At 51.8% G+C, this 286372-nt stretch overlaps 4 protein-coding genes and 1 long non-coding RNA gene across 6 annotated transcripts; 1 reads left to right on the forward strand and 4 right to left on the reverse strand.

Moving 5' to 3' along the window:
* Nucleotides 1-15325: 15325 nt before the first annotated feature.
* On the reverse strand, nucleotides 15326-40689 carry LOC125426863. The gene is made up of 4 exons (XR_007243586.1): nucleotides 40547-40689; nucleotides 25830-25952; nucleotides 19289-19401; nucleotides 15326-17410 (listed from the first exon to the last, which is right to left on the reverse strand). It is a non-coding gene; the product is annotated as an uncharacterized LOC125426863 (long non-coding RNA).
* Nucleotides 40690-64248: 23559 nt separating this feature from the next.
* Nucleotides 64249-189797, reverse strand: SYT16 (synaptotagmin 16). The gene is made up of 7 exons (XM_048485872.1): nucleotides 189633-189797; nucleotides 140135-140314; nucleotides 96685-96897; nucleotides 91631-91887; nucleotides 80916-81359; nucleotides 77936-78125; nucleotides 64249-65751 (listed from the first exon to the last, which is right to left on the reverse strand). Exons 1-7 carry the CDS (start codon nucleotides 189643-189645, stop codon nucleotides 65438-65440), a joined length of 1611 nt encoding a protein of 536 aa, XP_048341829.1. The 5' UTR covers nucleotides 189646-189797; the 3' UTR covers nucleotides 64249-65437.
* Nucleotides 189798-192097: 2300 nt separating this feature from the next.
* Nucleotides 192098-215984, reverse strand: SNAPC1 (small nuclear RNA activating complex polypeptide 1). Of its 2 annotated transcripts, XM_048487047.1 has the most exons (11): nucleotides 215781-215984; nucleotides 214609-214768; nucleotides 210909-211049; nucleotides 209605-209712; nucleotides 205142-205300; nucleotides 201724-201792; nucleotides 200269-200331; nucleotides 197947-198067; nucleotides 195833-195952; nucleotides 194133-194252; nucleotides 192098-192517 (listed from the first exon to the last, which is right to left on the reverse strand). In XM_048487047.1, exons 1-11 carry the CDS (start codon nucleotides 215930-215932, stop codon nucleotides 192483-192485), a joined length of 1248 nt encoding a protein of 415 aa, XP_048343004.1. In that variant the 5' UTR covers nucleotides 215933-215984; the 3' UTR covers nucleotides 192098-192482. The 2 variants fall into 2 exon arrangements, with proteins under 2 accessions (XP_048343004.1, XP_048343005.1); XM_048487048.1 differs by lacking the exon at nucleotides 194133-194252.
* An 11148-nt stretch (nucleotides 215985-227132) lies between these two features.
* LOC125426941 (hypoxia-inducible factor 1-alpha-like) lies at nucleotides 227133-239555 on the reverse strand. The gene is made up of 5 exons (XM_048485824.1): nucleotides 239397-239555; nucleotides 237122-237513; nucleotides 236254-236365; nucleotides 234304-234430; nucleotides 227133-229117 (listed from the first exon to the last, which is right to left on the reverse strand). The coding sequence occupies exons 1-5, from the start codon at nucleotides 239538-239540 to the stop codon at nucleotides 228966-228968; spliced, it is 927 nt and encodes a 308-aa protein (XP_048341781.1). The 5' UTR covers nucleotides 239541-239555; the 3' UTR covers nucleotides 227133-228965.
* Nucleotides 239556-243974: 4419 nt separating this feature from the next.
* On the forward strand, nucleotides 243975-246649 carry LOC125426942 (hypoxia-inducible factor 1-alpha-like). The gene is made up of 4 exons (XM_048485825.1): nucleotides 243975-244136; nucleotides 244347-244494; nucleotides 245895-246115; nucleotides 246297-246649. The coding sequence occupies exons 1-4, from the start codon at nucleotides 244043-244045 to the stop codon at nucleotides 246632-246634; spliced, it is 801 nt and encodes a 266-aa protein (XP_048341782.1). The 5' UTR covers nucleotides 243975-244042; the 3' UTR covers nucleotides 246635-246649.
* The last annotated feature ends 39723 nt before the right edge of the window (nucleotides 246650-286372 follow it).

Genomic DNA, 286372 nt, shown 5'->3' on the forward strand with positions numbered 1-286372 from the left:
AAAGGAGCTTATAAGCCACCTTGAGTCTCCTTACAGGAGAGAAAGGTGAGAGGTATAAATTCAAACTCCTCCTCTTCTTCTTCTTCTTCTTCTTCTTCTTCTTCTTCTTCTTCTTCTTCTTCTTCTTCTTCTTCTTCTTCAAAACATAAAGTATGAACAGTGTTTTTATTGCATGTAAATCTTTAAAGTCAGGGCAAGAAGAAACGATTTAGCTGCCTTGAGCCCAACCGTGGTTGAGAAAAACCGGGTAGAAGTCATAATTGTTGTTGTCGTTGTCATCATCACCACCACCACCACTGTCATATAAATATTAATATACAGATAGCTGGCATGATGCTTTTGAGACAGCAAAACATCCCAAACTGCCCCAAGCAGTGAAATAGAATGGAATCGGTGTGTGTGTGTGTGTGTGTGAGTGTGTGTGTGTGTGTGTGTGTGTGTGTGTGTGTGTGTGTGCGCGCGCACACACACACATCAGCCTGGAAAATTCCAGGTTCTTAGTGCCATTCCCAGAGGTCCAATTTCAAGTGATTATCAATCCTGGCCAAGCTATAAATAAAAACAGATTCATAATAAATCAGCAGACATTCTGCTACCAAAGGCAGGAAACAGAACAGAAAATAGTCCAAGGGAGACCTCTATCTGTCATACCTTTACCTTATTCCTCCTTAGAGAAGCTCAAGACACTGTCTGCAATAATCTCCTCAGAAGAAGCAGCTTGTTATATAAGGACAAGGGCAGGGGGAGAGAGAGAGAGAGAGAGAGAGAGAGAGAGAGGCCCTTTCCCCACTCACTGTTTGGTGCACGCTACTCTCGCCGAGTAGCATGGGGTCCAACTGCACTCCCCACTACAGGGGCGGCTACAACGCAGCTGCCCCGACTCTGGATGCTCTTAAGCCCCTCAGCGTGTGTGTCATTCTGGCGCTGCTCAAAGCGACACCCAGTGACCCCAGCGCAGAAGCGTGGGGCAGTGGGGAAGCCAGGGGAACACGACCCTCGTGCTAAAAAGGTCCTGGACCCGACGAAACGGACATCATTTTAAAAGTGGGGAAACGGCCAGAGACAAAGAATGTGCCCCTAAACAATCCAGTGAGCAACATGGACAAGTGTGGATTTGAACCTAGATCTTCTGGCCACTACACCGTACTGCCTGCTATCACATTCCAATTTGTACACCACAGTTTCCTTCAGTGAAACAGACGGCAGACGGTTGAAACAATACCAGAACTCCAGGTGGGAACAGACCGAAGTTAGACCCCTTCAGCTGCCTTCCAGAAAAGAAAGACGTTCTGTCTCCAGCCTCGTTGGGAATAGTGGGTCGGATCCAACGGAGCATATCCGTGGACGGAAGGCCTTCCTTGACTTTCTCACCTCTTCCCTCCTGCTGTAGCTCACCAATGATCATTTGCTTCCGTTCCCTGCTTTATTATTTTGTCCTGACACATCAAGACAGATGTATTAGGGCTGATTTCACGGTTGAAGGGAACCTGCCGCTGGAATAAACGACTATGTCGACCCAGCTGTACTCCCCTGGATGTATCTGTACCCCCGTTAAACTTCTCCTGGCCTTCTCTCATGACAGGCTTTTGACATGTCCGCCTCAGGAAGGGGAAAAACGAGAAGGTCGCCGATGTCTTTCTTTGGACCAGCACAATAAAAGAAAAGGAGTGCAGCACAAGCCCCGACCATCTGTTTTCCTGCATCGCCGCCGAAACTGCTCCTGAGGGCAGCTTTGTTGTTTTGCTTAGCTGAATGTTCAGCGGCAGCAAAGGGCTCAATTTGGAGTTGCCAACCTCCCCGTGAAGCTTGGAGAACTCCCAGAATGACAACTGACCTCCAGGCTACAGAGATCAGTTCCCTTAGACCAGTGGATCACAACCTTTCCCCCCAACCTTGGCAACCCATTTCCCTAAAATTGTATCCAGTGGTGGGATCCAAAAATTTTAGTAACGGGTTCCCTCGCCAGCCCCACCCCTCAGCAAAGGGGGCAGAGGCGTACCTAGGCAAACCTGAGCCCTGGGCAAACCTGTTGGATGCCCCCCCCCATGGGCAGCCACCCACCACGACCCCAAAATTGTTTTTGCACCAGGTCATTTCTAAATCATCATCACATTATAGAAAATGCCCCAACTCACAAATCTGAACACAGCAATGGTGAAACACACAGGTTCTCTGATAGAGACTGGTGAGATAAAAGGTACGAACGGCTGAGAATCAATGAATTGCAGTACCTGAAAGGGATTCACCCAGTTCAGGGAGTTACATTATTAGTCGCAATGGCTATATGGAACCTTCACGTTCAAAGGCAGTCTGCCTCTCGGGGAGGCGAGGGTGTGGAGACGGAAAAGCGGACCCAATTAGTAACCCCCTCTCGGCACACACAAAGAATTACCGGTAGTAACCCACTCTCGGGAACTGGTGAGAACCTGCTGGATCCCACCTCTGCTCTTCAGGCTCCACCTCCCAAATCTCCAGAAATTTCCCAAGCCAGATTTAGCAACCCTAATCCAAAGGCAAAAATATGGACCCTCGGAATAAGGTCACCGAGAGGAACAATTTCGTGGCAAAAACTTGAAAGTACCTTGGAGATGAATGAAGCCTCGGCAAATCTTAGATATTTTTCATTTAGAAGGTAATGCAAGAGGGGCCAGAAAGATATGAAAACAAAGCAGGCGGATGGTATTGAGATCAATGACCCTCTATTCCCAAATATACAAAATCAATGCCTGCCGGTTTTTATGGGCTGTTTAGCATCTTAACATTTCGCCGACTCTTGGGTCCTTCCGTCCCAGTGAATCTGCCAAGCGAGCAAAGAAAATGGTCGCTGCCAAGCAGGGAAAACAGCTTCAAACAGCTGCTGGAATGCAACAGAAAATTCATTCCACCAATCGAATGGTTTGGTTTCTACCTTTATCAAGGCCTTTCCTTTTGAGAAACAGAAAATTCATTCCAACAAAGGAGTGGTTCCGTTTCCACGTTTTTCAAGCACTTTCCTTTTGAGCAACAAAAAATTCATTCCATCAAACGAATGGGAAGTGGGCAGTAGTCAGAGGGGGAGATGCAGCTGACTTTTGTAGCAGGAAACCCCCTTGTCGGGGGAAAAGAACCCACTGAGGGGGAAAGGATCCTTATACGGTTTCTGGTGATGCGAGGCCAAGGGGGAAAAGAAAGGAGGAGGAGAGGGGAGTTAGGATTTATATCCCCCTTTCTCTCCTGCAGGAGACTCAAAGGGGCTGACAATCTCCTTTCCCTTCCCCCCTCACAACAAACACCCTGTGAGGTAGGTGGGGCTGAGAGAGCTCAGAAGAACTGTGACTAGCCCAAGGTCACCCAGCTGGCGTGTGTGGGAGTGCACAGGCTAATCTGAATTCCCCAGACGAGCCTCCACAGGTCAGGCGGCAGAGCGGGGAATCAAACCCGGTTCCTCCAGATGAGAGTGCACCTGCTCTTAACCACTACACCACTGCTGCTCGTTTTTGTAAGCAGTGATTTAGGTTTTATAGGTATATTCTGCTGATTTTTTAAAAATTGTGTGATGTGATTTTATTGCATGTTATTGTATTATATTGGGTTTCATTGTTATTGTTTCTCATTGTGTTTTGTAAGCCATCTTGAATACGGCTAAGGCAGAGTATAAATACCTTTAATAAATAGCAACAAATAGATAGAGTCCGCCTTCCAAAATGGGATTTCTTTTTCCAGTAGGACTGATCGCTGTCATCTGGAGATCAGCTGTAATTCCTGAGGATCTCCTGGATCTACCTGGAGGTTGGCAACCATAACAGGGCCCATCTTTTTGTTAGACAGATAGCTACATTGGACTGAGAAATGATGTACTTTATATCTGAAGCTTTGCCGCCCCCTGCTGGCTCTCTTTCAGCTTTCAGCCTCGAGAGTTATAGATCTGCTGCTACAGAGTTCCCGCTATTCATTGATTTGCTGTATCGATTAAAAAACTCTTAAACCTTGAATGGATTTTCTCCATTTTTTGGTAATAATCGCTCCAACCAATTTTAAAGCTACAGCAATGCATTTGCAGTTAAATCAAATTTCTGAAGCGAGTTCTCCTACCTAGAATTTGTGCTTTAAAAAAAATGGGCAATGTAATTTGCTTATTTTTTCTTTTCCCCAATTACAGGTTTTATTCATTTTCAGAAGATGTAAGCCATAAAAGTGTTGAACATCGCAAGCTGATGCCTCAAAAGAAGAATTCATTGAGACATATGGGGTTTTCCTTACAAAAAATATCCCTCAGTGTCTGATTTTAAATTTGAGAAGATTGGAGATTGGCTGCATCTGTACCTACAATAGAAGACTGGTTTGTGAAATTACTGGAACCGACAGAGATGACCAAACTTACCTCTTTGACCAGAGAAAAGAATTTATCTAACTCATGGATGATTGGAAATGTAAACTAGGGAAAAAACCGAACGGACGATTTGTGGTTTTGAGCAGTAGGAAAACAAGAAAAAATAATACAGAAAGGTGCAATTTGTATTAGTAACATCAATTAAGAATTAATTCTTTAACTGTAACTAAAGACAAAGGGGTAATTCATTAACTATGATAATATTTTATGCAGGAGAAATCAGGAACCCTCCCATTCCATTCTTTAATGTAACCTTTTCTGCATGTTTTTGGTCATTGCTTTTGTTTGTCTTATTCTAAAAAAAAGTCCAAATAAAAATTATTTTTAAAGAAAAGATATGAAAACTAGATTTTGAATTAATTTTTTGAAATCTGGCTGACGTTTTCCCCTGTGCCAGTCCCCTGATGAGAAAAAAAAATCTCTCCTTGGTCTAATTTCAGCTCTGGTGGGCGGCAGAGAGCAAGAAATGGCAAACTACCTCTGACAGTCTTCTACCTTAAACACCCTATGATCTGGGAGTTTCCATAAGCCAACTGCAACTTGATGGCAGAAAGACACACATAATATAGGTATTTCTACTATTCGGCCAAAATCTGGTGAACAGTGCAACCAAGTCACAGTTGACCTATTGTGACCCCATAGGGTTTGTGTAATGAACTAATAAAGTCCAGGCAAAAGCAACCATTAAGAGTTCTTTATTGAGCTGGCCTTCTAAGTCAGGAACAGGCAATGCGAGAACTGAAACCCAAATCTCGAACAGCAGCTTTTCGAGAGTGGCAGACAGGCTCCCGCCAAAAAGAGAATAAACAAAATAGGATTTCACACGGGCTAGCAAGCAAGTGAAAGATAACCAAAACAGCGAAATTCCCCGTCCCAGGCGTAAAGCCAAGAGTTTCCAGCGGGAACCTTTTCAAGACCAGATAGCACACACACACACACCACCTTACAGTTTGCAAGGTAAAAGAGGTTCAGAGGTGGTTTGCATTGTTGACCTCATTAGAGGAACCCTGTACTTCCATGGTGACCTCTAATCCAAGTACTCATCAGGGTGACCCTGCTTACCTTCAGAGACCGGAGCAGCAAAAAATGGGGAAAGGGCAAAAAGCAAGCAGGGTGAACAAAGAATGGGGAAAAGGCAAAAAACGGGCTGGGCCAGCAAAGGAGGTGAGACAGCAGACCCAAGGGAAGCAGGAATGAGGAATGGGCAATTAACGAACCAGGGCAGCAAGGAATGGGCAAAGGGCAAAAAATGGGAAGGGCAAGCAAAGAATGGGGAAAGGGCAAAAAACAGGCCGAGGAAGCAAGGAATGAGGAAAGGGCAAAAAAAACAAAAAATGTGTTGAAAAAGTAGACTTATATGCGAGTATATAAGGTATCCCTCAAATAAAGCCGCTGAGTATGGCGCCCCTGCTCGGTTACATCGGTTACATCTAGGTTACCCTCCTATGGAGGAGTCCAACCCGTTCCTCTTGGGGAGGGGCTTCTTTAGAGTAGCATGGGTTTACCAGGACACACTTCTGGGTACTATGGTAGAACATTAACAGCTGTTTTTTTTAATGAAATGTAGTACATTTTTAATGAATAACTCCACATGGATGGAGCTTACTCTGTGGGTTGCTGTTGTTTTAATTGTATAGTTTTGCTCCCGAACCACAATGATTTTGTAGTAGTTTTACAGTTTGTACACTGCCCGGAGCCCGAGGAATTTCGAGGGATAGGAAGTGATTATAAATCTAAATAATAAAATAAATAAATAAATAAATAAATAAATAAATAAATAAATAAATAAATAAATAAATAAAGTCTCCCTTGAATAAGATTTTTCCCAATGCGCAGCAGAATTTTGAAATCTACTCGACAGTCTCATACCAGGCAGAGAGACACGTCGGTAGCTTATAATGTGTAGGACTTGGTTGTTTTACTCATGCTATAAATGTTCTTTTCAAGCATTTCTGTGGTGGGCCATGAACAGCACGGCCCATGTGTTGGGAGCTAAGCAACAAACCCCGAGGAGTTAAGCAAGAGCTGATGTGTTGCAAAACCCTGTTGACATTTTCCGTTTTCTGATTTATAGTGCCTTTGATTTTTTTTTTCCTTTGGTTGTAACTATCCAGATCTTGTTGTGGCATAATGGATAATTTCTGCCTCAAGACAGTAGTGCGATCGGCGTATCCTCCTCAATGAAAACAGGGGAGACTGATTTATTCTCATTTATTATCTGTTTGAAAATAGTTTTGGTTTCCCCATAACTCCCCTTATGCTCAGCCTTTTGGGCAGCTGACATGTGCAATAAATCAAAGTCTCACAACAGTTCTCTCATTGAAACAAGCAGATTTTTCTGTCTTTAACATACCCTGCAAAGAGGGAGGTCCAACTTTGTCCGTGTCCAGTGGTGGGATCCAAAAATTTTAGTAACAGGTTCCCATAGTGGTGGGATTCAAACTGTGGCATGGCGCCAATGAGGCTGGGCGGGGCACGATGGGGGCGTGGGTGGGCATTCCAGGGGCGGGGCATTCCTTGGCAGGGCTGTGGCAAGGACGCAGCCACTGTGCCGGTCCTTAAGGCTGGCTCGTACGCGCAGGCGCGGAGGCTGCCGCGCTGCGGGTGCACCTCCTGCTAGACTGCTTCAAGTTCTGTGCGCTACTGCTGAGAGGAGGGGCGTAACTAAGGCAAAAATCACGTGGCAAAATCACCCATTAGTAACCCCCTCTCGGCACACACAAATAATTAGTAACCTACTCTCGGGAACCTGTGAGAACCTGCTGGATCCCACCTCTGGTGAAGCCCTAGTGTGTGGCTGCCAATCAGAGTACATCATGCCCATCTTGACAGACCAATGGTGTGGATCGATGTAAGGCAGGTTCAGGGGTCTGTTACTCTGTTACTCAATAGAGCACAGATGGACCCCTTGGGCTGAGGTGATTCTTGCTTTTAATATACTACAGGACCTGTCTGTTTTCTGCCATACTGGTCCATTCTGCGCAACCAAAACAAGCCATTTTCAGGCAGGAAATAAAACATTTCCTCTGAGGAGTCCGGCAATGTTTTTAGCTCCGAACGTTTTATTGTCCAGCTTGAAAATGTTTTAAATGCATGCTGGATTTTAGCGACTCTTTTTCTGAAAGCATTCTGAAAACGTTTTCACTCGATGTGTTATCTCTAGGGCCCCTTCCGCACACACAAAATAATGCGTTTTCAAACCACTTTCACAACTGTTTGCAAGTGGATTTTGCCATTCCGCACAGCTTCAAAGAGCACTGAAAGCAGTTTGAAAAGTGCATTATTCTGCATGTGCGGAATGAGCCCAAGACATTTCCACACCTCTCTGCAGTCCCCGCACTTACTTACTTACTTACTTACTTACTTACTTACTTACTTACTTACTTACTTACTTACTTACTTACTTACTTACCACTTCCTCCTGGTTACAATTTTTGAGCTTGCTCCGCTATCTTATCTGTTTACTTTCATCAGGGTTTATTTTTATTTTAGGGGGGGGGGGTGATGTCTTAGCAGCTAGTAGCTACAAAGACACGAACCCTGAAGAATCACAGCATGAGGTTTTGAAGCTTTAAAGCGTGGGATCCATGGAGCTTTAAAAAAACCTCAGAACAACAGAAAATGAGAGTCAGGTATAGTTCCAAGGGGGGTGAGTGCAAAAACGCTGAGGAGGTGGGATTGAAAATGTTTTGGACATAGTTTGGGAAATTTGTGTGGAAAGGGGCCTAGTTTTCCAGATTAGAGTCTGCCACTCTTAACCGTTACACTGCACTGGAAGGATTTATGGCAATTATTTCTAATATTTGGATTGTTAGATGTTAAAGGCCTTTTCCTCACAAGTAACTTGCAGCGTTTTCAAGATGATAATAAAATGTCGCCTTCTCAGAGTTTTGCATGTTTTCACCCCCGGCTGGATACCAAGACGTTTCCAAGCACCTTGTGACTTGTTTTGAAAACCCTTTTGCTGCATTGTTTCTCGCTGAAATGTTTCCAAGCCAGCTTCCCTTGCAGTGTGGTCATATTTGAAACGTTTAATCTTTCCCGGAGAAAAGCCTTGCTGTTTTCCACGCCACTGTGCCATCGCCCAACTTTCCCCTCAGCGCCTGGCCCACCATTTTGTCATGCCCTTCACCTCACTCCTTTCCCCCTCACCTCTTCATTGTCATAATTTAGTGTGGGGTTGTTGCTGTTGTTGGTTTTTTTGGCGTTTTGGGTACATCAATGAAGCATTGTCCCCTTCCGCACACGCAAAACAATGCGTTTTCAAACCACTTTCACAACTGTTTGCAAGTGGATTTTGCTATTCCGCACAGCTTCAAAGAGCACTAAAAGCAGTTTGAAAGTGCATTATTCTGCATGTGCGGAATGAGCCATTGATTAAACAGATCTACAGAGCATTGAATCCATGTATCCATGAAGCATTGTTTCAATTAATAAACAAATCTTGCTCCCCTCACGGTGGCCATGAAACGTTTGGAGGAGGTGAATGTGGACAAACATCATGGTAAATGGGAGAGGAGGATCGAAAACGTTCTGGAAACATTTGAAGTGACTCGTGCGGAAACAACCAAAGTCTCATTTCAAAAGTTGCCAGCCCAAGAAATCCACATAGAATTGTTCTGATGGACAATTTCCCATGGATCTGTGTTTCTCATGAGCATGGAGAGAATTTGCTTCCAGTGCGTGACTGTGAATGTTAAAAATCTATTGCTTTCCCTGAAATGAACGGGCACTTGACATTTGCAACCAGGAGCATACGAGAGGCTTTTGATCCAAGCAATAATACTCACAATAAAAGGGCTTGGACAGATTTATGGAGGAGAAGTCGATCTATGGCTACCAATCTTGATCCTCCTTGAACTCAGATTGCAAATGCCTTAGCAGACCAGGTGCTCAGGAGCAGCAGCAGCAGAAGGCCATTGCTTTCACATCCTGCACGTGAGCTCCCAAAGGCACCTGGTGGGCCACTGCGAGTAGCAGAGTGCTGGACTAGATGGACTCTGGTCTGATCCAGCAGGCTAGTTCTTATGTTCTTATGTTCTTAATATAAATCCATCAAAAGTTATTTGAAGCACTGAAAAAAAAGCACGCTTGTTTCAATAGAAATAGAACTTTATTAGTAAGACCATGCACATATACATAAATTTATATATACTTGTATATATTTTAAAATACATATATTTCTTTTTTTTCTACCATTCACTTTTTTAAAAAAATCCATAAAAACCTTTCAGGTAAGTCTCAAATAGGTCCAGATCTTGGGGGGTTGTCAATTGTACAACAAATTGTAGTCACTTCAGTCGAGTAGTGTAAAACCTTCAATGCAGGTGTATGCATTCCAATTAACAACTGAGATTCCTTCACTGAACTGCTAATATTGTCTCCTCAGGCTCAATTGGTTTCATGATGTGATTAAATGAATAAAGGGCGGATTCCACATGGGCCAAAAACAGTGGAGTGAAAATGATGTGAAAACGGTGTAAACCCTTTTAAACCATTTCACACCGTTTTCACACCGCTATTTTTGGTCCATGTGGAATCCACCAAAGTTTCACACAAATTTTCAAGGAAAAAGAAGAAGAAGAGTTTGGATTTATATCCCCCCTTTCTCTCCTGCAGGAGACTCAAAGGGGTTTACAACCTCCTTGCCCTTCCCCCCTCACAACAAACACCCTGAGAGGTGGGTGGGGCTGAGAGAGCTCCGAGAAGCTGTGACTAGCCCAAGGTCACCCAGCTGGCGTGTGTGGGAGTGTACAGGCTAATCTGAATTCCCCAGAGAAGCCTCCACAGCTCAGGAGGCAGAGCTGGGAATCAAACCCGGTTCCTCCAGATTAGATACACGAGCTCTTAACCTCCTACGCCACTGCTGCGCCCACTGATTCATTGGGAGAGGAGCCACTGATTCATTGGGAGAACTCTCCATCTCATCTCAGGCCCTTTCCGCACAGCAACCTGGATAAATGAATCCGGCGTGGCCCCAGGCCGTTCACATGGCTGGCCATCCCGTGGTCAGCAAGTGAATTGGCCGGGGTGCATGCCTTCGCACAGAGGCGCATCTTCTTCTTTTATTTACCTCCCACCAATACATAGCTAGAAGAGGAGGAGGAGGAGGAGGAGGAGGAGGAAGAGGAGGAGGAGGAGGAGTTTGGATTTATATCCCCCCTTTCTCTCCTGTAGGAAACTCAAAGGGGCTTACAATCTCCTTGCCCTTCCCTTCTCACAACAAACACCCTGTGAGGTAGGTGGGACTGAGAGAGCTCCCAGAAGCTGTGACTAGCCCAAGGTCACCCAGCTGGCGTGTGTGGGAGCATACAGGCTAATCTGAATTCCCCAGATAAGCCTCCACAACTCAGGCGGCAGAGCTGGGAATCAAACCCAGTTCCTCCAGATTAGATACATGAGCTCTTAACCTCCTACGCCACTGCTGCTCCTACACAGACATGCACAAGTGAACCCTCACGGCCATGCTGTCTCACCTTATGACCTTTTGTGCCTCTGCACCTTTGCAGGTTGGCATTGGGGATTTTTTTTTAAAGGAACACGCAGCCAAAAAAAAGCACCTCCCTGCCTGGTCATTCCCTTGGAAACAGCCACAACCTGGGATTTTTAAAAAGAATCACAGATACTGTGATTCTTGAATAACCCATTTGGGGGGAAACAACACGAGGCAGACTAGCGTTAGGGGCGGGAACTGTGTGAAGTTCTCACCCACAACGGGTTTTTAGCCATTGTTATACCAAGTTTATTGGCCCATGCGGAAAGGGCCTCACAGACCCACAAATGATATCAGCCCAAATCTGTTCTGGATATACAGTTTGCGAATGTAAGTACAGTTGTCCATTCTACATCATGGGGGGAGGGGGAGGGGCGTGGCACCTTTGTGATCTGGAAATCCACATTAACACCCCCCACACACACACACATTTGTACCAGAAATAAGTCTGTGTCGTCTGCTGGCCTTTGTGTAGTGTTTGCGGTTCCCAATGGATCCAGTGGTTCCCAGTGGATCCTGGATGCATTTTTAATTGTTGGACGCCATCTGTTGCTGTTGCTGTTGTTTTGAAATGTTTTATGATCGAACGCTGTATTTTAATGTACACCACCATCTATTGTTTGGTGTTTGTTATTTATTTGTTGTGAACCGCCCTGAGCCCTCTGGGGGAGGGCGGTAGATAAGCCTAATAATAAATAAATAAAAATTAGCAAGCATCTTTAACCATCTAAGAATGGAGGGCTCTTCCCAAAGTATCCAGTGACTAACACCATGGCCTCAATCCAAATCAGGGGCCCTGCAACTACTATGAAATAGAATTCCTTAAAAGATGGGAGATACAGTTGTGCTATCGGACTCGCTGTGTTCAACAGGAGAGCCCAAGTACAAACTTGATCCCTTTCTATGACCACAGCAGAACTTAATATTGGCCAGATCATGTCCACCAGGTGACCCTTCTTAATCCATATACTTGACATCTGTCCACTCTTTCCTTTAAGGCCATCTGTCCAAATCAGAGGCAGAGCTTCCACAGGGATATCTGGGGACAAATTCGAAGGGCTGTAGCCGTTCAGTCATGTGTTGCCATTCAGTCATGAGCAGCAGAAGGCCATTGCTTTCACCTCCTGCACGTGAGCTCCCAAAGGCACCTGGTGGGCCACTGCGAGTAGCAGAGTGCTGGACTAAATGGACTCTGGTCTGATCCAGCAGGCTTATCCTTATGTTCTTATGTGGTGGGGGGCAGAAAATTGCTCCCCACACTTCTAGCCTGGGCCTGGGTGCACACCATCCAGTCACGTGGAAGGTGGCAGGTACCAGCCGGGTCCCTACACCCGGCCTCTCCTGCAGCGTGGCACACGGTGGGCCCAGAGCCAGCGAGCACGGCCCCGGCACAGGTGCCGCATTGCAGGAGAGGCTGGGCACAAGGACCCGGCTAGTGCCTGGCGGCTCCCTCCCTGCTGGGGCGCAGGCCTCCTGTCCTCCCCGGCCTCCACGTCAGGTGTGGGGACTGTCCTCGGACCTGACAGGGAGGCCGGGGTCGGCAAGAGGCCTGTGGCCGCAGCAGTCAGTTCGACTGGCGAGCAGCCCCTCGACGGGCAGCTCAGATGTGAACCACAAGAGCCAGACAGCCCTGGCCTCCCCGTCCCGGCCTTGAGGGCAGCAGGCTCCTGGTCTCACTTCTCCTCCGGCCAGCTGAGGTAAGTGGGGTGGGGCACCAGGGGGCACTTGAGCAAGTCTTGCCTCGGGCACAATATTCCCTCCCTGCGCCTCTGGCCCAGATTCAATGCTAATTTTAAAAAATAACTAACACTCTGAATCAAATTTCCGAAGCCACATTTGAAAAGCAAAATTGTTTCCCTCAAATTTTGTGCATTAAAAAAATAACTGTTGTCTGGAAGGGCACGGAATGAGCTTCTTGGTTGTCAACAGCACACCAGACAATATCAGCACCACCCGAGAGCCAACAGGATGGGCCTTCTATTCCCAAAAAAGTCAGGAGAAAGAGTTATTTTTTACGGGACACTTCCAACCTTTCTGGCTTAGCTTGAGAGAATAGGCCACAGAAGTGTACTAGAAAGAAGTACTAGAAAGAAGAGGGAGGAAAGATCTTCAAAATGACCACTGAGAGAAGGACATAAAGGACAGCAAATGGATGCTGTGGAAAGTAACACAAACAGTGACTGGATAATGGAAAGTGTCTGGGGCATTCCTGATGCCAAGGGGTCGATTTAGATAGTATTCCACACTGCATCATTAGCATAAAGAATTCATGACCGCGACGTTAGGAAATGGTACGTCGCTTCTTGCTTGCTTTGAAATCTTCTTGCCGGGGTCGCCATAAGTCAGTGGAGACCTGTCAGCACTTATACATAACAGGGTGACCATTTTCCAGACACAAGCATTCGACGCAACCATATTGAATAATATTTTGAGATGTGGGAATTACACTTACACAAGAGTAAGGAGTTAGCAGTGACTAATAAAAGGAAACACTTCTTCACGCAACGTGTGATTGGTGTTTGGAATATGCTGCCACAGGAGGTGGTGATGGCCACTAACCTGGATAGCTTTAAAAGGGGCTTGGACAGACTGATGGAGGAGAAGCGATCTATGGCTACCAATCTTGATCCTCTTTGATCTGAGATTGCAAATGCCTTAGCAGACCAGGTGCTCAGGAGCAGCAGCAGCAGCAGAAGGCCATTGCTTTCACCTCCTGCATGTGAGCTCCCAAAGGCACCTGGTGGGCCACCGCGAGTAGCTGAGAGCTCGACTAGATGGACTCTGGTCTGATCCAGCAGGCTTGTTCTTATGTTCTTAGGTTCTTATCTGATTACCAGAATACCAAACTTCCCGAGGAAAGGGTTTGCATTCAAGTCACGCGTTCAGCCAAAAGTGAACAATTGGTTAGTAATCTTGAGGTGCCCTATCAAGTAACATACACACACGTGCAAAGACTTCTTGACATTATCTGCGACTCAGCTGACTTAAATGCAAGTACTCCTGATTACTAGCTTTGAGTACTGGGCTGTTATTCCTTTTCGTTCTAGAACATAAAAGATCTCCATCTATCCTTCTCCCTTTCAGACTAGTCTTCCTAAGCCAATTAATGCACACATGCCTCACCCCACAAATGGCATTAGGGAATCAGGATCTTATCCACATGTATCCGTATGCAGATCCTCACTAGCATCAAGATACTCATCTCAGCTTCTTTGAACCAGCCATGGGAATTATTATTATTTTATTATTTATTAAATTTAGTATACCGCCCTATCCCCGAAGGGAATGGTCTTTTGACTCAAATGGCAACGGGCGGGACCACTCAAATTTAGGAACAGCGTTTTCCATCCTTGCAAAAGAAGGATGCAAACCTCCCTTTGCAGAGCAAAAGAAGAATCCGATAAAGAATCGGTCAATAGGGTTAGGGGTTAGGGGTTAGGGTTAGGGGTCCCACAAAAGACTTTTCTGGAAGTCAGCCTTGTTGAATAACTGTGTAATCCACCTCGGGAGGGCTGAAATTATTTAGGAAGCCATGCACCCCTGCACCAAATCGGGTGCCCCTTATTTATTTTATTTTATTTTATTTTATTTATTGTATACCGCCCTCTCCCAGAGGGCTCAGGGCGGTGAACAACAAAATACTCAGCTAGAGCACAAAATAAAATCAATGGATACCAGAATTAATTAAATAAATAATCATGGCTCTATACATATTAAAACCAAACCCCATTAAAACACAGCGTTCTAGTACCAAACACAACAGATGGCATACTGGGGCAAGAGGCAAACACCATGACAGCAGGGCCCTGCGCAACTTTGACTTGCCAAGTTCTGAAGCAACCGCTGCCCTGCCGCTCCTCCATGTTAGGAGCCCACATTGCTGTGAGTAGGGGCAGTCTTTGGACATGCTCACGGGTGGAGCTGACTTTAGTTGACTTCCACAGAACTTTCGGTCCAGGAAATACCCCTCTGCCACATTTTAGAGTGATGTAACCCACTGAGTGGCAATAAGGGTTTTCAGGTTGGCCAAGGAGTTTTTTAAGTTTTCTTTGCTCCCTACAGCCCCTGAAACCCCTTAGAACAAGTGATGGCGAACCTTTTTGAGACCGAGGGCCCAAATTGCAACCCAAACCCCACTTATTTATCGCAAAGTGCCAACACGGCAATTTAACCTGAATGCTGAGGTTTAAGTTTAGAAAAAAAACTGGTTGGCTCCCTCTTCCTCCGCCCCACCCACTCGAGCAGGGGCCAGCCTGCTCTAGCCTCCAGCAAGTCCCGCACGCACCGCTCTGTGCCTCTCTAGCATCTCTGCCTTCTCTGCACCCCCCCCCCCCTTGGGCAGCAGCCATCCGGAGCACAGGCACCAGGCCTGCCAGCCGAGTCCTCCCTGCTCACCACGGTGCGTGCCCAGGCCAGCTTAGATGTGTGTGTGAGGGGGGAGTGATTTTCCACCCCCCACATGATGAACTCTGTGTGCGTGTGCCCACAGAGAGGGCTCGGAGTGCCACCTCTGGCACCCATGCCAGAGGTTCGCCATCACTGCCTTAGAAGGTGGCATGGCTGTGTTGTAGTTAGGTTAGGGTTAGAAGGCTCCAGACTTGCTGTTCCTGGTCACATGGAACTTCTCCCCCCCCCCACCCCCACACACACATATACCGTGGACTGCACTATTAAATGGGTCTTAACTTCTGAATAGACTGGGTCTAGTTCTTCAAGCACTTTTATTATTAGACATCTACGGTGCTGCAAACCTACATCGGATGGCTTCCTGTGGAGGGTGATCTACCAGAATGCACTTCAGCAAGTGGCCAAATTGAAATATAACAGGAGCCACACAAAAGAGCACAAGACCATTCTCTTGGGTTCAGGCAAGAGAAACGTGCAAGTGGATTTCTCAAAGATCTATATTCTACGAATGTTACAATGAAGAAGAAACGTTGTCAAGTGGTCGGGTATGTCACACCACACTTCAACTGGTTTTATGGTCATTCCATTTTTTAAGAGAGCCTTGAGATCTGTCGTTTGGTGGAAAGATGAGGGAGTTTCAACGGACAAATCTCAACGCCTTAGCAAACCACAATTCCCAGGATTCTTTGGGTAAAGTGACATAAAACCAGTGCCCATCTGCAGCGGAGGCAGAGGTTTAGTACATTCCTTGCTTGGAGCTCAATGTACTTTTAGTGTCCTTCTCTTTGGCATTTTCAGAACTTTGGCAGCTACAGCGTTTCTCACCAATCACTCAACTGTTTGCTTCGCAGGACAAGCCAAAGAATTATTAAAATGAACTCCACCCACTGGATGCTTAACACAACAGCTACAACCTCAAGCAGAACCAAATACACTCACCTCGAACGTGTGACTCACCAAACGGAGCAAATATGCTTTCCCCAAATTATACATGCAGGTGTGCAAACACACACATAATTACCTGACAAAGCATTAATACTGATTGCGTTTTGCGCCGACTGACCAACTGTCAGACTGAGACATCAGGAACCCAGAGAGGATTTAGAACAAACTGTAAAAGCAGCTGTCCCCAAACAAACAAACCTGCCCTGGTTCCCCACCTTTAGACAATCATTTTCCTGAAATTTAAAAATCCGGTAACAACCAAAATAATCTGGGGGACAAATTGAGCGAGTGAAACCATATGCATTCCAGCCTCAGAACATGTAATGCTGCCCAACACCCGAAAGCCGAAAAGGAATCATCAATGAATCAATGCTGTTTAATGGTGCCGAATACTTTGCATTTGAAAAATTCGGTAAAGAACGCATGTTGTTTGATCCTTCATGGGAAGGAACTCCTCTTTCATCCTTACAAAACCCTCTTCAGCAAATCCATCGCTTAACTCTCAATTGACTTTCTCTTTTTCAAAAAGGGTCGTATGGTTGAGATGCTAAAGTTAGTTCCAATATATACAGACAGGGGGAAAAGCCAAGAAGCATTGCACAAAAGATTTCATGGGAAATCTTCCTATGGCACCTATTTCGTAGGGGCACCAAGTTCCTTCTGCAGTAATACAGATTCCTGGGGGATGAAATACTATCTCCAAGGCATTCCCCAGTAGAGCTGAAAGTTACTGGCACCTTGGACCTCCCCTTCCGGCCATGCTAGCAAGCCCTCTCCGACATTCAGGAACGAAAACAATCTGCAGCTTCGAAAAAGCTACCTCACTTCATTTTATAAATAAGCAACGGTGGATTTTGCTCCAAATGACCACTTGAGTAGCCCACTCCATAAATGGCACTCTCTGTTGGATAAGGCACGATATGATACGAACGGAGCTCTTCGTAATAAAGGGACTGTGCGCGGCATTCTTGTACCATGAACTTCAGCCGTTTTCTCGCGTCAGAGTAGGCAGTCCTATAGCATGGGGTTCCCTTAAAGTATTCATAGCGTTCGCGCTCCGTTTCCAGGTGAATCTTCCTCAGCAAGTTGTTGATCAACACCGACCGGCGGAGATAGACTTCAGGATCGTCAAGAAACTGAAGCTTCTGCAGAGATAGTTTCAAAATACAAGTTCGATCTTCGGGCAATATCAGGTGCTAGGATAGTAGAAACATTAAAAAGGTTAGCGTCGTTGTGACAAGGTGACAAATTTATTTAGCAAAGCCCGACGTTGGATATACCCTTGATGTAGAACTACCGGAGTCTTATGCCAGCAAATGAAAAAGGGCGCTATCTTTAATGGCATTTGCAAGTCATCAGCTACATGGGTTTTACCAGAACTACCATATAAACTCGCGTATAAGCTGAAATTTTCAGCCTTTTTTTAGGCTGAAAAATGCCCCCCTCGGCTTATACGCGGGTCATACCCTCCCCCCGCGCAGAGTCACAGCGCTTACCTATGAGTGGCGAAGCCTCGTTCCCCTCACTAACTCATGTTTTCTTTCTTGCAGGCTCAAAGTTTAAGGCGTTGTTTTAGGGAAGCTGCCGGCTTTCTAAGCTCTAAGTCTGCAGGGAAGCTGCCTCTCCAGGCAGCCTGTCTATCGTTTTCTTAAAAGGGCAATGCCTCGCCCCTCCTTAAAAAGTATCCCAAAGGTTTCTGGAGCGCGCCTTTCCTCCAGCTGTGGCTCCTTTGCCAGCTCAGCACCCTGCCTCCTAATGGATCTTTCCCACCCTCGGCTTATAAGCGAGTCAATAAAATTTCCCAGGTTTTTGAGGTAGAATTGGGTGCCTCAGCTTATATGAGGGTCGGCTTATACGCGAGTATATACGGTAATTGTTCTGAGCTTCTGTCAGGGCAATTTCTGTGTTACTGAAAAAGTATTTTGACAATTTTTACATGGATTCATTTTAATAAGATGTCTGGAGATACTTTGATGTCAATATCTAAGTTTGTTATCGATTGCTTACACATAATACAATGCTTCTTAGACCTGAATAGTTTCTATTCCTTACTGCCTCTCCTGGTACATCCCTCAAATAGTGCACTGGTCAGTGAATTACAGTTTTCTGGTGATCCCCAGCCAAGGAAATCCAACTTGCTGACCTAATGCAGTTCCACAGGGCCTGTAAAAGGAAGCTTTTCCACCAGGCGTATGGTTGAGGCAGATGTGGTCAACATCTGGAAGCCTCTCCCACCAACACTAACACCATCAACTCTATCAGTGGTGGGATCCAAAAATTTTAGTAACAGGTTCCCATGGTGGTGGGATTCAAACAGCGGCATAGCACCAATGGGGCTGGGCGGGGCACAACAGGGGCGTGGCCGGGCATTCTGGGGGCGGGGCATTAATATTTTCTCTGTTACTGTAAAAAACTCTTACTGAAAAAAAAAGTTCCTAATTTCCAGCTGGTATCTTTCTGTCCATAATTTAAACTCATTATAGCAAGTCCTATCGTCTACTGCCAACAGAAACAACTACTTCTCTTCTAATTGACTGCCGGTCAAATACTTAATACTTTCAAATACTTAATTTTGTTTCTAGAAATCAAAAGAAGGATACTTTCCTTAAACAAGGAACTTTATACCATATTTCTAAAACATGTTTTTAAAATAGCCGAACAGGGAGAATTATCCCGTTTTCTACCTTCGCTAACCAGCCACATAGGAGACAACAGGACTTTATGATTTATGGACCTAATGGAATTTCTAACGGAAAAGCAGACCCAATTAGTAACCCCCTCTCGGCACACACAAATAATTAGCAACCCACTCTCGGGAACTGGTGAGAACCTGCTGGATCCCACCTCTGAACTCTACCGACATCAATTAAGAGAACGCCGATGTGGTGGGCTCTATGCTGAAACCTTGGAACACAAACGCCATCTTGGTAGTTCATGCTTTTATCGAATGTGTATTATTCATTGCTTTTGCATGTTTGTTTTACGGAGGTTGTGAGCCGCCCTGAGCTCGAAAGGGGAGGGGTGGCATATTGAATTAAATAAATAAATAAATAAACATTAAGTTAAAGACTCACTTTTGGAAAATAACCCTGGTAATCTGGATGTAAATCTTCCTCTTCTGCATATTTCCTCTTAAAGTAGGCTACTTTCGACGTTGTTAAGGTCTTCGTGGATACTCAGCTTGGATCTGTTGGGCAACAAGAGAAACTTGGTGGTATTGCGGCAACCTCATTTCCTAGCCTTGCAGGGCATTCGTTTTACAAGTTGTCCATTTGATTATTATGACAGACCTTTTTTTAAAAAAAAAAGGCAAGGAAGAATTAAACAGTCTGCGGAATAACTAAAAGGGACCATTGCATCCAGAGGCAGGAAACATCAGAGTATCATTGCTTGGAGGCAATATCAGCAGCAGCAGCAGGAGGAGAAGAAGGAGGAGAAGGAGAAGGAGAAGGAAAAGAAGGAGAAGGAGAAGGAGAAGGAGAAGGAGAAGGAGAAGAAGAAGAAGAAGAAGAAGAAGAAGAAGAAGAAGAAGAAGAAGAAGAAGAAGAAGAAGAAGAAGAAGAAGAAGAAGAAGAAAAGGAGGAGGAGGAGGAGGAGGAGGAGGAGTTTGGATTTATACCCCACCTTTCTCTCCTGTAAGGAGACTCAAGGTGGATTACAAGCTCCTTTCCCTTCCTCTCCCCACAACAGACACCTTGTGAGGCAGGTGGGGCTGAGAGAGTTCTGAGAGAACTGTGACTAGCCCACGACCACTCAGCAGGAATGTAGGAGTGTGGAAACACATCTGGTTCAACAGATAAGACTCCACTGCTCATGTGGAGGAGTGGGGCATTCAACCTGGTTCTCCAGATTAGAGTCCACCTGCTCTTAACCAACAGACCACGCTGAATCTCTCATAGATGGACTATGATCTAATCCAGCAGGGCTCTTCTTATGTTCCAGGGAAGGCCTCGACCTCTGTGCCTTGTTGTTGGCCCTCCAGAGCACAGGTGTCAAACTCACGGCCCTCCAGAAGTTATGGACTATAGTTCCAGGGGATGATGGGAACTGTAGTCCATAACTTCTGGAGGGCCGCGAGTAGAGTTTGACACCTATGCTCCAGAGGAACTGGTTGGTCACTGTGTGAGAGGGGGGCCCGAACTGGATGGACCACTGGCCTGATATGGGTAAAACTCTTCTTATGCTCTTCATAAAAGCAACGGCTTCACTTGCAGGATAAATGTTTCCCTCACCACTGTCAATTTTCAATTTCAACAGTAGGTGGAGCAGTTGCCACATCAAAAATCCAGCCCAGCATGAAAGAGCAAAAAACCACATTTCTCTGATTCCCCCTCCCCTATGTCTATTCAATAAAATATTTAGGGTCAGTCGGTTCAGAGGAGCATCCCGGCAGTAGTATCACTTCCTTGAATTGTTCACCAAACGGCTCTCGAAACTTTGGCAGCAAAAAGAAGCCACACATTTAAAGCCGCCTTCTACTAAATCGATGCTTGGTTTATCACAATCAATATTGTCTAAACTGACTGGCAACTAGGGTTTCCGTGTCCCCACGGCCTCCAACTTGGGTTGGGGGCAGTGGTGGCATTCAAAATAATTTAACAACCGGTTCCGGTGGTGGGATTCAAATAATTTAACGGTTGGGGTGCTGTGTGGTTTCCGGGCTGTCTGGCCGTGTTCTAGCAGCATTCTCTCCTGACATTTCGCCTGAATCTGTGGCTGGCAGATCTTCAGAGGATCTGATAGTAGGAAAGGAAAGCAAGTGGAGTATATATACCTGTGAGTAACAATGAAGATATATACCTGTGAGTAACAATGAAGATAGCAAGGTCAACGGGTGAGGGCATCTGAATAGAAGTAGCCTGGCATGTGAGTAACAATGAAGTATATAGCATGTGAGTAACAATGAAGATAGCAAGGTCAATGGGTGAGGGCATCTGAATAGAAGTAGCCTGGCATGTGAGTAACAATGAAGTATATAGCATGTGAGTAACAATGAAGATAGCAAGGTCAATGGGTGAGGGCATCTGAATAGAAGTAGCCTGGCCTTTGTTCCTTTTGATTGTTGATTGTCTGTAGTCATCCTGCGTTTTGTGTGGAGCTGATTAGTCACTGTCTTTAGTGTTTTTCAACACTGGCCGCCAAGCCTTCGACAATACATAACAACTGGTTGTTTACAAGCACCAACTTAACAACTGGTTCTGCCAATGTGGTGCAAATGTGCTGAATCCCGCCACTGGTTGGGGGGCAGAATTGCCAGAGCCAAGTTGGGAAACCCCTGGAGATTTGGGGTTGGAGACTGGGGAGGACAGAAACTTCAATGTGCGCGATGCCACAGACACCCTGCCCTCCAAAGCAGCCATTTTCCTCCAGGGAAACTGATCTCTGTTGATGAGCTGCCATTCTGGGAGACCCCCACGCCCTACCTGGAGGATGGTGTCCCTACTGGCAGAGTAGTGTAGCAGTTAAGAGCAGGTGGACTCTAATCTAGAGGACCAGGTTCGATTCCCAACTCCTCCACATGAGTGGCGGACTCTTATCTGGTAAACTGGATTTGTTACTCCACTCCTACAGTCCTGCTGGGGGACCTTGGGCTGGTCCCAGTTCTCTCAGAACTCTCTCAGCCTCACCTACCTCACAAGGTGTCTGTTGTGGGGAGAGGAAGGAGCACAGAGTGGTCAGCTGCGGTCTTGAAGTCCAAGCTCTGCGTACAACACAAGTTCGATCCTGACAGAAGTTTGTTTTAGGTAGCCAGGTTGACTCATCCTTCCATCCTTTTGTGGCTGATAAAATGAGTACCCTGCTTGCTGGGTGTTAAGTGTAGACAGCTGGGCAAAGCAATGGTAAACCGTCCCATAAACATAGCGAGACAGCACAGTGCTGTGGTTAAAAGCAGGTGGATTCTAATCTGGAGAACCGGGTTTGATTCCCTACTCCTCCACCTGAGTGGCAGAGGCTTATCTGGTGAACTAGATGTGTTTCCGCACTCCTGCATTCCTGCTGGGTGACCTTGGGCTAGTCACAGTTCTTCAGAGCTCTCTCAGCCCCACCCACCTCACAGGGTGTTTGTTGTGAGGGGGGAAGGGAAAGGAGTTTATAAACCTATTTGAGTCTCCTTACAGGAGAGAAAGGTGGGATATAAATCCAAACTACTACTACTACTACTACTATTACTACTACTACTACTACTAAATGTTGTGCTGTGACGTCACATTGATGGCAATTCCTCAAAAGCCAAAAGTAATCGTCTCCTGCCTTTGACTTCCTTCATATTGACAATAACGCCAATATGCTAGTAAGTGACCAAGGCCAGAAGCCATTCCGAGCATCTTTTGTGCACTGAAAATGAGGCTCTGGAGAATACAGTCTGTTGGAAACGGGTGATAATTTTTGAGAGTCGCCATGACGGCGCCGACAACCCGGGATATATTGCAACGTTCTTGGCAAGACGAATCGTTTGCTTCATAACCTAAGTGAAGTTTGCACTTAAAAAGAGTTGTTATCGCATCTGATGGCAGCCTTCCATTTTGGTAATTTTTCCCAGCTGCGACACTTCTCTGAAGGAGCAGAATGAAAATGTGTCCTTCCCTGCTCCAAAAACCTGGGAGGGTGAGAGCTGTCCTCCTCTTGAGGAGACGGATTCAGAGCCAGCTACCCAAATTTATGTTTTAAAAACACACAGAATTTTTTTTTGTTAGTACCGCTAGCATTTTTGAAGTTATGCCAACATTTTATTTACTACTACTACTACTACTACTACTACTACTACTACTACTACTATTACTACGGTAGATTTCACAGCTGCTAGATCTTTAGCTGGTTGTTGGCTTTTCATTACAATTCGAGCGTCACCCTAAGATCTAGGAAGTTGTAATGTATCGGCATACCGTGTTTCCCCGAAAATAAGACAGTGTCTTTTATTTTTATTTTCGCTCCCAAAGATGCGCTATGTCTTATTTTCAGGGGATGTCTTATTTTTCTGTGTTCTGTTTGTCGGGCATGCTTCCAAACAAAAACTTTGCTATGTCTTACTTTTGGGGGATGCCTTATATTTCGCACTTCAGCAAAACCTCTACTATGTCTTATTTTCAGGGGATGTCTTATATTCGGGGAAACAGGGTAGTATTCGTGCGGATCCCAGCAGGTAGCCCAGTGCAAAACCTAAGTTTTACATATCCCTCCCCCCCTTATGGGCAGCTGCCCCCCCCCCCCCCCCATGGCCAAACAACATTTTTTGCACCAGGTCATCTCAAAAATCACCAGGTCATCTTAAAGAGGAGGGGAGCAATTTCCCACCCCCACGTGACTAAATGGCCGCAGACCGGGGATATTTGACCCCGTATGTCCCGCTGGATGGTACACCCCTGGGTCTCCTCAAGTTTTCCTATCTAGGCATGGACCAGATCTACTTAGAAGAAGAGTAGAAGAAGAGTTTGGATTTATACCCCCCCCCCTTTCTCTCCTGCAGGAGACTCAAAGGGGCTTACAATCTCCTTGCCCTTCCCCACTCACAACAAACACCCTGTGAGGTAGGTGGGGCTGAGAGAGCTCTGGAAAGCTGTGACTAGCCCAAGGTCACCCAGCTGGCGTGTGTGGAAGTGCACAGGCTAATCTGAATTCCCCAGATAAGCCTCCACAGCTCAGGCGGCAGAGCTGGGAATCAAACCCGGTTCCTCCAGATTAGATACACGAGCTCTTAACCTCCTACGCCACTGCTGCTCCTTAGGAAGTCATATTCCTCTCCAAACACCTCCTGGGTGCCCCCCAAATTCCTTGGGCTTCTGTCACCCCTCCAGGAGGATACCGAAACTGATCTTTTAATCTAATTGCAACCAAAGCCCTGGCGAGGGCCGGGGGAACATTTCCACAGGTGGGGTACTCTGCGCTTATTTAAAACGGTGCAATTTATTTTATAAATTCAGGAAGGAAGGAAAAGAAAGACTAATCCCATTAATACTTGGCCTGCTTTCATAAATTATTGGAACATAGACTATAATACCATTTTCCAAGCATTCTGTCCGTCACGTCACAGAAGAGTGAGAGTCTAGAAATTATTTATTCATTTTGAGCCATTTATTAGCTGCCGTTCTGCCTTACAGAGCTCAAGGGCAGTTTACGATACCAACAAAGAGAACTTGGTAAAACCCACCATTGAAAACTGCCGTTTATTTCTGATTTTGCTTCTTGAAGGTCGCATTCAATGTATGAACCCGTGTAGAAAAATAACAAAGGTAGTGTAGTAGCTGGTGCACTAGACAGAGTCTGGGACGATTTGGGGACTGATCTCCACCTTAAGGTGAAACTTGATGTGTCCTCTGTTGTATCCTCAGTACACAACCCTGCTAGGTAGGTTAAAAGCCCTTTGGAGATGGGCAGTTCCTAAATCTAATGATAACTAAATAAAATAAATAAAATAAATAAAAGCTGAGAGGAAGAAGTTGATCCAAGGTCAACCAGATAGTTTTCATGGCCGAATAGGGATTCGAACCAGGGTCTAACATATTCTAGTCCACCATTCTACCCTGTACATCACATTGGTTCATGAAGAGCTTATCTAGTCCAACGTTCTAACTGCTGCACCATGCTTCCTCTCAGATTCCTCTCAGAACAGTGCCATTGCTTAGTCAGAAAGGAATGTTGTAAAAAGTGGATAGGTGGTACAACAGGTGGTACAATGGGAAAACAAATCTGGAAGAAGCTGTCTGCAGTTAAGAAGAAGAAGAGTTTTGGATTTATACCCCACCTTTCTCTCCTGTAAGGAGACTCAAGGTGGCTTACCAGCTCCTTTCCCTTCCTGTCCCCACAACAGACACCTTGTGAGGTAGGTGGGGCTGAGAGAGTTTAGAGAGAACTGTGACTAGCCCAAGGTCGCCCAGCAAGACGTGCCCAGATGGAGGATGTAGGCTAGCCAACAGCGAGCAGATATCCTATTGGCTCTTCGACTTGATCACTGTTGGGGTGATAAGGCAGGATAGAAATCTAAAACATGAATAAATATGAATAAATAAAAATAAACGTGCAATTCCACCCATGGCCACCTTCCTTGGTGGTGCTATACCGCTGAGAACCATTCAGAAGTTGTTGCTATTTGACTCATGTACCACTCTCTCCACAAACAAAATCAATTCTACTGCTTTGCAAGCAAGGGTTAAATATGTAGAAGAAGAGAAGAAGAGATTGGATTTATACCCCCACCTTTCTCTCCTGTAAGGACACTCAAGCTCCTTTCCCTACAATGGATACCTTGTGAGGTAGGTGAGGCTGAGAGAGCTCTGAGAGAACTGTGACTAGTTCAATGTCACCCAGCAGGAATATAGGAGTGCGGAAACACACCTAGTTCACCAGATAAGCCTCTGCCACTCAGGTGGAGGAGTGGGGACTCAAACCCAGTTCTCCAGATTAGAATCCACCTGCTCTTAACCACTACACCACACTGGCCAGACGCTAGCCGCTTTCCTTTAAGACCTGTAAAATGTGCCGTTAATAAACATACAGTTCTTTGTGATGCTTGATTTTAATTTAATTGAAGCGGGTTTCCTTTAAGACCTGGAAACGTACAGTTAATAAACACACAGTTCTTTGTGACGCTTGATTTTAATTAAAGCAAACAAGTGGTACCTCTCGATGAAGAATCAATCCACAAAGCGCCGTTCCACGGGGTTCTCAGCAAGTCTAATAAGTCTGTCCCTTTGTGCGAGCCCCGCTCTCATTGCTCTGCGCGCAGTCCTGCTGAACAAACACCTGTTAAAATGAATTGAGGACAAGGGAGGGAGAAGAAGAGAAAGGTACATTAAGGTGCGTTAAGCTACGCGGCAAAGGTGGTCATGTCACCCCGCAACAAAACTCTACCTTCCGGGGAGGGGAGGGGAGAAACCGTGGTTCCAAGCTCACCAAGCGATTTCTGGAAGCCGCCTGCTCTTTGGCAGCCCTGACCTTGCTTATGGGAAACTGAAATGCTTCCTAGCTGAGGCCCCTTCTGCACATGCAGAATGACGCACTTTCAATCCACTTTCAATCCACTTTGAAGCTGGATTTTACTGTGCGGAATAGCCAAATCCACTTGCATTTTTTAAAAAAATATTTTTTATTGTATAGTTTGAAATAATCGTTCTATTTACATCTTTCTGATATCATTTCCAAACAATACATTTTCCCTTTTTTTCCCTCCTGCCCTCCCCTAACACCGTGTTTTACTTTTCTTTAACCAAACAGCAGTAAGTTCGTTCGTTGTTGTCTTCTTGTCCACGTGTCTTCTTTGACTCCCGTCTCCTTCATCCAGTTCTCATAACTTGTCCATATCTTCATTATTTCATTCTGTGTTTCTTGCCATGTTTTATTCTTTGATAATATTTCAAAAATGTCTAATGTCACTTGTTCCCATATACATTCCAACTATTTCTGAATCGTCCATTTTTTCTTATCTTTCCATCCAAACGCTATCACTGCATGTATTGCTCTAATCCACGTTTTATACAGCCAAATCCACTTTCACAACTGTTGTGTAAGTGGGGTGCTGTGTGGTTTCCGGGTTGTATGGCCGTGTTCTAGCATCATTCTCTCCTGACGTTTCGCCTGCATCTGTGCCTGGCATCTTCAGAGGATCTGATTGTAGGAAAGCAACAGAAACATACTTGAGTATCCAGGGTGGGGGAAAGAACCATTGTCTGTTAACAAGTAAAGAGTGTATCAGATCCTCCGAAGATGCCAGCCACAGATGCTGGCGAAACGTCAGGAGAGAATGCTGCTAGAACACGGCCATACAGCCCGGAAACCACACAGCGCCCCAGTGATTCCCGCCGTGAAAGCCTTCGACGATACAATTGTGTAAGTGGATTGAATGTGCATTATTCTGCATGTGCGGAAGAGGCCTGAGAGTATTGAAATATTTTCAGGGAGGACAAAACTCATTTTCAGTCTGAGTGACGTCAATAATCACAGCAGAAAGGACTCAATAAATTAGGTGGCTTTGAGTGAGACCAATGGGGAAATTTCCAAGGCTGAATTCTCTCTGTCTTCTCCTTTCCTTTAAAATAAGTGTGTGTGTGTGTGTGTGCTTTCCTTTAAAATGTGTCTGTCTGTCTGTCTGTCTGTCTGTCTGTCTGTCTGTCTGTCTGTCTGTCTCTCTCTCTCTCTCTCTCTCTCTGTGTGTGTGTGTGTGTGTGTGTGTGTGTGTGTGTGTGTGTGTGTGTGTGTGTGTGTGAAAATCAAACGCATTTGCAGAGACACCTTGCAGATAACGTCTCACCGTGGGGAAAGTGGGAAGAACAGTTTGGATCCTGACCTTCTCTTCCAGCTGTGGAAGAGGGGAACTTTTGAGCAATTCCCTTTCCCCTGTAAGACTCCCCACTTCGCTCAACGTGCTTGACAGCCAGCGTGGTGTAGCGGTTCAGAGCAGGTGGATTCTAATCTGGAGAACCGGGTTTGATTCCCCACTTCTCCACCTGACTGGCAGAGGCTTATCTGGTGAGCCGGATGTGTTTCCGCACTCCTACATTCCTGCTGGGTGACCTTGGGCTAGTCACAGTTCCCTCAGAACTCTCTCAGCCCCACCTGCCTCACAAGGTCTCTGTTGCGGGGAGAGGAAGGGAAAGGAGTTTGCAAGCCACCTTCCGTCTCCTTACAGGAGATAAAGGTGGGGTATAAATCCAAATCCTCCTCCTCCTCCTCCTCCTCCTCCTCCTCCTCCTCCTCCTCTTCTTCTTCTTCTTCTTCTTCTTCTTCTTCTTCTTCTTCTTCTTCTTCTTCTTCTTCTTCTTCTTCTTCTTCTTCTTCTTCTTCTTCTTCCCCGGGGGTTTTGAGCAGGGCTGATTTTGAGAGACACATCAGCCTGCAGTAAGAAGGGACAGGTATGAAAGTCCACCCTCTTCTACTCCACTTGCTCTGCTTGCACTAGATAGGATCCATCCCAAGGATTATGCTTGTACCCTTCCAACACTTCACAGATGGAAGTAGGGAATTGTGTATGTTCGTGTACGTGTGTGGATGTGCCTGCAACCCTATCTTAGGTGCAGCAGTGGCGTAGGAGGTTAAGAGCTCGTGTATCTAATCTGGAGGAACCGGGTTTGATTCCCAGCTCTGCCGCCTGAGCTGTGGAGGCTTATCTGGGGAATTCAGATTAGCCTGTGCACTCCCACACACGCCAGCTGGGTGACCTTGGGCTAGTCACAGCTTCTCGGAGCTCTCTCAGCCCCATCCACATCACAGGGTGTTTGTTGTGAGGGGAGAAGTTAGTCTCCTGCAGGAGAGAAAGGGGGGATAAAAATCCAAACTCTTCTTCTTCTTCTTCATCTTCTTCATCTTGCCCTTATCTGGATGGCCTAGGCTAGTCTCAACAGATCTCAGAAGCTAAGCAGGGTTGGCCCTTGGATGGGAAATCACAAGGGAGGCAAACAACGTTCAAGTCATCGAATCCTCAAGAGCACAGGTGTCAAACTCTCGCCCCTCTAGATGTTATGGACTACAGTTCCCTTCATCCCCTGCCAGCATGATGCTGATGATGGGAGCTGCAGTCCATAACATCTGGAGGGGCGAGAGGTTGACACCTGTGCTCAAGACAATGCAGGGATAGTCAGCTCCCAAGCCTGGAAGCTACGGAAATGAATGAGTTTTGCATTCGGCCTTCACACCCCTCAAGTCGAAACACATCAACGCTGGATGCGATTCTCAATGATCCGAAGGGCGTCGCTTAAGTGCGGTTAGGGGAGCATTCTGGCGAAGCGGGGGGGGGACACAACTACATGCATAATTGATGATAATCGGAGAGGGCGCCGCTCGGCAAGCGACCTTCCGTGCTCTGGTGGAGAGGAAAGTCTGTTAGCTTTGCCACCCCTCCCCATTTGGAGTAGCTTAGCATGGGAGCGATACTGTTGGAATAAGCGACTTCTGCATGCCTGGACACTGGGGGGGTGCTGTGTATCTCACTCTAACTGTGATGTTGCCTCTCTTGTTTGCCCTCCTTGTCTGGGCCAGGAGACCGCCCACTAACTTCCTTTCTTCCCCATGCTGGTTTCACTTCTGCTCTAGCCTTTGACCCGAGCGCATGGTCAATGGCAGCCTGCTACAGTGGGGCCTTTCCCACTGTAGCATCGTCTCACCTGCACACACGTGATGGCGCGTTAGTTGTGCCCACTTGTCTTAGGAAAGTAATCTCTTTAGACTAGGGTTTCTTTCTATCTACCTTTTTCCTGGAACAAAGCTGTGAACTGGAGATGCTTGAAGAAATGTAAGTTTTACCTTTTACATTTATCTCTTGGGAAGTTTCTATAAACTGCACTCACACACACTACTGGGCAGATCCATGATTCTAAACTAAATCTAACAGATATGTACTCGAGTAGCTGGTGTTCCAGCTGCAAATAGGCTTTCTAGACTTGATTCCGGCTGAAGGCACCTTACGATAACGCTTTGCCGGATCGCGTCAAGAGTCTGTCTAGTCCAGGGGCCTGCAAGCTGCGGCTCTCCAGATGTTCATGGACTACAAATCCCATCAGCCCCCTGCCATGTTAGCAGGGGCTGACGGGAATTGTAGTCCACGAACATCTGGAAAGTCACAGGTTGTAGACCTCTGGTCTAGTCTAGCATTCTACTTCCAACAATTGGAGATACTGCGGCTCTGGAGAACAGCATCTGCTTGGCCTACCGAAAGTCCCGGGTTCAATCCCTGGGACCCCAATTTTTTTTTTTTTAAAGACCAGGCAGTGGATGATTTCTGCCCCACCTTTCTCTCCTGTAAGGAGACTTAAGGTGGCTTACAAGCTCCTTTCCTTTCCTCTCCCCACAACAGCCCAAGGTCGCACAGCAGGAAAGTAGGAGTTCGGAAACAAATCTGATTCACCAGATAAGCCTCTGCCACTCAGTAGTAGTAGTAGTAGTAGTAGTAGTAGTAGTAGTAGTAGTAGTAGTAGTAGTGATGGTGGTGGTGGTGGTGGTGGTGGTGGTGGTGGTGGTGGTGGTGGTAGTGGTGGTGGTTGTAGTGGTAGTAGTGGTGGTAGTAGTAGTAGTGGTGGTGGTGGTAGTAGTGGTGGTGGTCGTAGTAATGGTAGTAGTGGTGGTGGTAGTAGTGGTGGTGGTGGTGGTGGTGGTGGTAGTAGTAGTAGTAGTAGTAGTAGTAGTAGTAGTAGTAGTAGTAGTAGTAGTAGTAGTAGTAGTAGTAGTAGTAGTAGTAGTTTGGATTTATATCTCACCTTTCTCTCTTTTCTTTTCTTTTATGTACACTGAGAGCATATGCACCGGAGACAAATTCCTTGTGTGTCCAATCACACTTGGCCAATAAAGATTCTATTCTATTCTATTCTATTCTATTCTATTCTATTCTGTAAGGAGACTCAAATGGGTTTACAAACTCCTTTCCCTTCCCCCCTCACAACAAACCCCCTGTGAGGTGGGTGGGGCTGAGAGAGCTCTGAACAACTGTGACTAGCCCAAGGTCACCCAGCAGGAATGTAGGAGTGCAGAAACACATCTGGCTCACCAGATAAGCTTCTGCCACTCATGTGGAGGAATGGGGAATCAAACCCAGTTCTCCAGATCAGAATCCACCTGCTCTTAACCACTACACCACGCTGGCTCTCTCTGTAAAAGATGTATCGTTGAAAGCTTTCTTGCCTGGAATCAACTGGGGCCGTTGTGGGTTTTCCAGGCAGTGCAGCTGCGGTCTCATCATTTTTGCTCCTCACGTTTGCCTTTGAGGATGCCAGCCAGAAATGCGGCCGAAACATTCGGAGCAAGAACTACCAAGACAAGACTGCACAGCCCGGAAATCCCACAACAGTCAGAAGTGAAAGACTTCTCTCTGAGACCCTGGAGAGGCACTGCCATTCTGAGCAGACAGCCCGGACGTTCGTGGAGGAGGGTGCATAAGGCAACTTTAGGGGTATGTTTGCAGCATACGCCGGGTAATCTGCTTTGAGACTCAGCAAGAAACTATAAATAAATGAACTAAATAAATAAAAACAGATTTCTCCAGGAGGATCAGAGTGTGAAGGTGACGGCCTCCATCTCTTGCATGTGTGGTCAAGTCACAGTCAACTTCCAGCCACCCCATCGGGTTTTCGGGGCAAGAAATGTTCAGAGGTGGTTTTGCCATTGCCTGCCTCTGCATAGCAACCCGAGGACTTCCTCGGTGGTCTCCCATCCAAGTACCAACCAGGGTTAGCCCCTCCCTCCCCTCCCTTGCATGCCACCCCTCCCTTCCTCCCTTCCCCTCCCTCACTCCCCTTCTGTTGCATGTCACCCTCCCCTCCCCATCCCCTCCCTCTGCTAGGGTGGGTGGGCCATGTCCAGATGCCAAGTGGCCCTCCCTCCCCTCCCTTGCATGCCACCCCTCACTCACTCACTCCCTCCCTTCCCCTCACTCCCTCCCCTTCTTTTGCATGTCACCCTCCCCTCCCCCTTCCCCTCCCTCTGCTAGGGTGGGTGGGCCATGTCCAGATCCCAAGGGGTCCTCCCTCCCCTCCTTTGCATGCCACCCCTCCCTTCCTTCCCTTGCATGTCACCCCTCCCTCCCCTTCCCCTCCCTCCACTAGAGTGAGTGGGCCATGTCCAGATTTCGGGCCTGCTCTGAATTACCCCCTCGGGATTGCCCCTCCCTCCCCGCCCTTACATGCCACCCCTCACTCCCTCCCCTCCATCACTCCACTAACCTTGCATACAACCCCTCCCGCTCCCTCCGCTAAGGTGGGTGGACCATGTCCAGATGCCGGAGCCCTCCCTTTCCCTTGCATGCCACCCCTTACTGCCTCCCCTCCCTCAATCCCCTTTCCTAGAGAAAATAAATGCTTGGGAGGGGGTGGATTTTATGACATAGTACACCACTGAGGTCCCTATCCTCCACAGACTCCATCTTCAAATATCTAGCTTCTGAGATCTGGCTATAGTCTGTCTCAGAAAAAGATGTTAGTAGGGTTGTATATTCCTCCGCCACAGAACTCAACATGCCAGACCTTCTTTGTTATAGAATGCTCCGCCTGGGTCCTAGCGCCTACCTGTCCAAAAGGCAAGGATTGGCGATAGTTGTTCAGTGAACTATAAATGCTCTTGTATCAATGTGCACAAAATAATGGCTTTGACCAAGGAAGCATGTAAAAATGAATGATATTCTCATATTCATTAAAAACTATATTCTAATGTGGAAGAATACCATTTTCTCAACCGCTGCACCTCAGCTGACAGCACTACCATCTGGTTCTGTGACAGAGTGTTGCCTGGGCTATCCAAAATCTATCTCCCAAAATCTGGAATTTAGAAACTGCTCAGGATACCCTTGCTTACGGTGACCAGACGTCCTGCTTTTGGTGGGACAGTCCTGCCTTAAGACAATTTGTCCCGCGTCCCGTGGGTTTTTTGAAGTGTCTTGATTTTTGGAAGGCTGCCGCACTGCCTTCTGATGCGAAGCCCAGAAGACAGTCGCGGCAGCCTCCCGGCGCGTATAATGGCTTCGCAGGAGCGCACTGCCTTCTGGGGTGCTCCTGGTTCGGCGGGAAACCAGGGAGCGCCCCAGAAGGCAGTGCGCCCCTGTGGCCACGTGCGCAGGAGATTGCTGCACTGCCTTCTGGGGCACAAGGCAGTGCGGCAGCCACCCGCGCACGCGGCCGCAGGAGCACTGCCTTCTGGGGCACTCCCGTTTTCCGCCCTCTCACAGGGCGGGAAAAGGGAGCACCCCAGAAGGCAGTGCACTCCTTTGGCTGCGCACGTGCAGCCGCCCACCTACCCACCCATCCCGGTTTACAAAGGTGACCATCTGGTCACCTTACCTTGCTGGAGGGGGCAGTCACTGGGGATGACTTGAGCTCCATGCCCTGCATAAAGGCCTGCTGAGGGCATCAGGCTAGCCACTGTGTTGAAACAAGATGTTGGACTAGATAGACCACTGGTCTGATGTAACAGTTATGTTCTGAAGGAGTTTCCTGTTTACTTTCATGATTCATGGTTGCTGGTGGATTTATGCTCCATGACTACCAGGTCGGTGCAGAACCAAGAGTCCTTCAGGGTGTTAAAAGAGCTCCAGAGCCAATGGTGCCAAGTGGTCACGTTGTCCCCGCCCCTGGGACCCCGTGCCCCAGCTTGCTCTGGGACCCCAGGGCAGGTTGTGACAGAAATTTCCACACGTGGACTAAAGAAGGGTTGAAAAGTTTGGATATATACCCCCGCTTTTCTCTCCTGTAAGGAGACTCAAGGTGGCTTACGAGCTCCTTTCCCTTCCTCTCCCCACAACAGACACCTGTTGAGGTCGGTGGGACTGAGAGAGTTCTGAGAGAACTGGGACGAGCCCAAGGTCACCCAGCAGGCTTCACATGGAGGGGTGGGGAATCCACCCTAATTCTCCAGATCAGAGCCTGTGCTCTTAACCATTACACCACACTGGCCCTCACATTGTACAAAGTCAGGCAATCAGCCCACCAAGTTTAATACTGTCTGTCATAAAGGATAGCAGCCTTCCACAATTGAGGTCTTTCACCTCCTGTCTGATCCTTTTGCACCGCATAGAACAGGGGTCTGCAACCTGCGGCTCTCCAGATGTTCATTGGCCATGCTGGCCAATTGGCCATGCTGGCAGGGGCTGATGGGAATTGTAGTCCATGAACATCTGGAGAGCCGCAGGTTGCAGACCCCTGGCATAGAACCTGGAACTTTGTGATTTTCAAGCAGATGGTCTCCCACTAAGCAACAATGTGAAGCTGAGCCAGACTGTGAAGGGTCGTTGTCTTTTCTTTGAGTGGCGGCAGCTCTCTGGGGTGTCCACAGAGACTTCCACACCATTGACTACCTGATCCTTTTAGCTGGAAGTGCTGGGAACTGAACCCGGGGCCTTTTGCATCCAAAGCTGATGCTCTACCATTGAGCCACCGGCACCTCTACTGTCGTAAAGGGACAGTCCTTCCGTATGCATACCCTGCAGCCAATAGTGCAAAGAGCCATCAAGTCTCAGTCAACATATGGTGACCTGAGCAAGGGGTGTTCTCAAGGCAAACAATTAAGCAGGGTTGGTTTGCCGCTGCCCAGAGGTGGGATCCAGCAGGTTCTCACAGGTTCCCGAGAGTAGGTTACTAATTATTTGTGTGTGCCGAGAGGGGGTTACTAATGGGTGGTTTTGCCACGTGATTTTTGCCTTAGTTACGCCCCTCCTCTCAGCAGTAGCGCACAGAACTTGAAGCAGTCTAGCAGGAGGTGCACCGGCGTGCTTGGCAGCCTGCGCCTGCATGCATTGGTTTCCCGCCAAAGGACCTTGCCACAGCCCCGCCCAGGAATGCCCCGCCCCCGTAATGCCCGGCCACACCCCCGTTGTGCCCTGCCCAGTCCCACTGGCGTTACGCCACAGTTTGAATCCCACCACCATGGGAACCTACTACAATTTTTGGATCCCACCACTGCGACTGCTTTCCTCTGCAGAATTTTCCTTGGTGCTCTGTTGTGAGAGCCAGCGCGGCGTAGTGGTTAAGAGCAGGTGGATTCTAATCTGGAAAACTGGGTTTGATTCCCCACTCCTCCACCTGAGTGGTGGAAGAAGAAGAAGAAGAAGAAGAAGAAGAAGAAGAAGAAGAAGAAGAAGAAGAAGAAGAAGAAGAAGAAGAAGAAGAAGAAGAAGAAGAAGAAGAAGAAGAAGAAGAAGAAGAGTTTGGATTTTTATCCCCCCCTTTCTCTCCTGCAGGAGACTCAAAGGGGCTGACAATCTCCTTGCCCTTCCCCCCCTCACAACAAACACCCTGTGAGGTAGGTGGGGCTGAGAGAGCTCCGAGAAGCTGTGACTAGCCCAAGGTCACCCAGCTGGCATGTGTGGGAGCGCACAGGCTAATCTGAATTCCCCAGATAAGCCTCCACAGCTCAGGTGGTAGAGCTGGGAATCAAACCCGGTTCCTCCAGATTAGATACACGAGCTCTTAACCTCCTACGCCACTTTTGGCTACCTTGGGCTAGTCACAGTTCTGGCTGAACTCTCTCAGCCCCACCTGCCTCACAAGGTGTCTGTTGTGGGGAGAGGAGGGGAAAGGAGCTTGTAAGCCACCTTGAGTCTCCTCACAAGAGAGAAAGGTGGGGTATAAATCCAAGCTCTTCTTCTTCGTCTGATCCCTGACCCTGTTTAGCTTCTGAAAGCTGATGAGATAGGGGCTGTGGCTGCTATGCCGTACCACCTTCCCACCCCGCCCCAGCATTATATCTCACTGTGTGTTTTCTAGCTAACGTAGCCACACACACACACACGGACACACACATGCTTTGGGTGATCACGTGCAAGAAGGAAGCTTGTCTCTGTTGACTGCCAAGTGGTTTGTGCCGGTCATTGGTTTGCTTTCGCACGCTTCAGAGATGAACCATATTATTGTCTCAAGCTCCGGCATGGAATTTTCCTTCAGAAACAGCGGATGTTCCGGAGATACTAAAAACTGCAGGAGTTTGTCGAACAGCCACAGGTCACTGTTTGCCTTGATCGGACAGGGCTTAAGAGGATCATCTAAGGCTGGGCACGTGCTGTCAATCATCTCTCTGGCAAGGAAAAGGAAAGAGCAAACCCAAACCCCTGACGCCCCTTCCTGATCAACCAGTCAGTGGGCTTTTGGCTTTTGGAAAGGATAGACTGGAGAAGATATATGTACTTAATTCGACAGGCAGCAGGGCGGACACATCCATGCGCTTCTCAGAATGAGCGGAGTAAAAGGTAAAAAACCCCAATATATACAGTGTTATCTTTATTTTAAATGTCAAAAATTATTTGCAGCTCCAAGTGTTTTCTTTTCCCGTGGAAAACGGGTCCAAATGGCTCTTTGAGTGTTAAAGGTTCCCTACCCCTGTTCTATTGCATAGGTGTCAAACTCTCGGCCTTCCAGATGTTATGCACTACAGTTCCCATCATCCCCTGCCAGCATGATGCTGGCAGGGGGTGATGGGAACTGTAGTCCATAACATCTGGAGGGCCACAAGTTTGACATCTGTGTTCTATTGCAACCGAGCTGCATGCAACGCTGATACAAAACAACAATAACAACAAAACAAAACAAAACGATCCACTTGCAAACAGTTGAGATCTAAAGCAAAAGTAACCTTGAGAAATGGTTCAAAGGCCATTCTCGGGGACCGTCAGACAAGCCCCGAAGTAATGCTCAAGAACTGAGATGCTCAAGCAGGAGGGGTCTCTTGCCTGCGTCCCCCAGATTGGCCTGAGTTTTGATACGGAGCTCTCTCTATATATAGACAGTTGTTTCATCTGGGCGGTGGCAACTTCGCGGGGTTACTATGGTTACTTCACAGAGTTCCGATGTGTGTGTGTGTGTGTGTGTGTGTGTGTGTGTGTGTGTGTGTGTGTAGGTCAAAACCTGCCTTTTTAAAATAAATGTGGGTGAGCGTTTGCCAGTGCCCCCTGAATCTATGGTGCGTTTTGAGTGTTCACAAACGGTGCAAAACACCCCTGCAAAATAGGTCAACATTTTTAAGACTGAAGAGTTGAGAGGGAGTGTTTTTCCTAAAGCTACCCCGCTGTGCTCACACCCAGAGGAACGTCCAGACTCAAAAAAAAGTCACACCCTGCCAGTCTATGTTCTATAATCTCTCCACACAATGTGTCTCATATACACACATAAATTAACAGGCATATATAACACATAATGCACGAAGCCCCAAGAATATGCATTTAGAGCGCTGGGCTGCATTCAATGAAGATCCCAGGAAAAAAAACTATGCAAACAGAGCACATATTGGGGTGTTGCGGGGTTTCCGGGCTGTATAGCCGTGTTCCAGTAGCATTTTCTTTCTCAGGAGAAAGTGCTACTGGAACACGGCCATACAGCCCGGAAACCCCACAACACCTCTGTGTTTTCTGGCCATGAAAGCCTTCAACAATACAGAGCCCATATTTTATTTTATTTATTGTTCAATGTCACAACCTGCCTTCTTCTATTGCAGGGGTAGGGAACCTGCGGCTCGAGAGCCGCATGTGGCTCTTCTGCCCTTGCACTGCGGCTCCCCGAGCCGAGCCACCAGCCCCATCCTTGCCCGCCCTGCAGGCAGCAGGGCGGGCGCACCAATTGTCCGGCTTCCCCTCTTGCCCACCCGTTGGAATGGCGAGGCCGAGCCGCTGGCCCCATCCTTGCCCGCCCTGCAGGCAGCAGGGCGGACGCATCCATGCGCTTCTCAGAATGAGCGGAGTAAAAGGTAAAAACCCCCAATATATACAGTGTTATCTTTATTTTAAATGTCAAAAATTATTTGCAGCTCCAAGTGTTTTCTTTTCCCGTGGAAAACGGGTCCAAATGGCTCTTTGAGTGTTAAAGGTTCCCTACCCCTGTTCTATTGCATAGGTGTCAAACTCTCGGCCTTCCAGATGTTATGCACTACAGTTCCCATCATCCCCTGCCAGCATGATGCTGGCAGGGGGTGATGGGAACTGTAGTCCATAACATCTGGAGGGCCACAAGTTTGACATCTGTGTTCTATTGCAACCGAGCTGCATGCAACGCTGATACAAAACAACAATAACAACAAAACAAAACAAAACGATCCACTTGCAAACAGTTGAGATCTAAAGCAAAAGTAACCTTGAGAAATGGTTCAAAGGCCATTCTCGGGGACCGTCAGACAAGCCCCGAAGTAATGCTCAAGAACTGAGATGCTCAAGCAGGAGGGGTCTCTTGCCTGCGTCCCCCAGATTGGCCTGAGTTTTGATACGGAGCTCTCTCTATATATAGACAGTTGTTTCATCTGGGCGGTGGCAACTTCGCGGGGTTACTATGGTTACTTCACAGAGTTCCGACCACTTAGTGTTTCCATGGTTGGGTGTTGATGGGGAAGAAATAAGGAGTGGGGGTGTGTGTGTGTGTGTGTGTGTGTGTGTGTGTGTGTGTGTGTGTGTGTGTGTGTGTGTGTGTGTGTGTGTGTGTGTGTGTGTGTGTGTGTGTGTGTGTGTGTGTGTGTGTGTGTGTTTTGGAGAAAGGTGTCATACAGTCACTAGAGTACAAATTTGCTCAGGGATCAGACCCTCCCTGTTTTTCTCTCACTCCTGTCGTTCCCTCTCATAATCCAGCGCCAGCAGCTCCTGAGCCAGCTGGCAAACACCTGCCGGCAATCTGTAGGGAGAGCCTGCAAAGGACATAGGTCACCTCGCTTGTCAGAAGAGAACCATCTTGAGAAGTTAGATGGGGAAATCAAGACTGCCTGCTCCTTAGACCCAGGGGGGCGGGGGCTGTCTGAGGTTAGTCAATACAAATGAGCTCAGAAGCAATTTTAGAATAGAAAAAGAAGAAGAAGAAGAAGAAGAAGAAGAAGAGGAAGAGGAAGAGGAAGAGGAAGAGGAGGAGCAGGAGGAGCAGGAGGAGCAAGAAGAAGAAGAAGAAGAGGAAGAGGAAGAGGAGGAGCAGGAGCAGGAGCAGGAGGAGCAGGAGGAGCAAGAAGAAGAAGAAGAAGAAGAAGAAGAAGAAGAAGAAGAAGAAGAAGAAGAAGAAGAAGAAGAAGAAGACTTGGATTTATATCCCCTCTTTCTCTCCTGTAAGGAGACTCAAAGGGGCTTACAATCTCCTTTCCCTTCCCACCCTTTCCCCACACAACAAGCACCCTGTGAAGCGGGTGGGGCTGAGAGAGCTCCGAATAACTGTGACTAGCCCAAGGTCACCCAGCTGGCATGTGTTGGAGTGCACAAGCTAATCTGGTTCCCCAGATAAGCCTCCACAGCTGAAGTGGCAGAGCGAGGAATCAAACCCAGTTCCTCCAGATTAGAATGCACCTGCTCTTAACCTCTACGCCACGCTGGCTCTCTAGAGTCAGAGGCTCCCATAGTGGCCATCTAGTCCAACCCCTTGCTCAATACAGGATCAGCCTAGAGACTCTAGCATCCCAGACAAGAGTTCATGCAACCACTGCTTGAACATTGCCAGTGAGGGGGAGCTCCCCACCTCCCTAGGTCGCCGATTACGCTGCTGAATTACTCTCACTGTCAAAAAAAACCCTTTTTCCTAATGTCCGGTTGGAACCTTTGTCCCAGTAATTTAAAGCCATTCTTGTGAGTCCTGTCTTCTGCTGCCAACGGTAACAGCTCCCTGCTCTTCCCTAAGAGTCAGCCCTTCAAATACTTCAAGGGAGCAATCCTGCACACACACACACACACACACACACAGAGAGAGAGAGAGAGAGAGAGAGAGAGAGAGAGCCTCCTCTTCTCCAGCCTGAACAGTCCCAAGTCCCTCAGCCTTTCCTTGTTTTTTTTTCAGGTTCCTTGTTTTGTCCTTTCCTTGTTTTGTTCTGGTTCAGTAATCTACTATAGTTGGGGAGGATATTGCCCAAGCATGGGAAAATTGCTTCGGAGCATGCAGCGGGTCCCAGAGATCTTCTCTGAAGAAGAAGAGTTTGGATTTATACCCCACCTTTCTCTCCTGTGAGGAGACTCAAGGTGGCTTACAAGCTCCTTTCCCTTCCTCTCCCCACAACAGACACCTGGTGAGGCAGATGGGGCTGAGAGAGTTCTGAGAGAACTGTGCCTAGTCCAAGGTCACCCAGCAGGAATGCAGGAGTGTGCGATCACATCTGGTTCACCGGATAAGCCTCTGCCACTCAGGTGGAGGAGTGGGGAATCAAACCCGCTTCTCCAGATTAGAAACCCCCCTGCTCTTAACCACTACGCCACGCTGGCTGTCTGAAGTCCCTATGGCGGGCAAAGCGGACGGTTCTGGATTTAAGACGGTCCTGCGGCAGCTTTCAAAACAACTTTTCTGGAAGGCAGCTCCGTGGGACAGAATGGAACTTACTTCCGAGGAGACCCACTGATGCTTCTTTCTGCAGCTCAGTCAGTGAGGGCACCTTAGACTTCCCCCAAGACCGTAACCCTAGCTAGGTGTGGTTATTCGGGAGCTGCGGAAAAGCACTCTGTGCATGCTTGGAAAAGGTCTCATTGTTATCGCTCCAGGGAGGAGGGTTTTTTCCCCTTAAAGGCATGCTCCGAGCTTTCACAGTGCAAACCAGCTACATATCTCATGTTGGGGAGGGGGGGAGGAAGAAAGACTCCTAACCCCAGGTGAGTGAGGTTACACTGCGGAGCTGTAAAAAAAAAAGCATTCTGTGCATGCTCAGAAATGCTCTCAGCACCAGGCTAGGAAACATTGCTGCTCGAGCGTTAGAGGAAGCGGGCTCGGGCTCGCCAAACTCTGGTGCCGGAATAAATCGGTGTTGATCGTCTCAAGCGCCCCTGGGATCCCGTTTTTCATCTCCTTCTACAGACGAACCCATTTGGATCGACTCCAGGGATGTTAAGTCCTCAAGAAACAATTAAGTCCTCCAACTGGTCACACTTTTTGGTTTCAAAAAGGGAGGCAAGGAAAAATAAACAAAGCAAAACAAAAGCCCTCTTTGCTTTCTCCTACCTTTGGTTGGGTCAGGGAGGCTCAGCTGCCTCAGGGATGGCGGAGAGAGGTGCCGGCTTTCCACTCCCTCCAGGAGCCCTTGGAAGAAGAGGAGGAGGAGGAGGAGGAGGAGGAGGAGGAGGAAGGTGGCGGTCGGCCAGGCTCCTGCGTGTCCCTCTGGCCACTGGCGAGCGCATCGCCTCCTTTCTTCAGGGATGGTGGGGAGGCTGGTGCCCAGATGTTGCCTGCCTTCCCGGATTGGTCCAGAGGGAGAAGATGCTAACTTGTTGCTAGGCGCGTTGCTAAGAGGCGGTGACGCTCTCCTCAGCATCTCTGGGCTCCCCGCTGAGAGCTCGGAGTGGAAAAGCACTCGCCGCCAGCCCAGGCGGAGGGACCGGGTGGGACCCTGGGAGTGAAAGAAGGGAGACAGGAGAGGGGATGGATCAAAAGACTGGCGGGGGGGGGGCATCTGGGCAGCCCTCCCCTTCTCCCTCCCCCCCTCGTGTGGTGTAGTGGTTAAGAGCAGTGACTCAAATCTGGAGAACCAAGTTCGATTCCCGGCTCCTCCACAGGAGCAGAGTCCCAGGTACTATTCTGACACTTTTAACTGCCACATCACACGGCAGGTAGACGTGTGTGTGTGTGTGTGTGTGTGTGTGTGTGTGTGTGTGTGTGTGTGTGTGTGTGTGTGTGTGTGTGTGTGTGTGTGTGTGTGTGTGTGTGTGTGTGTGTGTGTGTGTGTGTGTGTGTGTGTAAATTTAACTTGATATCTCACCCTTTCCTGGCTCAGAGGCCAGATTCAGTATTTAAGAAAAAAACCATATACACTACATATAGCAAGAAAATCAGCTACGAAGGCAACAAATTAAGACACATACAGCAACAAAATTCAATAACCATCTAAAAGTCCTGTCAATTTCAAAGGCCGTTTTCAATTTAATTTGAATTGCCAATTAAAAGCTCAAAAAATTCACATATAATCTAAAAAAAAACCCATCCCTGACCCATTTTGAATCATATCAGGGGAGGCGGGGTAGGGAATGGGTGGATTGGAAGAGAAGCAAGTAAGTAATAAATTGCAACTCAAATAAAACAAACCATTAAACTTGGACACATAAGATAGAATAAGAGACCTATTTGCAGATCAGAAAATCAAGAGCAAATTCATAACATGTCGTGCGATGTAACTTCAAAAGACAATCCCCATTCCAAGAGATGCCACCAGACTCGCATTTAATTCTTCTCCCACACTTTAACAGGGAAATCGCTCTGGGATTATCCCCTGCAACAAAATTTAAGCTCGGAGAGTGCGGGAGAGTGGCCCAAACTCACTTGGTGAGCTTGGAGACCAAGCAGGGATTCGAACCTATATCTCCCCAGTTCTAGTCCTGCTTGGCATTCAGCTCTGGTACTGAACAGATTAGCCCACTCTGCACGACTGGGAAACTTAACAAATGCAACCTAGTTGCATATATTATATAGGAAATATTTAAGAACATAAGAACATAAGAACGAGCCAGCTGGATCAGACCAGAGTCCATCTAGTCCAGTGATGGCGAACCTATGGAACGGGTGCCAGAGGTGGCACTCAGAGCCCTCTCTGTGGGCACGCGCAAACAGAGTGCCCCCTCCACACATCTAGGCTGGCCTGGGCCGCTGGGCTCGATTATTAGCATTAAACCTAAGACCTAGTTTTGAGGAAGCAGTGTAGGTAACCCTGTTAAGCGCTGTTAAACTAAAGCGCAATCCTTTACCTGGGAGTAAGTTTGGTTGCTGGCAATGGGGCTTGCTTCCGAGTAAACCCTCCTAGGGTCGTGATTTACCCGTTGGAAGAGTTGTACAGTTGCTTCAAAGCAAAGCCACCGACTTCCACCAAGCTTACTCCTGAGTAACGCACACCTCGGAGCCAACCGTTTTTTCTAAACAAAAACCTCAGTATTCAGGTTAAATTACTATGTTGGCACTTTGGGATAAATAAGTGGGTTTTGGGTTGCAATCTGGGCACTCGGTCTCGAAAAGGTTCGCCATCACTGATCTAGTCCAGCACTCTGCTACTCGCAGTGGCCCACCAGGTGCCTTTGGGAGCTCACCTGCAGGAGGTGAAAGCAATGGCCTTCTGCTGCTGCTGCTGCTGCTCCCAAGCACCTGGTCTGCTAAGGCATTTGCAACCTCAGATCAAGGAGGATCAAGATTGGTAGCCATAGATCGACTTCTCCTCCATAAATCTGTCCAAGCCCCTTTTAAAGCTATCCAGGTTATTATTATTATTATTATTATTATTATTATTATTATTATTATTATTATTATTATTATTATTAATTCAATTTCTATACCGCCCGATCCCCAAAGGGCTCCGGGCGGTGAACAACATAATATATACACAATAAACAGGAGCAAATCCGGTATAATAAAAACATAGGCTCCGTCAATAAAACATCTTAAAATACATAAAAACAGCGGCTAACAATTAGCAAATTAAACAAGAGGCGTCCAGGCTCAATTTAAAAACCCACCCCAAGAAGGGGGGGACGGCAGGCCCCTCAATATGAGGAGCTCTGTTGTACCAGTGCCAAAGCAGGAGCAGTGGGGGGGGGGCACCATATCAGCGGCTGGACACTCCAAAGGCCCGGTGGAACAACACAGTCTTACAGGCCCTGCGGAACTCACCAAGGTCCCGCAGGGCCCGGACAGTTGGTGGGAGGGTGTTCCACCAGGCCGGGGCCAGCGCTGTGAAAGTCCTGGCCCGTGTGGAGGCCAGCCGCATCATTGAGGGGCCAGGGACAACCAGCAAATTGGCCTCTGCTGAACGCAGAGGCCGAGTAGGGACATATGGGGTGATGCGGTCCCGAAGGTACGAGGGTCCCAGGCCGCGCAAGGCCTTGAGGGTCAGAATCCACACCTTGAAGATGATTCGGAATTCAAACGGGAGCCAATGCAGCTGGCGCAACACAGGCTGGATATGCTCTCTAAAGGCCATCACCACCTCCTGTGGCAGCATATTCCAAACACTGATATTCCAAACATATATATGCACACATTCACACACTGCCTTTTGTTTCCAACAACGATGCATGTATGGACAGAGTTCCCAGCTCCAGTTTGGGAATTTCCTGGAAATCGGGGGGTGGTCACCGAAAAGGGCAAGGTTGGGGAGGGGAGAAACCTCAGTGGGGCAAAAGAGCCATTTTCTTCAGAAAAACAGATCCCTATAACCTAGCAATCAGTTTTATTTCCAGCAGATCTCCAGCCCCCACCTGGAGGTTGGCAACACTATGGCAGGTGGGGCTGAGAGAATTAAGAAGGAACTGTGACTAGGTCAAGGTCCCCCAACTGGCATGGGTTGGACTGCACAATCTAATCTGGTTCACCAGATAAGTAGCAGCGTTTAAGTAGCAGAGTGGGGGAAATCAAACCCAGTTCTTCAGCTTGAGGCTGTCAGCTAAAGTTTGCTTTTGCAATCGGCAGAAATAATTCCAGAATTGGAACATGATGCAATCGAAGGCACGTGCCTGTTGCTTCGGCAGCTGCCACGTTCATCCTTTTTAAAAAATAAATAAATAAATCAGGGAGGTGCTTGGTTACCATGGTGACGAGACCCACAGAAGAAGCTAACTGTGAACGGAGCCTGAGCCCAGCAGTGACAATCTGTTTCCAAGCAAGTCACCCAAATGGTTTCTCAACTTTTATGACAGTGTGGGGATGGTATACCATGGCCCGATCTTGTCAGCTCTTGAAAGCTAAGCAGGCTCAGAACTTGGATGGGAGACCACCAAGGAAGACTCTACAGGGGATGGCGATGGCAAACCACCTCTGCTTCTCACTTGCCTTGAAAACCCCTTGTTGGAGTCACCATTAGTTGGCAGCTAAGCAGTGTTGGTACTGGGATGGGAGACCACCAAGGAAGACTCTACAGAGGAAGGCGATGGCAAACCACCTCTGCTTCTCACTTGCCTTGAAAACCCCTTGTTGGAGTCACCATTAGTTGGCAGCTAAGCAGGGTTGGTACTGGGATGGGAGACCACCAAGGAAGACTCTACAGAGGAAGGCGATGGCAAACCACCTCTGCTTCTCACTTGCCTTGAAAACCCCTTGTTGGAGTCACCATTAGTTGGCAGCTAAGCAGGGTTGGTACTGGGATGGGAGACCACCAAGGAAGACTCTACAGAGGAAGGCGATGGCAAACCACCTCTGCTTCTCACTTGCCTTGAAAACCCCTTGTTGGAGTCACCATTAGTTGGCAGCTAAGCAGGGTTGGTACTGGGATGGGAGACCACCAAGGAAGACTCTACAGAGGAAGGCGATGGCAAACCACCTCTGCTTCTCACTTGCCTTGAAAACCCCTTGTTGGAGTCACCATTAGTTGGCAGCTAAGCAGGGTTGGTACTGGGATGGGAGACCACCAAGGAAGACTCTACAGAGGAAGGCAATGGCAAACCACCTCTGCTTCTCACTTGCCTTGAAAACCCCTTGTTGGAGTCACCGTTAGTTGGCAGCTAAGCAGGGTTGGTACTGGGATGGGAGACCACCAAGGAAGACTCTACAGAGGAAGGCGATGGCAAACCACCTCTGCTTCTCACTTGCCTTGAAAACCCCTTGTTGGAGTCCCCGTTAGTTGGCAGCTAAGCAGGGTTGGTACTGGGATGGGAGACCACCAAGGAAGACTCTATAGAGGAAGGCGATGGCAAACCACCTCTGCTTCTCACTTGCCTTGAAAACCCCTTGTTGGAGTCCCCGTTAGTTGGCAGCTAAGCAGGGTTGGTACTTAAGAGTCCCCATTAGTTGGAAGCTAAGCAGGGTTGGTACTTAGATGTCTAAGTTGGTACTTAGACAAAGAATGAATGTGGTAGGGTTGGTACTGGGATGGGAAACCACCAGGGAAGACTCTGCAGAGGCCGGCAAAGGCAAACAACCTCTGCTCAAAAACCTGCCTTGAAAACCTATGGGGTCATCATAAGTTGGTTGCAACCTGATGGCAGTTTACACACAACGTGATAGCAGATGCGCACTCAAAGGTCTGGACCCCCGACCTCAGCCTAAACATCTCCTACACGTTCTCACCTCCAGTTCTGATACCTTCACTTTGCTCCACCATCACCCCCGATTCCCTACACTCTTGAACTCTGATAGATATAACCGTCCTAAGTTATGAAGGGAGCCACCTTTGAGACACTATTTGTGGAGGGGCCGAGGCTCAGAGGCAGGGCCTCTGCTCGGCAGGCAGATGGTCCCAGGTTCAATCCCCGGCATCTCCGGTTAAAGGACCTGGCAGTAGGAGGTGATGTGAAAGACCTCCAGCTGAGACCCTGGAGAACCCCTGCCAGTCTAAGCAGACAAGGGTTAGGGCTAGGGCAGAGGTGTAGCTATGGCCAGTGTGCCCAATGCACACTCTGGCCTTTTCGCCCCCCGCGGCGCCCCCGCCCCCCATGCTCCCCCCCCGTGGCGCCACCCCCCCACAGCACTTTATTCCACTTACTTTTAGGAAAGGAGAAGGCCGAAGAAGTCTGCCTGCGTTGCCTGGGCCTGGTGGGAACTATACTTCCCAGGAGACCTTGTGAGCCCCAATGTCTCCTGGGAACTGTAGTTCCTCAGGCTGTTTTTACTGCGAACAGGCCTTTTGCAGCCTGAAAAAGTTCAAGAAAAAGGAAAGGAACTAAGGTAAGTGTGGGAAGGGGGGGTGCTGCAGGGGGAGGGAGCGGGGGAAAGGGGGAGGGGCCTGGAGTGATTTTCTGCACTCTCCCGAGGTGTGCGCCCGGTGCATGGCTCACCCACCCCCCGGCTCCCTTGTAGCTCCGCCACTGCACTAAGCAGCTACCTTCTACTTTCTCTTGGATTTATCTGAACACATGGGAATTGTTTTGTGATGGTCACACCAATTGTCCCATTCTGGGTTACTCTGGGGGTCGACGTGTACCGAATCAGCAGCAACCGATCCTTGCTCGTTCAGCATTACAATGAAAAGCAGAGCCCATATGCAAAGCATGGTTCCCAGATCTCAGTTTGGAGAAGTCTCTCTCTCGTGGTCCTGCAGAAAGGGAGAAGTGAGTGGTCTCTCCATTTGTGTCACTCTCGGTTCTTAATGTAAGGCGCCTTCATGTGTTTGTGTATACAAGTGCAGAGAAAACTATACAAGCTGCCCTAGGCTTCTCAGAGAAAAATTGTGATAGAAAATTACGATAGATTCCCTTCTCCCATAGAAGTGACCACTTGCCACTCGCTGCTGGCGAGAAGTGTAAAACCTTTCACCTGGGGGCATGAAGAAAACATCTTCTGTCTTCACCCCAGGTGGCCTGTCCCTTCAAAGGAGCCCTCCCCAATGTGGATACCCCACAATTGCAAACACACGAACATACACACGAACATAATGCTTGGCACTGAGAGAGTGTTAGGCATCTGCAGAGTTTGCTCCTCCAGAAGCTGATCTGATCCTAAGCAACGTCTGGAAACCAGTGCATCGTTGAACCCTCAACGGTGCCAAGAACGTGCTAGACTTGTGAAGTTCTGCGAACATTCTGGGGAGCAGCATTTGATGTCTCGCTCATCTGTCGAATAAAAATAGCCTCCCTCCTTTCTCTCGCTGAAAACCAGTTATAGCTGTATCTGCGCATCCGCCCACCAGCGCATGTGTGATAGCTGCGGCAGAGGCAAGCGTTTTCTCCCCTCGCTGGCAGAACATGGTCCCCAATGTGTTACCTAGAATGGAGACACAATCTCTTAATAACATGGGGGAAATTAGCTCAGAGCAGACTGCTTGTTAATGTTGCAAGAGGCTGGGTAAGGAATCTTTAATACCAACGTATACGAAGATCAGCTCTTGGAAAAGATCCCTTTGATCCCTTCCAGTCCGGCTTCCGTGCTGGGCATGGGACGGACACTGTTCTCGTTGCTGTCACAGACACGCTCCATGTGCAGCTTGACCAAGGCGGATCGGCGCTGCTGGTATTATTAGATCTTACCGCAGTGTTTGACGTGGTTGACCACAATCTTTTGACCCGCTGCCTGGCGGGTTCCGGGATTTGGGGCACTTTCCTTCAGTGGATTGTCTCGTTTCTCCGGGGGCGGAGTCAGCAAGTGTGGTGCGAGGACCAAGCCTCCCGGAAGTGCCCGCTTCACTGCGGTGTGCCCCCAGGGGGCACTATTGTCCCCGCTGTTGTTTAACATCTCTATGCGACCCCTTGCTCAGCTGGTACGGAGCTTTGGGCTGATCTGTCATCAGTATGCTGATGACACTCAGCTCATTCTGTTGATGGAGAGGGGAGCGGTCGCCGCCCCTGCAGCTCTACAGCATTGTTTGGAGGCGGTTGCTGGTTGGTTGCAGCAGAGCAGGTTAAAACTGAATCCATCAAAAACAGAGATCCTTTGGCTTGGGGGCGAGGGAGTGGTTGGGGATTTCTAGCCACTGGTGTGGGAGGGGGTCTCATTGGCGCCGACCTCCTCTGTTGGCAGCCTGGGAGTCCACCTGGATTCGTCTCTTTCAATGGAGACCCAGGTGGCCTTTTCAACCCGGACTGCGTTTTTCCATCTTCGTCAGGCCCGGCGGTTGGCTCCCTTCCTCTCCCAAGCAGACCTGGCCACTGTGATCCATGCAACGGTCACCTCCAGGCTGGACTATTGTAACTCGCTCTACGCGGGCCTTCCCTTGCGTTTGATTCGGAGGCCAAAGCTGGTCCAAAACGCAGTGGCTCGTTTGCTCACAGGGGACACCTTCCGAGATCATATTCAGCCTGTGTTGCGCCATTTGCACTGGCTCCCAGTTGAGTTCCGAATCATCTTCAAGGTGTGGGTGTTGACCTTTAAGGCCTTATGCGGCCTGGGACCCTCGTACCTTCGGGACTGCATTACCCCCTATGTCCCTGAACGCAGAGGCCAATTTGCTGGTGGTCCCCGGCCCCTCCATGATGCGGCTGGCCTCCACGCAGGCCTCCACGCAGGCCTCCATGGCTCTGGCCCCAGCCTGGTGGAACACTCTCCCTCCAGCTGTCCGGGCCCTGCGGGATCTTGGTGAATTCCGCAGGGCCTGTAAGACTGAGTTGTTCCACCGGGCCTTTGGAGTGTCCAGCCGCTGAGGTAGTGCCCCCTCTTCCTCCTTTCACATCAGGATCCCTCTATATTAATAGGGCCCGCCATTCTCCCCCTCTTGGGGAGGGTTTCTAAATATGGGTCTTGCCGGACGTCTTTTATTGTATCAACCGCTGTTTTTAAGGGATTTAGTAGTTATGTTTTAAAATTGATGGAGCCGTATAATCTGTAATTTATCTATGTAGTTAAGCTTTGCTCCTTTTATTTGGTTATACTGTGCTAGAATTTAATGTTGTACACCACCCAGAGCCCCCCGGGGATAGGGCGTTATAGAAGACCAAATAATAAATAATAAAATAAATAAATAAATAAATCTACAGAGAGGAATACAATGCAAATTTGACAGTCTTTATTGTAGGGATAAGGGGTTCATAAGAAGAAGAAGAAGAGTTTGGATTTATATCCCCCCTTTCCTGCAGGAGACTCAAAGGTGCTTACAATCTCCTTGCCCTTCCCCCCTCACAACAAACACCCTGTCAGGCTGAGAGAGCTCCGAGAAGCTGTGACTAGCTCAAGGTCACCCAGCTGGCATGTGTGGGAGTGTACAAGCTAATCTGAATTCCCCAGATAAGCCTCCACAGCTCAAGCGGCAGAGTGGAGAATCAAACCCAGTTCCTCCAGATTAGATACATGAACTCTTAACCTCCTACGCCACTTGATTCAAACATGCACAGAGTTCCTAAGATATAAATAGGTTTGGAAGATAGGTTTGGAATAGAAAGGGATACTCGCAGTCCTCCGGATGTTATGGACTACAGTTCCCAACATCCCTTGCCAGCATGATTTGTTTGACACCTATGGCCGATAGGGGGTGTATGTATGTATGTAATATGACCCGATCACAACCTGAAGAGCAATGCAGACGTAGCTGCTGGAAGGCCTTTGTGGTGACCACCATCATCTGAGCCTCAAAGGACAGCAGTTAATCCAGGAGAACCACCAGATCTCGCCCTTAGTCCTTCTGGGACAATACAACCCCATCCCAAACCAGATCTCCCATGATCTCATGGACTCGGGAGCCCAGAACACAGAGAACGTCCCTCTTGTCTGCGTTTGGACTGAGTTTCTTGGACCTCACCCAGCCCGTAAATGCTTCCAGGCAGCAGTCCAGCACACGAAGCACCTCTTCCAACTCTGGTGAAACGGAGAGAAAGAGCTGGGTGTCATCTCTGCATATTTTGACGACACTTGACTCCAGATCCCCTGATGACCTCACCCAGCAACTCCATGTAGATGTTGAACAGCGTAGGGGACAGGACCAAGCTCTGGGGAGCCCCACAACACAGCTCCCAGGACTGTGAGCACAAAGCCCCAACACTATTTTCTGGAACCGACCCCAAAGGTAGGAGGAGAATTAGTGTAACACAGCCCCTCCCAACCCCAATTGCCTGCAGTCAATCCAGCAAAATACCATGGTCTATGGAACAGGTTTCAAACTTGAGGCCCTCCAGATGTTATGGACTACAGTGGACTACAGGAGCAGCAGTGGCGTAGGAGGTTAAGAGCTCGTGTATCTAATCTGGAGGAATCGGGTTTGATTCCCAGCTCTGCTGCTTGAGCTGTGGAGGCTTATCTGGGGAATTCAGATTAGCCTGTCCACTCCCACACACGCCAGCTGGGTGACCTTGGGCTAGTCACAGCTTCTCGGAGCTCTCTCAGCCCCACCCACCTCACAGGGTGTTTGTTGTGAGGGGGGAGGGCAAGGAGATTGTAAGCCCCTTTGAGTCTCCTTCAGGAGAGAAAGGGGGGATATAAATCCAAACTCCTCCTCCTCCTCCTCCTCCTCCTCCTCCTCTTCTTCTTCTTCTTCTTCTTCTCCCCCCCATCATGGTGGGAACAGTAGTCCATAACATCTGGAGGGCTGCGAGTTTGACACCTACGGTCTATGGCAGGGGTCTGCAACCTGCGGCTCTCCAGATGTTCGTGGACTACAATTCAATTGCTGGCAGGGGCTGATGGGATTTGTAGTCCATGAACATCTGGAGAGCTGCAGGTTGCAGACCCCTGGTCTATGGTATCAAAAGACACAGGAGGGATGTCAGGTTGGTGAGGGAGCAAGCTTCAACTTCAATTGACCTTTATTAGGCATATCAGTAAAAAAAAAATACAGGACAGAGTGGATGTCAAAACAGGACATAAAACTGGACAAAGCACGTAAGGTTGGTAAAGAAGAGGTGATCAGGCTTCCATTATGTCTTTGGCTTGAGCACTTCTAATAAAAATTCAGCGGTTTTTCCAGTTATCTTGGTGTCGTCATTATTCAGCAGGTGAATAGTCTTTGTATGCTCCGAACAACTTTTTTTATTCCCTAGAGCCGGGACAAGTAGGGAGAGTCTAGGTAACGCGTACCTCGGGCAAGAAAACATAATATGCTAGAGAGTCTCAACGGTATCCTGACAAGGGAGCAAGCTTGCTTTCTGCTGCTCCAGAGAGTAGGACCAGGAGTAATCGGTTCAAGGTGAAAGAAAAGAGATGCCACCTAAACACCAGGAAAAACATCCTGACCGTCAGGGCTGTTCGACAGGGGAATGCACTACCTGGGAGTGTGGTGGAGTCTCCTTCTTTGGAAGGTTTTAAAGCAGTGATGGCGAACCTATGGCACAGGTGCCAGAGGTGGCACTCAGAGCCCTTTCTGTGGGCACACGCACACAGAGTTTGTCATGTGGGAGGGGGTGAAAAATCACCCCCCCCACACACACACTTAGGCTGGTCTGGGCATGATCCTTTACCTGGGAGTAAGCTCGGTTGCTGGCAATGGGGCTTGCTTCTGAGTAAACCCTCCTAGGATCATGATTCACCCATTTGAAGCATTGCACGGTTGCTTCACTAAGCTTACTCCTGAGTAACACGCACCTTGGAGCCAACTGTTTTTTTCTAAACTGAAACCTCAGCATTCAAGTTAAATTGCCGGGTTGGCCCTGTGCGATAAATAAGTGGGTTTTGGGTTGCAATTTGGGCACTCGGTCTCGAAAAGGTTCGCTATCACTGTTTTAAAGAGAGGCTGGATGGCCATCTGTCAGGAGTGCTTTGATTGTGTGTTCCTGCATGGCAGGGGAATTGGACTTGATGGCCCTTGGGGTCTCTTCCAACTCTATGATTCTATGATTCTGTCGGACATTGTTCAAAGACGCCATTCGGAGATCTGGCACGGACCACCCCAAGTTCTGCCCAGAACACAGCCCCAGAAACAAGGTGGCACATTTCTCGCCCAATTTGGCGTCCTTCTTCCCCATTTCCAACTCAGCACGTTGGAGGGATTCCAGAAACGTACTCAGTAATGCACCAGTGACAGGTGAGGAAGGCACCTCTCAGCTCCCCCAACAATAATTTCCTCTTTGCGAGCCCAGGATTATTTCATCTCCTCCAGGAAACGATATTTCACACCGAGCGTTCAGTCTGAATAATGAGAGGAAAGGTTAGACGGCCCATCACAGGAACTGAGAGGTTTGGATTAAAGGCTCCCGCTATTTAAGTCTTGGCCAAGATGCAAAGATGAATGTCACCAGGGGAAGGGGGGGGTTAACAAGCATTGTCTGAAGGGCAAACAGCTTGGTAATATCCCTGCATTCCAGTCTGTACTGATTTATTTCATTTATACCTCTGCGGGGACTCGAAGTGGCTTGCATCATTCTACTCTCCTCCATGTTATCCTCACAAGGTTGGTGTGAGGATAAAATGGAGGAGAGTAGAAAGATGGCTAGCTAGAGAAGGTGTGGCAGGCACAGGGTCCGGGATTCAAACCTGGATCTCCTAGATCAGTGGTGGTGAACCTCTGGCACTCCAGATGTTCACGGACTACAATCTCCACCAGCCAATTAGCCATGCTGGCACTCCAGATGTTCATGTACCACCCTGAAGGTCCACCTTTCCTTTTCACAAGAGACAGAACTTTCACTGTAGTAGTAGTAGTAGTAGTAGTAGTAGTAGTAGTAATAGTAGTAGTAGTAGTAGAAGAAGAAGAAAACCTTCTGTGAAAAGACTCAAAGGGGCTCCTTTCCCTCCCCCCCCACACAACAAAGACCCTGTGAGGTGGGTGGGGCTTAGAGAGCTTCAAAGAACTGTGACTAGCCCAAGGTCACCCAGCTGGCATGTGCTGGAGTGCACATGCTAATCTGGTTCCCCAGATAAGCCTCCACAGCTCAAGTGGCAGAGCGGGGCATCAAACCCAGTTCTCCAGATTAGAGTGCACCTGCTCTTAACCACGACACCACACTAGATCTTGGGATCCTTGCCTTTAGAACACATTTTGGCTACCCTCCTCTGGACCCATTCCAGCTTGTCAATATCCTTCTTGAATTGTGATGCCCAGAACTGTCCACAATATTCCAGGTGTGGTCTGATCAGTGCAGAATAGAGAGGTACAATTGCATCCCTCGATCGAGACACTATACTCCTATGGATACAGTCCAAAATTGCATTGGCTTTCATGGCATCATGGTAGGTTTTGTTGTGTCAATTGGCTGTGAAATTTTAGCGGGATAGGGTTTCTTCTCCCGGTTTGTCCTTTCTAGCCTTTCACATTCACAACACCAGCCTCAGCCAGCAGTATAGAGAATGCAATCTGGTGCCGGCAGATTCGCCTCCGGTTAGTTGTTCCATCACTAAATCAAGAGATAAGTAGCACGGAAGGCATTGAGCAAGGTCGCCTCTAGCTTCGCCCAATATGCTGTCACATTAATCTTTCACCTTTTTCAGCTCATGGTCTCGTCATCACACTTCGCAGCTGCATGGAAATGAAATCTTGTAGCGTTGGCTTCCTCGGGGACCTTGAATCCGGGGAGGAAAGCAGCACAGGAATGGTTTAAATAAATTAATTGATTTACATAAACATAATCAACTAAGTGCCATCAAGTCGCAACTGAATTACGGCAACCTCGCACAGGGATGTTCAAGGGTGGTGGACAACTGCCTGCCGGTATATTACAACCCTGGTATTCCTAGTTAGTCTCCTATCCAAGTACTAACCAGGACCAACTTTCTCTCTTGTTTCCTTCCTTGCTCCCTCGCTCCATCTTCCTTCCTTCCTTCCTTCCTTCCTTCCTTCCTTCCTTCCTTCCTTCCTTCCTTCCTTCCTTCCTTCCTTCCTTCCTTCCTTCCTTCCTTGCTCCCTTGCTGCATCTTCCTTCGTTCCTTCGTTCCTTCGTTCCCTCCTTCCTTCCTTGCTCCCTCACTCCATCTTCCTTCCTTCCTTCCTTCCTTCCTTCCTTCCTTCCTTCCTTCCTTCCTTCCTTCCTTCCTTCCTTCCTTCCTTCCTTCCTTGCTCCCTCGCTGCATCTTCCTTCCTTCCTTCCCTCCTTCCTTCTTTCCTCGCTCCATCTTCCTTCCTTCCTTGCTCCCTCCCTCGCTGCATCTTCCTTCCTTCCTTCCTTCCTTCCTTCCTTCCTTCCTTCCTTCCTTCCTTCCTTCCTTCCTTCCTTCCTTCCTTCCTTCCTTCCTTCCTTCCTTCCTTCCTTCCTTCCTTCCTTCCTTGCTCCCTCTCTTTCTTTTGATTTAGAATATTCTGAACTTTCTTTAAGCAGCGGGAATCATAAAGTTCTTCCAAAGAGGGGAGAGTGCATCCAATTATTCTCTGGGCAGTAGTAATCACCCTATGGAGCACCTTCCTATCTGCCTCTGTGCAACTGGCAAACCATGCACAGATGCAGTATGTCAGGACACTCTCTGTGGCACAGCGGTAGAAGGTCACCAGCAGTTTTTCATTCAGCTTATGGCAACCCTGAAGGGATTTCAAGGCAAGAGACATCCAGAGGTGGTTTGCCATTGCATGTCTCTGCATCACGATTCTGGTGTTTCTTGGAGGTTGCTCATCCAAATACTAACCAGGGCCAACCCTGCTTAGCTTCTGAGCTCTGACAAGATCAGGCAAATCTGGGCCGATCCTGCTGGATCTGACCAGTGGTCCATCTAGTCCAGCATCCCATCTCACACAATGGCCAATGAGTTCCTCTGTAGGACCAACAATAGGATATAGAGACCAAGATCTTCATAAGAACATAAGAAGAGCCCTGCCGGATCTGACCAGTGGTCCATCTAGCCCAGCATCCCATCTCACGCAGTGGCCAATGGGTTCCTCTGTAGGGTCAACAACAGGGCATAGAGAGCAAGCCTTTCCTCCAATGCTGCTTCCCAACACCAGGGTCAAGAGCTTGACTGCCTCTGAATATGGAAGTTTTCTTTACTCACCACAGCTAGCAGCCATTGATAGATCTATGCTCCATGAATCTGCCTAATCCCCTTTTAAAGCAGCATAAGCCTTTGCTCACCATTATATCCCATTCAGTCAACCAGTAAGACAATTACAAAATATCATATTTGAATAATAACAGGGTTTTAACAGCAAAGATTCCTAGTAAAACTACACAATGTAGTGAAGGTAGGAAAGAAGGGCAGGAAGAGAAAGTACAAATGACAAGATCTTCAGAACATTGTAAGGTTGTGGGGTGTGTGTGTGTGCTGTCCGACCTTGAAAAGGTTCCCGATGGAGGTTTTTGGCTTAACGCCTGCGAAGGGGAATTTTGCTGTTTTAGTTATCTTTCACTTGCTTGTTAGTCTGTGTGAAACCCCATGTGAAGTCCTGCCTTGTTTATACTTTTTTGGGGGGAGCCTGTCTGCTACCGTGTAAAAGCTGTTGATCGAGATCTGGGTTTCAGTTCTCGCATTGCTTGTTCCTGACTAAGAATGCCAGCTCAATAAAGAACTTATAACGGTTGCTTTTGCCTGGACTTTACTAGTTCGTTACAAACATCAGAACAGATCAGACCAGTGGTCCATCTAGTCCAGCATCCTGTGTCACACAGTAGCCAACAGTTCTTCCAGAAGGCCAGCAACAGGACACAGAGGCCTTCTCTCAAACATAAGAAGAGCCCTGATGGACCAGACCAGTGATCCATTTAGTCTAGGATCCTGCCTCTCACAGTGGCCAACCAGCTCCTCTGAAGGACCAACAACAGGGGATAGGAAGTTAGGCTTTCCCCCTGAGTTTGTCTCCTGGCACTAGGATTCAGAGGTTGACTACCTCTAGATTCCTTTTAACAGAGGCAGAGCGAGGGGAAACTGCGTCCCATGCCCCAGCCACAGCATCGCCCACCCCCCACCCCAGAGCGCCATGCCTCTGCTGCTGTTGAGCCTGGGGCGTCATGCCCCCCTGCCCCATGGGTGCTATGCCACTGCTTTTTAGTCACCAAAGCTATCCGCCACTGATAGACCTTTCTTCTGTAAACCTGTCTAATCCCGAAGAAGAAGAAGAAGAAGAGGAAGAGGAGGAGGAGGAGGAGGAGGAGGAGGAGTTTGGATTTATATCTCCCTTTCTCTCCTGTGGGAGACTCAAAGGGGGTTACAATCTCCTTGCCCTTCCCCCCTCACAACAAACACTCTGTGAAGTAGGTGGGGCTGAGAGAGCTCCAAAAAGCTGTGACTAGCCCAAGGTTACCCAGCTGGCGTGTGTTAGAGTTCACAGGATAATCTGAATTCCCCAGATAAGCCTTCACAGATCAAGTGGCAAAGCAGGGAATCAAACATGGTTCCTCCAGATCAGAGTATGCCTGCTCTTAACCACTACGCCACTGCTGCTCCTTTTAAAGGTGTCTATGCCCCTGGCCATCACTAGATGACACTTCTCTGGCACTACACTTCTCCAGCAGTGAATCCTACGTCTGAATCAAATGAGTATTTCCTTTCATTTATTCTGAATCGCCTGCCCATTAATTTCAGTGGCTGCCATCATTTTGTGCACAGGGCAGAAACCATGGGCCCTAACCTGGATGGCCCCAGGCTAGCCTGATCTCAGAAGCTAAGGAGAGAGTTAGTGTTTGGATGAAGATCACCAAGGAACTCCAGAGCTGTGAAATAAAAGGTGGCAGTGGCAAACCACCTCTGAAGCCTCTTCTGCACATGCAAAAGAATGCACTTTCAAGCCACTTTTAATGCACTTTGCACAGTGGCGTATCTGCTAGAGGGACATGGGGGGTGAGTTGACCCCGGGCACCCCATTGAGGGCCCTGCCACGCTGCTCTTAGGGTAAGTGGGGTGTGGGGAGGGGGCCTGGGGGGCGCCCGGGGCAGGTGTTGCCCTGGGCACCATTTTCCCCCATTCCCCTCTGCGGCTGTGCAGAATAGTAAAATCCACTTGCAAACAGTTACGAAAGTGGATTGAAAGTGCCTTATTCTGCATGTGCGGAAGGGGCCTGAATGTCTCTTGCTTTGAAAACCCCACGGGCTCAGCATAAGTGTGCCCCCCTCCCCTGTTCCATATGGGTCTTTGTTCCATGTGAGTCCCTAATATGATCGGGTTTTATCTTCTCCCCTCTCTCCACTTTTCCTGGGAGGGATTTAGTTTATGGTTAAGCACTGGCTTTCGTGGGATGCCTAGGTTAGGAAATATTCGCTGGTTTTAAATGATATTTATGATAACTATATTCTAATGATTTTATGTATACCGTCTTCATGTTGTACACCGCCCAGAGCCCTCTGGGGATGGAGCGGTATATCAAATAAATAGATAGATCGATAGATCGATAGATCGATAGATCGATAGATCGATACATACATACATACATACATACATACATACATACAATAAGTTGTCTGTGGGGCACTTTCCATCAGCAGGGAGATTTGGCAGGGAGAGCTTTTCTTCCCCTCTCCCAAAATATTACAACTCGTGGGCATCCACTTCAGTGGATTGGCAGGTCATGCAAACTGATGCACGTCGCGCTTGAAATGCTGGAAGCGGGCTTCCGAGCCCCGCTGGACTTTTCTTCAGGCAGAAGCGCGCAATGCAGAAATAATAATGTTCTGCATTGGAATAAAGCGTGATTTATTTATTATCGGATGATAAATTATCCATCCATCTGTCTAATCTCCCTGTTAGAAGTAACACTGGGAGGAGGTTCAGGCCTCTGGATATGGCTTGCAGGCTTTAAAAGAGCAACTGACCGGCCACCCTGGGGAAAGAGGGTTTGAGGAGGAAGAAAAGTTTGGATTTGTACCTTTGTCTCCTGCAAGGACACTCAAGGCGGCTCGCCAACTCCTCCCCCCCACCCAGTGGTGTAGTGGTTAAGAGCAGGTGCATTCTAATCTGGAGGAACCGGGTTTGATTCCCCACTCTGTTGCTTGAGCTGTGGAGGCTTATCTGGGGAACTAGATTAGCCTGTGCACTCCCACACACGCCAGCTGGGTGACCTTGGGCTAGTCAGTTCTTCGGAGCTCTCTCAGCCCCGCCCACCTCTTCTTCTTCTTCTTCTTCTTCTTCTTCTTCTTCTTCTTCTTCTTCTTCTTCTTCTTCTTCTTCTTCTTCTTCTTCTTCTTCTTCTTCTTCTTCTTCTTCTTCTTCTTCTTCTTCTTCTTCATTATTTCTCTCCTTACCGCACCTTTCTTTTAAGATGGTCTCCATGCTTCTGTCCTCCCCCATTTTCCCCTTACAACGACTCTATGAGGTAGGCTAGACAGAAAGAAAGATCATCCAGCAAGTGTTGTGGCCTGCAGAGAGATTTGAACACAGGACTCCCAAATGATGGTGGCTGTCTTGGCCTTCAGATCCGATGTCTTCCCATTGAGGAAATCCTGGCCGCGGCCAAGCTGGGCCTAGCCCCAATGCCTTCCAAGGGGGCCGACACCTGCCCTCAGATGGCCTGCTGCAGCCCTGTCAGAGAATCTCTTCTCCTCTCTAACCTTGCTGCCAGGGGGGGATCGATAAATGGCTCCTTTCTCCCCGTCTCTTAATAACACAAGAGTCATTCATGGCGCTGGAAGCCGGAGCGTCACAGCAATCTATGCCCACACAACAGATCAATGCAACGCCTCCCTGGAGTCGCCTGCAGAATACAAACCAGAGAAGCCGGCAATGAAAGCCAAAGAAATCTTCCCAACGCTTGAATCTCAATACCTGCTTCGCAACCTCAGGAGGGGGGAGATAGCAGGGAAGAATGGACGCCTGTGAATCTGGGCTTCGCCTTTCGCATCAGCAAGAACGGTGACTGGAAGGCCCAGCTTTTTGCAAGGAGCAGCGGGAGCTGAATTCAACACACACGGGGAGTCTTCTGTTCGGAGCAGGTGGTGGGACGCAGCTGTTGAATCGTCGTCCCCCCCCCCCCCAAAAAACCCTCCATTCATCAATAGTCAATGGAGTGGAGCTCAGCGTCAGAGAACACTGTTCACGGCGCCACAGATGAAAAGAAGCAACAACACTGCGAGCGGAAGCCGTGCTGGGAATCCAACGAGCCCTCGATTGGAGTTGGCGTTTGCTGAAATTACAGTCTTAAAAGAAGTCAGCGCAAAGCTCTGAGACGAGAGGGGCTATTCACCAATAATACTAACATCTTTCAAAGGGGCTATTTCAAGAGGGAGAGCGGGATGTAGTGGTTCAATGCAGCCGACTCTAATCTGGAGAACCGGGTTTGATTGCCTGCCCCTCCACATGAGGGACAGACTCTTACCTGGTTTCCCTGCTCCTCCACATGAAGCCTGCTGGGTGACCTTGGGCTAGTCACAGTTCTCCCTGAACTCTCTTAGCCCCACTCACCTCACAAGGTGTCTGTTGTGGGGAAGAGAGGAGAAAGGGGGTTGTAAACTGCTTTGAGACTCTTCATCGTAGAGAAAAGAAGAAGAGTTTGGATTTATATCCTACCTTTCTCTCCTGTAAGGAGACTCAAGGTGGCCTACGAGCTCCTTTTACTTCCTCTCCCCACAACCGACACCTTTGAGGTAGGTGGTGCTGAAAGAGTTCAGAGAGAATTGTGACTAGCCCAAGGTCACCCAGCAGGAATGTAGGAGTGCGGAAACACATCTGGTCTACCAGATAAGCCTCTGCCACTCAGGTGGAGGAGTGGGGAATCAAACCCGGTTCTCCAGATTAGAACCCACCTGCTCTTAACCACTTCACCACGCTGGTTCTCCATAAGATAAAAGTGAGGAATAAACCCAATCTTCTTCTTCTTCTTCCTCCTCCTCCTCCTCCTCCCCCCCACCCCATGATGCACTATGGCACATCACTCTCAACTTCTATTTCCTGCTTCCATGCCAGATTGAATTTGTGGAATTTTTTTTCTCATTTAAACAATACAACCCCACCAGGATCTGGTCTCCATGGCTGATTTCCCCAACTCCTCCTGGGTACTTTTTTCCCTTTCTCTGAACAATTTTATTGGCTAGGCTCGTGGTGGGGCATCAGGACAACAGACCAGGATTCGTTCGACAGGAGTGGTCCATCAGTTTCTCTTGAAAGCCACTAAGTATGGGGAGGGGGCCCTTCCATCCCGTTCCAGCTCGCCCACTGCTTCTGGACATGGAACTTCAATTTATTTACCCAAGTGAATAGTTGTTGCTAGTCCTATCCCTCATGAATTTGTCCGGCCCCCCTTCTGAAACTATCTAATCTGGAGGCCATAATCCTGAGGCAGTGAGTTCCATAAAATAAATCTGCCCTGTATGAAGTGGTAATTTTCATGCATCTTTGCCGAACTTGACTTGTCTTCAGTTTCATTTATCATAGGTGTCAAACTTGCGGCCCTCCAGATGTTATGGACTACAGGGGATGATGGGAACTGTAGTCCATAACATCTGGTTCACCGGATAAGCCTCTTCAACTCAGGTGGAGGAGTGGGGAATCAAGCCCTTCGGGGATAGGGTGGTATACTAAATTTAATAAATAATAATAATCTGGAGGGGCGCGAGTTTGACACCTGTGATTTATATGATCAATTCTTGGTATGATCTCTTGGAGCGGATCCGGTGGTGAGATTCAAATAATTTTACAACTGGTTCCGGTGGTGGGAGTCAAGTAATTTAACAACTGGTCGTTTACAAGCACCATTTTAACAACCGGTTCTGCCGAAGCGGTGCGAACCGGCTGAATCCCACCACTGAGCGGATCTCCGTGAAGGTTTCGAGTTGACACAAGCCACACAGTATTTCACACTCGACCAAGGCCGTTAAGAGAAATGCAAGTTTAATATCACACTTTCAGACGCACCTTCCGAAATGTGAAAACCATCAAGGGGTTCGTTCTTTAAAAATGCCGCACAATAAACAATGCACAGATTTATTAAGAGCATTTGGATGCAAGAACCAAAGTATTAAAAAATTGTAAATATTGCCTGTTAAACTGTGCTTTTTTTTTAAATCCTGGAGAAGAATTCCTTGATCACCCACATTTTGACTTGTATTGATACACAACTTTCAATGATGTGTGCTTCTTGATTTAAAATAGCAAAGCCGAGAAGGAATTCCTTTGCTTGGGGCCCGGATGAAATCTATGCACTGTTTCCCCCTCCCCCATCAATTTCCCCTGCCCAGGAGCTGAGACAGAAAGAGAACTGTGGCACAGGGCCCTACACTAGCTACCGGACAGGAAGTAGAAGGCGTTCAAGAATCTCTGTCCCCTTCCGCACACCTGATAAGAGGGTCACACAGGCCCCTTCCGCACATGCAGAAGAATGCACTTTCAATCCACTTTCAGTGCACTTTGCAGCTGTGCGGAATAGCAAAATCTACTCGCAAACAATTGTAAAAGTGGATTGAAAGTGCGTTATTCTGCAGGTGCGGAAGGGGCCACAGAGAGCAGTGTGATGTCTTCAGGGGATCCACCGAATATGAAGTCACAGGCCTTATGCTGACTCAGACCTTTGGTCTTTCAAGGTCAGGAATATCTGCTCAGACTGGCAATGGTCTCAGACTGAGATCTTTCACGTCATCCACTGCCTGGTCCGGTGGTGCCCTGGGCAAGTTCTTTCTCCTCAGCCAAACTCACGCTGCAAGAAAGTCTTAGTTATGACTGTAAGGCAGGGACCTGTCATTCGTAAAGTGCATGTAATGTGCTCAATAACTCCCTTCTTTCCAATCCCATAACACAGTGGCGTAGCACCCACAGGGCAGCGGGGACACAACGCCCCAGACAGAGCAGCGGAGGAGGAGTGACTGGGCCGTCGAGGGGGCGTTCTGGGGCGGGCGACGCTGTGGCAGGGACGCAGGGCGCTCACACGCCCCGGGCGCAGTTTCCCCTCGCTCCACCTCTGCCTTAGGTTCTGATGCCTCCCCTCCGCTCCGCCTTGAATGCCACCTTGATGCCTCCCCTCCGCTTCCCCTCCGCTCCATCCCTTGCATGCCACCTAGCATGCCCTCCCATCCCTTGCATTCCCCTCCGCTCCGCTCTGCTCCGCTCCCCTCCGTTTTGGGTTCTGATGCCAGCACCGTGGTTTGGAACTAGTACTGAGTCTCTTAACACTTTGTGAACAGGATTGAAGAGTCAGATAACATCCTGGTAACTGCCTTAAGAGTTCCTGATTTCCTAGTAAATGTCTTGAGAGTCTTCTTCCCTCCTGCTCTTGCTGAGTTTATCTCTGCCAGGTTTGGACTGCCAGTCTGGGAAAGACTTGGCACAGGAAGACTTGGGTTCCAATCCCCCGCACAGCCACGAAGTTCACTGGGTGGACTTACTCTCTTTCACAGCATAGCCCACCTTTTTGGCCTTCCTCCGGGCACAGAGCAGGGTTCACGTGTGTGTGTGTGTGTGTGGGGTAAATGTGACTTTCCTGCATTGTGGGGTGGTGGTGGACTAGAGCACCTTTGGGGATACAGCTCTATGTTTCTATGTGTATTTTGCTAGTGAGGAAAGGAACGGGGGAAGAGTGAAACACATATATCACCCTGAACTCTAATGGAGAAAGGCAGGACAAAGATGTGATTTTTTTGTTACGAGCTGCTTCAAATCGTATTTTCATGCACCCTTTTGGGCATAACTGGAAGAAAAAGATTCTGAGACATGCTGGACGAAACAAAAGAAAAAGGTTGGATTTATACCCCGCTTTCTCTTTTGCAAGGAGACTCAAAGGGGCTTTAAAATGCCTTTCCCTTCCTCTCCCCACAGCAGACACCTTGTGAAGTAGGTATGGCTGAGAGAGTTATGAGAGAACTGTGACTAGCCCATGGTCAACCAGCAGGCTTCATGTGCAGGAGCAGGGAAACAAATCCAGTTCTCCAGATTATAATCCACCTCTCTTAACCGCTGCACCAGTGTGGAGTAGCGGTTGAAAGGCACACTCTAATTTGGCGAAACGGGTTTGATTCCCCACTCGCCATTTAAGCAGTGGACTCTAATCTGGAGAACTGGGCTTGATTCCTGGTTCCTGCCCATGAAGCCTGCTGGGTGACCTCGGGCCAGTCACAGCTCTCTCCAAACTCTCCCAGCCCTACCTACCTCACAAGGTGTCAGTTGTGAGAAGAAGAGAATATGTTTGTAAGCCACTTTGAGACTCCTTAAAGTAGAGAAAAGTGAATGATAAAACCTACCCTTCTGCCACAATCAATGTGGGGGGAGGGAGAAAACAGGGAGCTGTTTTTGTATGCGCTGTGAACTAAATATTAATCGGAAAGCACAAGAGATTAAACTGCCCCTTATAGGTCCCTGGTTGTTCACAGGAAAAGCTGCAATCCTAAATGGGATGCCCGAGAAGAGAGTCATTTCAGACCGTCTCCTTTCCCCTTCCTGTCCAATGCGGCACCTCCAAAAACCGAAACCCTGTTCATGGGTTGCTGTTTTTTTAAAAGGAAACAGATGGGCAACACAGAGCGCTAGACTAATGACCTCATCTGTGTAACCAAGAAAACTTGCCCCCCAGTGATTTGTTTGAAAATAAGAAAGTGGGAAGGCAGGGAGAGGGAGCCGAAAAGAGCGCTAGAAATAGTTTTGAAGCAATGAGTCAGCGGGACGGGAAGGAAACAATCCTCTTTTTCAATCGCGCCTGCCTGCGTGAATGCCCGCTTCCGGTAGCTCAAATCTTGGCCTTGCACTGTGGTGTTCGTGGAAACCATAGTGGTTCGCTGTGGGTGTAGGGGGTGAAGTCCACGGCTGCTCAAGTAGAATGGCACACAAATGTCCAAAAATTCACACTTTTAAAAAAGCACAGAAGTATGGGGTAGCGGTCACAGACTCAAGGCTAAGAGACCCAGGGGTAGTATAATGTCATAGATACCCTCCCCCCCCCAAAAGTGGCCATTTTCTCTAGGGCAGAGGTGTCCAACTCTGGCACTTCAAATGTTCATGGACTACAATTCCCATCAACCCCTGCTGGAATGGCCAATAGGGCATGCCAGCAGGGGCTGATGGGAATTGTAGTCCAAGAACATCTGAAGCACCAGAGTTGGACACCACTGTTCTAGGGGGAGCTGTGATTCCAGGAGTTCTCCGGGCCCATTTGTAGGATAAAACCCAAGACTGCAGAGATGACTAGGACTGGGGAGAGCTGGGTTCAAATCTCCATCAGATCTTCAGGCCCTACCTGGGAAGTTGGCAATTCTAGAAGATGGTACAAGTCCTCATAGTCAGAACAGGGACTTCATGCCTGGATACTACCACCATCCAGTACCGCAGCTTCTAAAGACTGCCCTCAACTCCAATTTTATTAAGAATTCCATTTTAACCATCATTTCCGACCCTGTTCTCTTCCAAGCCTCATCTCACTCTCTGTGAATCGGATAAGAAGAAGAAGAAGAGTTAGCATTTATATCCCCCCTTTCTCTCCTGCAGGAGACTCAAAGGGGCTTACAATCTCCTTGCCCTTCCCCCCTCACAACAAACACCCTGTGAGGTAGGTGGGGCTGAGAGAGCTCCGAGAAGCTGTGACTAGCCCAAGGTCACCCAGCTGGCGGGTGTGGGAGTGCACAGGCTAATCTGAATTCCCCAGATAAGCCTCCACAGCTCAAGCGGCAGAGCTGGGAATCAAACCCGGTTCCTCCAGATTAGATACACGAGCTCTTAACCTCCTAAGCCTTACAGCCAAGCCAAATGTTCTCCGGTAAACATCTTTTCGGGGCAAAAGAGCCAAATGGTTTCCCAAAAGCGTTTCGTTTTTCAAATGCCAGGTCGCTCTCATTTATATCCCCAGTCACCTCCAAGAGCTCTGGCACCATTTCTTAAAAAAGGACAACCTGTCCTAGGCACGGTCACGTAGCCGTGTAGCCAATGTGATCAGACCGAATGACAACATCACCAAGAGCAACACAGCCAAGCTCAGAGGACGGGCACAGAGATAACACATGGTGCTAGTCTCCGGTACCGATTGGAGGGTAACTTGGCTCCGACTCAAGCCCCTTCCGCACATGCAGAATAACGCACTTTCAGTCCACTTTCACAATTGTTTGCAAGTGGATGTTGCTATTCCGCACAGTAAAATCCAGCTTCAAAGTGCATTGGGAGTGGATTGAAAGTGCATTATTCTGCATGTGCTGAAGGGGCCCTGGTTTTAGGGGGCAGCGATGGTGGTCTGTACCTGAACAGCTAGATTCGAGTGAAGTAGCATCTTAAGGACCCACGAGACTTTGGGAGGATACGCTTTTGAGGGCCAGAACTCATCTCTGAGGAAGAGAGCTTTGACTCTCGAAAGCTCACACTGTGAAAATCTTGTGGGTCTCTCAAGCGTCACTAGCTTTAACTGTGCCTCTGGCCCACAGGCGTATCTAGGAAAAACATAGCCCGGTGCAAAATCTGAGTTTTCCACCCCCGCCATCACGACCAAAACATTCCCCCATCATGACCAAACGAATTTTTTGCACCAGATCTTAAAATCAGTGTATGGACCTGGGGGGAAGGAGGAGGGGTGTGGGGGAGATTCCCCCCTGTGACTAAATGGCTGCAGCCCAGGGATATATGACCCCTTTTGTCCCCCTGGATGGTACGCCCCTGATCTGCCCCTGCCAAGAGATTCCAGTGGCACAGAAATGAAAGACAATGCATTTAAAAGCCCAGTTCAGTTCTCAATCGCTAACTCTCTGCACCCCAAATGTCGGGGATACAGCTTTGGTCCTTTGGGCCGGAAGGCCCAGTGCGAAAGCGACCATTTCTGTGTTAGGATTCCAAGAGGGTATGCCACCGGCACACCTGCTCGCTCTTGGATTCCTTCATTTCCTGCCAGTGGCCGAGCTCTTCCTCTCCGCTGCTGTTCTGCCCCATGGAAAGCCAGCCGATCATCTCTTTGCGCTTGATGCTGCGGCGGTTGTAGATGGAGATCATGAGCGTGACGTCCGAGAGCTGGAACAGGGCCACCTGGAAGATGAAAGTCTCTTTGTAGACGGGGTTCGGCTGGCCCCGGCGGACAGAGGTCTTGCAACGGGACATTTCCTGGCCGACCGAGTTCAGGAGGCAGAGCTTCCCGTAAGTATCTGTAAAAGCAAGATGGACAATAAAAAGGGGACAACTTCAACAAGAAGGAAGAGACTCTGAGAATTAACAAAGCTTGGCTACCAGTACTTAAAAACACCAGAATCAAAGGCCAAGAGCATGAGGGGTTCATGGACAATGAACTCCACCCAGACACAAGATTTGCATTCACTAATACTGTTGCTACTGCAGGGAATGCAAATGTGGATACAAATGTAAATAGACTGAAAACCCCACCTGCAATGCAATGCAGTCAACCACACCTTTGCATAGCAAGTTCCACCAAAACGCTTACTGATTAGTTCCCTACCCTGGGACATGGACAATATATACCCCACTAAACATTCCCTTCTCACTCGACACACTGTGTAACACACTTCTCTCTGTGGTTCACCTCTGAAGATGCCAGCCACAGATGCAGGTGAAACGTTAGGAACAAGATCTACCAGAAAACGGTCACACAGCCCGGAAAACCCACAACAACAAATACAAATGGGAATTAGAAGCGTTATAAAAATGAGACAGGGGGAAGAAGTACTGAAAAGTACTAGTCCAAGTTTGTAACTGCTACACCACACTGACTCTTCAGATATAGCAAATGCATCTTTTAAACAAAGGCCTTTGATAGTTCCAGTCCAAAGTTCTACCTGAGAGCCAGGGGTGGTATAGGGGTTAAGAGCAGGAGCACTCTAATCTGGAGAACTGGGTTTGATTCCCCACTCCACCACTTGAGCTGTGGAGGCTTACCCAGTGAACCAGATTAGCTTGTGCACTCCGACACATGCCAGCTGGGTGACCTTGGGCTAGTCACAGTTCTTCGGAGCTCTCTCAGCCCCACCCACCTCACAGGGTGTTTGTTGTGAGGGGGGAAGAAGAAGAAGAAGAAGAGGAGTTTGGATTTATATTCCCCCTTTCTCTCCTGCAGGAGACTCAAAGGGGCTGACAATCTCCTTGCCCTTCCCCCCTCACAACAAACACCCTGTGAGGTAGGTGGGGCTGAGAGAGCTCCAAGAAGCTGTGACTAGCCCAAGGTCACCCAGCTGGCGTGTGTGGGACTGTACAGGCTAATCTGAATTCCCCAGATAAGCCTCCACAGCTCAGGCGGCAGAGCGGGGAATCAAACCCGGTTCCTCCAGATTAGATACATGAGCTCTTAACCTCCTACGCCACTGCTGCTCCTATGCAAGGGAAAGGAGTTTGTAAACCCATTTGAGTCTCCTTACAGGAGAGAAAGGGGGGATATAAATCCAACTCTTCTTTATTATTGAAAAAAAAACACCAAATTTGTAACTTTTACTATTTATATGAAAAAAACCTGCAATGAGTGAACAGTTTTAAAATGGAGGGCGTGAGTAACTAACTTGAGCTAACGCCCTGAGTTGAAAAATTAAATAAACTGAAGCTTCAGAAATGCGAGGCAGTGCCCTGATCGCTTTGCTCAGTGCAATAGGCATCTATAACGTGAATTGCAGCCAACTGTTTTCTTGCTCGGGAGGGTGGCCCCCCCCCCCCCCCCCCCATTCCCACAAGATGTGCTATTTTATGCACGTTTCCGCCCCAGGAACCCAAAGTGTGAAATTACACGTCAGGTGTGAAAACACCTGTGCGCTTTAAATGCAACGAGACTCTCGGCCCCCACATGTGCCATAAACAGACTGGATGAGGAAAAACACAGCCGGGAAGATAGAAACCACAAAGCAGCATGCAGGTCACCTTTGCGCCAGCCACCAGGTGTGGGACGCCTGGTTACCTGTCACGTGCGCAACAGGACAGACAGGAAGCCTCACCTGCAGCCGGCTTCGCCTGCTCACATGAAAACGCGCTCATCTGTTCGTGGCAGCAGAGCAAACGTATAAATCTTAACTGCCGGCTGAACAGGCGAGAAACTGCCAGTTATTCCAACAATATTCCTGGGCCTCAGGTTATCCCAACAGCACCCAACCTCTCCGATCCCTGCACCAACTCCTCTACTATAAGGGGTTCACTAGAATAAGGGCTTTTGGGGAGGCCAGCCATTCATGTGGGCGCCCTCTTTGCCTCTCCCTTTTAACATCCTGGGAGCTGTGACATCTAGATCTACCGTCCCCCTCTCTGGGAAGGTTTTAATGATAGTTTTAATACTGGACGCCAAGTGGGTTTTTGTAGAACGCTGTAATTTTATGTTTTTATGATGTTATTTATATTAATTATTTATTGTTTATGTGGTATTAATTTGTTGTTCACCGCCCAGAGCCCTCAGGGGATGGGGCGGTCTATAAATATGATAATAAGTAAGTAAGTAAGTAAGTAAGTAAGTAAGTAAGTAAGTAAGTAAGTAAGTAAGTAAGTAAGTAAGTAAGTAAGTAAGGCTCCCAGCTGGCCCAGATCACTGGTAGAAGCTGGAAAGGGTTGGGGAGGAAAAGAGTCTGTGCCCCCTTCCGCACCTGCAGAATAAGGCACTTTCAATCCACTTTCGATGCGCTATGCAGCTGGATCTTACTGTGCGGAATAGCAAAATCCACCTGCAAACCATTGTGAAAGTGGATTAAAAATGCATGATTCTGCATGTGCGGAAGGGTTTTGGAGGAGATTTTATTTGGGGTCCAGGAATGGGGTTGACTTTGGGGTTCTGCTGGAGCATCTGGGTGGCCTTTCCTCACTCAAGTCCAGGGAGGAGAAGAAGAAGAAGAGTTTGGACTGATACCCCCACCTTTCTCTCCCATAAGGAGACTCAAGGTGGTTTACAAACGCCTTTCCCTTCCTCTCTCCACAACAGACACCTTGTGAGGGAGGTGGGGCTGAGAGAGCTCCGAAGAACCGTGACCAGCCCAAGGTCGCCCAGCAGGAATGCAGGAGTGTGGGAACACATCTGGTTCACCAGATAAGCCTCTGCCACTCAGGTGGAGGAGTGTGGAATCAAACCTGGTTGTCCAAATTAAAGTCCACCTGCTCTTAACCACCACACCACGCCGGCTCTCATTATATATAGCATTATACCCTGCTGAGGCCCCTCCCTTAACTCCGCCCCCTCGCCAGGTTCTACCCCTAAGTCTCCAGGTATTTCCCAAGCCATTGTTGGCAACTCTACTCTATGCCTTCACCTGCATATTCTGTAAATGCGACAGATACTGCAAGTGTAACCCCCATGCTCAGAATGGGTTGACCCAGAAAGGGGTGGAGACCCAAAGCAGCAGAAGGCTGCAGAGCTCATGTAGTTTGGAGGAGACCAGGCTACCAGACTCGGACCTTGGTTGTATAAGCCCTGAACACCTTGTTAAGGTAACTGCAACGTTGTTGGGAACTAGTGGGAAGGTAGTTGTTTATTTTTGCTATGTTGTAAATGTTGGGAGTTTATTGTTTCAGGGTTTCTTTTTGTGGTTGCAATGGATGAGAGTTCTCCTGGAAACCATCCTGTTGAATCCTGTTCATCAAGCCCTTGGAGTCTGCAGGAGCCAACCCACTTGCAAAGAAGAATTGGACTTGGCAGTATCAGTAGACTGTAAATATAAGGACTTGAAAATGCAACCTGAACAGGACCTTGAAATGTGATGTTAAATGTTGATGTTGTTATATGTTAAGAAAGTAAACCACTTTGTTTTTAAATTTTTGTTGTTGCAAACTCATTCCAAGTTCTGCCCCACAGAACCCACAGATAGAGGTTACACGAGCCCCGTGGTGCACCCTGGGTAAACTCTGTCCCCTGGAACCTCTAAGAAGATGCCATCTGGAGGGACAAGTTCTCCAGAAAGCAGGATAGGAGTTTGCCTTTCGCATTCTCCTCCCATGGAGCATGAAAGGACCGGATGAGCAAACAGAGGGCGACTGAAGGGAGCAGAAAGAGCAGCTGTAGACGAGGTGTTATGCAAAGGTGGATTTGCTTTGCAGGGAGGGGTGCCAGCTGAGCACATTGAAGTCCCTTTCCTTGTCAGCATAGTGACTGAAGACCCAGCCCTTGTTTGTATTCAGATGCCTTGCATGAATAGAGGAGCAAAATCCTCTTTGATACTCAGCTGCCAGTCCGAAAGTTAGAGCTATGTAGTCCACGTTCGCTACAACTACACAAAAGCTACCAGAAAGGGAAGGTAATCGGGTTCTAATACGCCCGCGGTGTCTTCAGATCTCCAGGTATGCCGTTGTGACATGATACAGACACGTGGCAGATCCCAAACCTGAGATCTAAGAGATCTCCAGCAGGGACTTGGTTTGCAAGTCATCACCGACGTCAGTGATCCCTGTGCGAGATGTCTGATGGATCACGTTTATGCTACCTTTCCTTCAAGGTTCTCAGGTCGAAGTACAGGGCTCTAATTCCCCCATTCTATCCTCACATCAACCCTGTGAGGTAGGACACAGTGAAAGAGCGTGTAAGTGGCCCAACGGTATTCGGCAAACTTCACAGCTATGTGGAAATTTGAACATGAATCTCCCAGGCAGTAGTATAACACCTAACCACTATGCCACACTGTTGTTTTTTTAAACACATCAGCCTTCTGTGTCTGGACCTGTGTCTGACCCATTGCTCCGGATCCTTTTGTTTTATCTGATTTTTATTTGGCTTCAACTTGTCTAAAGTCACTGACATCTTTTTATGGTGAAAGTTCTTGGGAATTTAAGATCTGTACAGAAAGTACAAATTGAGCAGGGAAGACTTTTCATGGCATAGAAATACAACAAGGTTTGATAAGAACATAAGAACAGGCCAGCTGGATCAGACCAGAGTCCATCTAGTCCAGCACTCTGCTACTCGCAGTGGCCCACCAGGTGCCTTTGGGAGCTCACCTGCAGGATGTGAAAGCAAGGGCCTTCTGCGGCTTGATCTTGGGAGTATTGCTGTTTCTGCACCAATATGAGCTTGGCCCAACAGTGAAGAAGAAGAAGAGATAAGAGTTTTGGATTTATATCCCCTCTTTCTCTCCTGTAAGGAGACTCGAAGGGGCTGACAATCTCCTTTCCTTCCCTCCCCCCCCACTACAAACACCCTATGAGGTAGGTGGGGCTGAGAGAGGTCCGAAGAACTGTGACTAGCCCAAGGTCACCCAGCTGGCATGTGTTGGAGTGCACAAGCTAATCCGGTTCACCAGATAAGCCTCCCCAGCTCAAGTGGCAGAGTGGGGAATCAAACCCAGTTCTCCAGGTAAGAGTATGACGGCTCTTAACCACTACACCACTCTGGCAGATCCAGATTCCAGAACCAGATTCCAAAACCAACAGTACCCCCTTAACTTCAGAAGCCAAGGGTAGGGATCCCCAATAATGGCGCCCATGGGAACCACAGTACTTTTTCTAGTGCCTGCCAAGTGTTTTTAGGAAGTCAGCGGGGCCTGGTGAGGGTTTGTCCAGCAAGATTTGTGATTGATTATTGGAAATTTGATTGGCTGCCCAGATTTTGTTTCAATGTTGCTTTGGCAGCAGCTGCTACCACAACACAAGGATCTACACTGCATGACTGAAGTTAAGCCACGGCAGCATGGCACAGTGGTTAAGAGCAGACAAACTCCAATCTGGAGAATGAGGTTTGATTCCCCACTCCTCCACTTGAGCAGTGGACTCTTTATCTGATGAACTGGATTTGTTTCCCCGCTCCTGCATGTGAAGCCTGCTGAGTGGGTCAATCACAGTTCTCTCAGAACTCTCTCACGTCCACCTGCTTCACAAGGTGACTGTTGTGGGGAGAGGAAGGGGAAAAGGAGTTTGTAACCTGCCTTCACAGGAGAGGAAGGCAAGGTGTAAATCCAAAATTTTCTTCTTCAATTATTTCATAAGAACATAAGAACAAGCCAGCTGGATCAGACCAGAGTCCATCTAGTCCAGCTCTCTGCTACTCGCAGTGGCCCACCAGGTGCCTTTGGGAGCTCACAGGCAGGATGTGAAAGCAATGGCCTTCTGCGGCTGCTGCTCCTGAGCACCTGGTCTGCTCAGGCATTTGCAATCTCAGATCAAGGAGGATCAAGATTGGTAGCCATAGATCGACTTCTCCTCCATCAATTTGTCCAAGCCCCTTTGAAAGCTATCCAGGTTAGTGGCCATCACCACCTCCTGTGGCAGCATATTCCAAACACCAGTCACACGCTGCATGAAGAAGTGTTTCCTTTTATTAGTCCTAATTCTCTCTCCCCCCCCCCCCCAAGCATTTTCAATGCCCCCATGGCTGGTTCTATCTCCTGAGGCATTTTGTGGGAGCCGTTTTGTTGTTGCGCCCATCCTGCTGTGTTAGAATTCCAAACGTGCCTGTAGTTTCAAAAAGGCTGGAAATCCCATGCCTACGGGCTAAGCTGGAAGCTGAAAAATCGCCCTTTCCCCACCTTACCTGCTATTTCCTCATTCTTACTCATCCCACTCACGATCTCCAGTAATCGGATAACACTTGCCTGCCCTAAACTGTTTCATGGATTAATGTATGAAGCACATGCAGAACAGTCAGGGCACGAACTAGCCAAAAGCTAAGTTTCTTAAAGCTCCCCTGGTGTCAGAACAGGACATCTTAGCCCAAACCCGCCTCTCCTGCAGAGGTTCAAAAGCGTTGGTGGAATCATGTCATTGGAAAGGAACTATATAAATAGAAAGAGGTTTTACGGTTATCAGACTCCCCAGAAAAGGTCAAGGGCTTCTTTAAAAAGGGAAGACCAGAGATCTAATTCCGCATTTAGCAACGGTCGCAAAAAATGCGTTTAATCGGCTATTCACAGCTGGCACACCTGCAGTCAGAATTTGGCACGCGATGAAGATTCCTGGTTTTGTCAAATTAAGCGACGGCAACTGTGCAATGTTATATTCCTTCTTGTTTGACACACAATCATTTCTAGTCCTTGTAGTGATTTTGGGTAAGCTCGGCTTCTCCGTTATTATTTGTCACATTTTTATCCCACTCTTCCCCTTGGGGAGGAGGGGGATGCCTCCGTTTTATTCCTAACGATAACCCCGTGAGGTAGGCTCAACTGAGAGAGAATTACCGGTCTCCTTGAGTGAGCGGGGATTTGAACCTGTCGCTCACTACCACGCCAACACTCTGCACGCTTTTGCACATGCAGAATAATGCTCTTTCAATCCGCTTTCAATATACTTTGCAGCTGGATTTGAAATAGCAAAATCCACTTGAAAAACAATTGTGCAAGTGGATTGAAAGTGCGTTATTCTGCATGTGCGGAAGTGCCCTCTGAACATCACCCCCTCTCTCTCCCCCCCTCTCTCTCCCCCCTCTCTCTCCCTCTCCCTCCCTCTCTCCCCCTCTCTCCTTCCCCCTCTCCCTCCCTCTCTCCCCCTCTCTCCTTCCCCCTCTCCCTCCCTCTCTCCCCCCCCCTCTCCTCTCCCCCCCTCCCCCCCTCTCCCCCTCTCTCCCTCTCCCCCTCCTCCTTCCCCCTCTCCCCCCCTCTCTCCCCCTCTCTCCTTCCCCCTCTCCCTCCCTCTCTCCCCCTCTCTCCTTCCCCCTCTCCCCCTCTCCCTCTCTCTCCCTCTCCCTCCCTCCCACTCTCTCCCCCTCTCTCTTCCCCTCTCCCTCTCTCTCTTCCCCTCTCCCTCTCTCTCTCTCCCCCTCTCTCTCCCCCTCTCTCTCCCTCTCTCTCCCTCTCTCTCTCCCCCTCTCTCTCCCCCTCTCTCTCCCCCTCTCTCTTCCCCTCTCCCTCTCTCTCTCTCCCTCTCTCTCTCCCCTCTCCCCCTCTCTCTTCCCCTCTCCCTCTCTCTCTCTCCCCCTCTCTCCCCCTCTCCCTCTCTCTCTCTCCCCCTCTCTCTCCCCCTCTCTCTTCCCCTCTCCCTCTCCCTCTCTCCCTCTCTCTCTCCCCCTCTCTCCCCCTCTCCCTCCCTCCCACTCTCTCTTCCCTTCTCCCTCTCTCTCTCTCCCTCTCTCTCTCTCCCTCTCCCTCTCTCTGTGTGAGCAGGTGGGGCAGGGGATTCTCAGACTGCTCAGCTGACCTGCAAGGGGGTAGCGCCAAAATGAAAGGGACGTCAGCAGAAGTCTTGACGAGCTGATGTCACCTCTGGTGCACCCAGGAAGTGAGGTCAGAGCATCTCCAGTGACACCGGGGTGCAGCCAGCCAGGGTCCCCCACCACTGGTAAGCCCCCGTCGCCCCTGCCCGTTGGCAGGGGGCACCTGGCAATCCAACTCTGTCTCTCTCCCTCTCTAACTGGTTTCCCCAGCTCTTAACACCAGTTCTGGGCTCATCCCCTTTGCCTCCTGCTCCCTCACACCAATTACTGCTATTGTATTTGTTTAATGGGGCTAATTTTCTACAGCTATAATCAGGGACTGTGAAAGGCTGTAATTATCATGTGTGATTAATTTAGGATGAAGAAGAGCTGTGAGGTTTGTGGGAGGAGATATCCCCCTCCCTTTTTTGGGGGGGGAAGCAAAGCTCCAAACAATAGGGGGTTTTGGGAGTTTTTTTTCCCCAATGAAGTAAAATGAGTGTTAAAAAAAAAAAAGGAGTCAGCTTGGTGTGGTGGTTAAGAGTGGCGGGCTACGATCTGGTGACACAGGTTTGATTCCCCTGCAGACTACTGTGGAGATGGATCAGAATGTGTATAAATTTATGTATTTAATCAAGGAGGATTAATTCAAATGAAACAAGGATTTAAGAATCAAAATGGAGTGTCTCTGTATAGTGACCAGCAAAAGCCAGTTTCTCAGTGAATATGCAGGCCAGCAAGATAACATCTTGGCACAGAGGGCCTACGTGACAGAAGACAAGATGCAATTTTATTACCTTGTTTTCTTGGTTAGGTTTTTGGGTTAGAACTAGCTAAACCAATGTGATTAGTTAAATAAGAGTTCTTCTATATAGTTAAATGAACACAGAGAAATGAAAATGATTCATATTCACATGTATTTGTATTTCACTATAATTCTATTGTTGTTAGAATCATTGTATTAGAATCATGTTTTAACATTTCATGCTGGGGAATTGTTAGAATCATTTCAAACTGTTGGGAGACGTTTTATGATCCAATGGAATGCTGCATAGCTTAAGCCTACAATGCCTTAAGGCATCTCTCTCTGAGAGTAAAACTCAGAGAACGGGTTTTTCTTGGAGGAATGGGCTATCCTTTGGCTGTCTTTTATGGTAGTCCTTTGCATATGGGCAAGGATGGCCATAAGCTCACAGCGTGCAGTTTGAATTACAGAAAGCGTGTGACGTAGAATAAGGGGTTTGTCTTATTGTGACCAGAGACAGATCTGACCAATGAGATTCTTAAGGGGAATGGATCATAATCACAGTAAGAAGTAAAGGGGATGGACTGATGTGGCGTCTTTGCAGCTACAAAACTCAGGTTTTTTTTTTTTTTTTTTTCCCTGCCTGCAGGGTGTGCCTCTCACTTAGAGAGCACCAAGGCCCTCGCTTAGGAGAGAGGTCATCTCCTGTAACATTCTAGAAGCAATTGGATTGGGGGTTAGTGCCTCCTTAGGGAGAGGTCACCTTTGTAACTTATCTGTATTCTGTAACGTTCTGAATTCCAGTGTCTATCACTTTCGAGGGCACTGGGGAGTGTTCTACCCATTCCCATGTAACTTGCTATATTCTGCTAAGTAAACTGTCTGTTTGTTTTTCTAAATTTCAGATGCCTTTTGCTTTTATTTCTAACTTAGTTTTTCTTAAAACTAACCCAGCTGTGTAGGACCAGAGAGGCGGCTCTGGCCCCACACTACCAACTCACAAGGTGCCTGATGTAGGGAGAGGAAGGAAGCAGTGGTGGGATCCAAAAATTTTAGTAACTGGTTCCCAAGGTGGTGGGATTCAAACTGTGGCGTAGCGCCAATGGGGCTGGGCGGGGCACGATGGGGGCGTGGCCGGGCATTCCGGGGGCGGAGCATTCCTGGGCGGGGCACAGCTGTGGCAAGGGCCTTAGCCACTCGCCCGATCCTTAGGCGAGGAAATGAATGCCGCCATGAGCGCCAGGCTGCCGCGCATGCCTTGGTGCACCTCCTGCTAGACTGCTTCCAGTTCATAGCAGCGCTACTGCTGGGGAGGCAGGTGGCTAAAGGCAAAAATCACGTGGCAAAATCACCCATGAGTAACCCCCTCTCGGCACACGCACATAATTAGTAACCGACTCTCGGGAACCTGTGAGAACCTGCTGGATCCCACCTCTGGAAGGAAGGTGTTTGTAAGCCACTTTGAGACTCCTTGTAGTTGAGAAAAGAAGGGTATGAATCCAAACAACACGGACAACTGCAACAACAACTCCTCTTCATGTCAGCTTGCCCCCATGAGCAAATGGGTGGCCACACTGGAGACGTGTTTACCCCACTTAAATAGGGAAACTAGCCCCTTCCAAAACATCAGATCTGCCGACCAGCAACTTTTCCAGACCCTGCAGTACCTGGGCTGGAGAACCGGCTTGACTCCTCACACCTCCACGTGAGCAGCGGACTCTAATCTGGAGAACTTCATAAACTTCAATTGTTACAGACTGACGGAGCCAGGAGGCTGACTGAAGTGGCTTGTGGGGACCATGCCACTCCCATCTAGACTTATCTACACTGGTACTTTTTTTTCTGACAAAGAACAACTGGTTTTTTCTCTACCTTTAAGGAGCCTCAAAGGAGCTTCCAAGCTCCTTTCCCTTCCCCTCTTCCCAATAGACACCTTGTGTGGTAGGTGGGGCTGAGAGAGTTCAGAGAGAACGGTGACTAGCCTTTCTCCTAGACTGGGTTGTGGCAGGCCTGCACTTCAAGGTGCTGCGGTTGAGAGCTAGCATGGTGTAGTGGTTAAGAGCAGGTGGATTCTATTCTGGAGAACCAAGTTTGATTCCCCACTCCTCCACATGAACAGCTGACTCTTATCTGGTGATCTTGATTTGTTTCTCCACACCTACATTCCTGCTGGGTGACCTTGGGCTAGTCACAGTTCTCTCTGAACTCTCTCAGCCCCACCTACCACACAAGGTGTCTGTTGTGGGGAGAGGAAGGGAGAGGAGCTTGAAAGCATCTGCGTTTGGTTCTCCAGTTGCACAGTGGCAGGATAGAAAGGTGCTCCAAAGGGTGATCACTACTGCACAGAGGATTATCGGCTCCCCTCTCCCCTCCTTGGAAGAACTCTATAATTCCCGAAGTCTAAAAAAAGCCCAAAATATTCTGAGAGACCCGTCTCATCCAGCACACTCTCTTTTTGAACTGTTACCATCCGGCAGACGATACAGGTCGATCAAAACTAGGACAGAGACACTTAGAGACAGCTTCTACTCTAGAGCTGTGGCGATGCTGAACCCCGTGGCTTCGTGTTGACGTGTTTGGGGCTGTGTAGGGATGGGTGGAGGATGGGGTATGAGTCTGAAATTGTGTGCATCGAGGAATGCTGCTGTAAATTTCGTTGTGCGTGCACAATGACAATAAAATGCTTATGCTTAAAGGTAGAGAAAAAACCAGCTGTCGTTCCTTCTTTATCAGGAAAAAAAAGCTAGAACCAGTGTAGATAAGCTTGTAAGCCACCTTGAGTCTCCTTACAGAGAAGAAAGGTGGGGAATAAATCCCACCTCTTCTCCTTCTTCTTGTTCAAAAATAGCAACAGTAATCCACAAGAATCCTTGAACCACCTGACTGCTGGCACCTCGCCGTGTGTGTTGCAAGCACAGGGAAGTGCCAGTCTTATCTGAGGCTGCTTTGCATGGGCTCCCAGTGCACATCCCCCAACACTAGATCAGAATAAGGGGATTGGTCTTAACTGTGGGGCTTTCCCCACTGACAGAGTTGAACTGGTTTCTACCTAGGTTCGCCTTAGTGAATCCCCACTGCCACCGAGCTCAACACTGTTTTGTCTCAGGTCCCCAGAACTTCACGACATCGCCTTGTAGCGGTTATGAACTACTTTTCTGCCAGAACAAAGGTCGATGCAGGCTTGAAGCTTGAAGTGGGGAAGCAAACATCCCGAAGCTTGACACCTCATCCGTTCAACCCAATCCACGAGGCAGCTTTTTTGTGGCATGCGCCAGAACGGCAGGAGAGAGTTGTGGTGGGCAGAAAAGCATGTAACTGTAAACTGTAGCAAAAAAAATGCTCCCTGTTTCCCTTGCCCCATTAACACAAGCGCCAATCACGATCAAGGAGCGAAACAGGCACCAAGATGAACCCGTCCACTTAGCTCGGTTCCAGGGGGCCAACTCAGTTGCTGTGGGGACAGCCTGGAATCGCCCTCCACTGAAGGGAACCGAGTCGACCTTAGCTCCCTTCTGTAGTGGGGAAAGCCTCTGTGTCACACGGGCCCAGCGGTTCTACGTACCAGGCGGTCTGTTAATCGCAAGGTTGCGGAAGTGGCTGCCCTTGATTATCTCGACCGACAGTCGCCCCGTCGTGGCGTTGTAGGAGAGCCCCACCAACAGCTCTGGAACCCCTCCGTGAGACAAGGACTGGTTTGAAGAGGCGCTGTCACTGTGAGAGACGGCAGAGAGGCTAATCTGAGAACCTCCACGCTGCAGGGGAAGAGAAAGACACATACAAAGAGACTGCATCAACCCGGGTGTTTTTCTAGCCATCTTTCTGGATCACTCTTAACCGGCCCTTACGTCATTGAGCTCAAGGTGGTATATCAGGTTCTTTTTTACTTCCCCCTCACAACAACCTTGTGAGGTAGATCAGGCTGAAAGAGCTGTTCTTAAATTGGCACCTGAAATCTTTCACAAACGTTTAAAAAATTAAGCAAAGAAGGTTGTTTTCAGGAAGTTGTACAACAGCTGAAGGCAAAACGCATTACTCTTCATCGATCATGCCCCTTATATTCCCCGCAGAAACATATTTGGCACTTCTATTTTTAACCAGTCCATCAGCAATCTGAATAACGGGGGGAAAAAATCCATAATACCGAGGTGAGATTTGGGAAAAACTATGCAAGAGAATATTTCCTCTGATGAATGGGGAATGATTTATCTTTTTTTAAAAGCCGACTCTTTCAGCTGCATCTGTTATGGAACAGGAGACTAACCTGAGTCTTTTTGGAAACAAAAGTTGCATTTGTTGTGATTGTCATCATTTAATGTGCTATGGAACTTATAAGGAATTAATTTTTTTTCTTGACAGCAGACAGATCAAATTCTTAAGGAAAAGATTTTTTTTTTTGTATTAATGGCTCTGCTAGCCTCAAGTAGAGATCTTCAAAGATCACCATCCCCGTTGCATACCTTCGGAGCAATCTTGCAATAACTTCTAATTTAGGTACACAATTTTTAAAAATTAGCTGCTTACGACAAATCTTTTGTGATTTACCAACTCATGTGTACCAGAAGGCAATTCAAGGCTCCGACTTAATTCCTCAGGTGGTCGAACCTGGAACCAAACAAATCTGCCTCCGTTAAGGAATTTTAATTGCTGGGCTGTGAACCACAAGAAGGAGGGGAGAGAAGCACTGCCGCATATTTCCAGAGACACTCTTGTTTCAAGAACACTGGAACTAAAAAATGAAGCCCCATGCTTCTAGATTTTAGATCAACTAGTTTTCATACACAAGGCTTCAATACACGTTTATGTATTTCAGTGCCAAAGAAGGCCATTAGTCACACCAACAGACCAATTCTGATCAATGCTACTGTTCTATTTTTATTATTAGGTTCAGCAATGGAGCACTGTAGGGGGCGCTACTTCTTGGAGGTTTCTTCCCATTTTGGAACAGGAAGTAACATCAAGACACTCTAGGAATTAAAAAAAACACCACTATAGTTTCATTTTAGAGATTTTTTTCAAATTCCTTGTGTCATTATACTACTTCCTGTTTCAAAACAGGAGTGATGTTACGACTCTTCAGGACTTTCAAAAATCTCTATGGTTTTACCATAGGGTTTCTGAAATTTCTAGAGTGTTGTGATGTCATTTCTGACTTCCCTGGACTGTTTTCCCCTCCCACTTACTTCCCACAGCTCTACTGAGCAAATGCAGGGGACAGGAGGCATCACCCAAATAACTCTTGACATTACTGAATCAGTTGCAACCCTAAGAACATCTGTGGTCATGAAAGTTCCTTGCAATACAGAGGCAATAATGCAGATTCTCTTGCCTGTATTGTACCAGGGATGGCACCTAGTTGATTGAGATGCATTCCTAACTCCATGTAATGGCTACGTAACATGTGGATGGTGATTGCATCTGGGTGACCGAGATGCATTCCTGTCAATGTTAACTGCTTCTAGATATATGTACTTAGCCTGCTATATGTTACCACTGCAGTAATGGAACATTCTTTCCTTGATCTTGCTTTTATGGTTTCACATGTTTGGTAGATAACTAGGCTTATCCCTGACACTCCCTACTCCCATAGGAAACGGAATGTTTCCATTGCTCTGTGGTAGTAGGAGACCAGGTGATTTTTATCTCTGTCTGTTACTGACCTTGGGGCACTTCGGTTCCGCGGTAACTCTTTCTCACATTCTTTGGGAAAATGGGAAGGGGGATTGTTTCTGAATAAAGAGGATAGCAAAAGCCAGGTTTGCCAGAACTGGCTTCTTGCAAGCTGGGTGCTTCATTGCCTTCCCAATAAATGCTGCTGATCAGTGGTGGGATCCAAAAATTTTAGTAACAGGTTCCCATGGTGGTGGGATTCCAACAGTGGCGTAGCGCCAATGGGGTTGGGCGGGGCACGACGGGGGCATGGCTGGGCATTAATAATTTCCCTGTTACTGTAAAAAACTCTTACTGTAAAAAAAAAGTTCCTAATTTCCAGCTGGTATCTTTCTGTCCATCATTTAAACTCATTATAGCAAGTCCTATCGTCTACTGCCAACAGAAACAAGTACTTCTCCTCTAATTGACTGCCTGTCAAATACTTAAGACTTTCAAATACTTCATTTTGTTTCTAGAAATCAAAAGAAGGATACTTTCCTTAAACAAGGAGCTTGACCATATTTCTAAAACATGTTTTCAAAACAGCCCAACAGGGAGAATGATCCCGTTTTCTACCTTCGCTAACCAGCCACATAGGAAACAACAGGGCTTTATGATTTTTGGACCTAATGGAATTTCTAACGGAAAAGCAGACCCAATTAGTAACCCCCTCTCGGCACCCACCAATCATTAGTAACCCACTCTCGGGAACTGGTGAGAACCTGCTGGATCCCACCTCTGCTGCTGATTAACAATCCAGAGTCCGTTGATTGATTCGAGGATCGAGACCTAACATATTGTCAAAGCGAAGACTGAAGGATCATCGCTCCCCTTTTGCCCTGAGGAAGTCGAAGGAAAGCAGCTGTTCGGCTACTTCAGCTCACAGGACTTACCCGCAGGTTGCTCCTGGGCTCCAGGACCAGCGTCACCTTCATGACCCCCTCCTGGTTGAGACTCCCGAGATGGAAGAGCCGCTCGCCCATCATCCGCTCCTTGATCATTTTGCGCACTGCATAGAGACGGAAACGGAGAGCGTAGCTGCTCAGCTCCTCGGGGGCCAGCTTTGCGAAGGTTATCTTATCCTTGAAGACGGGGTTGGGCCCTCTCTGGACGCCCGTCTTCCCCCTCTGTTTCTTGCTGGGCATCAGGACCGTGTGCACCTGCCAGCTGCTCGCCCCGCTGCGGTCCTTGTCCGGGATATCTTTCGCTTCCAGGATAGTCACAACCAACTTTTGGCTTGAGGGCCTATAGTCAAAGAGGACATCTAAGTCGCCACATTTGGAAATGGGCTCGTGGGCGCTGGGATGAACCGGGAGGGCACGTGCTTCATCGAATTCCTGGAAGGATAAACATAAAATACGGGTGAAGCAGGGTGCTGGAAATAAGGTAGCCCTGAAATTCTGAAATTTCCCTGGAGCATAGTTGGTGTAGAAGTTAGATCTGGGACACAGAAGAAGAAGAAGAAGAAGAAGAAGAGGAAGAGGAAGAGGAAGAGGAAGAGGAAGAGGAAGAGGAAGAGGAAGAGGAAGAGGAAGAGGAAGAGGAAGAGGAAGAAGAGGAAGAGGAAGAGGAAGAGGAGGAAGAGGAGGAAGAAGAGGAGGAAGAAGAGGAGGAAGAAGAGGAGGAAGAAGAGGAGGAAGAAGAAGAAGAGGAGGAGGAGGAGGAAGAAGAAGAAGAAGAGGAGGAGGAGGAGGAGGAGGAGTTTGGATTGATATCCCCCCTTTCTCTCCTGCAGGAGACTCAAAGGAGCTTACAATCTCCTTGCCCTTCCTCCCTCACAACAAACACCCTGTGAGGTGGGTGGGGCTGAGAGAGCTCAGAAGAGCTGTGACTAGCCCAAGGTCACCCAGCTGGCGCGTGTGGGAGTGTACAGGCTAATCTGAATTCCCCAGATAAGCCTCCACAGCTCAGGCGGCAGAGCTGGGAATCAAACCCGGTTCCTCCAGATTAGATACATGAGCTCTTAACCTCCTACGCCACTGCTGCTCCTCTAGGTTTGTGCCCTATTAGTTCCCGTAAGGGAGGAAAAAGACAGGTGCCCGTATCGTCTATCTTCTTCCATATACCACCACTAATACAATCTGAGGGGGCCTATTTCTATTGGGGAAACAACGCACGAGAAAAAGGGTGTCTTCTCATGGATCTGAGCCACCCTTCCTCACCCTCGGAGGCCTTTCAACATCACAAAGGAAAAAGACACAACCACGCTGCTGTCCCACAACATGTAATTTGAGCCTGATGCTCAACACCGCTGAACCCTGAGCATCGCCCGTTCTGCAATTTCCATAATCCCAGTCATACTACATTGCTTTTTACATGTTTCATCGTATTGACTGCATTGGTTCAGACTGTGTTATCTGCTCTGAGTCCCAGTGAGGCCCTTTCCACACAGACCGATAAAGCGGGGGAGAGGCAGGTTACATGAACACACCCTTGCCCCGGCCCGTGGACAGCCAGTATGTTGGCTGGGCGCACACCTTCGCACAAAAGCCCATCTTTTTTTCTTCCTTGCCTGCCTTTTTTCCCCTTCCCTGCCTGCCTGCGAAGCGCCCCCTCGGCCATGATATGGCCCGTTTCCCCTGCCTGGCTCTGTAGATGCGATTCTTGAAAAACCCGGGTTGGGGGGGAAACGTGGAACGGATCTCCGTTAGGATCGGGATCCGTGCAAAGTCCCCCCCAACCCGGGTTTTTTAGTGGCATTATCCCGGTTTAATTGGCCTGTGTGGAAAGGGCCTGAGAAAGGCAGAATATCAGTAAAGTAAATAAATAATCTTTAGCCACTGCTTTTGAAAAGATGCCAATATTGGGGAAACTGTCTCTGCTCCTTGGGATTGTCCATGGTGAGAGTCATGGGCAGTGACATCCTACAAGAGCAAAATCTGTGACTAGGAACACCTTCAAGACTAACAAGATTTCCCCAGGTACAAGCTTTTGGGACATAAGAACATAAGAACAAACCAGCTGGATCAGACCAGAGTCCAACTAGTCCAGCTCTCTGCTGCTTGCAGTGGCCCACCAGGTGCCTTTGGGAGCTCACATGCAGAACATAAGAAAGAGCCTGCTGGATCAGACCAGAGTCCATCTAGTCCAGCTCTCTGCTACTCGCAGTGGCCCACCAGGTGCCTTTGGGAGCTCACATGCAGAACATAAGAAAGAGCCTGCTGGATCAGACCAGAGTCCATCTAGTCCAGCTCTCTGCTACTCGCAGTGGCCCACCAGGTGCCTTTGGGAGCTCACCTGCAGGATGTGAAAGCAATGGCCTTCTGCTGCTGCTGCTGCTCCTGAGCACCTGGTCTGCTAAGGCATTTGCAATCTGAGATCAAGGAGGATCAAGATTGGTAGCCAGAGATCGACTTCTCCTCCATAAATCTGTCCAAGCCCTTTTTAAAGCTAAAGTCGAAGCTCCCTTCACCAGATACAAAGCGTTGACTCTCGAAAGCTTATACCTCGGAAAATCACTTTGGTCCGTGATGTGCTCGTGGACTCAAACTTTGTTCTTCCACCGCAGTTCAAATTGGCTACCAAACTTGCCCTGTGTGTGGCAGAACCCCTCTCACACCATTAGATCACAACCTGAGAGGACTAGCTTGATTTTTTGCATTCCCTTCCCCAGATACGAAGTTTCGGCTTTTGAAAGCTTATACCCTGAAAAATCTTGTTGGCCCTTAAATTGCTAGCGGTCTCAAACTTTGCTTTTCTATCGCAGTCCCGCGTGGTTACCAAACTTGTCCCACAAGTGACCTGTCTGTAGCAGAACCCCTATCGTATCATTAAATACGAGCAGCAGTGGCGTAGGAGGTTAAGTGCTTGTGTATCTATAGGAGTGTATCCATAGGAGTGTATCCATGGGAGCAGCAGTGGCGTAGGTTAAGAGCTTGTGTATCTCATCTGGAGGAACCGGGTTTGATTCTCCGCTCTGCCGCCTGAGCTGTGGAGGCTTATCTGGGGCAAGGAGATTGTAAGCCCCTTTGAGTCTCCTGCAGGAGAGAAAGGGGGGATATAAATCCAAACTCTTCTTCTTCTTCTTCTAAATCACAACCTGAGAGTCCTGCTTGATGCCTTGCATTTTGCGGGGGTGGTATTCTGCATTACAGCATCAGGACAAGTTATACATACACCCACCCGCCCTTCCGTTTTACGTCAGAGATTGTAAAGATTTCCTTCCTCGAAAGGACACTGTCCGGTTAAGCCCTTCTGCCACCTTGCCAAACATTTATTTAGATTATACAACCCTGTGGGGCGGGAAGGGGGTCAGTGCTCGAAGGAGGAGGGAAACTACAGGTGCTCAGTTTACTAATTCCTGGGTGTGTTCTGTTTTCCGTTCAAAGGTGCTTTTTAATCTCAGGCGAGAACGGGTTGCTATAGAGATCACTCCTTTCTATTTAAACATGAGCATGTGATGTACGAGAACAGGGCATACAGCGAGGAAAAGAAACCAGGCCGAACAGCTTACAAGCCGCCCGGCTCATCTGCAGTATAGCCAGCTTATCCTGTAGTCTGCCTGGTGCCGGACAGCCAACCAATGTCTGACATACACATGCGCAACTTTTTTACAATTTCAAGAATGCAGCAAAATGAAAAGGTGTATCACCTTCATACATGGTTTTAGTCCACAATCCAGAAAGGAGAGGTGAATTAAGCTTCTCCGTAAGGCAGTGATGGCGAACCTTTTCGAGACCGAGTGCCCAAATTGCAACCTAAAACCCACTTATTTATCGCAAAGTGCCAACATGGCAACTTAACCTGAATACTGAGGTTTTAGTTTAGAAAAAACGGGTGGCTCCAAGGCATGCGTTACTCAGAAGTAAGCTTGGTGGTAGTCGGTGGCTTTGCTTTGAAGCAACCATGGAACTCTTCCAATGGGTGAATCATGACCCTAGGAGGGTTTACTCAGAAGCAAGCCCCATTGCCAGCATCCGAGCTTACTCCCAGGTAAAGGATCATGCTTTAGTTCTTTGCATGAAAATCAGTGGGGTTTAACAGTGCTTAACAGGGTTACCTACACTGCTTCCACAAAACTAGGTCTTAGGTTTAATGCTAATAAGTGAGCCCAGCGGCCCAGGTTAGCCTAGACGTGTGAGGGGGGCACTTTGCGCATGCCCACAGAGAGGGCTCTGAGTGCCACCTCTGGCACCCGTGCCAGAGGTTCACCACCACTGCCGTAAGGTGTCACCAGTGCTTGACAGAAATGGGTGGCTCTAATTAGTTAAGTTCCTTTGGCCCCAGTGGGACGTTACATTGGCTCTTTTCGCAAAAACAAAACAGAACGTTTTGAGGCAGGAAATAAAACATTTCCTCCACGGAGTTCTGCATGGTTTTCAGCCCAAAACGTTTTATTTCCTGCCTGAAAACGTTTTATTTGCGTGCTGTTCCCAAGCGATTCTTTTTAAAAAATGATTTTCTGGAAACAATTCTCTTGCAGAAGTGTTTTCACTCGCTGTGCAGATCTCTTGAAAACGTTTCCCACGCCGCTCTGCAGTCCCTGGACTTCCTTGCAGGTGCAATTTTCTGAGCTCACACTGGCTGTCTCGTGTGGTGTTTATGTCAGTTTTTAAGAAGAAGAAGAAGAAGAAGAAGAGGAAGAGGAAGAGGAAGAGGAGGAGGAGGAGGAGGAGGAGGAGGAGGAGGAGGAGGAGGAGTTTGGATTTATATCCCCCCTTTCTCTCCTGCAGGAGACTCAAAGGGGCTGACAATCTCCTTGCCCTTCCCCCCTCACAACAAACACCCAGTGAGGTGGGTGGGGCTGAGAGAACTCCGAGAAGCTATGACTAGCCCAAGGTCACCCAGCTGGCGTGTGTGGGAGTGTACAGGCTAATCTGAATTCCCCAGATAAGCCTCCACAGCTCAGGCGGCAGAGCGGGGAATCAAACCCGGTTCCTCCAGATTAGATACACGAGCTCTTAACCTCCTACACCACTGCTGAAATATTATTTCAGGGTTTTTTGTCCATGTAGCTATACAGATGTGACCAGTGGTGGGATTCAGCAGGTTCGCACCGCTTCGGCAGAACCGGTTGTTAAAATGGTGCTTGTGAACAACCGGTTGTTAAATTATTTGAATCCCACCGCTGGACATGACCCTTAGAGAATCACAGCATGAGGCTTTGAAGCCTTGTAGCATCAGATCCAATGTTGTGATGGTTTATACTGATGCAGTCACCCTCCCTGTGTATATGCTCTCAAGTCGCAGCCGACTCATGGGGACCCCATGAGGTTTTCAAGGCAACAGAGGTGGTTTGCCTTTGCCTTCCTCCGTGTAACCACCTTGGAATTCCTTGGTGGTCTCCCGTCCAAATATTAACCAGGGCCAATTTTACTTAACTTTTGAGATCTGATGAGGTCAGACTAGACTGGAGCTTCTAACTCAGGGTAGTAATCCTTTGGTTTCACAGTGGCTGATTCCACACAGCAAATGTACAGTGGGTTGCAGTCGTTATAAAGGAAGCCGTTTTCCTTTTTCCCATGCACATGAGTGCCATGCAGGCAGCAATTGAAGCCCACGGGAACAATCCGGGTTCCTTTCACACTTTCGCATGGACATGCTTCTCTCTCTTTTTTATTTCCAGCAACACATGTATAGCTATGCAGGCATGTGGAAATGAACCCCCACAGCCCTACCAATTGTCCCACGATACGATTGGCTGCACCTGTGTAGCTATGCAGATGAGAAGGGAGAGTTTTGGATTTATATCCCCCCCTTTCTCTCCTGTAAGGAGACTCAAAGGGGCTTACAACCTCCTTTCCCTTCCCCCCCCCTCACAACAAACATCCTGGCATAGGAGGTTAAGAGCTCATGTATCTAATCTGGAGGAACCGGGTTTGATTCCCAGCTCTGCCGCCTGAGCTGTGGAGGCTTTTCTAGGGAATTCAGATTAGCCTGTACACTCCCACACACGCCAGCTGGGTGACCTTGGGCTAGTCACAGTTCTTCGGAGCTCTCTCAGCCCCACCCACCTCACAGGGTGTTTGTTGTGAGGGGGGAAGGGCAAGGAGATTGTAAGCCCCTTTGAGTCTCCTGCAGGAGAGGAAGGGGGGATATAAACCCAAACTCGTCTTCTTCTTCCTGTGAGTTAGGTGGGGCTGAGAGAGCTCCGAAGAACTGTGACTAGCCCAAGGTTACCCAGCTGGCATGTGTTGGAATGCACAAGCTAATCTGGATCTCCAGATAAGCCTCCACAGCTCAAGTGGCAGAGCGGGGAATCAAACCCAGTTCTTCAGATTAGAGTGCACCTGCTCTTAACCACGACACCACGCTGGCTCTCCTGAGCAACCTGCGCAATAAAAAAAATATGGGGCCTCCCTGCAATAGCAGGCCAATGACAGGCAGATTCTCCCTGACCGTGGATGGCACGGTGGAAGGGAGGGAAATAGAGCACCTGCCGTCTGATCGTTCACACAGGAGCGGCTCCAGCCTGGGATTTTTCAAAATGGTTGCTGGTTTAGTGATTTTCAAAAAATCCCAGGTTGTGGGAAACAAAACAGGGCAGACTTATTTGGGGGGTGGGACCCGTGTGAAGTCGCCCCCCCCCCCAAAAAAAAACAGGCTACATAGCGTCCCTCAGCCATGACTTTTGGCCTGGTCGGAATCGACCAGTGTTTGAATCTGAGCTACCTGCACTTCCCTCCCCTGACCACAGTGGTCACAGTGGAGCAAGTGAGCCAGCGGACTTGGCCTGCCCTACAGGGTTCTTGGTTTGGAGTCCCAACACTCTATCCCATCCTATTTTCTCTTTTCTTCCAGCAGAAACGCTTGCCGAACGTCTCATCTAACAAGGGCACGAGCATTAATAGTTCTGTCCTCGAACCAAAGTTCTTTGTTTCGGGTGGCAGGGCGGCGGGGAGACGCTATAAAGGTCAGGTTCTATTGAATGCGGCCTTCGATACACTGCATGTATGATTTTTAGTCTGATTTTTTAAAAATGAGCCGGCTGAAATGAAAAATAAGTATATGGAAGAATGGAAAGAAAGGGAAGGCAATTATGAGCGTGGCCCTGAAAGCAGATTGGAGGCTCTGATGCCAAAGTGCTGTTTTTATTTCTGAACAGGTGGGTGTTTGAATGAAGTCCAGAGATATCAGAATATTTTTAGAACCTCGGAATTCAGCCTTCAACTTCAGTGCAGCTGCAAGAGAACCAACTTGCGGGCGACTGAATGGAATCCGAGCGCACCCGGCAATCTTGTTTCTTTGGTATGTTATTCATATTTCTTTTTTTAAAAAATCCTTGCTTGGGAGTTGCGGGGGGGGGACGGGACAGGGAAGGCTGGCACACAATTGACAGGCCGTGATTCATCCAGGATCGTCTTGTGGATGAGACTGCAGCTGCTTTGAGAAGATTTTCTTTCAAAAAGCCGTCACCTTTCAAGTTGGAATGAAGGGAGGCAGGATTTTAACACAGGGGAAGCGAAATGTGGACAAATCCGAACGCAAGAGCCCCGTTGCTTATGGACATGCTCAGTTCCTAAAGAAGGCCTTTGTGGTCTCTTCCAACTCTATGATTCTAAGGTCCTGGCTGATTTCTGACCTCGTACCTTTGGGACCGCATTACCCCATATGTCCCAGCTCGACCTCTGCGTTCGGCAGAGGCCAACTTACTGGAGGTCCCTGGCCCCTCAATGATGCGGCTGGCCTCCACTCGGGCCAGGGCCTTTATGGCTCTGGCCCCTGCCTGGTGGGACACTCTCCCTCCAGCTGTCTGGGCCCTGTGGGACCTTGGGGATTTCCGCAGGGCCTGCAAGACTGAGTTGTTCCACCGGGCTTTTGGAGAAACCAGCCGCTGAGTGTGCCCCCTCCCCTATACCATGGGGACCCGTTACTGGGATATATGGGTCCTCACTACTATCAGGACCCTCTACCTCTCCCACCCCCCTCCCAGGAGGATTAGGTTTTAAGTAAGAGGCCATCTTAGGACACAACCGTTGTTTTATTACAACTGTGGCAGTCTGTTACGATGTTTTTATCTGTGGTTTTATGCTGTACACCGCCCAGAGCCCTTCAGGGATGGGGCGGTATAATAAATAAATAAATAAACGAACGAACGAACGAACGAACGAACAAATAAATAAGGCTCTCAAAACAACTGATTGTGTACTGTCAAATTCAGGCAAGGACATGATAGGTTTAATGGTCGGCTTCGCGCTGGCTGCAACCCAAAGCTGGCAAATTGGGGTGGGTGTGATCAGTTGCACATTTCCTGCTGAAAGGTTATTAATAAAGAAGAAGAAGTAGTTTGCGTTTATACCCCATCTTTCTCTCCTGCCAGGAGACTCCAGCTGGTTTACAGATTCCTTCCCTTCCATTCCCTACATCAGGGGGAACTGTGACTAGCCCAAAGTCACCAGTGTAGCGGCAGGGAAACAAATCCAGTTCGCCAAATAAGAGTCTGCCACTCACGGGGAGGAGCGGGGAATCAAACCCGGTTGATTCTACGCTGCTACTTCTAACGTGGGGAATCTCTTTATTAGAACGGACAGTTGTTACTCATTAGCAAATATTCAGTACAAATCTAACTCTCTTGACTGAAAACCATAGAGTTTCCTGTGATTCCTAGGACTATCCGTTATCATTCCTGGGTTTTCATGACACTTGCGGCAGCACCTTTTTTCCCCCTCGTGCCACCACTTGGAGCAGCAGTGGCGTAGTGGCTAAGAGCAGGTGCACTCTGATCTGGAGGAACCGGGTTTGATTCTCCGCTCTGCTGCCTGAGTTGTGGAGGCTTATCTGGGGAATTCAGATTAGCCTGTGCACTCCCACACACGCCAGCTGGGTGACCTTGGGCTAGTCACAGCTTCTCGGAGCTCTCTCAGCCCCACCTACCTCACAGGGTGTTTGTTGTGAGGGGGGAAGGGCAAGGAGATTGTCAGCCCCTTTGAGTCTCCTACAGGAGAGAAAGGGGGGATATAAATCCAAACTCTTCTTCTTCTTCTTCTTGGACGGCCAGTGGGCAATGAGGAATTGCTGGTACCCAGAGGCGTGGGGGGAGGGGGGGAATGGTGCCGGGGCAACACCTGCTTCAGCGGAACCCCCTTTCTTGCCCCACTTACCTTAGCCGGTGGGAGCCTGCTGTGGCCCGGGGGGTGCCCGGCAGCCAAGCCAGGCTGCTCCTTCGGCTGGCGGAGGGTTCACTGGCTGAAAGAGCAGCCTAGTGTGGCAGGGTTGAGGGGAGGGGTGGGCGATTCTCCACTGCCCCCCCCCACATGACCAGCTGGCATTGTGCCTGGGGACATACGACCCCACATGTCCCCATGAGCACTCCGCCTCTGCTGGTACCCTCCTCCCCCTCCCCCGTCACATGAGGCCTGGTTACCGTATTCCGAACAGAAGAACAAAATCCATGTCATACCTTTACTGGACCAACCGAATTAAGCACAAAAGATTGATGCAAACTTTTGAGCCTACCAGGACTCTTCATAACGCTTACCCTGTTTCACCAAAAATAAGACATCCCCTGAGAATAAGACGTAGAAGAAGAGTTTGGAAGAGTTTGGATTTATATCCCCCCTTTCTCTCCTGCAGGAGACTCAAAGGGACTGACAATCTCCTTGCCCTTCCCCCCTCACAACAAACACCCTGTGAGGTAGGTGGGGCTGAGAGAGCTCCAAAGAACTGTGACTAGCCCAAGGTCACCCAGCTGGCGTGTGTGGGAGTGTACAGGCTAATCTGAATTCCCCAGATAAGCCTCCACAGCTCAGGCGGCAGAGCTGGGAATCAAACCCGGCTCCTCCAGATTAGATACACGAGCTCTTAACCTCCTACGCCTCTGCTGCTCTCTGTAGTAGAGGTTTTGCTGAAGTGTTAAATATAAAACATCCCTCGAAAGTAAGACGTAGCAAAGTTTCTGTTTGGAAGCATGCCCATCGAACAGAACACCAGAGCATGCAGCTGTGGAGCGGAAAAATAAGACATCCCCTGAAAATAAGACAGAGCGCATCTTTGGGAGCAAAAATTAATATAAGACACTGTCTTATTTTCGGAGAAACATGGTAGTGTTACAAGAAAGGTCAGATTAAGGGAAAGCAAATTTATTGGGACATGGTGTAAAGGTTTGATCTTGCTAGCTTCCTCGGTAAGATGGCAGCAGGCAATAAGTTCAATTCTATTTCTGAAGCGTAGGGTTACAACCTGCTCTCTGGGAAGGTTTGTTCAGCCAGTCTCCATCCTTTGTCCCTTCACAGAAATGCAGCAACCATTTAAAGTCCATCCCCTTTATGACATCAGAGCAACCAGACCAATGGTAACAAGAGCAGCCATGACTCCCTGCCAAAGCCCTGCCCTGGCTTCAAGCTAACTCTGGGACATTAAGAGGTAGGCGGAGAGATCCAAGTGGTGGAGCTAAGAGTAAAGGGGTCAAAGAGACATCTGACAGAAAGGCCCCCAAACATTTTACCCGGGTCACTATTTCTGTGCAACACTTTGAACACAATAACTTATGCGCCACGCATTGTGAAACGGTCTAAAACAATGCTCCCAGCTTTTAGGCTCCGGAGCTGTCGAAAAGCAACATAGCCCTACTCAGTTACCACCACCACAATGTGGTAAATGCAAGAGCAGCTGTCTTTGGGGAGATTCCAGAGAGAATCAAAACACCCTTAAGGGGGGCTCTCGATCTTACCTCCGGGCTCCAGGCCGACGAGCTGTCAGTCGCATCGTTCCCTTCGAAGGCTTGGTTGCTAAAGGCCGTTTCCATTTCCAAGCTGCCTTCGGTTTCTTGCCGGCTGAGATTAGGAGTCGCACCAGCTTCTCTCTCGGGGTCTTTGGGCTGACCAGAGCCCCGACTCTCTGAGGCAGTTCTCGAATCGAAGGAGAGCCGATCATCCTCATGATAAGAGAGGTTGTCTTGGTAACTCAGTTGGCTGAACCCGTCCAGATCTAACACGTTTTAAGGAGAGAAAAATCATGTTGGAGGGATTTACGTTAACTTGTCTGTCATTTTCGGTGAATGTGTTTATGTCTCTTTAACCCACGACAGTGTTGATCTTGGATGTATTCACTAGGCATAGGAGCAGTGGTGGGATTCAGCCGGTTCGCACCGCTTCAGCAGAACCAGTTGTTAAAATGGTGCTTTTAAACAACCAGTCGTCAAATTATTTGAATCCCATCACTGCATAGGAGCCTTCTGAATTCCTACCCTGAAGACTGAATTCACTACAGTGGAACCTCAGTTTTCGTTGGTAATCCGTCCGAAAAGGATCGATGAAAACCGAAACCGATGAAAACCGAGGCAAGCTTTTCCATAGGAATCAATGTAAATCCAATTAATCCATTCTAGGCACTCCAAAGAACATACCAAAAACACATTTTGGGTGAATAAATATAGTGTTTAATGCTGAAAACAGTAACAAACAATAACACTAGGACCAGCTTCAGAGCCAGTGGACCAATGTCACCCCAGAAAGCTGTCTAAAGAGGTCTGTTTCTGACGCCTCTTTAAGATTTGTCTGAAATGGGGCAAGACATTGTCGTTAAACAAGTTGCAGACACGGCCTGCAACAGCTTTGTCTGAGTGATTTTTCTCCACAAACCCCTGCACCTTACTGCAAATCAGTGAAAACCGAGCCAAATTTTTCACTGAAAAAATCGATGAAAACCGAAGGCAATGAAAACCGAAGGCAATGAAAACCGAGGTTCCACTGTACTTTAAAATGATCTATGACAAAATGTGCAAGAATGGCCAAGTTAACTGATCTGGCAAACAAACGGCCGAAACAAGAATTTGATGAGAAATGGAAACTATATTTTATGTACATACTTTATGTGTTGTGCTGAAACAGTTGAACAATGAAGTTTAACTTTGATCAATTTTGAATATTTTCTAGATTAAAAAATTGACGGCAGAACTTTTTTCCCAAGTGAATATGTATGTGTGGTTGTAGTTAATATATTTGGCTATCATATCGTATTTATTTATACGGTCCAAGACCAGGATATAAAAGCGACATAATACATAATACTAAAATAACACTAAAAATAATACAAAACTTTGAAGCAGCATTTACAGGTTTAAAAATATAAATATCATAAGAACATAAGAACATAAGAACGGTCCATTGGTTACTCACCGTGAAGGGACCTTCTGCTGGACGCAGCCTCTGCTACTGGTGATGGCCCACCAGGTGCCTTTGGGAGCTCACATGCAGGAGGTGAAAGCAATGGCCTTCTGCTGCTGCTGCTCCCGATCACCTGGTCTGTTAAGGCATTTGCAATCTCAGATCAAGGAGGATCGAGATTGGTAGCCATAAATCGACTTCTCCTCCATAAATCTGTCCAAGCCCCTTTTAAAGCTATCCAGGTTAGTGGCCATCACCACCTCCTGTGGCAGAATATTCCAAACACCAATCACACGTTGCGTGAAGATTTTATTAGTCCTTTTATTAGTCCTAATTCTTCCCCCCAGCATTTTCAATGTATGCCCCCTGGTTCTAGTATTGTGAGAAAGAGAGAAAAATTTCTCTCTGTCAACATTTTCTACCCCATGCATAATTTTGTAGACTTCAATCATATCCCCCCTCAGCCGCCTCCTCTCCAAACTAAAGAGTCCCAAACGCTGCAGCCTCTCCTCATAGGGAAGGTGCTCCAGTTCCTCAATCATCCTTGTTGCCCTTCTCTGCACTTTTTCTATCTCCTCAATATCCTTTTTGAGATGCGGCGACCAGAACTGGACACAGTACTCCACAGTATATCCTTCTGAAATTACAAGTTACGCAGGTTTTCCTAATTTTCCTCACTATCCAACCAATTTGGCTACACTATATCCCCTGATTCCTACCAGTTAGAATAACTGGAATATATTTGACAATCAGTATAGTATTGGTAACTAAGTAAGGGATAATAAGATTTTTTTTAAAAAAAAGTTTAAATATTGTATTTTATATTTATTGTTATGAGTTGTCTTGCTTTTTTGCATTTTGTTTTCTGTATCCTATTTTTGAGCAGGGGTCTTTGGATGTTCTTATCCAGGGATGTTCTTATCACGGCCTCTATGCCCGGTTGTTGGCCCTCCAGAGGAACTAGTTGGCCACTGTTGTGAGACAGGATGCTGGACTAGATGGGCCACTGCTCTGATCCAGCAGGGCTATTCTGATGTTCTTATGAAAGGCCTTGGCCTCTATGCCCTGTTGTTGGCCTTCCAGAGGAACTGGTTGGCCACTGTGTGAGACAGGATGCTGGACTAGAAGGACCACTGGTCCACTGGATGCTGGACCAGGAGGGCTCTTTTCATGCTCTTATGAAGAGCTCTGTCTTCATACCCTGTTCTTGGACCTATAGAGGAACTTATTGGCCATTGTGTGAGATGAGATGCTAGACTAGATGGGCCACTGGTCTGATCCAGCAGGGATGTTCTGATGTTCTTATGAAGGCCTCGGCCTCTATGCCCTGTTGTTGCCCCTCCAGAGGAACTAGTTGGCCGCTGTGTGAGATGCGATGCTGGACTAGATGGACCACTGGTCTGATCCAGCAGGGCTATTCAGATGTTCTAATGAAGGCCTTGGCCTCTATGCCCTGTTGTTGGCCTTCCAGAGGAACTAGTTGGCCACTGTGTGAGACACGATATTGGACTAGATGGACCACTGCTCTGATCCAGCAGGCTCTTCTTAACGTTCGTACGAGCATTATCAAAACGTTCTTACGAGCATTACCGACATTCACCAACCAAGGTCACAATTTCATTTCGATGTACTGTAGGGACGGCCGTGGGCTTCCCAAATCAGTGTGCACAGGACTGCAAACTGTATCGCTCAGTTCCACAGATTTTCAGCTGCGCTCAGTGGGAGTCATCTACATAACAGATTGTAGCTCTAAAATTAATGCGCTTGTGTTTGACATACATTTGGAACACAAGGACATCCATCAGAGCCGTGGGAAGAAAGTCAGGATTTTTCAAAAATGTTTAAAATAAATAAATAAATGAAATGTCACGGGCTTTTAGAATAGAAGTGCTTCTCTGCAGAGAAATGAAATTATACACCTCCCACGCATACCCCCAGGGTTTTTACGGATTTGGGCTTCAGCCAGGATATCATTTAAACTTTGAAAAATGTAACAAGACTATTGAGAAATACAGTTTGAGGTTTTTTTTACTGGAGCCGAATAATGTGTAGACCTGTGACTTTGAAACCGTGCTCTGGAGCATCACAGGGGACCTCTGAAGCTGGTCAGTCAGGGGATCCCTGAATGAGGAAATGGCAGGCAAACCTTCCGGAAAGTTCTTCCCTTGCTGCAGGTAGACACAGGGGAAAACCAGGTGTGTTCAAGAGCACACGGCCAAGTCTGAAAGTAGGGTTGCTGTCAGGTCTGGGGAAACACGTTCTGTCCCTTTAACAGAAATTTAACATGTGGAAATGGACAGGAAGCTTTCCATAGATAAGATCACATGAAGTCTCTGTTAAAGGGACAGGACTTTTTTTTTGGCCAGGCAGCAGGTAACCTCACCTGCCAGTACTCTCTATATATCAGTGGTGGCGAACCTATGGCACGGGCACCAGAGACGGAACGCAGAGCCCGCTCTGTGGGCACATGCAAACAGAATCCCCCCCCCCCACACATAATAATAATAATATCTAGGGCTGGCTTGGGTCAATGGCAATTTGGGCTTGATTTCATTAGCATTAAAACCTAGTTTTGGGGAAGCAGTGTAGGTAACCCTGTTAAGTGCCAAGCAACCCCCACTGGTTTTCATGCTAAGAACTAAAGCAATCCTTTCGCCTGGGAGTAAGCTTCTGGTTGCTGGCAATGGGGCTTCTGCTTCTGAGAGTAAACCTCCTAGGGATCGTGATTCACCCATTGGAAGAGTTGCACGGTTGCTTCAAATCAAAGCTACCAACTACCACCAAGCTTACTCCCGAGTAACACACACCTCGGAGCCAACCGTTTTTTCCCAAACTAAAACCTCAGTATTCAGGTTAAGTTGCCGTGTTGGCACTTTGCGATATATGTGGGTTTTGGGTTGCAATTTGGGCACTCGGTCTCGAAAAGGTACGCCACCAACCGGGCTATATATAGGCAAACTTAATCTTCTTCAAGATGATGTTGTAGAAGCCTTCGAAGCCGTGTGGTCATGGTCTAGTAGTTTTTGCTCCTATCTTCAGAGATATGTCGTGGTAAGATGTTTCTCTTCATGGCATAGTATCTTAAACACATCTTACCTTGATCTGCCTCTGAAGATGCCAGCCACACATGCAGGCAAAACGTTAGGACCAAAAACAACCAGACCACGGCCACACAGCCTGGAAAACCCACAACAGCCAGTTGATTCCAGCTTTGATGATACATTAATCTGCACTGATGGACACTTCACAGAATCTTTTGCAAGCGATAAGGAAGGGTTTCTAGGCAGGTAAATTTTTTGTATGGTTATTAGCATCTTAGGTGAGTTTCAGCAAGAGATGTACAGACAACAGCAGAATCCTTGTGGTGAATTCCTTCCCGGATGGCTATGCTCATCTAGTAGAGATCTCTAACGCAGAATGTATACGCATCACTGAAAGATGCATGCATACACTAGGGCTCTGGATTTCGGGGAAGGTGTAATCATTAGAACTTGAATTCTTCAACCTGCACGCCAGGTATTATTTGCATATGTCTACAAATAATGGAATTCAGTCCGGGTTCGGTTGTCGATTCTCCAGTGCCACCACTTCGCTTACATCGGATGAAGCTCGATAGTACCTTCGCATTCCGATCCCTCCGTACTGTATTCCTCGTGGTTCGACAGCAAGCGGTTGAATTTGGGCCTGCGGTCGGAACCCGCTTGGGTCCCTTTTTCTGAAACTCCCGACCGAAAGCTCTGGGAACGCGAGACGGAGATCTCGAACTGCTTGATCATCTCGTCGTCGCTGTCGGAAGACGTCGTGAGATCCTCGTCCTCCCCGTAACTGTGCACTGGGAGAAAAGAACACACACGAGTAGGCTTTTGACAGCCACAAAATTCAGAGAGAATGTGGATTTCACCCCTTGTCATGTAAGGAAACAGACACAAAGAAAAATGGAGCGCGAGGCAGAAAACGGTGCTATAGATCCTAACAACTCCAGATCAAGAAAGTTAGGTACAAAAGGCTGGGCAAGATTTCTCTCTTTTCCTAAGCTTCCATAGGAGCGACGTTATGGAGTATACTCCAGATGTTATGGATTCAATTCTATCGTAGCCCCCTGCCAGCATGGTCAATTGGCCATGCTGGCAGGGGCTGATGGAAATTGTAGTCCATAACATCTGGAGTGCCAAAGGTTCGTCACCGCTGCCTGAGCCATTGCTTGAGATAGGGCTGTTTTGGACACATTCATATTTTCCCAATTCATCTCCAGTGAATGTCAAATTCGCTCCCCCTTCTCCCCTTGACCTTCCATGCTCTTGTTAGGGATCTTTGGTTGAATCAGCACAAATTACTCATTTATCCCTTTTCCCCTCATTCACTTCACTTCTTTTGATGCTGGAGTTTTTTGGAGCCATAAACAAGACTTGTCATTTGGCACTGTTTCACATTTGTTAGGTTTCCTTGTTGTTATAATTTAAGTAGCTGAAATATCTACCAGATGACTAAAACTTTATTGATAAGTACCAACATCCACCCTGTTTCCCCGAATATAAGACATCCCCTAAAAATAAGACATAGTAGAGGTTTTGCTGAAGTGCAAAATATAAGCCATCTCCTGAAAGTAAGACATAGCAAAGTTTTTGTTTGGAAGCATGCCTGATGAACAGAACACAGAAAAATAAGACATCCCCTGAAAATAAGACATAGTAGAGGTTTTGCTGAAGTGCAAAATATAAGGCATCCCCCGAAAGTAAGACATTTCAAAGTTTTTGTTTGGAAGCATGCCTGACTAACAGACTACAGAAAAATAAGACATCCCCTGAAAATAAGACATAGCGCATCTTTGGGAGCAAAAATTTACATAAGACACTGTCTTATATTCGGGGAAACACGGCATTAATTTTCCAATCCTGAAAGGTCCAGGCAGATATAATAGGGTAAAAAAACCCAGAATTCAAAGCATGTTTCTCCCACCATACGACTACGCATAGGCTCATCTTAACAATTGAAACGACAGCCATTCACATCATAGAATCACATTCTGGCTCAGTCTTACCCTGTGCACCAAGTTTCAAGCGGGCAGACCACTTTTAAAAACTCATTTGCTGCATTATTAAAGATGCAAATACTGTTCAGAAGAGGGAGAGGGAATTCCTGGTGACATCAGAGAAGGCCAGCCAATCAGCACAAAGTTTTGCCACAAACCAGCAGAACATCCCGCCTCTCCCAAGAGTTTAACTCAAGAAAAAAATACGTATGAAAGGGACATAGAAGAGAAGAAGAAGAGTTTGGATTTATATCTCCCCTTTCTCTCCTGTAGGAGACTCAAAGGGGCTTACAATCTCCTTGCCCTTCCCCCCCTCACAACAAACACCCTGTGAGGTGGATGGGGCTGAGAGAGCTCCGAAAAGCTGTGACTAGCCCAAGGTCACCCAGCTGGCGTGTGTGGGAGTGCACAGGCTAATCTGAATTCCCCAGATAAGCCTCCAAAACTCAAGCGGCAGAGCTGGGAATCAAACCCGGTTCCTCCAGATCAGAATGCACCTGCTCTTAGCCACTGCTCTTAGCCACCACGCCACTGCTGCTCCCATACGTAGCTTCTTATTAGTCTATTTACATCAGTGACGGCAGTCTTCTTTTCCTGTGCTTACAGCGGATGTAACAAAAGGTATAAAAGTCCAATAACATAGAATAAAATTATTACACGCCCCTAAGCCGGCCAGCCCAAACCACAATTTCAGCAGGAGGGCAACATTCACAGGAAAGTTATATTTAAGATTCTCTCATTAACAAGTAGTGAAAATCGGGATCTTTTCTATAACTCAAACTGAATAAAACAATGCTAATCAACTCGGCTTTAGCCCACTTTTTTTAACCTAAAAGGAATTCGAGTCTTTGACCTGCAGAACAAAGTGTCACTCGGCCATCTGAGGAGTGAACCAGTGAATTGGTCAGAGATGAGGGGCTGGATCCTGTGGATGCTTCTCCCGGAAGAAGAAGCCGTGACTTAATGCGAGACAATCCTGTCCAGGAGTCCCCAACCTTGCAGAGATTGGGGTGTTGTGTGGTTTCCGGGCTGTATGGCCATGTTCTAGTAGCATTTTCTCCTGACGTTTCGCCTGCATCTGTGGCTGGCATCTTCAGAGGACCCTTGCAAGTATTTGATGAGATAATGCAAGTGGATATTTGAATGACGTAGCACTGATGAAGGCATCCAAAAGGCTGCATATACGCGTGCAGCTTCTGCAAATTCTCCGTTGTTGAGATAAGGCTCCTTTAATTGCTACAAGGGGAATGTCTCCGGAGGGAGAATACAGATTTGCTCGAGATGCGGATATGATGAACATATACATGTCCTGAGAGCAGCAAATTGATCATAGACTCAAAAGAATAAGAATTGCACATGGGATGTAAGATATACAGCGAATGGAAATAACAATAAGACTGTATCCTTTAATACGATGAACGGCACAGCCTTGCGCTGATCATTACAATCGTTTGACTTCTCCCAGAGACTTACCTGTCATTTAAGTGTATTAGCACTCAGTATTGTATATTGTATGTGTATGCTTATATGTATCAAAATCGTATAGAATATAGCCGCAGAGAAGCATATGTGCGTCACGTGCTTCTTTCGGTCCTTATTCCCCAGTTCTTAAAGGGCGCACGTACTTTCATTCATTATTCTGACCCTCTGAAGATGCCAGCCACAGATGCAGGTGAAACGTCAGGAGAGAATGTTGCTAGAACACGGCCGTACAGCCCGGAAACCACACAGCACCCCAGTGATTCTGGCCGTGAAAGCTTTCGATAACACTTGCAGAAATGGTTACTAGTTTTGAAATGTAAGAAAAAGTGCTAGGTGCTACCACAAAATGGTTGCCGCGGGAGACAGGACAAGTCACAAAATGGCTGCCATAAAATGGAGGGAAGAAGAAAAAGAAGAGCTTGGCTTTATACCTCTCAGCACGGCTTACAAACTCGTTCCCTTCCTCTCCCCACAACAGACACCTGGGGAGACGGGGGGGGGGGGCTGAGAGCAGACACGTACCTGGCCCATATCCCCGGGCACCACTTATTTAATCACGTGGGGAGTGCAAAATCGCCCCCTACGCCCCTCCGGTGCAGAGGCGCCCATGCCCTGCAGCGGAGGCCACAATGCAGAGGGAGCAGAACGAGGTGATTTTGGCCTCGAAGCACAGTTTTAGCGCCCCCAGCCCCAGCGCCCCCCACTCTAAACCAGCATTTTCATGCAATGCGCATCGCCCTATCAAGCACACCCCGGGACTCAAGCCCTCGAGTGGAGATCTGCCTTGGTTTCTGTTTGCACAAATTTCAGCCGTTCGGTTTTGCCGAAAAAATGGTTACAACCACTCCAAATCCCCCTGGCCTGCTGCCAGAATCATTCTCAAGGGTAAGCAATACAAACTAGTAACAACGCTTGACAGCTTGCATGCTCTTTTTCTCTCCCTCTCTTTCTCACTCACACACACACAAAATATATGACACTCCAACTGTTCCTAACACCCACAGCTCGCCTGTTCCCATGAGTTCCCGAAAGGAATGCTTCCTCCTGTTCAGTTTCCCTGACACAGATGGAAGCGAGATTCAAGAATCTCTCTATGTGCGTTCCAGTGGAGGGAGGGGAGATACCGGGTGATGTTATTAGAAGAATATTTGTTCCTTTATAAGGGGAGATGGATGCCAAGTGGAGGCAGGGCGGTTTTCAGAGCCAGGGTTCAACCCGGAAGCGTGCCAGTGCTTTGGGGCTCCTATTCCGGGAAGACACCAAATAGTGGAGCATTTCCTAACTTTCGGTCAGGTCGCCACTGTAACCCTCATGCTCAGAATGGGTTGACCCAGAAAGGGGTGGAGACCCAAAGCAGGAGGAGGCTGCAGAGCTCATGTAGTTTGGAGAAGACAAGGCTACCAGACTCGGACCTTGATTGGTATAAGCCCTTAACACCTTGTTAAGGGTTCTTTTTATGTTTGTAACGGGTGAGAGTTCTCCTGGAAACCTTCATCATGTTGAAGCCTGTTCATCAAGCCCTTGGAGTCTTCAGGAGCCAACCCGCTTGCAAAGAAGAATTGGACTTAGCAGTATCAGTAGACTGTAAATATAAGGACTTGAAAAGGCAACCTGAACAGGACCTTGAAGTGTGATGTTAAATGTTGATGTTATATGTTAAGAAAGTAAACCATTTTGTTTTTAAAAATTGCTGTTGCAAACTCATTCCAAGTTCTGCCCCACAGAACCCACAAGCTGAGGTTACACCACAATTTAAGATTGGGCCACAAAGTTTGGGCCACTGAACTTGTCTGATGTGCGAGCCAGTGCGGTTATAGCAGCGGGAGTGTGAGACTCGGACCTGAGTTCGAAACCTAGTCAGGCAGTGAAACCTGCCAGCAATGCAATTCTAAGCAGAGCTTCTTCAGGCAAAGGACGTTGAAACTAACAGGCTTAGACTAGATTAATTGTGCATTGGATTTAACTGTGCATCAGGTGGGCCCAGTGATTCTCTCTGAGCCAAATCGATTTCACAGAATTCTGGCAAAGGTAACGTGAGGAGGAGCATCATATACACACTGTTGTAAATTCTGCAGAGTAAGGATCTGGGCCCCTCCCCCCATAACTGTCTTCCACCATCTTGTGAAGTCTTCTGTTTCATAGCAATAACCTCACTGACCCTCCTCCTTGTTTGCTTTTGATTGATGGTTTTATTTAAATCTACTGTTTTAAAACGTTGGCTTTTATAGTCTTCACAGTCTAGTGGTAAAGACCAGGTGAACTCTAATCTGGAGAACTGGGTTCGATTCCCCACTCCTCCACGTGAGTGGCAGAGGCTTATCTGGTGAACCAGATGTGTTTGCGCACTCCTGCATTCCTGCTGGGGGACGTTGGGCTAGTGACAGTTCTCTCTGAACTCTCTCAGCCCCACCTACCTCACAAGCAGTGGTGGGATTCAAATAATTTAACAACCGGTTCCGGTGGTGAGATTAGAATAATTTAACAGCTGGTTGTTTACAAGCCCCATTTTAACAACCGGTTCTGCCAAAGTGGTGCGAACCTGCTGAATCCCACCTCTGCTCACGAGGTATCTGTTGTGGGGAGGGAAAGGGAAAGGAGTTTGTAAGCCCCTTCGAGTCTCTTCACAGGGAAAAATGGCAGGGAATAAATCCAAACTTTTCTTCTTGTTTTTATTATTCACCGCTCTGAGAGCCCGAATTGAGCAGAAAAAAAACAGCATACCAATATGGTAAATAAAATGAAATAAATAACAATATGCATGACGTTGCTTTATACTGAATCAAATCATCAGTCTACCAAGGTAAGTCTTGCCTATTCGCTGGCAGGTGCATTCCACAGATTCAGGTAGATCTTTCACATTATTTACTCAGCTCAGGATTTAACCTTCTGTTTGCAAGCTAGAAATTCTGCCACTGAGCCACAGACCCTCTGCTTTCAGTACCAATTAGCACTTGTTTTGTCTTCACTTTCTCATGAGATATTTTAACATGACATTATAAACCCACAGGTTCCAGCTAAATGCAGATGACACGCAGCTCGTTCTGTTGATGGAGGGGGGAGCAGCCGCCGCCCCTGTGGCTCTACAGCACTGTTTGGAGGCGGTCGCTGGTTGGTTGCGGCAGAGCAGGTTAAAACTGAATCCGTCGAAGACGGAGATCCTCTGGTTTGCCGTAAGGGTCTTTCCATGTCACTGGTGGGAGGGGCCACTTTGCTTCGACCCTCCGGCCCGCAAGTCTGGGGTCCACCTGATTCGCTTCTGTCAATGGAGACCCAGGGTGGGCTCCATGCTACAACCCGGCTGCTTTTTCCACTGCCAGGCCCGGGCGGCTGGCCTTCCTGCCGGACTCCAGCCACTGTGATCCATGCAACGGTCATCTCCAGATTAGCTATTGTAACTGCTCTTACGCTGGCCTTGCGCTTGATCCGGAGACTAAAACTGGTCCAGCATGCAGCGCTGGCCTGCTTGCAGGTAGCGCCACCTGGCAGCATATTCAACCTATACTGTGCCAGCCAAAATGTCTCCGGTGGAATTGATCATCTTCGGTGTTGGTATTGACCTTTAAGGTCTCTACGCTGCCTGGGACCATCGTGATCTTCGACCGTGATCACCCCATACGCCCCTGCACGGCTCTCCATCGGTTGAGGCCAATTTACTCAGGTACCTCTAACCGATGATACCGTTGGTTTCACGCTGGCCAGAGCTCCTTTACGGCTCTGGCCCCGCCTGCGGGAACACTCTTCCTCCAGTTAACCGTTCCGCGGACCTGCGAGTCTCCGCAGGGCCCAAGACGGAGTTGTTCCGCCGGCCTTTGAGGAACCGCCGCTGATGGTGCCCCATTGCCCGGCCCCGGCCAATCTGGCCAATTGTCATCTCAGATCAGCCATCCCCTCTTTAGAGAGGGAGGGAATTTTAGATTAGAATGTCGGACGCCTTTCTCCCTAAAAAAAAGGGAAGGGAATTACAACAGTAGATCACTGAACGCCATTTATTTACCGTAATTTCATTACATATTTACCAGGAACGCTGTTGGTTATCGCTGCTTTAAATGTTTTAACTGCCCATATTGTTTCATTTCTTAAGGTACAATCACTTCCCAGATTCCTCCGGGATGGGGCGGCATAAAAAGCTTGCGCAAAAAAATAAATAAATAAATAAATAAATAAATAAATAAATAAATAAATGATTTGCACAGAGAAAGTCAGAGGCAGAGGTGGGATCCAGCAGGTTCTCACAGGTTCCCGAGAGTAGGTTACTAATTATTTGCGTGTGCTGAGAGGGGGTTACTAATTGGTGATTTTGCCACGTGATTTTTGCCTTAGTTATGCCCCTCCTCTCAGCAGTAGCGCGCAGAACTTGAAGCAGTCTAGCAGGAGGTGCACCGGCGTGCGTGGCAGCCTGCGCCTGCGTGCATTCGTTTCCCACCCAAGGACCGGCGCAGCGGCTGCATCCTTGCCACAGCCCAGCCCAGGAATGCCCCGCCCCTGGAATGCCCGGCCACGCCCCTGTCATGCCCCACCCAGCCCCACTGGCGCTACGCCACAGTTTGAATCCCACCACCATGGGAACCTGTTACTAAATTTTTTGGATCCCACTACTGGTCAGAGGTCGCTGAAATGCCCAGTCAAAGGATGATGGTCTATCTTTGGCTGATACCCAGAGAAGCAGCTGTGAAAATGGACAATAGTTTGCACAAGTCAGCAACGTGTCTTCATTTCTTTAGCTTTATAGGCTGCTTCAGCCAGAAGCGGCATCATAGCTACAATGTCACTCAAGGACCTGGGCAGAAGAGTTCGGGCTCATACCCCACCTTTCTCTCCTGTAAGGAGACTCAATGGGGTCAACAAACTCCTTTCCCTTCCTTTCTCCACAAAAGACCCCTTGTGAGGTAGGTGGGGCTAAGAGAGTTCTGAGAGAACTGTGACCGGCCCAAGGTCACCCAGCAGGCTTCATGCGCAGGAGCAGGGAAACAAATCCAGTTCACCAGATAAGAGTCTGCTGCTAATGTGGAGAAGTGGGGAATCCAACCCATTCTCCAGATTTGAGTCCACTGTTCTTAACCACTATACCATAGTGCAGTGATGGTGAACCTTTTTGAGACCGAGTGCCCAAACTGCAACCCAAAACCCACTTATTTATCGCAAAGTGCCAACACGGCAGTTTAACCTGAATACTGAGGTTTTAGTTTAGAAAAAACGGTTGGCTCTGAGGCGTGCGCTACTCAGGAGTGAGCTCGGTGGTAGTCGGTGGCTTTGCTTTGAAGCAACCGTGCAACTCTTCCAAAGAGTGAATCACGACCCTAGGAGGGTTTACTCAGAAGCAAGCCCCATTGCCAGCAACCGAGCTTACTCCCAGGTAAAGGATCGCGCTTTAGTTCTTTGCATGAAAATCAGTGGGGTTTAACAGTGCTTAACAGGGTTACCTACACTGCTTCTGCAAAACTAGGTGTTAGGTTTAATGCTAATAATCGAGCCCAGCGGCCCAGGCCAGCCTAAATGAGTGGGGAGGGGGGACTCTGTTTGCACATGCCCACAGAGAGGGCTCTGAGTGCCACCTCTGGCACCCGTGCCATAGGTTCGCCACCACTGCCATAGTGGGAGGCAAGAGATCAAACCCTTGCTGTGCCATGAAGCTCAATGGAGAAAGTTAGGCTAGTGATACACCCTAAACCTAACTCACCTCACCGGACTGTTGTGACATTTCAGTGGAAAAGTCAGAGAACGATCAGGGCAGCCTTAAGTTCCGTGAGGGAAAGTGATGATAAAAATGCAATAAAAAGATATACTGCAACTGTGTGTGGATGTATCCCTCTCAGCTGCCCTACTCCTCTGGCAGTGTTAAAGTAGTTACAATAGTAATCATTTGATGGATGACTAAAAACTAGTACTGACCAAGGTCATCAGGTCAAGCATTTGGCAGAGTTTCAAAATGGCGTCTACCCACCCACACTGGCACCCTAAGCATTCCTCTTGATTCCCCAATCCTCCACCTGAGTGGCAGAAGCTTGTCTGGTGAACCGTATGTGTTTCCGCACTCCGACGTTCCTGCTGGGTGACCTTGGGCTGGTCACAGTTCTCTCTAAACTCTCTCAGCCCCACCTACCTCACCAGGTGTCTGTTTTGGGGAGAGGAAGGGAAAGGAGCTTGAGTCTTTTTACAGGAGAGAAAGGTGGGGTATAAATCCAAATTATTATTATTATTCTGATTCCCAGTTTTTGTTTTGTTGTTTGGGAACAGGATTCTGAGCTGCCAGGGAAAGGGGAAGGTGGGAAAATTGTAGCCTAGGGGTAGAAGTGCTTGCTTCTGTGGAGAACCTAGATTCTAGGGCAGGGGTTTGTGCGTGTGCCTGGTTGCGACAGAGGGATTTTGCGGGTGTGCGTGCCGTCAAGTCACAGTTGACATATGGTGACTTATTGCAAATTTAAGACCCTTTAACCACATGTTCTGCCTTTGATCCATTTGTATATTATACCCAAAATTACCGGCCCATTTTATCATCCAGTTTTTCACTCGCTCTTCCACCACTTCAAATTTCTTCCGAAGCTAATGCATTCGGCAATAACATGTTCGTCATTCGTACACTTCTAATTCAGCCTTAGAATATTCAAACCCATGAGATATATTTATGTGTTTTAAATCTTTCGAATAATTGTGCATAATAAGACCAAACGACAAGTATGTCCTTCTACTGCTAAACGTTCTCTTGATTTCATTTTGCATTCCCCTTGAGAAAAACTTCATATAACACGATATGTTAACCACCTATTTTCGAATATAATTTCTCATCTGCCTAAGGCTTCTTGTGATGAAAGCCATAACCGTGTTTTCTGACACAACCTCGGTGTTTATTTGTCCCGTATTCTCAGAACGGTACTTCTAATATAACAATGTTTAAAATCCTTATTGACTTTCTCATACTATAAATAGGCATGCCATCCAAATCTGATATTTTGTCCTTCTAATTCCACCAGTGTATTTCTCAGCAGGACCCAATCTTTCAATCAGACCATGAAAGAGACCACAAAAACATGATTTCAGCTCAGGTAAAAAACAAATCCTCCTCTTTCCTAGGTGGGCTCAAGATATGGAAAAGTGCCTTAATAAATGTGGCCCTCCATATAACATCCATATGATCAAAAATTGGGATCATTTTAAAAGTGAACTTACCCAAAGAATCAAAGATGTATCACGACAGTCTGATCTGGCAAGATATTCAGATTGTCCTCTATACTAGACACAGAAATATATCACTGCCCCTGCTCCTTATTTAACTTATCTGGATAATAAAGATCTAAGGAGAGCTTTAACTCTTGCAAGAAGTGCACATTTACCTTCTGCTGTCTTAGAAGGGAAATATCAAAAGATACCTTATGCTGCAAGGTTATGTTCTTGCTCTCTGAATTCTGTAGAATCTATAGAGAATATGTTATTAAAGTGTCCCCTTTATGAGGAGGCAAGGAAAAATGCCTGTCACATCTACTACACAAAATGACATATTGTTCTGATAAAGTTTGTTGTGAAAAACTATTACAAGATTAGAAGGAGAATACTACTAAATGGATAGCCAAATTCTGTCTATTCGTTATGAAAAAGAAAAAATGATGTGAATATGGTATCCCCCTTAGATATTTTTGTGTTGTTTAGTATTTTTATGCTGTTTGGTGTGTTTACAAAGTATAATGATACTTTGGATGGATAGTGCTGGAATACGGGAGAGAGATCTGCATTCTGGTTTTGTTGTAGATATTTTGGAGATTTGTAATATATTTGGTCATTGACTGTAAAGTCTTCTTCTTCTTCTTTTTAATCTGAGGTTTTTATCCCTTGCCAAACAAAATTTGATATATCCTTCTGTCATTGTTTAAATGAAACATCAGTTGCTAACAAAGGTTTTATTTGAAACAAAGATAACATTCTGGGAAAACATTCCTCTTAATTACCAGAATTCTCCCCAGCAACAATAGCTGAAGCTTATTCCACCTTGACAAATCTTTTTTGACTCCATTTCATGTTTTGACATAATTATTTTGAAATATATACAGTTCATATTTGTCAGTTTAATACTCATATATTCCATCCTTTTTTCAACCTTACATTCATCAGCTCTATTTGATCTTGTACTTCCCATTCTTTTGACAAAACCCTTGTTTTCTGTTTCTTTAATTTTGAAACCTGGTAATCACCAAATTATTTCAGTTTTGACATTAAAAATTCAGCTCCCCTTAAGGGGTTTTCCAAAACCAGCACTAAGTCATCTGAACGCTCTCAATTTATGTGTTTCATTCTTAATGTTTATACCCCCAATCTTCTCATCATGTCTCACACCTCAATACTTCAAGAATTCGAATAAACGAGACAGTAGACAGTGAAAAATCTCGTTCCTTTCTTTATCTCCCACGGTTTACTTAAATCTCCATTAACAATTATTTGTGCTGACTGTGAAGTATAAACAGCTTTCACTCATTTTATAAAATTCTCTCCAAAATCCATATTTTAAAAAATATTAAATGAAGACCAGCTCAAATAATCAAAAGCTTTCTCTGCATCTAGAGTAATCAGAGCTGCTTCTTTTTCATCATGTTTCTCCAAATATTGCAAAATATCCAATACAGTTCTAACATTATTCTTTATTTGTCTTTTGGGCAAAAGTCCAGTGTAATCTTCAAAGAAGAAGAGGAAGAAGAGGAGGAGGAGGAGGAGGAGTTTGGATTTATATCCCCCCTTTCTCTCCTGTAGGAGACTCAAAGGGGCCTACAATCTTCTTGCCCTTCCCCCCTCACAACAAACACCCTGTGAGGTGGGTGGGGCTGAGAGAGCTCTGAAAAGCTGTGACTAGCCCAAGGTCACCCAGCTGGTGTTTGTGGGAGGGCACAGGCTAATCTGAATTCCCCAGATAAGCCTCCACAGCTCAGGCGGTAGAGCTGGGAATCAAACCTGCTCTTAGCCACTACGCCACTGCTGCTTAAGTAAATTCTTGCAAAACTATTTTCAATCATCCAACTAAAATTGTTGCAAATAACCTATAGGCCTTATTCAGTAATACTGGTCTACAGTCTCTTGTCAAAGTCAGGTTTTTCGTCTTTAGGTAGTCATGTTATATTAGCCTCTTTCCATGACTCTGGCAGCGTTCTCCCTTACAAGATGAACGTCACCGTATTTTGAAGATATCATAAAATATTATCTTAAAAACATAATACAATCCTGGTATTGTATTACAGAATTTATTCTATAGACCTTACCAACTTCTATTTCCATATTCTCCTCTGTAATTTCAAAAAAAAAAATCTACCAAAGCTATGATAATCTGGATTAATCTACATCCACTTTTCTTGGGCCCTGCCCTGTAACATTTCCTCACACATATAGAATTTTGTAGGTTACGAAATAAGATTGCCTGTGTATTGTCAAAGGCTTTCATGACCGGACTCAACTGGTTGTTGTGGGCTTTCCAGGCTGTGTGGTTGTGGTCTGGTAAATCTTGTTCCTAACGTTTTGCCTGCATCTGTGGCTGGCATCTTCAGAGGTGTATCACAGAGAGAAGTGTGCTACTGGACACAGTGTGTAACAGACTTCTCTACGTGATACACTTCTAAAGATGCCAGCCACAGATGCAGGGGAAACGTTAGGAACAAGATCTACCAGACCACGGCCACACAACCCGGGAAGCCCACAACAACCAAGAATGCCTATGTTATTATTTGAACAGGTCATGTCATGGTAATGACTGTTGTGGATTTGGTGGACGGTATGGTCATGGTGTGCTAGCTTTTGCTCCTAACGTTTCACTCAAATCCGTGGCTGGCATCTTCAGAGGCCTATCTCAGTGAGATGTGTTTCCCTCCATACCACAGTGTGGAGTGTGCTACAGAATCCACGCTCTACTATGAAGAGAAGCATGTCTCACTGTGACATGCCTCTGAAGAGGCCACACAGCCTAGAAAACCCACAACAGCCAGCTGATTCCAGCCTTGGACAATATAATGGTAATGAGTTTGGAAGCTGCCCCAGGGCCCTACAAACTGGGACAGTGTATTTATTCGTCCAAGAATTTATACTTTGCTTTTCATACAATCATAGAGTTGGAAGAGACCCTAAGGGCCATCAAGTCCAACCCCCTGCCATGCAGGAACACACAAGCAAAGCACTCCTGACAGATGGCCATCCAGCCTCTCTTTAAAAACCTCAAAGGAAGGAGACTCCACCGCACTCCGAGGTAGCTCATTCCACTGTCAAACAGCCCTGACGGTCAGGAAGTTCTTCCTGATGTTGAGGTGGAATCTCTTTCCCTTCACCTTGAACCCGTTACTCCTGGTCCAAGTCTCTGGAGCTGCAGAAAACAAGCTTGCTCCCTCACCAACATGACATTTCTCCCATATCTGTGGATACTGGTCTGCCAGCTGTGGGTTAGGAAATTCCTGGAGATTTGGGAGGGCAGGGTTTGGGAAGGGGAAGGACCTTTGCGGGCTCAATGCCATGGGGACTATCCTCTAAAGCAGTGGTGGCGAACCTTTGGCACTCCAGATGTTATGGACTACAATTGAAAATGATGGGGGAAGAATTAGGACTAATAAAAGGAAACACTTCTTCACGCAACGTGTGATTGGTGTTTGGAATCTGCTGCCACAGGAGGTGGTGATGGCCACTAACCTGGATAGCTTTCAAAGGGGCTTGGACAGATTGATGGAGGAGAAGTCGATCTGTGGCTACCAATCTTGATCTGAGATTGCAAATGCCTTAACAGACCAGGTGCTCAGGAGCAGCAGCAGCCGCAGAAGGCCCTTGCTTTCACCTCCTGCAGGTGAGCTCCCAAAGGCACCTGGTGGGCCACTGCGAGTAGCAGAGAGCTGGACTAGATGGACTCTGGTCTGATCCAGCTGGCTTGTTCTTATGTTCTTATGTTCTTAATTCCCATCAGCCCCTGCCAGCATGACCAATTGACCATGCTGGCAGGGGCTCATGGGAATTGTAGTCCATAACATCTGGAGTGCCAAAGGTTTGCCACCACAGCTCTAAAGCATCCATTTTCTCCTGGGGAACTGATCTCTGTAATCCGGAGATAAGCTGTGATTCTGACACCTCTCCAGGCCCCACCTAGACGTTGGCAACCCTAGGAATCCTAGAGGTTTACAAAATAAATTTATTTTTATTTTATTTTATTAAACTTATAGGCCGCCTATCCCCGAAGGGCTCAAGGCGGCTTCCAACATGGCTGTTACATAGACAGCAATCAACAACATAAAATACTAAAATCATTAAAACCTAAGAACTAAGCAGCAGTTTACTACAGAACTATAGGTTAAGCAACCCAGTTCATAAATTAATTAAGACAGGCGCCCCGCCGAAGGCCATTAAAAGAAGAAAAAGGGGAGGGAGTAAGTAGGGCCTGGGATGGAATTTATAAGTAAGACAGGCCCAGCTTTAATAGAATGGAACGGCAGTCTCAGTTTTGATTTCAATTCCAGTGTCGATGCAAAAATATAGTTTAGAGGGAGACACCAAATGCAAAAAATATAGTTTAGAGGGAGACACCAAATGCAAAAATATAGTTTAGAGGGAGACACCAAACTATGCTTGAACGTCTTGGACTGGTGCAGGTTTTGCTAATCCCAGGCAAGGGGTCACTGAGAGGCAAAACAGAAGGCAGCCCTTTGGAAAAAGCTATCCTGCCTCCTTTCCCTGTTAGACGAGCCTTCGGAAGAGGGAGCAGACCCTTAATGCAGATCTCACAAAGCAGGCAAAGTTATTGCTCTCCCACCACTGTTTTGAGAGCTACATAATCACACAAAGGCCACAAACGCTTGATGTGAGGGTGCGTCAGCGGACCCAGTAGAGCCTCAGGAAGTGCACAGGAATGCCTGCGCCATCTGTGCCCTCCTGGGCTCCCACGTACGCACATCACGAGATCCCCCTGACTCACAGGTCACCAGATGCCCGAGTCATGGGTCACAAGACCCGCAGATATGGAATTGACCCAGATGGAGACGTTTCTTCCTACACGTACACTGCCCCCGCAGGCCATGAATTGCACAACTTTCTCCCGCTCTCCCGCCTTCCCAAACCATTAATAAAAGGTGCCAGGGACCACGGTACGGCAGATTAGCCAGATCCACGGATCGCGCTAGCCCGCCGCTGGCTTCTCTCCACCAGATGATATTGCTGCATCTCGTCTCTTCATTGCGTCGCCGTGCCGACTTCAGCTTGGGTTCTTATGAGGTCCAGCAAAAACAGGCAGTGGCCTACCACTAATGGGGACATGGGGTATCCTATGTCCCTGGGTGCCCTCCGTTTCATCATGTGGGGGGTCCCAGGCGTCACTCCACATAACAAAACAGCGAGTGCTTGAGCCCCCCGCCACCGAGCCCCCCTCCCAGCCTCCCTGCAGCCCAGCTCCTGCCCTTCCCAGGTCCTGGGGAGGGCAGCAGCTGGCCTGCAGGGAGGGCAGGGTGCCGCAGTGCAGGTCAACTCAGGAGCTGGCCTGGCACCATGGCACCCATCTGAGCAATACACACCCTGAGTCTCACCCTCCTCCAGGCCCTCTGCTGGTTCCCGTAAGTGGGGCATGGGGGGAGGGGGCAGTGGTGGGATCCAAACACTGGCATAGAGCCAATAGGGCTGGGCGGGGCACAATGGGGGCGTGGGCGGGCATTCCGGGTGCGGGGCATTCCGGGGGCGGGGCTGTGGCAAGGATGCAGCCGCTGTGCTGGTCCTTGGGCAGGAAACGAATGCACGCAGGCGCAGGCTACCACGCACGCCGGTGCACCTCCTGCTAGACTGCTTCCAGTTCTGCGCGCTACTGCTGAGAGGAGGGGCGTAACTAAGGGCAAAATCACGTGGCAAAAGCACCAATTAGTAACCCCCTCTCAGCACACACAGATAATTAGTAACCTACTCTCGGGAACCTGTGAGAACCTGCTGGATCCCACCTCTGGGCAGGGGTAAGGGGAGACGGTCATGCCTCCAGGCGCCATTAGGCCCGGTACACCACTGAGACCAGGTTTGTTTTTTTGTGGGAAAAAGTGACCAGTGGCCATTTTAATCACCCATCTGAGGACAACGTTTGTTGTTCAAAACTAATAACTCGTGTCAACCGTCGGCAAGCAAGTATCAGTTGGGGAATAACTAGCTGAGCTCCGAGTGGGGCCTCACGAACCATCCTCCCGTGAAATCGGCCTACCCATCATTAACTCGCTCAGATGTTTCTCTTAAGAGTTTCAAGGAACTCTTCAAATGTCACCGTTTTCATTCCGCCAGCAGCTCTCTCTCCCTCTCGGGCGCATTTGTGTTTCAAAGAAGAACACGGTGTCACGCTGAGAGGCCCGGAGGTTTCTTTATTCATATAGTTAAAATGTAGAGGGCTGGGGGCTGAAGCTCGGATGCTAATCTAAACCATTCAAAGTGAAGTTGCCTTTTATTCTCCCCGTTCTTCATGCGACTATTATCTTCTTGTTTACAGATGGCAAACGAAGTGGCCCCGAAGACAAAGCGTTTCTTTTATTGGCTGGCTGGGTTGCTGAGAACACGTATCGCTCGAGATGAAGGCGTACGCCCAAAGACAGCGCCAGATGCGGCCCTTTCCACGTGTTACTGTGACTTAGCACTGGCTCTGCCTGATCAGGGTCACTAGATTGGAGGCCGTTGCTCCTGCATTATACGGTGAGGGAGAAAAAAAGCTTTTACTGAGGCGGGAAGGGGAAAACACGGAGGCACGATTCTGCCACTTGAGAGGAAAGAAGTGAGAAAATGTAGAAAATTCCTCCAAGAGGCAAGAGAGGAGGAGGAGGAGGAGGAGGAGGAGGAGGAGGAGGAGGAGGAGGAGGAGGAGGAGGAGGAGGAGAAGGAGAAGAAGAAGAAGAAGAAGAAGAAGAAGAAGAAGAAGGAGAAGGAGAAGGAGAAGGAGAAGGAGAAGGAGACGGAGACGGAGACGGAGAAGGAGAAGGAGAAGGAGAAGGAGAAGAGGAGGAGGAGGAGGAGGAGGAGGAGGAGGAGTTTGGATTTATACCTCACCTTTCTCTCCTATAAGGAGACTCAAGGTGGCTCACAAGCTCCTTTCCCTTCCTCTCCCCACAACAGACAACTTGTGAGGGAGGTGGGGCTGAGAGAGTTCTGAGAGAACTGTGACTAGCTAAAGGTCACCCAGCAAGAATGTCGGAGTGCGGAAACACATGTGGTTCACTGGATAAGCCTCTGCCACTCAGGTGGAGGAGTAGGGGATCAAACCTGGTTCTCCAGATTAGAATCCACCTGCTCTTAATCACTATATCATGCTGGCTCTCTGAAGGACTAGAGGAAGGGTCTGCAACCTGTGGCTCTCCAGATGTTCATGGACTACAATTCCCATGAGCCCCTGCCAGCATACCCGATGAACATCTGGAGAGCCACAGGTTGCAGACCCCTGGACTAGAGGATGAGATGGGAGGGAAGGACTGCTTACTACACAAGGTCTGTAGTGGGGAGGGAATGGGAAAGTGATTGTAATCTGCTTTGAGACCCCTTAAAGGTAGAGAAATGTGAGGTATATAAGCCGCCGCCGCCGCCGCCGCCTCCTCTTCTTCTTCTCCTCCTCCTCCTCCTCCTTCGCAGCTGTTGCTAGCCAGATCGCAGAATCGTCCTTCCCCACCAATATCCTTTGTTGTTATAGACTTAACCAATGCATGTGACAGACCCGTCGGAATCCATCTTTAAACATTTGTGTAAGCTAACCAAGAAGTGTGTCCCAGATGCTTCCAGTCTCGATGGGTATGGTTTGAGAAGGGATTTAAAGGGGGAAGGATTCAGAGTGACTGAAGGCCAGCAGGAAATAGAATAGACTGGAACAACGTAGAAAGGAGCAGAGAAGCCACGAGATATTGATTGAAGGCAATCTTGTGTGCTATGAAGGTTCCAGTAAAGCAGTGGGTATAACTGAAAGGCTTCTAAGGAGGGGTGGATGGATATCACCCGTTTGCTTCCATACTGGTTATATAGTTTTGTGTGGCACTGAGAATTTCATTCTGCATCCGTCAGAGGATCTGCCATATATTACCATCAAACTCTTACGCACGAATGTGTGTACAACATTCCTTTGGGTATGAATTTCAGACAGAGTGGATGTACTATCCACACTTCCATATAATATGCGCCCAAAAGCATATCTGGCACATGTTCAGTATATTTTTTTAATGCCCTTGGGATACAGAAAGGGAAAAGATAAGTGTCAACATGAATTTCCACTCTGCAGCATGGATAACAGACTAGAACTGTGCACGGTGGGGAGAATTCCTACCAGGAAGGAATTCAGAAGCATCCCCTAATTTTTAAGACCGTAATGATATGAAAGGATGACTATGTTCATATTAAATGGTGGTGGAAAGAGCTGTCAGGTCACAGCTGACTTATAAAGGCCCCGTATAAAAGAGGCAAACAGAGGTGGTTTTCAGCTGCCCATCTCTGCACAGACGCCCTGGACTCCCTTGGCAATCCCCCAGTCAAATACTAATCAGTGATGCTCAGTTCCGAGTTCTGGTGAGATTGGGCTCATCAGAGAGCCAGCACAGTGTGGTGGTTAAGAGAAGGTGCACTCTCATCTAGAGAACCAGATTTGATTGCCCATTCTGCCACTTGAGCTGTGGAGGCTTAACTGGTGAACCAGATTAGCTTGTGCACTCCAACGCATGCCAGCTGGGTGACCTTGGGCTAGTCACAGTTCTTTGGAGCTCTCTCAGCCCCACCCACCTCACAGGGTGTTTGTTGTGGGGGAGGGGGAAGGAAGAGAGAAATAAGATTGTAAGCCCATTTGAGTCTCCTTACAGGGGAGAAAGGGGGGATATAAATCCAAACTCCTCCTCCTCCTCCTCCTCCTCCTCCTTCTTCTTCCTCTTCCTCTTCTTCTTCCTCTTCTTCTTCTTCTTCTTCTTCTTCTTCTTCTTCTTCTTCTTCTTCTTTCTTCTTTGGCCATCCAGGTGGGGGCTCATACCATATGGTTCTGTATATTTTGTATTCAAGCTACAAGCCTCCTCAACTGCTCTGTGAAACTCTAAGGCAGGGGTGGGCAATTATTTTTTCCATGGGGCTGCATAAGAAACAGAAAATATTGTGGAGGGCCAGGCCATAAGGTAGGGGGGTGAGGTGCTTTTGAAAGCCCCGCAGAAGCCGGCAGCCAAGGCAACCGGCTTCTACGGGGCTTTCAAAGGCGCCTCGCTCCCCAGCAAGACAGGGGGGCCGGTCAGGGTCATCCGGCGGGCCGGATGTGGCCCACGGGCCGTATAATGCCCAGGTCTGCTCTAAGGTATGCGTTTCCTGTCTCCCCCTCCCATGTATTTCCAATGCAACGTTTTGTCTCAATGCTCCAACTCTCTCACCAGAAGAAGGCAGATCTGGGTCCACTCGGGGCATGAGGCAAGTCCATCATCCCCCCCTTGCCCCACTGAACAAAAATACTGGGAGGGGGTTCTTCCTAGGGCCATTTTGTAATGTGCAGATGGAGAGGTCATGTGGTCTCAGAAGAGCAGGTTCCTTTGAAACAGTGAAATGATGCAAAGTTTCCATTGCCACGAAAAAACACTACGTTCTCACAGATCTGCTGTACTTCCAAAGAGCTAGAAATCATAGAATCATAGAGTTGGAAGAGACCCCAAGGGCCATCAAGTCCAACCCCCTGCCATGCAGGAATACACCATCAAAGCACTCCCGACATATGCTCATCCAGCCTCTGTTTAAAAACCTCCAAAGGAGGAGACTCCACCACTCTCCAAGGCAGTGAATTCCACTGTCAAACAGCCCTGACGGTCAGGAAGTTCTTCCTAATGTTTAGGTGGAATCTCTTTTCCTGCACTTTGAATCCATTACTCCATGTCCTAGTCTCTGGAGCAGCAGAAAACAAGCTTGCTCTGTCTTCGACATGGCTTTCAGAATGTTGAAATGTGGTGTGGGAATAGAGAAAACAGGCCCATTTTGATGCTTGTTGATTAAATGAGCAATGATAAATATCACTCGTAATAGTTTCCAACACTCCAGTGACCACAGAATTCTTGAACACAGTGTTATCATCATAATCACATGAGACATCTTTTAGACAGCCAGTTACACAGCCAGGCTTTCGGCATCAAACAGAAGAAGAAGAAGAAGAAGAAGAAGAAGAAGAAGAAGAAGAAGAAGAAGAAGAAGAAGAAGAAGAAGAAGAAGAAGAAGAAGAAGAAGAAGAAGAAGAAGAAGAAGAAGAAGAAGAAGAGGAGGAGGAGGAGGAGGAGGAGGAGGAGGAGGAGGAGGAGGAGGTGGAGGAGGTGGAGGAGGTGGAGGAGGAGGAGTTTGGATTTATATCCCCCCTTTCTCTCCTGTAGGAGACTCAAAGGGGCTTACAACCTCCTTGCCCTTCCCCCCTCACAACAAACACCCTGTGAGGTGGGTGGGGCTGAGAGAGCTCCGAAAAGCTGTGACTAGCCCAAGGTCACCCAGCTGGCGTGTGTGGGAGTGCACAGGCTAATCTGACTTCCCCAGATAAGCCTCCACAGCTCAGGCGGCAGAGCTGGGAATCAAATCTGGTTCCTCCTGATCAGAGTGCACCTGCTCCTAGCCACTGCTCTTGGCCACTACACCACTGCTGCGTACTACGCTACTGGTCATGAATGGAGAGATATGGGGGGGGGGGGAACCCTTTTATGAACTTTAACACCTTCGGACTGAAGGAAATGGTGGTTGAGGAATGCATGTAGGCTTCCCAGTAGAAGCTGTTGATGGTATGAATGGAAAGTTCTTACATTTAGGGAACGCAGTAATGTCTGTCGGATGCATTTGCACCAACATTGGAATAAGAACCAGTACATTTCTTAATATAGTTAATTAAGCTCTCAATTCATCTCTCCTCTCCACAGTCCCAGAACCAGCAACATTGAACTAGTTGCAATGATAGTAAACACAAACCTGTTATACCAGTTGCCAAGGTACAAACTGGACAATCAGATATGAGACACAGGTAGATGACGTGGAATCTGAGGAAGAATTAAGAAAATGCTGGGGGGAAGAATTAGGACTAATAAAAGGAAACATTTTTTCACGCAACATGTGATTGGTGTTTGGAATATGCTGCCACAGGAGGTGGTGATGGCCACTAACCTGGATAGCTTTAAAAGGGGCTTGGACAGATTTATGGAGGAGAAGTCGATTTATGGCTACCAATCTTGATCCTCTTTGATCTGATATTGCAAATGCCTTAGCAGACCAGGTACTCGGGAGCAGCAGCAGCAGAAGGCCATTGCTTTCACATCCTGGAGTAGATGGATTCTGGTCTGATCCAGCAGGCTCTTTCTTATGTCCTTATGAGTAAGGGGGAATTGGTTGGGATCCATGGGGAAATGCCGAACAGCTCAATCCTGCATCTTATGTTCTTATGTTCTCAAGTATTGTTGCCCTTACTGTCCTCTTCGAACATCACTGAACAATGGGTTGCATGCCAAGATCCATAAACGCAAGAGCTGTGGATCTGTCCCACACGAGCATACCCTTCTGACCGAGTCGTCACACAACCCATGTGATTTAATAGACTCCTGCAACAGGAAGCTGTAGTGGAAAGGGGGGAAATTTGAACCCAACTCAGTAGCCTGAAGTAGGACAACACTATTAAATGTACAAAATCCAAATGTATCCAACACAAGCTATTTGTATAATACAAATAAATAAGCAAATGTGTGGTTCTCAAATATATGGATTTTGTTGTTGTTGTTGTTGTTGTATACCGCCCTCCTCCTGAGGGCTCAGGGCGGTTCACAACAAGGTTAAAACATACATTAAAACATAATTTAAATATTAATTACATAAAAACATGGGTAAAGGTATGGGTAAAGGTAAAGTTTCCCCTTCAGTCATGTTCGACCCTGGGGTACCACTGCAAGGAGTGATTTCATTGGCAATCCGTTTTTGTGGGGTAGTTTGCCATTGCTTTCCCCGGCTATTCTTTACCCCCTAGCTATGCGCTAGGTACTCATTTAACAACCAAGGAATGGATGGATGGATGGCTGAGTTGACCATGAGCCAGCTGCCAGGATATCTGACCCACAGGGGGCTCGAACTCCTGACCGTGTGGCAGTGCAAGCACTTAACCACTACGCCACGCAGCTCTTCTAAGCATGGGCACCACTAAGCAAATTTCATGAATATACCTATTCAGCAATACCATGGGGAAAGCTTACTATGCGGTAAGAAAAAGCGGTGGATGAAACTTGTCCTAAAACAGTGGTGGCGAACCTTTGGCACTCCAGATGTTATGGACTACAATTCCCACCAGCCCCTGCCAGCATAGCATGGGGCTGATGGGAATTGTAGTCCATAACATCTGGAGTGCCAAAGGTTCGCCACCACTGTCCTAAAACCACAGCCCAAGTACGAACACTGCTGCAAGGACATCAACTTACCCACCATATGTGCATCCCCATTGCTCTTTCCTACCAAACAAGATGTCTGGTCACGCCAGCTTTGTGGAACTTTCCTCTGCTGCTTGGAATGACCGTGTTCCTCTTCTTCTGGGATGGTAGGAAGAGCTTCCAGAGGTTGGTGGCGCTTGTGACTTTGGTGGATTCCGTGGCAGGTCAAAGAACCGTCATCGAGATATTCCGAGATGAGTCTGCTCCTCTCTCCTTCTCCCCAATATTGACTGGAAGCACTAGAAGAGTTCAATGAAGTAGGGTCATGACACCCGGACGTTGAAAAGCGGTCAGAGTCTTCACTCTCCTGGCTGAGGGTACTTTCATCTTCTGAACCTTCGGAGTAGCGTTCATAAGGCCCGTCGCTGTCTTCTAAGTCCTCGTCGGTCTCGACGTTGTTTCGCCGACCGGTCAAGGAAGACGTCAAAGAGTCACCTGCTAGTTGGACAGCCTCGTACATCTGAGACAGCCAGGAGGAAAGAGGCTGGAAGAAACTCTGAACATCCTGAGAAGAGGCCATGTTCCCAATCACCAACCCGAGCGTGCGGTCCAGCGATCACGAACGACTCCGGCTCATCTTTCTCAGCATGCCAGACTCACAGTTTTGCAAGCTATGGAGTAAGCATTACAAGGCGTTATCACAGGTCCCCCGTTCCTTTAGCCTCCGTTGACAACAAACACCAGTGAGCCGCGGGGACAGAAGAAAGAATGCAAGCGCCGGAACAGAGAGGAGAGAGCGCTTCCACCTATGCCGGAAGGAGAACCAGGGAATCACCAAAGCAAAAGCCAAGCAGCAGTGGCGTAGGAGGTTAAGAGCTCGTGTATCTAATCTGGAGGAACCGAGTTTGATTCCCAGCTCTGCCGCCTGAGCTGTGGAGGCTTATCTGGGGAATTCAGATTAGCCTGTACACTCCCACACAAGCTAGCTGGGTGACCGTGGGCTAGTCACAGCTTTTCGGAGCTCTCTCAGCCCCACCTACCTCACAGGGTGTTTGTTGTGAGGGGGGAAGGGCAAGGAGATTGTAAGCCCCTTTGAGTCTCCTGCAGGAGAGAAAGGGGGGATATAAACCCAAACTCCTCCTCCTCCTCCTCCTCCTCCTCCTCCTCCTCCTCCGATGAATAGTGCCCCAGCTGAGGAACAATTGGTGTGGTAAACCCTGAACCCACAACATTAAGTCCCGCTTTCACAAACACTTGGGTTAGTATCTGATGAAGGAAGCTCTTACTCTTGAAAACGTATTCTTTGACCATTTTTGTGATCTCTTATATTGCTGTTTGTGGGTGGGGGTGGGGGGGAGGTTCTGTTCAGTGCCGCCTGCTGGCTCCCAGACCCTTGAGGAGTTCGGAAGTGTGCTTACATTGTGTTCAGGTTTAATAACCTGAAAATTTTGGGGGGAGGGATGAAAAAACCAATATGTAGTATGTCAAATAGTCCAACTGTAAATGGAGGGAAAGTAGCATGGTATAGCATGATCTCGTCAGATCTCAGAAGCTAAGCAGGGTCCGCACTTGGAAGGGAGACCACCAAGGAAGACTCAGCAGAGGAAGGCGATGGCAAACCACCTCTGCTTCTCACTTGCCTTGAAAGCCCCTTGCTGGGGAAGCCATAAGTTGGAAGCTAAGCAGAGTTGGTACTTGGATGGGAGACCACCAAGGAAGACTCAGCAAAGGAAGGCAATGGCAAACCACCTCTGCTTCTCACTTGCCTTGAAAGCCCCTTGCTGGGGACGCCATAAGTTGGAAGCTAAGCAGAGTTGGTACTTGGATGGAAGACCACCAAGGAAGACTCAGCAGAGGAAGGCGATGGCAAACCACCTCTGCTTCTCACCTGCCTTGAAAGCCCCTTGCTGGGGACGCCATAAGTTGGAAGCTAAGCAGAGTTGGTACTTGGATGGGAGACCACCAAGGAAGACTCAGCAGAGGAAGGCGATGGCAAACCACCTCTGCTTCTCACTTGCCTTGAAAGCCCCTTGCTGGGGACTCCATAAGTTGGAAGCTAAGCAGAGTTGGTACTTGGATGGGAGACCACCAAGGAAGACTCAGCAGAGGAAGGCGATGGCAAACCACCTCTGCTTCTCACTTGCCTTGAAAGCCCCTTACTGGGGTCACCATAAGTTGGAAACTAAGCAGAGTTGGTACTTGGATGGAAGACCACCAAGGAAGACTCAGCAGAGGAAGGCGATGGCAAACCACCTCTGCTTCTCACCTGTCTTGAAAGCCCCTTACTGGGGTCACCATAAGTTGGAAGCTAAGCAGAGTTGGTACTTGGATGGAAGACCACCAAGGTAGACTCAGCAAAGGAAGGCGATGGCAAACCACCTCTGCTTCTCACTTGCCTTGAAAGCCCCTTACTGGGGTCACCATAAGTTGGAAGCTAAGCAGAGTTGGTACTTGGATGGAAGACCACCAAGGAAGACTCAGCAGAGGAAGGCGATGGCAAACCACCTCTGCTTCTCACCTGCCTTGAAAGCCCCTTGCTGGGAATACATAAGTTGGAAGCTAAGCAGAGTTGGTAATTTGGATGGGAGACCACCCAGGAAGACTCCAGCAGAGGAAGCAAGGATGGCAAACCACCTCTGCTTCTCACTTGCCTTGAAAGCCCCTTACTGGGGTCACCATAAGTTGGAAGCTAAGCAGAGTTGGTACTTGGATGGAAGACCACCAAGGAAGACTCAGCAGAGGAAGGCGATGGCAAACCACCTCTGCTTCTCACCTGTCTTGAAAGCCCCTTACTGGGGTCACCATAAGTTGGAAGCTAAGCAGAGTTGGTACTTGGATGGAAGACCACCAAGGAAGACTCAGCAGAGGAAGGCGATGGCAAACCACCTCTGCTTCTCACCTGCCTTGAAAGCCCCTTGCTGGGGACGCCATAAGTTGGAAGCTAAGCAGAGTTGGTACTTGGATGGAAGACCACCAAGGAAGACTCAGCAGAGGAAGGCGATGGCAAACCACCTCTGCTTCTCACCTGCCTTGAAAGCCCCTTGCTGGGGACGCCATAAGTTGGAAGCTAAGCAGAGTTGGTACTTGGATGGGAGACCACCCAGGAAGACTCAGCAGAGGAAGGCGATGGCAAACCATCTCTGCTTCTCACTTGCCTTGAAAGCCCCTTACTGGGGTCACCATAAGTTGGAAGCTAAGCAGAGTTGGTACTTGGATGGAAGACCACCAAGGAAGACTCAGCAGAGGAAGGCGATGGCAAACCACCTCTGCTTCTCACTTGCCTTGAAAGCCCATTGCTGGGGACGTCATAAGTTGGAAGCTAAGCAGAGTTGGTACTTGGATGGGAGACCACCCAGGAAGACTCAGCAGAGGAAGGCGATGGCAAACCACCTCTGCTTCTCACTTGCCTTGAAAGCCCCTTACTGGGGTCACCATAAGTTGGAAACTAAGCAGAGTTGGTACTTGGATGGGAGACCACCAAGGAAGACTCAGCAGAGGAAGGCGATGGCAAACCACCTCTGCTTCTCACCTGCCTTGAAAGCCCCTTACTGGGATTGCCATACATTGGAAGCTCAGCAGGGTCTGTACTTGGATGGGGGACCACCAAGGAAGGCTCTGTAGAGGAAGGCGATGGCAAACCACCTCTTGCTGGGGTTGCCATAAGTCAATTGTAACTTGACGGCACTTTATACACACATAATCGTATAGGCCAAGTTATTAAAAGGCTGCATTTTAGGCTGTTCAGGCATAACTGGAAAGTTTTCCAGAGATTTCAATTCTTCCTTAAATTTCTGCCCCCTCCCAAAACCCCCCCCCCCCCCCCTGAAAATAAGCCTTGGGTTTCATTCCCATGCCTTAAAAGTTTCCAGAAATGTTATATGTCTAAATGCCTGCGTGCAACGTGTGACCTTTTGGACACAGGTTGAGTCAAAATATACAGAAAGGCCAACCTTCTCCAACACACAAACAACTCAAAAAAGCCACACTGTTTCCACCGATATTTTTCGGCAATATCTTGTCTTGGTTCCTCCAATATGAAACACTCCACCATTTCAAATAGAATCAATTCACAGAGATGGGGAATTAAATAATGGTTCTGCTATTTAACATCCTTTCGGCCTGCTGCTTCTCTATTATCCCCCAAAGCCTTTTGTGCTTCACTAGCCAATTAAAGCGGCAACAACTACCCAGTTACTGATCTCCACCACAGAACAACACGCACATACAAAAAGGGAGTAAACTTGCATTGTTTACACCTGACATTAATAATTCTGCTCAGCACGAGAAGCTGTTCCGGAATCCAAGGCTGACATTCGGAACAAGCGGTCACTTTTGCTGAGTGATTGCACCACAGGTAGTCCCACAGATAAGAAAGGGATGTGGCAGATAACGATGTGGTTGGCCTCCACTCGGGCCAGGGCCTTTACAGCCCTGGCCCCTGCCCGGTGGAACGCTCTTCCTCCAGTTGTCCGGGCCCTGCAGGATCTTGCTGCGTTCCGCAGGGCCTGTAAGACCGAGCTGTTCCACCGGGCTTTTGGGAGAACCAACCGCTGATAGCCAACACATAACACCAGTGGACCTAGCTTTTAGCAGGGGTTTAGGTTAATGGGGCATACATCTATTGTGTTTTGTAATTAGAACGCTGTGTTTTAATGGAGTTTGGTTTTAATATGTACAGAGATATAATTTAATTATTCCTGGTTGTTTATTGATTTTGTTTTGTGCTCTGTTTATATACTCTGTGTTCACCGCCCTGAGCCCCTTGGGGGAGGGCGGTATACAAACGTAATTGTATCATCATCATCATCATCATCATCATCATCATCTTCAACAACAACAACAACAACAACAACAACAACAACAACAACCTGGAGGCGTTCTGGGCAAGAAGTCTCAGTGGGGTCCCGCCTAAAAGGTAGCATTCCCAGTGCCGGATTAATGTCAGGGATTGCACATAGTTGATTGAGACACATTCCTAGTTCAATGTAGTTGTTACAAAATATATTGCCGGTGATTCTGTCTAGTTGATCGAGATGCATTCCTACCTCAATGTAACCGCTACAAGATATATGTGACCAGCCTGCTATATGTTACCACTGCTGTAATGGTACATTCTTTCCTTGATCTTTTCTTTATGGCTTCACACGCTCAGTAGATAACTAGGCTGACCCCTGACACTTCTGCTCTCATGGGAAACGGGATGTTTCCGTTGCTCTGTGGGGGGGGGGGAGGCCAGGTGGCTTTATTTCTGTCTGTCGCCAACCTTGGGGTGCCTCGGCTCTGAAATAATTCTTTCTCACATTCTTTGGGAAAACGGGAGGGGGGATTGGTTTTAGATAAACGGGATTGCAAAGGCCAGGTTCGCCAGAACTGGCTTTAACTAGCTAAGTGCTTTGTTGCCTTCCAGTAAACGCTGCTGATCAACAATACAGAGTCCGTTTATTGATTCAAGGTCCGAGACCTAACACCTAGTAGCAACAGTGGCATATGCTACAGGCCCCGCATTTTCAGCAGCCCCATACTAAGTGTCTGCAAGCTGTCTGAGGAAATCGGCATGAAGACAGCATCTTACCATAGTCTCATGACCTGGAAACACTGTTGTTTACATCCAGACCTCAACAAATTTGACCGTGCTGAACCTAGAAAGTGTAGCTTCTAAATTGTAATTTTCTTTTGACATTTGACATCAGTACCTACATGTTGTAGTAGTAGTAGTAGCAGCAGCAGCAGCAGCAGCAGCAGCAGTAGTAGTAGTAGTAGTAGTAGTGCAGCAGTGGGAGTAGGAGGTTAAGAGCTAAGGTTAAGAGTAGGAGCAGCAGTGGCGTAGGAGGTTAAGAGCTCGTGTATCTAATCTGGAGGAACCGGGTTTGATTCCCTGCTCTGCCGCCTGAGCTGTGGAGGCTTCTCTGGGGAATTCAGATTAGCCTGTGCACTCCCACACACGCCAGGTGGGTGACCTTGGGCTAGTCACAGCTTCTCGGAGCTCTCTCAGCCTCACCCACCTCACAGGGTGTTTGTTGTGAGGGGGGAAGGGCAAGGAGAATGTAAGCCCCTTTGAGACTCCTACAGGAGAGAAAGGGGGGTATAAATCCAAACTCCTCCTCCTCCTCCTCCTCCTCCTCTACTACTACGACGACAACAACAACAACAACAACTACTACTACTACTAGTAGTAGTAGTAGTAGTAGTAGTAGTAGTAGTAGTGGTGGTGGTGGTGGTGGTGGTGGTGGTGTTACTGAAGGGTCAGACATTTTGCCATAATATCTGTTCTGTACAGCAAATCAAAAAAATTGAATCACTGCACTATGAGAGTAAATAATTTATGTTTTAATATTTATGCACATTTTAAAAAACATAAGGGCCTCTTTATAACATATGTTTACAGGCCCCGGACTAGCTTAATCCGGCCCTGGGAATCCCTTTGACCGAGCCTTGTCTTAGGGCAGGTTACTCAGTTGTCTCTCTCTCTGCATCAGAAGTGAGTGCACGATCCCACTGCGAACGATGCAAAAAGATGACATACCTGTTGGGCCTTCCCTTGCCTTTTCCAGGTCAGAGACTCTTACAGAGGCACAGCCCTTCCATGTTGGAATCACAAGATAATGCTTTAATTCGCACATCGATCCCCAGGTAAATCCAGTTGCGTAAGCAGCAGGAATGGTTGAACACCTGCCAGCTCAGCTCACGCCGTTCTCCAGATCTGAAGAGACCAGGCTCAATAAAACATTGATCTGTTTGTGGGTGTTCAGTAGACTTTTTTTCACCGTATTCTTTACTAACCTTGTAGCACAGAGCGATTGGCTTTATGCAAGAGCGTGTTCCCACGCAGCCTGATTGAATTTTACCCCACCGTTGCTGCGGGGCTGCTCGGCTCAGAAGGCAATTGTTTGAATTGACGACGAGACCATTCACAAATCGCACAAGGCAGTCACCCAGAAATGCAGCACTTTGGTAAAACCCTGCCTTTCGTTTGTGTGGACCTCAGTTGAAGCAAGCCTTTATTGGCATAGCAGTACAACAATAATAAAAACAGACTAAAAAGCATATACAATGCAGGATATACATGTCAGGACAAAGGAAATCTACTGGCATTTAGTAATTTCCAGGAGAAAGTCTGCCACTATCATACAGAGAGAAGGATCAGGGTTGTCCAACAAGTAGTGTAATCTAAATAAATCGGGGAGATCAGGTAAATGTAAAGGAGTGAGATTCACATACTTGGACCTGATTTCCTTGAATCTGAGACAGTGAAGTAATTGGTGGGCCAGAGATTCAACTGAGCCATCGTTACATGGGCACAATCTTTTAGCCTTTTCTTGCTTATTACATCTGCCATGTAACAAGGCAGAAGGCATAACATTAAACCTGGCGAGCATTATGGCTCTCCTTTGAACAGGGTTTATTAAGCAATACAGGTAGTGTGCCAAGTGGCCCCGTTCAAATGGGAGAGAAAAATACAGGGGGGAGCACATTTTCTTGGCTGCGGTGATTAGGTGTGGTCCTCAGTGATGCTAACTGCTCTGGTCACCTCATTTGGCAGCATCTTTGTGCCTGTGCAGTTTTGGAAAAAGCTGGCAAACACCGGTTTGGCCAGCGTTCACAGATACTCAACACTGAACCAACCACACCACGTGATCGGGTCATGTTCGGTAACCACCTTCAAATACAGTCCAACAGTCCAACAGTCAAACACATTTTGTGGATAAATTTGCAGCACCCCTGATAAGAAGGGCATTTTAAATCCTTGATTTTTGCAGTAGATTCTATTCTAGAACCTTCTTCCAGAACTTCCAGAACTCTTCAAGACAGGCAAAGTATGCTATTCTTTCTGGAGAGCCAGCATGGTGTAGTGGTTAAGGGCAGGTGGATTCTATTCTGGAGAACCAAGTTTGATTCCCCGCTCCTCCACATGAACAGCTGACTCTTATCTGGTGGACTTGACTTGTTTTTCCACGCCTACATTCCTGCTGGGCGACCTTGGGCTAGTCACAGTTCTCTCAGAATTCTCTCAGCCCCACCTACCTCACCAGGTGTCTGTTGTGGGGAGAGGAAGGGAAAGGAGCTTGTAAGCCACCTTACAGGAGAGAAAGGCGGGGTATAAATCCAAACTCTTCTTCTTCTTTCTCCCATCCCACTCTCCATCCTGAATTCTACCATCTATGTCCTATGTACTGTTTGGTCTTTAGCTCTTCCATCTCCTGTTCATGGCTGTCTGCCTACTATTAGCTGTTTACTCCTCATTGTATCTCCAATCTAAATAGGGGCTCCTACTCTTTTAAGCTAAAATTCCTTCCCTGTGCATTCTGCTGCATCCCTTCTCAGCAACCCCTCACCTCTCTCAATTATTACGATTGCTTTCCATGTTGTACTTCTTATTCTCTTGATTTCCCTATTTTTTACTCTGCATCTTGAACAGGGCAACACAGTTATTCACTGATTATACGTTCATGCCATGCTTTTATTCTCAAGGATGCATTGAGCCAAGCTTTGTATACAATAGGCTAAAAGATCCATTTTTTGCCTCAAGAACCTTTGTTCTAGTTTTTCATATGGCAGCTCTGACACAGGGACTGATTTGGATGACACCCTCCACATACCCTTGGTTCATAGTTCTTGGTTCTTAACATATTAAAATTGTGTGTCGATGCAAATGTGCAGCTGATAAGGGACAGGGCAAGTGCAGTATAGAGATTAAGAGCAGTAGCTCTAATCTGGAGAACCAGGTTTGATCCCCCACTCTTCCACGTGAGCAGCAGACTCTTATCTGGTGAACTGGACTTTGTTTCCCTGCTCCTCTACATGAAGCCTGCTGGGCGACCTTGAACTAGAACAGGGGTAGGGAACCTGCGGCTCTCTAGATGTTCAGGAACTGCAATTCCCATCAGCCTCTGTCAGCATGGCCAATTGGCCATGCTGGTAGAAACTTGATAGAGTATGGTCCTGAACATCTGGAGAACACTGGAGTTCCCTGAACTAGAAAGAAGAAGAGTTGGATTTATATCCCCCTTTTCTCTCCTGCAGGAGACTCAAAGGGGCTTACAATCTCTTTGCCCTTCCCCCCTCACAACAAACACCCTGTGAGGTGGGTGGGGCTGAAAGAGCTCCGAGAAGCTGTGACTAGCCCAAGGTCACCCACCTGGCGTGTGTGGGAGTGCACAGGCCGATCTGAATTCCCCAGATAAGCCTCCACAACTCAAGCGGCAGAGCTGGGAATCAAACCCGGTTCCTCCAGATCAGAGTGAACCTGCTCTTAGCCACTGCTCTTAGCCGCTACGCCACTGCTGCTCCCTAGTCCCAGTTCTCTCAGAACTCTCTCAGCCCCATCTCCCTCACAAGGTTTCTGGTGTGGAGAGGGAAAGGGAAGGCGTTTGTAAGCCACTTACGGTGGAAGAAAAGTGGGGTATAATTTATTTGGAAATTGATGCGAGAGACCTCGGGCCTTTGGGCTAAAAATATTATCAATAAATGCATTCAAACACCAGCCATTTACCTCTTTGGCACAACCCTAGAATATGGATGCAATTTGTTATTAAGATGACTTACAAATGTCCTTTCAGAAAGATGGATGTGATTCTCCCTTAGCCAAGGACGAGATGGTGCTATGCACTAGGCAACACGCCAGCCTCTAATGTGCGCTTCCAGGGATTAGCGCATAAGAGAATGCAAATTCTTACAGAACCCAGGTATTCAAAAGCAGGTCAAGGCCTGGAATTAGAACAGCTAAAAGGTTGGCTTATTTACAGAAACAAGATGCCGCATAACGTCTCCAAAGGAGCCATAAAGAATCCAGACTCAGGGTTAGGCGAAAAGCAGTCCAAGATACACAGAGCAAAGTAGAGAGCAGAAGCAGAGATATTAACCCAGTTTAAAAATGAATAGGTCTGCATGAGGCTAGCCACTTAACTATGTTTGGGGGGGGGGGGCAGGGCCTACCTGAAAACTGGTAACTCTGCCTGTGGCTCAGTCATAAGCATCGCTGAGGTAGGCGGGTAATTTTTAATGGGCGATGGATATAATTCCTTTCTGCTGCTGTCGATCAGATAAGATTTGGCAGCGCTTGGAGCAAAACAAAGGAGGGGAGAGCGGTAGGACATGCCTCTAAGCCCCGCTTGATGGGCGAACAGCATGGCACTCCAGATGTTATGGCTACATTACCAATTCCCATCCCAGCCCTCTGCCAGCATGGCCGAATTGGGCCCAATTGGCCATGTTAGCCCAGGTGGGGGCCTGATCAAAGTATGATCCATAACATCTGGAGTGCCAAAGGTTCGCCACCACTGCCCTAAGCTATAAACCCTCTTTCAAAATAGCTTCAACTCCTATCCCTGGCCCTAGACCAGGGGTAGGGAACCTGCGGCTCTCCAGATGTTCAGGAACTACAATTCCCATCAGCCCCTACCAGCATGGCCAATTGGCCATGGCCAATTGGCCATGCTGACAGAGGCTGATGGGAATTGTAGTTCCTGAACATCTGGAGAGCCGCAGGTTCCCTACCCCTGCCCTAAACCAAAAGAAAATCTTCTTCAATAGCCTTCCTCCATGCCAGTTAGGTAGCCACAGAGTTGAATGACTCCCAAACCATTCCTTGGGCAGCCATTTTTGTTGACTTGCCGTATTCTAACTTGGGCCTGAATTTTCTAAACAGTGATGCCAAGGACACCATGACCCTGGGCCACGACACCCACCCAACCACCAGAACTTAAGGCCGGAACAGGAGATATCGACACCGATCTGCAAGGCCTATGATGACGTCTGAGGCGCACCGCTTCTTCAACCCTATTGTATTACAGCCCCCTAGAGGATTCTATAATTAATTCTTCATTTTAGCTTCTTGGGTTCTCTTGTCCCTCTCACAATCGCTCCGGCAATTCTGCCGAGCACAAATCTAATCAGAGCTCGAAGCAGCCAGATGCGTCCTTCGGAATCACAGCGGAGGATGCTTTTCCTCAGACTGCGCCTAAGCTGGCCCTCCAACCGATCGAGGGCCTCAGTCTCCGCTGAGGTAGTAAACCTGTCTCTCTGCCTGAAGAACAGTCTCTCCCGGAATAAAACTATGTGCCCAATCACATCCCCTTTGGGTTCTCTTATGACTGCGCCTCTCCTAAATCGTGCATCTCCAACAAAGTGTCTGTCATCTGTAAGCACCAGAATCCTAAGCACTCTACCTGATGAGTAAGGGGCCAAATTGGCAGTTTTCCCTTGGGAAAACTACCAGCACTTTAGGCCAGCTGAGGGGAAATGAATGGAAATGGGGAAGGAACACAGGCATCATAATGGAGCATGGTATCATCCAGTGGTGGGATCCAAAAATTTTAGTAACAGGTTCCCATGGTGGTGGGATTCAAATTGTGGTGTAGCGCCAATGGGGCTGGGTGGGGCACTGATCGGAGGCGGGGGAGCATTTCCTGGGGCAGAAGGGCTGTGGCAAGGACACCACAGCTGCTATGCGCCAGGTCCCTTGGGCAGAAAATATGTGAATGCCTTGAAGCAGGCGCAGGCTGCCACGCACGCTGGTGCACCTCCTGCTAGACTGCTTCAAGTTCTGCGCGCTACTGCTGAGAGGAGGGGCGTAACTAAGGCAAAAATCACATGGCAAAATCACCAATTAGCAACCCCTTCTCGGCACACACAAATCATTAGTAACCTACTCTCGGGAACCTGTGAGAACCTGCTGGATCCCACCTCTGGTATCATCACATCCTAAAGCAGTGATGGTGAACCTATGGCACAGGTGCCAGAGGTGAAACCCAGAGCCCCTCTCTGTGGCACACAGAGTTCATCATGGGGGGGGGGTGGAAAATCACCCCCCCCCAAACACATCTAGGTTGGCCTGGGCCACTGAGCACGACGTGCGTGCACTGCGGTGAGCAGGGAGGACTCAGCTGGCGGGCCTGGTGCCTGTGCTCTGGGTGGCTGCTGCCCGAGGGGGGTGGGACAGAGGAGGCAGAAATGCTAGAGAGGCACAGAGCGGTGCGCGTGGGACTTGCTGGAGGCTAGAGCAGGCTGGCCCCTGCTTGAGCGATTGGGGCGGAGGAAGAGGGAGCCAACTGTTTTTTTTTTCTAAACTAAAACCTCTGTATTCAGGTTAAATTGCCATGTTGGCACTTTGCGATAAATAAGTGGGTTTTGGGTTGCAATTTGGGCACTCGGTCTCGAAAAGGTTCGCCAACACTGGCCTAAAGTGCTACCCCAATAGCCAGCATACTAATTCAACTGATTCAGTTTTTTAAGTTTGGGGAAAAAAACTTCCTGAAAGATGGACACAACTTACACACACAGAAGCACACACTGGTGTTTTTAGCCTACTTTCTCTTGACAGCGGTATATTATTTGTGGTCTCCATAGCACAACTAGATCTACAGATCCCTTCCACTCTGTTAAGACAGCTGAGCAGGAAATTACAAGTTCAAAACAGCCTCCAATTCTGGCTGTCCATTATAGTAAAAAAGAAAGTTATTTCTTTCTTGACTTTCCCAGTATAATTAATACATTCCAATCCCCTACAATTATATTTCTAGGACCACAAGAAAGCGTATGCCACTGCCGTCTTACAGCGCGCTGCACAAGCTGTGGTTAGACTCGACATCAGCCTTTCCATTATAAAACCGCTTTTCTAAGGACGGATGCGTCAGTCATGCGAGAATTACTTTGAAATGCAAATTGCTGCCGCGTGGAAGCAAATCCTCCCCCCCCCCGCCCGCCTCCCACTTTACTCGATTTTAAAACCTACCCTGTTTATTAATAATTCACATTTTTTAAAAGGTTCAGTAAATATATGTTTGCATGATTGTCTGTGGCAGTTCCAGAAAGCGTCAACGCCCCCGCCTGCCGTTAAGGAGAGAAGTTGTCACTTAGAAGCCCGAACGGTGTTCTTCTTGTCAACCAGGGAGGGGGGGTGTGGTTGAAAAGATAAAGAGTTTTACAACGTTCTTATGAAAGAAAAAGAAGAATGTTGGCGTTTATGTAACATTGAGAGTATTGCAGAGAACAGAACCAAGGGGAACAATGGAAGCCGTATTTACAAATGGGTATTAATGCGTGGAGAAGGAGCAGGAATCGGCATTTCCCCTGGGTCCCAACCAATTCCCCCCTGCTCATAAGAACATAAGAAAGAGCCTGCTGGATCAGACCAGAGTCCATCTAGTCCAGCACTCTGCTACTCGCAGTGGCCCACCAGGTGCCTCTGGGAGCTCACGTGCAGGAGGTGAAAGCAATGGCCTTCTGCTGTTGCTACTGCTGCTGCTCCTGAGCACCTGGACTGTTAAGGCATTTGCAATCTGAGATCAAGGAGGATCAAGATTGGTAGCCATAGATTGACTTCTCCTCCATAAATCTGTCCAAGCCCCTTTTAAAGCTATCCAGGTTAGTGGCCATCACCACCTCCTGTGGCAGCAGATTCCAAACACCAATCACACGTTGCGTGAAGAAGTTTCCTTTTATTAGTCCTAATTCTTCCCCCCAGCATTTTCAATGAATGCCCCCTGGTTCTAGTATTGTGAGAAAGAGAGAAAAATTTCTCTCTGTCAACATTTTCTACCCCATGCATAATTTTCTAGACTTCAATCATATCCCCCCTCAGCCGCCTCCTCTCCAAACTAAAGAGTCCCAAACGCTGCAGCCTCTCCTCATGAGGAAGGTGCTCCAATCCTTCAATCATCCTCGTTGCCCTTCTCTACACTCTTCGATATCCTTTTTGAGATGTGGCGACCAGAACTGGACACGGTCCTCCAAGTGCGGTCGTACCACGGCCCCATCTATCTCACCCATTCAGCGGCCGCTCTCCTCGGGCTCCTGCCAATATGTTTTAAACCATATTTATGTTTTTAGAAGATGTTTTATTTGTACACCGCCCTGAGCCCTTCGGGGATAGGGCGGTATATTAAATTCAATTATTATTATTAATTTATTATTAATTTATTATTATTATTATTACATTACCATTACAATTAACAACAACAACAACAACAACAACAACAATAATAATAATAATTATAATAATAATTATAATAATAATAATAATAATAATAATAATAATAGGTCCACGTGTGGCCCAGGGCCACCAGCCGCAGCAGAGGCAGCGGCAGCTAGAAGCCCAGCCTCTCCATGGCACCTTCTCTGCAGTCGTTGCTTGGCAACAGCATTGGGTGCTCTTGCATGGCTCTTGGCCTTGGGCTTGCCAGGGTGCTCGGGGATGGCATGGCGTGGGGCGGGGTAAGGCAGAAAGAAAGCTGCTCCCCGCGGCCAGGGGAAGTCACAGGTGTGACAGGGCAGGTAGAGGAAAGGCAGGACCGCTAGTCGGGTGGCAGAGGGGGAGGCAAAGGAGTGAATGGCGGTGGCAGAGAGACGCACAGGGGATTGCTGAGGGAATGGGAAAAGTGGACTGGAGGGGCGTAAGAGGGCCTGGTATGCCTAGCAGCTGAGGGGCTCAGTTTTGCATGGAAGGGGGGGACTTGAGGGTACAAGGGAGGGGGCGCAAAATCAGTTCTTGCCCCGGACGCCATTTTCTTTAGTACGCTCCTGTTCACTGGGGAGTGAAGGGCAAGGCAATCGAACCAGAAGACCCTTGAGATCCATTCCAACTCTCTGTTTTTGTGTTTTTATTTATTTTTGTGAGGGCCCTTAACACACCACATCTCCGCTCTCTTTCCCAGAGACACTACCAAACAGGGCAGCCCAGAGCCAACGTGGTGTAGTGGTTAAGAGGAGGTGGATTCCAATCTGAAGAAGAAGAGGAGGAGGAGGAGGAGGAGGAGGAGGAGGAGGAAGAGTTTGGATTTATATCCCCCCTTTCTCTTCTGAAGGAAGAAGAAGAAGAAGAAGAGGAAGAGGAAGAAGAAGAGGAAGAGGAAGAGGAAGAGGAAGAGGAAGAAGAAGAAGAAGAAGAAGAGGAGGAGGAGGAGGAGGAGTTTGGATTTATATCCCCCCTTTCTCTCCTGCAGGAGACTCAAAGGGGCTTACAATCTCCTTGCCCTTCCCCTCTCACAACAAACACCCTGTAAGGTAGGTGGGGCTGAGAGAGCTCCGAGAAGCTGTGACTAGCCCAAGGTCACCCAGCTGGCGTGTGTGGGAGTGTACAGGCTAATCTGAATTCCCCAGATAAGCCTCCACAGCTCAGGCGGCAGAGCTGGGAATCAAACCCGGTTCCTCCAGATTAGATACATGAGCTCTTAACCTCCTACGCCACTGCTGCTCCAGGAGACTCAAAGGGGCTTACAATCTCCTTTCCCTTCCCCCCTCACAACAAACACCCTGTGAGGTGGGTAGGGCTGAGAGAGCTACAAAGAATTATGACTACCTCAAGGTCACCCAGCTGGCATGAGTTGGAGTGCACAAGCTAATCTGGTTCACCTGACAATCCTCTACAGCTCAAGTGGCAGAGTGGGGAACCAAACCCGATTCCCCAGATTAGAGTGCGCCTCCTCTTAACCACTACACCAGGGGTAGGGAACCTGCGGCTCGAGATCCGCATGCGGCTCTTCTGCCCTTGCACTGCGGCTCCACGAGCCGAGCGGCTGGCCTTGCCCGCCCTGCAGGCAGCAGGGCGGGCACACCAACTGCCCGCAGCCAGCTGGGCTGCGCCGCGGGCTTCCCCTCTCGCCTGCCCCGTTGGAGCGGGATGGGCGTTTTCCTGGTGGCCGGTGAGGCCGAGCCACTGGCCCCATCCTTGCCCGCCCTGCAGGCAGCAGGGCGGACACATCCCTGCGCTTCTCAGAATGAGCGGAGTAAAAGGTAAAAAAAGCCCCAATATTTACAGTGTTATCTTTATTTTAAATGTCAAAAATTATTTGCGGCTCCAAGTGTTTTCTTTTCCCGTGGAAAATGGGTCCAAATGGCTCTTTGAGTGTTAAAGGTTCCCTACCCCTGCACTATACAATGCTGGCTTTCTCAACCCAAACCTTATGAAAACAAACCTATAGGCTGCTCAGCTTCTCTTAACTCGCACCTGGACGCCCTCAATACGGCACAAAAATACTTCACCCGTACAATCTTTATACAGGGACAAAATTCACATTATCAAAGCCTGCTTCTGGTGCACTTCAAATGCCTATTATGAACGCAAGAGCTGCCGTGCGAGATCTGGCCAAGATACACAGAGTCCTCTCTTTGGTTTCCAACAGCAGCCACCCACGCAAACCTCCGACAGCCCACAATCAGGGCGATCGGTATCTCCGGTTGCTGCCGTTTGTGTCCCCAAGCGGCTCTGATACCTGGAGCCGCAAGAGCGAGCCCTCGAAAGCGGATACCTGGAGAGATAAGAACGGGAAACTCAATCCCAACCGAACCCATTAACCATCTGGCCACTCGACCCGACTCAAGTCCTCACGCTGCGCCACTAGGTGAAAGAGTCGCCAGCGTTTCAAATAGCTCTGCTCTTGGTGCCTGATTTGCAAACAAAAAAAGAAGTAACGCTTTTCCCGCAATGCCTGGAAAAAATCACACCTCCCCTTCTTTATTGCTGTTGCTGTTAAAGATTCATGAAAAAGGATCTGTAAAAGTAAGGAGGTATTTCCAGACATTTCTCGGGTTTTGACCCAAATTACTGACTTTCTTTTACTGGCAGCACAACCCGATCCCTTCATTTCATCTGAACCTTGGTGTGAACAAGGTTCTGCTGGTGGCGGCAGAACTGCTGGTGATCCCAGGCCCTGCGATGATGCGGCTGGCCTCGACCCGGGCCAGGGCCTTTACGGCTCTGGCCCCTGCCTGGTGGAATGCTCTACCTCCAGCTGTCCGGGCCCTGCGGGACCTCGGCGAGTTCCGCAGGGCCTGTAAGACAGAGCTATCCCACCGGGCTTTTGGAGGGGCCGGCCGCGGTTCCACCGCCCCCCATTGAAATTGAAACTGAAATCAAAGCTGCCTGCCTGGACCACCTTGGTTGGGCACTAATTCCACCTTGGGCCCTGCCTAACTCCTCCCCTTCCTTCTTCTTCTTCTGTCTTTTCTGGCCTTTAGATGGGGCGCCTGCGTATATGTGTTCTACACAATCTTGCTGTTTTAATTTATTTATTGTTATGAATTGCTGCTGAGTTTTAATGGGTTAACTTTTATGTTGTATTAATTTGCTGTTGGAAACAGCCATGTTGTGAGCCGCCTCGAGCCCTTCGGGGATGAGGCGGCCTATAAATTTAATAAATAACAACAACAACAACAACAACAACAACAACAACAACAAATAAGGCGATTATCCACCAGCACTGGTGTGCGAGGTGGGGCTGGAAGTGCATCGGGGCAAGAAATCTTGCCCTAACGGGCTTCCTGTTTGTGGCGTGATGAGAGAGAAGGCAAGTCGGGGCAAGATTTCTCATCTAGATACACTTCCTCTTGTCCCACCCACGGGGAAGGCGATAGCACATTTGGAGTGACTTTTCGCACCAGAATGGGCCAAGGGCAGGGAACAGCCAGCAGTGAGTAAGTGGCCACAGGATCCGAGGTACCTTAAAAAGGATGTTCATTGCATCTTTTGAAACCCTCAAGTAAACTCGGGATCTCATCACCAACTGAGTCTTTTTGACAGACAGGTTGATCAGCAAATGGGATGCTGATCAAGTCATGTTGCCTTGCCCTCGCCCCGTGTCATCTTATGACAGGCTGTCTTCCGTTTTTAAACTCTTTGGCAAAACACAGTTCACATGTTTAAGCAATCAAGAGTTCATCTGTGTCTTATTTTTCCAACAAAGGAAACAGATTTAAAAAGATTACCAAAGTGCTTTTTGAGGGGGGGGGGGGTGTTCAAAATGTCACAGGGCAGCAGACAACCAGCGTTTTGAACAGCCAGATTCCACTAAGAAATATAGTATGTCTCAGAAAAAGATGTTAGTGGGGTAGTATATTCCTCTGCCACACAACTAAACATGCCAGATATAATGAAGTATTTCCCTAGTTTCCTCAGTGAGAGAGAGAGGATCTGCCTCTCACATGCACAAGTGTCTGCCAACTGCCTGTGCTCTGAGGGAAATTTTTCCCTACAAAATTTAACTGACAAAACAGCTGACTGAGCTACTTTTTATTATCAGGATAAACATTTTAGTAATGTGGAGAGGATGTTTCATATTTCTATTTCAGTTTTCCCACGTATATATTTTTTTCTAAGAAGCTGTCTATTAGTTGCTCTTCCTGGGCACTTGTCTGTTAGGCAGGGTGGTATCTCTGAAAGAAAACTAAAATAACCCGTTGTCTTTCTGTCACAAACTAAATAAAGAAATGGCACCAGAGGCTTGTAAAGTTGAAGCCAGAAATTGAAAGATTTTATTTACAGGAACAAGTTTAAAAGAGCTAAACTAGCAAATGATTAAGGAAAAAAATATGTACAAAGGAAGCTGGTTTTAAAGGGGCTAGTTCGTGCAAGATTTTGTTTAGTAACTTTTTCAGTTGATACAAATAACGGATAGGCACTATCTTTGTGCCTTCCTGATGATACTGTCACTTTGACACTAGACAAAATATATCTGTTACTTCAATATAGTTGTTACAGAGTTCTGTTTGGCTGTTTAACCCCTTTTCTAAATATCTTACTTTTTACCCTCAGGTAAGTACTACACACACACAGTTCTTCGGGCACCAACACTAAGACAAACTTTCCCTTAGAGTGTCTCTCTCAAACAGTCCTTATCATAGAAGGATGGCCGCTCTCCTTGAGGAAGCTCCAATCCTCTCTTTATAACTCTGCTTCTCTCAGAAGCTTCACTGCTTCATATCTGAGTGGGATTCTCCTCAGAGAAAAAAAACAACCAAGCCAACAGTGTGATTAATCAGTGTTACTGTGTTATGTTAACTCCACAAATTCTGGTACAGATTCCTTTACTGAACTCTGTCCTTCCTGGAGCTTAATTCAGAGAAGCACAGCTCACTCTGAACTGGCCCTCTGCTTCTAGAGAACAGAGCTACCTCAGAGATACTGTTCACTCTGGCTCTCACAACAGAAGGGGGGGGTTGGAACTCCTTGTCCTCAGATTTTATAATGCTGTGCAGCTCTTATAGCCAATCCCATGGAGTTCTAAATTAACCTTTTGGGCTCTGAACAGTCCACTGTAACTTCAACTGAAAGTGCTACATCTTTTTCCGAGAAAGAATATAGCTGATTTTATTTTATTTCAAACTTGGCCCAAAGCCCGAACTGGATATGACACGCATCTCACAGTTCGACCCAAGGATGTGCCACCATTTTAAAGAGTGAGTTAAGAACATAAGAACATAAGAACTAGCCTGCTGGATCAGACCAAAGTCCATCTAGTCCAGCTCTCTGTTACTCGCAGTGGCCCACCAGGTGCCTTTGGGAGCTCACATGTAGGATGTGAACGCAATGGCCTTCTGCGGCTGTTGCTCCCGATCACCTGGTCTGCTAAGGCATTTGCAATCTCAGATCAAGGAGGATCAAGATTGGTAGCCATAAATCGACTTCTCCTCCATAAATCTGTCCAAGCCCCTTTTAAAGCTATCCAGGTTAGTGGCCATCACCACCTCCTGTGGCAGCATATTCCAAACACCAATCACACGTTGCGTGAAGAAGTGTTTCCTTTTATTTTCCCAGCTAAACTGTCTTGCGGGGGGTCCAATTCTGGTTGGGACCACCAAGGTGTGGAGGGCAGAGGGATCCTGCCTCTCTGCCCACTCTGTTTTTCCTCCTTGAAGCAAGAGAGCTTTGACACTTAAAGGCTTCTACCCTGAAGATCTTGCGGGTCTCCAAGCAGGGATGGAGTGAGGGGGAACTTGCACACCCTGAGCCGCTGCCGCAGTGTCATTCGCCCCCGCCCCAGAGTGTCGTGGCCCCGCCCCCACCCCGTTGGCGCTATGCCACAGTCTCCAAGATGCTGCCAGAGTTGAAACTAGCTATCCTCCCCGAAATAGGTGCCTTTCTGAGGAAGAAAACCAGCATTTGGGGGGGGAGGGGGGAGGACAGGATCCTCACCACCTCCCGTGCTGTGGTGGTTTTAACCAGCATCACCCCACTGCAGGACAACTTAAAGGAGTTCCTGGCTCAGAAATCACTTTTATAAAATGGTGGTGCATCCCTGGAGTAACCAGAGTATGCCTGTTGCAAGGATTCATAACAGGGGACAAGGATCCAATGAGTCTGTTTCTAGAACTCAGGAGTTCCTCTTTTTTTATGCACTTTGCATATGCTCCATTGGTAGCCAAGCCAAAAGTCAGAGAGACAGAAAGACAGCACCCATCACCGAGAAGAGCATATCTAGTAGGAAGAGCCAGAAGATTCCCGGAGGCAGCCCCCTGCCCCCACAAAGCAGCAGGACAGAGAATGGGGGCAGTATCCATATTACTTCCACGGCATTCCACACAAGGGTCATCACCGCTCAGCCAAATGGGATGGATTCTCAGGATCAAAGGACAGCAGATCATTTCTTTATATGAGTCAAAACAGTAACAAGACACACATATCTCTCCCTATATCGCCCTTCTAGGCCCCTCCGCTCATCGGAGGTGGACATGCTGGTGATCCCTGGCCCCAAGGCGATCCGGCTGGCCTCTACAAGGGCCAGGGCTTTTACGGCTCCGGCCCCTACCTGGTGGAACAGGCTTCCAGGTGAGATCAGGGCCCTGCGGGACTTACAAAGTTTCCGCAGGGCCTGCAAAACGGACCTGTTCTGCCAGGCGTTTGGCCAGCTGGGATGATGTCAACTTTGCCATAAGAACATCTGGCCTCCCGTGGGTACACAAAGGGGGGAGGAAGGGGTTGAAGCCATCTGCAAGTTTTAGTATTTTATGTATCATTATGATATGTTTTAAATTGTTTTATAACTGATGGACACCGCCCTGAGCCTTTGGGGGAGGGCGGTATATAAATATAATAAACAAACAAACAAACAAACAAATAAATAAAAAAATCTTATTCTTTAACTCAATGTGGTGCCTGCGAAAACATTTCCTGGCACCTGCCAAATGTTTGTCGAAAGTGAGTGGGGCCAGATGCAGCTTATGCCCAGCAAGACCTCTGATTGGCCACTGGAGATTTGATTGGCAATGCAGTTTTTTTTTTAAAAAAAAACAATGCTACTCTCTCAGCAGCTGCCACCACAGCACAAGGATCTTCACAGTGCGACTGAAGGGAAGCGGTGGCGGCCATTTTGTGGGTGGCTCCACCACCTGCAGCAGCCATTTTGTGGTGGCTCTCTGTGGGGCCCACAGGCTCCAGAAGGTTGGGGGCCCTTACTTTAAATCAAAGCCCAAGTAAGGTTCGACAGTTAAAGGAAGAGCCAGAATACTGGAGTGCTCACCGAGTCCCTCATGAACTCCATGTTGATCTCTGTAGCTCTTGCGCTTCCCCTGTTGTTCCAAGCAAGGGAGCCCCCCTATTTGCGCAAAACAAAGCTTCTTGTTGATGAAGAGGAAGAGGAAGGTGAGGAGGAGGATGAAGACTCCGACCGCAGAGAGGAACCCGATTGCTTCAGGGGTGACTGTCGACAAAACACATAGAAGAAAGCAACGTATTAAATTGGTGTCGTTTGGAAAAAAAAATCTACCCATAGCGGAGGCTCACGGTCCATCTGCATAACAGCTTGTTACCAAACTTGCATTTCACATGGACTTATTTCAATTATCTTATTTAACATTTATTTAAAACATTAATTAGCAGCTTGCAATGCCAAGGAAACATGATAAAAACGCAGTAAAGACAACAATGGCAACATTGCAGAAGGCACAGTTTAAAAGCTCCAATTAGGACCGCTGATAATAGAGGAGGAGGAGGAGGAGGAGGAGGAGGAGGAGGATTTATATCCCCCCTTTTTCTCCTGAAGGAGACTCAAAGGGGCTTACAAACTCCCTTCCTTCCCTCCCCCCACAACAAACACCCTGTAAGGTGGCTGAGAGAGCTCAGAAGAACTGTGACTAGCCCAAGGTCACCCAGCTGGCGTGTGTTGGAGTGCACAAGCTGATCCGGTTCCCCAGATAAGCCTCCACAGCTGAGGCGACAGAACGGGGAATCAAACCCGGTTCTCCAGATTAGAGTGCACCTGCTCTTAACCACTACGCCACTGCTGCTCCGAGAAAAAAACTTAAAATGGTGGCCAGGAATCATTTCAAGGAGGTGAATGCGAACAAAAGGGGGGTGGGATTCAAAACGTTTTATAAATGTTTTACAAACATTTTTAGGAAATGTGTGTGGAAAGGACAACTATTGGAGGACATCTCCCCACAATCTCAATTCCTGGGTAGGTGTGCATGAGAGAAGACGGTCCTTCTGGTAGCCTGATTTTGAGCCGTTTAAGGCTTTTTCCTTGCCTTGTCCTGTAAAGACCCCCAATGCAGCTTACAACAAAACTAACGGATTCCCTTCATTTCAGTCACTGCAACTTCCATCACTGTTCTGGGTTTGGTGGCCAGTTTGAAAAGATGTGGCATTATTTCCCGATTTGCCTGCCACAAACAGAGACCCTTGCTTTCCATTGCAAATAGCATAGCAAGTGTGTGTGTGGGGGGGGGGGTTCCCCCCCCCCTCCCCGGTCCAGGATATTCTAATACCTTCCAATTTGGGCTCTGGGTCCTCCACGATCATCCTGAAACTGGTGACCAATTTTCATCTTCTGATGAGTTATGCCGACCATAAATGGAGAGGTGGATGGACAGCCCGATTCTTTTACGACTACAGATTCAAGATGGAGTTAGGTCAAAACTCCTTGGAATCAGCCGCTTGGCTGAGGACCTTTAGATTCTGGCTGCGAATTCATTTTCTCTCAGACTGTAATTCCCTGGTCCACCGTCTGCTCTCTGACACCCATTCCAACCCCTGGTTTTCCATAATTGAAGAAAAAATTGCCTCTATTGGACTGTCAGTGGATTCGCACCTTGCCTTATATCCTATTCAAGCTTATAGGAAATTAAAGGTCCAACTATTGGATAGAGAGTTCTCTACCTAATCACACGCAGCAAAGAAAACGTATGATTCCCCTGTATTTTTTTCTCCCATTTTGAGGCGGGGTCGCTTGGCACACTACCTGTATTGCTTAATAGAACCTTCCGTTCAAAGAAGAGCCATAATGCTCACCAGGTTTTAATGTTCACGCTTTTCTGCCTTGTTTGCATGGCCCAGATTTAATAAGCAAAGAAAAAGGCTAAAAGATTATTGCCCATGTAACAACTGAAGCTCAGTTGAATCTCTAGCCCACCAATTACTACACTGTCTCAGATTCAAGGAAATCAGATCCAAGTATGTGAATCTTACTCCTTTACATTTACCCCATCTCCCCGATTTAATTAGATTACACTACCTGTTGGACAACCCTGATCCTTCTCTCTGTATGATAGTGGCAGACTTTCTCCTGGAAATTACCAAACGCCAGTAGATTTCCTTCGACCTAACATTTATTTCCTGTTTTGTATATGCTTTTTAATCCGTTTTTATTATTGTTGTACTGTTGTCTATGCCAATAAAGGCTTGCTTGCTACAGATTCAAGAGCAAACCAAGTGATTTGTCGGGCATGATATTTGGTTTGGATCGGGGTCCCGTGAGGGTGGCCCAGTTAGAATCTCTCTCTGAGGGCCTGCGATGGTTCCCGGCGGCCCTAGAAGGGACTTGCTGAATTAAGGGAGGGCTCCTCTCTCCCTCGCCACAAACAACAGGCTCCGTCTAGCTAATTCCAACAGGCAGCCTTATTCTAAGCAACGAGTCCCACCACCCCAATTTATTCCTGGCTTCAGGAATAAGGTGGGAGGAGACGATAAGGGAGCCATCACCACCACTTTTCCAATTATAAACCCACCGCTGCTCTGCGAGTCGCCTTACACACTGCCTGCTAATTTATCCCATTTGCGCTAATTGCTTCTCACGGCACATTATTTGCCTGCCTTGTTCCTATGGCACCCTTCATAATCGATGGCTAATTATACTGCTGTGCATGCACAGAAACACACAGAGATAGACCTGCGTGCTAAGAGATGTTGTGTGGGCATACATTCTGCGGAGGGGGAAAAACTACATCTGTTAGATTCAGGACTGCCAGATCTTTGACGGAAAAGCCTTCCTTACAAAAACTGCACTCCTCCCATTGTGGATAATATCGCCTGAGCTGTGGAGGCTTATCTGGGGAATTCAGATTAGCCTGTGCACTCCCACACGCGCCAGCTGGGTGACCTTGGGCTAGTCACATCTCTTCTGAGCTCTCTCAGCCCCACCCACCTCACAGGGTGTTTGTTGTGAGGGGGGAGGGGCAAGGAGATTGTCAGCCCCTTTGAGTCTCCTGCAGGAGAGAAAGGGGGGATATAAATCCAAACTCCTCCTCCTCCTCCTCCTCCTCCTCCTCCTCCTCTTCTTCTTCTTCGTCTTCTTCTTCTTCGTCGTCTTCTTCTTCTCCTTGTTCTCCTTCTTCGAAGAAGAAGAAGAAGAAGAAGAAGAGGAAGAGGAGGAGGAGGAGGAGCAGAATTTGGATTTCTATCCCACCTTTCTCTCAAGGTGACTTACAAATTCATTTCACTTCCTCTCCCCACAACAGACACCTTGTGAGATCGGTGGGGCTGAGAGAGTCTTGAGAAAACTGTGACTAGCCCAAGGTCACCCAGCAGGAATGTAGGAATGTGGAAACACAACTGGTGAACCAGATAAGCCTCTGCCACTCAGGTGGCGGAGTGGGGAATCAAACCTGGTTCTCCAGATTAGAATCCACCTGCTCTTAACCACTACACCACACTGGCTCCCGGCTACCTTATCCTCAATCAGACCATTAGTAAATCAAGAAAGGTACTGTGAGCTCTGAATGACAGCAGCTGTCCGAGGTCCCAGCTTGAGAACTTCCCATCATCTACTACCTAATGCTTTTAACCGGAGATAACAAGGCTTGAACCAGGGACCTTCCACATGCAAAACAGATGCTCTACTACCCAGCCACAACCCCATCTCTGCCGAGCGCAGAGAACAGCACAGCTCGCCGAAATGTCAGCCCTCCAGCGGTCCTCCCCCCCCACACACACACAAATGACGACACTTTGCTAGGCCTCACTAGCAACTTCTGAGGTGGAAGAAGCTGATGCAAGCTTGACAGAGGCTCATTAAAGCAAACCGAACAGCACACACAGCTGTCTTCACAAAATGTGGGTCACGCCGTCACAGCCGGAGAGCCCCCCCCCTCGACAAAAAGCGGCCCGCTGTTGAAAGAAGGGGGCCGATACGCGCAGTTATCAGCGGCAAACAGGTGGCACTTTTATTCATGTGCGAGGCGTGCGCAATGTGCAAACACTCCAGAAATAAATATATGTGCGTTTTTGCAGGCCGGCAGGGCTCTCTGCTGATTATCTATTTCAACAAAGCCGGAGGCTGAATTATTGCCACGCGTTGCGTGCTGCCAGAATGGTTGCGCCAATCTCCCCGGCGTCCGAAAGGTGACCTTTCTAATCAATCACTAGGCACCGAATGGGAAACAACAAGGGTTCGGCCCTAGAGGGGAGCCAAAAGTACCACACAAAGGTAACACAGTCTGAACACCTATCGAAGGAGGATGCATCCTAGGGCAGTGGTAGAAGCGAGTGAAAGACCTATGGCGACACCCGGAGTGCCATGAAGGGTGGCACTCAGAGCCCCTCTCTGTGGAGCGCACGCACAAACAGGAAGTTCTGCATCATGTAGCCATTGGTGAATTGGTGGATTGAAATCGCCCCCACACACACACACACATCTAGGCTGGCCTGGGCCGCTGGGCTCAATTATTAGCATTAAACCTAAGACCTAGTTTTGGGGAAGCAGTGTAGGTAACCCTGTTAAGTGCTGTTAAACCCCACTGATTTGCATGCAAAGAACTAAAGCGTGATCCTTTACCTGGGAGTAAGCTTGGTTGCTGGCAATGGGGCTTGTTCTGAGTAAACGCTTCTAGGGTTGTGATTCACCCATTGGAAGAGTTGCTCGGTTGCTTCAAAGCAAAGCCACCAACTATCACCAAGCTTACTCCTGAGTAACACACACCTCGGAGCCAACCATTTTTTCTTAACTAAAACCTCAGTATTCAGGTTAAACTGCCATGCTAGCACTTCGTGATAAATAAGTGGGTTTTGGGTTGCAATTTGGGCACTTGGTCTTGAAAAGGTTCGCCATCACTGATCTAGGGAAAGGGGAGATATCCCGTTTCCCCGAATATAAGACTTATCACCTCTAAAGAAAAAATAAGGCGGTAGTAGAGAGGTTTTGCTGAAGTCGCGAGGAAATATAATAAGGCATCCCGAAGAGGTACCAAAGGCGATAGCAAAGTTTTTGTTTGGAAGCATGCCCGATGAACAGAACACAGAAAAATAAGACATCCCCTGAAAATAAGACATAGCACATCTTTGGGAGCAAAAATGAATATAAGACACTGTCTTATTTTGGGGGAAATACGGTAAATCCAACTCTTCTTCATCAGATGGCCAGTACAGAAATCAAAATAGATTACATGATTGGAAGCAGAAGACAGAGAAGTTTTATTCTCTCTGCTAAAACAAAAAAAGTGAGGAAAAACACCTCTAAAAAGCTGTCGGAAGCAGAGTGAGCACTATATTCATTAGGGGCTGTGGACATCTAACCAGCAATCTTTGCACATGGCGCAAAAACACGCATGTCTGGAGATGAGTTGCAATTCTAGGGGGGCTCTCCAGGCCTCACCTGGAGGATGGCAAGCCTAATCCTCAGCCAGGGTGACTCACTCCCTTCAAACGTTGGCTGGCAGCCACCTTTCCAAGACCTAATCCAAGAGCTCTTCTGTCAAAATGACTGTGGATGAGGGAGCGCTAAACCCTTCCTCTCAAGGTCAAGCGCGTTTCTTTGGCAACCGGCCTGACCTCCATTACTCCAGGAAGCGACAACAAGATGCCAAACAGAGCATTTTCAGCTTAATCAAACCTTGCCCTTTTAATAGCCAGGGGCTTTCCCCTCTGTAGAGAATGTGCCCTGAGGAGGCACGCAAACAGGCCAGGGGGGGGGACCCCATAGCTGTTCTGCAGACCTGGCTTCTCCCTGACCTACAATTATCTACCTGTCTCTCCTGAAGGCCGACTCTTTGGCCAGCAGGTCAACAGAAGAAGTAGGCCAAGGTGTACTTCACATTTCCACTACCGGCTCTCTTCCTAGTACGCCTTTTTCCTGTCAGGGGTTGCTAAATGGTTGCAATGACAGCTATTTCAGGAGGGGCAGGTGGAGAAAAAGGTGAGAGTGTCTAAGCCAGTGATGGTGAACCTTTTTGAGACCGAGTGCCCAAATTGCAACCCAAAACCCACTTATTTATCGCAAAGTGCCAACACGGCAATTTAACCTAAATACTGAGGTTTTAGTTTAGGAAAAACGGTTGGCTCCGAGGCGTGCATGACTCAGGAGTAAGCTTGGTGGTAGTCGGTGGCTTTGCTTTGAAGCCCCTGTGCAACTCAGAAGCAAGCCCCATTGCCAGCAATCGAGCTTACTCCCAGGTAAAGGATCGTGCTTTTGCTCTTCACATGAAAATCAGTGAGGTATAACAGCACTACACAGCCTCCCCAAAACTAGGTCTTAGGTTTAACGCTAATAATCAAGCCCAGTGGCCCAGGCCAGCCTAGATGTGGGGGGGAGGGGGCAATTCAGTTTGCGCGTGCCCACCAAGAGGGCTCTGAGTGCCACCTCTGGCACCCGTGCCATAGGTTCGCCATCACTGTTCTAAGCAGTCTCTGCCCCTGCCCGTGGGTTTTTCCTCACCAACGGAGCGGTCTACCATCTTGTTCCACCATCTTGTTCCATCTTGTTCTTTGTGAGTATTTCTTCCCGTAAGGAAATACTAAGATTCTACACTTTAAGATCTCTGTCAGAGATACAGTTCATATATTGCATGTATGCATGTATATAACAGAGAGCTAGTGTATCATAGAAGAGCTCCCAAAGGCACCTGGTGGGCCACTGCGAGTAGCAGAGAGCTGGACTAGATGGACTTTGGTCTGATCCAGCTGGCTTGTTCTTATGTTCTTATAGAATCATAGAGTTGGAAGTGACTCCCCAGCGCCATCGAGTCCAACCCCCTGCAATGCAGGAACACACAATCAAAGCACTCCCAACAGATGGCCATCCAGCCTCTCTTGAAAAACCTCCAAAGAAGGAGACTCCACCACACTCCCAGGTAGTGAATTCTACTGTCGAACAGCTCTTACTGTCAGAAAGTTTTTCCTGACGTTTAGGTGGAATCTCTTTTCTTTACACCTTGAATCCATTACGAGTCTCTGGAGCAGCAGAAAGCAAGCGTGCTCCTTCACCAACATGACATCCCCTCAAATATCTAAACACGGCTATCGTGTCACCTCTTAACCTTCTCTTTACGAAACTCAACGTCCCCAGCTCCCTAAGTCTCTCTTCGTAGTGCATGGATTCCAGACCTTTCACCATTTTGGTTGCCCTCCTCTGGACCCGTTCCAGGTGGGATTTCTTGATAAAAGTAGGGGTTCTACCTATCAATGGCACACTCTGTGAGGCCTTACCACAAAGATCTGGAGTTATCAGGGGCCGTCTTGATTTGGAAGTCGGGCCATGAGCTGCGAGAAGCCTGCCAAGGAGCTAAGAGGTGCTAAAGGAGTGACTATGCTGGTTAAAGGTATGCTCTGTCTGGAAAACTCCACCACACTCCGAGATAGTACATTCCACTGTCGAACAGCCCTGACTTTCAGGAAGTTTTCCTGATATTTAAGTGGAATCTCTTTTCCTTCACCTTGAACCTATTACTCCTAGGTAAGTCCTAGCCTCTGGAGCAGCAGAAAACAAGCTTGCTCCCTCTTCAATACGACATCCCTTCCAATATCTAAACATGGATATCACGTCACCTCTTAACATTCTCTTCAACCAAACTAAACATCCCCAGCTCCCTATGTTTAGTTTGGTGCAGAGAAAGTGTACCCCTTTAACAAGATTTTGGACGAGAAACCCTCAGGAGAAGACTGCAATTGAGAAAGATCGGGGCAGTGAGGAAGCAGTGCATTCCTCGGTGCACACCTGCAGCACATAGCCAGGTGACATCCTTCACAAACCTCTAACACACAGGTGTCAAACTCGCGGCCCTCCAGATGTTGTGGATTACAGTTCCCATCATCCCCTGCCAGCATCATGCTGGCAGGGGATGATGGAGAACCTGCTCAATCCCTAACATCTGAAGAGAACATTATGACACCTATCTCTAACACAAGTGGTGGCGAGACCTTTTGGCACTCCAGTATGTTTATGGACTACCAGATTCCCATCGGCCCCTGCCAGCATGGCCAATTGATACATCCTGGCGGTGGCTGATGGGAGTATAGTCCACTATCCTAGATATAAAATTCCCTCCCCTACTCGGCTCTAACATGTCAAAAAAGACTTTAAGACACCAAAATCAACCAAAATCATAAAAGAGGAGGCACATCATAGGAAACTCACCTCCAGAGCTTAGTTTATCATTTACAGAATGTACATGTGAAGGAAAGGATCTTACCCGGGTTCTTTCGTTCCGAGGAGTTAAAATACACAGAAACAAGTAACGAAACTTCACACGCCCCGCCGAAAGAAAAGAATCCAGAGAGACTTTATCACTTGCAGGCGGCGGGTTTTGTGAATCCTGCAACTCTCAGGGGGTCCCCATTTCCCAGCTCCCACGAAAAAAACCCGCACTCTCTCTTTGGAATTGTGATGTTTCAGGACCAAAGTGAGGGACGACTTCTGTAGCCCCAGGGTTTAGAATTGGGAGCGCTGACTTCACTTGCCCCGGTATTATCCCAACAAAAGGAGGAAACTTTGAGTCAGTAAATATGTGACGGACACCGAAGGAATGTTAGCAGAACTGGCCCGACCTGTTTCCCCATCAGATGTTGATAATCACCTCTCACCTCCCTGCCGAGGTGTTTTAAAAGGATATCTGGATCTCCCTTCTCATGAACTTACACAGCTCCCTAAGCCATTCCGCATAGGGCAGTGGTGGCGAACCTTCGGTACTCCAGATGTTATGGACTACAATTCCCATCAGCCCCTGCCAATTGGCCATGCTGCTTGGGGGCAAGTGGAGAGCCAATAATCCCACTAACATCTAATTACCGAAAGGACTTTCTCCGATCATAGGGCATGGAATCCAGACCTTTTGACATGCTGGTCAACCTGCATTGAACCCATTCCAGAAGAATGGTGAACTGGATTTGTTTCCCCGCTCCTAAACATGAAGCCTGCTGGACCAGCCGCAGCTCTCCCTCGGCCTCACCTACCTCACAAGGTGTGGGGAGAGGAAGGGAAGGAGTTTGTAAGCTGCTTTGTGACTTGAGAAAAGTGGGGGTATAAATCCAAATTCCTCTTCATAATCTTGGCCGGATAACTTTGTCTTACGGGGTCTGTGGAATTGCATCAAGTCCCGCAGGGTCTGGTCTCATCAGACAGAGCATTCACCAGAGCCATAGATACAGATGTTCTTATGTTCTGGCCTGGGAAATCTCTCCTTGTGGACACCAAGGCAGCAAATCCCCCTCATTCTTTGGAGGAGGAGGAGGAGGAGGAGTTTGGATTTATACCCCACCTTTCTCTCCTGTAAGGAGACATCAAGGAGGCTTACAAGTTCCTTTCCCTTCTTCTCCCCACAACAGACACCTGGGGCTGAGAGAGTTCTGAGAGAACTGTGACTGGCCCAAGGTCACCCAGCAGTAACATAGGAGTGCGGAAACCCATCTGGCAACACATTAATAGATGAGAAGAGAAGAAGAGTTTGGATTTATATCCCCCCTTTCTCTCTCCACCTGGGAGGACTCAAGGGGCTCACAATCTCCTTGCTCTTCCCTCTCTACAACAAACACCCTGTGAAGTGGGTGGGGCTAGCAGAGAGGGGCTCAAGAACTGTGACTAGCTCAAAGGTCACCCAGCTGACGTGTGTGGGAGTGTACAGGCTAATCCCAATTCCCCAGATAAGCCTCCACAACTCAAGATAAGACTCTGCCACTCAGGTGGAGGAGAGGGGAATCAAACCCGATTAGAATCCACCTGCTCTTAACCACTACACCATGCCCCAGCTCCCATGCTGGAACCCGAGCGGCTTTTTTTCCCTCTACAGCAAAGGAGTTAATTTTGCTCGTGGAAAGTAAGCCACTTAGGGATTGGCCCCTCATCCCCATTGAAGTAGCCTTTTGTGGTGGCCCCTTTCCTCAAGATCCCAAGGCCATTCCAAAAACCCACCGCCCTTTCTCAAAATCCCAACAGCGCCGACAGACTCGACACAATTCCACGCCTCCGCGCTACAGTGACGCATCTCTCCAACGGCCCAGAGCTCTGCGGGGTTACATTGAGAAGGAGCTGGGTCAAGGCACTCAACAGAAGAAGACAAAAGGTTGCATGTCCAGCCTCTCGGATCGGCTAATGGGCGGAGCCTCCCTCTCCGACTCAAGGAGTCTTCCTCCAACGCGAGAGGCTCTCGAGAACCTCGAGTGGGTTGTAAATGCACAATTCGCCATTCCTCGTGGACTCTTAAACGCATCCAAATCCTCTAGCTTTGAGCTTGTTGTGCCTAAGAAGAAACTGTTGGAGTGGCGTTCCTGCCGTTTCGGGACAGAGAGACCTCGGGTTTTCTGGGCCACGGCTACTCTGCCTTGCTCTTGGTGAGAAGAGGTAATCCTCCAGTTCTCAAGCTCTTGACGTGACTCATTAAATGATTACCCCCTTGCTGAGCAAAAAATCCAAAGGGGACAGAAACAGAGAAACGGGTAGTTGAGTTTTTTAATGGCCCCTGGTTTCTTCCCCTCTTCACAAAGCACGCAGCAGAGGTAGTTGGCACACACATTTTGATGGAAGTTTGGCATCTTATTACTGTCCTCCATCTTGCTCAGACACAAACGCACTCCAAGGACAGAAGCCAGATCTCCCACCACAGTGCAGAACAGTGCAGCAGCAGCAGCAGCAGCAGCAGCAGCAGCAAAAAATCAACAACAGTGGAGAGGCGGTTGTCATGGTGATGCTAGCATGTCACTCTATGGTTTACCACAGAGTTGTGGTGGAATGCTCGAGGGTCTTGCAGAGTGTAAACGTCACTTTCACCATGTTGCTTGATATCCTGTTTCCCCAAATATAAGACATCCCCTAAAAATAAGACATAGTAGAGGTTTTGCTGAAGTGTGAAATATAAGGCATCCCCCGAAAGTAAGACATAGCAAAGGTTTTTTTTTTGGAAGCATGCCCGACGAACAGAACACAATAAGACATCCCCTGAAAATAAGACATAGCGCATCTTTGGGAGCAAAAATTAATATAAGACACTGTCTTATATTCGAGGCTCACCAGTGAACACTGTAGAGTTAGTGAATGCTAGGAATCTTACAACGTCACTTCACCATGGCAAGCTTGATAGTTTCACCACAGAGTTGAAGCGGAATGCTAGAGGGTCTTGCAAACGTCACTTCCACCATGTCGCTTGATAGTTTCACCACAGAGTTGAAGCGGAATGCTAGAGGGTCTTGCAAACGTCACTTCCACCATGTCGCTTGATGGTTTCACCACAGAGTTGCAGCGTAATGCTAGAGGGTCTTGCAAACGTCACTTCCACCATGTCGCTTGATGGTTTCACCACAGAGTTGAAGTGGAATGCTAGAGGGTCTTGCAAACGTCACTTCCACCATGTCGCTTGATGGTTTCACCACAGAGTTGAAGCGGAATGCTAGAGGGTCTTGCAAACGTCACTTCCACCATGTCGCTTGATGGTTTCACCACAGAGTTGAAGTGGAATGGTGGAGTGTCTTGCTGATGTCACATCCAGGTTTCTGCCAGAATGGGTGTCTTTTGATCATTTCAATGTCCCTGCCCCGTAAACTCCTGCCAGTTCCTAGCACTGTCACTCTATGGTTTCACCACAGAGTTGTGGCGGAATGCTAGAGAGTCTTCCTGACATCACTTCCACCTTGTCACTCGATGGTTTCACCACAGAGTTGCTGTGGGAATGCTAGAGTGTCTTGTTGACGTCACATTCAGGTTCATGCCAGAATGGGTGTCTTGGCAGTGCCACTTTGATAATTTCAATGTCCTTGCCCCGTAAACTCCTGCCAGGTGCCAGCAACACTAATTCCAAGCATTCAGTTTAAGGGCACAGCCTTTTAGAATCAGTGGAGTTTACACTGCAGTCCTAAGAAGACCAACCCCTTTTGCAGCCCACTGATTTTAGAAGGAGATAACTCTGGCTAAGTGGGTTCAGGGCAAATCATCCTAAGAACAAAATGGATCACAACTGTACAAGCAATAGCAATAGCTGTTATTGTTAACAAAACAACAGAAGTGTCCTTGCTGTCCTCTGGCTTCTCACCATCCCAGCCCTAAGCCACTGTGGTGCCACAGTTAGCAGGTCACATGAAGTTTGGGGAGAACAAGATTCGAATCCCCACTCTGCCTTGAAAGCCTGCTGCATAACCATGGGCACTCCCCGTGCTCTCAGCCTCCTCTACCTCTATCAAGTCACAACTGAGTTATGGTGACCTTAGCAAGGGGTTTACAAGGCAAGTGAGAAGCAGAGGTGGTTTGCCATTGCCTTCCTCTGCAGAGCCTTCCTGGGTGCCCCCCATCCGGTGACCAACCCTGTCTAGCTTCTGAGATATTACAAGATCAGGCTACAGAGACCCTTCCACATCCCAGGGAAGAGAAGCTATAACCATTGCTGTGTTTTTTCCAATGAGGGTGTGCACCGGTCCCTCAAATGAAAGGAAAGTCCTTAAAACTTCAGAAGATTATTGAAGCGAAGAGCGAGACAAATCTATCGAAGCAATACTTTTTTTTCCCGGTCAAACTACCCTGCTTGTCATCCATTAACCAGATTGCAAAAAGCATTCTTGTTTCTCTGTCCTGTTAAATGTCAAGCGTCTATTTTTAAACACCTGTACAGAGATCCTTTTGCTAGAGAACGGCAGAGGAAACTATTGCCCCAGCAACGTATTTTTTCGTGCTTCCAGTTCGATGGACCATTAAGCATTTCGCGGGTTCCACGAACACAGGGGCTAAGGCACGGTTTCGGAGGAGTTGCCAGTTTTCCTTCGGAGACCTGTAAAAAATCTGTTGCCACGGTATCTCTGGGAGATTAAATGAACATCTCGGGGATTGATTTCCGATACGTTCTTGGGGGACGGTAAGGGAAGGCTCTGGCTGCCCTCCAAGAGAGGCAGATGTATCCGACGTTAAACTGCTGAATCTATCTTTCCTCACTTTCGTTCGGTTTGAAAGGGAGCCAGGCCTCTCAGTGGGCACGGGCATTTAAAAAGCAGGCCTATAAATCTCCAAATGCTAAGTGAGCTTGTCTTCCGTGGCCCGCGGCCTTTCTTTCCAACGCTGTCTGATTTCACCCACCTGCGTTTTGAGAGCCACTTGTGTCTAGTTCACAGGCGTTTCGTTTCATCCGGGTGATTTGTTGTGCCCGACCTTATCACTCTCTGCAAAGCAGCATGTGACTTGAACCCGACTCTGGAGCACGCTTTGGGTGGCGACTGCTCTACCATTGGAATAGGAGTTTGCCACTGAGTAGCCCCAACTAACCTGAATGCCAGAGTTTGGAAAGTAAGGAGGGTTGGTTGGGGTCAGTACTTGGAAGAGAGATCGCCTTGGGCTAGTCACAGTTCTCAATCACTCGCCCAATGCAACGTTAATATCAATCACTAAGCAGCAACGCGTTGCATCAACCACTTTTATACATTGCGCGTAACAACAATAAAGCGCATAAACAGTGAAATTCAGTGCAAAACAAATTGTGAAAAACACTCATTAACAATTTGACGGTACAGCTTGCAATCACAGAGGTTCGTTGTAATTAACATAAGAGGACTTCATTGAGACATATCGGAGGCACGACTAGTGAATGACACTTTGCCCTTTGTCCTATTCAGAAGCTTATAGGAAATTAAAAGGTCAACTATTGGAAAGAGAGTTCTCTACCCTAATCACCGCAGCCAAGAAAACATGCTCCCCCATGTATTTTTCTCTCCCATTTGAACGGGGCCACTTGGCACCTGTGATAGCAATAAACCCTGTTCAAAGGAGAGCCATAATGCTTGCCAGGTTTAATGTTATGCCTTCTGCCTTGTTACATGGCAGATTTAATAACAAGAAAAGGCTAAAAGATTGTACCCATGTAATGATGGCTCAGTTGAATCTCTGGCCCACCAATTACTTCACTGTCTCAGATTCAAGGAAATCAGATCCAAGTATGTGAATCTCACTCCTTTACATTTACCCGATCTCCCCAATTTATTTAGATTACACTACTTGTTGGACAACCCTGATCCTTCTCTCTGTATGATAGTGGCAGACTTTCTCCTGGAAATTACTACATGCCAGTAGATTTCCTTCGTCCCAACATGTATATCCTGTATTGTATATCCTTTTTAATCTGTTTTTATTATTGTTGTACTGCTGTCTATGCCAATAAAGGCTTGCTTCTAGGACTAGTGAATGATGCGATCTTAGTTATTGTAAGCTGTATTGTCAAATTGTTAATGAGTGTTTTTCACAATTTGTTTTGCACTGAATTTCACTGTTTATGCACTTTATTGTTGTTCGTTACGCACAATGTATGAAAGCGGTTGATGCAACGCGTTTTTGCTTAGTGGTTGACTAGTCACAGTTCTCTCAGAACTCTCAGTCCCACCCACCTCACAGGGTGTCTGTTGTGGGGACAGGAAGGGATAGGAGCTTGTAAGCCACCTTGAGTCTCCTTACAGGAGAGAAAGGTGGCGTATAAATTCAAACTCTTCTTCTTCTAGGTTCTAAACGCTAGGTAAAGACCAGTGTTGTCATCAGCCTAGAACGATACTTGCCGGAAGAGTTTTCAGCCTGAATTAGAAAGCGATTCTATGTTTTCAGACTCATAAATCAGAGGAGTTACAGGACCCGGCTTGCTTTGTTACCTACCCAGCATGCATATTGTGTGAAACCTGGTTGTATTCAAAACACCTCAAGCCTGCAATTCTGGGTGATTGCTTTAGAGTAGGGAAGTAAGCCCTCCTGCGTGAACCAGCGGGGTGAAGTGATTAAGAGGAGCATGCTCTAATCTGGAGAACCCCATTCGATTCCCCACTCCTCTATATGAAGAAGAATAGTTTAGAAGAAGAGTTTGGATTAATACCCTACTGTTCTCAACCATAAAAGGTCTCAAAAAGGTTCACAAACTCTCTTCCCATCCTCTCCCCAGAAAAGAGGTAGGTGGGAGAGTTCCCAGAGAACAGTGACTACCAATCTTGATCCTCCTTGATCTCAGATTGCAAATGCCTTAGCAGACCAGGTGCTCAGGAGCAGCAGCAGCAGCAGAAGGCCCTTGCTTTCACCTCCTGCAGGTGAGCTCCCAAAGGCACCTGGTGGGCCACTGGGAGTAGCAGAGTGCTGGACTAGATGGACTCTGGCCTGATCCAGCAGGCTAGTTCTTATGTTCTTATGACTAGCCCAAGGTCATTCGGCAGGCTTTGTGTGGAGGAGAAAGGATGCACACTTCATTTTCCAGATTAGAGTATGCGACTCGTAACTACTGCACCATGCTGATTAGAAGCAAGCTGAGTGACCGTGGGCCTGTCACGGTTCTCTCAGAACTCTCTCAGCCCACACGGAGGCAGACAACAGCAAACCACCTCCAAAAGCCTCTAGCAGAAAGCCACTTGGGAGCCGCCATAGAATTGACAGGATTTGATGGCACAGCACATGCATAAGCCACTCTGCACAGTGGTGGGATCCCAAATTTTAGTAACAGGTTCCCATGGTGGTGGGATTCAAACAGATGGCGTGGCATCCCAATGGGGCTGGGCCGGGGCACGATGGGGGGCGTGGCAGACATTCCGGCCGGGGGGGCATTAATGAATTTCTCTGTTACGGTAAAACTCTTACTGTAAAAAAAAAGTTCCTAATTTCCAGCTGGTATCTTTCTGTCCATCATTTAAACAATTTCTAGCAAGTCCTATAGTCTCCTGCCAACAGAAACAACTACTTCTCCTCTAATTATTTTAATGGGTCCAAATGCCTTAATACTTTCAAATGCTTAATTTTTGTTTCTAGAAGTCAAAGGGATACTTTTCCTTCAACAAAGGAACTTGACCATATTTCTAAAACATGTTTTAAAACAGCCCAACAGGAGAATGATCCCGTTTTCTACCTTGGCTAACCAGCCACATAGGAAACAGCAGGGACTTCATGATTTTTTGGACCTAATGGAATTTCTAGCGGAAAAGCAGACCCAATTAGTAACCCCCTCTCGGCACACACAAATAATTAGTCACCCACTCTCGGGAACTGGTGAGAACCTGCTGGATCCCACCTCTGCTCCTGCACTTCGTGACCCTTACCACCAGGCAAACAAGACTGAAAACCTCCTATATTCTCACCCAGGAAAATATACCCTCTGAAGCTGCCCTCGAGACTTCCCGCCATTCAGAGGCATAAAGGGTATTTATAGCTCTTGCAGACACGGCAGCCGGCTGGTATACCGCGGGCAGGCAGCCCTCCCCTTTGCCTGTCAAGTCAATTTAATGTTGTATCGAGGGACTCCCTGTGCCATTCATTATCGATTTTCATTTTAAGCAGTGGCTGGAGGTCGCCGGGCGGCTTCGATCAATGCAGAGATGCTTACACCGGGGTGCATTAAAGCTCTCCTGCAGCGGAGAACAGTACAGCCAAGTTGGCATCTTTCGCCCTTGATGCGGCTTTCGCCATTCCTGATTAGATGTTCTGCGCGGTTCTGGGGGGAAGGCCAGACAACCTCGACCAGACAGGCAGCTCCAATTTAGCCTCTTCGACATAGGAGGGGAAGTGATCTAATGCCCCAAGGGGGGCATGAGTAAGTGCCCTCCTTCCTGCCCGTTCGCTTCACATTTCCTTCCAGACAATCAGCGCAGCAGGTCTTATTTCAGTAGTTTTTGGTCCCGGCTTCAGAACAGCTTGAGGGAAAAACCAACAAATGATTCATCGCCCTCTAGTGGTGGGATGGAGCCATTGCTAATGTAGAAAGCTTCTCCTAAGCCAGTGGTGGCGAACCTATGGCACGGGTGCCAGAGGTGGCACTCAGAGCTCTCTCTGTGCCAGACGCAGCAGAGTCACCACCACGCACACACACACATCTAGGCTGACCTGGGCCGCTGGGCTCGATTATTAGCATTAAACCTAAGACCTAGATGTTTAGGTGGAATCTCTTTTCCTTCACCTTGAACTCATTACTCCTGGTCCTAGTCTCTGGCAGAAAACAAGCTTGTCACCAACATGACATCCCTTCAAGTATCTAAACAAGGCTATCATGTCACCTCTTAACCTTCTCTTCACCAAACTAAACGTATTGAGCTCCTTAAGTCTTTCCTCGTAGGGCAGTGGTGGCGAACCTATGTACCAGATTGCCAGAGGGTGCTTTCGAACCCTCTCTGTGGAGCGCACAAATAGAGTCACCCCCCCCTCCCACATTTAGGCTGGCCTGGGCGGTGGGCTCGGTTATTAGCATTAACCCTCAGACCTAGTTTGAGGAAGCAGTGTAGGTAACCCTGTTAGGCTGTTAAACCCACTGATTTTCATGTATGAAGAACTAAGCGTGATCCTTTACCTGGGAGTAGCTTGGTTAATTCAGCCGTGGGGCTTGCTTCTGAGTAAACCCTCCTAGGGTCATGGTCACCCATTGGAAGAGTTGCAGTTGCTTCAAAGCAAAGCCACTGACTACTACCAAGCTCTGATAGCATGCCTTGGAGCCAACCGTTTCTAAACTAAAACCTCAGTATTGGGTTAAAATAGCCCGTGTTGGCACTGCGATAATAAGTGGATTTTGGAGTTTGCAATTTGGGCACTTTCGATCACCAAAGAAAGGTTAGCCACACCACTGTCCTAAGCTATGCAGGGTTGGCCACCAGATGGGGGGCCAGCAAGGAAGCCTCTGCAGAGGAAGGCAATGGCAAACCACCTCTGCTTCTCACTTGCCTTGTAAACCCCTTGCTAAGGTCACCATAACTCAGTTGTGACTTAATGACGTCATTAAGTCACAGGCAGTTTATGCTGACCCCAGAGGCTTTTCAAGGGAAGAGATGTTCAGACGGTGGTTTGCCACTCCCTTTCAATACTGGCGTTCCTTTCTGGTCTCCCACCCAAATACTAACCGGGGCCGACCCTGCTTAGCTTCTGAGATCTGACAAGTTCAGGCTAGCCTGCGTCACCCAGGTCAGGGCACACAAATCCGCTAGTGGTGGAAAACACTCTCAGGTTGCAGCCAATTTATGTGACCTCCTTAGGGTTTTGAAGGCAAGAGAACATCGAAGGTGGTTTGCCATTGCCTTCCCCTGCATAGCAACCCTGGATTTCCTTGGTGGCGTAGGAGGTTAAGAGCTCGTGTATCTAATCTGGAGGAACCGGGTTTGATTCCCAGCTCTGCCGCCTGAGCTGTGGAGGCTTATCTGGGGAATTCAGAATAGCCTGTGCACTCCCACACACGCCAGCTGGGTGACCTTGGGCTAGTCACAGCTTTTCGGAGCTCTCTCAGCCCCACCTACCTCACAGGGTGTTTGTTGTGAGTGGGGAAGGGCAAGGAGATTGTAAGCCCCTTTGAGTCTCCTGCAGGAGAGAAAGGGGGGATATCAATCCAAACTACTACTACTACTACTACTACTACTACTACTACTACTACTACTACTACTACTACTACTACTACTACTACTACTACTACTACTCTTCTTCTTCTTCCAAGCACTAACCAGGGCCCTTTTGACATGAGCAGGAAATACGTTAAGGGATGAGTATGAAACAGCCATGTGTTTGGTTGGTGGTAGAAAGTGCTGTGAAGTTGTAGCTGGTGACCCCAGAGGGTTTTCAGTGCAAGAGATGTTCAGAGGTGGTTTGCCATGGCCTGCCTCTGCATAGCAACCCAGGGCTTTCTTGGTGGTTTCCCATCCAAGTACCAACCAGGACCAACCCTGCTTAGCTTCTGAGATGGGGCGACCCTTGGTTTGACTAGCACACAAGCAATACCTGCATTAGCTGTGGCTGCTTCACCACAGGACGACGCAAAGACATACCAAAAAATCCTGCTAGAGCCGACCAAGGATCTAGCTAGTCTACATTTCCAGCTTTGCCCAGACATGAAGCTTCCAAGAAGCTGCTGGTGACCCCTCACTCTACGGTTGTTCAACTGTCCTCAACCATGGCAGGGCCTTCTCAGCCCTGGCCCCAGCTTGGTAGAATGCTCTGTCAGTTGAGGCCCAGGCACTGCAGGGTTCAACACAATCCCACAGGGCCTACAAAACAGAGCTGTTTCACCAGGCCTATGATTAAAGCAGCAATGGCATTCCATCGTGCGGAAACACCTCTGGTTCACCAGACAAGCCTCTGCCGCTCAGGCGGAGGAGTGGGGGATCAAACCGGGTTCTCCAGATTAGAATCCACCTGCTCTTAACCACTGCACCACGCTGGCTTTCAAGAGGTCTTCAAGGCAAGTCAGAAGTCCTCCTGTCATTGTCTTCTGCTGCAGAGTCTTCTTCAGTGGTCTCCAATCCAAGCGTACCTTCTCAGATCTGATCAGTTGGGTTATTTCAGTGATGGCGAACCTTTTCGAGACCGAGTGCCCACATTGCAACTCAAACCCCACTTATGTGCCAACAAGGCAATTTAACCTGAATGCTGAGGTTTTAGTTTAGAAAAAAACTATTGGTTCCTTCTTCCTCCGCCCCACCTGCTCGAGCAGGGGCCAGCCTGCTCTAGCCTCCAGCAAGTCCCACGGACACCGCTTCTCTAGCATTTCTGCCTCCTCTGCTCCCCGCAGGGCAGCAGCCACCCAGAACACATGCTCCAGGCCAGCCAGCCAAGACCTCCCTGCCACCCATGGCCCTTGCGCACGCCCGTGCTCAGTGGCCCAGGCCAGCCTAGATGTGGGGGGGGGATGATTTTCCACCCCCCACATGATGAACTCTGTGTGCGCGTGCCCTCAGAGAGGGCTCCGATTGCCACCTCTAGCACCCGTGCCATAGGTTCGCCATCACTGGGTTATTTCATGCTGCCTTCCCTCCCTGGTCCTGATTGAAAGATATGTTTATATCCATACTGATGTACACAACAGTCAGAGGGGTGGGAATTCAGGACCCTGGATAGCTCCTTCGCCCTCCTTACAGCTTGCAAATCCCGCAGAATAAAAGACCTTGCACCGGGAGTCCCCAAACTTTTTGAGCCAGTGGGCATGTTGAGAATACCCCAGCAAGGGGTGGAGCCAGCCACAAAGTCATTGCCTCGGTTTCACTTCAGTTACACAGTGTAGAGCAGTGGTTCTCAACCTTCCTAATGCTGCGACCCTTTAATACAGTTCCTCATGTTGTGGTGACCCCCAACCCCAACATTTATCCATTTTACAGATAGAGAACACTGATGCAGAGAGTCTTAGGCGACCCCCGTGAAAGGGTTGTTCGACCCCCAAAAGGGGTCCCGACCCCCAGGTTGATAACCACTGGTGTAGAGCCTTCTGCTTTAGGGGCAGCTGCTGCCAAAGCAACATTTTTTGGGGAAAATCTAAACAGCCAAACAAATTTCCAGCATTCATTCAGGATCCTTGCTGGAGGAAAGCCCAATGTGACTCCACCTACTTCCTAAAAACATCTGACGGGCATCAGAAAAGAAGAAGAGGAGGAGTTTGGATTTATACCCCACCTTTCTCTCCTGTAAGGAGACTCAGGTAACACAAGACTCCTTTCCCTTCCTCTCCCCACAACAAATACCTGGTGAGGCAGGTGGGGCTGAGAGAGTTCTGAGAGAACTGGGACTAGCCCAAGGTCTATGGCTACCAATCTTGATCCTCCTTGATCTGAGGTTGCAAATGCCTTAGCAAATCAGGTGCTCAGGAGCAGCAGCAGCAGAAGGCCATTGCTTTCACATCCTGCACGTGAGCTCCCAAAGGCACCTGGTGGGCCACTGTGAGTAGCAGAGTGCTGGACTAGATGGACTCTGGTCTGATCCAGCAGGCTAGTTCTTATATTCTTATAAGGTCACCCAGCAGGAATGTAGGAGTGCAGAAACACACCTGGTTCACCAGATAAGCCTCTGCCACTCAGGTGGAGGAGTGGGGAATCAAACCTGATTAAAATCCACCTGCTCTTAACCGCTACACCACGCTGGCTCCCTAAGGTTTCAGCGGGCACATGTCGGGGACTCCTGCCCTCCTGTCAGGCACACGTCGGGGACTCTCGTGCGTACAACATTAAAAGGTCACAGAGTATTCATGGAGCAGAGTTTTGCAATTTAAAAAAAAATTAAAGCTGAGTATAAGAAGCTGTACTCCAGACCAGGGGTCTGCAACCTGCGGCTCTCCAAATGTTCATGGACTACAATTCCATCAGCCTCTGCCACCATGGCCAATTGGTTCTTGAACATGCAGGAATTTGCAAACTCAAAAACAGGGGCATCCAACTTCTTTGCATTCGTCGTGCATTATGTTTAATGCTTTGCAGACAGGGAAACTGTCACAAAGTCATACACAATTATTCAAGGAGAGTGTTCTGCTGCCCTCTAGAGGTCAATTTTGGTCAAGTGGGAGTAATCTCTCAGATGCCTTTTACATCTACTAGGATAAACCTCGCTCTCATATCAAATCAAAGCAAGCAACAAACAGCAGTTCCTTTCTCCACCAATACTAAGAACTACAACTGCTTTTTGGCTGTCCAGTGTCCTAACCCCAAGGGAACTAACCAGGGGAGGTGGGAAGTCTATCAAAAGTACTGCTTTTCTCACCCTCCTTTCTAAAATATCACCCGCTCGTATTTTCTCAGGTCTGGACCTTTTCCAAGTTCCAAATGCTGTTCTTCTCTAGAAATAGCTTAAAGATTCGACTTCCCTAAGACGGATTCCCTCTGCCCTGGTCTGCGTTCACAAGGCCAAGACTAGCCCCATCAAACAAGATCTCGGAAGCTGAACAGTGTTGGCCCCAGTTACTCTGTGGGTGGAATGCCATCCAACAGTCCTGGGTGCAGAGGAAGAGACAGACAAATGGTAAACCACCTCTATTCATTTACTTTATTGGATTTGTTAACTTGCCCTTTCCTGGCCAAAGCCGAGCTCAGGGTGGCTGACGCACATAATTTAAAACAAGCCCATTTGTAATAAAAAATAGTTCACAACAGCAATATTATTTAAACCTACAACATTGAAATACAAATATAAATCACCATCCAAATAGTGACTAACGTGCAGTCTAAAAAATATCCATCTCTGATGACTTGTTACACATTGTTATTAAAGGTAAAGTTTCCCCTTCAGTCGTGTCTGACCCTGGGGTACCACTGCAAGCAGTGATTTCATAGGCAAGCCGTTCTTGTGGGAATGGTTGCCATTGCTTTCCCTGGCTATTCTTTACCCCCTAGCTATGAGCTAGGTACTCATTTACCGACCAAGGAATGGATGGATGGCTGAGTTGATCATGAGCCAGGATATCTGACCCACAGGGTGCTCGAACTCCTGACCTTGTGAGTGGCAGTGTAAGCACTTAACCACTACACCACGCGACTCCTTTGTTATTACTATACTGTTAATATATTGTTTTGCTGTTAATGTATAATCTGGATTTATTGATGTATGTTGACGTGTATTAACGAAGAGCTGCTGTTATTGCTATTAATATATTGTTATGTTTGTAGTGTTAAGTCGCCATCTGAAATTTGAGTTTATTTCAGTTTTATGTATTAGTCATAGTGTTATAATGTATTTTGTTTACTTATTTTTGCTAGCTGTCCTGAGCCCTTCAGGGATAGGGCAGGGTACAAATTAAAATTGAAATGAAAATGCACTCAACCACATCTTTGCATAGCAAGTTCCATCCAAACACTTACTGATTGGTTCCCCACCTGGGACATGGACATTGGACAATATACCCCGCTAAACTTTCCCTTCTCACTAGACACAGTGTGTAACAGACTTTTTTCTGTGACACATCTCTGAAGATGTCAGCCACAGATCAGGGACGTAGGTATAGATTTTTTTTATGGAGGGGTTCGGAGGCACACCCACCACCCAGGGCAGCAGCCCGCGCCTCCCCAAGCCCGCCCACAGCTAGTGCTTATAAAGCAATAGCCGAGGTCGGGGATGGCAGACTCACCTGCCCTGCCTCCTGTCCCTCCCCTCTGGGCTGAGGCATAGAGGAGAAAATGGAGACCCTAGTGCAAAATCTGAGTTTTGTGCCCCACCCCCCCACCAGGGCAGCAGCTGTGATGCAGGAATCACCCCAGAGCAGCATCACTTTCAATGGTGTTTGAACTAGATCCCACCAAAGGGAGAATGCAGGGTCCCTAGTTAAACAACATTGAAAGTGATGCTGTTTTGAGGGTGGATTATCCCTTTACCCTAAAAGCAAGCATCACTTTCAATGGCCAAGTGGTAGGACAAGAAGGTGCATTCTAATCTGGAAGAACCAGGTTTGATTCCCTGCTCTGCCACTTCAGCTGTGGAAGTTTATCTGGGGAATTCAGATTAGCCTGTATACACAGCTACCAACTGGGTGACCTTGGGCTAGTCAGCTTTTAGAGACTCTCAGCCCCACCCACCTCACATGGGGTGTTTGTTGTGAGGGAGCAGGGGCAAAGGAGATTGTAAAGCCCTTTTGTGAATTCCTACAGGAGAGAAGGGATATAAATCAAACTCTTCTTCTTCTTCTAAACTGAGGGACCTCAAGATTCTCCCCTTTAAATCCCATGCAGAGGTGGTTTGGAGAATCTATAAGAGGAAGTAGAGGTGCCTGCTCTAAGGGGGGTGCAATGGTTAAGCTAGAAGCACCAAACTTTCCGGGTATCTTTAGGAGTCTCTCTAATGATACCATAGGTTTGGTGAAGTTTGGTTCAGGGGTCCAAAGTTACATGGACCCTCAAAAGAAGTCAACCAACCCCATCTCCTAAGCTCCCCATTGGAAACAATGGGATGGGAACACCCCTTTGGGAATCCCATAGCTTTGGACTCCCTGGACCAAACTTCCTACAAAACCTACATTAGTATCAATAGAGGCTCTCGATGATCCTCCCAGGTTTGGTGAAGTTTGGTTCCATGAACTCCCCTCAAAGATGTAGCCCTGTCTTCTAGCTCCCATTATGAAAACAATGGAGGGATGGGGCCTCCCTTTGGAAGTCCATAGCTTTGGGCCCCTGGACCAAACTTCACAAAACCTGAGTGGTATCAATGAGAGACTCTCCTGATAATGCATCCCAGGTTTGGTGAAGAGTTTAGTTCAGGGAGTCCAAAGATGCTCAGACCCTCAAAGATGTAGTCCCCATCTTCTATTAGTTTCCATTGGAAACAATGGAGGATGGGGGCACCAAACCTCACCAAACCCGGCTAGTATCATCAGGAGAGTCCCCCAAACAATCCCTTAAAGTTTGGTGCTGAAACGATAAGCCCTGCAGACCAAACCGAAAAAAAAAGCACTAAAGCGTTTTAAAACCCACAAGCTTGGTGTGAGGCTTCAGACATGAATGGGGGGGTTCAAACCCGAGAATCCCCCCCTTACCTACGTGCATGCCACAGATGCAGGCGAAACGTTAGGAACGCGATTCACCAAACCATGGCCACACAGCCAGGAAAACCCACCATAACCTGTCATGTATCCTGTTTCACATATAACCTGATTGATGTATCCACTGATTGTTATGTACAAGGGGTCTGTTTCTCACTTTCTTCTGTTTCCCCTTTGATGTTTATTGCTTGATAACAAATGTAGATACCTAGGCAAGACCCTGAGAAACATCCTGGCCTCGGGCAACAGGAAGTGTCCATTGCATCACAGGCGGGAGGTTTCGTAGGTGACATAACTTTCTCTTTTCTGCATCCCTGAGACGCCTGAGCTCTTAAACCTGTGGTGGCGAACCTTTGGAACTCCAGATGTTATGGACTACAATTCCCATCAGCCCTACCAGCACGGCCAATTTGCTGGCAGGGGGGGCTGATGGGGTGTAGTCCCACATAACTGGAATACCAGGTCGCCACCAGTGCTCTTTTCACACTTTAAGCTGGGGAAGGGAGGGACTGATTTGGGGATAAAAAGGCCTTGGAAAACTTGCTTGAAAATTTTACCACTGCCAAAGCTTTTTAAATTTTATGTTAAGAGTCACATTTTAATTGTTATTGGGCTGGATTTTATGGTATTATATTGTCTATGCGTGAGCCCTGAGTTTGGCCTTTGGCTGGGGTAAGGCAGGATGTAAGCCCCAAATAAAGCGAAAGTAAAGTTCCTGGGAGTTTGCTGTTTCTGAGCCAATTCTGTGTTCCTGACAAGCAACAAAGCTGTAACATCTGCAGAACATCTACAAATGAAGAAGAGTTTGGACTTATACCCCACTTTTCTCTCCTGTAAGGAGACTCAAGATGGCTTACAAGCTCCTTTCCCTTCCTCTCCCCACAACAGACACTTTGGGAGGCAGGTGGGGCTGAGAGAGTTCAGAGAGAACTGTGACTGGCCCGAGGTCACCCAGCAGGAATGGAGGGAGTGTAGAGCATCTAGTTCACCAGATAAGCCTCTGCCACTCAGGGGGAGGAGTGGAGAATCAAACCCGGGTTTTCAGATTAGAATCCACCAGCTCTTAACCACTACACCATGCTGGCTATCGGACTCTCTTGCAACTTATTGTATTGTCGAAGGCTTTCACGGCCGGAATCACTGGGGTGCCGGGTGATTTCCGGGCTGTATGGCTGTGTTCTAACAGCATTCTCTCCTGACATTTCGCCTGAATCTGTGGCTGGCATCTTCTTCCTATCAGATCCTCTGAAGATGCCAGCCACAGATGCAAACAAACAATCGGGAGAAGTCTGCTAAATACAACCATTATGAAGCTCCCACCACAACATCTTGCAACTGTTGGAAATCTTGTCCAATGGCCCCTTCAGCCCTTTATGAAGTTGTGTCGTGATACCTGGTCACCCTGAGGACTAGAACCATGCTTTCAGAGATAATAAAACAGAGGGTGAGATTCTCAGGCCACCTAATTCGGTGTATGTGTTACGACAGCCGGATCACACATAGCTCCATGTTAGGGGTTTCAAGGCAAGGTGATTTCAAGGAATACAGAACGGGATCTTTCGGCATACCATCTGGCATGTTGTACTCAACACAGAAGCATTAGACAGCACAGAATATTACGTGAGCAAGAGCCACCCAACATCTCTCCCGCAGCCATATGGACTGGCGCAGACTCCTATTAGCCGATGTCTGAATTTAGGTTAAACTATGAAGTAATGGAGACAATCGATTGGTGATTTACGTGTACTTCATGATCAAGGTTGTACCAAGATAAAGAGCTTGCAGCACTTGAAAGGATTCTTGTGCAAGTATTTAAACAACTACCTCGACGAGCCGCTTTTCTCCTTCCGTCTTTCAAGAGAGCAACGAATTTTTTTTTGGGGGGAAAAAAACCCACGCCCATCTGTCCCCGGTTGAGGACAGCTATTTTAATCTTGATGCTGAATGCAGGCATTTCACACACGGGCTGAGTGACTTGGAATACGACGATTCAAACCAGCAAGGCATCAAGTGCCCATGAGTTCCTCCATCCCCCAGCAAGGGAGGGACTCAAGCGGCTGAGCACTTCAGAAAACACAGATGTGCAAGCGCGGGGGAGGGGGGAGTCCACTGCAGGAGGGGCAGAGGAGAGGACACATCGGCTCAAGTTGCACTACCATTTGGAATGCGGCCTGCAAAGGCAGAGGGTGGATAGGGGAGCGGTTGCACTAGATCGGGATCTCCAACGTGGTGCCCATGGACCATGTGGTTCTCAACCTTCCTAATGCCGCGATCCTTCACTACAGTTCCTCATGTTGTGGTGACCCCCAATCCTAACATTTATCCATTTTACAGATGGAGAACACTGATGCAGAGAGTCTTAGGCGACCCCTGTGAAAGGGTCGTTCGACCCCCAAAGGGGTCCTGACCCCCAGGTTGAGAACCGCTGTCCTAGTGGATGCCAAGTGTTTGCAGAAATTGGGTGGGGCCGGATGGGGCTATCGGTGTAGTGGTTAAGGCTGGTGGATTTTAATCTGGTGTACCAGGTTTGTTTTCCACACTCCTCCACATGAGGCCTGCTGGATGCCAGTCACAGTTCTCTCAGAACTCTCTCAGTTCCACCTGCCTCTCAGAGAACTGTGAATGGCATCCAGCAGCCTCATGAAGAGTGGGGGAAACAAACCTGGGATATAAATCCAGACTCCTCCTCCTCCTCTTCTTCGAAAGAGCTTTGGCAAGAGAAGACAGCATGAAGGTCTGGGGCAGAACTGATTGCAAAGGGAATTGGTGTTGCATTAAGGTGGCCTAGTTATACTCTGGTCACATTATGAGAAGACAACTTTAATAGGAAAAGACAATAATGCTAGGGAAAAAAATTGAAGGCAGGAGGAAGAGAGGAAGACCCAAAATGAGATGGATGGACTCTGTAGTGGAAGCCACAGATTTCAGTTTCTAAGACCGGAGCATTCTAAGACCTGAGCAACTGATTCATAGGATTGCCGTGAGTTGGAAGAGATATGACAGCACTTCACACACACACACACACACACACACACACACACACACACACACACACACACACACACACACACACACACACACACACACACACACACACACACACACACAGGAGAATCTTAGTAGGGCACCTTGCTGATTCCCTGGTCTGAGGCCACTATTAACACAGCATGCTTCAAACGAATGTAATAGACAGAACATAAGTAAATATGCATTCAAAGGCAGGTTGCAGTAAAAAGAAAAAGGTTAAATACTTGGGGGAAAATCCTTCTTGGTACTTAAAATGCATCACCACAATTCTGTGCAGACTAGGGCCTCTTCTGCACATGCCAAATAATGTACTTTCAATCCACTTTCAAAGCACTTTGCAGCTGTCCACAATGGCAAAATCCACTTGCAAACAATTGTGAAAGTGGCTGAAGATCTTTAGTTATTCTATGGTGAGGAAGGGCCTAGATCAAACCCAATGAAATGAACGGGCTCAGACTGGACTAACCTCTCTTTCGGAGCGCCCTTTTCGGACAGTCTCTTGCTCTGATCTGGTTGGCCCAGGCTTTGAAGCAAACGAGCCGTGACAGGGATGGGAATTCTCTTGCTGGCAGATTCCAGAATGACGAGAGCCGTTTTTACTCAGTTTCTGTTCAGCCTGCAAGAAACGCAGCATCTCTCCAAGACCAACAGCTCCTGGCTACAGATCCGAAGATCCTCCTTACTGAAAAAGCAAGATCCGATTGCATCTCCATCCATCCACAACGTTTTTTCGAAGGGGGACGTGTTTGTCTTTCATGGATCAACTCTGCCCCCCTCTGGTGTGAATGTGCCAGGAACACAGAGACAACGAAGAAATCTCACAGCTGAAAAACCAACAGGGGGAACAAAACACACACATATGCGTATCCCAATTTGCCATCACCATTTGTGGCATTTTAACAGGACACGGCACCATGAAAACTTCCCTGTTGTGGGTTTTCTGGGTTGTGTGGGCCCGGTCTGGTAGTTTTGCTCCTAATGTTTGGCCCACATCTATGGCTGGCATCTTCAGAGATATTTTACTGTGACTTGCCTCTGAAGATCCCAGTCATAGATGCGGGTGAAATGTTAGAAGAAGAAGAAGAAGAGAAGAAGAAGAAGAAGAAGAAGAAGAAGAAGAAGAAGAAGAAGAAGAAGAAGAAGAAGAAGAAGAAGAAGAAGAAGAAGAGAGAGAAGAAGAGAAGAGAAGAAGAAGAAGAAGAAGAAGAAGAAGAAGAAGAAGAAGAAGAGAGGAGGGAGGGAGGGAGGAGGAGGGAGGGAGGAGGGAGGAGGAGGAGAAGGAGGAGGGAGGAGGAAGAGGAGGGAGGAGGAGGAGGAGGAGTTTGGATTTATAACCCAACACCTGCTTCTGCAGGGGAACTCAAAGGGGCACAGAAATCTCCTTGCCCTTCCCCCTCTGTAAACACCCTGTGAAGTGGAGTGGAGGCTGAGAGCTCCCAGAAGCTGTGACTAGCCCAAGGTCACCCAGCTGGCGTGTGTGGGAGTGCCAGGCTAATCTGAATTCCCCAGATAAGCCTCCACAGCTCAGGCGGCAGAGCTGGGAATCAAACCCGATTCCTCCAGATTAGATACACAAGCTCTTAACCTCCTGCGCCACTGCTGCTCCTGCTGCTGTTAGGAGCAAAAACTACCAGACCATGGCCACAGAGCCTGGAAAACCCAGAAGAGCCACCTGATTCCGACCGCTGACAATACAATGAGACTTAATCCAAAAAAAACTGCAAGTCACCTAATACCTTTTATTAAGACAAGCATCAATGACACAAAAGAATTTCTCAGGTGGGTAGCCATGCTGGTTTGCAGTGGATGAGATGGATTGAGGTCTGGTAGCACCTTCAAGACAAAGAACATTTCTGGCACATAAATTTTCAAGAGTCAAAGATCCTTTTGTCAGCTATAATGAAGGGACATTTGATTCTCGAAAGCTTACTGTTAAGTCTCAAACCTTGAAGCGATAAACGGACTTTGTATTGTCGATCAGCAGCGTTTACTGATCGGCATCGAAGCGCCCAGCTGGACAAAGCAAGTTCTGGGGAACCCGGCTTTTGCCACCCATTTTCCAACCTGATCGATGTTAATCCCCCCCTCCCTTTCCCCCAAGGAATGTGAGAGTTATTGTCGAAGGCTTTCGCGGCCGGATTCCACTGGTTCCACTGGTTGTGGTGGGTTTTCCAGGCTGTGTGGCCGTGGTCTGGTGGATCTCGTTCCTAACGTTTCGCCTGCATCTGTGGCTGGCGTCTTCAGAGGTGTATCACAGAGGGAGGTCTGTGATATGCCAGCCACAGATGCCAGTCACAGATGCGGGGGCCGGGGGGGGGGGGAGGCGTGGCAATGTTCGTCGGTAATACCACCATCCTTTTAGAGACTGGCCCTGTCCCGAGAGATTGATGGTCTAGAGTGTGTCGGCTTTGGTGGTTGGCCCAGGAAAGGTTGGCTGCTTCTCCTGGTGTACCCGGTCGCCCTGGCTACGGGGAGATAGCCTCGTCGCAGCTGCTAGGAGGTGGTGGCTGACTGGGCGTTCTTGCGGTTCCCCAGGCTTATTGTGCTGGGGGACTTCCCAGCGTCCATGTCCGCACTGCGCCCTCATGTTTCATGTACGGTCGCTGGACCTGGTGTCATCCATGGCGGCACTGGGCCTTTCCTTTGGTAAATTCTGGCCCCACTCATGAGGCCGGGTCCGCACACTGGACTTGGTCGCCGGGTTGGGGGTTAATATGGTCATGTCCTCTAGTATTAGAGTGCCATGAATGCGAGCCATTATGCCCTTGAAGGTCTAGGATAGACATGCGCCCAACAACCCTGTCACAAGCGTGACGGGCGTATTTTTTGTCGCCGGAGACTTATGGATCCTATTGGATTCCTGAATGCTCTTGGCGGACTCCTGAACCTCTCGGCACCCTCGATGGGCTAGTGGAAGACTGGAACTCCCGCTTTCGATGCCATCAGGTATTGATTGTTCCCCGGCGTCCTCGCTTACCTGCAAGGCTGGCCCCCTAATTTATACCGAGGAGCTCACGCCATTATGAAGCGGGAACTTAGAACTAGGCCGAGTTTAGTGTGGGCTTCAGTCGCCACGGCGAAGCTACGAACATCTTATAGGACGCTTTGCAGAGAAGCCTATGGGGTGGCGGCATTTTAAGGAGGCCGAAGAGAGCCTTCTTCTCCTCCTCTCGCGTCTGCTAGCTCATGGCACAATTGTTCCATTATTATTCGATTCCTTGACCTCACTGTCCGAGGGTCCACAAACTGTCAATTGGCTATTAGCTGTGGGAGGCATTTATGAGCTTTTTTTGCAGATAGCTAAAAGTCGTAGCGTCGGCTCCGCCACTCGACCTACCCCCCCCCACCTTAGAGACAATAAGTGAGCTGGAGGTCTTCCTTGCGATCTTCTGGCCCTTGCTTAGCCCATAGTTCTCCCTGCTCTCGGAAGCCGCTGTCGACAGAGCCCTGGCTGCTGTTAGACCTACTACCTGTCCTCTGGATCCCCAGTTACCCCTCCTGGCTTATTAAAAGCCGCTGCCAGGCCGGAGCTACGGAATCTCCACCTGTTGAGTATCATCAATAGCTCCCTTGAGCAAGGAGTCTTTCCTGGTGGGTTGGAAGGAGGCGGTGGTCCGCCCACTCTTGAAAAGCATCCACATCGTTGATTAGATCCTGGTGATCTGGCCAATTACCGCCTCCGTTTCGAATCTTTTCGTTTCTGGGGAAGCGTAATTGGCGAGAGAGTGGTAAGTTGGAGCAGCTTCGAGGGGTTTCCTGGAGGACACACATCGGCTTTTGATCCCTTCCCAACTCCGGTTTCTGCAAGCTGGGCATGGGAATGACTCTGGAGACTGTTCTCGTCGGCCGGCTTGGCACAGGATTTGCTCCGGCTTTACAACTAGACCAGGAGCGGATCGGCGCTGCTGGTTTTGCTGGATCCCTAACCGCGAGCGCTTTGATGTGGGTGATCCTGACCTTTTGGCCCACCGCCTGGCCGTTTCCGGGGTGCGAGGGGCACTGTCCTGGAAATGGATTGCCTACCGTTTCTCCGGGACCGGACTTGCCAACAGAATTAATGTGGTGCGGGGATCAAAGCCGTCCCGGAGGTGCTCACTTCATTGTAAGAGGGTGCCTCTGTGGGAGCGCTGCTGTCCCCGGGCTTATTATTTAACATCTACATGCGACCCCCTTGCTCGAAGTTGGTGCGGAGCTTTGGGCTGGCGATGTCATCAATATGCCGATGACACTCAGCTCATTCTGTTGATGGAGGGGGGAGCCGGCACGCCTCCCCTGCGGCTCTCCAGCATTGTTTGGGGAGGCCGTGGCTGGTTGGTTGGGAAACAGAGCAGGCTGAAACTGAATCCAGAATGGAAGACGGAGATCCTCTGGCTGAGACGTGGGGGGGAGGTTGGGGATTTCCAGCCGCCGGTGTGGGAGGGGGCTTTATTGGCACCAGCTCTCCCTCTGTCCGCGACCTGGGGTCCACCTGGATTCGTCTCTCTTCAATGGAGACTCCAGGTGGCTCCATATAACCCGGGTCGCTGCTTTTACCATCTTCGACAGGCCCGACGGCTGGCTCCCTTCCTCTCCCGCGCTGGCTTGGCCACTGTGGTCCATGCAACGGTCACCTCCAGGTTGGGAACTATTGCAACTCGCCTTTACGCATGGGCTCTTTCCCTTGCGTCTGACTCGGAGGATTAAAGATGGTCCAGGAGATGCATGCTGCACGCGTAGCTTGTGGGAGGTGCCATGGGGAGAGCATATTACACTGGCCACTGCTACGCCGCTTGCACTGGTTGCCAATTGAATACCGTAATCATTTTCAAGGTGCTGGTGTTATTGCCTTTAAGGCCTTCACGCAGCCTGGGGCCTCGACCCCGCACCTCACGGGACCGTCTCGACCCCATATGTCCCGAACCGGTCTCTGCGTTCGGCAGAGGCCAATCTACTGGTGATCCTCTCTGGCCTCTCCATGATAATGGCTGGCCTCCACGCAGGGCCAGAGCCTTTACAGCCGCATTCCTGGCCCAGCCTGGTGGAACGCTCTGCCTCCAGCTGTCTGGGCCCTGCGGGACCTTGCTGGAGTTCGCGCAGGGCCTGCAGAGACTGAGCTGTTCCACCGGGCCTTTGAGAGGGAGACTTGCCACGTTGATGAAGACCCCTCCCTCCCTCCCTCCCTCCCTTCTTGTTTCTTTTTATGAAGACCTATGTCGAGCCACTCTGTGTGACTTCTGTGGGAATGATATTAGAAGCTTCATCCGACTTTGTAGTATTAATGCTGCATTTTAACAGAGTATAGGTTTATTTTTACCGGAGCTCTCATCCTTATGTTATATTACATGTGTATTTTAATTGATGGTGCTCTTTGCATATTCATGCCTATCCGCCTGATTCTCGGGAGGCGGTTTATAAACCTAATAAACATACAATAATAATAATAATAATAATAATAATAAATAAATAATAATAATAATAATAATAATAATGTAATAATAATAATAATAATGTATTAGTCAAATAGCGAATAATAATAATAATTTTAAAGAGATGCTCTGTATGCTGTCACCCCAGAGAGATCCTAAAACCTTAAAAAGGCCAGACTTTGCAGAACAGGAATACCATATCTTGTTGTGCCAAATAAGCAATAAATCATGCTCAACCCCTTTCCTTGGGTCGGAATGAAAGTACCAGAACAGGGGCAATAATAGCCAAAGATCTTGAACCTATTAACTGAACCTCCCAACAGAGATGGGATCATTTACAAAGGGCTGTAGATGTCACCATGACTCTTTTCCATTCGGCTAGCCATTACAAAGGGTCGCTACGCATCTATCCCTCCTCCAGGATAGGGTCTCATTCCACACTGTAAAACTTCGCCAAGTGGGAGACTCAACATGCCTCACATTATACTCTTGACTTAAGTCCGAGATATGTGGGTATTAGGAATTTCTCTCCTGGATGGGTCTTAGACAAATCTGAAAGAGACTCTGACAACTCTGTTGTGGAGCTTTTGTTAAATAACACAGAGGCCATGCTCTTGGAAAAAGTAGCAAAATTTCTTTTACAAGTGACAGAATTTTCTAAGTAACGTCCAATGCTAGATACCGTTTATCTGTCTGTGTTTTGAATGTACTTTTGATTTGTACTTCAGAAATGTCTGTAATGCTCTGGAGCCTACTTTAATATGCCTAATAAAGGTTGTTGTATTGTAGATGCAGGCAAAATGTTAGGAACAAGATCCACCAGACCACAGCCACACAGCCCGGAAAACCCACCACAACCAATGTGAGAGTTAGTTGAGAACTAAGGCGCCCCAAGGTTGGCGATAGATATAGAGCCACCTAGCATCCTGCCCCCGTAGGACAAGGAAACAATCCTGTTTCCCTTGAGACCAAAAGTGTCAGGGGAAAGCCTAGTTATCTACTTAGTGAGTGAAGCCATAAAGCAAAGATCAAGGAAAGAATGTCCCAGGACAGCAGTGATAACACATTTCAGGCTGGTTACATATATCTTGTAACAATTCCATTGAGCTAGGAATGCATTTCAATCAACTGACACTTATACCTTGGAATTTTATTGGTTTAGGATACTACTAAACTATCATCAACCAATCAGCTTTATTGTGGTCGAAGACCAGAAATCATTAAATACAGAGTATAAAACCACAATATACAATTTCCAAATATAATTTGGAAACATGATTAAAACTGCAAAAACGTTGCAAGTGCAGAATGTTAAAACCATAAGATAAAATCAGGTCTACTACTGAACTAGAATCCAGCTCTCATCAACTGCGCTGTCTTCATTTTGGGTAAGCAGTAATTAACTGATTTGGTTTAGTAGATAAGAACAGGTGAACTCTAATCTGGAGAACTGGGTTTGATTCCCCAGTCGTCCACATGAGCGGCGGACTGGTCAACCGGATTTGTGGAGGAGTAGGGAATCAAACCCAGCTCTCCAGTTTAGAATCCACCTGCTGTTAACCACTGCACCACCAAGAAGTAGGTGACATGGCCTGTTCCCTTCAGGCTGAAAATGGCTCGCAAGGTCTTCTGGGAAGTGTAGTTCCCACCAGGACGTTTTCAGCCTGAAGGGAACAGGCCGCTTCTCCAGCCTGCACTGTTCCAATGAGGTAAGTGTGGGCAGGGGGGGCGCGGGGGGTGACTTTCCAACCCCCCCGGGTGCACGCCCGGTGCAACGCGCACCTCCCCCCACTCCCTGGTAGCTCCACTTCTGGAAAGACCTCCACCTGAGACCCTCAAGAGTGGCTACCAGTCTGAGGAGAAAATACTGTGTTTGATGAACCAAGGGTCTGTTTTAGAGTAAGGCATGTATACACATGTAGGCACGTATGAATGTGTAGCTTTTAGATCCATTCCAGATGGATGGAGAGGGGCTGGGGCTCAGTAGACCAACCTCTGCTTGGCATTCAGAAGTTCCCACCACTTCCAGTGGAAAGGAGCAGGTAGCAGGAGATTTGAAAGACATCAGCCTGAGACACTGGAGTTCAGCTGCCAGTCTGAGGAGACAATAATGACTTTGACGGTCCCTGAATTTGATTCAGAAGAGAACAGGTTCATGTATTCACATGAGTGGATTCTGTATTTGGTGCTCCATTTTGTAGCACGTAAATGGAAGAAGAAGAAGAAGAAGAAGAAGAAGAAGAAGAAAGAAAGAAAGAGAAAGAAGAAAGAAGAAGAAAGGCAAGAAAGAAGAAAGAAAGAAGAAGAAAGAAGAAGAAAGAGAAGAAGAAGGAAGAGACAGCCAAGAAGAAGAGAAGAAGAGAGAAGAAGAGGGAGGGAGGAGGAGGGAGGGGGGGAGGAGGAGGAGGAGGAGGAGGAGGAGGAGGAGGAGGAGGAGGAGTTTGGATTTAAACCCCACCTTTATTATTATTATTATTATTATTATTATTATTATTATTATTATTATTATTATTATTATTATTGTTGTTGTTGTTGTTGTTGTTGTTGTTGTTGTTAGTGTTAGTGTTAGTAGTATTATTGTTAGTGTTAGTGTTGTTGTTGTTGTTGTTGTTGTTGTTGTTGTTGTTATTATTATTATTATTATTATTATTATTATTATTATTATTATTATTATTATTATTATTATTATTATTTGGACTTGGTATATCGCCCAATCCCCAAAGGGCTCTTTCTCTCCTGGTATTCAAGGTAGCTTGCAAACTCCTTTCCCTTCCTCTCCCCACAACAGACACCTTGTGAGGTAGATGGGGCTGAAAGGATCCTGAGAGGATTGTGACAGATCTAAGGTCACCCAGAAGGCTTCATGTGCAGGAGTGAGGAAACAAATCTAGTTCACCAGATAAAAGTCCTCCGCTTATATGGAGGAGTGGGGAATGAAACATGGGTCTCGAGATCAGAGTCCAGTGCTCTTAACCACTATACCTCGCTGGTTTTTGCAGAAGATATTCCTGCATAAATTAATTGCTTAAGAACTTCTGCCTCCCGCATTTCCTAATAAAAGATTATTTAACAGCTAGCTTTTGGGCTGCTGGGGGGGAGGGTCTTTAGTTCAGTCTCTGGAACCAGCAGAAAGGAGCAGCAGTGGACAAGGCATCTGGGCCAGGAAGAACAGAGTGACTCTGGTGTTCATTTTGGAGGGCTTTTCTCAAAGCCACATCTTTTAAAACAGTGTATTTTTAACAGAGGTTTGCAGGGGTTATCTCTTTTTCTCCTTAAGGCTACTAGGAGCTGAGACTGCTGGAGGTGGGGCTTAACAGGGGTTAACAGAGGTTACTCTTTGTCCTGGGCTGCTAAAGGTGCAGGGCTCCTGAGGTGGAGATCATTCAGTCTTTAGTTCAGTCTCCTGGAATCAAGCTTGGCGCGCACCCGAAGCTTGTGCCCAGCGCAATTTCTTTCTTTTTTCTTCTTTAAAATAAATAAAATAAAGGTAATTAATAAGGACGATTTACTTGAGGGATGAAGTAGGTACATGATAGCTCCAAGGGGCACTGACTAAAAAAGCTTTAATATCTAAATATCTAAACAAAGCAGATATGGAGGCAGGAAGCCAGCAGGGGATGGGGGCTTGCCAGTGTTTTGCAACTGAGTGTCACATGTATGACTTATCTGCCACTAGGACCCAGAAAAGTCGTGGAGTGTGCCCTCGCTGCAATGAGCTCCCTGGCACTCAAGCGAACGTGTCCGTTCTCTTGAAGCCAAGGTGGCAGACCTGGGAGAAGCTGAGAGAGGCAGAGAGGGCAACAAACAAGGCTTTCAGGGACCCTAGCAGCCGGGTCCCATCTCCCAAGGTGACATCTCTTCAGATGTCATGCGAGAATGAGAGTCTGGGTGACAGAGGGTGCCAGAAGTCTGAGGTGGTGGAAAGATGCTCCCTTAGATGGGATCCCTTCCTTAACTGGTGATCAGCTATCCCTCTCGACTGATGATACCCCTCGGGGAGTGTGGGGGGGGCTCCTTGTAGTGGAGTGAATCGTGGATCATCAGGAATACGTAGAGAGTTGGGTTTGTGACAGGCGTGATTGACCTGCATAGTGACTTGCTCTGCACCTGAGTGCTGCATAGGTTGCGGATGTCACGCTACGTCTAGATAGGCTGTTAGGGACAGTGCTGGGGTGGAGTCAGCAGTTGCGGTCCAGATTGGTACCAATGAAATTGGGAAATGTAGCCGGGAGGTTCTAGGAAGCTAAATTTAGGCTGCTAGGAAAAGTGCTAAGGTTAAAATCCAGGACCCCCAAGGTGGCATTCTCTGAAATGCATACACCTGTTCCACTGGCGCAGGGCGAAGCTAGGCAAGCCAGCTTGAGATACAGGGTCTCAATGCGTGGATGAGAGAAGGTGGTGCAAGGCAGAGGGTTTCAGTATTTGTCAGGGAACTGGGGAACCTTTTGGGATAAGAGCAGGCCTGTATCAAAAGGGACGAACTTACCATCTTAACCAAAGAGGAACCAGGCTGCTGGCGCTCAACATTAAAAAAGGTGGCAGAACAGCTTTTAGAAAACTGATTCCTGGGGGAAAGCCGACAGGAGCTGAGGTGACTTCGGTTCGGAATACAGAGTCCATGGGGATGCAGACAGAGAAGGAGGTTTTTTAAATCCAACCAGGCATACAAGTGAGGAACATAAGCAATGTGATAAGTGATAGTGTCTACAAAAAAGGCTAGATGGGCAAACATTGACATAAATCCCGTGCTGCAGGTTAGGGACAGAGACAGAGTATACAGTGTCTCTATGCTAATAGTAGAAGCATTCGAACCCTAAAATGGAGAAGCTGGATACAGAGTTTTCGGAAGGAGGGACATTGATACGGATAGTTAAGGCATCACAGAGGGGTATGGTGGAATCGAGGAGAACCAGTGCGGGATGCTGTTATCCCAGGTTACAGGAAATTCTACAGGAAGCGATGTAGGACAGGGACTTTATTGGGGGTGGGGTGGCCCTCTACATCAAAGAGAGCATAGTGTCACATAAAATAGACAATGCAGGGGGAGCTGATTCCTCTACAGAAGCACCTGTGGATATCAATACCAGGGGTGAAGCATAGTTTAACATTAGGAATATATTATCGCCCCCCCCTGACCAAAGCACACAGAGAGGATTCTGAGATGGAAAAAGAAATTAGAGAGGCCAACAAAAGCAAAAATATGCCATTGGTAATGGGCTTTATTTTAACTATCCCCATATATAACTGGAAAAATGCATGTTCAGGTCATAGTAAGGAGAGAACATTCCTGGATATGCTAAATGACTGTGGCTTTAGAGCATAGATGGTTGTAGAACCAACCAGGGGAGATGTGATCCTAGACTCTAATTCTATGTGGGACCCAGGACCTGAGTGCTGAGGGGAAGTCAAAAGCTGTTGGTTTGAGGCGATAGGGAACAGCGACCACAATGCTGTCAGGATTCAGTATCTCTGCATGCTTAACAAGTGACAACTACTGAGGTAGTTACATTCGCCTTCAGAAAGGGAAATTTCTCAAAAGATGAGGGATGAAAGATGCATGGGTAAAGTTGAAAGCGAAAATCAAAGAGGAGTCAAAAATGTCCAAGATGCTTGGAGCTGTTATTTAAAAAACACAGTCTTAAAAAGCTCAATCTGGAATGTGTTCCCACAGGTTAGGAAAGGCAGCGTTTCCAGTCCAAAAGAAAGCCACGATGGTTAACAAGGGAGGTTGAGGTAATTGTTAGGAAGAAAGGATGTATTTTAGAAAATGGAAGTCCAACTTAATCTGATAAAGAATACCAGAGAGGCAACACAAATGGTGGCAAAAGAGAAGCAAGTTAGCTGTAAAGGGGAGGCAAAAAAAAGGGATTATGGGGGAACGCATGGCTGTGAACATCAAAACCAGCAACAAACAGTTCTTCAAGTACATCAAAAGCTAGAGGGAAGCCAGCAAGGGAAGCCCCGGTGGAGGCCCGTTAGGATGACAAAGGAACAAAGGGTGTGCCTAAAGATGACAGGGAGTTACGGCAGAAAAGCTGAAATGAATTCTTTGCATCTGTCTTCACTCCAAAAGAGGGGAGGTGCGAGGAAAATCTCCTGCACCTGAACCAAGCTTCTTAGGAGGCCGAATCCTGGTGGAACTAACTTGAAGATAGTGGTAGACAAGGAAGAAGTTCTGGCAGCCATTGATAAACTAAATGCTACCAAATCCCCTGGCCCAGATTGGCTGTATCATTCAACCCCAAGAGTTCTTAAAGCAGCTCAAAGCATGAAATTGCTGATGTTCTCACTTTAATATGCAACTTCATCCCTTGAAATCCTAGGCTCCATCCCACAAGAAGACTGGAAGATGGCCAATGTCACACCAATCTTTAAGAAAGGATCTAGGGGGGACCCGGGAAATTACAGGCCAAGCCAGTTTGACATCTGTTCCTGAAATGCAAATTAGTAGAATCTGTCATTAAAGATAAAATTATAAAGAAACATGTACAAAAGCAAAACCTGCTGAGAAAAGTCAGTCCAGCATGGCTTTGCAGAGGCAAATCCTGTCTTACAAACTTCTACTAGAGTTCTTTGAGGATGTAAGTAGGCATGTGGATAAGGGGGAACCAGTGTACATTGTCTACTTGGATTTCCAAAAGGCTTTTGACAAAGTTCCTCACCAGAGACTATTGAGAAAACTCAGCAATGAAGGAATAAGAGGGGAAGTCCTCCTATGGATTAAAAACTGGCTTGAGAAACAGGAAGCAAAGAGTGGGTGTAAATGGGGAAATTCTCGGGCCAATGCAGAGATGTGGGGAGTGGTGTCCCCCAAGGCTGATCCGGTGATGTGGGACCAGTGCTCTTTACTAACCTAGGTTCATAAATGACCTGGAAGTAGGGGTGGGTAGCGTGGTAGCCAAGCCTTTGCAGATGATACTCAAATGCCATAGTAGGGTGGTGGAGAACCAAAAAGGATTGCGAGGAGCTCCAAGCCGGAGCTTGATAAATTAGGTGAGTGGGCTAAGAAATGGCAAATGCAGTTCAATGTAGCGAAAATGCCAAAGTGATGCACATGGGGGCAAAAAATCCAAACTTCACATACATCGCTACATAGGGGTCAGTGCTATCGGTAGTCCTGACACCAGGAAAGGGATTTAGCGTCTTAGTTGATAGTTCCATGGGAATGTCAACCTCAATGTATGGCAGCTGCAGGAAAAAAGGCAAACTCTATGCTGGGGATAATCAGGAAAAGAATTGATAATAAAACCTGCAAAAGATTGTCATGTTCCTTATATAAAGCCATGTAGATGCGACTACTAACTTCTGGAACACTACTGTGTCTCAAGTTCTGGTCACCACATCTCAAAAGGATATTGAAGAGATAGAAAAAGAAGTGCAGAGAGGGGCAACGAGGATGATTGAGGGACTGGAGCACCTTCCCTTATGAGGAGAGGCTGCAGCGTTTGGGACTCTTTAGTTTGGAGAGGAGACGTCTGAGGGGGGATATGATTGAAGTCTCCATAAAATTATGCATGGGGTAGAAAATGCTGACAGAGAGAAACAGAAATTTTTCTCTCTTTCTCTCACAATACTAGGAACCAGGGGGGGGCATTCATTGAAAATGCTGGGGGGAAGAATTAGAACTAATAAAAGGAAACACTTCTTCACGCAACGTGTGAATGGTGTTTGGAATATGCTGCCACAGGAGGTGGTGATGGCCACTAACCTGGAATAGCTCTCGTAAAAAGGGGGGCTTGGACAGATTTATGGAGGAGAAGTCAATTTATGGCTACCAATCTTGATCCTCTTTGATCTGAGATTGCAAATGCCTTAACAGTCCAGGTGCTCGGGAGCAACAGCCGCAGAAGGCCATTGCTTTCACATCCTACATGTGAACTCCCAAAGGCACCTGGTGGGCCACTGCAAGTAGCAGAGAGCTGGACTAGATGGACTCTGGTCTGATCCAGCTGGCTTGTTCTTATGTTCTTATGTTCTTAGGGTGTAAAATCTGGTTTCATAATATGCTTTTTATTACTATAAGCCTCCATAAGACCGAAGCGGTTAATAGACAAGCGTTTTAATGGTTTAATATTAAGGAAGTCAATCTGGCATAGTTTTTGGAGTGTTGGGCCCCTTCCGCACACGCAAAATAATGCTTTTTCAAACCACTTTCACAACTGTTTGCAAGTGGATTTTGCTATTCCGCACAGCTTCAAAGAGCACTGAAAGCAGTTTGAAAGTGCATTATTCTGCATGTGCGGAATGAGCCTTGGATTAGAATCTGGGAGCCTCGGGTTCAAATCCCCACTCTGCCATGGAAGTTTGCTGGGTGATCTTATGCCAACCATGTATTCCCAGACTAACCTACCTCACAGGGTTGTTTTGTGCATAAAACCAGAGAGAGGAGAATAATGGAATCTTTTAGTTTCAGACTGGAGAAAAAGGCAAAGTAGGTCAACAAACAACAATGAAACGAAATAAAAACAAAGGCTTGTATAAGTGTTTTCAGCACAGATGCAAATGTCAGTCACCCAAATAGATATTTACATCAGGTGCAGGTAGAAAAACCATTTAAGTATACCAAGGTACAGCAGAGGGCCCCAGAGGCAAATAAGGCTCACTGAGGAATCAAAAATGGATCTTTAAAGAGAAAATGGAATATTGAAACCCAGATATATTGAAAGGGTCAGTAGGGTAGAATCATAGAAGCATAGAATCATAGTTGGAAGAGACCCCAAAGGCCATCAAGTCCAACCCCCTGCAATGCAGGAACACACAATCAAAGCACTCCCGACAGATGGCCATCCAGCATTGGCGTAGGAGGTTAAGAGCTCGTGTATCTAATCTGGAGGAACCGGGTTTGATACCCAGCTCTGCCGCCTGAGCTGTGGAGGCGTATCTGGGGAATTCAGATTAGCCTGTGCACTCCCACACACGCCAGCTGGGTGACCTTGGGCTAGTCACAGCTTCTCGGAGCTCTCTCAGCCCCACCCACTTCACAGGGTGTTTGTTGTGATGGGGGAAGGGCAAGGAGATTGTAAGCCCCTTTGAGTCTCCTGCAGGAGAGAAAGGGGGGATATAAATCCAAACTACTCCTCCTCCTCCTCCTCCTCTTCTTCTTCTTTAAAGACCTCCAAAGAAGGAGACTCCACCACACTCCAAGGTAGTGCATTCCACTGTCAAACAGCCCTTACTGTCATGACGTTTTTCCTGATGTTTAGGTGGAATCTCTTTTCCTTCCCCTTGAACCCATGACTCCTGGTCCTAGTCTCTGGAGCAGCAGAAAACAAGCTTGCTCCCTCACCAACATGAGATCCCTTCAAATATCTAAACATGGCTGTCATGTCCCCCCTCAAACTTCTCTTCTCCAGACTAAACATCCCCAGCTCCCAAAGGCTCTCCTCGTAGGGCATGGATTCCAGACCTTTGACCATTTTGGTGGCCCTCCTCTGGACCTGTTCCAGCTTGTCAACTTCCTTCTTGAATTGTGGTGCCCAGAACTGAACACAATATTCCAAATGAGGTCAAACCAATGCAGAACAGAGAGGTGCAAGTACATCCCTCGATCTAGACCAGTGATGGTGAACCCTTTCGAGACCGAGTGCCCAAATTGCAACCCAAAACCCATTTATTTATCGCAAAGTGCCAACACAGCAATTTAACCTGAATACTGAGGTTTTAGTTTAGAAAAAACAGTTGGCTCTGAGGTGTGCGTTACTCGGGAGTAAGCTTGGTGGTAGTCGGTGGCTTTGCTTTGAAGCAACCGTGCACCTCTTCCAACAGGTGAATCACGACTCAGAAGTAATGCCCATTGCCAGCAACCAAGCATACTCCCAGGTAAAGGATCGCGCTTTAGTTCTTTGCATGAAAATCAGTGAGGTTTAACAGCGCTTAATAGGGTTACCTACACTGTTTCCCCAAAACTAGGTCTTAGGTTTAATGCTAATAATCGAGCCTAGCGGCCCAGGCAAGCCAAGATGGGGGGGATTCTGTTTGCGCGTGCCCACAGAGAGGGCTCTGAGTGCCACCTCTGGCACCCGTGCCACAGGTTCACCATCACTGATCTAGACACTATACTCCTATTGATACAACCCAGAATCGCATTGGCTTTCTTGGCCGCCCTTCCTCCTCCCTCAGCCCCGTGTCACCAGCTCACTCCAGTTTTCCCCCCTCTTTCCAGACGCCTGTATTGCCACACTCAGTTAACGGTTTAGTTGCAGCCGCCTGCAGTTATGACTTTCCCCTAGAGAGCAGCCGCTCATCTTCAGACTGCTACAAATGTTACAATGACTAATTATTCAGCAGCAGAGGAGAAGTGGAGCGCAAGAAAGCATGTAACTACCACTTTCTGCTGTTTTGTTGGGGGGGTTACACATTGTGCTTAAGCCCCACCCCCAAGCTGTACGTGCATGGCAATTGGCTGGAAACATGTTGTCGCCACCTTGGCTAACCTTTCATATAATAGGACTCCATTCATTCATTCATTCATTCATTCATTCATTCATTCATTCATTCATTCATTCATTCTACTTATCGGCCACCCTTCCCCTTGCAAGCTCAAGGCAGTTTCCAGCATAAAATTAACAATAACATCTATGCACTGTTTCATAAATTTATAGCCATATGACATAATTTCAACCAGATGGCATTAAAAATTCAACAAGTTAAACACAGATAAATGTCCTACAGTTCTCATTTCATACTGTGTAAGAAGGGAAAAGAACAAAATACAGGGAGGAGGAGAAACGTAGGCCTGCTTGATGGCATTATATCTTGTTGAAGTCCCTCCCCTTTAACCCTCCCCCCCAAATCTTCAAGAATTTCCCAACTCAGACTTGGCGAAGAAGAAGAAGGAGGAGGAGGAGGAGGAGGAGGAGGAGGAGGAAGTAGTGGTGGTGGTGGTGGTGGAGAAGTTTTGATTCTCTCTGTAAGGAGACTCAAGGTGTCTTACAAGCTCCTTTCCCTTCCTCTCCCCACAACAGACACCTTGTGAGGGAGGGGGGGGGAGGCTGAGAGAGGTCCAAAGAACTGTAACTGGTCCAAGGTCTCTCAGCAGGAATGTAAGAGTGCAGAAACACATCTGGTGCACCAGATAAGCTTCTGCCATTCAGGTGGAGGAGTGGGGAATCATACCCAGTTCTCCAGATTAGAATTCACCTGCTCTTAACCACTACACCACACTGACTCGCAAATCTAAACAGATGCCACATCTGTAAGTTATAACTGATAACAAGGTGCAAACAAGGAAGTGCAGCTAGTGTCATCCATGAGGTGCTGACATCCCACAGCTCCAGAGTCAACGTTACCAGCTGGGTTCAAGCTCTGGACCTCCCACCCCCCAACCCAGGCCATTCTGCAGCATCTTCTCGGATAATCTCCACTGACAGTCAATGGTGGTGGAGATTCCATTCACACGTGGAAGCTACCTTATACCTGTCGAGACGTTATTTTAAGCCCAAGGGAATTCTTGGTCACCAAACCTCAAGCTCTGCCTCAGAGCTGGGAAAAAAAAGGGTGTGCTGAATTTGTACTGAAGCCACAAAAGAGCATCACAATGCTATACTCTTTTCCACCAAAAGATCTAAGTAGAATTGTAAGTAGAATTAACAGCCTTGTGGCGTAGTGGTTAAGTGCTTGCCCTGCCACTCACACGGTCAGGAGTTCGAGCCCCCTGTGGCTCAAATATCCTGGCAGCTGGCTCATGGTCAACTCAGCCATCCATCCATTTCTTGGTCGGTAAATGAGTACCTTGCTCATAGCTAGGGGGTAAAGAATAGCCAGGGAAAGCAATGGCAAACTACCTCACAAAAGAGGCTTGCCTATAAAATCACTGTTCGCAGTGGTACCCCAGGGTCGGACACGACTGAAGGGGAAACTACTTTTTTTTAGAATTGTAACTTCATCCATCACATTCTGGAACATCTTTGTTTTAGAATGCTCCCCTGAGGTCCTAGTGCCTACCTGACAGAACTAGGTAGTGATAAATGTATTTAAGTAGAGTACAAGTTTCCAGACAGAACATACCTTTAAACAGCATAGTCCCCCCTTTAGCACCTCTGAGCTCCTTGGCCGGCTTCTCGCAGCTCACGGCCCGACTTCCAAACCAAGACGGCCCCTGATAACTCCAGATCTTTGTGGTAAGGCCTCACAGAGTGTGCCATTGATAGGTAGAACCCCTACTTTTATCAAGAAATCCCACCTGGAACGGGTCCAGAGGAGGGCAACCAAAATGGTCAAAGGTCTGGAATCCATGCACTACGAGGAGAGACTTGGGGAGCTGGGTATGTTTGGTGAAGAGAAGGTTAAGAGGTGACATGATAGCCATGTTTAGATATTTGAAGGGATGTCATGTTGGTGAGGGAGCAAGCTTGTTTCCTGCTGCTCCAGAGACTAGTAATGGATTCAAGGTGTAAGGAAAAGAGATTCCACCTGAACATCAGGAAAAACTTCCTGACAGTCATGGCTGTTCGACAGTGGAATTCACTACCTCAGAGTGTGGTGGAGTCTCCTTCTTTGAAGGTCTTTAAAGAGAGGCTGGATGGCCATCTGTCGGGAGTGCTTTGATGGTGTGTTCCTGCATTGCAGGGGGTTGGACTTGATGGTCCTTGAGGGTCATTTCCAAACTCTATGGTTCTATGATTCCCGGATCAATCACATTACCTGCCCAATCTCGGTGAAGCTGCTAAAGGCATTACCTTCCGAATGCCCCCTCTCCCAGCACTAGGCAGAATCCAGAACGTCTCCTCGGATCAAATGGGTCATCTCCCCTCTTCACTGGAGTGACAAATTGATGTACATGACCAGGCACCAAGGCAACAGTAAGGAGGCAGCTAGATATTCTTCACGCCTGCAGCCTTTATTTCTGCTGGCAACTGAGAGCACAGTTACGCAAGGCCATCTGTACTAGCCATTTGTTAACTTTCAAGAAACGACAGACAACTTAGAATACTTTGCCAAATCATCCCAACCACCCCACCAATACAAAATTAATAACAGACAATATTATAATATATTGTCAAAGGCTTTCACGGCCGGAATCACTGGGGTGTTGTGTGGTTTCTGGGCTGCATGGCCGCATTCTGGTAGCATTTTCTCCTGACGTTTCGCCTGCAGCTGTGGCTGGCATCTTCGGAGGATCCTCTGAAGATGCCGGCCACAGATGCAGGCGAAACGTCAGGCGAGAATGAACTGGAACACAGCCATACAACCCAGAAAACCCACAACACCCTAATCAGCTGTGATTTGTCGGCAAAAAAAAAGCTGTAGCTTTTCCATGTCTTCAAATGTTTTGCAAACCTGGACTTTCTCACTGGTCCAGTATTAACCAGGGCTGACCCTGCCTGGCTTCTGAGATCTGGTGAGACTGGACCGATCTAGGCCACCCTGGTCAGGGTTGACAAACAGAGGTGGTTTGCCATTGCTTGCCTCTGCATAGCAACCCTGGACTTTCTCACTGGTCCAGTATTAACCAGGGCTGACCCTGCCTGGCTTCTGAGATCTGGTGAGACTGGACCGATCTAGGCCATCCTAGTCAGGGTTGACAAACAGAGGTGGTTTGCCATTGCTTGCCTCTGCATAGAAACACTGGACTTTCTCACTGGTCCAGTATTAACCAGGGCTGACCCTGCCTGGCTTCTGAGATCTGATGCGACTGAACTGATCTAGGCCACCCTGGTCAGGGTTGACAAACAGAGGTGGTTTGCCATTGCTTGCCTCTGCATAGCAACCCTGGACTTTCTCACTGGTCCAGTATTAACCAGGGCTGACCCTGCCTGGCTTCTGAGATCTGATGCGACTGAACTGATCTAGGCCACCCTGGTCAGGGTTGACAAACAGAGGTGGTTTGCCATTGCTTGCCTCTGCATAGCAACCCTGGACTTTCTCACTGGTCCAGTATTAACCAGGGCTGACCCTGCCTGGCTTCTGAGATCTGATGAGACTGGACTGATCTAGGCCACCCTGGTCAGGGTTGACAAACAGAGGTGGTTTTCCATTGCTTGCCTCTGCATAGCAACCCTGGACTTTCTCACTGGTCCAGTATTAACCAGGGCTGACCCTGCCTGGCTTCTGAGATCTGATGAGACTGGACTGATCTAGGCCATCCTGGTCAGGGCGGACAAACAGAGGTGGTTTGCCATTACCTGCCTCTGCTCAGCAACCCTGGATTTTCTTGGTGGTTTCCTGACCAAGTTCTAACCAGGACCGGCCCTGCTGAGCTTCTGAGATTCAATGGGATGAGGCCACTCATCCCACTATTTCTTCTCAAAACTCCAGAAGTGCCTGCAAGCTGGGATCCTTGATCGAGGTGTATCTAGCAAAAATGTAGCCCAGTGAAAAATCTGAATTTTCTGAACCCGCCCCACCCACACCCACCCCGGTATGCGAACCCACCCTCCCCCACCACAACCAAACAACTTTTTTGTACCAGGTGTTGAAGTCAGTGTATGGACCCGAGGGGGGGAGGAGGGGTGTGGGGGCAATTTTCCGCCCCCCCCCACCTAACTAAATGGCCACAGCCCGAGGACATTTGACCCCATGTGTCCCCCTGGGCGGTACGCCCTGTCCTTGATTCGGAATCCAGTATTTAGATCATGAGCCCCTTGGGGGTGGAAACACAGTTGGGAAAAAAAACCCTCCGTAAGCCTCTCTAAGTGCACAGGACACCGCCGGGAATCAATCAGTCGAAGAAAGAAATCAATCTTGGCTGCCTTGCCTCCTTCACCTTTTGCTATTGGATCAGACGTGTGTTACAACCAGCCCGGGAACAGCCGTCCAGAACAAAAGTCAAACTTACAATCCTCAGAACAGAAGGTGGCGATTCCCTTTAAATCAAAGAATTTTGGGAGGTTCGGCTTCAAGGGTCATCTTGCTACAGTGGACAAAAGAAGCTGCTAAATTCGTTGACACCATCAACGAACAACTAAAGTATAAATCCACACTCATCATTTAGGAATTGTTCTTCCAAACCACAAACGTGGGTATCCAGCATGGTGTAGTGGTTAAGAGCAGGTGGATTCTAATCTGGAGAACTGGGTTTGATTCCCCACTCCTCTCCCTGAGTGGCAGAGGCTTATCTGGTGAACCAGATGTGTTTCCCCATTCCTACATTCCTGCTGGGTGACCTTGGGCTAGTGAGTCACAGTTCTTTGGAACTCTCTCCGCCCCACCTACCTCACAAGGTGTCTGTTGGGGGGAGAGGAAGGGGAAGGAGCTTGCGAGCCACCTTGAGTCTCCTTGCAGGAGAGAAAGGTGGGGTATAAATCCAAAACTTCTTCTTCAACCATGACCAGTTGTACTTGGACATTCTACACCCAGCAGGTGTTCAAAAAGGTGACATCCTAAATTTTCAAAACAAGTAATCAATATCTGCGTGGCTCAGTGTAGCACTGATGTATGCTGTGATCTAAGATGGAGATTTGCAGGAGCGAAGAAGCGAGTTAAGGCACAAAATATACTATCTGGCAAGTTTTAACAAGAATTCGCTGCAGTCAGCTTGAACTCAGGGTTGTGTTTTGCTTGAAGATTGTGTGCTTTGATTGTGTGTTTCTGCACTGCACTGGGTTGGACTTGATGGCTGTTGGGGTCTCTTCCAGCTCTATGATTCTATGATCCTAATGGCCACCTCTCAACTGAATGGCAAAAAACCGGGAAGGAGTCATCAGACAACCCGGATGGCATTTTGACTCATTCCAGTCATGACGCTCTTTGATGCAACTTGCGTGCGGAGTCTTTCATGACCATATCTTTAGGGAGGGAGGGAGGGAGGGAGGGAGGGGAGGAAGAAGAAGAAGAAGAGGAGGAAGAGGAGGAGGAGTGTGGATTTATATCCCCCCTTTTTCTCTCCTGTAAGGAGATTCAAAGGGGCTTACAATTACAAACTCCTTTCCCTTCCCCCCCCCCCTCACAACAAACACCCTGTGAGGTAGGAGGTTTCGAATTATAGGAAGAATTCTTAGGGGAAAAATTATATTGTTGATGCTCTTGTTTGCATTTACCATTCTGCATTTTTATGTTTACACGCACAGTTTATTCAACAGGAAAAGTGTGAGCAGTGGTCCAGATCGAACCTGAGACCTTCCCTATGCAAAACAAAAAACCCAAACAACAACAGCGCGTGCTCAGCCCCAGGGCCAGATGGAAGCCGAGACGGTATGCAAAAAAAGGCACTCTGTGCCCAAGCGCCAGATTGAACGAACAGCCTTCCCTACGCAAAAGAGACCAGTTCTGCCCCAGTGCCAGGCTAAACCCAAGACCTTCCCTATGCAAAAGAGTCCCACTCTACCCCAGCGCTTGTGACTTGGGGAGAAGAGGCCATCTGACCAGCCTGGTTGATTTCTAAGGGGCCACCGGCCTCAAATCAGTGGGGCAACATTTATTCCACGTCACAAACCAATTGGGCCACGATGCAAGTTGCTATTTCAGGAGCAGAGCCTGCAATCGGACAGACGCGGCCTTGCATTAGGTAAAGCCCCCTCCCAACCCCCCCCCCCAAAAGACAAACCACCCCTTGCCCTATTTCACGTCCCAGAGCCCCCCTCCCCCCCAGCAAGGCCCTATTATTGAGAAGCTCTGGACTAGCAGGGAGACGGGGGAGCCTTCTGCTGCGGCAGCCACACGGGAGATAAAACTGGGGGCGCAGGTGAGGACATGGGAGGGGGGACAGGTAAGCGCGGGGGGGAGGCTGAGCCAAGAAGGCTGCAGACAGCGCAAAGCCCAAAGGGATGCACGGATGGATGCACGGATGGGGAAGGTCCCGCGGCTCCCGGGAAGAGCATCTCCTTGAGGCGCACGACAAGGTCCCGGGTTCAATCCCCAGCATCCCCAGGTCTTTAAAATAAATGCCGGAGGGGCTTTGCCAAGACTCCGCAGAGCCCCGGGGGGCAGTCAAAGCAGACCCGGCAAAAGCACCCCCCGCCCCCCGCCCCCCGAGCTCACTTACTGTCCGTGGCCATCCTGGCTCTGCAGCGGGGCGCCCTCCGGGCTCGCTCGCCGCCTCCTCTTCCTCCTCCTCCTCTCCCTCAGGCGCCGCTGCCTTCAGCCCATCCCTCCGGCCAGGCGCCGCTCGCCCAGCCAGGGAGCGGCCGAGGCAAAGCGGCCCGGCCGGGTTTGCACACGAGCGCGCGACCCGGAGGGGAGAGGGGCGCGCGCCCGAGCGGCGGGCCGCTCGGCGGGGACGCGCGCCCCCCGGCTGCCCGCGGCGGACGTTCCGACGTGCACGTGGCGCGGGGGCTCCGGTTCGCGCGTCTGCTTGTGGGGAAGGTCGGCTGCCTCCTCGCAGGGATCGAACCGGAGACTTTCTGTGCAGGGAACGCCAAGCCACGCAGCGGCGAAGCTCCCAAGGGAAGGGGGGGCCCAGGGGAAGAGGGGGTGCGCGACGCACCGAGCGCACGAATTTGGGTCAGGTGGGGGGCGCAAAATCCCCGCCCCTTTCCCACCCCCCACACTTATTTTAGGAAACCCAGCAGGCTGCAGAACAAGCCTTCCTGTTCTGGTGGGAACTACATTTCCCAGGAGACCCTGGGAAATGTAGTTCCCACCACAACAGGAAAACCTGTTCTCCAGCCTGCTCGGTTTTCTAAAGTAAGGGGGGGGGGGGGTGGAGCCAGAGTGCACACCGGCCACACTCTGGCCCAGCTACGCCTCTGAGGGCGGGAGCTTCCTTGGTGGAAGGGATTGCACCTAGTTGATTGGGATGCATTCCTAGCTCAATGTAACCACTACCGGATTTATGCCACCAGCCTGCTATATGTTGCCACTGTTCTTCCCTTCATTTTTTTTCTTTATGGCTTCACACGCTGAGTAGGTAACTAGGTTGACCCCTAACACTTCTGCTCAGGGCAGGAGGCCAGGTGGCTTTATCTCTATCTGTCACTGACTTTGGGGCGCCTCACGGGCGCCATGTTGCAGAGCCAGGATAGATAACTCTTTCTCACGTTCTTCAGTAGAGATGCCAGGGATTTTCCCCAAACCTGTGACTTTCTTCGCTGCTACCATAAATTTAATTCCAACCCTCTTTTTAAATTTTTCTACAGTATTGTATCCAAGCTCTGAAGCCATTTAGAAGGTCTATGGCAGGGGTCTGCAACCTGCGGCTCTCCAGATGTTCGTGGACTATAATTCCCATCAGCCCCTGCCAGCATGGCCAATTGGCCTGGTCTGTGGGGTTTTAAGAAAGAAACCCTAATAAGTTACTGGTGTCAGATTCCACATTTTTTGGAACAAATTATTTTTTTTATTGATGGCCACTGGATAGCTTTAAATCGTTTCTTTAGCTGAATGGCTATAAGAGACCATTTATCTTCTCTCTCCAATGAGTAAAATAATCCAAGGCGATAACTTCTGGTCGAGGTGATTTTCACTTTACAGAAACAGTCTGTCTCTCTAAATCCCTGGGACCATGTTAGCATTTGACTCCGTTTCTGGCTTCCGGTATCTTCTATGTGTCTTCTCCCTATTTCTTCTGGCAGTTTTGTATAAAGTTATATACACCAGAAAGGAGTCTAGTCAGAAATCTGCTTTCTAAACGTCCTCATGTTTACAGACCCAATTTGCGTGCTTATTATTCACGACGTAACATCTGACGTTGAGGCTGCCCTGCAAAAGTCACACAACGTAACCGGGATATAGATGGTTGATCTGCTCCATTCAGTTAAGCACAGGAACAGAGAACAGTTCTGCCTCAGGAAGGCTTTGCACAGAGCTGAGGGGAAGAATAAAAGCCTTGGGGAGCGAAGGGTTAATAGCTCCTTCTTTTGTAATTGAGCACTTTTGTGCAAGATGGCTGGGCCTCACCCCTCCAGAATGTTCATAGCTTAGTGTGACCAGACGTCCCGCTTTTGGCGGGACAATCCCGCTTTTGACTGATTTGTCTCGCGTCCCGCGGGGTTTTTTAAATGTCCTGATTTTTGGAAGGCTGCCGCACTGCCTTCTGGTGCGCTCCTTTTCCTGCCCTGTGGGCGGGAAACGGGAGTGCCCCAGAAGGCAGTGCAGCAGCGCAGGAGGCTGGCAAACCTGTTTCCCGTGCTGTCACAGGGGAGCGCCCCAGAAGGCAGTGCGGCAGCCTCCGCTGCACTGCCTTCTGGGGCGCTCCCATTTCTCGCCCTGTCACAGGGGTTTGGCAGTATGGCAGCCACCTGCTCTGCCGCACTGCCTTCTGGGGCGCTCACCAGAAGGCAGTGCGCTCCTGCAGCTGCGTGCGCGCATGCGCGCGTGCATGGTGTTCCACTTTAAAAAGGTGAAAATCTGGTCACCTTATCATAGCTGCCTCTTTCAAGCATTAGCATGTTGGTCAGAGGTATGGGGGAGAGGGGGGAGTACAGGGCACCAACCAACCACACACACACACTCTGGAAATCTCTACTTACAGCCACAGCTATGGAAGCCAGGACAAGGAAACGCAGGAAGTTGCAAAATATAAATAATAATTTAATTCAGTATCTTGTATGCAATCACTGGTACAACCATAATGACATCAATCATTGAGGTGCAATGACAAACATACAATTCTATGTATCAGACAAAGTTAAAGGATTTTGAAAAAAAGCTTTCTATCAAAAATCTACTTCAAAGGTGAGGTATCTGTAGACTTTTCCATACATAACAGCTTGCCAAGGTACAGAAGTGCAAAATCCCCTCTGAAATGCAGAACCCTCTGCTGCATTTGTGCTGTCTTTCCACAGGGAGGGTTCTTGCTTTGTGCCTTCTGAGCGTATACTGGGCCACCCCCCTGCCCCTTCCGCTAGTGGCTTCCACGGTTCGATCAACAACAGTTTTTGATTGGGTGATCTTTTCAAAGCATCCTTTTCTTTTTACCGGGGATGAAATCTGAAAGAGAGCAAAGTGATAAGACATCAGCATCGGTCAGAGGCGTATCTAGGGAAAAATGTAGCCTGGTACAAAATCTGAGTTTTCCGCCCCCCGCCCCAATGGGCGGCCGCCCACCCCCACCACGACCAAATAATGTTTTTTGCACCAGGTCATGAAGTCGGGAGGGGGGGAGGAGGAGAGGTGTGGGGGGTGCAAAAATAATGAATGAAATCACCTTTCATTCATAAAATAAAAATGTCTTCATCTGGTCTCTCCATTGCTGAAATGTACTCTCTCCAGAAGAAGCAGTAGCCAGGAGCAGAGGTGGGATCCAGCAGGTTCTCACCAGTTCCCAAGAGTGAGTTACTAATTATTTGTGTGTGCCGAGAGGGGGTTACTAATTGGGTCCGCTTTTCCGTTAGAAATCCCATTAGGTCCAAAAATCATAAAGTCCTGTTGTTTCCTATGTGGCTGGTTAGCGAAGGTAGAAAACGGGAGATAATTCTCCCTGTTGGGCTGTTTTAAAAACATGTTTTAGTAATATGGTAAAGTTCCTTGTTTAAGGAAAGTATCCTTCTTTTGATTTCTAGAAACAAAATTAAGTATTTGAAAGTATTAAGTATTTGACAGGCAGTCAATTAGAGGAGAAGTAGTTATTTCTGTTGGCAGTAGACGATAGGACTTGCTATAATGAGTTTAAATTATGGACAGAAAGATATCAGCTGGAAATTAGGAACTTTTTTTTACAGTAAGAGTTTTTTACAGTAACAGAGAAATTGTTAGTGCCCCGCCCTCGGAATGCCCGGCCACGCCCCCGTCGTGCCCCGCCCAGCCCCATTGGCGCTACGCCACTGTTTGAATCCCACCACCATGGGAACCTGTTACTAAAATTTTTGGATCCCACCACTGGGTCTCTCCATTCCTGAAATATATTCTCTCCAGAAGAAGCAGTAGCCAGGAGGCAGAAGAAAATACTCTGTACGAGATATCAGGCTAATTTGATCTCATCAGATCTTAGAAGCTAAGTAGGCTTGGATGGGAGATCACCAAGGAAATCCAGTGTTGCTATGCAGAGGCAGGCAACGGCAAACCACCTCCATTCATCTCTTTCCCTAACTTGGATGCCCAAGGCTAGCCAGGCTCATCAGATCTTGGAAGATAGGGACAGTCCCCTTCTTTAGCAGTCTGATTTACATCTGGATGGGAGACTACCAAGAAAATCAAGGGTTACTACATCTGGAGAACCGGGTTTGATTCCCCGCTCTGCCACTTGAGCTGTGGGGGCTTATCTGGGGAACCAGATTAGCTTGTGCACTCCAACACATGCCAGCTGGGTGACCTCAGGCTAGTCACAGTTCTTTGGAGCTCTCAGCCTCACCCTCTCTGGGGTTTTGTTGCGGGGAATGGGTGGGAAGGGAAAGGAGATTGCAGCACCTTTGAGGAGAGAAAGGGGGGTTATAAATCCAAACTCTTGTTCTCTTCGTCTTCTGCTATTTGAAAAAAGGCATCCGATAACACCCCCTTAACTTACAACGGCCTCACACACTTTCTAAAAAGCTCAGCCGATGAAAATGGAAGGAATGGTGGGTGCCACGCCACGCATTAAGTGGGGAAACCTTGTCCTACAGCATACCTTCATCGCTAGAATGATCTGTTTCTTCATCATCATCACTTTCTTCAGCCTCGTCCTCTGCTATCACGGGCATACTGAGGGGCCGAACGGCCCCAGATTTCCCTTCTGCTTGCGGTGTTGCTGTAGGAAGAAAAGCAAAATAAAAAGGAAATATTTCTTCGCTTCGGGTTCATACTGGAGTCAGGTCATGTCCTCACCCCCATCAATTTTGCAAGATGCTGCTCAGATACTCAAAGCCTGCCTGCTCGGCTAGTGGATAGAGCTGCTCCCGCATTCTGCCGTTTCCAGTTTTCTTTTAAGCAGGTAAACAGTGAGAACTTACATGACCCCATAACACGCTCTACATGTGCACAGGCTGTGGAGCCCTCCTGAGGCGAGGGCGTGGAGGCGAGGGCATGGGAGATGGAAGGCAGGGGCGTGGAGGCGAGGGCGTGGAGATGGAAAAGCGGACCCAATTAGTAACCCCTCTCGGCACACACAAATAATTAGTAACCCACTCTCGGGAACTGGCGAGAACCTGCTGGATCCCACCTCTGTGTCCGATCCCCCCAGTTTGCAGGATTTTCTCCCACTTTTTTTGTGTAGCCTTCTAGCTGTTATGGGATGTGAGTCTAAGCCTATGCGTGCATGATCCCTAGATATGATGGAGTGAACCAGGAAGTTAGGATGCTGGGTGATATTTAGTCTGGAGAACAGAAGGAGCAGCAGTGGCGTAGGAGGTTAAGAGCTCGTGTATCTAATCTGGAGGAACCGGGTTTGATTCTCCGCTCTGCCGCCTGAGCTGTGGAGGCTTATCTGGGGAATTCAGATTAGCCTGTACACTCCCACACACGTCAGCTGGGTGACCTTGGGCTAGTCACAGCTTCTCGGAGCTCTCTCAGCCCCACCTACCTCACAGGGTGTTTGTTGTGAGGGGGGGAAGGGCAAGGAGATTGTAAGCCCCTTTGAGTCTCCTACAGGAGAGAAAGGGGGGATATAAATCCAAACTCTTCTTCTTCTTAAGGGGTGACATGATAGCCACGCTTAACTATTTGAAGGGATGTCGTGTTGAAGAGGGAAAAAGCTGGTTTTCTGCTGCTCCAGAGAGTTGGACAACAAGTAATGATGACAAGAGATTCCACCTAACCATTAGGAAACCTTCCTAACAGTAAGGGCTGTTTGACAGTCGAATAAACTGCCTTGGAGGGTGGTGGAATCTTCTTCTTTGGAGGTTTTTCAACAGAGGCTGGATGGCCACCTGTCGGGAGTGCTTTGCTTGTGTGTTCCTGCATGGCAGGGGGTTGGACTGGATGGCCCTTGGGGTCTCTTCCAACTCTATGATTCTATGATTTTTGAGCCTTGGGACACATCTGGAATTCTGACACAGCACGACGGACTCAGCAACAAAATGGCTGCTGCAAAATGACCGCCGCAAGATGGTGGAGCCCGTCACAAAATGATTGCCAGTTTAACTTCAGTAACAGAGTGCAGATCCTTGTGCTGTAGTGCCAGCTGGAATGGGGGGTGCCACGCCACGCATGGGCATTAAGTGGGGAAACCTTGTTCTACAGCAGTGGTGGCGAACCTTTGGCACTCCAGATGTTATGGACTACAATCCCCATCAGCCCCTGCCAATTGGCCATGCTGGCAGGGGCTGATGGAAATTGTAGTCCATAACATCTGGAGTGCCAAAGGTTCGCCACCACGGTCCTACAGCATACCTTCATCGCTAGAATGATCCGTTTCTCCATCATCATCGCTTTCTTCAGCCTCGTCCTCTGCTATCACGGGCATACTGAGGGGCCGAACGGCCCCAGATTTCTCTTCTGCTTGCGGTGTTGCTGCAGGGAGAAAAGCCAAATAAAAAGGAATTATTTCTTCGCTTCGGGTTCATACTGGAGTCGGGTCATGTCCTCACATCCATCAATTTGCAAGATGCTGCTCAGATACTCGCAGCCTGCCTGCTCGGCTAGCGGATAGTGCTGCTCCTGTGTTCTGCCGTTTCCAGTTTTCTTTTAAGCAGGTGAACAGTAAGCACTTCGATGACCTCACAACACGCTCTACACACACACGGGCTGTGAAGCCCTCCCGAAGTTCCAGCTGGTACGAAGTGCAACAAGGGTTAACTGTGACACTGCATAAAATACATATGACAGCCAGCGTGGTGTAGTGTTTAAGAGCAGGTGGATTCTAATCTGGAGAACCGGGTTTGATTCCCCACTCCTCCACCTGCGTGGCGGAGGCTTATCTGGTGAACCAGATGTGTTTCCACACTCCTACGTTTCTGCTGGGTGACTCTGGGCTAGTCACAGTTCTCACTGCAATACAAAGACGCGTTGCATCAACCGCTTTTATACATGTGCATAATAGACAACAACAAAGTGCATGAACAGTGAAGTTCAGTGCAAAACAAAACAATTAAAGATATAAGAGGACATTATTGAGACCTGCCAGAGACTTTATAAGTGAATGCTGCAATTATAACCATTATAAGCGGTATCGTTGTAAGAATTGCACAGTTTGTTTTGTTTTGCACTGAACTTCACTGTTGACGCACTTTATTGTTGCCTATTATGCACATATATAAAAGCGGTTGATGCAACGCGTCTTTGTATTGTAGTGAGTATTCACGTTGCATCTATATAGTTGATTGATACTAGTCACAGTTCTCTCAGAACTCTCTCAGCCCCACCTGCCTCACGAGGTGTCTTAATCCTAACACATGCAAATTACACTTGCATACTGCACCTTCACACTTGTTAACCAATGCAAATGGTTCTTTCTCCCACCCTGGACATTCCACAGGTTTATATACGCCACTTGCTTTACTGACATCAGATTCTCTGAAGATGCCAGCCACAGATGCAGGCGAAACGTCAGGAGAAAATGCTACTGGAACACGGCCATACAGCCCAGAAAACCCACAACACCCTATTCCACTGACGTCTTCCCCAATGCTTCCCCAGAATTTTCCTCTTTTTTACATACATAAGCCATTATTGGCATAGTCAGAAAAAAGTTACATGAATCGGGAACAACTGCATGGATACATGATACATAAAAGGCCCCACGGGGAGCACAACACATACGTTCTACTGGGAACTCTCAATTATCTCCGCAACGAAATTGGCGATCTCTTCACAAAGACCAGGGTCCGAGTTGTTTAACAATAGAGATAACCTAGTCCAGGGGTAGGGAACCTGCGGCTCTCCAGATGTTCAGGAACTACAATTCCCATCAGCCTCTGTCAGCATGGCCAATTGGCCATGCTGGTGAAACTGATAAGTGGATATCACTGGGATTCTGACTTTAATCAGATCAGGCAGCCCAGATTGGAAGAAAAAATGTAGGTTGGTATATTTAGATCTGATGTTATCAAATCTGGTGCAGTGCAAGAGTTGGTGAGTCAGGGTTTCAACCACATGAAGTTTGCAACTGCATAACCTTGCGGATTTATCTAAATTGCTGAACCTACCCTTTAATAGGGCAGAGGGCATAACGTTAAAACGCGCAATGGTAAGGGCTCTCCTTGCGCGTGGGTTCGTTAAGGTATGGAGGTAATAGGCCATACGTCTCTGCTCAAATGGAATTAGGAGTTGTGTTGGAGAACAGGTTCGTTTGGCTGCTAGATGCAAATTTACAAATTCTAGATCTAAAAGCCAATCTCTGAGCCTATTGTACGCTTCTGATTTTCCTCTTTTTTAAAAAATGGAAACATTGTGGGAAAGGGCAGGGGAAACAACGTTACAGGCTTCCACCTTTCTACCCACCATTTAAGAAGCAAACCATTATGGAGTCAATACGGTTCTACAGGCAGAAATTCATTCGTAGCTACCTTTGAGTTGACTCTTTCCCAGCGGCTCTAATTTTGTAACGTTTCTTTTAGTTATTCCACGATCGGACCGTGACGCAGAAGACTCCAGCTTTACTTGACGATGCCGTCTTGACTTGGAAACCTGAAAGGTTTAAATCCGAACAGGTAAAAAGTAAGTAACCGCGTGGGGGTGGGGGGGAGAACCAGTTCTGAGAAACCATTCACAAAGCAACAGTGTTCTAAAACCAGCAAAACATTTAAACGTGTAATCCTTCAACCTTCAAGTGACCAAATGCTATGCTCCCCTAAAAGCAAGCCTTAATCCAAAACATCTCAAACTGATTTTTCAAAACTAGTGCCTTTTAAAAATTGGATTGGGCAGCAACATGAGGCTATTTATTTGTTAATACGGTCATTGACCAGGCATACAAATAATCGCACTTAAAACCTCAAAAGCTCTGAATAAGAATTCTACTCTGTGTGAAAATAATCCGTCATACAAAACTTGACATAAAAAGAAAAGTCTAAAGGAAAAATAACTAAGTTTGTAAGATACCAGTACTCCATTTGGCATTTCTGTTTAGCTACCTGACAATGCATTTACACCAGTGGTGGGATCCAAAAATTTTAGTAACAGGTCCCCATGGTGGTGGGATTCAAACTGTGGCGTAGCGCCAATGGGGCTGGGCGGGGCCCGATGTGGGCATGGATGGGCATTCTGGGGTGGGGCATTCCCGGGCGGGGCTGTGGCAAGGACGCAGCTGCTGCGCCGGTGCTTGGGCGGGAAACGAATGAACGCAGGCACAGGCTGCCACGCACACCGGTGCACCTCCTGCAAGACTGCTTCAAGTTCTACGCGCTACTGCTGAGAGGAGGGGCGTCACTAAGGCAAAAATCACGTGGCAAAATCACCAATTAGTAACCCCCTCTCGGCACACACAAAGAATTAGTAACCTACTCTCGGGAACCTGTGAGAACCTGCTGGATCCCACCTCTGATTTACACAGACACGCACAAAATTTCGCAACATGTGTTAGACGAGAGCATTTTGACCGGTTCAGATCCAGATCGGTTTAGAATTAAATTTGATTGTGGACACACGAGCTTGAAAGCTTCATAGAAGGGACAGTGGTAAAAAAACATGTTCCACTGATTCAACTTGCTTTAGTTTCCATGGGCATAATGTCTTTGATCGAGGGATTTTTCTATTCCACCCCTCCAGTACCACGGTTGGTAGACCAGAGCATTACTAAGGTAAATGCTCTTCGTAGAGCCAGCGTGGTGTAGTGGTTAAGAGCAGGTGCACTCTAATCTGGAGAACTGGGTTTGATTCCCCGCTCTGTCGCTTGAGCTATGGCGGCTCATCTGGTGAACTAGATTAGCTTGTGCACTTCACCACATGCCAGCTGGATGACCTTGGGCTAATCACAGTTCTTCGGAGCTCTCTCAGGCCCACCCACCTCACAGGATGTTTGTTGTGGGGGAGGGGGAAGGAGAGGAGATTGTCAGCCCCTTTAAGTCTCCTTACAGGAAAGAAAGGGGGGATATAAATCCAAACTCTTCTTCTTCTTCTAATGCAGTGATGGCGAACCTTTTCGAGACCAAGTGCCCAAATTGCAACCCAAAACCCACTTATTTATCACAAAGTGCCAACACGGCAATTTAACCTGAATACTGAGGTTTTAGTTTAGAAAAAATGGTTGGCTCCAAGATGTGTGTTACTTGGGAGTAAGCTTGGTGGTAGTCGGTGGCTTTGTTTTGAAGCAACCATGTAACTCTTCCAACGGGTGAATCACGACCCTAGGAGGGTTTACTCAGAAGCAAGCCCCATTGCCAGCAACCGAGCTTACTTCCAGGTAAAGGATCGCGCTTTAGTTCTTTGCATGAAAATCAGTGGGGTTTAACAGCGCTTAGCAGGGTTACCTACACTGCTTCCCCAAAACTAGGTCTTAGGTTTAATGCTAATAATCGAGCCCAGTGGCCCAGGCCAGCCTAGATGTGTGGGGGGAGGGCAATTTCCCCCCCACATAACGAACTCTGTTTGTGCGCACCCACAGAGAGGGCTCTGAGTGCCACCTCTGGCACCCATGCCATAGGTTCGCCATCACTGTTCTAATGCATTACACTAATGTTTGCTGTAGGAAAAAGCATGTTTCCATGACTGTTCGTCATACAAAATTGCAGAAAAGTAGGTAAGGTGAACCAAATCAACAGTATGTGAAATTTCAGTCATTATTCTGAGATTAGAGATTTTTTTACCTCCTGACTGCTGAACACATTTCAATACACACAATCGCAACGGCACAGAACTTCCCGACCCCGCCACAGAGTCTGTAAACAAACCTGAACAACTGAAGAGTAAGACTTGGCTTTGATGCTGGCTAAGGCTTGGGCTCTTCCAAATCCCTGGGGGAGAAAAAATGAAGTTAAAAAAGCTCACACCCAGTTTCAGAGATTGTTGGCTGTCGTAGGTTTTCCAGGCTGCGTGGCCGCGGTCTGATAGTTTTTGCTTCCCAATGTTTCGATACAATAAAACTGTCTCGGCGTGCGTAGGCCCGTAAAATGAAAAGCCGAGTGGCGGTCTAAAATTTATAATAAAAATTAGTTTGATTCTCATTAAAACAGTCTAATTAAAATTTTAATAATTATTTAATACATTTAATGAATGCTACTAACTGGACCATGCCCGCTATGGCTGGATCAGAAGGTAGACTTCTGGGGTGTGACAATCACAACTTCACACCTGCAGTGGAGCGGCACAGACCCACGGGGGATTAGATGGAAAACAGCCGGGCCTCAACAGAATGTCTGCAACCTGCGGCTCTCCAGATGTTCATGGACTACAATTCCCACCAGCCCCTGCCACCACTGCCAATTGGCCATGGTGGCAGGGGCTGATGGGAATCGTAGTCCATGAACATCTGGAGAGCCGCAGGTTGCAGACCCCTGGTCTGGCGGAACAGCTCCATTTTGCAGGCCCTGCGGAACTCCATGAGGTCCCGCAGGACCCTGATCTCCTCTGGGAAGCTGTTCCACCAGGTAGGGGCCAAGACCGAAAAGGCCCTGGCCCGCATTGAGGTCAAACGGACCTCACTTTTGGGCCAGGGGTTACTAGGAGCCCCTTTGCTCCTGATCTTAATATTGCTCAGCTGGGGACTGGACTGCAAGCTATTATGCCCCTTAGCCAGTGGTGGGGTCCAAAAATTTTATTAACAGGTTCCCATGTTGGTGGGATTCAAACAGTGGCGTAGCGCCAATGGGGCTGGGCGGGGCACGATGGGGGCGTGGCCAGGCATTCCGGGGGCGGGGCATTAATAATTTCTCTGTTACTGTAAAAAACTCTTACTGTAAAAAAAAAGTTCCTAATATCCAGCTGATATCTTTCTGTCCATAATTTAAACTCATTATAGCAAGTCCTATCATCTAGAAACAACTACTTCTCCTCTAACTGACTGCCTGTCAAATACTTAATACTTTCAAATACTTAATTTTGTTTCTAGAAATCAAAAGAGGGATACTTTCCTTAAACAAGGAACTTTACCATATTTCTAAAACATGTTTTTAAAACAGCCCAACAGGGAGAATTATCCAGTTTTCTACCTTCGCTAACCAGCCACATAGGAAACAACAGGACTTCATGATTTTTGGACCTAATGGAATTTCTAACGGAAAAGCAGACCCAATTAGTAACCCCTCTTGGCACACACAAATAATTAGTAACCCACTCTCGGGAACTGGTGAGAACCTGCTGGATCCCACCTCTGCCCTTAGCGCCAGGAAACTGCCACAGGAACTTACTTCCCACTCCTGCGAAGATCCTTCGTTCTCAATTGCTGCTTCTTTGTTCCCGCTCGTTGAAGGCAGCTCCTGGAAGAGCAGACATTTCAACGTAAGGACATCAACACTGAGGCCAGAGATGCTCATACGACCGAGAGGAATTGCAGACATGAGCACGGTGCAAAATCCTAAAAAGGAGCGAATACCGGAAGTGCGCCCGTATCCACATCACAACAGGGGTCGAATTCAGTTCTTTTTTAAAAATCTGATTCCTTCATTCTATTTGGGTAAGCTTTGTTATCAGCCAGCGCCAGGACTGAATTCCACACTTCGCCTCCCAGCAAGATTAATGCCACTTGACTGTCCTGGCAGGCCACAACTTAGGAATTGCCACGGGACACCAGCACAAGATTTCAATCATATTAACGCACACCCTCCAGGACTCCAGACAATCATTTCATGGGAGCCAGCGTGGTCTAGTGGTTAAGAGCAGGTGGATTCTAATCTGGAGAACCGGGTTTGATTCCCCACTCCCCCACAGAAGCGGCAGAGGCTTATCAGAGGTGTTTCTGCACTCCTACATTCCTGCGGCGCGACCTTGGGCTGGTCACAATTCTCTCAGAATTCTCTCAGCCCCGCCTACGCTGTTTCCAGTTTTCTTTTAAGCAGGTAAACAGTGAGCACTTAAATGACCCCACAACACGCTCTACACATGCACAGGCTGTGAAGCCCTCCTGAAGTTCCAGCTGGGTTAACTGTGACACTGCATAAAATACATATGACAGCCAGCGTGGTGTGGATTCTAGTCTGGAGAGCCGGGTTTGATTCCCCACTCCTCCACCTGAGTGGCAGAGGCTTAACTGGACTAGTCACCGTTCTCTCTGAACTCTCTCAGCCCCACCCACCTCACAAGGAGTCTGTTGTGGGGAGAGGGAGGGAAAGGAGCTTGTAAGAGACCTTGAGTCCCCTTACAGGAGGGAAAAGTAGGCAGTGGTGGGATCCAAAAATTTTAGTAACAGGTTCCCATGGTGGTGGGATTCAAACTGTGGTGTAGTGCCAATGGGGCTGGGCGGGGTGCGACGGGGGCGTGGCCGGGCATTCCGGGGGCGGGGCATTCCTGGGCGGGGCTGTGGCAAGGATGCAGCCGCTGCGCCGGTCCTTGGGTGGGAAACGAATGCACGCAGGCGCAGGCTGCCACGCACGCCGGTGCACCTCCTGCTAGACTGCTTCAAGTTCTGCGCGCTACTGCTGAGAGGAGGGGCGTGACTAAGGCAAAAATCATGTGGTAAAATCACCAATTAGTCACCCCCTCTCGGCACACACAAATAATTAGTCACCTACTCTCGGGAACCTGTGAGAACCTGCTGGATCCCACCTCTGAAGGTGGGGTATAAATCCAAACTCCTTCATATACGCTTATATCTCCCCAACAGCAACCTGAATGGGTCAAACTTGTAAAAATTCATAAGCTAAGCAGGGACTGTCCTGGTCATCCACTCCTTCCCCTTTTCATTCTTTCCTCTCCTTCCCCTCTCCTTCCTTCTTTTCCCTTCCTCTTCCTGTGCCCTTCCCTCGATGTTTCTCGTTTGTCCTTTATTGGGAAATGAATGAATAACCACACCCTGACATGATGACTGAATTGCCTTTTGGGCTAATAGTTGAATTGACTGGATTGTTGGAATGTTTTAAATTTTTCTGATGTTTTATTCATATGTATTTTATCAGTGTGACATAAACAACCTCGAGCCCGAAAGGGGAGAGGCAGCCAATTAATGTCTGATAAATTGATTTGAACTGAATCACTGCAGGAAAAAGACAAGGGATTTTTGGAAAGTCTCCTGGATATATATTTCCTGCTTTGCAATCCCGTGACTCTCTATGAGACTGCAGGGTGACTCACTCCCAGACAGACCACACATTTATTTAGTTAACAAATTTAGTTAACAAAAAAGGATAACAAAGTGGCTAGCTAACTAAAATATACAACTTAGAAACCTTTAAAAGAAACAAACAAAAAACCCATATTACTAAATCAGTGATGGCGAACCTTTTTGAGACCGAGTGCCCAAATTCCAACCCAAACCCCACTTATTTATCGCAAAGTGCCAACCCGGCAGTTTAACCTGAATGCTGAGGTTTTAGTTTAGGAAAAAAAAACGGTTGGCTCCCTCTTCCTCCGCCCCACCCACTCGAGCAGGGGCCAGCCTGCTCTAGCCTCCAGCAAGTCCTGCATGCACCACTCTGTGCCTCTCTAGCATCTCTGCCTCTTCTGCGCCCCCCCCCCCCCTCAGGCCGCAGCCACCCGGAGCACAGGTACCAGGCCCACCAGCCGAGTCCTCCCTGATCACCGTGGTGTGCACACGTCGTGCTCAGTGGCCCAGACCAGTCTAGATGTGTGGGGGTGGGGGTGGGGGTGTGATTTTCTGCCCCCCACATGACGAACTCTGTGTGTGCCCACAGAGAGGGTTCTGAGTGCCACCTCTGGCACCCGTGCCATAGGTTCGCCATCACTGTACTAAATCAATTAAAACCAAGCTAAAACCCCTAAAAACAGCAATTACAAGATCAGCCTGGATGAAGGGATTGCCATACCAAACAAAAAAGCCTTCACTCGTTGCCAGAAGATGAAGAAGAAGAGAACAGTTTGGATTTATATCCCACCTTTCTCTCCTGCAAGGAGACTCAAGGTGGCTTACAAGCTCCTTTCCCTTCCTCTCCCCACAACAGACGCCTTGTGAGGTAGGTGGGGTTGAGAGAGTTCAGAGAGAACTGGGGGGAAGAATTAGGACTAATAAAAGGAAACACTTCTTCACGCAACGTGTGATTGGTGTTTGGAATATGCTGCCGCAGGAGGTGGTGATGGCCACTAACCTGGATAGCTTTAAAAAGGGCTTGGACAGATTGATGGAGGAGAAGTCGATCTATGGCTACCAATCTTGATCCTCCTTGATCTGAGGTTGCAAATGCCTGAGCAGACCAGGGGCTCAGGAGCAGCAGCAGCAGCAGAAGGCCATTGCTTTCACCTCCTGCACGTGAGCTCCCAAAGGCACCTGGTGGGCCACTGCGAGTAGCAGAGTGCTGGACTAGATGGACTCTGGTCTGATCCAGGAGGCTAGTTCTTATGTTCTTAACTGTGACTAGCCCCAGGTCACCCAGCAGGAATGTAGGAGTGCGGAAACACATCTGGTTCACCAGATAGACCTCTGCCACTCAGGTGGAGGAGTGAGGAGTCAAACCCAGTTCTCCAGATTAGAATCCACCTGCGCTTAACCACTACACCACACTGGCAACAGAAGATGGACAAGTCTCCCTGTGGAGAGAGATCTGGAGTTTGGGTGCCACTACTAAGATGGCCTTGTGAGGTAGGTGGGTGATCAAGATTTCAAAGAGACTACCGCACAGTCAAGACAACACACACAAAAACACCCGCATCACCTACCAGCTTGTCCTTCTGCCAATGCTGATGATCCAGGACAATATTCTTGAGACTGTCTACAAAGTCGTCTTTTATCAGACTAAGCGCCTTGTCGGGCTGAGACTGGTCCACGGAAATCTGGCACTTCATTTTCCAGTAGTGCTTATGAACGTTTTCGAATTCCTTAAAAAGGAGAGGGGGGGGGGGGAATGGCAAAGCAGTTATCGTAACCACACACACAAAAAAAAATCCAAGCACTTTCTCGGTTCCTGAAAATAAGAGCAAGAGGAACTGGGTGTCGGAAGGGACCTTCAGGGTCATCTGGTCCAGCCCCTTAAAAATGCAAGAAACTCACAACAACGCTCACGTTCACGCACCCAGTGACCCTTGCTCTATGTCAGTGATGGCGAACCTTTTCGAGGCCGAGTGCCCAAACTGTAACCCAAAACCCATTTATTTATCGCAAAAGTGCCAACACGGCAATTTAACCTGAATACTGAGGTTTTAATTTAGAAAAAACGGTTGGCTCCGAGGCACACATTACTTGGGAGTAAGCTTGGTGGTAGTCGGTGGCTTTGCTTTGAAGCAACCGTGCAACGCTTCAAATGGGTGAATCACGACCCTAGGAGGGTTTAGAAGCAAGCCCCGTTGCCAGCAACTGAGCTTACTCCCAGGTAAAGGATTGCACTTTAGTTCTTCCCATGGAAATCAGTGGGGTTTAACAGTACTTAACAGGGTTACCTACATGTCGTGCCCAATGGCCCAGGCCAGCCTGGATGTGTGTGTGTGTGTGGGGGGGGGGGGATTTTCTGCCCCCTCCTCACATGATGAACTCTGTGCGCGTGTGCCCACAGAGAGGACTCTGAGTGCCACCTCTGGCACCCATGCTCTATGTCCAGAGGAAAGTTTTTAAAAATCCTTTAGTATTTTAGACTTGATGGTCCTTGTGGTCTCTTCCAACTCTTATGATTCCATCCCTGGCCAATCTGGCGTGGAGGAAAATTCCTTCCTGCTTCAAAGTGGTGATCGGCAAACCATTGCTAAATCGAAAAAGGAGGTTTTCAAACCATCCGTTGGGGAATTCCTTGACTGTGTGTTCCTGCATGGCAGTGGGTTGAACCGCATACATACAGGAGTATAAGAATGGCATAAATGTGGCATAATTGTGGAGATGCCAAGGCCAGAGCCTGAAAGCTCTGGACCTTTTAGTGTGGTCTTGCAAGATTAGTAAAAAGAAAAATGGGGGAGTTGATATAAAAATTATAAAGATATGCTTGTTGCAAGATCACAGTTGAGATATACGCATAGTTAAAAATACATTTTTGTGGTTGCTCTCAGGAAATCAGCCTGCACGGACAGCCGGCCAAGATTGGCCGGAAGTGATCAGAAGGGTCTCTGCAGAAACACCTTAAATTGAGCTGTACTGCGATACAATCTTCAGAGAGTTGATACCACGGTATTGCTCTCTCCATGTCTGCAGACATGTTAATAAACCTAGCTTGCTATTAGCCAACTTGGTCTACAGTTTTCAATGGGTAAAAACTTCCATAACAACTGGATGGCCCTTCTGGTCTCTTCCAACTCCAATTGATGAAGACAGACCCTGCCGGTTGAGGGTTTCTTAGTTAAATGTACATTTATTTTTGTCTGCTTGCAAGAAAATGTCTTTAAATGGAACCCTGGACACTGACCACGAGGGCTCCTTCTGCTCTGAGTGAAGCAGGCATTGTATTGTCAAAGGCTTTCATGACTGGAAATGTCAGGAGGCCTGTGATTATGGGTTTTGCTTTTGCTGCTTTCTAAATGCATAGGGGGGTAGAGGAATGGGTTAATGCGTTTCTGTCTTTCTACTGTTTCTGTAGGATGTTATGCAGTACCAGGTGGTGCCCAAGGTCACTACCTGACCATCTCATGTTATCTTTCTTATGGTGACTTTTAGGCGCGCTTTCCCAGGCTGGGAGGTACAAGTTGTTTTAACTATTGGGTTTTGCGCGGGCAATTCTCAGTACTGGCTTTGACCAGGGAAGATCCAACACCATTAAAAACTACTGCAACAAGAGTTTGTGTGTGTTTTTGGGATTCTGACATTAAGCCAGAACTGGGTGTTGGGAGTTTTTTGGGCCCTGTGGCTTGGATCTGGCAATTTATGCTGCTGACATTTCACCCGCGTCTATGGCTGGCATCTTCAGAGGCATGGCACTATAAGATGTGCCACAGAGAGGAACACATCTTACCGGGACATGCCTATGAAGATGCCCACCATAGATATGGTTGAAATGTTAAAAGCAAAAACTACCAGACCATGGCCACACGGCCTAGAAAACCCACAACGTCCAGTAAGGAGGGCATCTTGATCTTGGGTGATTCCCACCAACTGTTCGGGAAGACAGGACTGATTTATCACTTCTTGTCTCCTAGGCAGGTGTCGATATCCTTCTTGAACTGCGGTACCCAGAACTGCACCCAATATTCCAGGTGAGGTCTGACCAATGCAGAATAGAGAGGTACAATTACATCCCTCGCTCTAGACCAGTGGTGGCGAATCTATGGCACTCCAGATGTCCATGGGCTACACTTCCCATCAGCCCCTGCCAGCATGGCCAATTGGCCTATGGCACTCCAGATGTCCATGGGCTACACTTCCCATCACTACACTGCCAGTATGGCCAATTGGCCTATGGCACTCCAGATGTCCATGGGCTACACTTCCCATCAGCCCCTGCCAGCATGGCCAATTGGCCTATGGCACTCCAGATGTCCATGGGCTACACTTCCCATCACTACACTGCCAGTATGGCCAATTGGCCTATGGCACTCCAGATGTCCATGGGCTACACTTCCCATCACTACACTGCCAGCATGGCCAATTGGCCTATGGCACTCCAGATGTCCATGGGCTACACTTCCCATCACTACACTGCCGAGTAGCAATTGGCCTATGGCACTCCAGATGTCCTTGGGCTACACTTCCCATCACTACACTGCCAGCATGGCCAATTGGCCTATGGCACTCCAGATGTCCATGGGCTACACTTCCCATCAGCCCCTGCCAGCATGGCCAATTGGCCTATGGCACTCAAGATGTCCATGGGCTACACTTCCCATCACTACACTGCCAGCATGGCCAATTGGCCTATGGCACTCCAAATGTCCATGGGCTACACTTCCCATCAGCCCCTGCCAGCATGGCCAATTGGCCATGCTGGCGAGACTTGATAAAGAAGTGTAACCCATGTAGTTATCTAGAATGCCATAGGATACTCACTCCCACGGATCTAGACACTATACTCCTATTGATGCAACCCAGAATCGCATTGGCTTTCTTGGCCGCCACATCACACTGCTGACTCATGTTCAGTTTGTAGTCTTCTAAAACTCCCAGATCCCTTTCACATGTAGTGTTGTCAAGCCAGGTGCCACCCCTCCTATATCTGTGTCTTTCATTTTTTCTGAAGACAAATTTATCATGTCACCTCACAACCTTCTTTTCACCAAACGAAACATACCCAGCTCCCCTTTTAAAAACAACTACATACTGTGATGGAACAGTACTGTAAAACTAGCAAAGTCACATATGACTGTGAAAAGCATCTTTGCCTTTTGATCTCCTGGAGGGAGGACAGGAAACTATGCAGAGGTGCTAGGATGAAACTTCAAAGCCCTAAGTTACCTCGTGGCCTGAACAGAGTTTTCCTGGGAAAGGGAAAACAAAGGTTTTTGGAATTCCATCTTGAGACATGGTCAGAGAAGGATCTCTGGGCCATGGGTTCCCGGAATGGGGACAAAGAACCAAAAGGGATATGACCACCTAAGCAATCCCTTAACTGAATCTAAGTTTTATTTCTTTGTTTTCTGTTTTTCAATAAAAATCGTTGAGACCTCAGCTGGTTGGAGTTATTGGAGAAAAGAACCCAGGTTTTAATGAAACAAGCGTGGCTCTCCCAGGCTTGCTTTCATGATACATACCAATATGGGAAAACAAGGAGCTACAACTGATAGTCTGGAGGTGAATGGATTCCAGAAACACCTTTGGCAACCCCAGCATCAGAAGATGTCACTGCAGGGTGCAAATTCATCACAAATTGCAGTGTGTACTGGTTCTGTTGGGTTTTCCGGGCTGCGTGGCTGTGGTCTGGTGGATCTCGTTCCTGACGTTTCGCCTGCATCTGTGGCTGGCATCTTCAGAGGTGTATCACAGAGGGAAGTCTGTGATACAGATACACCTCTGAAGATGCCAGCCACAGATGCAGGCGAAACGTCAGGAACAACATCCACCAGACCACGGCCACCCAGCTTGGAAAACCCAACAGAACCAGCTGAATCCGGCCATGAAAGCCTTTGACAATACAACGCAGTGTGTACATTCATCACAAACTGTAGTGTGTAAATTAATCACAAATTCATCATCTATTCGCATGAGTGCATGTAAGTCTCCAGATTGACACTGTCGTGAGACATCCATGGGAAAGAGGAACAAACTACCGTACATCTAAGACACCGTCGGTTATGAGCGTGGCGACTCTGTCACTTGGGTCCTTAAATTCCTTCTTTGTCTCCACTTTATCGCGTGGCGTCCGTTCAGTCTTAAACGACAGCTGTGGGGAGAAAGAAGGGCACGCATCAGGATTTTAAAAAGAAAACGAGAGTCAAAACTGATTAACTGGGACTCTGCGGAAGTGAAATGTGAGACGCTGATGACACTGAAGACATTTCTCGAATTCCCACAACTGTTTGTACAAGGAATGCAACAGTTCTATTAACAGAGAAAAATGTACATTTTTCTGTAAGACTGAAACTGGCAATAGGTCAGGGCTGGGCAAATCCCAGGTGTCAGACTGACATGACACCTAGAGTTTTGGAAGTTGCAATAGTTAGAACCCTGTCCTGGATAGCCCAGGCTAGAAACATAGAATCATAGAGTTGGAAGAGACCGCAAGGGCCATCAAGTCCAACCCCCTGCAATGCAGGAACACATAATCAAAGCACTTCTGACAGATGTCCATCCAGCCTCTCTTTAAAAACCTCCAAAGAAGGAGACTACTCCACCACACTCTGAGCTATGATATGATATTTAATTTGTATACCGCCCTCCCTCAGAAGGCTCAGAGCGGTGAACAGCATTGTAAGAAAACAATGACATAGGAATACAAAACCAGCAATTCAGTATAAACAATAGTGCCATCAGGTTAACAGCTAATCACAATTAATCAACTAAAATAGCAGCATCACCAACATTAATATTGCATCTCATAACAACAACATAGTAATTGCAAATTAACAATATCAGTGAGATATCAGAGAGATCAAGTTGCAGCCAATTTATGGCAATCCCATAGGGTTTTCAAGGCAATAGACACTCAGAAGTGGTATGGTCCCTGCCTGCCTCGCCACAGCAACCCTGGGCTTCCTTGGGGGTCCAATAGAGGAATGGGGAATCAAAACCTGGTTCTCCAGATTACAGACTTAACTACTACACTATGATGGGGAACCAGGGATCTCAGGATGCTGCATCTCCCCCCATAACATCTGGTATAATTAAGCTGTGGGGCACAGAGAATCTCACAATGGATCTCTAGGGGAAAGTGCTGGAAGTGGATTCAGCCAAGCTAAAGCCACAAGTTTTATCAAGGAAGGAGAGATCAGAGGGCAAGTCAGATTTTTTTAAGAGCTCATTTTTAGTACACAACAGTTATGAGAATTCATGATCAAACCAGTCCAGCCGTGCTTGCCCTTCCCTACAAAAGGAAGGTGACGAGATTGGCAATTCCATTTAAAGGGTCCGGTCACTCACCAGCGTGGGCATCGCTGTGAAGTAAAACGCTCTGTCCGTTCGCAGCTTCCAGAAAATATAAGCAGCGTCGTAATGCTGTGCGCTTAACAGTTCCTGTTGGAATTGCATGACTTCGGACCAGTCTTTGAGCGCCACTCTGATCTGGAACAAGAACCACACAGAGGGTGATTCCGAACATGAGTAAAATAGGTTCGACCCAGTTCCCTGAGAAGGGTACTGACGTAGGTCGAAGCCATTGTTGTTCCCCACTGCAACCAGCTTGATCCCAGCTCGGAGGGCGGAATCATCCTGTGTCTCTTCGCCACTCCGTTCCGATTGGCTACTGTTCTACGGCCATGTTCCGTCTATCCCCACACACATTATAAAAAAAACTGCCACAGGAATGGAGGGGCCGAAGGTGGCGTTTTTTGATTGGCCAGCTGTACGCATGCCCGAAACACTCAGCTGTGATTGGCTGAATGGGGGACTCCTGGCGCCAGAGATTCCGCACTTTACTGGAATCGAGCTGAGTTCGAGCGTGGTTCCCTGAAAAAGTAGTAGTTCCCAACTGGAGTCGGAAATTTGACCGTTACACGGGGCGAAGCTGGTACAAAACCACGTCGATCCCAGTGGTTGTCTGCGAACACGCAAAATTGCTTGCATAGCTCGAACTTAGGTTGATAACGCAAGTGCGGAATCGACCAGATACTTCTTCAGATTTGGGTCAGAAATATCATCTAAGTACAACAAAGGTGAAACAAGCCCCGTGCTGATAATCAGGAGGAAGAAGCAAATTGCAGTAGCAGTGACTAACCCATAAAAACTAAGGCCGCTTCAGAGAAACGGTAAGCCCTGGCCAGAGCAAGAGAGGGGAAGACCCAGAAATGGGGGGAGGGGGGGCACAAGAACCAAAAGAGAACAATTTGGAGAAACTGGTTGTTGTGGGCTTTCCGGGCTGTGTGGCCGTGGCCTGGTAGATCTTGTTCCTAACGTTTCGCCTGCATCTGTGGCTGACATCTTCTGAGGCGTATCACAGAGAGGAGTGAGTTAAACACTGTGTCCAGAGTATGTAACTGTGGAGAAAACCCCCTTCTCCTGCCCACTAAGGGCTTTTCCCCAAAAATGGAAGAAAATGGGGAGAGGGGGATGAGGGAGTCCTGAACAAACTGTGACTAGCCCAAGGTCACCCAGCAGGCTTCATGTGCAGGAGGGGGAAACAAATCTAATTCCCAAAACAAGATTCTGCTGCTCAAGTGGTGCTCCACCTCTCTCCCCTTCCCCCAGGGTGGGTGGATCATGACTATGACAGGCCTCCTTCCCTTCCACCTCCTTACCCCTCTCCCTAGGGTGGGTGGGCCATGAACATATGTTCTAGGACAGGGGTCTTCAAACTATGCCCCCCCCCAAATGTTCATGAACTACAATTTCCACCAGCCCTTCCACGTAGCCATGCTGGCAGGGGCTGATGGGAATTGTAGTCCATGAACATCTGGAGGGCCATAGTTTGAAGACCCCTGTTCTAGAATCAGGAAGTTGACAATGTGCACAGATGTTCTAGGACAGTGGTGGCGAACCTATGGCACGGGTGCCAGAGGTGGCACTCAGAGCCCTCTCTGTGGGCACTTGCAAACAGAGTGCCCCTACACACATCTAGGCTGGCCTGGGCCGCTGGGCTCGATTATTAGCATTAAACCTAAGACCTAGTTTTGGGGAAGCAGTGTAGGTAACCCTGTTAAGTGCTGTTAAACCCCAATGATTTTCATGCAAAGAACTAAAGCACGATCCTTTACTTGGAAGTAAGCTCGGTTGCTGGCAATGGGGCTTGCTTCTGAGTAAACCCTCCTCGGGTCGTGATTCACCCACTGGAAGAGTTGCATGGTTGCTTCAAAGCAAAGCCACCGACTACCACCAAGCTTACTCCCGAGTAACACACGCCTTGGAGCCAACCATTTTTTCTAAACTAAAACCTCAGTATTCAGGTTAAATTGCCGTGTTGGCACTGCAATAAATAAGTGGGTTTTGGGTTGCAATTTGGGCACTCGGTCTCAAAAAGGTTCGCCATCACTGTTCTAGGATCAAGAAGTTCAGAGTGCACAGATGTTCTAGGCACAGGATGTGCAGTGTACACAGATGGTCTGGAACAGATGTTCTAGGATCAGGAAGGGCACAGTGTACACAGATCTTCTAGAATAGATGTTCTCGGATCAAGAAGTTCACAATGTGCACAGATGTTCTAGGATCAGGAAGCGGACACTGTACACAGATGAGCATCGCATGGGCGTTGAGGCCTGAAGGATTCCAAAGTTGTTCAGGGAATGGGAACAGACAAGTAGCTAGCTTCATTTTCTAGAATCAAATATTCCCCATCCTTGATCTAAAGCTATTTCAGGTCAATTCTGTTGGTGCACCTGTGGCGGACAGAGAATTTGAACAGAATTCAGAGAGGGGCAGCTAGAACTCAGACACGGAGGGAAGTGAACAAACAGTGCTTGGAAACAGCCGTGTAAGCTTTAAGCTGTCCGGTGGAGGATTTTCTCCGCGGGAGTGAAAAAGGACACATTTTGGTGATTTTGGATCAGGACAGTATCCTTAACCAGATATATAAAGAAAACAGCTTAAAGGTTTATAGAGTGAATCCTAAGAATTTACTGATAGATCTGATTAAACAAGTGATCCTACGCTAATTGAAGCAAGAATCTGTGTTAATATTCCTCGCTCCTGCAACTAAGGAAACACTATGGCCCCTTCCGCACAGGACATTTAGAGCGGTGTGGGGCCGGTAAAAACGCCGATGTGGGGGAGGTGTTCGCACCGCTGCCGGAGCCCAGCAGCAGCAGCAAATACCCCCCACACCGGCATTTTCTTGACTCGCTCATTGAGCGAGACTTTTGGAAAACGCCACCTAGGAGCAGCAGTGGCGTAGTGGTGAAGAGCAGGTGCATTCTAATCTGGAGGAACCGGGTTTGATTCCCCGCTCTGCCGCCTGAGCTGTGGAGGCTTATCTGGGGAATTCAGATTAGCCTGTGTACTCCAGCACATGCCAGCTGGGTGACCTAGGGCTAGTCACAGTTCTTCTGAGCTTTCTCAGCCCCACCCACCTCACAGGGTGTTTGTTGTGAGGGGGGGAAGGGCAAGGAGATTGTAAGCCCCTTTGAGTCTCCTACAGGAGAGAAAGGGGGATAAAAATCCAAACTCTTCTCCTTCTTCCACCCAGTGCCGAGTGAACGGCATCAGGTAGAAGGCGGATTTTTCCCCATGCTGCTTTTCCCCGCCTCTTACCTCTTCTTGGCTGCCATCGCTCTACAGAGGCCAGGGGACACACGTTCTGGCCTCCATCCCTGGAAGCATTGCCACAGGGTGAACTCTGCTGAACGACGGGAGCCAAGTGGTTTATTTCAAAAAGTCCCTCGAGTGCCAAATATTTCTGACTAGCATGTTATTCAAAATAACCCTCTCCATCATAGCACCCACCTCTCTAGGATACTCAGCAAGGAAGAGAACACCTGTATTCATATGTTGTGAGTATGGATACTCACAAAAAAGGCAAGATTTGAACACTGTGCTGCCTGAACTCACTACGTACTACACTAGCCATATTTTCAACCTCAAAGACTGCTGTAGTTAAATGCAACAGAATAAAATCACAGGTGGTTTGGGGCGGGAAGGGAGGGAATGGAAGAGAAAAGAGGTGGAGACGCAAAAACGTTCCGGCTGAATCTACCTTTTGTTTCGGCTGACAAAGCTGCACGTTGTACAACCCGTAGAGAAGATAAAGGGCACCGACTCGGATCTGAAAGCTGCAGGGAGGCAGGAAGTATGGGCAGGCGAGAGCCAGGGCGTCCTGGGTTAACTTCTTCTGCTCCAGAGCTCTTATTTTCCCGCTAGACAAAACGAAGGGCACATTGTTGGTTGGGCTTATAGATCATATAGAACAAAATGCTGAAGACTAATGATATAAAAATCAATAACAGGAAGAAAGGAGGGGAGCACACAGCACAAAGGCGCTTGGAGGAAGCATCGGAGATGCTGAGGCACTTGACATGACTGCAAAGGGATTTGCGTAAAATTTGCTTATGCTGTCAGAAGGAGCAGGAGAGTCTCCTCTGCTACCTATGACAGCATAAGCAAATTTGACAGTTTGTGAATTTTAGGCCGGTGTTATTGTTGCAGATTGTGATTGTTTTTAGGTTATCAGGTGTTATGATTTCTACGACTTTTATGACTGTGGAGAAGTCACAGCATTCAAGCATCCTCCAAAGAAACCTCAAGTACAAATTGGACCTAAGATACTCAAGGTGGAAAGAAAGCATATAATACATATCCCAAATGAAAGATAAAAATGAAGAAGGTCGGGCCCGATTGTTGACTCATACAAAAGCCCTGCAAAGTAGGCCAGGCCCAGAAACAGTGGCTGCCCCAAGGACATCCACCACCCCACAAGAAACCAGCATGACAAGGAGGGGGTTTCAAACCACGTCCAGCACTCTGACCAATACACCACACTGTCTTATTATGGACAGGTGGCAGGACTCAAAGGGCATCCTCTGATCCACGAAATTAAGCAAGGGAGGGAGAATACTCTGCACGTGCCCCAGAGCCAGCCTGCCCTCCCCACTTTGTAGCCCCAACATGCAAAGCCAAAAGGCTCCAGGGTTGCAACTCCGAGCCGGCAAAATCCCTGGAGATTTGGGGGTGGAGCCTGAGAAGGGGAGGGGCTTCAGTGGGGAAGAATGCCTTAAAGCCCGCCTCCCAAAGCAGCCGTTTTCTCCCGGGGAACTGATCCCTGCAGCCTGGAGATCAGCTGCAATTCCGGGAGATCTCCCGGCTCCGGCTGGAGATTGGCAACCCACATCACGAGAAGCGCCGCCCCGCCCCCGCGGGCGCTGCACTCACTAGAAGAGGGCGTGGAAGCGGCGCTGCCGCCACAGCGAGGCGAAGTCCTCGAAGCGGACGGTTTCGGCCTCCTGGAAGGCGCCGAGGAGTGCCTCGAAGTCCGCCTTCAGGGCCGACCTGCGCTCCAGGGCCGACCGGCGCTCCGCCGCCATTTCCCCCCGCCGGACGCCCCTGGCTTCCCTCCACAGCCGCCTGCCCCGGTTGCGCATGCGCAGGACTGTCCCGCGAACCCGCCAATGATGAACCGCGGACCTCCATTAACCCAAGAAATGCCAGGGCAGAGGGCGGCATCTGCAACCGAAACCCCCGCCTGGCAAAATCGCCCTTTTAAGAAAGTCTCGCTCGCGGATAGAAGAGGGGCGGGAGCGTCCGGTTTCAACCAGTCAAAAGTCACGGTTGGGTCGTTCACTCCGCCCCAACTGAGTTCCCTCCTATCGGAAGGCTTGTTTAGTTCCGCTATGGAAAATAGTTTAAAAAGGCACTAAACCCACCCCCACCCCTTACTGTGGAAGAAGCTTTCCTGGACTAAGAGTCCCCTCTTCATCAGACGCCAGAAGTCAAGTGTATTCTTACTTGAGAAATGCGTGTTCGCTCTGTGGCTCACCCACGTACTAGTCTCATGCTCTGAGGATAGCTGTCTGCAATCTTGCCTACTTATTGCGACAGTCCATGTGATACAGTTTTTACCAAAAACAAACAGATAATGTCAGTGGTGGGATTCAAATAATTTAACAACTGGTTATTTACAAGCACCATTTTAACAACCGGTTCTGCCGAAGTGGTTCTAAACCCAACCACTGATTACACGGCCATACAACCCGGAAAACCCACAACACCCTACAATATTATTGATGGCAACCAATCAGGTGTCCAAAGGACCACTGTATAGATCGACTTCTCCATCAATCTGTCCAAGCCCCTTTTAAAGCTATCCAGGTTAGTGGCCATCACCAACTCCTGTGGCAGGATATGCCAAACACCAATCACAAGTTGTGTGAAGAAGTGTTTCCTTTTATTAGTCCTAATTCTTCCCCCCAGCATTTTCAATGGATGCCCCCTGGTTCTAGTATTGTGAGAAAGAGAAAAAATTCTCTCTGTCAACATTTTCTACCCCATGCATAATTTTATAGACTCCAATCATATCCCGCCCCCCCCGCCCCCGAAATCTCCTCTCCAAACTAAAGAGTCCCAAATGCTGCAGCCTCTCCTCATAGGGAAGGTGCTCCAATCCTTCAATCATCCTTGTTGCCCTTCTCTGCACTTTTTCTATCTCTTCAATATCCTTTTTGAGATGTGGTGACCAGAACTGAACACAGTACTCCAAGTGCGGTTGCACCACTGCTTTATATAAGGGCATGACAATCCTTGCAGTTTTATTATCAATCCCTTTCCTAATCATCCCCAGCACAGAGTTTGCCTTTTCACAGCTGCCATGCATTGAGTCGACATTCCCATGGAACTATCAACTAAGACGCCCAAATCCCTTTCCTGGTCTGTGACTGATAGCACTGACCCCTGTAGTGTGTATGTGAAGTTTGGATTTTTTTGTCCCTATGTGCATCACTTTACATTTTGCTACATCGAACTGCATTTGCCATTTCTGAGCCCACTCACCTAATTTATCAAGGTCCGCTTGGAGCTCTTCGCAATCCTTTGCGGTTCTCACCACCCTACATAATTTGGTATCATCCACAAATTTGGCCACCACGCTACCCACCCCTACTTCCAGGTCATTTATGAATAGGTTAAAGAGCACTGGTCCCAAAACGGATCCTTGTATAGCCACTCTTTCCACTGGATAATGTGGGTTGAGGTAAAAATCTGCCATGCTGTGCCTTTCCACCAACTTTCTTGTGCTTCAGAGCCAACCTGATAAAGAGTTCGGAGGGACCCGAAAGCTCGCTTTCATTTAATTTATTTCAAAAACATGTCCAGCCTTCCTTTCTCCCCCAACTCAGCAGCTTATATTTTGTGATATTTCAGTTCCCGATTTCCTCAGGCATTCCACTAAGAACTTCTGGCATGGCCAAATGTTTATGTAACCTCCTTCTGTGGGTTCTGTGGGGCAGAACCTGGAATGAGTTGCAAAGAACCAAATTTAAACAACAAAATGGTTTACTTTTCTTTACAATTAACACTTTTAAAACATCAACATTTAACGTTACAATTCAAGGTCCTGTTCAGGTTGCATTTCAAGTCCTTCTATTTACAGTCTACTGATATTGCCAAGTCCAAATCTTCTTTGCAAGTTGGCTGGCTCCTGAAGACTCCAAGGGCTTGATGAACAGGTTGCAACATGATGAAGGTCTCCAGGAGAACTCTCACCCATTACAACCACAAAAAGGAACCCTGAAACAATAAACTCCAACATTTACAACACAGCAAAACAACAACTACCTTCCCAGTAGTTCCCAACAATATTGAAATTACCTTAACAAGGTGTTAAGGGCTTATAGAAATCAAGGTCCGAGTCTGGTAGCCTTGTTCTTCTGCAAAAGAGCTCTTTCAGCCTCTCTGCTGCTCTGAGTCTCCACCCCCTTACTGGGCCAACCCATTCTGGGCATGGGGGTTACATTTACATCTAACACCTGAGCCTAAAGTACACTGGGGCTCTTTCGCTTGCAAAATGCAACATCCTTCCTTCCTCTTTGAGGCAGAGAACTGAAAATCCACTGGCGTAATGCCCATTGGGCAAGGTGGGCAGCTGCCCAGGGCATCACCTTGTGGGGGGCATCAAAATGCAGGGTTCGTTTTTGGGTATTTTTAGTGGTTTTCCATTATTGGCCTGCAGGGGGCGCAGTTTTTAGGCTAGCGGCACCAAAATTTCAGCGTATCATCAGGAGACTGTCCTTATGATACCCCCCAAGTTTGGTGAGGTTTGGTTCAGGGAGTCCAAAGTTATGGACTCCCAAAGGGGGTGCCCCTATCCCCCATTGTTTCCAATGGGAGCTAATAGGAGATGGGGGCTACAGTTTTGAGGGTCCATAACTTTGGCCCCCCTGAACCAAACTGCACCAAACCTGGGGGGTATCATTAGGGAAGTCTCCTGATGAGACCCTGAAAGTTTTGAGACTGTGCCTTCAGAAATGTGCCCCCCCCCCAGCCTGCAACCCCCATTGACAGCAATGCAGAAAACTCAATGCAGAACAAAGATTCTTGGGCAAATTTCGGGATGTTCTTGCAGGGAGGGCATTCTTGGACGTATCAGCACCAAAATTTCAGGGTATCATCTGGAGACTGTCATTATGGCACCCCCAAGGTTTGGTGTAGTTTGGTTCAGGGGGTCCAAAGTTATGGACCCTCACAAGGGTAGCCCCCATCTCCTTAGCAAAGAATGGGGGATGGGGCACCCCCTTTGAGGGTACATAACTTTGGACCCCCCTAAACCAAACTGCACCAAACTTTGGGGGTACCATAAGGACAGTTTCCAGATGATACCCTGAAATTTTGGTGCCGATACATCCAAAAATGCGCCCCCTGCAGGCACATATGTCCTGGTGCAAAAAAAATTGGTCATGGTGGAGTGGCCGCCCATGGGGGGGCATCCAACTCAGGTTTTGCCCAGGGCTACAGTTTACCCAGGGCTGCCTCGTTACGCCCCTGTGAAAATCCCTCGGCATGAAAGACTGTGCATCTGCAAGATGAAAAGTCAAGAAACAGTTGATCATGTGCTACATCATTGCCCCCTGTACAGCATTGCTAGGACTAGGTTGCTTGAACCTGTATTACTGGGTAGCAGTGAACTTACTGAGCAAGAAAAGACTGTGTTGGGGTGCCGTGTGGTTTCCGGGCTGTATGGCCGTGTTCTAGCAGCATTGTCTCCTGACGTTTCGCCTGCATCTGTGGCTGGCATCTTCAGAGGATCTGATTACTCCACTTGCTTTTCCTACTATCAGATCCTCTGAAGATGCCAGCCACAGATGCAGGCGAAACGTCAGGAGAGAATGCTGCTAGAACATGGCCATACAGCCCGGAAACCACACAGCACCCCAGTGATACCGGCCGTGAAAGTCTTCGACAATACAAAGACTGTATTTCCTTTAAATAATGAAATTACAGGTGTTCTTGAACAGACAGCTAAATTTCTCTGTAACTTTTGTAATTCTTAAACAGTCTTAACTTTATATTATCAGCACTATGGTTATTTTAATGTCGGCTGTTTTATTTCTGTTTTGCCCACGTTTTTAAAGAATAACATTGTTTAATTTATATGCCAATAAAGGTTCTATGTATTGATATTTCTGTTAGTCGTAATGATGGGGAAAAAATACTGCACTCCTGTTGTCTTTCCGCCCTTTACCAATGACATCCCTTATTTCCTGAGGCCTGTGATTCATGAAAATGCAGTTCCTGTTTGCCAGGCTGCCAACATCCAGGTAGGACCTGGAGATCTCCTGGAATTACAACTGATCCAGACCACTGCAATCTGCCCCTCCCCCCCGGAAAAGATGACTGTTTGGGTGAGCGGACTCTATGGCATTATATGCAACTGAAGCCTCTCCCCTCCCCAAATCCTGCCTTCTTCAAACTCCATTAGCGAGAGTCAGTGTGGTGTCGTGGTTAAGAGCAAGTGCGCTCTAATCTGGAGAAGCAGGTTTGATTCCCCACTGTGTTTGAGCTGTGGAGGCTTATCTGGTGAAACAAATCAGCTTGTGCACTCCAACTGGGGGACCTTGGGCTAGTCACGGTTCTGCGGAGCTCTCTCAGCTCCACCCACCTCACAGGGTGTTTGTTGGGGCGGAGGGGCAGAGGGAAAGAAGATGGTAAGCCCCTTTGAGTCTCCTTACAGGAGAGAAAGGGGGAGGAATATGAATCCAAACTCTCCTTCGTTACAAAACCTACAGGAATTTACCAGCCTGAAGCTGGCATAAGTCCTGGGGATATCTCTTTGTGCATGCTATTCACATCAATGAGAATGACATCCCACTGTGCCATTCTAAATGTCCTTTTTAAATGTCCTTTCTTCTCGATTACTGTGCCTCTCCGTACTCCCCACCCAAGGCTGAACATTTGGACATGCAAATTCTCCCAGTGTGGTCTAGTGGTTAAGAGCGGGTGGATTCTAATCTGGAGAACTGGGTTTGATTCCCCACTCCTCCACATGAGTGGCAGAGGCTTATCTGGTGAACCAGATGGGTTTCCACCTGCTGGGTGACCTTGGGCTAGTCACGGTTCTCTCAGAACTCTCTCAGCCCCACCTGCCTCACAAGGTGTCTGCTGTGGGGAGAGGAAGGGAAAGGAGCATGTAAGCCACCTTGAGTCTCCTCACAGGAGAGAAAGGTGGGATGTAAGTCCAAGGAGCAGCAGTGGCGTAGGAGGTTAAGAGCTCGTGTGTCTAATCTGGAGGAACCGGGTTTGATTCCCAGCTCTGCCGCCTGAGCTGTGGAGGCTTATCTGGGGAATTCAGATTAGCCTGTACACTCCCACACACGCCAGCTGCGTGACCTTGGGCTAGTCACAGCTTCTCGGAGCTCTCTCAGCCCCACCCACCTCACAGGGTGTTTGTTGTGAGGGGGGAAGGGCAAGGAGATTGCAAACCCCTTTGAGTCTCCTGCAGGAGAGAAAGGGGGGGATATAAATCCAAACTCCTCCTCCTCCTCCTCTTCCTCTTCTTCTTCTTCCTCTTCTTCTTCTTCTTACAACCTGGCTCTGCAGGTCCTAAGATTGTGCATGTGCTGGCTCGGGTTCCTACAGGAGCAGACACACTTTGCAAAAGCAGATGTGTTCACAGATGGGAAGATCTCCAGCTGTGGCTCCAAGGTAAGACCAGCAGGAGTGAGCTCTGTGGTCCTGGGCAACCCCAGGCCGGCTGGCTCTCACATGCAAAAACACACGTAGGTTAGCCAAGCCAGGCAGCATCTCCTCTGACGGAGCGGCGTGGGGTGCCGAGCGGCACGTATGGTGGGCGTGGCCGGCCGAATCCGATTGGCCGGCAATGCCTGGCTTATTTGCATCTCCCTCCTGCATCCTGGAGGAGCATCTTCAGTCCCAGCTGCGGCAGGTCAATCGGGCAGCCTCTTTGGACCACAGCGTTTCAAGGGGAGCCAAAGAGTGGGGCACCCCTTCCGTCCACCCCACACTCCTGGATGTTCCTGCCCTGGGAAAGCAAAGCCCATGGGCTTCCTCCCAGGTGAGTCTAAGTCTGGATTTATATCATTAGATGTCAGCAGGGGGATATGATACTACTTTTGCAGTTGTGAACAAGTACAATATTACTCCTAGTGTTTGTGTGCATTTTATTATTTTTTTTAACTGCATTTTAATTGAATGTTTTCGTTTGTTGCCTTGTGGACCCTGATTGGGTGGAAAAGAAGCATAAAAATGTTTTTAATAAAGGGTGTAGGTTCTAAAATAGTGCCAGAGAAAAGTTATGTTAAGTTATGCAGTAGAACAGCTAGATTTGCAGTCCCGTCGCACCTTAAGAGTCCAACAAGATTTTGGGGGTATAAGCTTTCGAGAGTCAACGTAGCTGACAAAGGATGTGAGGAAGGGAGCATGAACTCTCACAAGCTGATCTCCCCCCCCCCCCCCCAGCTTCTTGGTTCTCCCAGACTTGAATTTAGCTGGTTTTAAAGTACATTATGTCACTTTTATTTAGAACATTTGACATCCTGCCTTTCCAAAAGAGGGCTCGAGATGGTTTACAGCCGGGGTGGGGGGCTGGTTTTAACAACTCATTACCACGTCGTGGCAAGAAAAACTTCAGCTGCTAAAATTCTCTCTTCTCAACCGATGTTAAAAGATTGTTCTCCTTTGGTTGCTTTGCTTAGACAAAATATTTGATGGAGGGATAATTTTTTAAGACAGTTTGTTTAGGGTTCTCCGTAGAAAGAACAGTAGAAAGGGTAGTCCTTTTATTCCGGTATCTCCTGGGTTGTGATGCACCTGGAGCACAGGTTGAATTTAGGGCATGTGGAGGACATACCTGTGGATCTGGAGAAGGAAAAGAAAGAAAAAAGAAGGGATTGGCTTAAAAAATGGGTAGGGCAAGAAAACATAATTAATGGCCCAACATATGTCAAAATGTTTTGTCGAAGGCTTTCACAGCCAGATTCAACTGGTTGTGGTGGGTTTTCCGGGCTGTGTGGCTGTGGTCTCGTGGATCTTGTTTGTAACATTTTGCCTGCCTCTGCGGCTGGCATCTTCAGAGGTGTATCACAGAGGGAAGTCCTTCCCTCTATGATGCACCTCTGAAGATGTCAGCCACAGAGGCAGGCGAAACGTTGGGAACAAGATCCACCAGACCACGGCCACACAGCCCGGAAAACCCACTGCAACCATATGTCAAGATGGTTGGCTGTTTCTCTAAAAAATGGTGCAATGGAAAGATATGTTATAAAAATTGATGGATTGTTTCAGTTGAGATACCTCTCATTTCCTAAAAACTTAATAGGATAGTATGAAGTTTTCAGAGAGCCATTTACAAGTCTTCTTTTCAATACTGTTTGTGTCGATCGTGTTTTTTGAAAGCTGAGAAACAATTTTAATGAGCGTACTTTCCTGGGATCTTACACGTCATCCCATCCCAGGACAAAGGCGTGTGTGTCTTCAAGAAAAATGGAGATGCCCTGACATTCACCTTCATACATATTGTGTCCTCCTCAAAGGCAATTAGACAAGCATAACTTCATTTGGCATAAGCAAGCACACGGTGCAGGCGCCAGCGTTTTTCAATTCGTGCAAACATTTTATTTCAGGTAAAAAATCCATTTCAGGTGAAAGTAGAGTTAAGGGGCACGCAGAAGAGAGAGAAAAGTATTTTGCTTTTTCAGAGGATACTTTTTGTGCTACTGCGTTGAGATGGGTAGAACAGGAGGTTTCTCAGTGTACGAGACTAAAACCGGGTTGAGTTGTTGGGAATGATGAGAAATCCTATCTTTAAAGAGACTGAACCTGAAAATGAGCACATACAATGCAACTGCAGATCACTGTGCTATTTTTTTGGATGCTGCAGAAGCTATACAGGTGGCCGAATAAGAGAGACATACAAGAAGAAGAAGAGTTTGGATTTATATCCCCCCTTTCTCTCCTGCAGGAGACTCAAAGGGGCTTACAATCTCCTTGCCCTTCCCCCCTCACAACAAACACCCTGTGAGGTAGGTGGGGCTGAGAGAGCTCCGAGAAGCTGTGACTAGCCCAAGGTCACCCAGCTGGCGTGTGTGGGAGTGCACAAGCTAATCTGAATTCCCCAGATAAGCCTCCACAGCTCAGGCGGCAGAGCTGGGAATCAAACCCGGTTCCTCCAGATTAGATACACGAGCTCTTAACCTCCTACGCCACGGCTGCTCAAGGAGAATGGGGTAGAGAGGAAGACGGCATCTGCGCCCAACCAGCATAGACTATAATGTTTCAAAATATCCATGTGCTTTCAGGACACATCACATCAATCAGACTGGCACATTAGAAACGTAGAGAGAAAGAAGCAGACCTCTGGGAAGTTTGGTAGATCACCATGTGATACTTCATGCCTAGCACCAATCAAACTCAGGACCAAGAGAGCTTCTCTCATTATCACATGGCATATATAGTGTAGCGACCAGTATACTGAATAACCGATGAAGAAAAGTTTGGATTTATACCCCACCTTTCTTTCCTGTAAGGAGACTCAAGGTGGCTTCCAAGCTGCTCTCCCTTCATCTCCCCACAACAGACACCTTGTGAGGTAGGTGGGGCTGAGAGAGTTCCAAAGAACTGTGACTAGCCCAAGGTCACCCAGCAGGAATGTAGGAGTGGGGGAAACAATCTGGTTCACCAAATAATATCTGCCCCTCAGGAGCAGCAGTGGCGTAGGAGGTTAAGAGTTCGTGTAACTAATCTGGAGAAACCAGGTTTGATTCCCAGCTCTGCCGCCTGAGCTGTGGAGGCTTATCTGGGGAATTCAGATTAGCCTGTGCACTCCCACACACGCCAGCTGGGTGACCTTGGGCTAGTCACAGCTTCTTGGAGCTTTCTCAGCCCCACCTACCTCACAGGGTGTTTGTTGTGAGGGGGGAAGGGCAAGGAGATTGTAAGCCCCTTTGAGTCTCCTGCAGGAGAGAAAGGGGGGATATAAATCCAAACTCTCCTCTTCTTCTTCTTAACCAATGCACCATGCCAGCTCTCTGATCAGGAGCTACAAACCATGCTGTGCTAAATCACGCAGTTTCTTTGAGAACTGCCTGTGACGTCGCACTGTATGGATTTCACGAATGCTAATTCTCGGAGAACCAAGAGTGGTGTTATAATCTGCAGCAGGTGTCTTCAGAACCTCCTGGTATCGGTACCCTCTAGAGCAGGGGTGGCCAACCTATGGCACTCCAGATGTTCATGGACTACAATTCCCATGCTGGCAGGGGCTGATGGGAATTGTAGTCCATGAACATCTGGAGTGCCATAGGTTGGCCACCCCTGCCCTAGAGATTGTACGTCCTTAGCTTGGTGTCTGATGGTACATAAAACACCTCATGCAGTATCAGGTCATCAGTCCATCAAGATCAGTGTTGTCGGCTCAGACTAGCAGCTTACTCAAGTGGGCTCGAAACAAAGGTGAATCTTCTGTCACCTTAAGGACTAGTAACTTTGCTGTGAACGCAGCTTTCCTGGACTCGGTTGCCTTCCTCATCAGATGCCAGAAGTGTATTCTCACTTGAGAAATGCGTGTAAGAAAGTTCGCTCTCTGGTCCACACACACAGTGGTATAATCTGATCAGATCAGATATAATATTACATTATGACAGTAGAATCATAGAATGGGAGGAGACCACCAGGGCTATCTAGTCTAACCCCCCGCCATACAGGAACATAAGAACATAAGAACAAGCCAGCTGGATCAGACCAGAGTCCATCTAGTCCAGCTCTCTGCTACTCGCAGTGGCCCACCAGGTGCCTTTGGGAGCTCACATGTAGGATGCGAAAGCAATGGCCTTCTGCGGCTGTTGCTCCCAAGCACCTGGCCTGTTAAGGCATTTGCAATCTCAGATCAAGGATGATCAAGATTGGCAGCCATAAATCGACTTCTCCTCCATAAATCTGTCCAAGCCCCTTTTAAAGCTATCCAGGTTAGTGGCCATCACCACCTCCTGTGGCAGCATATTCCAAACACCAATCACACGTTGCGTGAAGAAGTGTTTCCTTTTATTAGTCCTAATTCTTCCCCTCAGCATTTTCAATGAATGACCCCTGGTTCCAGTATTGTGAGAAAGAGAGAAAAATTTCTCTGTCAACATTCTCTATCCCATGCATAATTTGATAGACTTCAATCATATCCCCCCTCAGACGTCTTCTCTCCCAACTAAAGAGTCCCAAACGCTGCAGCCTCTCCTCATAGGGAAGATGCTCCAGTCCCTCAATCATCCTTGTTGCCCTTCTCTGCACTTTTTCTATCTCTTCAATATCCTTTTTAAGATGTGGCGACCAGAACTGAACACAGGACTCCAAGTGCGGTCGCACCACTGCTTTATATAAGGGCATGACAATCTTTGCAGTTTTATTCTCAATTCCTTTCCTAATGATCCCCAGCATAGAGTTTGCCTTTTTCACAGCTGCCACGCATTGAGTTGACATTCCCATGGAACCAACAACTAAGACGCCCAAATCCCTTTCCTGGTCTGTGACTGATAGCACTGACCCTTGTAGCGTGGATGTGAAGACACAATCAAAGCACCCTTGCCAGATGGCTATCCAGCCGCTGTTCAAAAACCTCCAAAGACGACTCCGGTATTTTCCACTTACCATTAGGAATGTCTTCCTAATGTTTAGGCGGAATCTCTTTTCCTTCACCTTGAACCCATGACTCTTGGTCCTAGTCTCTGAAGCAGCAGAAAACAAGCTAGGTCCCCCACCAACATGACATCCCTTCAAATATTAAAACATCGCTATCACATCGCCCCTTAATCTTCTCTTCTACAGACTAAACATACCCAGCTCCCTCAGGAGCAGCAGTGGCGTAGCGGTTAAGAGTAGGGGCATTCTAATCTGGAGGAACCCGGTTTGATTCCCCGCTCTGCCGCTTGAGCTGTGGAGGCTGATCTGGGGAATTCAGATTAGCCTGTGCACTCCCACACACGCCAGCTGGGTGACCTTGGGCTAGTCACAGCTCTTCGGAGCTCTCTCAGCCCCACCTACCTCACAGGGTGTTTGTTGTGAGGGGGGAAGGGCAAGGAGTTTGTAAGCCCCTTTGAGTCTCTTACAGGAGAGAAAGGGGGGATATAAATCCAAACTCTTCTTCTTCTTTCCTCATAAGGCATGAATGAGAGCCAACCCCATATCTCAGCCCAGCACAACTTTTCAACAACTCTACAAGTTACCAGAGGATCAATGTGACAATCTGGAAACACCTGGAAGCACACAATCATTTGCAGATATAACACTGTGTTGCAGGCCTGGTCCACGTATAGTTTATTTATGTAATAAAACAATACAGTTAGTGTTAGATCCAACCACAAAAAAAGAATGAGAAAGAACGGGGCAGGGAGGGAATATTGTCCAGCACAACGAAGGAAATCAAAATGTTTTGTGTCATATTCCCTAATTTTTTTTTTTTAAAAAAGGTTCCTAAAATATATTCAGCACTACGGAAATCTATGGTTAACAAAAAAAAATATACAGATATTAATAGCGACAAGGTGCATAAAACCCAAAACATCATATATCACGGAGTAACTCAATGTTGCATGAGGCAACTCTTCTAGCAAGGAAAGGGATGTTTTACAATTGGCTTCAAATATCACCTCTACCAGACAATGTTTAACTGGAAACATTCAAGATTCAGTTATCAGATACACAGTTTTCAGCATGAACTTTCACAGCTATAAGCAGGGGGGAGGGGATTATTTCTCTCTCTCTCTCTTTGCACTGGCAAAGAGGCTATTTCAGTAACAATTTTGAAGACACTTGTCTTTTGTTGAAAGGGGAACATACCCAGATAAACAGGAAGAGCCCTGGTGGATCATCCAATCCAGCATCTTCTTTTCCAAGATGGCTGGCCTGATGCTTCAAAAAACCCTGACACCAGGATATGAAGGGAAATCCTTCCCTTGTTATTCCGTCCCCAGGGACTCAGCTTATGTGGAAGGGCACTGCCTCTGAAAACGGAGGCATTTATTTGCCACTGTGGCCAACTGCCACAGCCATGAGCATGCCTAACCCTTCCCCAGTGACAATTATTTAATGCCTTGTGTAAAAAGTCCTTACATTCATCTCTTGACAATTGATTTCAATAGACGAGTCCGAATTCTGGCATTATAATTTCTTTCTTCACACCACATATAAACGCTTTGAGGCATCTTTTATTTTTGAAGGATGAACTAAAAAATCCCCAAACGCCGCTAGCTCCTCAAGACGAAGCCTTTCCTTGTATTTTTTTTTTGTCCAGCCACACTTGGACATCAAACACGGCATTTAAGAACTCTTTTATAGCACGACGTTACTGAAACGGTAGCATCACTACAAAAATCGCGACAAGCAATAAACTCAACGGGAAGGAACAGAAAGGAAGAGAGAGAAAAAATCAGAAGATTGTTCGCCTTGAAAAACTAGCTTTACAAACGCAGAATATATCGCGTGAGGAACTCGCTGGTATTTTATATTTTTTAATTTTTTTTTCTTAAGAAAATATATTGTGCGATTGTGGCTACAAATGCACTGCAGCAAAGCAATGTTTAGTCATATTTTTTTTTCTCCTTCTTTAAAAAAAGTAAAAGAAGTAAAAATTTATCCAGACAGCGTAGAGCTACAAATTGCAAGTCGTTTTTTTCAACTTGCCTACAGACCCACGGGTTAAAAAAAGCTGTGCCTGTTTCACCAGTGGAATATCTTCTCGGTAACAAACTCCCGGTCCAAAAAAATAAAAAAATAAATAATAATTAAAAAGGTGCCTACGTAAAAAGCGGCAAAATTGCACGCGTGTTCTAAAAACTGTCCCGAATTTCCCCACGCTTCGGTACCAAAGGTTTGATTACGAAAACGCAGTTTGAGGAGTTAACTGCTCTTTTAGGTAAAGGATACATTTTGGGAAGATAAAAGAAGAAAGACTCCAAAGTGGAAACGGGATCCTAACCGAACTAACTGAATTAGTGCAGTATTTTGTAGCCAGGCTTCTAAAATCAGATATAGAAAATATAAATAGACAGCTTTTTTTTTAGGTGGTGAGTCACCAGCGTCCAATAAAACGGAACGATAACGGTGCGGGGGGCCGGGGAGGGGGGCTCAGTTGACTTGATCTAGCGCTTTCAGGAGGTCTTCGCCCTGTAGCAGGTTTCGGTTGCCTTGGATCGGAGCGTTCACTTCACAGTCGTAGCTGGTTAGCTGCGGGAGCCCCTTCTCGTCCATTGACGGCCCTAGAAGCTTGCTGGCTATATCTGGGAGGGGAAAAAAATGTGGATGTCACTCTTGCGAGGGGGAGAAAAGCACCCAATCTGCCTCACTTTTCTCTACCACTTTTCTCTACCACTGGGGAGCAGCAGTGGCGTAGGAGGTTAAGAGCTTGTGTATCTAATCTGGAGGAACTGGGAATGATTCCCAGCTCTGCCGCCTGATGTGTGGAGGCTTATCTGAGGAATTCAGATTAGCCTGCACACTCCCACACATGCCAGCTGGGTGACCTTGGGCTAGTCACAGCTTCTCGGAGCTCTCTCAGCCCCACCTACCTCACAGGGTGTTTGTTGTGAGGGGGGAAGGGCAAGGAGATTGTAAGCCCCTTTGAGTCTCCTGCAGGAGAGAAAGGGGGGATATAAATCCAAACTCCTCCTCCTCCTCTTCTTCTTCTTCCTCCCCCATATGTCCCCAATCGGTCTCTGCGTTCGGCAGAGGCCAGTCTACTGGTGATCCCTGGCTCCTCAATGATACGGCCGGCCTCCACCCGGGCCAGGGCCTTTACAGCCCTGGCCCCAGCCTGGTGGAACGCTCTCCCTCCAGCGGTCAGGGCCCTGCGGGATCTCAGTGAGTTCCGCAGGGCCTGTAAGATTGAGCTGTTACACCAGGCCTTTGGGGAGGTTGGCCGCTGATTGGCGCCCCCCCCTCTCTTTTATAATATCAGTGGACCCTGCTGTCCCCTCCTTCTTTTCTTTCTTTTAGGGGATTTGTTAGTAGGCACCATCTGTTATGCTGATTAGTGTGCTGCGTTTTAATGGGGGGTTGTTTTTGTATAGAGCCAAATTAATTAATATTTAATCGATTTTAGTTTTTGGATTTTATTGTGCTCTACTTATGTGTATTGTTCACCGCCCTGAGCCCTTCGGGGGAGGGCGGTATATAAATATAAATATAAATATAATTAATACATACATACATACATACATACATACATACATACATACATACATACATACATACATACATACATACCATAGGAAGTCTCAGAGAGGCTTACAAACTAGGAAGTTGTGGGTTTTCTGGGTTGCATGGTCGAATTCCAGTAGTATTTTCTCCTGATGTTCCACCTGCATCTGTGGTTGGCATCTTCTGAGGATCTTGTGGCAGTGAAGGTGCCAGCCACAGATGCAGGCGAAACGTCAGGAGAAAATACTACTGGGGCCCCTTCCGCACATGAAGAAAATGCATTTTCAATCCACTTTCGATGCACTTTGAAGTTGGATTTTCCTGTGCGGGATAGCAAAATCCACTTGCAACTGTGATAGTGGACTGAATGTGCATTATTCTGTGTGTGCGGAATGGGCCTGGAACACAGCCACAACAACCTGGGAAACCCACAACATCCTAGATTCTGGCCGTGAAAGCCTTTGACAATACAAGGCTCATAAACTCCATCCCTTCCTCTCCCCACAACCACTGGCGTAATGCCCACTGGGCAAGGTGGGCAGCTGCCCAGGGCATCACCTTGTGGGGGGGCATCAAAATGCTGGGCTCGTTTTTGGGTATTTTAGTGGTTTTCCATTTTTGGCCTGCAGGGGGCGCAGGGTTTAGTCTAGCGGCACCAAAATTTTAGCGTATCATCAGGAGACTGTCCTTATGCTACCCTCCAAGTTTGGTGCGGTTTGGTTCAGGGAGTCCAAAGTTATGGACTCCCAAAGGGGGGTGCCCCATCCCCCATTGTTTCCAATGGGAGCTAATAGGAGATGGGGGCTACAGTTTTGAGGGTCCATAACTTTGGCCCCCCTGAACCAAACTGCACCAAACTTGGGGGGTATCATTAGGGCAATCTCCTGATGAGACCCTGAAAGTTTTGAGACTGTGCCGTCAGTAATGCCCCCCCCCCCCCAGCCTGCAACCCCCATTGACAGCAATGCAGAAAACTCAATGCAGAACAAAGATTCTTGGGCAAATTTCTAGGATGTTCCTGCAGGGGGTGCATTTTTGGATGTATCGGCACCAAAATTTCAGGGTATCATCTGGAGATGATGGCACCCCCCAAGTTTGGTGCAGTTTGGTTCAGGGGGTTCAAAGTTATGGACCCTCAAAGGGTAGCCCCCATCTCCTTAGCAAAGAATGGGGGATGGGGCACCCCCTTTGAGGGTCCATAACTTTGGACCCCTTAAACCAAACTGCACCAAACTTTGGAGGTACCATAAGGACAGTTTCCAGATGATACCCTGAAATGTTGGTGCCTATACATCCAAAAATGCGCCCCCTACAGGAGCATCCCAGAAATTTGCCCAAGAATCTTTGTTCTGCATTGAGTTTTCTGTATTGCTGTCCATGGGGTTGCAGGCTGGGGGGGGGGATTTCTGAAGGCACAGTCTCAAAACTTTCAGGGTCTCATCAGGAGACTGCCCTGATTATACCCCCCAGGTTTGGTGCAGTTTGGTTCAGGGGCCCCAAAGTTATGGACCCTCAAACTGTAGCACCCATCTCCTATTAGCTTCCATTGAAAACAATGGGGGATGGGGCACCCCCTTTGGGAGTCCATAACTTTGGACTCCCTGAACCAAACCTCACCAAACTTGGAGGGTAACATAAGGACAGTCTCCCGATGATATGCTGAAATTGTGGTGCTGATATGTCTAAAAATGTACCTCCTGGTGCAAAAAAATTGGTTGTGGTGGAGTGGCTGCCCATGGGGGGGGGGGGGCATCCAGCTCAGGCTTTGCCCAGGGCTACAGTTTGCCCAAGGCTGCCTCGTTACGCCCCTGCCCACAACAGACCCCTTGTGAGGTAGGTGAAGCTGAGAGTGTTTGGAGAGAACTGTGACTAGCCCAAGGTCACCCAGCAGGCTTCATGTGGAGGAGCCGAAAACAAACCCAGTTCACTAGACTCTGGTGCTCATGTGGAGGATCTCAAATCTGGTTCTCCAGATTAGTGTCCACTGCTCTTAACCACTGCACCACACTGCATAAGCACTGTGAAATGTGATTCTGTGGCGAGCGGGGAAGAGGCAACGTGGGGTTGGGTGGAGGAAGAGCAGATCCACTTCCTGTTTATTTATCAAAGCAAGGTTTCCAGCTCTTATGGACTTACACTGTCTGCCAAGTGAAATCCCAGAAGGGGAGGAAGAATAAGACTGACATCAGGTGGAAGGTGGGGCTTTGAAGAAGATTTTGGATGCATGTTGTGAGGGGGGAAGGGAGACTCAAAGGTGGCCCACAAGCTCCTTTCCCTTCCTCTCCCCACAACATACATCTTGTGAGGTAGGTGGGGCTGAGGGAGTTAAGAGAGAACTGTGACTACCAGCAGGAATGTAGGAGTGCGGAAACACATCCGGTTCACCGGATAAGCCACCTGGAGAACTCAGGGGGAGGAATGAAACCTGGTTCTCCAGATTAGAATCCAGCTGCTCTTAACCACTACACCACGCTGGCTCTCGTGGTGCCTGCTTCCCCAGTGTCCCCACCCATAAACAAACCAAATGATGCAGAAGAAAGAAATTATGCATGGGGTACTGTGTGGTTTCCGGGATGCCAGCCACAGATGCAGGTGAAATGTCAGGAGAAAATACTTCAGATCCTCCGAAGATGCCAGCCACAGATGCAGGCGAAACGTCAGGAGAGAATGCTGCTAGAACACGGCCATACAGCCCGGAAACCACACAGCGCCCCAGTGATTCCGGCCGTGAAAGCCTTCGACAATAAATTATGCAAGTGTAATAAAGGTTGCAAAATCCAGATTTTCTAGGCAGATCACTTGTGTTGCAATTGGTGGCATTTTAATTTTCCTCCCCACCCCACCCCCTCTCCCAGGAACATACAAGGAGCTGCTTCCTACTGAATCAGACCTCGGTCCACCAAAGCCAACACCGCCTACTCAGACTGGCAGCAGCTCCCCAGGGTCTGGGGCTGAGCTTTTTCGCAGCACCTGCTGCCTGGACTTTCCAACTGAAGATGCCGGGTATTGAACCCAGGGCCTTCTGCACTCTAAGTGGGGGCTTTTCTAATGAGCCACGCCCCCTCCTTGCACACAAAGCAAATACAGCCCTCCCAATTAGTAGCTAAGCAGATCAGGGATGGCACTTAGATGTCTGGAGCAATCCTAAGCAAGTCTTCCCAAAAGTCTTCCCAAAAGCCTAACCCAGTGATGGCGAGCCTTTTCGAGACCGAGTGCCCAAATTGCAACCCAAACCCCACTTATTTATTGCAAAGTGCCAACCCGGCAGTTTAACCTGAATACTGAGGTTTTAGTTTAGAAAAAAACTGATTGGCTCCCTCTTCCTCCGCCCCACCTGCTTGAGCAGGGGCCAGCCTGCTCTAGCCTCCAGCAAGTCCCAACGCACCACTCTGTGCCTCTCTAGCATCCCTGCCTCCTCTGCGCCCCCCCACCCCCACCCAGGCAGCAGCCACCCAGAGCACAGGCACCAGGCCCGCCAGCCGAGTCCTCCCTGCTCACCGCGGTGCGTGCACGTCGTGCTCAGTGGCCCAGGCCAGCCTAGATGTGTGTGTGTGAGGGGGATGATTTTCCACCCCCCACATGACGAACTCTGTGTGCACGTGCCCACAGAGAGGGCTCCGAGTGCCACCTCTGGCACCCGTGCCATAGGTTCGCCATCACTGGCCTAACCTTACACTCTGCCTTACACTTCTACTTACAAGCCCCGAGAGGAAGTACCTTACCTTTTCAAGGCCAAACACAGATTTTGTGTGTCCAACAAAAACCAAGGTCCCTGAGTAGCTGGCCCTCCCCCAAGCCACAATGGTTTGCTCCAGCCGCCTGCCGCCTTCTGGATGCTTAAAAAATTCCCCCTACTTTGTACGGGGAACATGCGAGCCACTGATCCATTTTATGGACCATGTGAACGTTCTCCCTGCCACATCTTCTGCAGACAGGGACTATGACTGCAAGATTCACGGAAGCTTCAGATGCGCAGATTTCCCTGTTTGGGGGCAACCAGGGGTGACGATTCCACAGACAGGGCAAAAGGAAGAAATCCTCAACTGCCTCGTCTGAGGCCCCTCCTGCACACCCTGAATAATGCACATTCAATCCACTTTCACAACTGTTTGCGAGTGGATTTTGCAATTCCGCACAGCAAAGTCCAGCTTCAAAGTGCACTGAAAGCAGATTGAAAGTGCATTATTTTGCATGTGCAGAAGGGGCCTTAGAAACACCGGTGGAATGCTACTGTTCACTACACCAGCGCCAACACACAGATACTAACCAGACGGCAGCAAAATCACAGTCTTCTCTGCCACGCCTTTCTGTCCGTGCGACCGGCACCCTTTTAGACGCTTCCAAGCCAGAGACACGTTCGCTCCGGGGCCGTTCGACTGCGCCAGCAAAGCACCCTTAAAAAGCACACACGAAAAGAGACACACGTAGAAAAGTTTGTTACAGATAGTTATTGCTGTTGAGTTAAAGTTAAGCAACTGTTGACGGTCAGTTCTTTTAAAGTGAGTCTGTATGGGGAGTGTGACTGTAAACTGTGGAAGCAGGCATGACCCATCTGGAAATCGCTACTATGAAAACTCCGTTGCTGCCTCGCTGTGGATTTTTAACCCAATGTGGTCACCGATGCAATCATTTACAGGCCTGGACCCCATTTGGTGGAACAGGCTTCCGAGAGAAGTTCGAGCCCTGCGGGACTTGCAGGAATTCCGCAGGGCCTGTAAAACAATCCTGTTCGCCCAAGCTTTTCCATCTGGCCATCAGGGGAGACTGTAAATATACCGGTTCTGGTGGGTTTTCCAGGCTGTGTGGCCATGGTCCGGTGGATCTTGTTCCTAATGTTTCGCCTGCATCTGCGGCTGGTATCTTCAGAGGTGTATCACAGAGGGAAGTCTGTTTCGAAGATGCCAGCCACATATGCAGGCAAAACGTTAGGAACAAGATCCACCAGACCATGGCCACCCAGCCCGGAAAACCCACCAGAATCAGTTGAATCCGGCCGTGAAAGCCTTCGACAATACATTGTAAATATACCATCTATTGCCTCGGCCTCTTAGTGGGAGGGGTGGGTGGGTTTGTTGCCATCTGTTTTATGTGTTTTATCCAATATGGACCTTTTATTGAATTATTTTATATTGATGTTTTACTGTTGGTCCTCGCTGTACGCCGCCCTGAGCCCTTTGGGGGAGGGCGGGTTATAAATACAAAGAAACAAACAAATAAATAAATAAAAAACGAATTGCACACCAATATGCAACCTAATGTATTGTCGAAGGCTTGGAATCAACAGGTTGTTGTGGGTTTTCCGGTTTGCATGGCCATGGTCTGGTAGTTTTAGCTCCTAACGTTTTGCCTGCATCCGGCCACAGATGCAGAAGAAGAAGAGTTGGGTTTATATCCCCCCTTTCTCTCCTGTAGGAGACTCAAAGGGACTCACAATCTCCTTTCCCTCCCCACCCCCACAACAAACACCCTGTGAGGTAGGTGGGGGTGAGAGAGCTCAGAAGAACTGTGACTAGCCCAAGGTCACCCAGCTGGTGTGTGTTGGAGTGCACAGGCTACTGATACACAGCTCCTTTTCATTTCATTGAAGAAGAGGAGTTTGGATTTATACCTTCCTCCCTTTCTCTCCTGTAAGGAGACTCAAGGTGGCTTACAGATTAGAGTCCACCTGCTGTTAACCACTTCACCACGCTGGCTCAGCAAAATGTTATGGTACACTGTGCCCAAAATAGATTTATGTTTGTACTTAATGTGTGTGTGTGCCATCAACTTACAGCTGACTTATGGGGTGTTCAAGGCAAGATACTTTCAGGCCCCTTCCGTACATGCAGAATAATGTACTTTCAATCCACTTCCGATGTACTTCGAAGCTGGATTTTACACTGCAGAATGGCAAAATCCATTTTCAAACAATTGTGCAAGTGGATTGAATGTGCATTATTTTGCTCGTGCGGAAGGGGCCTCGGAGATGGTTTGCCACTGCCTCCACGTGGGCTGAGAGAGTTCTGAGAGAACTGTGACTGGCCCATGCTCACCCAGCAGGTGTCATGCGGAAAAGTGAGGAATTAAACCCAGTTCTCCAGATCAGAATTCCCCGCTCTTAACTCCCACCCTATAGTGACTAAATGTGGCCCTTATCAGAAAGCTAAAGCAAAGAGCGAGATTTTACACCTTTATTGTTTTAACGGCAACAATAACAAAAGAATGTTTGACGACTTACAATCCCCACTGCTTGGAAAAGCAAACTGTCCTGCTCCATCTTCCTTTTCCTCTGGATGTTATGCAGAGCTATGATCTTTGGATGGAGGTCTTCATTTGTGGCGGTTGATTTACTGAGGAAGACAAGATTCACACTGTTCAGTTCTGCTCCCCTCAAGATGTCAACCAAAAGCAACCACACACAAATCCCAGCCATGAGATCACTATTTTGGTAATGTGGATCCAACTGTCCTGCTTTCTGGAATTGAAGGTTCTTGCTTAACCCAACGTAGTACTGAAGTGGTTGATGGACATTCCTCTCGGCAGGAGAAAGTCACTATTGATCCAGGTGAGCCTATATTCTTTTAGTTGCAGGAGGAGTGAGGAGGGTATCGCTTTGGTTTGAGCTGGATGGTTATACCATTACACAAATGTGGTTTATTGGGTTTACTAGGCAGACTGTGTTTACAGGGTGGTTTGCCACTGCCCTACCCAGGTGTCTACACTTTACCCCTAGCAAGCTGGGAAACCAGACATTAAGAGAATAAAATCTGAATCTAGAATTCCTGGCCCCCAAGACTTGTTTACACTGCACTTTGGTGGAATTTTGGGAAAGTGACACTCAATTCATTAGTTTTCATTCCCCATCTGTAAACTGGGGACAACTGAAATCAAGAGTGATAATATATCCATACGTGCATATAATATGATACACAAATGTACGTTAGCAGATCTACAATACCAGTAAAAAAAAAGTCACAGTTCCTTGCTGAACAGAGTTAGTTCTTAACGAGATTTTTAAACACACACACACAATAATTAACTCCTCCCTTCCATGCATAATTTTGACATGTTTTTAAAATTAAAAAGAAGAAAATGTTTAAATCTACCTTTTACCCAACGTGACTGTTAATAAGTTTGGGGTTCCCGGACTTGATTTCCCTTTCTGCTCTACCATGCCTTTCCCCGTCCTGACTGGTGACGCTGTTCGGCTTGGACTTTTGCCGTACGGTGAGGCTGGGGGGCTGATCTTTTCTACAGTGACTGGAACTGGAGGAACAAGAGTCTTTGAGTCGTCCAGATGTTTGGTGGGTGCAGGCTTTATCTCGTCTGTGGCAGCAGATGGCAACACAGGAGTCTTAAATAGGACAGGGTTGGCAACGTTGGAAGGAGGGTTTGCCGAACTGCTCTCCAGTGGAGAAAGCTGGTCAAAGGAACGTAGCTGGAAGTCGTCGTCCATTGGGATGTAGGGTGCTAACATTTCCAAGTCTAAATCTGTTTCCTGAAAGGCAAAACAAGGACGGGTTACGGGCCCAGAAGTCACAGTTGCAGTGATGGTCCTCTGAAGCTGCCTTACACTGAATCAGACCATCAATCAATCAAGGTCAGTATTGTCTGCTCTGACTGCAGCTGTTCTCCAGCATCTCCAGTTAAAGTATTTCACATTTACTTACTGCCCTGTCCTTTTATTTAGAGATGCTGGGAATGGAACCTGGGACCTTCTGCATGCAAAGCAGAGGCTCTACCACTGAGCCACAGCTGCTGTTCTTGTAAGATTTGCACTTATAAGGCAACTAATATTGCTTTATAAGTGCAAAGCTACCATCTTTTCCAAGAAACTTACTTAGGAAGCCCCACTGAAGGGAGTACAGAAGGCAAGCGGCAGTAGCTGCCCAGGGTTTGAAAATCTGGGCTGGTATTTACCAAAGCAACATATGCAAATAGTGGGGAAAAATTTAATGACATTTTACATAACACACCTAAGAATACATATATTGGGGTTCAAATGGAAGCACAGACCCAATAAAGAATATCCCCTGAACCCAAACAGGAACCAATACAACAAACGAGGGTTTTATCTCCAAATGAACTAAATGCACCCACATTGTACCGCCCAGGCAGCACAAAATCATATTTATTATTCAATTTATATAAAGTTTAACAATTGTTCAATTATCACATACACAAAAGTAATCAACTATTTTGCAAATGCACATTCTAACCAGCAACTAGAGACAAAACTTATGAATCATGTGGTGTGCACCACTGTTATTATTAGGAAGAACTTCCTGATGATAAGGGCTGTTAGACTGTAGAACACACTGCCTCAGAGGGTGGTGGAGTGCTTGGCTTGTGTGCTCCTGCATGGCAGGGGGTTTGACTTGATGGCCCTTCTGGTCTCTTCCAACTCCCTGATTCTAGCAGGCTCTGTGCAGTTTCACATCCAGGGGGACAATGCGCCAAAAAGTGAGAGATAGTAGAAAGGTTCTCGTTTCAAGGACTCCTATACCTGCTTTGTAAGCTCTCTAGGCATATTAAAGATGCCCATTTCATATCCAGAGAATTAAACGCTGTTCAAAGCACTTATTTCTATGGGCTAACCACAGCCTGACTGATTCTCTAATGCTCTGGCAGATTCGCTAGCCACATTCAGGGCTCCATGAAGCCAATGGGTCAAATTTACTCGCTCCTGCACCATTTTTTAACCACACCTGGTTCACCAGATAAGCCTCCGCCACTCAGGTGGAGGAGTGGGGAATCAAACCCAATTCTCCAGATTAGAGTCCACCTGCTCTTAACGACTACACCTCGCCGGCTCTCCTGAATTATCTGAAGGGCTGTCACTGGAGGGCAGGGAGCTGTTCCTGTTGCTGGAATGCAACAGGACTCACAATAATAGGCATAATTTTTTAAACGTTTACATTGGTTCAAAAGGAACTGGTTGCCTATGGAGACGGTGAGCCCCTTACTGGTAGTCTTCAAACAGGGGCTGGATAAACGCTCAGGGGTGCTTAACACTGATCCTGCATTCAGCAGGGGGTTGGGCTAGATCCTGCATTCAGCAGAGGGTTGGGCTCGATCCTGCAATCAGCAGGGGGTTGGGCTAGATCCTGCAATCAGCAAGGGGTTGGGCTAGATGGCCTGCATGGCCCCTTCCAACTCTATAAAAATGCATGTAGACAGTGTGGCATCTGCATCCAGAGGCAGTGTGGCATTTGTTGACCTTACGCAGAACTGAAAGAGAGGGCTGGCTTGGTACCAAACAGTGATGACTTCTGACACCTGCTTTAGTAGTATCAGGAAGTGCATGGGGTAGTTCATAAACCACCTGCAACAGAACAAAGGCAGGCTTAGCAGTTCTACCCAATTTGCTCGCGTGCTCACCTGGATAGAGAAGGGGTTCTTCGAATCCGGGTCGATGGCGAAAAGCTTCTCCACCAGCTCCAGCTTGAACTCGTTGGCCATGTCATTGTCCACGTCGAAGCAGTAATCGTTGGGGCTGCTGGGCTGTGAATACAATCCCGCCATCTCTTTTTAGTACAACGTAGAGCGTGCTCGCTCGGAATAACGAAGGCAAATTTCGTGCAACAGAAATAGTTTACGCTCGACGTATCATCGAAAGCTTTTACGGACAGAATCGACTGGCAGTTGCGGGTTTCCCGAGCGATGTGGCCGTGGTCTGGCAGTTTTTGGCTCCCAGCATTCTGCCCGCATCTGCAGCAGGCATCTTCGGGGCATGTCATGGTAAGATGTGTTGCAACGCATCTTACTGTTGATGCGCCTCTGAAGATGTCAGCCACAGATGCGGGTGAAACGTTAGGAGCTAAAAACAGCCAGACCACGGCCACACAGCCCGGAACACCCACAATATTTATTTATTTATTTATTTATTCATTCTTTCTTTCTTTGGATTTTTATACCGCCCTATCCCCTAGGGGCTCCGGGCGGTGATTTTATGATGGAACGATGGAACAATAGCTAGTTTACATTCACTCACGCCAGCCATGAGTCCCCTGCCCTCTCAAGTTCACAAATTTTGGAACTTCCTACCATGAGAACGAGGTTAAGAAGAAGCACAGTGGAATGCTCGGCGAAAACCGAAACCAGCGAAAACCGAGGCTACGCCTTTTGTGCATGCGCTACGCAAATGGCGTAGCAAATTTACGCAAAAAGCGCAAATTTGCGCAAATAGCGTAGGCGAAAACCGAAGGCAAAAAACAGCCGGAGGCAACTGGCGAAAACCGAAGGCGACAATAACCGAGGTTCCGCTGTACTAAATCCACACGCTTAATTTGCCTCCAGATCGGGAAGACGTACCAATGCATGCTTTATCGCTTCTCCTGGCAAATTATGAAACGTTCAATAATTTCCAAGAACCTTCTGTAAATGGAAAGAGACTCTTCTTCAGGCAGAAGGACCCCCTCCTATTAGAAGAAGGTTTCTTGGACTGGGCAAAGGTGTCAAACTTTGGTGAGAAAGTGCTCGGATACGACCAGCACAAAACCTTAGTCATGTTGCAAATTTCTGAAGGGTTTGGATGTGTAACCATGTTGGTCTGCAATAGAAGAGTGAACCTGAGCCCAGCAGCACCTTGAAGACCCAAAGGATTTAGTCTTTGAGATGCTATTGGGTATGAGACTTGCTCTTACAGAAGACCCTGGAAGTATCTAGCAGATCTATATTGCTATATTGATACGGCAGGGTAGGCAGTTGGCAAAATTCTGTAAGGCATCAAAATGTTTGCTATTTTTCCGTCCCACTGGCATCCAATGTAAACGGGTCGAGTGGGAAAAACGTATCAGTCTGGGGCAGGGGTAGGGAACCTGCGGCTCTCCAGATGTTCAGGAACTACAATTCCCATCAGCCTCTGTCAGCATGGCCAATTGGCCATGCTGGTAGGGGCTTATGGGAATTGTAGTTCCTGAACATCTGGAGAGCCGCAGGTTCCCTACCCCTGGGCTAGATAGTCCCTATGACCCTTTCCAGTTCTATGATCCCTCGATCCCTCCCTCCCTCCCTCCTACCTGCCTGCCCCACCTGCCGTCTGCAGGGGATTGGGGTAGATGGCCTCTATGTCCCCTTCCAAGTCTATGATTACATCTTACATTCCTTCCGGTCCGGCTTTTCGTTCCATTGGGGACCTAATATGGCTTATGATGTGCCCCTGTCTGTTTTATCTTCACATCAACCCTCTGATGCAGGTGAGGGTGAAAGTAAGTGACTGGCCCAAGGTCACCCAGCAAGTTTCTGTAGCTAAATGTCCCTGGGTCTCCCAGATCTTCGTCTGGCACCTTACCCAGTACACTGTGCTGGTTCTCTTTTTCTCTTAATTGGCCCCTGAGGGCTTCTGTTCATGAGCTGTCTAAGTAACAATCCATTTCTAACGGTGATCTAATAGTTATAGTCTTTCATCTGCCAATTTTATTGTTCCTTATGTCTTGTTTCCTTTTAATATTTATGCTCTTATCCCGTCCCCTTTATCGTCCCTGCCTTTTGTGCGTTCCCAGTTTTCTCCTGCTGGTGGATTCTTCCAGATATATGTATATTTATAGTTTTAATGTGTTGTATCCTTTTAATTGCGAGCATCTTTGTTCTCTTACGCTGGTCTGTGACTCTTAATAAAGATTGAATGATCTAAGTAGTCATCCACTATGTTTGTAGAAATAAATGGGTGTCTTGAAAAAAAAACAGTTTATTACCTGAATGAGTAGTGCAAAGGACCTTTTCAAAGATGGGAAAATCCTTCCACGAAGGAATATTTTTTTTGGACAAGTAAAACTATTGTAAAAGAACACCAGCTATTAAAACAACGGAGCAAGTAAAAATGCACACTCAGCCCCCCCCCCCCCCCCGCAACCCGGTTTCAGCAGGCTTCTGGCTGAGGGGGAAAGATGTAGAGCACTTTCGCACGTGCAGAATCATGCACTTTCAATCCACTTTCACAATTGTCTGCAAATAGATTTTGCTATTTCGCATAGTAAAATCCAGCTGCAAAGTGGATTGAAAGTGCATTATTCTGCATGTGCGAAAGTGCCCGTAGACCTGTCAGTTTACATGCATAAGGCCCCTTCTGCGCAGGCAGAATAATGCACCTTCAACATACTTCCAATGCACTTTGCAGCTGTGCGGAACAGCAAAATCCACTTGCAAACAATTGTGAAAGTGGGTTGAAAGTGCATTATTCTGCATGTGCGGAAGGGTCCCAAGTGTTGTATCAGTGGCTAGCCTCCTGTTCAAATGAAGATCATGGCATCAAGAAGTTGTTAATGGTTTGAAGTTCCCTTGTTCTTGGCAATGGGACTGTGTTTCATGGCTGCTAGGGATCTTCCCCCCGGATGCTTGTGAATTGCATCCACTTTCAGGTGAAAACCTTTCAAGTGCATCTGGGCAGGAATCACACCCGTTCCTCAATCCAGAGACCCATTTTGAGAACTCCTTTTTATGCGTTTACTGCCCTTGTGCAATCCATGCTGACATTTGGCCGTTTTATTTCCCGGACCTCTCCTCCTGGTCAAACAAATGGAGCCAGTAATGTGGGTTTGAGCAAGCTTTCGAGTTAAACGAAATGCTTTCCACGTTAATAAAGTGAAAGGAAATGCTTTCCATGTTAATAAAGTGAAAGGAAATTATTTTTTTAAATGTGGGTTTACTCATTTTAGGTGCTTGTGGATATAATCAAGCAAACATTATTATATTGCATCAGGAGCGTGTTTTGTATGGGACAGAAATAGATCACAAGGAGAACCGAGTAGACCACAGTGGCGTCTTGTTTGAAGCAGCAGCTTAGGTCCTGTTCTCTGGTTTTTGTCCTGTACAACACTGCCATCAAGTGGCGGAAAGACTAAAGGCTGGCTTACAAGTGACGTCTAAAGACACTATGGCCCCTTCCGCACAAGCAGAATAATGCACTTTCAATCCACTTTCAGTGCACTTTGCAGCTGTATCTTACTGTGCAGAATGGCACAATCCACTTGCAAACAATTGTGAAAGTGGATTGAAAGCGCATCATTCTGCATATGCGGAAGGGGGCTTTGTGTTTCAGTGTCTCTGTCTTTGCGTGCCACCTTTCCGTGCATTGGCAGCAGTTTCCTTTTAAAATATAGAATCACGTAACTACTATTATTTTGCAAGACTCTGGTTTTAAACCAGGTCACCAGCACAACATTCTGGGCTGCATCAATAGGAGTATAGTGTCTGGATCGAGGGATGTACTTGTACCTTTCTATTCTGCATTGGTTAGACCTTACCTGGAATATTGTGTACAGTTCTGGGCACCACAATTCATGGAAGATATTGATAAGCTGGAACGGGTCCAGAGGAGGGAAACCAAAAGGGTAAAAGGTCCACACCCTACGGGGAGAGACTTAAGGAGCTGGGGATGTTTAGTTTGATGAAGAGAAGGATAAGAGGTGACATGATAGCCATGTCGAGATATTTGAAGGGATGCCATGTTGGTGAGGGAGCAAACTTGTTTTCTGCGGCTCCAGAGACTAGGACACGGAGCAGTGGGTTCAAGGTGAAGGAAAAGAGATTCCACCTAAACATCAGGAAAAAACATCCTGGCAGTATGGGCTGTTCGACAGTGGAATTCACTACCTGAGAGTTTAGTGGAGTCTCCTTCTTTGGAGGTTTTTAAAGAGAGGCTGGATGGCCATTTGTCAGGAGTGCTTTGATTGTGTGTTCCTGCATGGCAGGGGGTTGGACTTGGTGGCCCTTGGGGTCTCTTCCAACTCTATGATTCTACAACAGCTTTTAAGCATAGAATCATAGAGTTGAAAGGGGCTATGTAGTATAGCTCCCTGCTCAATGCAGGATCAGCCTAAAGCATCCCCGACAAGAGGCCCATTCTCTGTCGTTCTCTATTTCATTTGGTTCCTGCCGGAATAAGATGGAGAAAAGGGAAGTCCAGGTGCTTTGCCTTGATTTCCCTTGGAGGTTGGGCGAGATAAAGATGCACTAAAAGAAGTCTAATAGAAAAGGCTATACTTGAATAACCTCTTTCTGCTTTTGCATCAAGAATTACAGAGCTGATGGGGTACGATCCGGAGGAACTGATCGGCCATTCCGTCTACGAATACTACCATGCCATGGACTCTGACCATTTGACCAAAACGCATCATGACAGTAAGTTTGAAAGGAAAAAAACCCCGAAACAAGCTGGTCTTTTTGCATGACGCTCTGTGTGTAGCACCGGTGCATTCCGTGCTTCTTGCAGCCAGCCGATTTGCCTGGTTAGTGCAAGCATTGTGCGTGACGCAGTGCATGTTTTCATTGTGAAATGTTCCCTGGCCTTGTCTAGCTGTACCGCTGACGCCAGTCTGTTTCTGCTTCCAGTGTTTGCCAAAGGGCAGGTGACCACAGGGCAGTACCGAATGCTCGCTAAGCGAGGAGGCTACGTGTGGGTCGAGACGCAGGCGACGGTTATCTACAACACTAAGAATTCGCAGCCGCAGTGCATTGTGTGCGTGAACTACGTCTTGAGGTAAGGTTCGCCATTATTTAGGAGGATTTGCATTTCCTCCGGTTCCGAAGGTCACCTGAAAAGCTCTGATAATGCCAGTAGATAGAGGTAGTCTGACCTCACCTTGAATTGTTTGCTTGGATTTGTTGGTATTCCCTTTCTGGTACACCGGCTGGTCTTAAAGGTGCCACTGGACTCAATTCCCTCCCCGCTCCCCCAGAAATCTTATTGGTCTTTAAGATGCTATCTTTAAGATGCCACTGGATTCAAGCCTTGCTGATGTGCTGCAAACCAACACAGCCATCCATCAGAAACTGTGACAGATTCTGTTCCAACCATAGAGTTGGAAGGGGCCAGGCAGGGCATCTGGGCCAACTTCCTGTGCTTTGATTGTGTGCTCCTGCATTGCAGGGGGTTGGACTTGATGGCCCTTGGGGTCTCTTCCAACTCTTTAATGCAGGATCAGCCCAGAGCATTCCCTAACAAGAGATTGTCTGATACTTGAAGACGGCCTGTAGTCAAAACCCTGTGAAAACCTGTTCACATGTCCGCTTTTCCCTTGCTCTGGCCATGGAACTTTGGGGCGGGCCGGGAGAAGGTAGTGTGGGAAACCCTTGGCTTGTTTTCCTTTTTGCTCTGGGAGAGAAAATGCTTTCTCACCCCCTAGGTGGGCGACCCCTGCCTTATCTACAACGCGGCCTTAAAAACTCTGCTTCACTTAGAATGCTGCTAATTACATCACCCTTCTGGGATCCGGAGGGGAGGGTTTAAAGGCGAAGGACTATTATCTCTGAAATGCTGTACTGAAATTTAGTTCCAGCAAAGGATTGCTGGCACCTGTATTCTGTCGATCCTGTTCAGTAAACCAATTTCTGCACCCAATAGTCTGGTTATGCCAGGGAGGTTGACAGAACTCAACACCCGTGCAGGGGGGCATACTGCCTCCCTAGGCAGCCCATTCTACTGGCCACACAAAGAAATGTAAGAGGTATTTCACGGCTGGACTCAACTGGTTGTTGGCTTTCCGGGCTGTGTGGTTGTGGTCTGGTAGATCTTGTTCCTAACGTTTTGCCTGCATCTGTGGCTGGCATCTTCAGAGGTGTATCACAGAGACAAGTGTGTTCTTCTCTCTTCCCTCTGTGATACACCTCTGAAGATGCCAGCCACAGATGCGGGCGAAATGTTAGGAACAAAATCTACCAGACCACGACCACACAGCCCCGGAAAGCCCACAACAACCAAGTGTCAAGAGACTCAATGGTCTGAGTTTTCAATCGCAATTTTCCTGGCAGATGTTTGCTGCAGCATGGGAAATTTTCCCATATAGTAGAAGTTGCTGAGACCAGATCCGTCTAATGAAATAGGCAGTTCCAGCTCTCCAGCTGCCCCCTAATATTTCCCTTCGGTCTTTCACCCCGCAGTGACGTCGTCCAAAAGGACCTAATCTTTTCGCTCCAGCAAACGGAGTGCATGTTGAAACCGGTGGACTCGCCCGAGATGAAGATGACCAAACTCCTGGGCAAGGAGACTCTCGAAGACAGCAACAGCCTCTTTGAGAAACTGAAGAAGGAGCCGGACGCGCTAATCTACCTGGCTCCTGCCGCGGGGGACACCATTATCTCGCTAGATTTCGGCACTGATGGTGGGTGTGTGTTTGGTTCAAGGAACCCGCTTGTAAAGTCAGTCCAAGTCAAGTAACGTGGTTCGGGCGCGGCAGATAACCGGCACCCGATGGGGGTGTGGTTATTTCTTTAACCGAGGGTCTCGCGACCCGGTGCGACTCTTCTTTAACGCGGCCGATGGTTTTCTTTTGATTTCCGTAGACTCTGATGAGCCCCAGCTTGATGACGTTCCTTTGTATAACGATGTAATGCTCCCTTCGTCCAGTGAGAGTACACATTTGGCCCTGTCCCCACTCCCCGCTTCAGAAGCTCCAAAGCCACTGCGGAGCAATGTGGACCCAGCGCTGAATAGGGAAGTGGTGTCCAGGCTGGAGCCCAGCATGGAGCCGCTGGAGCTGGCTTTCTCGATCCGCCAGAAGCAAGAGCATCCGGCCACTCCTTCTGACGGCAGCGCCAGCCAAAGCTCGCCCGAGGTTAGTCGCTGGAGAACCGGCGCCCGATCCTGTGCTCTCCGACTAAACCGGTTGTTCGTCCTGTGAATAAAAGATTTTATTTTGCAATGTTACAATCTTTACCAAGTTTGTATCCTGCCCTTGTTTCCGGAAGCGTCGCAGAGAAAGGGAAGAGGGGAGGGTCTCATTTACCCCCACAACAGCCTTGCGGAGTAGGTCAGGCTGCAAAGTGAGTCATGGGCCAGCAGTTGCCCTGTATGGTTGTTGGGGGTTTTCCGGGCTGTGTGGCTGTGGTCTGATAGATCTTGTTCCTAACGTTTCGCCTGCATCTGTGGCCGGCATCGTCAGAGGTGTATCGCAGAGAGAAGCGTGTTTCTCTCTATGACACACCTCTGAAGATGCCGGCCACAGATGCAGGCGAAACGTTAGGAACAAGATCTACCAGACCACGGCCACACAGCCCGGAAAACCCACCAGAACCAGTTGAATCCTGCTGTGAAAGCCTTCGATAGTTGCACCATATCTTGAGCAGGGACTGAGAAAAGTCCCTCTGATCTTGGTGCAAAGGTACGGCCTTGCCACTCTGCCTCTGAATCAAGTCAGCTAGGTTTGTGTCTTTTCAGTCACTTCATGTTTCCAAAAAGGGTACAGTAGTTGTTATTTGGGATAATCATAATAGTCCTAAGAGCCCTGTGGCACAGAGAATTAAGCTGCAATACTGCAGTCCAAGCTCTGCTCACGGCCCGAGTTCGATCCTGAGGGAAGTTGATTTTTGGCAGCCATCTCAAGGCTGACTCTGCCGTCCATCCTTTTGAGATTGGTAAAATGGGTACCCAGCTTGCTCGGGTTAAAGCACAGAAGCCTTGGGAAGCAACGGCAAACCAACCCATAAACATAGCCTGCCCAGTATTTTAATTTTATTAAATTTGGTACCGCCCCCTTTCCTGGCCATAACCAGACTCAAACATAGCTCAAAATGTAGAATTTAGAACAATATTTAAACCCACTAAAACACAAAAGCATACAAGATATATATCATCCAAGATGGTGACTAATTGGGTATCCACAGCAGACTCCCAATACACACAATCTAGGTGTCCTCGTCCCATCATAAAATCAGTTACTATCTGGGCAGAGGGGGAGGGGGAGACAAAGTCAGGGAGCCAGCCAGATGAAATAGACTCATGATTGCCTCACCCAAAGGCCGGGTGGAACATCTCTATTCTGCAGGCCTTGCAAAAACGTCGTGATGTGACATCGCATCACAATGGGGTGTAGTGGTGAAGAGCAGGTGGATTCTAATCTGGAGAACCGGGTTTGATTCCCCACTCCTCCAGCTGAGTGGCAGAGGCTTATCTGGTGAACCAGATGTGTTTCTGCACTCCTACATTCCTGCTGGGTGACCTTGGGCTAGTCACAGTTCTCTCAGAACTCAGCCCCGACTATCTCACAAGGGGTCTTGCTGTGGGGAGAGGACGGGAAAGAAGCTTGTAGACCATCTTGAGTCTCCTTCCAGAAGAGGAAGGTGGGGTATAAATCCAAACATTATTATTACCCAGTGGGTCAATAATGACCCGGTGCTTGCGAAGGGCACTACCTTTACCTTCACACTATCAGCTAGAAGAAGAAGAAGAAGAAGAGTTTGGATTTATATCCCCCCTTTCTCTCCTGCAGGAGACTCAAAGGGGCTGAAAATCTCCTTGCCCTTGTGAGGTAGGTGGGGCTGAGAGAGCTCTGAGAAGCTGTGACTAGCCCAAGGTCACCCAGCTGGCGTGTGTGGGAGTGTACAGGCTAATCTGAATTCCCCAGCACCCCCCCCCCCCCCCACCCCTTTCCCACCCCACCCCCCGCCCCCCCCCCCCTCCCCCCCCCCAACCGCCCCCCACCCCCCCCCCCCCCCTCCCACCCCCCCCCGCCCCCCCCCAAAAACACCCCCCTCCCCCCACACCCCCCGCCTCCACCCCCCACCCTCCCCCCCCCCCCCCCCCCCCACCCCCTACCACCCCGCCCCCCCCCCCCCCCCCCCCACCGCCCCCCATACCCCCCACCCCCCCCCCCCCCCCGCCCCCCCCCCCCCCACCCCCCCCCCCCCCCAACCCCCCCCCCCCCCACCCCCCCCCCCCCCCACCCCCCCCCCCCCCCACCCCCCCCCCCCCCCACCCCCCCCCCCCCCCACCCCCCCCCCCCCCCACCCCCCCCCCCCCCCACCCCCCCCCCCCCCCACCCCCCCCCCCCCCCACCCCCCCCCCCCCCCACCCCCCCCCCCCCCCACCCCCCCCCCCCCCCACCCCCCCCCCCCCCCACCCCCCCCCCCCCCCACCCCCCCCCCCCCCCACCCCCCCCCCCCCCCACCCCCCCCCCCCCCCACCCCCCCCCCCCCCCACCCCCCCCCCCCCCCACCCCCCCCCCCCCCCACCCCCCCCCCCCCCCACCCCCCCCCCCCCCCACCCCCCCCCCCCCCCACCCCCCCCCCCCCCCACCCCCCCCCCCCCCCACCCCCCCCCCCCCCCACCCCCCCCCCCCCCCACCCCCCCCCCCCCCCACCCCCCCCCCCCCCCACCCCCCCCCCCCCCCACCCCCCCCCCCCCCCACCCCCCCCCCCCCCCACCCCCCCCCCCCCCCACCCCCCCCCCCCCCCACCCCCCCCCCCCCCCACCCCCCCCCCCCCCCACCCCCCCCCCCCCCCACCCCCCCCCCCCCCCACCCCCCCCCCCCCCCACCCCCCCCCCCCCCCACCCCCCCCCCCCCCCACCCCCCCCCCCCCCCACCCCCCCCCCCCCCCACCCCCCCCCCCCCCCACCCCCCCCCCCCCCCACCCCCCCCCCCCCCCACCCCCCCCCCCCCCCACCCCCCCCCCCCCCCACCCCCCCCCCCCCCCACCCCCCCCCCCCCCCACCCCCCCCCCCCCCCACCCCCCCCCCCCCCCACCCCCCCCCCCCCCCACCCCCCCCCCCCCCCACCCCCCCCCCCCCCCACCCCCCCCCCCCCCCACCCCCCCCCCCCCCCACCCCCCCCCCCCCCCACCCCCCCCCCCCCCCACCCCCCCCCCCCCCCACCCCCCCCCCCCCCCACCCCCCCCCCCCCCCACCCCCCCCCCCCCCCACCCCCCCCCCCCCCCACCCCCCCCCCCCCCCACCCCCCCCCCCCCCCACCCCCCCCCCCCCCCACCCCCCCCCCCCCCCACCCCCCCCCCCCCCCACCCCCCCCCCCCCCCACCCCCCCCCCCCCCCACCCCCCCCCCCCCCCACCCCCCCCCCCCCCCACCCCCCCCCCCCCCCACCCCCCCCCCCCCCCACCCCCCCCCCCCCCCACCCCCCCCCCCCCCCACCCCCCCCCCCCCCCACCCCCCCCCCCCCCCACCCCCCCCCCCCCCCACCCCCCCCCCCCCCCACCCCCCCCCCCCCCCACCCCCCCCCCCCCCCACCCCCCCCCCCCCCCACCCCCCCCCCCCCCCACCCCCCCCCCCCCCCACCCCCCCCCCCCCCCACCCCCCCCCCCCCCCACCCCCCCCCCCCCCCACCCCCCCCCCCCCCCACCCCCCCCCCCCCCCACCCCCCCCCCCCCCCACCCCCCCCCCCCCCCACCCCCCCCCCCCCCCACCCCCCCCCCCCCCCACCCCCCCCCCCCCCCACCCCCCCCCCCCCCCACCCCCCCCCCCCCCCACCCCCCCCCCCCCCCACCCCCCCCCCCCCCCACCCCCCCCCCCCCCCACCCCCCCCCCCCCCCACCCCCCCCCCCCCCCACCCCCCCCCCCCCCCACCCCCCCCCCCCCCCACCCCCCCCCCCCCCCACCCCCCCCCCCCCCCACCCCCCCCCCCCCCCACCCCCCCCCCCCCCCACCCCCCCCCCCCCCCACCCCCCCCCCCCCCCACCCCCCCCCCCCCCCACCCCCCCCCCCCCCCACCCCCCCCCCCCCCCACCCCCCCCCCCCCCCACCCCCCCCCCCCCCCACCCCCCCCCCCCCCCACCCCCCCCCCCCCCCACCCCCCCCCCCCCCCACCCCCCCCCCCCCCCACCCCCCCCCCCCCCCACCCCCCCCCCCCCCCACCCCCCCCCCCCCCCACCCCCCCCCCCCCCCACCCCCCCCCCCCCCCACCCCCCCCCCCCCCCACCCCCCCCCCCCCCCACCCCCCCCCCCCCCCACCCCCCCCCCCCCCCACCCCCCCCCCCCCCCACCCCCCCCCCCCCCCACCCCCCCCCCCCCCCACCCCCCCCCCCCCCCACCCCCCCCCCCCCCCACCCCCCCCCCCCCCCACCCCCCCCCCCCCCCACCCCCCCCCCCCCCCACCCCCCCCCCCCCCCACCCCCCCCCCCCCCCACCCCCCCCCCCCCCCACCCCCCCCCCCCCCCACCCCCCCCCCCCCCCACCCCCCCCCCCCCCCACCCCCCCCCCCCCCCACCCCCCCCCCCCCCCACCCCCCCCCCCCCCCACCCCCCCCCCCCCCCACCCCCCCCCCCCCCCACCCCCCCCCCCCCCCACCCCCCCCCCCCCCCACCCCCCCCCCCCCCCACCCCCCCCCCCCCCCACCCCCCCCCCCCCCCACCCCCCCCCCCCCCCACCCCCCCCCCCCCCCACCCCCCCCCCCCCCCACCCCCCCCCCCCCCCACCCCCCCCCCCCCCCACCCCCCCCCCCCCCCACCCCCCCCCCCCCCCACCCCCCCCCCCCCCCACCCCCCCCCCCCCCCACCCCCCCCCCCCCCCACCCCCCCCCCCCCCCACCCCCCCCCCCCCCCACCCCCCCCCCCCCCCACCCCCCCCCCCCCCCACCCCCCCCCCCCCCCACCCCCCCCCCCCCCCACCCCCCCCCCCCCCCACCCCCCCCCCCCCCCACCCCCCCCCCCCCCCACCCCCCCCCCCCCCCACCCCCCCCCCCCCCCACCCCCCCCCCCCCCCACCCCCCCCCCCCCCCACCCCCCCCCCCCCCCACCCCCCCCCCCCCCCACCCCCCCCCCCCCCCACCCCCCCCCCCCCCCACCCCCCCCCCCCCCCACCCCCCCCCCCCCCCACCCCCCCCCCCCCCCACCCCCCCCCCCCCCCACCCCCCCCCCCCCCCACCCCCCCCCCCCCCCACCCCCCCCCCCCCCCACCCCCCCCCCCCCCCACCCCCCCCCCCCCCCACCCCCCCCCCCCCCCACCCCCCCCCCCCCCCACCCCCCCCCCCCCCCACCCCCCCCCCCCCCCACCCCCCCCCCCCCCCACCCCCCCCCCCCCCCACCCCCCCCCCCCCCCACCCCCCCCCCCCCCCACCCCCCCCCCCCCCCACCCCCCCCCCCCCCCACCCCCCCCCCCCCCCACCCCCCCCCCCCCCCACCCCCCCCCCCCCCCACCCCCCCCCCCCCCCACCCCCCCCCCCCCCCACCCCCCCCCCCCCCCACCCCCCCCCCCCCCCACCCCCCCCCCCCCCCACCCCCCCCCCCCCCCACCCCCCCCCCCCCCCACCCCCCCCCCCCCCCACCCCCCCCCCCCCCCACCCCCCCCCCCCCCCACCCCCCCCCCCCCCCACCCCCCCCCCCCCCCACCCCCCCCCCCCCCCACCCCCCCCCCCCCCCACCCCCCCCCCCCCCCACCCCCCCCCCCCCCCACCCCCCCCCCCCCCCACCCCCCCCCCCCCCCACCCCCCCCCCCCCCCACCCCCCCCCCCCCCCACCCCCCCCCCCCCCCACCCCCCCCCCCCCCCACCCCCCCCCCCCCCCACCCCCCCCCCCCCCCACCCCCCCCCCCCCCCACCCCCCCCCCCCCCCACCCCCCCCCCCCCCCACCCCCCCCCCCCCCCACCCCCCCCCCCCCCCACCCCCCCCCCCCCCCACCCCCCCCCCCCCCCACCCCCCCCCCCCCCCACCCCCCCCCCCCCCCACCCCCCCCCCCCCCCACCCCCCCCCCCCCCCACCCCCCCCCCCCCCCACCCCCCCCCCCCCCCACCCCCCCCCCCCCCCACCCCCCCCCCCCCCCACCCCCCCCCCCCCCCACCCCCCCCCCCCCCCACCCCCCCCCCCCCCCACCCCCCCCCCCCCCCACCCCCCCCCCCCCCCACCCCCCCCCCCCCCCACCCCCCCCCCCCCCCACCCCCCCCCCCCCCCACCCCCCCCCCCCCCCACCCCCCCCCCCCCCCACCCCCCCCCCCCCCCACCCCCCCCCCCCCCCACCCCCCCCCCCCCCCACCCCCCCCCCCCCCCACCCCCCCCCCCCCCCACCCCCCCCCCCCCCCACCCCCCCCCCCCCCCACCCCCCCCCCCCCCCACCCCCCCCCCCCCCCACCCCCCCCCCCCCCCACCCCCCCCCCCCCCCACCCCCCCCCCCCCCCACCCCCCCCCCCCCCCACCCCCCCCCCCCCCCACCCCCCCCCCCCCCCACCCCCCCCCCCCCCCACCCCCCCCCCCCCCCACCCCCCCCCCCCCCCACCCCCCCCCCCCCCCACCCCCCCCCCCCCCCACCCCCCCCCCCCCCCACCCCCCCCCCCCCCCACCCCCCCCCCCCCCCACCCCCCCCCCCCCCCACCCCCCCCCCCCCCCACCCCCCCCCCCCCCCACCCCCCCCCCCCCCCACCCCCCCCCCCCCCCACCCCCCCCCCCCCCCACCCCCCCCCCCCCCCACCCCCCCCCCCCCCCACCCCCCCCCCCCCCCACCCCCCCCCCCCCCCACCCCCCCCCCCCCCCACCCCCCCCCCCCCCCACCCCCCCCCCCCCCCACCCCCCCCCCCCCCCACCCCCCCCCCCCCCCACCCCCCCCCCCCCCCACCCCCCCCCCCCCCCACCCCCCCCCCCCCCCACCCCCCCCCCCCCCCACCCCCCCCCCCCCCCACCCCCCCCCCCCCCCACCCCCCCCCCCCCCCACCCCCCCCCCCCCCCACCCCCCCCCCCCCCCACCCCCCCCCCCCCCCACCCCCCCCCCCCCCCACCCCCCCCCCCCCCCACCCCCCCCCCCCCCCACCCCCCCCCCCCCCCACCCCCCCCCCCCCCCACCCCCCCCCCCCCCCACCCCCCCCCCCCCCCACCCCCCCCCCCCCCCACCCCCCCCCCCCCCCACCCCCCCCCCCCCCCACCCCCCCCCCCCCCCACCCCCCCCCCCCCCCACCCCCCCCCCCCCCCACCCCCCCCCCCCCCCACCCCCCCCCCCCCCCACCCCCCCCCCCCCCCACCCCCCCCCCCCCCCACCCCCCCCCCCCCCCACCCCCCCCCCCCCCCACCCCCCCCCCCCCCCACCCCCCCCCCCCCCCACCCCCCCCCCCCCCCACCCCCCCCCCCCCCCACCCCCCCCCCCCCCCACCCCCCCCCCCCCCCACCCCCCCCCCCCCCCACCCCCCCCCCCCCCCACCCCCCCCCCCCCCCACCCCCCCCCCCCCCCACCCCCCCCCCCCCCCACCCCCCCCCCCCCCCACCCCCCCCCCCCCCCACCCCCCCCCCCCCCCACCCCCCCCCCCCCCCACCCCCCCCCCCCCCCACCCCCCCCCCCCCCCACCCCCCCCCCCCCCCACCCCCCCCCCCCCCCACCCCCCCCCCCCCCCACCCCCCCCCCCCCCCACCCCCCCCCCCCCCCACCCCCCCCCCCCCCCACCCCCCCCCCCCCCCACCCCCCCCCCCCCCCACCCCCCCCCCCCCCCACCCCCCCCCCCCCCCACCCCCCCCCCCCCCCACCCCCCCCCCCCCCCACCCCCCCCCCCCCCCACCCCCCCCCCCCCCCACCCCCCCCCCCCCCCACCCCCCCCCCCCCCCACCCCCCCCCCCCCCCACCCCCCCCCCCCCCCACCCCCCCCCCCCCCCACCCCCCCCCCCCCCCACCCCCCCCCCCCCCCACCCCCCCCCCCCCCCACCCCCCCCCCCCCCCACCCCCCCCCCCCCCCACCCCCCCCCCCCCCCACCCCCCCCCCCCCCCACCCCCCCCCCCCCCCACCCCCCCCCCCCCCCACCCCCCCCCCCCCCCACCCCCCCCCCCCCCCACCCCCCCCCCCCCCCACCCCCCCCCCCCCCCACCCCCCCCCCCCCCCACCCCCCCCCCCCCCCACCCCCCCCCCCCCCCACCCCCCCCCCCCCCCACCCCCCCCCCCCCCCACCCCCCCCCCCCCCCACCCCCCCCCCCCCCCACCCCCCCCCCCCCCCACCCCCCCCCCCCCCCACCCCCCCCCCCCCCCACCCCCCCCCCCCCCCACCCCCCCCCCCCCCCACCCCCCCCCCCCCCCACCCCCCCCCCCCCCCACCCCCCCCCCCCCCCACCCCCCCCCCCCCCCACCCCCCCCCCCCCCCACCCCCCCCCCCCCCCACCCCCCCCCCCCCCCACCCCCCCCCCCCCCCACCCCCCCCCCCCCCCACCCCCCCCCCCCCCCACCCCCCCCCCCCCCCACCCCCCCCCCCCCCCACCCCCCCCCCCCCCCACCCCCCCCCCCCCCCACCCCCCCCCCCCCCCACCCCCCCCCCCCCCCACCCCCCCCCCCCCCCACCCCCCCCCCCCCCCACCCCCCCCCCCCCCCACCCCCCCCCCCCCCCACCCCCCCCCCCCCCCACCCCCCCCCCCCCCCACCCCCCCCCCCCCCCACCCCCCCCCCCCCCCACCCCCCCCCCCCCCCACCCCCCCCCCCCCCCACCCCCCCCCCCCCCCACCCCCCCCCCCCCCCACCCCCCCCCCCCCCCACCCCCCCCCCCCCCCACCCCCCCCCCCCCCCACCCCCCCCCCCCCCCACCCCCCCCCCCCCCCACCCCCCCCCCCCCCCACCCCCCCCCCCCCCCACCCCCCCCCCCCCCCACCCCCCCCCCCCCCCACCCCCCCCCCCCCCCACCCCCCCCCCCCCCCACCCCCCCCCCCCCCCACCCCCCCCCCCCCCCACCCCCCCCCCCCCCCACCCCCCCCCCCCCCCACCCCCCCCCCCCCCCACCCCCCCCCCCCCCCACCCCCCCCCCCCCCCACCCCCCCCCCCCCCCACCCCCCCCCCCCCCCACCCCCCCCCCCCCCCACCCCCCCCCCCCCCCACCCCCCCCCCCCCCCACCCCCCCCCCCCCCCACCCCCCCCCCCCCCCACCCCCCCCCCCCCCCACCCCCCCCCCCCCCCACCCCCCCCCCCCCCCACCCCCCCCCCCCCCCACCCCCCCCCCCCCCCACCCCCCCCCCCCCCCACCCCCCCCCCCCCCCACCCCCCCCCCCCCCCACCCCCCCCCCCCCCCACCCCCCCCCCCCCCCACCCCCCCCCCCCCCCACCCCCCCCCCCCCCCACCCCCCCCCCCCCCCACCCCCCCCCCCCCCCACCCCCCCCCCCCCCCACCCCCCCCCCCCCCCACCCCCCCCCCCCCCCACCCCCCCCCCCCCCCACCCCCCCCCCCCCCCACCCCCCCCCCCCCCCACCCCCCCCCCCCCCCACCCCCCCCCCCCCCCACCCCCCCCCCCCCCCACCCCCCCCCCCCCCCACCCCCCCCCCCCCCCACCCCCCCCCCCCCCCACCCCCCCCCCCCCCCACCCCCCCCCCCCCCCACCCCCCCCCCCCCCCACCCCCCCCCCCCCCCACCCCCCCCCCCCCCCACCCCCCCCCCCCCCCACCCCCCCCCCCCCCCACCCCCCCCCCCCCCCACCCCCCCCCCCCCCCACCCCCCCCCCCCCCCACCCCCCCCCCCCCCCACCCCCCCCCCCCCCCACCCCCCCCCCCCCCCACCCCCCCCCCCCCCCACCCCCCCCCCCCCCCACCCCCCCCCCCCCCCACCCCCCCCCCCCCCCACCCCCCCCCCCCCCCACCCCCCCCCCCCCCCACCCCCCCCCCCCCCCACCCCCCCCCCCCCCCACCCCCCCCCCCCCCCACCCCCCCCCCCCCCCACCCCCCCCCCCCCCCACCCCCCCCCCCCCCCACCCCCCCCCCCCCCCACCCCCCCCCCCCCCCACCCCCCCCCCCCCCCACCCCCCCCCCCCCCCACCCCCCCCCCCCCCCACCCCCCCCCCCCCCCACCCCCCCCCCCCCCCACCCCCCCCCCCCCCCACCCCCCCCCCCCCCCACCCCCCCCCCCCCCCACCCCCCCCCCCCCCCACCCCCCCCCCCCCCCACCCCCCCCCCCCCCCACCCCCCCCCCCCCCCACCCCCCCCCCCCCCCACCCCCCCCCCCCCCCACCCCCCCCCCCCCCCACCCCCCCCCCCCCCCACCCCCCCCCCCCCCCACCCCCCCCCCCCCCCACCCCCCCCCCCCCCCACCCCCCCCCCCCCCCACCCCCCCCCCCCCCCACCCCCCCCCCCCCCCACCCCCCCCCCCCCCCACCCCCCCCCCCCCCCACCCCCCCCCCCCCCCACCCCCCCCCCCCCCCACCCCCCCCCCCCCCCACCCCCCCCCCCCCCCACCCCCCCCCCCCCCCACCCCCCCCCCCCCCCACCCCCCCCCCCCCCCACCCCCCCCCCCCCCCACCCCCCCCCCCCCCCACCCCCCCCCCCCCCCACCCCCCCCCCCCCCCACCCCCCCCCCCCCCCACCCCCCCCCCCCCCCACCCCCCCCCCCCCCCACCCCCCCCCCCCCCCACCCCCCCCCCCCCCCACCCCCCCCCCCCCCCACCCCCCCCCCCCCCCACCCCCCCCCCCCCCCACCCCCCCCCCCCCCCACCCCCCCCCCCCCCCACCCCCCCCCCCCCCCACCCCCCCCCCCCCCCACCCCCCCCCCCCCCCACCCCCCCCCCCCCCCACCCCCCCCCCCCCCCACCCCCCCCCCCCCCCACCCCCCCCCCCCCCCACCCCCCCCCCCCCCCACCCCCCCCCCCCCCCACCCCCCCCCCCCCCCACCCCCCCCCCCCCCCACCCCCCCCCCCCCCCACCCCCCCCCCCCCCCACCCCCCCCCCCCCCCACCCCCCCCCCCCCCCACCCCCCCCCCCCCCCACCCCCCCCCCCCCCCACCCCCCCCCCCCCCCACCCCCCCCCCCCCCCACCCCCCCCCCCCCCCACCCCCCCCCCCCCCCACCCCCCCCCCCCCCCACCCCCCCCCCCCCCCACCCCCCCCCCCCCCCACCCCCCCCCCCCCCCACCCCCCCCCCCCCCCACCCCCCCCCCCCCCCACCCCCCCCCCCCCCCACCCCCCCCCCCCCCCACCCCCCCCCCCCCCCACCCCCCCCCCCCCCCACCCCCCCCCCCCCCCACCCCCCCCCCCCCCCACCCCCCCCCCCCCCCACCCCCCCCCCCCCCCACCCCCCCCCCCCCCCACCCCCCCCCCCCCCCACCCCCCCCCCCCCCCACCCCCCCCCCCCCCCACCCCCCCCCCCCCCCACCCCCCCCCCCCCCCACCCCCCCCCCCCCCCACCCCCCCCCCCCCCCACCCCCCCCCCCCCCCACCCCCCCCCCCCCCCACCCCCCCCCCCCCCCACCCCCCCCCCCCCCCACCCCCCCCCCCCCCCACCCCCCCCCCCCCCCACCCCCCCCCCCCCCCACCCCCCCCCCCCCCCACCCCCCCCCCCCCCCACCCCCCCCCCCCCCCACCCCCCCCCCCCCCCACCCCCCCCCCCCCCCACCCCCCCCCCCCCCCACCCCCCCCCCCCCCCACCCCCCCCCCCCCCCACCCCCCCCCCCCCCCACCCCCCCCCCCCCCCACCCCCCCCCCCCCCCACCCCCCCCCCCCCCCACCCCCCCCCCCCCCCACCCCCCCCCCCCCCCACCCCCCCCCCCCCCCACCCCCCCCCCCCCCCACCCCCCCCCCCCCCCACCCCCCCCCCCCCCCACCCCCCCCCCCCCCCACCCCCCCCCCCCCCCACCCCCCCCCCCCCCCACCCCCCCCCCCCCCCACCCCCCCCCCCCCCCACCCCCCCCCCCCCCCACCCCCCCCCCCCCCCACCCCCCCCCCCCCCCACCCCCCCCCCCCCCCACCCCCCCCCCCCCCCACCCCCCCCCCCCCCCACCCCCCCCCCCCCCCACCCCCCCCCCCCCCCACCCCCCCCCCCCCCCACCCCCCCCCCCCCCCACCCCCCCCCCCCCCCACCCCCCCCCCCCCCCACCCCCCCCCCCCCCCACCCCCCCCCCCCCCCACCCCCCCCCCCCCCCACCCCCCCCCCCCCCCACCCCCCCCCCCCCCCACCCCCCCCCCCCCCCACCCCCCCCCCCCCCCACCCCCCCCCCCCCCCACCCCCCCCCCCCCCCACCCCCCCCCCCCCCCACCCCCCCCCCCCCCCACCCCCCCCCCCCCCCACCCCCCCCCCCCCCCACCCCCCCCCCCCCCCACCCCCCCCCCCCCCCACCCCCCCCCCCCCCCACCCCCCCCCCCCCCCACCCCCCCCCCCCCCCACCCCCCCCCCCCCCCACCCCCCCCCCCCCCCACCCCCCCCCCCCCCCACCCCCCCCCCCCCCCACCCCCCCCCCCCCCCACCCCCCCCCCCCCCCACCCCCCCCCCCCCCCACCCCCCCCCCCCCCCACCCCCCCCCCCCCCCACCCCCCCCCCCCCCCACCCCCCCCCCCCCCCACCCCCCCCCCCCCCCACCCCCCCCCCCCCCCACCCCCCCCCCCCCCCACCCCCCCCCCCCCCCACCCCCCCCCCCCCCCACCCCCCCCCCCCCCCACCCCCCCCCCCCCCCACCCCCCCCCCCCCCCACCCCCCCCCCCCCCCACCCCCCCCCCCCCCCACCCCCCCCCCCCCCCACCCCCCCCCCCCCCCACCCCCCCCCCCCCCCACCCCCCCCCCCCCCCACCCCCCCCCCCCCCCACCCCCCCCCCCCCCCACCCCCCCCCCCCCCCACCCCCCCCCCCCCCCACCCCCCCCCCCCCCCACCCCCCCCCCCCCCCACCCCCCCCCCCCCCCACCCCCCCCCCCCCCCACCCCCCCCCCCCCCCACCCCCCCCCCCCCCCACCCCCCCCCCCCCCCACCCCCCCCCCCCCCCACCCCCCCCCCCCCCCACCCCCCCCCCCCCCCACCCCCCCCCCCCCCCACCCCCCCCCCCCCCCACCCCCCCCCCCCCCCACCCCCCCCCCCCCCCACCCCCCCCCCCCCCCACCCCCCCCCCCCCCCACCCCCCCCCCCCCCCACCCCCCCCCCCCCCCACCCCCCCCCCCCCCCACCCCCCCCCCCCCCCACCCCCCCCCCCCCCCACCCCCCCCCCCCCCCACCCCCCCCCCCCCCCACCCCCCCCCCCCCCCACCCCCCCCCCCCCCCACCCCCCCCCCCCCCCACCCCCCCCCCCCCCCACCCCCCCCCCCCCCCACCCCCCCCCCCCCCCACCCCCCCCCCCCCCCACCCCCCCCCCCCCCCACCCCCCCCCCCCCCCACCCCCCCCCCCCCCCACCCCCCCCCCCCCCCACCCCCCCCCCCCCCCACCCCCCCCCCCCCCCACCCCCCCCCCCCCCCACCCCCCCCCCCCCCCACCCCCCCCCCCCCCCACCCCCCCCCCCCCCCACCCCCCCCCCCCCCCACCCCCCCCCCCCCCCACCCCCCCCCCCCCCCACCCCCCCCCCCCCCCACCCCCCCCCCCCCCCACCCCCCCCCCCCCCCACCCCCCCCCCCCCCCACCCCCCCCCCCCCCCACCCCCCCCCCCCCCCACCCCCCCCCCCCCCCACCCCCCCCCCCCCCCACCCCCCCCCCCCCCCACCCCCCCCCCCCCCCACCCCCCCCCCCCCCCACCCCCCCCCCCCCCCACCCCCCCCCCCCCCCACCCCCCCCCCCCCCCACCCCCCCCCCCCCCCACCCCCCCCCCCCCCCACCCCCCCCCCCCCCCACCCCCCCCCCCCCCCACCCCCCCCCCCCCCCACCCCCCCCCCCCCCCACCCCCCCCCCCCCCCACCCCCCCCCCCCCCCACCCCCCCCCCCCCCCACCCCCCCCCCCCCCCACCCCCCCCCCCCCCCACCCCCCCCCCCCCCCACCCCCCCCCCCCCCCACCCCCCCCCCCCCCCACCCCCCCCCCCCCCCACCCCCCCCCCCCCCCACCCCCCCCCCCCCCCACCCCCCCCCCCCCCCACCCCCCCCCCCCCCCACCCCCCCCCCCCCCCACCCCCCCCCCCCCCCACCCCCCCCCCCCCCCACCCCCCCCCCCCCCCACCCCCCCCCCCCCCCACCCCCCCCCCCCCCCACCCCCCCCCCCCCCCACCCCCCCCCCCCCCCACCCCCCCCCCCCCCCACCCCCCCCCCCCCCCACCCCCCCCCCCCCCCACCCCCCCCCCCCCCCACCCCCCCCCCCCCCCACCCCCCCCCCCCCCCACCCCCCCCCCCCCCCACCCCCCCCCCCCCCCACCCCCCCCCCCCCCCACCCCCCCCCCCCCCCACCCCCCCCCCCCCCCACCCCCCCCCCCCCCCACCCCCCCCCCCCCCCACCCCCCCCCCCCCCCACCCCCCCCCCCCCCCACCCCCCCCCCCCCCCACCCCCCCCCCCCCCCACCCCCCCCCCCCCCCACCCCCCCCCCCCCCCACCCCCCCCCCCCCCCACCCCCCCCCCCCCCCACCCCCCCCCCCCCCCACCCCCCCCCCCCCCCACCCCCCCCCCCCCCCACCCCCCCCCCCCCCCACCCCCCCCCCCCCCCACCCCCCCCCCCCCCCACCCCCCCCCCCCCCCACCCCCCCCCCCCCCCACCCCCCCCCCCCCCCACCCCCCCCCCCCCCCACCCCCCCCCCCCCCCACCCCCCCCCCCCCCCACCCCCCCCCCCCCCCACCCCCCCCCCCCCCCACCCCCCCCCCCCCCCACCCCCCCCCCCCCCCACCCCCCCCCCCCCCCACCCCCCCCCCCCCCCACCCCCCCCCCCCCCCACCCCCCCCCCCCCCCACCCCCCCCCCCCCCCACCCCCCCCCCCCCCCACCCCCCCCCCCCCCCACCCCCCCCCCCCCCCACCCCCCCCCCCCCCCACCCCCCCCCCCCCCCACCCCCCCCCCCCCCCACCCCCCCCCCCCCCCACCCCCCCCCCCCCCCACCCCCCCCCCCCCCCACCCCCCCCCCCCCCCACCCCCCCCCCCCCCCACCCCCCCCCCCCCCCACCCCCCCCCCCCCCCACCCCCCCCCCCCCCCACCCCCCCCCCCCCCCACCCCCCCCCCCCCCCACCCCCCCCCCCCCCCACCCCCCCCCCCCCCCACCCCCCCCCCCCCCCACCCCCCCCCCCCCCCACCCCCCCCCCCCCCCACCCCCCCCCCCCCCCACCCCCCCCCCCCCCCACCCCCCCCCCCCCCCACCCCCCCCCCCCCCCACCCCCCCCCCCCCCCACCCCCCCCCCCCCCCACCCCCCCCCCCCCCCACCCCCCCCCCCCCCCACCCCCCCCCCCCCCCACCCCCCCCCCCCCCCACCCCCCCCCCCCCCCACCCCCCCCCCCCCCCACCCCCCCCCCCCCCCACCCCCCCCCCCCCCCACCCCCCCCCCCCCCCACCCCCCCCCCCCCCCACCCCCCCCCCCCCCCACCCCCCCCCCCCCCCACCCCCCCCCCCCCCCACCCCCCCCCCCCCCCACCCCCCCCCCCCCCCACCCCCCCCCCCCCCCACCCCCCCCCCCCCCCACCCCCCCCCCCCCCCACCCCCCCCCCCCCCCACCCCCCCCCCCCCCCACCCCCCCCCCCCCCCACCCCCCCCCCCCCCCACCCCCCCCCCCCCCCACCCCCCCCCCCCCCCACCCCCCCCCCCCCCCACCCCCCCCCCCCCCCACCCCCCCCCCCCCCCACCCCCCCCCCCCCCCACCCCCCCCCCCCCCCACCCCCCCCCCCCCCCACCCCCCCCCCCCCCCACCCCCCCCCCCCCCCACCCCCCCCCCCCCCCACCCCCCCCCCCCCCCACCCCCCCCCCCCCCCACCCCCCCCCCCCCCCACCCCCCCCCCCCCCCACCCCCCCCCCCCCCCACCCCCCCCCCCCCCCACCCCCCCCCCCCCCCACCCCCCCCCCCCCCCACCCCCCCCCCCCCCCACCCCCCCCCCCCCCCACCCCCCCCCCCCCCCACCCCCCCCCCCCCCCACCCCCCCCCCCCCCCACCCCCCCCCCCCCCCACCCCCCCCCCCCCCCACCCCCCCCCCCCCCCACCCCCCCCCCCCCCCACCCCCCCCCCCCCCCACCCCCCCCCCCCCCCACCCCCCCCCCCCCCCACCCCCCCCCCCCCCCACCCCCCCCCCCCCCCACCCCCCCCCCCCCCCACCCCCCCCCCCCCCCACCCCCCCCCCCCCCCACCCCCCCCCCCCCCCACCCCCCCCCCCCCCCACCCCCCCCCCCCCCCACCCCCCCCCCCCCCCACCCCCCCCCCCCCCCACCCCCCCCCCCCCCCACCCCCCCCCCCCCCCACCCCCCCCCCCCCCCACCCCCCCCCCCCCCCACCCCCCCCCCCCCCCACCCCCCCCCCCCCCCACCCCCCCCCCCCCCCACCCCCCCCCCCCCCCACCCCCCCCCCCCCCCACCCCCCCCCCCCCCCACCCCCCCCCCCCCCCACCCCCCCCCCCCCCCACCCCCCCCCCCCCCCACCCCCCCCCCCCCCCACCCCCCCCCCCCCCCACCCCCCCCCCCCCCCACCCCCCCCCCCCCCCACCCCCCCCCCCCCCCACCCCCCCCCCCCCCCACCCCCCCCCCCCCCCACCCCCCCCCCCCCCCACCCCCCCCCCCCCCCACCCCCCCCCCCCCCCACCCCCCCCCCCCCCCACCCCCCCCCCCCCCCACCCCCCCCCCCCCCCACCCCCCCCCCCCCCCACCCCCCCCCCCCCCCACCCCCCCCCCCCCCCACCCCCCCCCCCCCCCACCCCCCCCCCCCCCCACCCCCCCCCCCCCCCACCCCCCCCCCCCCCCACCCCCCCCCCCCCCCACCCCCCCCCCCCCCCACCCCCCCCCCCCCCCACCCCCCCCCCCCCCCACCCCCCCCCCCCCCCACCCCCCCCCCCCCCCACCCCCCCCCCCCCCCACCCCCCCCCCCCCCCACCCCCCCCCCCCCCCACCCCCCCCCCCCCCCACCCCCCCCCCCCCCCACCCCCCCCCCCCCCCACCCCCCCCCCCCCCCACCCCCCCCCCCCCCCACCCCCCCCCCCCCCCACCCCCCCCCCCCCCCACCCCCCCCCCCCCCCACCCCCCCCCCCCCCCACCCCCCCCCCCCCCCACCCCCCCCCCCCCCCACCCCCCCCCCCCCCCACCCCCCCCCCCCCCCACCCCCCCCCCCCCCCACCCCCCCCCCCCCCCACCCCCCCCCCCCCCCACCCCCCCCCCCCCCCACCCCCCCCCCCCCCCACCCCCCCCCCCCCCCACCCCCCCCCCCCCCCACCCCCCCCCCCCCCCACCCCCCCCCCCCCCCACCCCCCCCCCCCCCCACCCCCCCCCCCCCCCACCCCCCCCCCCCCCCACCCCCCCCCCCCCCCACCCCCCCCCCCCCCCACCCCCCCCCCCCCCCACCCCCCCCCCCCCCCACCCCCCCCCCCCCCCACCCCCCCCCCCCCCCACCCCCCCCCCCCCCCACCCCCCCCCCCCCCCACCCCCCCCCCCCCCCACCCCCCCCCCCCCCCACCCCCCCCCCCCCCCACCCCCCCCCCCCCCCACCCCCCCCCCCCCCCACCCCCCCCCCCCCCCACCCCCCCCCCCCCCCACCCCCCCCCCCCCCCACCCCCCCCCCCCCCCACCCCCCCCCCCCCCCACCCCCCCCCCCCCCCACCCCCCCCCCCCCCCACCCCCCCCCCCCCCCACCCCCCCCCCCCCCCACCCCCCCCCCCCCCCACCCCCCCCCCCCCCCACCCCCCCCCCCCCCCACCCCCCCCCCCCCCCACCCCCCCCCCCCCCCACCCCCCCCCCCCCCCACCCCCCCCCCCCCCCACCCCCCCCCCCCCCCACCCCCCCCCCCCCCCACCCCCCCCCCCCCCCACCCCCCCCCCCCCCCACCCCCCCCCCCCCCCACCCCCCCCCCCCCCCACCCCCCCCCCCCCCCACCCCCCCCCCCCCCCACCCCCCCCCCCCCCCACCCCCCCCCCCCCCCACCCCCCCCCCCCCCCACCCCCCCCCCCCCCCACCCCCCCCCCCCCCCACCCCCCCCCCCCCCCACCCCCCCCCCCCCCCACCCCCCCCCCCCCCCACCCCCCCCCCCCCCCACCCCCCCCCCCCCCCACCCCCCCCCCCCCCCACCCCCCCCCCCCCCCACCCCCCCCCCCCCCCACCCCCCCCCCCCCCCACCCCCCCCCCCCCCCACCCCCCCCCCCCCCCACCCCCCCCCCCCCCCACCCCCCCCCCCCCCCACCCCCCCCCCCCCCCACCCCCCCCCCCCCCCACCCCCCCCCCCCCCCACCCCCCCCCCCCCCCACCCCCCCCCCCCCCCACCCCCCCCCCCCCCCACCCCCCCCCCCCCCCACCCCCCCCCCCCCCCACCCCCCCCCCCCCCCACCCCCCCCCCCCCCCACCCCCCCCCCCCCCCACCCCCCCCCCCCCCCACCCCCCCCCCCCCCCACCCCCCCCCCCCCCCACCCCCCCCCCCCCCCACCCCCCCCCCCCCCCACCCCCCCCCCCCCCCACCCCCCCCCCCCCCCACCCCCCCCCCCCCCCACCCCCCCCCCCCCCCACCCCCCCCCCCCCCCACCCCCCCCCCCCCCCACCCCCCCCCCCCCCCACCCCCCCCCCCCCCCACCCCCCCCCCCCCCCACCCCCCCCCCCCCCCACCCCCCCCCCCCCCCACCCCCCCCCCCCCCCACCCCCCCCCCCCCCCACCCCCCCCCCCCCCCACCCCCCCCCCCCCCCACCCCCCCCCCCCCCCACCCCCCCCCCCCCCCACCCCCCCCCCCCCCCACCCCCCCCCCCCCCCACCCCCCCCCCCCCCCACCCCCCCCCCCCCCCACCCCCCCCCCCCCCCACCCCCCCCCCCCCCCACCCCCCCCCCCCCCCACCCCCCCCCCCCCCCACCCCCCCCCCCCCCCACCCCCCCCCCCCCCCACCCCCCCCCCCCCCCACCCCCCCCCCCCCCCACCCCCCCCCCCCCCCACCCCCCCCCCCCCCCACCCCCCCCCCCCCCCACCCCCCCCCCCCCCCACCCCCCCCCCCCCCCACCCCCCCCCCCCCCCACCCCCCCCCCCCCCCACCCCCCCCCCCCCCCACCCCCCCCCCCCCCCACCCCCCCCCCCCCCCACCCCCCCCCCCCCCCACCCCCCCCCCCCCCCACCCCCCCCCCCCCCCACCCCCCCCCCCCCCCACCCCCCCCCCCCCCCACCCCCCCCCCCCCCCACCCCCCCCCCCCCCCACCCCCCCCCCCCCCCACCCCCCCCCCCCCCCACCCCCCCCCCCCCCCACCCCCCCCCCCCCCCACCCCCCCCCCCCCCCACCCCCCCCCCCCCCCACCCCCCCCCCCCCCCACCCCCCCCCCCCCCCACCCCCCCCCCCCCCCACCCCCCCCCCCCCCCACCCCCCCCCCCCCCCACCCCCCCCCCCCCCCACCCCCCCCCCCCCCCACCCCCCCCCCCCCCCACCCCCCCCCCCCCCCACCCCCCCCCCCCCCCACCCCCCCCCCCCCCCACCCCCCCCCCCCCCCACCCCCCCCCCCCCCCACCCCCCCCCCCCCCCACCCCCCCCCCCCCCCACCCCCCCCCCCCCCCACCCCCCCCCCCCCCCACCCCCCCCCCCCCCCACCCCCCCCCCCCCCCACCCCCCCCCCCCCCCACCCCCCCCCCCCCCCACCCCCCCCCCCCCCCACCCCCCCCCCCCCCCACCCCCCCCCCCCCCCACCCCCCCCCCCCCCCACCCCCCCCCCCCCCCACCCCCCCCCCCCCCCACCCCCCCCCCCCCCCACCCCCCCCCCCCCCCACCCCCCCCCCCCCCCACCCCCCCCCCCCCCCACCCCCCCCCCCCCCCACCCCCCCCCCCCCCCACCCCCCCCCCCCCCCACCCCCCCCCCCCCCCACCCCCCCCCCCCCCCACCCCCCCCCCCCCCCACCCCCCCCCCCCCCCACCCCCCCCCCCCCCCACCCCCCCCCCCCCCCACCCCCCCCCCCCCCCACCCCCCCCCCCCCCCACCCCCCCCCCCCCCCACCCCCCCCCCCCCCCACCCCCCCCCCCCCCCACCCCCCCCCCCCCCCACCCCCCCCCCCCCCCACCCCCCCCCCCCCCCACCCCCCCCCCCCCCCACCCCCCCCCCCCCCCACCCCCCCCCCCCCCCACCCCCCCCCCCCCCCACCCCCCCCCCCCCCCACCCCCCCCCCCCCCCACCCCCCCCCCCCCCCACCCCCCCCCCCCCCCACCCCCCCCCCCCCCCACCCCCCCCCCCCCCCACCCCCCCCCCCCCCCACCCCCCCCCCCCCCCACCCCCCCCCCCCCCCACCCCCCCCCCCCCCCACCCCCCCCCCCCCCCACCCCCCCCCCCCCCCACCCCCCCCCCCCCCCACCCCCCCCCCCCCCCACCCCCCCCCCCCCCCACCCCCCCCCCCCCCCACCCCCCCCCCCCCCCACCCCCCCCCCCCCCCACCCCCCCCCCCCCCCACCCCCCCCCCCCCCCACCCCCCCCCCCCCCCACCCCCCCCCCCCCCCACCCCCCCCCCCCCCCACCCCCCCCCCCCCCCACCCCCCCCCCCCCCCACCCCCCCCCCCCCCCACCCCCCCCCCCCCCCACCCCCCCCCCCCCCCACCCCCCCCCCCCCCCACCCCCCCCCCCCCCCACCCCCCCCCCCCCCCACCCCCCCCCCCCCCCACCCCCCCCCCCCCCCACCCCCCCCCCCCCCCACCCCCCCCCCCCCCCACCCCCCCCCCCCCCCACCCCCCCCCCCCCCCACCCCCCCCCCCCCCCACCCCCCCCCCCCCCCACCCCCCCCCCCCCCCACCCCCCCCCCCCCCCACCCCCCCCCCCCCCCACCCCCCCCCCCCCCCACCCCCCCCCCCCCCCACCCCCCCCCCCCCCCACCCCCCCCCCCCCCCACCCCCCCCCCCCCCCACCCCCCCCCCCCCCCACCCCCCCCCCCCCCCACCCCCCCCCCCCCCCACCCCCCCCCCCCCCCACCCCCCCCCCCCCCCACCCCCCCCCCCCCCCACCCCCCCCCCCCCCCACCCCCCCCCCCCCCCACCCCCCCCCCCCCCCACCCCCCCCCCCCCCCACCCCCCCCCCCCCCCACCCCCCCCCCCCCCCACCCCCCCCCCCCCCCACCCCCCCCCCCCCCCACCCCCCCCCCCCCCCACCCCCCCCCCCCCCCACCCCCCCCCCCCCCCACCCCCCCCCCCCCCCACCCCCCCCCCCCCCCACCCCCCCCCCCCCCCACCCCCCCCCCCCCCCACCCCCCCCCCCCCCCACCCCCCCCCCCCCCCACCCCCCCCCCCCCCCACCCCCCCCCCCCCCCACCCCCCCCCCCCCCCACCCCCCCCCCCCCCCACCCCCCCCCCCCCCCACCCCCCCCCCCCCCCACCCCCCCCCCCCCCCACCCCCCCCCCCCCCCACCCCCCCCCCCCCCCACCCCCCCCCCCCCCCACCCCCCCCCCCCCCCACCCCCCCCCCCCCCCACCCCCCCCCCCCCCCACCCCCCCCCCCCCCCACCCCCCCCCCCCCCCACCCCCCCCCCCCCCCACCCCCCCCCCCCCCCACCCCCCCCCCCCCCCACCCCCCCCCCCCCCCACCCCCCCCCCCCCCCACCCCCCCCCCCCCCCACCCCCCCCCCCCCCCACCCCCCCCCCCCCCCACCCCCCCCCCCCCCCACCCCCCCCCCCCCCCACCCCCCCCCCCCCCCACCCCCCCCCCCCCCCACCCCCCCCCCCCCCCACCCCCCCCCCCCCCCACCCCCCCCCCCCCCCACCCCCCCCCCCCCCCACCCCCCCCCCCCCCCACCCCCCCCCCCCCCCACCCCCCCCCCCCCCCACCCCCCCCCCCCCCCACCCCCCCCCCCCCCCACCCCCCCCCCCCCCCACCCCCCCCCCCCCCCACCCCCCCCCCCCCCCACCCCCCCCCCCCCCCACCCCCCCCCCCCCCCACCCCCCCCCCCCCCCACCCCCCCCCCCCCCCACCCCCCCCCCCCCCCACCCCCCCCCCCCCCCACCCCCCCCCCCCCCCACCCCCCCCCCCCCCCACCCCCCCCCCCCCCCACCCCCCCCCCCCCCCACCCCCCCCCCCCCCCACCCCCCCCCCCCCCCACCCCCCCCCCCCCCCACCCCCCCCCCCCCCCACCCCCCCCCCCCCCCACCCCCCCCCCCCCCCACCCCCCCCCCCCCCCACCCCCCCCCCCCCCCACCCCCCCCCCCCCCCACCCCCCCCCCCCCCCACCCCCCCCCCCCCCCACCCCCCCCCCCCCCCACCCCCCCCCCCCCCCACCCCCCCCCCCCCCCACCCCCCCCCCCCCCCACCCCCCCCCCCCCCCACCCCCCCCCCCCCCCACCCCCCCCCCCCCCCACCCCCCCCCCCCCCCACCCCCCCCCCCCCCCACCCCCCCCCCCCCCCACCCCCCCCCCCCCCCACCCCCCCCCCCCCCCACCCCCCCCCCCCCCCACCCCCCCCCCCCCCCACCCCCCCCCCCCCCCACCCCCCCCCCCCCCCACCCCCCCCCCCCCCCACCCCCCCCCCCCCCCACCCCCCCCCCCCCCCACCCCCCCCCCCCCCCACCCCCCCCCCCCCCCACCCCCCCCCCCCCCCACCCCCCCCCCCCCCCACCCCCCCCCCCCCCCACCCCCCCCCCCCCCCACCCCCCCCCCCCCCCACCCCCCCCCCCCCCCACCCCCCCCCCCCCCCACCCCCCCCCCCCCCCACCCCCCCCCCCCCCCACCCCCCCCCCCCCCCACCCCCCCCCCCCCCCACCCCCCCCCCCCCCCACCCCCCCCCCCCCCCACCCCCCCCCCCCCCCACCCCCCCCCCCCCCCACCCCCCCCCCCCCCCACCCCCCCCCCCCCCCACCCCCCCCCCCCCCCACCCCCCCCCCCCCCCACCCCCCCCCCCCCCCACCCCCCCCCCCCCCCACCCCCCCCCCCCCCCACCCCCCCCCCCCCCCACCCCCCCCCCCCCCCACCCCCCCCCCCCCCCACCCCCCCCCCCCCCCACCCCCCCCCCCCCCCACCCCCCCCCCCCCCCACCCCCCCCCCCCCCCACCCCCCCCCCCCCCCACCCCCCCCCCCCCCCACCCCCCCCCCCCCCCACCCCCCCCCCCCCCCACCCCCCCCCCCCCCCACCCCCCCCCCCCCCCACCCCCCCCCCCCCCCACCCCCCCCCCCCCCCACCCCCCCCCCCCCCCACCCCCCCCCCCCCCCACCCCCCCCCCCCCCCACCCCCCCCCCCCCCCACCCCCCCCCCCCCCCACCCCCCCCCCCCCCCACCCCCCCCCCCCCCCACCCCCCCCCCCCCCCACCCCCCCCCCCCCCCACCCCCCCCCCCCCCCACCCCCCCCCCCCCCCACCCCCCCCCCCCCCCACCCCCCCCCCCCCCCACCCCCCCCCCCCCCCACCCCCCCCCCCCCCCACCCCCCCCCCCCCCCACCCCCCCCCCCCCCCACCCCCCCCCCCCCCCACCCCCCCCCCCCCCCACCCCCCCCCCCCCCCACCCCCCCCCCCCCCCACCCCCCCCCCCCCCCACCCCCCCCCCCCCCCACCCCCCCCCCCCCCCACCCCCCCCCCCCCCCACCCCCCCCCCCCCCCACCCCCCCCCCCCCCCACCCCCCCCCCCCCCCACCCCCCCCCCCCCCCACCCCCCCCCCCCCCCACCCCCCCCCCCCCCCACCCCCCCCCCCCCCCACCCCCCCCCCCCCCCACCCCCCCCCCCCCCCACCCCCCCCCCCCCCCACCCCCCCCCCCCCCCACCCCCCCCCCCCCCCACCCCCCCCCCCCCCCACCCCCCCCCCCCCCCACCCCCCCCCCCCCCCACCCCCCCCCCCCCCCACCCCCCCCCCCCCCCACCCCCCCCCCCCCCCACCCCCCCCCCCCCCCACCCCCCCCCCCCCCCACCCCCCCCCCCCCCCACCCCCCCCCCCCCCCACCCCCCCCCCCCCCCACCCCCCCCCCCCCCCACCCCCCCCCCCCCCCACCCCCCCCCCCCCCCACCCCCCCCCCCCCCCACCCCCCCCCCCCCCCACCCCCCCCCCCCCCCACCCCCCCCCCCCCCCACCCCCCCCCCCCCCCACCCCCCCCCCCCCCCACCCCCCCCCCCCCCCACCCCCCCCCCCCCCCACCCCCCCCCCCCCCCACCCCCCCCCCCCCCCACCCCCCCCCCCCCCCACCCCCCCCCCCCCCCACCCCCCCCCCCCCCCACCCCCCCCCCCCCCCACCCCCCCCCCCCCCCACCCCCCCCCCCCCCCACCCCCCCCCCCCCCCACCCCCCCCCCCCCCCACCCCCCCCCCCCCCCACCCCCCCCCCCCCCCACCCCCCCCCCCCCCCACCCCCCCCCCCCCCCACCCCCCCCCCCCCCCACCCCCCCCCCCCCCCACCCCCCCCCCCCCCCACCCCCCCCCCCCCCCACCCCCCCCCCCCCCCACCCCCCCCCCCCCCCACCCCCCCCCCCCCCCACCCCCCCCCCCCCCCACCCCCCCCCCCCCCCACCCCCCCCCCCCCCCACCCCCCCCCCCCCCCACCCCCCCCCCCCCCCACCCCCCCCCCCCCCCACCCCCCCCCCCCCCCACCCCCCCCCCCCCCCACCCCCCCCCCCCCCCACCCCCCCCCCCCCCCACCCCCCCCCCCCCCCACCCCCCCCCCCCCCCACCCCCCCCCCCCCCCACCCCCCCCCCCCCCCACCCCCCCCCCCCCCCACCCCCCCCCCCCCCCACCCCCCCCCCCCCCCACCCCCCCCCCCCCCCACCCCCCCCCCCCCCCACCCCCCCCCCCCCCCACCCCCCCCCCCCCCCACCCCCCCCCCCCCCCACCCCCCCCCCCCCCCACCCCCCCCCCCCCCCACCCCCCCCCCCCCCCACCCCCCCCCCCCCCCACCCCCCCCCCCCCCCACCCCCCCCCCCCCCCACCCCCCCCCCCCCCCACCCCCCCCCCCCCCCACCCCCCCCCCCCCCCACCCCCCCCCCCCCCCACCCCCCCCCCCCCCCACCCCCCCCCCCCCCCACCCCCCCCCCCCCCCACCCCCCCCCCCCCCCACCCCCCCCCCCCCCCACCCCCCCCCCCCCCCACCCCCCCCCCCCCCCACCCCCCCCCCCCCCCACCCCCCCCCCCCCCCACCCCCCCCCCCCCCCACCCCCCCCCCCCCCCACCCCCCCCCCCCCCCACCCCCCCCCCCCCCCACCCCCCCCCCCCCCCACCCCCCCCCCCCCCCACCCCCCCCCCCCCCCACCCCCCCCCCCCCCCACCCCCCCCCCCCCCCACCCCCCCCCCCCCCCACCCCCCCCCCCCCCCACCCCCCCCCCCCCCCACCCCCCCCCCCCCCCACCCCCCCCCCCCCCCACCCCCCCCCCCCCCCACCCCCCCCCCCCCCCACCCCCCCCCCCCCCCACCCCCCCCCCCCCCCACCCCCCCCCCCCCCCACCCCCCCCCCCCCCCACCCCCCCCCCCCCCCACCCCCCCCCCCCCCCACCCCCCCCCCCCCCCACCCCCCCCCCCCCCCACCCCCCCCCCCCCCCACCCCCCCCCCCCCCCACCCCCCCCCCCCCCCACCCCCCCCCCCCCCCACCCCCCCCCCCCCCCACCCCCCCCCCCCCCCACCCCCCCCCCCCCCCACCCCCCCCCCCCCCCACCCCCCCCCCCCCCCACCCCCCCCCCCCCCCACCCCCCCCCCCCCCCACCCCCCCCCCCCCCCACCCCCCCCCCCCCCCACCCCCCCCCCCCCCCACCCCCCCCCCCCCCCACCCCCCCCCCCCCCCACCCCCCCCCCCCCCCACCCCCCCCCCCCCCCACCCCCCCCCCCCCCCACCCCCCCCCCCCCCCACCCCCCCCCCCCCCCACCCCCCCCCCCCCCCACCCCCCCCCCCCCCCACCCCCCCCCCCCCCCACCCCCCCCCCCCCCCACCCCCCCCCCCCCCCACCCCCCCCCCCCCCCACCCCCCCCCCCCCCCACCCCCCCCCCCCCCCACCCCCCCCCCCCCCCACCCCCCCCCCCCCCCACCCCCCCCCCCCCCCACCCCCCCCCCCCCCCACCCCCCCCCCCCCCCACCCCCCCCCCCCCCCACCCCCCCCCCCCCCCACCCCCCCCCCCCCCCACCCCCCCCCCCCCCCACCCCCCCCCCCCCCCACCCCCCCCCCCCCCCACCCCCCCCCCCCCCCACCCCCCCCCCCCCCCACCCCCCCCCCCCCCCACCCCCCCCCCCCCCCACCCCCCCCCCCCCCCACCCCCCCCCCCCCCCACCCCCCCCCCCCCCCACCCCCCCCCCCCCCCACCCCCCCCCCCCCCCACCCCCCCCCCCCCCCACCCCCCCCCCCCCCCACCCCCCCCCCCCCCCACCCCCCCCCCCCCCCACCCCCCCCCCCCCCCACCCCCCCCCCCCCCCACCCCCCCCCCCCCCCACCCCCCCCCCCCCCCACCCCCCCCCCCCCCCACCCCCCCCCCCCCCCACCCCCCCCCCCCCCCACCCCCCCCCCCCCCCACCCCCCCCCCCCCCCACCCCCCCCCCCCCCCACCCCCCCCCCCCCCCACCCCCCCCCCCCCCCACCCCCCCCCCCCCCCACCCCCCCCCCCCCCCACCCCCCCCCCCCCCCACCCCCCCCCCCCCCCACCCCCCCCCCCCCCCACCCCCCCCCCCCCCCACCCCCCCCCCCCCCCACCCCCCCCCCCCCCCACCCCCCCCCCCCCCCACCCCCCCCCCCCCCCACCCCCCCCCCCCCCCACCCCCCCCCCCCCCCACCCCCCCCCCCCCCCACCCCCCCCCCCCCCCACCCCCCCCCCCCCCCACCCCCCCCCCCCCCCACCCCCCCCCCCCCCCACCCCCCCCCCCCCCCACCCCCCCCCCCCCCCACCCCCCCCCCCCCCCACCCCCCCCCCCCCCCACCCCCCCCCCCCCCCACCCCCCCCCCCCCCCACCCCCCCCCCCCCCCACCCCCCCCCCCCCCCACCCCCCCCCCCCCCCACCCCCCCCCCCCCCCACCCCCCATCATGGACTACAATTCCCATCAGCCCCTGCCACCATAGCCAATTGGCAGGGCTGATGGGAATCGTAGTCCGTGAACATCTGGAGAGCCGCAGGTTGCAGACCCCTGGTCTAGATGCCCGTAAGATCCCTTCCAGCTCTATGTTTCTATGATTCTAACGTATGGCGACCCCGTAGGGTTTGCAAGCCCAGAGACATTCAGAGGTGGTTTGTCACTGCCTGCCTCTGCATAAAAACCCTGGACTTCCTTGGCGGTCTCCCATCCAATGAGGTAAGGCTAGCCTGGGCCAGCCAGGGGAGAGTAAAATAGTTAGAATAAACCTGACAGGAACTCCTGAAGAGCCTTAGGTGTGTGCCCGCTCACTCAGCCCTAGTCCACTGTTATGAGTGGCGGCTTAGGGCATAGAGAGAGAGACCCCTCTCTTTACATCTTCTTTAAAAATGCCTAATCAATGCCTAAACTGGTACTAAGACAAGACAAATCCATCAGAGACGGTCCTCGTTGTGGCTGGACGCCCCCATTCATTTCAAGCAAAAAACCCCAAGTGAGGCCTGTTGAATGAGAGAAGGTTGTGCGCCTGTGTTGCAAGTTAGCCGACGTCCCGATTAATCTATGAGAAATTAACTACCATGTCTGTTAGAATAAGATGGAAAACATAACAATTCTTTGCTTCAGCCAAATGAAATGCTTAAGCCCTATTTAAGAAGCTCTTAAAGCCCAAAGATTTAAAGGCAGCATGATTAACAATGCAAGAGAAAAGAAAGAAGTAAATTGAAGAAGCCCTTAAAGCACAAAGATTTAAAGACAGCATGATTAACAATGCAAGAGAAAAGAAAGAAGTAAATTGAAGACTAAAGCGAGAGTTCTAGAATGGTAGAAAACAGAATATAGTAGACAAGCAACTGGCTACTGCTTCTTTCTCTCTCTCTCTGAGGCAGGAAACAAACCGAGAAGGCGGAGGGACGACTCCCACAGGAACAGGAAGCTGACGATCACATCATGCCTCTCTAGGAATGCAGTGGGAATCACCCAAAAAGCAAGATGTCCTCCTGCTCAGGGGAGAACATGATTAAGAACGGAAGAGAACAGCTCTTTTGGCAAGAAGGTGTAATAGTTATTGATGAGGTTAAGAAATTCTAGGGGAATGCCCCGTGAACTTTCCTGAATATATATTAAAAAAAGACTCTCTCACATTTACACCAACCTGCATAAAATGAAAAGACAAGATGGAGAGGAATAGAATAAGAGGTTGAAACAGAATATATGTATTTTTTTTTACGATTCATCATGGGAAACGCTTCTAACCAAAAGGTTGGAATATCTGAATTCCTGGACCCAGTTTCCCTGTTTATGGAGCAAAGATAGCAGAAGAAACCGCACTTGCATGTTATAGCCTGTATGCTGATTTCGGCATCGACTGGTTGATGCCAAACGGAAAAGGGCAGGCAAAGAGTTCCTGCTGCCGTTGGCTGAGCTATTCAGATCCCAGAGCGCATGATAAGCAGAAAAGCCCACGGACTCAGGGAAAGAATGTTACATGTAGGCTTTCTAGGACTCCAAAGATTTCCAGATTAAAAAAAAATTGTAATATCTTTATTGAAAGGTTAACATAAAGAAAATACAAAAACATATATTACAGTATTATATAAAGAAGTGAAACAGTAGCAAAGGAGATTTCTCCTTTGTTACAGATATTTCTAGTTATGTAATCTTAGACAAAGCGGGTGTGATTCTTTATCAACAATAGAGAGGGGGAAGTTTAGTTAATTATTAAATCATTAGAATAGGAGAGAGAGGAGAATGAGAAATATCATAATAATATTTGTGTAATATTGACCTCTGGCAGATTCAGTTCAGCTCGATTCAGCCTGGCGAACTACATAAAAACATAAGAACAAGCCAGCTGGATCAGACCAGAGTCCATCTAGTCCAGCACTCTGCTACTCGCAGTGGCCCACCAGATGCCTTTGGGAGTTCACATGCAGGATTTGAAAGCAATGGCCTTCTGCTGCTGCTGCTGCCGCACACCTGGTCTGCTAAGGCATTTGCAATCTCAGATCAAGGAGGATCAAGATTGGTAGCCATAGATCGACTTCTCCTCCATAAATCTGTCCAAGCCCCTTTTAAAGCGATCCAGGTTAGTGGCCATCACCACCTCCTGTGGCAGCATATTCCAAACACCAATCACACGCTGCGTGAAGAAATGCTTCCTTTTAGTAGTCCTAATTCTTCCCCCCTGTATATAATTCATAAGGTCAGGATGCCCATTCATGAGAACTGATCTTGCTCCTTGGGAAGAAGCAGGTGGGTACATGAGAAGAAACTGGAGAAGGTAATAAACCAAGGAGGGTGTACAGGCTGGAGAAAAGATTGAAAAGGACAAGGCCGAAAGGAAGACAGAATTGATTGACGTTCACAGAGCAGTGTGAAATAGCCAACCAAATCCTTCCCTGCCGTTCTCGGTTGATGACACTGCATGTTCCACTGATTTAAAAGTATCACCTGGGAAGGGTTAATACCCACACTGACACTGTGAAGAAAGCCGTGGAGGCATGGCCAAGACCTCAAGCAGAGCACACCTATTTATCTCGCAGGCAGAGAGCCAGAAGAGTCCTTCGCACGTGGTGTTTTCAGACAGAATAGTGGATGCACAGAAACAGTACTGAGTGTTACGAGGACAGTGTTGGAGGCAGACCTCCCCCTCCCCACCCAAGAACACAAAGAACTAGGCCAAAAGGATTTGTACCTCGATCAAGCCTTGTACCTCTGTCAAGACGGCTCGTGGTTTCAAGGCTATTTACCGGAGGAGTGGCGCTGTGCTTACTCACATCACAACATGGAAGGGTTATTAATAGCTTAAACAAATTATAATGTGGACAACAGCACAGTATCAAGGCAACTCCGAGGTTTTGACTGGGACTGGAGAAGTATGTAACACCCTGAACTCAGGTGTCCCAAAATCTGGGTGGGGAAAAGCAAGACAGCCGGTATGGTGTCATGCTTGAGTGTTAGACTGGGTGTAAATCCCTGCTTGGACCATAAAGCGTACTAATAAATCGCTTCATGTAGTCCATGAACATCTGGAGGGCCATAGTTTGAAGACCCCTGCTTCAGAGGATCCTGAAGAAAATGCTACCAGAACATGGCCTACAGCCCAGAAACCACACAACACCCGTTATTCCGGCCATGAAAGCCTTCGACAATACATTCCTGAGTTCCTTGAAGGAAGCGGTTAAAATACACAGGTTGGATAGGCTCAGCGGAAGAGCATCCACTTTGCATGCAGAAAGTCCCAGGTTCAAGCCCTGGCATCTCCAGTTAAAGGAATCAGGTTAACCAGGTAATTGGAAAGACCTCTTCCTGACGCTCTTGACAACGGCTTCTATTCAGACTAGACTGTGTGATCTGACACAGGACAAAGCAGGTTCGTGTATTTAGGATGGGGGTGGAAAGTCCCGACAAGCCACAGCTGACTCATGGCCACTTTGTAGGGTTTTCAAGGCAAGAGACATCCAGAGATATTTTGCCATTAGAACATAAGAACAAGCCAGCTGGATCAGACCAGAGTCCATCTAGTCCAGCACTCTGCTACTCGCAGTGGCCCACCAGGTGCCTTTGGGAGCTCACATGCAGGATGTGAAAGCAATGGCCTTCTGCTGCTGCTGCTCCTCTGAAAGCACCTTGGTCTGCTAAGGCATTTGCAATCTCAGATCAAGGAGGATCAAGATTGGGAGCCATAGATCGACTTCTCCTCCATAAATCTGTCCAAGCCCCTTTGAAAGCTATCCAGGTTAGTGGCCATCACCACCTCCTGTGGCAGCATATTCCAAACACCAATCACACGTTGCGTGAAGAAGTGTTTCCTTTTATTAGTCCTAATTCTTCCCCCCAGCATTTTCAATGAATGCCCCCTGGTTCTAGTATTGTGAGAAAGAGAGAAAAATTTCTCTGTGTCAACATTTTCTACCCCATGCATAATTTTATAGACTTCAATCCTATCCCCCCTCATTGCCGGTCTCTTCACAGAAACCTTAGACTTTTGGGGGGAGGGGGTCTCCAATCCAAGCGCTAAGCAGAGTGGACCCTGCTTAGCTTTCAAGACCAGACAAGAACAGGCTAGCCAGAACCGTCCAAGTCAGGGAACGTGTTTAGGAGCTATATATGAGCAACAGGACAAAAAAATCCTACAACTCTTTATGTGCTGAGGAGGAAGAGGAGGAAGAAGAGGAGGAGGAGGAGGAGTTTGGATTTATATCCCCCCCCCTTTCTCTCCTATAGGAGAATCAAAGGGGCTTACTATCTCCTTGCCCTTCCCCCCTCACAACAAACTTCCCCTTCGGGGAAGAGGCGGCCTATAAATCTAAAATATAAATAAATAAATAAATAAACACTCCGTGAGGTAAGTGGGGCTGAGAGAGCTCCAGAAAGCTGTGACTAGCCCAGGGGTAGGGAACCTGCGGCTCTCCATGATGTTCAGGAACTACAATTCCCATCAGCCTCTGTCAGCATGGCCAATTGGCCATGTAGTTCCTTGTATTGTAGTTCCTGAACATCTGGACTAGCCCTTGTATTGTAGTTCCTGAACATCTGGACTAGCCCAAGGTCACCCAGCTGGCATGTGTGAGAGTGCATAGGCTAATCTGAATTCCCCAGATAAGCCTCCGCAACTCAGGCAGCAGAGCTGGGAATCAAACCCGGTTCCTCCAGATCAGAGTGCACCTGCTCTTAGCCACTGCTCTTATCCACTACCCCACTGCTGCTCTTCAATGGTGTTGGAAATTGGCTCACGCTCTCTTTTGGAGACAAAAGTTGTGAATCTCAGGCATCTCATCCTGCGATCTATGACCAGTGCCACATACTCCCAAGGAATCAAAGCACGAGGGTGGCCCTTTTAATAGCCGTGACACAGATGAGTCAGCCCTGGGCATCTTGTCAAGGCACCATCTGGGTCCTTTGCCTCATCTCTTGGCTGTGTTGTTGCCGGCGCTACACAATTTCTATTACCAACACTGATCTTCAGTTGAGTAGTCTGCGGTTCTGTTGCCTGAACCGATACGGCAAAGGCAACAACAGTTCAGGATTTTCTTCCTCGTGTGCTGATTGTTTATGGCTCTGAGAACGGGGTTTTTTCTGATTCCGCAGGTCGTCTCAACGTATCGGGGATCAAATATCAGGTAGCAATGCTCTCTTGGCTCAAATATTTTCCCCAGTGCCAACACACTGCCTTTGATATACTTTTACACTTTGATCTCTACCAATAAATAGCGTGGTGCTGGGTCACATGAGCCCAAGCAGAGATCCACCAGCTTTGCTTTAATGATATTTAACGTAAACCATGGTTTTAAATCTAAGTAAATATCAGTTACATATTGTTTTATATTGAAAGTGTGATGTAAGCTGCCATCAGCCCAGGGGAGGGCAAGATATGAATAAAAAATTCATTCATTCATTCATTCACTCACTGAATCACTTACATACATCCTGGACCCAATTTTAATGCCAAATTTCCCAGGATCAATTATGGGAGATGGCTCCTAATCTTTTGGGGGGTCCATAAAATTGAACCCCCTGTAGCAAACTTCACCACACCTGGGTGCTCTTGCCAGGGGTGTCTCCTGGAGCCACCCTGAAAGATTGGTGCCTCTACTTTGAAAAATGTGCACACACAGAAATGTCCCATTGGCTGCAATGGAGCCAGGTCAGTTCAAAGGGAGAATCTGGGGAAATTTCTTGGGAGTGCCTGTCAGAGGCTCATTTTTAAGCTAGTGGCACCAAAATTGCAGGGTATCTTTAGAATACTCTCTTGATGATACCATCCAGATTTGGTGATGTTTGGTTCAGGGGGTGCAATTTTATAGACCCTCAAAAGGGTAGCCCCCATCTCCTATTAGCTCCCACTTGAAACAATGGGGGCACCCCCTTTGTGGGTTCATAAAACTGAAACCCCCCGAACCAAACTTCACCAAACCTGGGTGGTATCATCAAGATAGTCTCTTGAAGAAACCCTGCAATTTTGGTGCCACTAGTTTAAAAAATGCACCCTCTACAGGCCGAAAACAAAAAAACCCACTAAAAATACCTAAACATTCCAACGGACCCGAATTTTTTCAGATTTTTCAGAAAATCTGAAAATATTCGGGTTTACCGAATCAGATATTCGGCTTACTCGGCTTTAACGATAATTTTAAAGCCCAATAAAGCTAAATCTGAATTTTACCAATTTTTTTCGGTATTGCTCAAGCTTACTCTCAAAACGACGTACAATCACAATCCGTTCTTCTCCCCACAATAGACACTTTTGGGGTAGGTGAGTCTGACAATTGTGACCGACCCAACATGGAGGAATGGGGAATCAAATTCGGTTCTCCAGGTTAGATTCTGCTGCTCTGAACCACTACGCCATGCAGGGAAAGGACCATTGCCTACTGCAATGTCTGTATCACATTAAGAACATAAGAAAGAGCCAGCTGGATCAGACCAGAGTCCATCTAGTCCAGCACTCTGCTACTTGCAGTGGCCCACCAGGTGCCTTTGGGAGCTCACAGGCAGGATGTGAAAGCAATGGCCTTCTGCTGCTGCTGCTCCCGAGCACCTGGTTTGCAAAGGTATTTGCAATCTCAGATCAAGGAGGATCAAGATTGGTAGCCATAGATCAACTTCTACTGGCGGAGGAGGACGCCTTTGTGGGTGTTTTCCAACCGGAACTCAGGGAGGCAAGATCTCAAAACTTGTCACTTCCTGTGGTCCGATTGGACGCCTAGTTCTTCAGTAGACGCCTGTCCAAGCAGCAATGGCACTCCCTTCTCAAGAGAAAACAGCAGGAAGTGTTCCACAGGAGGAAGTAACAAGAACAGGAATAACGATAATAGTAACAACAACGGTAACATTAACTATAAACAGAGCGAGGTGTATTTGCCCTAATGCTAGGTAAATTTCTGTATGCGTGAGTGTCTGTCCGTGTTCGGGAGGAGCGTGTGGAAGAGTATTGGGGATTAAAAGTGATCCGGGGAGGGCCAAGGCGTCCTCCTTTCCGTCAGTAGAAGGCCCCTTCACGGTAAGTACCAATGTACCGTTCTCCTGCAGAAATCTGTCCAACCCCCTTTTAAAGCTATCCAGGTTAGTGGCCATCGCCACCTCCTGTGGCAACACATTCATTTTACCACGTTGACGACTACCTTTTGTAACCCGCTTTCTGTATTATAGTTCATCATGCTTTAGACAGGACCCCCCCCCCCCATTTTATGTTGCACTGTTTGCCTGATCCATATTCCTGGTCCTAGGACTGACTGGAGGTCCTTGCTGCCTGTCTGAACAGATCTTTTTGTTTGGCTGTGTGAAACTGTTTGGCTGGAAACTGTTGTTCTCTTGATACTGTTTCTTAAAGGTAGATTTGCACGTGTTAAGAAATTCTGATTTCTCTGCCATTGTCAATGATGCTTGGATGCAGAGGAGCCATGCTTTTGTACAGAAAGATTTCTAAAAATGCAGCACTATACATGGGACTTAAACAAACCCATCTTTAAAAAAATATATATACATGGGTTTGGTTGTGTAGGTTTTCGAGGCTGTGTGGCCGTGACGTGCTCTCTGACGATGAAACTTATGGGTGCAGGTGAAACAATAGCAGCTAAAACTCCTGTGTAGCCCCAGAAAACCCCAAACACCCAGTTGATTCTGGCCATGGGAGCCGACAATATGCTTATTTTGTTTGTGTATTTGTTTTAAATGTTGTAATCCATCTTAAATTTCAGTGAGAAAATAAATGAAGTAAATACAGTAAAATTTAGTGCGCTACCTCTGCCTTGCTTCAGCTACAGAGAGAAATACATGCAAAAGGAAATAAATAGTAATTCTCACAAACCTTTTTGCTTAAAAAATTTGAGGTTTATATCCCACCACACAAGGCTCTAATCCACTTGATGGCAGCAAGAAATGTAACCCAGAAAGTAACCACAGTATATTAAGCAAAAAAACCAAAGCAAAATATAGGACTGCTGTTCTGTCTTGTATGGCACCCTTTCCTTTTATTATCAGGCTCATATGACCAAAGGCCTTGAGCATAAAGCCATAAACCAATACACAAAAAGATAAAACATTAAATCACCAAACCTTAAATATAAACCAATACGTAACATGATTATCAGCATTAGAATCTTTTGTCTTGTGTGCTGGGAAGGTTTTTCCCCCATTTCCACTTCTAAAACAAGAGATTTTTTTAAAAAAGAATTCTTACTCTTACTAGCAACCTTAATTGGGCAGTACATAGGAAATTAGCACTCGCTGCAGCTAACAACAGTGCCCTAGCAATTCAGCGTTTCTTTTTCACTGTGGGCCACCAGTATATACCATCCGCATTGAAGGTGTTCAATGCTAAATGCGGCTCTCAGCTCCTCTATGGAGCACCTATTTGGATCGAGAGCTTGCTATAAACAAAAATATAAACACAGCTCCAGTCCCGCTTCTTCCACAAAATTCATGGGCTTACCAAATTGTGTGCGCTTCATATGCAGCCCTATGTTTAGAACTCGGGCAAATATCATATGCCACGCATGGCCTGGCTGAGAACTGTCAGATACTGGCTACTGCATCCACTCATTTGCAGGATCACTCCAGTTTGTTACAACCCTTCATGCTTTCCGACTATGCAAATTCTGGGTGGTTGAAACTAGTTGAGGGAAAAAAAATCAACACTCTTGGCTTTTCATTAGAGTCGCTAGTCCCTCTTTCCCTATCAGAAGCATATAGCTGCTTGAAAACTAAGCTATTAGAACAAGAGTATCGGGATATGATAACAGCTACGAGGAAAACGTGTTCCCCCCTGACCCTGCTTATTCCAATTGAACAAGGACACATACAATTATTTTACAGTGGATCACCAACCCTAAATTAAGAAGAGCTTTAACACTGGCCAGATTCAATCTAATGCCTTCTATGCTGCTCTATGGCAGATATCAACAAATTGATAAACAGAGGAGGCTATGTCCATGCAATATGGGTCAGGGTGGAGACACTTCGATCATACCCTCTTTCACGTAAGGTTTTGCAAAAATCAGAATGTCACAATTCGCACCTATCCCATTTCTGTATAACAATCTACCTGATGCTCTTAAGACACCTATGCTTTTGAACAACATTGATCCCACAGTGTGTGAGAATGTAGCAAAATTTCTGCTAACAATAATAGACGTAAGTCTAGATGAATACCAACCAATGTCTATGTATTATGACCACATATAGCCAGCAGTAATTTTTCTAGCTTCTGTCAGTATCCGATGACGTTTAAGTGAGTTAACTTAGCTGAAGGAATGTCCTATAGTTACAGAAGGACCATGTATATATTTTAGTATTTAGTATTTTAGTACCAGTGTCTATAATTGTGAGCAATAATGGGCAAATTTTGTATGCTGATTTTGTATGTTTATTTTATGCCAATAAAGGCTTGTGTGAGTCAGAAAAAGAATTCTTGTAGGATTTAGATCCCCTCGTTCCGCAATAGTATCTAGTAATTTCATCAGCAGATGGCATCTTCAGGGGGTTATTTAAGTGCAACGTGGCCAATGGCACAGAAGGCAAGAAAGACGAGGTCGATTCCCCCCCCCCCCCCAGTACCTGATGCCTATTTTGCTGGAGGGGGGCAAAGACTTTGAAACCTGTACAAAGATTGCTGGGAGAAGCAGATGAGCTGGGGAAGGGGTTAGACATCAAACGAAATTCCCAGCATCATGAAGGAAATACTCAGGACATGTATGGCCCTAGGAAATGCAGAGAGGGAAATTCCTCAGGACCATACTGGCCAAAGGAAAGGCTGGAGAGTTTTGGGATTACACCAATATTAACCAATTAGCTGTAGCTTCTTCCCACCTGGCCAGGTAAGTGACCCTGGGAAGAATCTTCTCTTCTCTCATAGATGCTCCAGAGCAGAGCAGACTTGGGGGAGAGGGAAGGGTAGATGGACTGCATACTTTTAAGGAAACAACAACTGAATCAAAAACTCCTGCTGTGCTATAGAGAGTGTCTTAACCTACTGCATCTGTGTATGGTTCTCCAGTTGCACAGGGGCAGATAGGAAGGCGCTCCAAAGGGTGATCACTACTGCACAGAGGATTATCGGCTGCCCTCTCCCCTCCTTGGAAGAACTCTATCATTCCCGAAGCCTAAAAAAAGCCCAAAATATTCTGAGAGACCCGCCTCATCCAGCACACTCTCTTTTCGAACTGTTACGATCCGGCAGACGATACAGGTCTATCAAAACTAGGACAAAGAGGCTTAGAGACAGCCTCTACTCTAGAGCTGTGGCGATGCTGAACTCCGCGGCTTCCTGTTGATGTGTTTGGGGCTGTGTAGGGATGGGTGGAGGAAGGGGAAAGTGAGGATGGAGTCTGAGTCGGAAATTGTGTGCGTTGAGGAATGCTGCTGTAAATTTCGTTGTGCGTGCACAATGACAAAAAAATGCTTATGCTTATACAAAGGACGTAAGCCAATTTGGCATCTTTATAGAGGCTGTATTGTTTCGTTCAAAAGCTCCCTGGAGTTAAATGCACTCCTAAACATGAAACACATTTTCTTTTTCTTTTTTAAAAAAATAAGATGGGCTTGTTGAAGTCCCATGTATTAGTTCTGCATTTCCGGAAGTCTTTCTGCACAAAAGCATGGCTCCTCCGCTTCCAAAGGCAGCCCAATTTGGAAGTGGCAAAGAAATCAGAATCTCTTAACTTTGGAAATGGCGGAGCAATCAGAATGTCTTAACACGTGCAAATCCAAATTTAAGGAACAGTATTCAGGAGAACTCTCTTCTTTTTCAAACTGATCTGTGGATCTTGGGCAGGGGTTTTGAGCCTCTGGGGAGATGAGATTCATCCATAGCTGGGTGGACTTCTTCAGTTCTCCAGATGTCTTCAGGCGGACAATTCTTGTTCTTTGACCCCTGTGGATGGCTGGCCACCTTTGACTTTTCCAGGGTCCCTAGCACCATTTTACACACACAGGCTCATTCCGCACATGCAGAATAATGCACTTTCAAACTGCTTTCAGTGTTCTTTGAAGCTGTGCGGAATGGCAAAATCCACTTGCAAACAGTTGTGAAAGTGGTTTGAAAACGCATTATTTTGTGTGTGTGGAAGGGGCCAGTTAGGGGAGGAAACTGTTGTTTTTATCACCCTACTTTTTTCTACTTTTAAGGAGACTCAAGGTGGCTTACAAGCTACTTTCCCTTCCTCTTCCCACACAACAGACTCCTTGTGAGATTGTTGGGGCTGATAGAGTTCTGAGAAAACTGTGACTGACCCAAGTTCACCCACCAGGCTGGATTCTGAAAAAGTCCCCCCCCCCCCCCCAGCAGCCTTCCGGGACTAGAATGAGTTTCAACCCATAAACCACTCAGATTGTTAAAAAAAAATGCACAGCAAGGGACATGAAAGCCTGGGAAATTATTGGGAAAATCGGGGGGGGGGGGATCCCTCCTTCTGAGATGTTTTCATTTTTCCCAACTGGGAGTATCTTAAAAACACCCCTGGTGCAATATTCCTATTTTGACAAGATGCTACTCATTCAACAGGGGCGGTATAAAAGCCTAATAAATGAATAAATAAACAAATAAACAAACAAACAAACAATGCATAACATGAAGATCTGGCTGAAAGAATTTACAAAACCAGTGTTCCTGTTATATACTATAAATACATTTTCAAAGATATTTTTATTGCTTAAATATGACTAACTAGCAGCAAAAGCCCATTGTGGAAGGGGGGGATGAAATGAGCTTTAGGAAGCACCCCCCAACCCCCGGCAATGGTCCAAAATGTTGGTGCCCTATTGGGCAGCGGCAGCAGGAGTCTACGGGGTCAGCTGTTTGGGTAAGGCAGGTGGGAGGAGGGGGCCGGCCAGCGGAGGAGCAGCTCCGCCACCTGGCCTGTCTGTTTGGACGCGTGAGAGGTGCCGCTGCTCTGTGGGTTGCGGAATCGAATATCGGAACGATGAATTCCCACCAACGGCTGAGGGTTTGTCATCACGACATTCAATAGCTTAGCCATTGTTTAGGATTTGGCTGTAATTAGTATGTTGTAACATGAACAACAACGTACGGTTGAAAAATTCAATGTTTTCACATTTTAAATCTACACTGAAATAGGATCCCAGTTCTACTGCAACTTGTATGAGCGGTTTCTGTACAAATAGCTTTATTTTCCGTACAAATAACTGTATTTCCTTTGCTGCAAACGTCATCCCGCTCCAAGGATAAACCAACACAGGGCAATTTCGCCTATTGCCAAGAGGGGGGAAAAGGAGAGAAGCATTAGAAAGAAATCCAAAGTCTAATGTCTGCACAAAAAACTATATGATTATATCCTGATATTTTGATCTCGATGACACAGTGGGAACATAGTAACTGGAATGCTCAAGGAAGATAACTTGCTACCCAGACTTAGGCGTAGTGACCAAAGAACTTCAGCAGCTACAAAATTAAAAGGCAAAACCTACTATCTTCTCCTCTGAAGATGCCAGCCACAGATGCAGGCGAAACGTCAGGAGAGAATGCTGCTAGAACACGGCCATACAGCCCGGAAACCACACAGCACCCCAGCAAAATCTACTATCTATCCTGCATATTGAGGCAGAAATAGAACTGGGGAAAGGGGGATGTTCCTACTCCAATAGGAAGAAAAAATCATTTCCTGCTTCCCCAATTGGACTATGGGAAATATCCACAAGATACCCTCCAGCTCAGGGGAGAATTAAGAGGCAAAATCTACTATCTATCCTGCGTATTATCGTATTTCCAAAAAACCTGCTTCTTCGACCAACTCTAGTTAACTTCTCAGCTTCGCAATTAATTTGCATCTTATTTGTTTTCCGTGTAATTGTTTCTTGAAGGGCAATATTGCCCAGCTGGCTTCAGAGAATGAGATAGTTGGGTTGTTTTCGGGAAATAAGAACACTCCAACCCTAACGTGCCAAACAGCACAGCAGTTCCTTTGAAGTCCCAGAGAACCAGTACATGAAATAGGT

This window comes from Sphaerodactylus townsendi, linkage group LG02, assembly GCF_021028975.2.
Source record: "Sphaerodactylus townsendi isolate TG3544 linkage group LG02, MPM_Stown_v2.3, whole genome shotgun sequence".
Classification (NCBI taxonomy): Eukaryota; Metazoa; Chordata; class Lepidosauria; order Squamata; family Sphaerodactylidae; genus Sphaerodactylus; species Sphaerodactylus townsendi.

What these genes read in the sequence shown, in the direction of transcription:
- SYT16 (XM_048485872.1), bottom strand. An exon ending in GGAGGGATCGGAATGCGAAG is followed by an intron (nt 91,888 to 96,684) that starts GTACTATCGAGC and finishes AAAACGTGTTAG; the next exon opens with ATCTGGACGGGTTCAGCCAA. An exon ending in AGCCCAGGAGCAACCTGCGG is followed by an intron (nt 78,126 to 80,915) that starts GTAAGTCCTGTG and finishes CTTCCCCTGCAG; the next exon opens with CGTGGAGGTTCTCAGATTAG.
- SNAPC1 (XM_048487047.1), bottom strand. Translation starts at nt 215,932, where the DNA reads ATGGCGGCGGAGCGCCGGTCGGCCCTGGAGCGCAGGTCGGCCCTGAAG. An exon ending in TAACCGACGGTGTCTTAGAT is followed by an intron (nt 205,301 to 209,604) that starts GTACGGTAGTTT and finishes CTCCTTTTTAAG; the next exon opens with GAATTCGAAAACGTTCATAA. An exon ending in GGATCATTCTAGCGATGAAG is followed by an intron (nt 194,253 to 195,832) that starts GTATGCTGTAGG and finishes TTCTTCCTACAG; the next exon opens with CAACACCGCAAGCAGAAGGG.
- LOC125426941 (XM_048485824.1), bottom strand. Translation starts at nt 239,540, where the DNA reads ATGGCGGGATTGTATTCACAGCCCAGCAGCCCCAACGATTACTGCTTC. An exon ending in AGAACCCCTTCTCTATCCAG is followed by an intron (nt 237,514 to 239,396) that starts GTGAGCACGCGA and finishes TTTGCCTTTCAG; the next exon opens with GAAACAGATTTAGACTTGGA. An exon ending in ACAGTCACGTTGGGTAAAAG is followed by an intron (nt 236,366 to 237,121) that starts GTAGATTTAAAC and finishes TGTCTTCCTCAG; the next exon opens with TAAATCAACCGCCACAAATG.
- LOC125426942 (XM_048485825.1), top strand. Translation starts at nt 244,043, where the DNA reads ATGGGGTACGATCCGGAGGAACTGATCGGCCATTCCGTCTACGAATAC. An exon ending in GACCAAAACGCATCATGACA is followed by an intron (nt 244,137 to 244,346) that starts GTAAGTTTGAAA and finishes TTCTGCTTCCAG; the next exon opens with TGTTTGCCAAAGGGCAGGTG. An exon ending in GCTAGATTTCGGCACTGATG is followed by an intron (nt 246,116 to 246,296) that starts GTGGGTGTGTGT and finishes TGATTTCCGTAG; the next exon opens with ACTCTGATGAGCCCCAGCTT.